This window comes from Ciconia boyciana, chromosome 3 (genome assembly GCF_034638445.1).
Source record: "Ciconia boyciana chromosome 3, ASM3463844v1, whole genome shotgun sequence".
Taxonomy (NCBI): domain Eukaryota; kingdom Metazoa; phylum Chordata; class Aves; order Ciconiiformes; family Ciconiidae; genus Ciconia; species Ciconia boyciana.
Window position 1 is genome coordinate 27,176,711 of NC_132936.1, and position 267,605 is coordinate 27,444,315.

The 267,605-nt window shown below is 39.7% G+C and overlaps 3 protein-coding genes across 3 annotated transcripts; all 3 read left to right on the forward strand.

Moving 5' to 3' along the window:
- Positions 1–5,403: 5,403 nt before the first annotated feature.
- Positions 5,404–27,476, forward strand: LOC140648835 (uncharacterized). The gene is made up of 7 exons (XM_072855183.1): positions 5,404–6,255; positions 7,214–7,417; positions 9,586–9,822; positions 11,724–11,813; positions 12,491–12,568; positions 14,340–14,435; positions 27,302–27,476. The coding sequence occupies exons 1-7, from the start codon at positions 6,103–6,105 to the stop codon at positions 27,452–27,454; spliced, it is 1,011 nt and encodes a 336-aa protein (XP_072711284.1). The 5' UTR covers positions 5,404–6,102; the 3' UTR covers positions 27,455–27,476.
- A 43,856-nt stretch (positions 27,477–71,332) lies between these two features.
- On the forward strand, positions 71,333–143,811 carry MLIP (muscular LMNA interacting protein). Its single transcript, XM_072855780.1, is given in 14 exon segments — positions 71,333–71,374; positions 71,377–71,490; positions 81,204–81,362; positions 83,366–83,734; positions 89,664–91,292; positions 96,821–96,892; positions 105,563–105,628; positions 105,711–105,794; positions 105,890–105,949; positions 107,673–107,717; positions 112,595–112,639; positions 121,851–121,976; positions 126,926–127,114; positions 143,746–143,811. Coding segments are annotated over 14 exon segments (3,066 nt in total).
- Positions 143,812–164,892: 21,081 nt separating this feature from the next.
- On the forward strand, positions 164,893–222,015 carry TINAG (tubulointerstitial nephritis antigen). Its single transcript, XM_072857810.1, has 11 exons — positions 164,893–165,262; positions 169,632–169,695; positions 170,732–170,821; positions 172,444–172,558; positions 188,938–189,061; positions 191,274–191,424; positions 199,917–200,097; positions 200,581–200,626; positions 205,768–205,873; positions 220,789–220,834; positions 221,905–222,015. Exons 1-11 carry the CDS (start codon positions 164,893–164,895, stop codon positions 222,013–222,015), a joined length of 1,404 nt encoding a protein of 467 aa, XP_072713911.1.
- Positions 222,016–267,605: the final 45,590 nt, after the last annotated feature.

Sequence of the window (267,605 nt, forward strand, 5' to 3'; positions counted from 1 at the left end):
CTGTACCCAGAGTCGAAGTAAATCTCAGCAAACCCATTTGAGATGAAAATGAGTTCCTAAAAAAGACAGACCAAAGGCAGGAAGACTCCGTGCTCCGTGATGACAGTTTTTCATTTGGAGGCTGTGGTTTGTTTTGTTTTTAGTGTCTGATCTCTCAAATGGTCTGTATGTGTGCCATTTCATAAAGTGGTTTAGGTACACTTGTCCTCCCAACAGTATCGATAAGGTTCCAGACAGTGTTAACTGTATTTTATAGCCAGAAAAAGTGGATGATGTTTGTTATACTGAAGCAGCGTGTGTCCTTGAAAGCATGAGCCCTCCCTTCGCAGTCTCTCTTTGGCTCTTTTCTCTTGCTGGTGCTTTGAGGAGCCTGAGCAGTGAATATAATTTTGTAAACATAACTTTTTATTTTTAATTTTATTTTTTTTACTCTTTAAAAAAGTTTTACTCTTTAAACTTTTTCAATTGCTTTGTAAGTCTTTTTAGGAGTGGTCTAATGCAATGAAAGAAACACTACAAAATTTGCATGCTGCTTTATTAGCTAAACAGGTAACCAGGGAAAAGCAATTGACCATAGTGGTGGAGTGGATTTAATATTAACCTGTCAGTTACTGCATGTGAGTTCTCTGTATTGAAAGTCACAATTCCATAGTCTTACAAGAGTAGAAAAAAAGAGCCACTCTCTTGCTACCATTGTTAGTGTAGCAACAGATTTTTCCATCCCCTGTGTGTTGCTCCAGGCTTTTTCCACAGCTTCCATATAATTTATGTGTCAAGATTATTTTTCTGGCTTACACGCCATATTTTTGATAATCAGCGTATTGTGGGAAAGTGAGTGCTGGAAACTTGCATACCACTGTCCTTTCCAGCAAATGACTTGTTTGTGTCCAGGCCAAGCTGATCAGCCTGCTTCTTGTCTAATATTAGTGCTTTGCTAGTGCTGGGTGAACCATTTTTAGCTGATTAGCTATTTAACAGGTTTCACTACTTGCTGCTCATGAATTCAGCTTTTGAGAGGACAGTAGCGACACCAGGAATTTTATTTTTTTAAAGTATATTCTTTAGTATATCAGTTGGTCCTAGCCTGGCTGACTGTAAATGTATAACTCCCACTGAGACTGGAGCATACTAATATAAGAAAAGTCTAGACCTTTTGTTAATGGAGAATTCACTGCCGTTCTTTGCCTTGACTCTGGAAAATAAAATTACTTTAGTTTTTCAATTGACTTGATAAGAGTGTTTTCGATCTTCAGTTTCCGTCAAACACACAAATCTGTTTCTATGCTTAGGTTGCTGTCAAAGAAGATGAGAAAAGCAGACTGGTCTTGGCTATCAATAAATGTTTTGGGTGTTCCCTTCCTCCTGAACCAATTGTGAAATTTTCACAGGGACAGTGCCTTCCTCTTTCATTCTGAAGTCAGGTATATAATCAGTATTCAACCAGCTTAATGCAAAATGTGATTTTTTTTCAAAGTGGAAAAGCAGATACCTGGTTTGAGGACGGCTTTGTGAGCTGCCTTGCGGGAGCCATCTTATCTCCTCTTCCGGTGGATGTTGGAGAGACTATGCGTTTTATCACCTCTTGTACAGTTCTTGTGGCAACAGGACGGCCAGTTGGGTTCTGCCAGAGCAGATGGCTTTGAAGGGCTTGGTGCATGTGGCTGGACTGTACCTTGCCTAACTTTAGGAGCAAGGGTTCATGGCAATCTGGTTTTGAATTTCTAAGTTGTTCAGGATGTGCTTCTTAACACTGACGTTGTTAGCCTATTAGCACTGAGATCTTGAGAAGTAGCTTATCTTTTTACAGGAGAGGTCCTCTCCTGACAAGGACAGCATCAGCATTGTCCATGGGAAGGACTCTGTGGCTCCTCAGAGATGTTTCAGAAAAAGGATTTAGCAAATCTTCATTTGCGTTAATACCAGGAAGTTGACACTTGATGTCCAATAACCTTTGACACTTTTTCTCTTTGTGCTCATCTGTTGCTGGAGAATGTTGTCTTGACCAAAGTCTCTGGATGTGCAGCTGGAGGCATGGTAACAGCCATACCCAAAACGTTAGCAACGCTCACTGCAGTCGGCAAATACTGACTGTGGTAACTTTCCTCAAAATCCACGGATGTATGCACAGCTTGCAAATACCACCAAAGCATCAGCAGCTTGAATTTCAGTTTGTAAGCATCCCCAGAATAATGCAGAGACAGGAGTTAACTCTTCAAAGCTAGTTTTGTGTTGGACTGAAACTATCTTCTTTTGGTCCTGAGGCACACTTGAGCAATTTATTGGACTATGCTAGTGATGAAAACACTTTGATTCTCTCTGATCTCTCCCAATAACTTGCCAGTTTTACCCAAACCCAAAACAAGTGGGCTGCATTAAACCATTCTGAAGTAGCTCATAGCAGATACGATTATCCTGTATTTCTGGAAGATTAAACAGGCACTACATGATTATAAACGCGAGTGAATATCTCTATAGTTCGCTGATGACATCATGAACTTCCACTGAGCAACTTAAAACCAAAACAAAATCTAAACTCACTAACAAAAAGAGTGATTATTTGAATATTGCTGATGATTTTTTTTTTTCCATTCAAAAGGGGAGAAAACTGCAAGTCTGAAGAACATTAGCATAGTGGATGTTTTTAGGATAACCTACAGTGATTTTTTTTTTTTTTTTTTTAAATGATGTCTTCAGGAAATTCCAAAATCTTATCTGGCTAGTTAGTACTTGAACACCTAAGTATAGCTTAGCAAAGTTTCCCCATGGAAGGCTTGCTTCAATAATCTGTTCAGGCAGCTATTGTGTTGCCTCTTCTACAGTGAAAGCATATTCAAGGATGCCTTTGTTTCGGAAGCATTTTGTTTGGCTTTCATTCTTATTTCATGTGAATCACACAAAGCTCTTTTAGAGACAGCCTTTTGTACTTTAAAAAGGGAATGAGTCTGAAACAGTTTTCAATTATTAGAATATGTTATGTATAGTTGTACTTAAAAGGAAGATAATGTTTATATTCTAGGAAATACATCTTTAAAGACATTTTCTTTCCCATATTTACTAATTAGTTAAGCTATTTAACAAATCTTTTTTTTCTTAATAGAAAAATAGGCAAGAATGTGTGTTTGGGGTTTTGAGTTGAATAATAGTAGCAGGTGTGTTACCATTGAAATATTCTAGGTAACTGAAAGCACTGGCTTCTACTTGCCTCTGGTGACCAAGCTGTTGCTGTAAGCAGGGTCTTTCACTGTCACCGTATGGTTTCAGTATGGTACTTCAGAAATGTGGTTGGTTTTCACGTCTTGGCTTTTAATGTTAGGGTGTTTTGGATTCTTTTTCATTTGCCAGAATGATTTAGGGTGATACATAGCATTTGCACACCTTTGTTGCCTGGAGAAAATTCATTCTCTAGAGGATTTATTAGTGAGATCTTACTGGAATAGACACCTTGTACTTTATGAATACAATTTGTCCTCTTAACATACATGGGTATGATACAGAGGAATATTTATGTTCTGAAGAGACCGCCTTTGAAAACATGAAAAACATGTTGAAAGGAGGTAAAAAGGGAGCCCACCTGACTTGCTGGTGAAATATTGAAGGAAAATGATCTATTACTAATCAGTTAGGATCATTACTAATGAAGGGAGATGAAAAATGTCTTTCCATGGAACATAACAACTGCTGAGGCCGAGAAATAGTTTTTCCCTCCAAACACTTGTTCTGCATTTACAAAACGTCGGTGTTACACAGTCCAAATACCTGTGAAGCTTAAAGTCCTAAATACTGAATTTGCATTCTTCATTTGTTTTATTCCAAATATTTTAAAGAGAATGTAAATCTATGTGCCTCACTCTGTGTTGCTACTAACGACTTAAAACATTGGCCTTTTAAATCTTTTTGGGTCTCCACTTTCCTGTGTATAAAACACAAGAAGAAGCTTCCTACCTTACCTGGGTAGTAAGAAGACCAATTATCATCTGTAAAATTCTGTAAGGAGAACTGATTTTTCTCTCTTAATATTAGGATATTTGCCTCAAATATTAGCCTCTTTTGCCTCAAAGCATGGCCCTTTAGTATTTAACATAATGAGAATGAGCTAATAAATTACTGGAGGCTTTTTAAGATAGCTTTATTTTTGGCGCACAAATCTATCTGTTACCTGAACTGTATTGATTTCCACCTTGAGGGGTGATGGAAGCTTATTGCCCATCTAATGCAATTTTCATTAATACATCAGAGTAAGGAGTTGATTTTATTTTTGGGAGGGAAAACAAAATCCAGTAAAAAAATCAGATTGAGTGGTCACTTTGCATTAAAACCCAGCAAACGGAGCTGTACCTTCCATCTCTTCCTTGTAGCAAACTCTGCATGTGACTGGCCTCTCTAAGAACTCTCAGCATTGGGTAGCACCTTGGCTGCTCTTGGCTTTTTCCAAAAGGATGCGAAGAGCCGGGCACGGTAACACCCTAGCAGTCAGTGGGTCCAGCAACAGCATCCCTGGCATCTCTGTTTCTAGCCTTACATTGCTACTGAACTCTGGACTAAAAGTCCAGTATCTTATTATTTCGACCCTTATTTCCCCCTTTCTTTCATCAAAAAGGACTGAGTTGTAAAAAATGATGGAGGATTAAGATTTGTTTTCAAAGTAATGTTAGCCTACACTCACAGCAGCAGCATTCATTGGTTTAGTTTCTCCATTTTATTTCATGAAAGCATAATCCATGCATGTTTTGCTTACAACAGGTATGTGCAAATGTAGGCTAAAAGGCACTTGTGGTTGTTCCATGCAATTTTTTGCTGTTGATAAAACCAAACTGTGAAACTGCTTTCATAAAGATAATGCCATCCATGGTATTGTGTAGACCTAGTGAAAATGTGAACAGCTCTTACCCAGATTTGTCATTTTGTTCCTATTTTACTTCAAAGTACTGTAGATCAAAGAATGTTGAAGACTAGAATCTCTTCGGTTACAGAAGGTGTGAGGTGTGAAGCAGATACTGAATTTCCCTTATAGCTCTATGTCAGCATGAGGAAAAGCATCCTGCCGTAGGAGAAGACAGGCAGGGAGCAGGAATGCCCTGCAGCTCTGCCTTCCCAGCTCGGCTGTGAGGGGCATAGGGACGTAAAATCTACTGGTGGACATCAGCTTGCTCCTCGGGCATACGGGAGGCTACCACAGCAGTTGAATGTATGCCTAAGATGGTGAAGTGATTATCAGCATAAGCTTAATTCAAAATCTATATCTGTTACCTTGAGAGAATAGCCTTTTACTGGTCTTACAGAATTTGGCAGGCTGGGTTTGAGAAGCTATTGTTTAGGATTAGGGATTGGGATCAAACAAGGATGAGACATTCCCTCTGAAGAAGTTAAATGCTTCACTGTAACTGCGTTTATTTTTAGAGTGAAATTGCTTTATGACTTCCTAATGAGCTTAAAAGTTGACAAGGATTTAAACTGTCTCTGGAAATACCCTGAACGTCGGGAGGTGTCACATTAGCTATTCTGAAATAAAACAGACCAAAACAATAGCAGACAATTTCAGCTAGTGTGCTATTTACCTATCTGATTAGAATTGCTATCCACCTGGTTAATATTCATAGGAAACAAAGCTTCTATTTAAGGGTACCCTATGTTTCTTTATTCAAGGCAAGTGTAAAGAAATACCAGGAGATATCCTTCCTTGTGTTTTGAATTGTCAGGAGGAACGGGAGCCACTACCGTGTTGTGATTGTTTGTGCTGCTTTCGCATTCAGTTCACTGCTGAACTACATCAACAATCAGCTCCAGCGTCCTGAGCAATGTGGTTTAGAATAACCAGAAATACGGGCTATTTATCAGCAAACAGTGGTATCGCTGGGTGTCAGTGCAGTTCAAAATGTGGTTCAACAGCACATTTTCTATAAAGGCCAATCATGATTGCCTTCTATGTACAATGCAAATAATCCTTTGTTGGGGCTATGATCTTTTGAAGACTCGCAGAAAGGTCTATAATATTTTCCACCGAGATGCTGAGATACTGTCCTTGTCCATTTCCTAGTCTTTTCAGCCATCCTAAAACCAAGAGCAAATGAAGAATCCCAAGGGGAACTCCTTCAGCAGCTGAAGATGAATCAGTATGTCCAGCATGGACAGCCGTGTCCTATCTCCTTTTCTTTTTCAACCTTAGATCTAATAGAGATGGTGACATCTGAGGTGCTGGTAACAGCAAGAAATTTGTGTGTGCGTGAACATAACCATTCTGCATTAAAAAGGAAAAATGTGAGCTTAAGGAATTGTTAAATCTGAATTGAATATCTGTTTAAACAATGTGAAAGTCACTGTGTGCTGCTGATAGCTCCACCATAAGCTTGTTGATAATTTTTTTTGTTAGTTTGTGTTCTCCATCTCTTTGCCTTGTTGGAGCATGTGCATTAATGTATCTATTTATATGGCACCAGGCTGCTTTCTGCCATTGGATTTGTATGACCATAAGAAAATTAAAAGGTGAGATTAAAATAAAGCTTAAAGATAAAGGTTACTTTGAAAAACGACTTCTGAAGTTCAGTGAAATTAAGGTATATAAGCAACCTTGATACAACTTGTCATGTATGAACTTCTGTGTATGAAGAAGAGAGGTGGTGTTTTTTGGATGTAAATGAGTAATGGATGTTTTGGGAAAACCGGCCTATAATCACTTTGAAAATCAGCAAACCTTAAAAGATCAATTTAGTATTGTATTTTCTTTTCAGACCATTCAACAAATGGAACATTTTATTTAATGAATAATGAAAAGAGAAGGGTGACTTGATAGTTGGTTTTTGGTTTTTTTTTTTAAAACTCAGGTCGTGATATGAGATGGTCATTAAAGGTCTAAGTACTCTTGTTTTCTTAATAGTACAGAGTATAACATTATTGAAGACTGTTGTTGATCATTAATTCTTCTTTACAATGCTGAAGGTGGGCTTGGTTCCACGCTCATGTAAGTCCCTGAAGGCTTCCACTAGTGTCAGCAGCCTTCACTTGCTCTTTGTATCACCAGTATTGCCCATTAACTGGCAAAGTGTCTCTCTGGGACTGAAGGTACATCTCAAGGTAAAAAGGGGAAACCCAGTATTTACAAGATACTAAAATACCTTGCAGAACTTGCCAGACAATTTCTGCACATACATACTTCAATCACTTTCTTAAAATCTATTTATTGCCTTTTTTTTTTTTTTTTTTGTCATCTTCCTCTCAGGACTCTATTAAGTGGCTTCCCAAGTCTCCTAAACTGTACAGTGGGCATAACTGGAGCTCCCAGGGCTTGCGCTGGGCCTCGTTGAAAGGAAAGGAAGGTTTTCATGGTGGTAACCTATACAAATTCAGCTCCGCTAATGGAAAATGGAGGGAAGGAAGGATCAGTCCTGAGCAAGAAGCAGAGGAGCTGGAGGATCCTGATGATGTAGGTAGTCTCCTTGAAGTCAGGAGGGACAATGTTGTGTGTCCATCAAGAAACTACAATCTACTTGCAGTGCTATGTTGCTGAGCAGTTTGGGTTAGCAGGGGGCTGCACTGCGTGTACTTTCGTGTCCTTGCTTGTGCAGAGGGTATAGAATCATGTTCAATGCTTTATTCCTTTACTTTGCTTGCAATTAAACAACCTATCCAACCCCCAAGAGTGCAGTGCAACTTGCAGGTTAAGATGAGTAACCTGAGCAGTGATGAGATACATATGTTTTTTATTTTACTCCTACTTATATCCCCAGTTACCAACATCCCTCCATCTCTTTCGGGTAAGCAGGTTGTTAGCAGCACTTGAAGCTCAATGTCTCCCAAGGACTGGATGGTAGAAAAGCGAGGTTGCAGTGCTGCTCCACTGCATGTTTAGTTTTGGGTAGTGCTTTTCCAGGCTGCTGATGTCTGGGAAACCGTGGATGCTGTGGTTTCTCTAGCCTGTGCCACCAGGTGTCTGTCACCTGGGCAGCTGCTTGGCTGTCTTCTCAGTCATAGCCTGGGGAAAGGAGGTTGTGATTGCACTCTTGCAGCCTTTCCCTTTCAGGGCATTGCTCACCAGTCTTTCCTCCAGATGTTTGCTGGGAATTGGGGAGGAACTGGGGCTCCTGCTCCTCTGCCAGGACCTCCGCTCCCTTCCTAGCCCCCGACTGCTGCCAGTGTGCCCCATCCTCCAGTCCCCACTCCGAGCTCTTGCTCCTGCCCTTTCTCCCCGGCACCCACGGCACTGCAGCACTGCTGATGGGTCCGCGTTAGTCAGCCCGGCACCGTTAAAGGGGAATCTCTCTCAAGAGAAGAAAGATAATGAATGTTTTTTATGAGTTAAAGCTAAACAAATTCCTTTTTAATTTTAAGTGAAAATAGGAAGCAATCATGCCTTGCTTGCTCTCCCCGGGGTTGGTGATGCTTCTTTCCATCCCAACCAAAAAGAGATTGTGGGAAAGCTCTGATATAGATTGATAAAATAAAGTGTCCAGTGGGGTTTCTGCACAGCTGTTCATGGTAATGCCACTGCTTTTTATTTCTGGTATTAAAATTCCAAGCTTAGGAAGACATTTATAGAGTTTATTTTCAAAGGTGTTGGCCTTTGTTTGCTGCATCATTTTACTGCCAACAGAAGATATAAGGATTATGGTAATACGAAGATTTGGTTCAACCTTACCCATAAAATTAAGGAGCAAAAATCAGATAAATATAAATAAAGCATCCATAAAATGTGAACAGAATTTGGACATCATGGCTGAATTTCATTTAACCACTCTGCCAAGCATAACTGATAACTGGAAAATGTCATTGTGTTTTGCAGTCAAACTTATCTGAAGCTTTAATTGTTTGGTGGATGCGATTTAATTGTGTATTTCTCTTTTCAAACCCTTGTGGTTTAGCTAAGCATAGGGTGACATTGTCAGTTCCTCACTGCATCTCAGAGTAGGTATAGCCTAGAGCCAGGCTTCAAAGCAGGCTTCGGGACGCCTCACCTTTGAGGCTCCACTTCCAGTGAACCCCTAAATCAGCAAGTTTGCAGGTCTTCACTCACTGCCATTTGCCATCTTCTCTTAGAGGCATAGATGCAAGGTAGGGGCTTGCCTTCCCTCTCACACCTGTGCTCTCAAAAATAGAACCTGGGCCTTGAGGAACTATGAGAAATGGTTTATTTTTCTGTATGGAAAGCCCTTTCCTTTGCCTCATGTGTGTAGTTCCTTGCCCTGGGACAGCGGATTCAGTTCTACTGAGCTGCCACAGGCTGCCCAAAATAATCTTGTTCTCATGCTCCATCCTTTTTGTAGGGCTTTGCAAAATTTAGTTTAGTATATGTGTGTTATATGTGCTTGTGTGTGCCAGGGGATCTAGAGAAAGGCTGTATGAATCCCAGTCCTCTCCCTGTTCCCACAATTTCCACCCCCATGTTGACGGAAAACCACGCCCAGACAAATAATGGCAAAAGAAAGATACTTGTACATTTGCTTTAAAGTTGCAGTTTTGTCTTCAGTGAAACAAATCCTAATGTACAGCAATGTGATAGAGAGGAACAAATCCAGTTTACCACGGGTAGGGCCTGGGTATCAGATAGGTATTCTTGCTGTCGCCGTGTTTACCTTTTTTATCTTTAACCCCCAGGAACCTATTTCCAAGTTTTCCGGCAGCCTTTTTGATACCGACGATAGCATGAGAGATCAAAGAAATACCAGAACAGCTCTTCAAGAAAAGCACAAGTCAGCAATGAAGGGGAAGACTCTTCCGGGGACTAACACTAAGGTGCAGCCACCTGCCTTGGCAGCGGGCAGCTTCCCCGGTGAGAGCGGCTGGATCCCGGAGGAATTGAGGGTGGTGGATGTGCCGCAGCCCCCACTGAAGGTATTGACCTGCTGCGTGGGCTGGGATCGCCGATGGGGGGGTTCCACCTGTCTGTGGGGAAAAGTCCATGTGCCCATGGGGAAGTCCGCTTCTTGTGCGAGGCAGTTTATAAAAGATGCAAAGAAGGGGGGATGTTGCATGGCAGATGTCGTGAGACTTATCTTTCACAGAGTGTAAGCTGAGGCTTGTCCTTGCTCCCACTGGCTTATATGGAAAAAGAGTTTTCCATTGAAAAAAATAAATACTTTCTTTGTAGCCATTCGATACTGTCTCATTTTATATATCCAGCTTTGGTATTGTAAGGTCAAGCCAAGGGTGTGTGCAGGGGGGCACTCAGCTAGGTCTTCACTTAGTCCATGGTTTAGGAGCAGTGGCATGGCCTTACCCTCACGGCATGAGAAAGCCTCTGTCCTGTGAAAAGGGATGGGAATGTTCAAGTGAAAATTTATCAGTGAGAACTGCAAGATTTGGGCTGAAGTTTATGGAGAAAGCTATACTCTGAACTCAATGGATATATCCATCTTGGCGTGCTTTGGAGCACATGAGGAGGAAATGTGCTTTATGGGTTGGCTCCCAGGGGTGGCCCAGTGCAGATCACACCTCTGCTGACCGCCCGTGGGGCGGGAGATGCAGAATTGCGCTGCGTCCCCAGGGTCGCGGGATGCAGCGCCAGGAAAGGCAGCTCGCCCGGTGTGGCACCCGTGCTGGGACCTGTCACCAAAGCACTGCTGGTAATCACGGGCTTGTGATGTCTCGAACGTGCGGGTAATGCTAAGTCTAAGCAACATTTGGCAGGGTGGTTTTCATTTGACTGATAGGGTATTTTCCTACCTTTTTAGGAATTAGGAATTTCAGATGAGTATGTTATACGTGCAAGAGTAACTGCATACATTTGTTAAATTTTGAAACACAGCTGTGTGGAAGTATTCTTAATTATAAAATATAACAAGTTATTCAAGCCTGAATTGTCTTAGAGATATGAAGCAAATCAATGAAAATAAGAGCATTTTGCTAATGTGATAAGGTGAAATGCAATTTGCATTCAGACTCTACTAGGTGTTCTTTAAATTTAATGTGGTGGTGGTTTTAGCAATTAGTAAATTATTATTTACTACCAAGCATATTATATACTAAAGAAAAAAAAAACCCAGCAACTGGGGGGAATAATTCTTAAATGTAAGCTGTCTTTGGAACTCAAAACTAATTTTATTTGGCCTTTGTTGTGAATTCTGTAAATTCAAAAAATTATCTAAGATTTTGTACTAAATTTTTGCTGATACCAGCGGGAGGAGAATAGACTAGATAGATTACAATTTCTGCTGCTTTTTAAAAAAACTTTTAAAAGCTTCCTGATATTTTTACTTTTTAAGTCAATGGTTAGAGTACTGTCAAATCTTTTGACAGAATTAACACATACATACAGAAAGCCTGTTTAAAGAAAAGAAAATTACTGTAAGAGTGCTCAAATTCAGTTATCTGAGTTGAGAGTAAGCAAATCAGACTGTAGATGAGGTTCCAAAGCAAAGGTTTTTCATAAACTTATAAAAAATATTTACTTTTCTCTCCTCCTGTGTACTGGCATTGTTGCCATCGTGAATGCTCAGTAAATCGGTGGGTTTTATGAAACAACTGGTTTGGTCAGCAACCTTATAAACAGCCTTATATGGTTTTGGCATGACTCTAAAACCTGGAGAAATAATGCATTCTTGGTGTTACTGAAGAGTAAAGACTAGTCTTGCATGTGCCAGTGTCAAAGCATAGCACCATTTTTCTCTGGGCTGAGCTCTATAGGGGCAAATCTGCTGGTGTTCAGACTGGGAGGTAGGTTTTTATTGCTCATATAATTAATAGGCAATGTTTTTGATTAATCAGGCCACTTATCAATTATAATTCTTTTCCAGATAACCATTACTGTGTGCAGTCAAATGGGGAGTCTTGGTATTAGCATTGCTGGTGGAAAGGGGTCATCTCCATGTAAAGACAATGATGAGGTGCATTTCATTACTCAAAATTTATCTAGTAATCATTAGAAAGAAACTGATGATCAGTTCTTTGAAGCTATTGTGTTTTGTTGTTTTCTTTCTGAGGTTGTCCTCAATGTAACATCACTGTCTTCATAATAAAGCTAACAAGGGTAAACGTGGGTAACTTATTTCCCAAAGTAGAAGCCGGCAGTAGATTTTGATGGGGAAGCTCCTGGAGGGATGATTTTGGAGAGAAAACCCAATATAAACCAATGATTTTCCAAAGACAACCTGATGGCTGAAACACCGTTGGCTAGTTTCCACGTTCTGCCTCAATTTGGGGTCACTCCCTTGGCAATCCACATGCCTCTCCCATCCCATTTTCTCATTCCCAGGAGCTAACTTGATTTGAGAGAAGTATTTCTCACATCTCCTCACTTAATTATCATTTAAATAAATCTTTGTTTCCCAGTCTGTCCCCCATGGCACAGTGTAAACAATTAATGACTTTCATTCATTGTTGTATGTGTCAGCCATGGAGGCTTTTTTTTTCCTTGCTAATGTGCTAAGACATTTAGTTTTTATTTTAATAGAGGCAGCAGAACAACAAGTCTTGAAAATTAATTACTTCCCGTTTGCTTTTTACATCTAAAAACAATAGAAGAAACCCTGTCAGGTCTGAAACCTGTCTTTTGTGTTACCAGGGGATCGTGATTGCACGGCTGCCGAAAGATGGTCCAGCAGACTTGGCTGGGGTACAAGCGGGAGACAGAGTGGCAGAGGTAGATGGTTTATTTGTCAATGTGGAGTGTGTTCTCTTGTTCTTATCTTTAAATCAAATCACTCAGAGTTGGGGAATTTGAGATCTAGATCTAGGCTTGCTTTAGCTTTTTAGATACTTCCCAAACTACATTATAAAGAAATTATAATTACATTAAATTGTTGTATTCCTTCTTATTATATTCTGGTTTTCAGATCTTTAAGTTCAAAGTGCTTAACAAAATATTATTCACTTAAATGGCTGATTCGTAAAGAAAAATAATGGTCTTAGTAAGCAGTTCTGTAAGCACAAATGCAGTTGTACTTGGTCCAAGAAGCTTTCTTATGACATTGTATTAGATATTCTGGATGAGTTCATTGCAGTTGTTACAAAGAAATATAAACTAGATGAGCTTGTTTCTCTGAGGTAATTTTTGGTTGGGAGAGAACAGCTCAAAGTAACTCCCCTGATGGAGGCTTACAGTGCCAAGTGATAAATGTGTGTCTCAGGCTGCTCCACCTCAAGCCTCGTCTTTCCTAGCAGAAGCCACTCTCTTGAGCCTCAGAGGTTCCCAAGAGCAGTGGTGATCAGGTACAGTTTTGTGATCTATATTTTTGACCTACTGTTTGGTTTCCACCTCCTGAGAGAGGCAGAGTGGGAGGAGGGCCTCTACAAAATTACTTTGAGGTGAAACTGGTCCATAACTTTTTCAGCTCTTGTTCTCTTAAACCGTCCTTTAAACTTGCTTAAATTAATAGTTTTTACTCCAGCATACACCTTGTTGAATTAAGGTAGGATAGAGCAAGTAATATTGTATGTCTATTAAATTGCCAGGAATAAGGGCACAACCTATATTGGCCCAAGACAAATTAATGATAAATTAATCTACTAACTTTGTAAAACTATGCTATAGACTGTATTAATAGAGGATTGTGTTCCACAATCCACATACGGAATTTAGTTTAACATTTTTTAAAAGGTTAATTACAGATAAAATTCTGTATCATTTTGCCTTTTTTCTTTTATGAAAGGATTATCCTTATCTAATTTCTGTATTTTAACAGATGTGAGAGAATTTAAATAATTCTTTACATATTTTACATTATCAGGTCATCAGGGAAAAAAAAAAATCAGGATTTTTAGTTGCTGTACCTTTAACTTTGAGCAGAGTTTGTGGTAAAGTCAATATCTTAAAAATCACCCACTTTGCTCAGGTTCCTCCATGAGGCTATAATTCATTCTTATTTTGGGGGCTATTTGAAAAATACTAGCTACTAATGTCTGTTCATTTAATGAACAGTGAAACAAGTAAAAAAGAGAAGAAATTTCTGTTCCATACTGTTCTTTCCTGCTGTTGTTGTCCTACGAATAGTTATGATTTCTCTATCTCCCACAAGATGGCAGAATCATTCATCTGTTTAAATAATGTAGAAAAAAATCTCTGCTTTTTGTATGTGTGGGAGATGAGAAGGAATTAATGCATTCAGGTGTGCTATAGGAGTCCTAATCTTTTGACCACAGGACTAATCTGTGTAGAGATAACAAACATTTTTCTCTTGGTACTATGTGTTACAACTTCTTATTATTGAACTGACTATTTCAACAGTTCAAATAGACAGTGTGTTCATCAAAAATGGGGAACAACAAGAACTACAATTTTATTTGCTTTTGTTGTGCAACCGTATATAACGATAGGGCCAGGCATTTGTATACAAACCTGAGAGGGCGGGAATTGCTTTTCTTAAACAACATTCAGAATAAAAATATGCATTTCTGCTGCTTTGTTTTTAAAGGCATCCCTCGTTTCAGAACCTGACACCCTTGATGCTGGTCCTACTGAAGCTTCACTCAAGGGCAGCCCCTTCCCAACAGTAAACCACGTCATAACAGTAAGTAACATGGCCCCAGTGAGTAACAAATCAATCTTAGCTAAGTGCTTTGTGTCGTCTGTCATCAATGCTAGTAAAGAAGGTAAAGACTGGCACAAAACTTGTGAGTGGCTGCATAAGAGGAGAACACGTACCAAAGATCGGTGACCCCACCATTTACTTGGCTGTCATTGCAGCCGGGACGTGGCTTCTGGAGGAGCTCAGCTCCTGGATAAGCACCAATGTAGCAGACCAGAGCTTTTGAAGCACTCCGGTTTGGGGGCCTTAAGGTGGTGTCCATTCCCTCCAGCTTAAGTGTTTATTCTGTTGTCTGGACTCCCTCTCTAGCTAATGGAAGGAGCAGCATCTCCAGGGTGCCTCTTTTAGGAAGGAGAAGTTGAGCTGCTACCTGGAGGTGACCATTTTTATCTTTTGACTCGAGGGGGAACTTGTGTGACAGGCTAAGACTGCGTGCCCATATTTTAGTTGACTGATGTCAGACAAGATTAAGCCTACCACACTTGTCACAGAAGGAAATAGCTGAGCCTGCAGGGTGGCTTTTAGAAATCTGATCCACTTTTGTGAACTTCTCTGAAAAATTCAACTCTCTGAAGACCTACCCCAGTCATGGTCATCTGCCTGCACACCGGAAATTATGGCTTTACTAGGAAAATATAATAAGATCGAGGTACCTGAATTATTAAGGTCGAAAAGCATCCTACTTGTATTAAGCCTGAAGTACCAGGAAGCAACAACTGTTTCTCCTACAGCAAATGCCAGAGGAATGCTTTGTTTGATTCCTCTTTTTCCAGCCTTTTTTCATCCTTTTCCAGGAATACCATTCACAGCCCAGCTAATGGCAAAAAATGAAAGTTCATCTATTATATAAAAGACTATAATCAAGGACCATGTTCAGTTTTTATTAACCATTCACATTTTTTAAAAGAATGTGATTTGTTAGTTGACTGAAAAATAAGCAAATAGAATCTGGTTTCCTATGTGGATTACTATTTAAGAAGGGTTGAGCTGCAGCTTTTGTCTATGAGATTGACTAACAAAGGTTTTCTCTTCTATTCAGTTGCTTAAAGAAACTTATTGTGAGGCCTCTGGTCCCCAACATCATCTTGTGAAACATTTAGACCAGTTTTATTTTCCAGTTGAAAATGCTTCCATCAATGTTTTTTTTGTCCAGCTCTACTTGGTAGCTGTTTCTTATGGTCTTAACCTGCATTGCAGGAAGCATGAGGCTTCCTGTTAGAGGAACCACTGTTGAAAGGGTTGATTCACACATTGCTAGGGGCCTGGATCTGTTGCAGTAGTATCTGACTTTCAGTGTTTTCAGCCAAAAAGAGGAAATGACCATTTTTTATGTTGTATGCCTCTTGGAAAATAATGCCTCCCTTTAAAGTTCTTCAGCTGCAAGGGGAGGAGGAGGCAGATTAGACCAAGCTACTTACCTTAGAGCACTGTGCGCAGAGGGAGTCAACTGGCTGTATAGGTTCCAAGTGTCAAAAGTAGCCAATGTACAAGTTCTTTCACGGTGTCCTGGTTTCAGCTGAGATTGAGTTAATTTTCTTTAGAGTGGCTGGTATGGGGCTATGTTTTGGATTTGTGCTGAAAACAGTGTTGATAATACAGAGATGTTTTAGTTGTTGCTGCACTAGCCAAGGACTTTTCAGCTTCCCATGCTCTGCCAGGTGCAGAAGCAGCTGGGAGGGGACACAGCCAGGATAGTTGATCCAAACTGGCCAAAGGGCTATTCCATACCACATGACGTCATGCTCAGTATATAAAGCTGGGGAAGAAGGAAGGGGGGACATTTGGAGTGATGGCGTTTGTCTTCCCAAGTAACTGTTATGCGTGATGGAGCCCTGCTTTCCTGGAGATGGCTGAACACCTGCCTGCCCATGGGAAGTAGTGAATGAATTCCTTGCTTTGCTTTGCTTGCGTGCACGGCTTTTGCTTTCCCTATTAAACTGTCTTTATCTCAACCCTCGAGTTTTCTTACTTTTGCTCTTCTGATTCTCTCCCACATCCCACCAGGGGGGAGTGAGCGAGCGGCTGCGTGGTGCTTAGTTGCTGGCTGGGGCTAAACCACGACAACGGAGAGACATTTGAATTTCTGGTTTTGTTTCTTTTTTAAAATCAAAATCTTTGTGCTGTAGCAAATTGTGTATGTTATTGCCTTTAACCTAGAGCAGCATTCATCAGTCTTAGGGATTATGGGCTTTTGAGGAGTATCCTGCTGACTCAGGAACTGATCGGTATCTAATCTGCTCTCGCTCTGGGTTTACTCTGGTGAAGTTCGTCTTATTCCTCAGTAACTGTCTTATCTGAAAAATGTTTACAGCCTGGCTTCTTATGGAGGACATGCTTTGCATGTTCAGATAAGCAGATGGCAGTAGGACCTTAATGCAGAATCTTCTTTTTTTGCTAGGAATCTAGGAAAGTTTGTTTCCTTTGTATTTCTGGCTAGGTTTCAAGAGAAGATGGGTGCATCTACATCAAGGGAGGGAAGGAGAGAAGCATGGTGGCAAGGAACCCAGAGGCTCCTATTATTCTTCCTGCAAAAGCTGAATTATGTGCTGGATGGTGCCCATCTTCCTTCTCCCTCTCTTCCATGTCACCGCTGCTTCCTGTCCTCCAGCAGAGACTCTGTCTTCATCTATTTATTTTTACTGAATTTTAATGAACATCCTCCTTGCATATGCTATCTGTGATAATATTTGTTTCTTACTTGCTAGCCATAGCCCTCTAGCCATCTCTTGCCATCACCCATCCCGTCTCCGAGCCTGGTGCTCTGACATTACAAAGGGCGATTCTGCTGCCACATTCAGGTTTCCTCTCTGTTCTCCATGGGCCTGGTTGCTCTAACTTCTTCTAAAAGGCTCATTTGAATTGTTAACTCATCCAGACAAACTCAAGTTCAAACCCTTTGTGCCAGCTTTAAGATTTCATGACAGTGTGAATGACCAGTAATTAATTGGACAAAAAATGAAAAGTTCTTTCACTCTGAGTCATTGTTTTGCAAAGGAAAAATGAGAATTGCCCTTGGTTTTAATTATGATTGAGTATTTTATTGAAACATAGAAGCCCCAGAACTTTAAATACAATTAGATACTTTTTTACATACATACCATATTTTATAGACTTGTCTCAGTTATGCTAATCACACCTCAAAAATATGGAATCTGTTTATTTTACTTTAATATATATATGTCATAACAAAAATATTTCAATTGAACTTAAACCGAGTCTTTGGATTTTAAAATGGTAATCTTAAAATAACAGTATCTATGTAAAGATGTACATCAAAATATAACAGATTAGAACCACAACTGATATAGCTATCTACCTGCAGACTGTGTGTAAAATATTGCATGTCTAACTACAGGGGAAAAAAAAAAAATCAGGGATACAAACATTGCCAGTAGTGCCCCATGCTGACTTTAACAGAAGGAATTTCAACCTGGATTCTGGAGTCTTTATTTCCAGTTTTGTATTTTTCTGTCTTCTGCCCTCTGCTCCTTATTTCCTACTCATCCTCTCAAACGTAGAACCATCTCTGCACAATTTTTCTCCTTTAAAAATATTTTCACTCAAGGTCTGACTGAAATTCCCAATGGATTTTGTCTGACTGAATGGAGAGTGTTGACAGGTTTCAGCATCTCCTATCACTTCATGACATGCATCATCATGTTGTCTTCTTTGATCCATTTTTGGGGCTATAAACATCATAAGGATATTAGATACTTTGTAATTAATATAAGATCTCTTAAATATTTTAATCTAGTATTTCACTTCAATTCTTACCATATTATTTTCTTTAATTGTATGCCTTTGCCCTGGGAATTTCCTCAATTAGATTTTTTCATATAATTCACCAGGTGTACAAGTGTCACTTGTATCGAGGATTTTCAAGGAAGTTTGAAGTAAAAGAAACTTACAGTATTGGAAAAATCTGAGGAACTTCTTCAAGCTAAAAAAGCCAAATGTTTTGGTTACTCTGTTAAAAACGCAGAGATACTAAATGTTCCTAAATATAGTGAGAAAACAGACAGCTTCTGTGTACTGGAAACTGTAATGTATATCAAAGTGAAATGGTCCTGTGCCTGTAGAAAGTGAATAAGCATATACTGTGCTCCCACAATATGTAGGTTGCTGGTTTTCTGTGTTTCTCTCACATTGTTTAGATGCCAAGTCATGAGAAAACTTACATGGATGAGAATCACAGCAGATCTATCTTCTTCATTTCCATCTGATACAGACTTTTCAGGAAAAACTCTTGATGCACTTATACCAGTTTAAAATCTTCAGAAATCAAAGTATCAAACCCTTTCTTTATTCATCTGAGCAGGTTAGTTCTAGCCATATCAGAAAATTGTAATCCTACAACTTAAACATAATAAAACTTTTCTTGTTTCTTTAGTCATTGCCTTACTTTTTTCAATTTTCAAAGCAAAACCAGTCGATACTCAGGTCAGAGAAGCACTATAAAAGCAGACAACTAAGGTAGGATTCAGAATGTCCCTATCGTCATCAAAGACAGATTTCTTCTGAAATTCATTTCAAACAATAAAGACCTTGCTCACAGACAGTGTTTGATTGACCTTTTCCCATAACACCATATGACCTAATATTTCAGTCTTCAAGTTTTTTATGAAGAACTGCTTTATCTCCTCTCCAAAACATTTTCAGGACTCTCAATCTCGTCAGGTAAGGGTGTTGTTATTTTTATATTACTGGTTTTTATTCTGACAAGGTAAGTTACTTTTAGAAGTCAGGAGTCTGACTCCTCACTGCCTTGCATCTTGTGCAGGTTTATACATGCTTGCAAAGGAGCCCATGCGCAGCCTTGTTGCCTTAGCTAACCCCGTACTGATCGTGTGAGCTTCAACGGAGTGTAAGCACCCATCTGCCATGTGATCTCCTTCTCCATTTTATCTGCTGGTTTGATTCCACTTTTATCTAAGTAACTGAGTATTTCTGAGTCAGGATGAAAGATAAAAGGTGTGTGGTATAGGCACTGTATTTACCTCCATAGTGTAGTGCTTAGGGAACTTATTTTGTGAATTTGGGATTAAGTTCCTGCTCCAAACAAATGCTTCTGTTTGCACAGTGTATCTTTTTTCCTTTCTTCCTTTGAAGTAGCTTTCTCACAGAACTTGGTCAGAATTGACTCACTTCAAACTTTAAATTCTTGGATTTTGCAGAGCTTGTAATTAACAATGCTAAGTAGGAAAAACCTTTAAAAAAAAAAGTAAGTAATTGATCTTTTCAAGATACCATATTCAAATACCTCAAAGTTAAAGAAAAAAACCCTACAAAGTAAACCCATCATATGGTAGACAATATAAGCACTGCAGACAATATAAGCAAAAATACGTACAAGAGACAAGTAGACTCAAGCAAGGCACCTGGAACCATGCTGTAGGACATAGCATACTATTTGAGAATAAAAGAGGATAAATATTTGAACGATGACACAAATGATCAGCAACATCTCCCCTTGTAAAAGGCCTCCTCATGGACTCTGTGGGAGTTCAGCAGGGGAGGAGTACTGTACTGAATTTCTGCAGGCGTTCAGGTACGACCACTGCCTTTCACAGAGGTGATGAGCTTTCTTCAAAATCAAAGCTTTGGTAACTGGGGCTGTGGGTAGCACTGCTTATGGGGGAAGTACCTTTTAAATCTCCTGATGTGATCAAAGCAATGCATTTTCTTCAATGTTTTTATAGCATCAGGCCATAAATGATTACACAGAAAGCACTTAAATGAAAATCTGTGTATCAGGTTCCAGCGTCAGGGAAGTCACTATCCAGTGGTACATTAGAAGATGAAAGGACAATTTTCATAAGCAGTTTGAATCATATGTGTCTGACGGCATTGCAGATATAACACGATGGACATTGACCTTTCATTTTGTCTGCTACGAAATGCGATGGTGAGTTTGACTGAACTCCACCTTCCTTGCTTTGTGCATTGCCCTTGGGAGGCACTAAACTGCCAGATAGGAAGAACAGAAAGGAGCTTCGCTCTAAGTGTGACATGCCCAAACGTTATATATACTACACACTGAGAGACAGATAAAACGTTCAAGGTGCTCTCTTATCCCAATAAGAAGTGGAGAAAATATCCAGTTTCAAACCTGGCCTCTAAAAGATATCCATCTCTAGAAAATTCCCACAGAGGAAATTTTAGGGGAAAGCACCCGGAGCGGCACTTGTCTGGTGCATCGAACCTCCAGGAAATCACGCTGAGCTGAATTAGATTTCGGAGCAAATCACCAGGCACAGCATGGGAAGAGCAACAAGCTCGGGGAAGAGGGATGGGCTGGTGGGGTAGCCCCCGCTCGGGGGGGGTAAAAAACACGGTGCCAAAGCCCTGGCACAAGTCTTTGGTAGTGCTCGAGGGCAGCGTGGCCGCTCCAAGCGTAAGGATGAACTGAATTATGTGCTGGCCTCTCCCGGCCCCAGCAGCAAGAGGTGCTGTCACGAGCCAGCCGCTCCCTGAGCGCAGCAGCAGGGGCCACCCCTCTTCCCTTGCGCAGAGGTCTTCTGCTGCCGGCGTAACAAGGCGCTTCAGCCGTGCCCGACCACAGATTTATCTTCCCCAGGGTGCGGGAGAGGTTTAGACCTCTCCATCTGACTTCACAGTTTCTGGAGTTTGGCTACAAGCCTTGAAAGCAGTGAAATAGCACTGTAACGCACCAGGGAAAGGGATCCAGCCAGGGATTTCCGAGAGCAGGAGTGTTGAGGGTGCACCATAAAACACGTGCTGGTTAAAATGTTCCTGATAACATGCTATGAAAGGGAAGCTGCGTGGAATGCCTAGATGGGGTTTGCAAATTCATACGGTTTCATACACGCAGCTGTGCGTTAGGTGGTTTTTGTCGTGCCCCCCTCGCCTCCTGCCCCGCCGCCTTCCCCGCCGTGCCCTGGCTGCCTTGCCCGCTTCTGCCTGGCACTGAGATTGCTTGTGCGTAATACATTCACATGGAATTAATTAGATCTCTTTCTCCCTCTTTAACTTGTATTTCCTGTACATTTTCTTTTGGGGAGAAGGTTGCTTTTATCATTGTTTCTGTCTTTGGTTGCGAAACATCACTTTAATTAAAAAAGCCACCAGATGCCAGTTTGGTCTGAACCATGCAGCATTTGATCAGCCTGTTCTCTGCTGTTCTTGTTGGATGCATTTTTGGCATCTTCTTTTTAAAACTTATTTAAAAATCCAGCTGTGTAGCATTTTTTAAGCATGACTAAATGCCATCCTTAACTTTAAATTTGATTTCAACAGTTTCTTCTATGAATACAGTCATTATCAAATGCAACCTTTTGCATCTAGCAAAGGCATGTTTTCATTGTTTAGCGAGAAGTCTGAATTTCCCGTTGTTCAAGCCTAAAATAGTACTGCCATCACCAGTGATGACAAAAAAGGTAAAATTAAGTAAGAAATCTTAACATTATTCATGAGGTTTACACAAACCCCTGCAAATGCTCTCAACTGGGTAGATTATTTTATTTTCCCCTGTTTCCACTGGCTGAAGGGTACCAGCCTTAGCACTGGTGTCAGTGAAGATCAACTGTTAAGTCAAATTTCAAAAATATGTACTATTTAGATATATGGAGTTGAACTAGGCAGGCTTCCCTATTAGAGTTATTTTCTAGCTGGGGAATATTTTCTTTAGAAAGTGATCTGTTTGAACTAGGGTTAAAAGTATGTCTGGTTTTCCTCCAAAAGGCCAATCCAAATCCTTTTCCTCTGCCTCTGTTCTTTCAAACGTGGGCTTTTCATGTGTCGTATCACCTTCTGATTCGTAGCCTCTCTCCCCGGCGGCTGGCCTTGCCCTCAGCCGTCCTTTGCCCTGTCGCTGCTGGTTATACCTTTCATGTGGAGCTTGGGCTTTAGCCGTGGCTCTTGCCTTGAGAGCTTCCTTCTTCTGCTAAGATTGGGGTACGGACCTGTGAGGGGGGAGGTCAGGGGAAGGGAAAGGCTTATAAAAGAGAAAAAAGATGATGGGGTTTGTTCTGGTTGGTTTTTTTTTTTTTAAAGGTTATAAAAAGACATAATGAACTGTCCTTTATGTACTGTTCTGCAACCTTTTGGACAAACATTTTTATTAGAAGTGGAAAAGGAAAGCATATGTGCACAACTGGAAGTTAAAAATTATTGGATGTTAACCTGTTGGCAGGACATCTCATTTATCGTGCTTTAAGAAGATGCTTTCAACTGAAGCGTCATAGCTAGTTGTGGGTTTGTTCCTATCCTGTTTCAATATGAAAGAAATTTTGCAGCCAACACCGCAGCTGAATTGCCCCAGGTTATTTAGATGGGTTTGTTTTACTGCTTCTTGCAGTGGACTAGGAGGGCACAGACAGCCCGTGTCTGGGCTTCAGGTGAAGGACTCCACCTTTCAATGGAGGGTGGTAATTCCATTGAATGAGAGTGTCTGAAATAATTTTATTTTTAGCTATGTCTGATTTAAACAAAAATGAAATTTTTTTAGTGAATCTGTTTAGTGTCCGAAGTCTTAGTGTTTATGTTGAAAAAGTGTAAGGAAGTCACAAACAGGGTAGTGAAAGAAATTCCCATAGTGAACACACTGGTTTTGGCAGAGGACATGTCCTTTGTGAAGTTTACTTTTTAGGCACTGAAAATATAATTTCAGGGGAAAAAAAGGAAAATAGTAACCTGTTTCAAATGATTAATCATACATTTTTCCAAAAAAGTATTCTACATATTTTGATGGTTTGGGATTAACTGGTACTTCAGGTATTATTTTAATAATGAGTGCATGATGATGGAAGGTGAGTAGGAGGACTTTGTGATTTCAACAGAATTATTTTAAACAAGTTCAGACACTATTCAGTAAAAACTAGTGCAGTAAAACAATGGAGCAACACAGGATCCTGGATAATCTGTCTTCCTACACCAGGATCAACTTCTGAAGAGTTACTGGTAGAAGATGGAAATTCCACACCTTCCCACATGCCGTAGGCAAGCAACTCAAGCTCAGCTGCCTGTGCTGGAAAGGTTTTCCTTGTTTCCATCCTAAATGTCTCGGTCTTGCCCTGCCTGTAATGGGCAGTGGAAATAGTTTGGTTCCTCTTTGCTGTGACTTTTTTTGCACATGAAATCTGTTCTCCTGTCTTCCCTCCGTCATGATGCACCAGGAAATGTGCATTCAAATATGAATATTAAAGAAAAGCTCCAAGAGCAAAGTTTGCCTGTTTAATAGGGTGAAGCTGCGGTCAATGAAGAGAAGCACGGAAATCTGAAAGCAAGGGTAAAATCCCCCTGGGATTCTGGGAAGAGAAGCACTGGGTTCGAGAAAAGGATGGAACAAAAGATAATGCAAGTTTAGAATTGCTGAGTTTTGTTACTTTGTTTTGTTTTTTAAAAAACAAAACTGGAAGAGGAAAGGAAGCTGATAAAGCTTAGATTGTGATTTTCCTGGAGCTAGGGTGATGGAGAGTGCTGGGTTCCTAGGGGATAGTTAGGTGAAGATGGAAAGGCCACTGTGGTTAGAACTGTGATGTGTTTCTTACATCCATGTTGTATTGGTTTTTTTTACAGGAGATTAATTGATAACTTTTGATGCTAGGAGAGAGAAAGTAGAGGCCTGAGCCTCTTTTCACTGAATTAGACCTTGTACAAATGCATACTCTATTACTTAATAGGGTTTGCTCTCAATTTGCAACTGCATAGGTGGCACAATCTGCAACGAAGAGTTGTTTTGTCATCGGTACCTATGATTCAGCTGTGAGGAAATCAGGGCTCCTCCACATCCCGTCAGGGAGGTGGGTGCGGAGCAGGACAATTGGCCTCTGTGGCAATGTGGAAGGAGCAGCCGTGGGTTTGGGACAGCAGCGGTGTGGGTTCACATGGGGTTTCAGAGGGAGAGTGGGCAGGGAGCTGTGCAGAAAGCAGAGGGACAGAGGATACGGCTGCGCTTGGACCAGAATATTTGATTTGTTAGAGAAACTCAGCGGTATGTCTCCAAATCAGCGTGAGTGGGTCTATGTGCAAGCTGTCATCTCCCTGGAGAGGATACAGAGGGACTGCTGTGGGTCAGAGCTGTGCCCGCTCTCCTCCCGGGAGCGCAGGTTTCCAGCCTTTGCAGCACTTCTGGGCTGAGATGCTGTTCAGCCTCCGCTGTAGAAAGTTGGTTGGTCATTTGGTGCCAGTTCCTTTTTATCTGCAGCAGCATGAAAGATTAGATTAAAGACTTCCCCCAACACCACTTATTTAATGGAAGCGGTTGATACAATTACCGTAGAAATGTTGGACAAGCACGAACCGGTGGGCAGGTGGTTGTCTAACGGGGAGCCGAACGGGGGGCGTTGGTAGCAGAGTCGTGCTGCCGGCGGGGAGGGGGTGTCCTCCAGAGGCTCCGCCGCAGCTCAGGCAATAGAGGTGTGCGAGCTTTCCGTCTGTGGGCGTAGGAGAGAGTGTGTCATCAAGGACATGAGATGAGTTTTTGGGAAAGTTGTGAAAGCCTAACTACAGCTTGCAGTGTATTGAAGATAGGGAGTAATGTGAAAGAGTATTCGTGCCAGAAGTGAGCATCCTGTGGGATTCGTTCCTCTAGCAATATTGTTACAATCTCAGATTTATGTTTCTTTCAGATGTAGATACTTAATTAAAAAAGAAAAAAAAAAAAGAGGACTAATTTTTTTGTGATAATTAAAATGAATAATGGTCTCTAAAATAAAGAGTGTTTCGGAGTGCCTAGGAAAAAAAGTTTCCAAAGGACCTTTGTGCCAAATCAAAACTCTGAGTGTGTATGTTTGGGGGTGGTGGTAGAGTGGAATAACCCACAGGAATTTAATGTTATTAGTTTAAATTTTTAGGGTTATGACTCACCAACAGCTAGAATTTTTTTTTTCTATTTTCCGTTTCATCAATTAAATTCACTTTGTGATTGTAAGACCTAGTCCCATCATCATATTTGAAAGATAGTATGCAAGAATCAGGCTCCAGAAGTCATGAAATATTTGAAGAAAAGCTTTTTTTGAGAATTGGATCTGATTCCTTGCAAGTGGGATCTCTGGGGAGTAGAAACCATGCTGATAAAGAGTATTTCGATAACTGACATTCAAAATGGCTAAGGGTTATTCTTCAAAAGGAAAAAGAAGTACCGGCGACTCTTCCTTCTTACTTGCTAATGCAATGCATGCCTGGTCTTGGGAAAATGTGCACGTGTCTATTTTTGAGTGGCACAGTACGCAAAGAAAGGTCTTGCCTGAGCTTTGAACAGACAGCTCAATGAACTGCAAAGCCTGGCCCTGGATATTTCTGCAGGTAACTCCCAATAGGGCATAGACCTCCGCACTAGTTTTTGAGGTGGCAGAATTTCAATATATGACCCAGTATACCACCTGTACGTATAGAATGTGCATTTGCTGTAGCACAAAGCAGCTGGCTGCTGGCTATTGTTAAGAAAGAAACATCTTTCAGCAATGAACAGAGCCAAGAGAAACATCCAGTGTATGGAAAGTTTATAAATGCTGGCAGGTTTGCATGACAGAAGCAAATCTTCCCAGGACTTGTTAGCTTGGCCAGTACTTAGGATCTATATAGGTTATTTAAAGCTTCCAGAAATGTGTCCTACTTAATCTAAGCAGAAGAAAAAAAAAAAAGGAGATATTCCATACACCAGGGAATATAACTAAATTTATACATGGTCTTAAAATTAGTTTATGGCTATCATGGGTGAGATTCAACTCCGGACCGACACCTGCGTTTCGGTATCTACATGTAGCGTGCCTGCTCATGAGTCAGGGCCGTGCCAGGCCCCCTGTAGTCAGTGGAGTCGGAGCTAATGCAGTCGGTGGAGTCTGGGGAATAATTCATTTTACTTCAATGCAGAAACCTACCAGCTGGCTAGCTGGACAGCCACGAAGCATCTATGTGCTTGTGTCATTTCCTAAATCAAATAATGTACAGCAAGGAAATAACATAGATATGATTGAATTGTCTGGTGTCAACATTAAACATTCTTATAAAGTGTGAAGAAATGCAACAAAGTAGCTGATAAATACTACCTTTCTTGAAAATGTTCTGACTACTGGTAAGATGGACATTTTATTTATTACACATTATTATATTACCTGCTCGTTAGATATATTGACTTACTGTTATATCTGTTTTCATTACATGTCAAACTGTTTTTGAAAATTAGTAAAAGGTAGCATGACTTTGTGCATCAGAGTTAAATTTGTAATAATCCATTCATTGATACAAACACTTACTGATACATTATTTGGCTATACCTAAAGCACCTGGCATTCTTCTGTTTTCTCAGTTACAGCATTTAAATTAATTTTAAAATATTACAATATAGTTCTCAAAGAACACAAAGTTCCTGGCCAAAAATTTGATGTGAATCAAATCCATGTATGCATATTTATTAACTAACAAATTTACACATTGATATTTTGTCTTAATGTTTCCCTTAAAAATATTTTGTCAGTAAAAAGCCAAAATATGCAATTTTTCAAAGATCAATAATTTATATGCTTTATGGTCCTTGATTAATCCTTTATTGCTTTCAGGTGCATGAATTTAATGAATAACGAAGTTAAATAAAAGTAGATGTATATTTTTCATATTTACTTGTCTTTATTTTTTTTTTCTTTTTTCCTATGGAAATTTTTTTAAAAAAATAGCTAATGAGAGGAAAAGGCAATTTATCTCAATTTTACTTTAATTCTCAATGCAATTTTTGGCCTAGAACAGTTCACCTGCCAGGAAGCGCTGTGGTGTTCTCTCTTGCATGTTTTTCTCATCACCTGCTTCCCCTGTACCTTTAAAATACCCCCTTTAAACACTTCCCTGCTCTTGATCTGACTCTTTTCTCTACAATCTTTCGCATCTTGCTGAAGATACCTCGGATAATCCTCACGCGTCCTTCCACTTCTGATGAAGATACCGACCAGTTGCCCGCAGACCCGGAGGACTTTGAGCCCGAGGAGCCCGACAGTGCAGAAGGCCATGCCTATTCGGACTGTCTGAACAGTGCTTTTTATCCTCCCTAATAAAGTACTTTTCGTGGAAAGAGTTCACGGGTGGTTTTCTTTCCCATTGTTCGATTACATTTAATGTAGTACTTGAACCGCTATGCCTTATTTGTAGGGAAAACCATTACACGGAGGATGGATTTGAGCTGGGGGAGCAGAACCTGTGTTTCTATTTCTTTGCCTTGAACTTTCCTTCAGCCAGAACTTGTGCACTTGAAACTAAATGTGTTGGGTGAGGTTATGTGAATGTCACCACGTGTCTCTAGTCACTTGTAAGGGCGTCCTACAGCACCTAAATGCAATGGTGAAAAGAGCAGGTGATTTTTATTCAGAAGGTACTTTACCCATTTGGAAACACACTGAAAACAATTGTATAGTCTGGTTTTTTTTTTTTAAATCTTGTGTCCATATTTTGTCTATATAGCTCACCCTTTTGTCTACCCCCAGGTTCCTTTGAATTGTCCCTTTTAATGTTGTTTTCTATGAGAATAAAAAATCCTTTTCTGTCTTTTAAATAGTGCTGGGGTTTTTTTCCCTGCAGAGAAATGTTATTTCCATTGGAATTCTGTATCTCATTCTAGCGTAATAAAGAATAGTTTCTCCAGGTGTATCAGTAATGCAAACATATATCAGATTTGAACAGGACCTGCAAGTTACATTTTATTAGATCTAAATGCAGGAGGCATCTTATGCAACTGTGCACCTGAGAGTGAACTGAGAAGCAATTTCTTATGCTTGCGGAACTGTCTGAGACTCTTTTATTTCTTCTCCTGACTTGTGTATAAGCAGAACACCTTAAATTTGCCTTACTGCAATATGCCAGTATTTCATGTATACCTATATATATATATATGTATATATGAGGTAAGCATTTAAGAGCAAATGTTCTTGTACAACAGTATTCAACCCTTTAATTCTCTTCACTGCTATTCAGGTTTCTAATGCATTTTGAAGTGCTTAAGAAGAACCTTTTGGGACTGATCTTTATTTGTGTTCCAGAGTGCTGCCTTAACTCCGAGGTGGGGTCTGGCCCTGCTAGACTCGGATGTCACAACTGTTTTTTCATGTGCATAAAATGTGCATTGATGGTTTTTATGATGTGTATACAGTTTATTTTCCTGTAAATATAATATAGCACAACTCAGTGACCTGGTAAATCTTCATCTTTTATTCACATTCTGTAAGATTTCTCAGGTGATCATTCATATATGACCTGAACGCATGCTGGTAGCTGGCTTTTCAGGAATTAGGAAGTTCCCAGGAGAGTATGGCTGTCACAGAGTTAGAACAGTATCTCCTACTGATAAAAGAGATATTTTATTTTTAAAAAATAGGTTTGCAGTAACACTATGATATCGAGATTTCTCTTGACTCTCAACTGCATCCACTGTGGCTTTTTCATTATCTTGTAGATCAACATTTCAATTGAAGATAATTTATCAGCAATAGTAATATTAAACTAATTTTCATTCATTTGCAAAATGAACATTACAATCTGCTATGGCTTTAATAATAAAGACTGTATTATGTGCATAAACATTACAATTTGAATTAGCTTAAATGATGTCGATAAATGAAATTATATTTTAAAAATATTTGCTTCGCATCCCTTTTCTTCCTCAAAAATAAACAGGGTTCTTGCACCGAGACTTAATGTTTGATCAATGCATACTGCAAAAATATCATCAAGCTCAGGACCCATAAATGCTTTGGCAATCCAGCTAGTAAAGTATGGCTTATTATTGCTTTATTATGTCTTACTAGACTGCAGAAAAAGTAAACTCATTCTGCTGTTATAAACCAGCCCTGGGCTGCAGAATAAGTTGTAGTTGAGAGTTAGTGAAATAAAGTAGGAGTTCTGTTGGGAACTCTGTATTTTCATTCTTTTTCCTCCTCATGCACTGGTGTGTGTTTTAGATTCTTCATTAGGTCTTGGAAGTCAACACGTTTGCTATCAAAATTACGTGCTCGTAACCAAATGTGTCAGCATTCAAATGACTTTTAAACACTTGGATCTTTATCTGTCCTTTTCAACTGAATTTGTTTTCAAGGCAAATTTCACATTGCAGTGTATTTTGCTGTGGATATAAACTTACGGTGGTAACACTCTATGGAAAAAAATGAACATGTTGACAAATGAACCCAAATAGTTTCATAAGTGGACATGCAACTCTTATATTTTGTAAGAAAATGAAATCAATGAAAGCCTCTCCTACACATTTATTCAGGCTTCGCTTGCGCAAAAAAATGCTGGGGCAGGTGATTATGTTTCACTTTTGTTCTGCAAAAGAGGGGCAGAGGCGGAGGTCAGATGCTGGTGTACTTATCACCGAGTCATGTCTCTTTTGAGGTTTGGTGTTTGATAAGAGTGGGCAGCGACAGAAGGTGGAAGAGGCGCGATGGGAGTTGGTGCGTTGTGCCAGCTCAGATCCTGTGCGCTCGCTCCCTGATCACCTGGGAGGTGCCTGGAAGCAGCCCGCTGCCTGACGATGGAGCAGCCGCTCGTTTTCCGTGGGGAAGTGGCTTCTCCTTGTTCCCAGCTGCCACATCAGTTAAAAGATAGCTAAGAAGGTATTTAATGCTTTCCTAATGTATTTCGTTAGCCACGTCTCATCATTGCCACATCCATCCTTGTGGAGGAAGGCAAGGCAAATGGTACCACTGCATATGGGAGGGAAGTTTATTTTGTGAGGCATCTGCTGAAATATACTTTACAGCCTGGAATAGTTTGGTTTACTGGGATATAGTAGTAATATTCAGGGACATCATGTGTATATAGCTGAAACAATGGATATCCAACAGAAAAGAGGTCAGTTGTTCCACTGCTGTCTGTACTCCTGGAGGACAGGACATGTAGGACCTTGCCAGCACAAGGATAGTCCGCTTTAACACAATTGACTTGAAAGACCCCTGAAGAGAAGAAAGCGCTTACAGCTTCCGTGGACTGCCATATCGGAGAAGGCTCCAAGCTCTCAGAATCAATTTATTGTAATGTTGAAATAACCTTCCTTGTTTTTCCCCTCAAACGTATTCAAACTTGCCCCTTTGGAGAAAATTTGTCAAGGAGTCTCCTGCTTCCCGTCCATGACACGTAGGGCAGAGAGTTGCGGTGCCTGTGATGTTTCCCTCTTCTTCCACGCCTGCTACCTCCTGCTCCCTGAGCGTTTGCAGAGCCGGCGGGGCGGACCCGGGAGCGACAGCAGCAGCTGCCGGCTGCCGCGGCAGGCATGTGGACCCACCTCTCCTAAGGATCAGCTTCCCGCCCTCGGCTCCCTCGGCTTGGAAGGTAAGCCTGCTCCGCATACGGCCCCGGTGGCTCCAGTGTGCTTTTCGTTTCTGCGAGGTGTCTCATGCCATGAGATACCAGCTAGAAACGCTGCTGAGGTCCTGGCGTTTCCAGGCGTGCGCGTGTGACCTTGGGTGGACGTGCTGGAGTAACGTAGGGATACTTGCTGGCGTGGCGTGCTGGGGCTGAGAGAAGGGTGGGCACTAGAAATAACCTGGAGAGCTTAACTTGTGGCTACAAGTATTGAGGGAGCCTACTGAGTTTTGTGTGTGTGGTTTTTTTTTTTTCTTTCAACTTTTTGACTTGTTGTTTTAAGTGTGTGACAGAAACTGTCTCTCCAAATCAGACCTCTAAAAATCACTGTGGATGCGATTTCTGTATTAGTCTTAGTTTTTTTTAACTGGTATATGTGACTTAGGTAGGTGGCTTTCAGCTGAGTATAATATGATTGGGCACATCAGGGTCAGAAGTAATACTTCTGACTGTTGAATGCTTATGGTGGGTTTGATGCTGAGCAAATAAAAGCTCCCAGCTTAAGAAAGAAGCTGTGCAGATCTATTGTGTGTGATACAGTCACTGGCTGGCAGCCCTGGGCTACAGCCGTGTCAGGCTGAAAATGAAAATGTGCAAAGTAAAAAAATTGCAGTAGCCACAGGAGCGAAAGCACAGCTGAGAGTGACACACAAACTTTGTGATAGTCACTTGCTTCCTTCTCCAAGAACAGCAGATCAAGTGAGCACAGAAAATACATCTGCTTAAATGATTTATTTACACAATACTACTATTTTGGATATTCAGTGCTTGCTTCTTACAAAAAAAAAAAAAAAATACAACCCTCCCCCCCCCCCCATCAGCTTCATCTCTTGGCCTCTTGTTAGGTTCTGCTCTGAGAAGAAAAACAGGTGTCAAGAGACCAGTGACTGCAATACAAAGAAGTAATTGAAAATAGCACAGTAATTTAGGCAATGTCTACAACACGCTTTTTACTTAGCAGCTGTTTACTATGTTTTCCCTTGCAAAGTGAAACAGGAAATACACAGTTACTAACAGTGTTTTAGAAAGTCCTCGGGGTAAAATAACCATTATTTCTATGTAGGAGTAAGAAATGTACTCCCATAATTATATAAAACCAAATTCTCATATGGTTAGGATCATGGTTGTTCATCAGGTTTAGTGTTGAAGTGTCATGCTGAGCAAGGTGTGGTAGATAACGAGGCGATGTCAGCCTTTCTACATTGTCTTCAGGGTCCTTACATATTAGCATCTGGGCTACGGAAGAGCCCTGCATCCGATGTTTCTTGTGCTCCCTGGTTTCAATGCAATGGCATGACGTTTGGTGTCATATTCTATTGCATTCTTAGCTTTTTGCTCCCTTTGCCATCTCCAATGCAGTCTGCTCCAACTCCCTAGCACTTGGACAGTCAGCAGCATGATGCATCTGGAATACAAATTTCCATTCAGAGCAATTAGGTTTTTCCCTACCCTAGTATTTTAATTTTCACTTTTTTTTTTTTTCCTTTCTTTTTATGGAATCCAGTGTTCAGGCTATAGCAGCCACACAGTGAAAGGGGAAGGTGTTAATTTTTTTCTTGTGAGTGCTATTAGACATCTTTACAAAAATGTTGATGGAAAACCAACTTGTAAAACTGCATACTCTCATCAGCATCTTATGTTGGAATTATTATGACTAAAGTCAATTCATAGTCACTTCCTTGGGTCTTTCTGTAGCGATTACTGTTGACATTCACATGGGTGAGCTGACACATGAAAACAGTTTAAGACTGGAAACAGTATGAAAGTGACTGAAGATTAAGTTTTAGGGTAGTTAGTATGAGTCCTAAGTTACACGCAGCAAAAACTCCAGATAAAATCTGCCAATGCTGGTGTAAATCCGTATGGGCTTATATATGTCTTGAGTCCTCCATTGCTGGTTCGTTGCACCGACAGCCTGCTGTTTTACCGACGCGCGTAGCAATTCCCCAGCACGAGGAAGGTGCAACTCCCCTGGGAGCTGCCGTTCGGGAGCCTGCTGCCAGCCGGGGTGTCCCGGCCACTGGCGGGACAGGGCTGGGGAGCGCACCGAGCACACACAGCTGAACGTGCCCACCTGGGATGCTCTGGTCCTCGCCTGTGATTTAAAACTGTTGCAAGCGGACAGGTTAACGGGAGCGGAGGCACTTCAAGTTTTTAATCTGTGCCGCAGGAACGGTTGGTAATGTAAGCAGCAGTGTAATGTAAGCTGCTGTTTGAATCCCACAGAAGACCTCCTTTGAGGACGTTAAGTGGTACAAAGGCATTATGCAAGTCCCTTGCCACAAGGATGAGTTTCAGCCTCACTGAAAAGATTCTGGAGATACGAACTTCTTTCTTAATACTGTTTGCCTTGCTGCCGAAAAGCAGGGAAGAGCTACAGCTTTCCTTGGGGTATTATGTCGCTTACTCTTGTTCCTTTTTTCCCCAGCATTTCCAGGAGATGCAGCAAGGTGTATTTTTACTCTTGTGACATCAAGCTTATATTTATTCCCTCTACTACGGCAGCCCCTGTAGATGTGACTGGTTCTTTCTGTTTGCCTTGCTGCACTCACTCGTCTGCTGGCTGCCTTACACTTCTGAAAAAGAAGGTAAAAGAGAGACTACAGAAATATAATTGTCACTGGAGTAGCTTTTTCTTTGTTCTGAAGAATGTTTGAGAACAGGAACACTCTAACTTTTTTTTTATGTCAAGTTTTCATATGTAAACTGTATAGACTGTTGTGCGATGACTTCTTTGACTATCTTTTCTTCCTATCCGAGGCTCTAAAGATCACGTGAGTATAGCATCTATCAAGAAACAAGCAGAGTAGAAAGGAGAGTGCCTAGTTGTGGCTGTCATTTCCACAAAGGCAATTGAAAAATGATAGATTAAAAAGGTTTTTATAGTTATCTATCTATCTGTCTATCTATCTATCTATTTTAGAAGAGTCTTCTTTTACCAATGTGTTGAGAGGAAGAGAGGGAAGGGATGTGTGTTTTCTTTACTGGGGATTTAGTGAGATGCTTAAACTGCCAGCTTTACAAAGGGCTATGCTTTTCTTAATGAACCCAATTGGGGTTCCAATCGGATTGACCAGAGAGCATATTCTCGTAGCAACCTTTTTCGTCGTGATTCTCTGTCGTTGCGCTTCCTCTTCCCTTGTTGGAACATGCAGAACCGGCCTTGCACGTAAATCGCCTCCGAGACAGCATGAGCCCAGTTGATGTGGCAACCGGAGGGTGTGTTATAAACCTTGGCATCTGCAACAGAGCTGCCGAGAGGTTCCCCCCGCGCTGCAGTTTCTAATATTGGCCTCCTGACTTTATCATTGTGAAGCAGAGCCAGGTTATTCTTCTACAGTCAACTAACAGACTCCTCAACCACCGTCTGTATGGGTATTAGCTCCATTTTAGATGTTTGCTGGTCATTTCTTGTATTTAGGGTTGCTCATAGGGCCTGCTGAAAGTTTTGGATTTCAAAAATCCAAGAAGATGTCATGTCCTGATATTAGAAAAGGAGAGTACACCCTGCGTGAACATGTGTTAGGATAGCTCAGTCCCAAACACTCAACAGGGAAAGATCAATAGTCATGCTAAGGCACTATTTTAAAATATTGTTCTGTGCGCTTTCTGTCTCTACATAACAATATCTGGTGCCAGCTAATCATGTTTGTTGTTTTACTTGCTTAATGTTGTTTTACTTGCTCCATGAACACGAGTGGTGCTACTGGGACATAGCTATTCATTTTCATGGACTTTTTCAGTATGAGGGGGGAGTGAATGGGGCTGGTAACCAAAATCCCTCCTGAACAATTTGCTGTGATGCCAAACCAACGTTTATTGTTATCAGAGGCAGCTGCCTGCCCTCTCTCCACGCTTCTATTTGTGGATTTTCGACAGCTATAAATGGAAACATGCGCTGACCAGAAATTACCACAGTGCTGCCTGATACTTCTCCCTCCCAACTCCAAAAGTACAGGGATATCTAACATGTAGTCAGGTTAAATCACTTCTGCTCAGGATATTAGGGTGGTTTTTTTCCCCTGGGAAATGGATTTAGGAAAGCATGAAAGAAAAGTCTCGGAAAGAGAAGCTTTAGAGGAAAAGCAAATGGTAAGATATGTTGGGAAATGTTGATTTATTTTTTTTTTTTTAATTTAATGATAAGAAGGAAAGGCAAATCTATAGAGTATTTCCTGGCTTCCTTTAACCACTGACCTTGAAGATTAAAACTTCATTAATGTGTGTTAAATTAATTATGATGGTACATTTCTGTGGAAATCACAGAAATCTGTGAATGCATTTTGTGTGCATGTGAAGTGCAAAAGCTGAAATCTAGTTCAACGTTGATTTGTTATCGTAACCCAGACTGATAGCTAATAGTCTGTGGTTTTCTTGGGTTTTTCTTGAGGGACTATTTCATGTCTTTGCACATTATTGTACATAACTTTAGATCAGTAAATGGCAGAACAAATTGTTTGCCTGTGACTGGGGTGTGTCTGGAGCTTACTGAAAAGAGGTGTGACCAAAACAAATTATTGAGAGAAAGTGAAAAAAGTCAAAACACAGCTTATTCCTAATTAGCGTAGGCTTGAATTGCAATTTATAATTTGCCTTGCATTAACAAGGTTATTTTCTTGATATCACAAAAAGGGCAGTTTATTCTTGGCTTTGCAAAGCTGTGAAGAAAGGTGGCTGTCAATTTTGTTAAGAAACAAATTAGCGCTGAATTTTTTAGCACTTATCTTAACTAGCGGTGGTGTTGCGTTGGTTTGGTTTCATGGTGGGCCAGCGTTTACTCTTGTTTAATCACAACGTTTGCCTCAACTAGCCTCAGTTAAGTGAGGCTTGGCAAGCTTGTGTGTTAGTTAATAGTTTTAAATACAACTTCGCCGAGGCAAGGTGCATTGGGTAGGAAACACGGGAAGTGCTGAAACAGAGTCATGACCTGGCCTTAAAGTACCTTTTCATTTTTTATGAAAATAAGTATTTATCTAAAGAGTAATATCTGAAAGAGCATTGCTAAAGCTTCAGCATGAAGTTATAATATGAATATTATCTAATGTTTTACTTGTTCATTTTCTCATTAATGAATTAATACTTTAGACAGTGACCTCATTTTGAATTTGTGGTTGATATATAAAATGTAAGGAAAACTCTTCAAAATTAAAAACAATTGTAAAATCTACAAAAGCTTCAGGAAAGCTTTCAAAGGAAACCTTTGAAATTTTGTTCTAGCTCATGTGTGGAGAAAATATATAGCAATGTAATCTGACAGTATGATTATGTAATTGCGATTGAGAGAACTGAGCAGGCAACTTTTCCAAAATGCAGAGCGCTTCATTTGGAACCCTTTTGATCTTCGGATGACTTTCTCTGTGTGCATCATTTACTAATTTTAAGAGTGACAAACTGGAGCAACCAGGGACCCCACTGATGGGAGCCACGCTAACACCCATGACAGGTCCCCGCTGTTCAGTAGTTTAAAAGCTGAATCCTCCTAACACATCGAGCTGCGAGAGTCCCTGTTAGCAGTGGCAGGTCACATCCCTGCGGGTGCTCAGCAAGGGGGACGGAGGAGGCCCTGGCTCGGCGGGTTTCACGTCGCTCTGCTGACAGCGGAGGAATGCTCTGGCCCCATGCCAGTCCTCCCACCCCTTTCCCTGTCCCCTTCCATCCAAGCCCTAACCTCCTCTCCGTCCCACTCCTCTCTCTCTTTGCCTGTTTAGCCTTAATGCCTTTCTTTCTGATTGCTAGATGGATTTCACTTTGCCCCCACATTTTTTCCCTGGTTTTGTACCTCCTGGGATTTTATTGATTCTGCCCTTTTCTCTTTGTTACATGCAGGTCAGGTCAATATTCAAACACTGCATGGGAGCAGTGTCTGTGTATCTGTGGTACAGATACTATTTGTACATGCTATTGTTGATGTCTGTTCACATATTTAACTTCAGTCTAACAAATACATAAACTATTTCATATTATAGGCGCCATAAGGTGTCCATTTTCAATATTATATCCTATAAACTGCATGATACTTTATACATGTATAACTGGATGATACTTTTTTTTTAAAATGTGTATTTCATAGGAGCATAGGATAACTCAGGTGCAGAGGGAGCTCAGGAGGTCTCTAGACCAACCTCCTGCTTAAAGTGACTATGGCGTCAGACCAGGCTTCTCAGGGCTTTATCCAGCCAGCTCTTGAAAACCTCCAAAGATGGAGACTGCACAACCTCTGGGCAACCTCCTCCACTGCTGGGCTGTCCTCACAGGGAAAAAGGTTTCTCCTCTTATCAAGTCAAAATCTCTCTTGTTTCAATTTTTGTCCGTTTCTCTTTCCTCCTGCCATGCATTGCTGTAAAAAGCCCTGGCTCCAGCTCCTTGATAACCTCCCACAGGGACTGGGGCTGCTGTTAGGTCCCCCTGGAGCCATCTCATCTCCAGGCTGAACAAGCCCAGCTCCCTCAGCCTCTCCTCACAGAGCAAGTGCTCCAGCCCTGACCATCTTGGTGGTCTCCACTGAACTTGCTTCAATCTTTCAAAGTTGTCTATTGGAGGGCCCAAAACTGGATGCCCTATTCTAAATGTAATCTAGTGAGTGCTGAGTAGAGGAGGACAATTCCTTCCCTTGCTCTACCGGTTGTGCTTCTGGTAGCACAGCCCAGATGCTGATGGCCATCCCGGCTGCCCCGGCCCACTGCTGGCTCAGGCTCAACTCGCTGCACATCAGGACCCCCAAGGTCTCCTCAGCAGAGCTGTTCCCCAGGCAGCCAGGCCCCAGCCTGGATTGCTGACAGGGGACCTCCCTTCCCAGGTCCATAATGCTCCTGTTGGGACATGCCTTCAGCCTGCCATGGCCCCTCTGAATGGCAGCCCTGCCCTCAGGCAGGACTCTTCCCCCCAGTTTGTTACCTGCAAACCTGGTGAGTGCCCTGCATCACCTCCTCGGGGTCATTGATGAAGATGTTAAACAGGACGAGTCTCAGGACAAAGCCCTGCAGCACTTCATTTGTTACTGTCCTCTGAGAAGAGTACAAAGCATTAACCGTGAATGTCTGAGCCTGATCGTCCAAGCAGCTTTTTAGCCATCTACTTGTCCACCACCCAGGCTGTCACGTCCTAGCATGGATATGAGAATATTGTGGGAGACAGTGTTGGAGGCAAGTCAGGGTAAATGACATCCACTGCTCTCCCCTCATTCACAAATCCAGTCACTTTATCATAGAAGACAATCACATTGGTCAGGTATGATTTCCCCTTGGTAAATCCAAGTGCTGTTCCCAACCAACTCCTTCCCGCAAGCAGGTATGGGTTGAGTTAACTCAAGCTGTCCCTGCCTTGATCCTCATCCAGTGCTGGTTGCTTTCCTCCTCCCTGACCCCTGCTGATAAGCACAGAGGCCTGGGAGGCCTTGTTGGTGAAGGCTGAGGCAAAGACATCACTGAGTCGCCCCAGCCTTATCTGTACCTGCTTCCACCTCCTGTGCTGCCTTTTTGCACTGCAGCTCAGTTACAAACTCCCTGTTTAGCCACGCTGGTGTCTTGATAAGTCTGCTTGTCTTGCTGAGTATCAGCATGGACAGTCTTGCATGTGTAAGAGGTTGTTTTCACAGACATGATGGCTTTCCCGAGCTCCTTGTGTTTCCAAGCTGCCTCCCATGGGATCCCATTACCGGCTGCTGGATAAGCTGCAGTCAGCTCTCCTAAAGCCCAGGGTCTGTGCTCTGGTACTTGCCTTCCTCAGTCTCCCACAAGATCTTCAGCTTCACTATTTCACAGTCACTACAGCCCAGCCTGCCACTGAGTATCACATCCCCAGTCGCTTCCTCCTCGTTTCTGAATAACAGATCCAGCTGTGCATGACACTGGTTGGCCCATCCAGTACCTGTACCAAGAAGCTATCCTTGACACCCTTGACACCCCCCGGAAATCCTCTGGATTGCTTGCATCCTGTCATTTTGTTCTCCAGCAGCTGTCAGGGAAGCTAAAGTCTCCCATAAAAAACAGGGTCTGTGATCCAGAGACTTCTCTGAGTTGTGTAAAGAAGTTGTTGTGAGGAGGGTTGCCCGCTCCGTCACCCCAATGGTGCTGTCTGTAGCCCAGTCCCACCGTGATGTCACCCTCACTGACCCCTCCTCTGATCCTGACCCACAAGCCCTCACCCAGCCCTGTTGTCCAACCTGTACAAGAGCTCCCCACATTCGAGCTGCTGCTTCACAAAGAGAGATCCTCTCCTCCTTATCTTCCCTGTCTGTCTTTCTGAAGAGCCTGTGTCCATCCATTGCAGCACTATAGCCATGTGAGCTATCCCACTACATCTCAATTGTTTCTACGTCATAGTTCTACGACCTATATATATTTATGTGTGTAAGACAAATCTTGGTTTTGTATACTTTATTATAAATATGTCTACCTATTTTCAAAAGAACAAAGTCTATATCATCCTGAAAATATTCTGATTGCAGTGTGTCAATTAAATAGAGACCAGTTCATGCTCAAAGTATAGCCTCCATAGGGGACAACCTCACAGACAGTCTTATTAAGTGGTATTGTACCTTTACATTCACTGCTTACTGTGGATGAGATAAATAATATAAAATTCTCTACCACTTCAGGCTATTTCACTTAATATTTGTGAAATTTATTGTTAAAGAATTCTTGTCCTTGCTTCCTGGAGGAAGACTCCTCGGCAGCCAGAATCCTGAAAAGATTCTTTGTGTGGAGCTAGCTGTGGAAATGGAAGATAATGGAGGGCCCATTTTGTCATGGGAAAATAGAATGACTCACTAAAAAATAGATTAGACTAAGCAGATGGACTCAATTTTCCTTTTCATAGTTTTGATTTTAGCATAGCTCAGAAGGACAGAGTAATTCTAGAGTTTCCCTGTTGAAACAACGGCTCAGCTCAGAATAGTCTGTTTACATTCTGAAGTCCTCCTCCGTTAATGCATATTGCTTCTGTTATTTGAAATTATTTTAATTATATCTCACACTTGTCTGTTTCTTATTTGATCTGTTCTCTCCCCATGAAAATACAGTACATGAAGTATTGCATTTAAAATAATTTTTACATTGGTATGTTTCACAGGGAACATTTGATCTTTGTACATTAGTTTGCATAATAAGGATTTTTTCTACTTGTTACATTAAGTAGCGATGAAGAAAAGAACAGTCATATAGAGAAAATAAATTAAACCAAATGAATATATGGATCAGAAAGAATGCCATGCACTGCTTGAAACAGCATTAAGGTTAGTGTTTGGATGAGAGGATGTACTCCATAAGAAAGGGCTGCAGGACTTCATTCAGAGAATTAGCATTTGCTTTTCAAAAACAATATGTAGATACAGCTCATACAGAGTGAGGCAGTTCGGGTCAAGGCCACCCAAGTGAAACAACGAGTAATCTCTGTATGCTGGTAGCAACAGAAGGAGTCCTGTCTAGATCAGGTCCTCTCTGTGGGAAGTGTGGGAAGTAAAGACTCCTCGGAGAAGACAGCCCGTTTCCTGAAATTTGCCACCTATGGGAGCCCAAACAGAATGGAGGATGGTGACTAATATCGTGATGACTGGCCCTGCTTGCAGGTTTAGTCGTTGGTCTAACTATGTGTGTACCAGGCAAGAAGTGAGTATGGGACAGGAGGGGTTGTTTGAAGAGCAGAAGAAAAGAGGAGGAGAGCTGGGTGGAGGCTAGTGGGAGTGGGCATGGCAGCAGGCGCCGGGTACAATCACCCCTGCCATGGGGACCTCTTCTACCAGGTCACCCTCGCTCTTGTGCTGGTGAGGGCTGCTGTCAGAGAGGCAGAGGTGGCAGCAGGGCCTCTGGGCTCAGGCTGTCCCTTCCTTGCCAGGAGCAGGACCCCACGGCCAGTGCTCTGTCACGCTACCTCCAGGTATGCACTGGGCTCTCAGAGCAGGTACGGCCGGCTGCCTGATAGCGGCTGCAGTGCTCGGAGTGGGCAGCTAAGTGAGCAGGGGTGGCTGCAGTACCGGTCAAAGAGGCTCAGTAAAAGCTCTTAGTGCAAAGCAGCAGGGAAGGAAGAGGAGCTGAGGGAAGAGCAAGTGCTTCTTTATGCAGATACAGGGATTCAAACACCTGGACAACAGGATCTCTGGTGACAGCAGAAATCTCTATGGTTGAGTAACAACAGAATAGCTGCTTCTGCCCATGGCATTGGAGAGGAGCCATGCTTATGCCTGTGTGACACACCAGCCCGTGAGCCTTTCCTCCTGGTGTCCACAAGCAAATTCCCTTCCAGATTCACTGCAGTGCGTGGGGGAAGTGAGCCTGGCAAGGTCGAGATGGGAGGGACATGCTTGCTGCTCAAGGGAAGCAACTTGCCTTGGAGTCTGTGAGAGGGGCAGGTCCGTAGGCTCCTCGTGCATCAGGTATCTCGCGTCCATGCACAGCTCAGGGTCTGCATGCTTGTCCACGTCTAGCCGGGACAGCAGTGTAAGATCACAGAACCGCACCGCTGAGCTCAGCTGGGCATCTTCCTTTTTCTTTGGAGAGAGGAGGTGATAATCACTGTGGGCGAGGATGGCAGAGATTCAGAGGAGGTGAAATACAGTGATACAGCCCGGAGTGCAGAACGTCTAGGCGCTTCAGCAGGTTACGCTCTGTGAGATAAGCCAGTGGCACGTATACGGAGGACTGCCGGATACAAACGCCTCATCCTCTTTGCCTGTTCTCTCCCCTATGAGAACAGCCACCCCTATGGTGGCTGCCAGGCTGCTGATTTACGTGGTTCAGATGATAAGGTAAAGGTGAGAGGTAAAATGAGATTTTTTTTGTTTAAATCCTCTTTCTTAACTGGTTTACTTTATACCTTGACTTTTCTGTCTCCTGTAAGAACACACCTACCCAGAAAAGAAACTCCTAAAAATACATTGCCTGCCTGAATCCATTCCTCAGTTTGATAATTTAGTATGCTCATCTCCAGCATAGCATATGAAACTAAATAAGCACACATACTTACTATAGAGTCAGAGAAGGTTTTATGTGTGTATACATTTAAATGACTCCTGTTTAAAGGAAAACTTTATTTCTTGTTCTGGAGGTTGTTTGTGACCTCCTCTGGGAGCTTCTGTCATGCAGCTGAGTTCAGCTGGGTGAGTTGTCACACTTAAGGCATTTTGTGCTATCTTGTCCCAGATTACAGCAGCCTCAGCTAAAAGGGTTGGTCATGGGAAACACTTTCAACTGTCCCTGAGCTTTGAAGATCAGGAGTGAGGCTTTGTAGCGGCTACAGCAAGAAACTGATAAGATCGTAGCATGGGGGCAATCACATCTCACTGTGCGGGTATAAGAAGATGGCTGAGACAGCACCCCAGCTAAAGGATCAGTATTTCCTCTTGCATACCTGGAGTCGAGGCATTCCTGCCTAGCTGTGTGGGGCATGGATTACTCCAGCAAGTGATCACCAAGGAGGAAGGAATAAACTTGGAGGCTGCAAGTAGCAGCATATTTTTAGCACTGCTGATGTGACATGAAACAGGACCAAAGCAAGCGGGAAGCACTGAATCCTGGTCTGCCCTCCTTTCTAATCCTGTCACTTAGCTCTCGCCTTACTTGTGCTCATGCTACCTTTTCTTTAACCTAATGCCAGTCATACATGGGTGCTGCTGAAACGCTTGAGGTAGGCTTTGGTTGCATCAGTGGGAAAAGAGCTATCTTGGAGAGATGTCATCAGCACATTTTTGGCTGGTGGTTATGTGAGACATTACCATGCAATCACACGCAGGGATTCAGAAGAGGAGGGCAGCAGACTCCTGCAGGGACTTGAATGGGATGGTAAAAGAGGCTTTTTAGGAACAAGTAGCAATTGCATATTTTAACTTTTTGGGGTGAGGAAAGATAAGAGCCCCTGTAACAGCTGGATCAACTGCTGCAACAAAGTCATGCAGGGCAATTCAAATGATTGCATTTTGGGGGAGGCAGCAAAGAAAGGAGTATTAGCATGGAGAGACAGACCCTGCTGATGAATTAAAACAGTTCTTGGAAATGTTTCTAGGCACTGGAACTCTCTTGAATTCAGTTAAATCGAAAGATTGGTCTGTGGTATGGTACTGGTTTGGTACTTGCCTGAAGGATACCCACGTGTAGCTTGAGAATTAGAATGGGCAAGAGACCGTTTCCAGAAATAAGTTTGGCTATAGAGACCATTATTGAGAAAAATCATGTGTTTTCAAAAGGTATTCCTCAGGAATGTGGGAGTGAATTATGGGTGATACTTGGGAAGATGTTCACTGTCCGTTGCTGCTGCCAACACTGAAATTTGGGATGGACACTAGGAAAAGCTCCTTTGTTAGAAGTGTAGGGCAGCACTGGAACAACCAGGGAATTTGTGGACTATCCACCCTGGGAAAATTTCAGGGCTTGACTATATGAAGCCATGGCTGACTTCACCTTGCTTTGGCAGTAGTCTTACTTTGAGCCAGATGCTGGAGTGGATGACCTCTGGAGTTCCCTTCCAAACAACATTTCTTTCATTCTTTGATTTTGAAGCTGCATTACTGCATTTGTCACAAAACATGCTAACAGCTTTTTCTGTCTGCGAGACACCTTTGACACATTTAACGTGGATACACAATGAGACTGTGCTTATCATTAAGACCTCCTCATTCTTGCGTTATAAACCTACTGCTTTCAATTCACTGTCCTTTGAATTCTGAAAGCACTCAATAATACAGCAGTGGCATTAAATCTGTTACTTTGATATGAATTCTTGGAAATAGAGCTACTTGACAATGAACAGAATAAAAGGAAAGAAGTGATTTAAAGGCTTTTAAGTTATTTAAAGGCTGGTAATTAATGATTGCTTCTCAAAATAAGTTTCCTAAATGCATTTTAGACATTGAGTCTACACACCTTAAACACTAACTTGTCCCGAAAAAACAAAGTCTTTCAAAGGAAAATGATTGAAATATCAGGGCATCTGTTTTTCTGCTTGTCTTTGAAATAAGGCTGGTGTTGTGGCAGCAATGATGCAATAACTTCATTGATATTTCTCCAAAAAGTGAATGTATTAACTTTATCATGGCATTTTATCAAAAATCTCTCCCAAGGAAGGCAGTGGTTACTTTTTCTCTCTCTTTTTATAAAAAATATGGTCATTTAATGGACTGTTGACTATTAAAGGAACTCTAAATAATGCATCAAGTCTCTGTCAAGTGATGTTTCATTTTTTTCATCTCTCCTTGAGGAGAAGATTCCATTGGATGAGGAGAATTGGGAGCAGGGTGGCTTATATTTCACTTTTTAAATATATAGTCTGCTGCACTGATGTTAGCAAGGGCAGGTTGAAGAAACACAACCTATGTGTGGAATGAGTTTGTGCTGCAGGCAAATGACGAGGCACTGGTGAGTACCTACTGCTTCCTAACAGGATGGAAAATGGAGCAGTGCCTGGTGGTCCTTAGTTTCCAGGACCATCCAAAACCTTTGATTCCCATTGTTTCTCCTTTAGAGGTGAGCACTACCCTAATTGCCTAAGTTCTGTTGTATCAAGGGAGCAGAGCTGCAACTCTTTTTTCGTGCCATATAGAAGGCTGTCTATGGCAGGAAAAAAGAAGTGTGTTAGCTTATCAACCCACCACATTGCATGCTAAGTGCTGTAGTAGGCACTCTGCAGCCTTCCCTCCCTTTCTAAGAGTCAAATGCTGTGCCAGTCCAAGTGGAGAGAGACCAGGGAGCATATTCTGGTGGGCCAAGGCAGGGGAGTTACTGTAATGCAGCCCTGCAAATGCCATGGCAGCATATGCAATACTGCACAGCCAAATCTGCAGGCCACGTCTGTTCAGAAGTAGACGACTTTCCACAACAGTTCTGTGTTCTCACATGAAATTTTGTTCACATCTAATTTTTTAATGTTTATCTTGCAATAGATAGCTGAACTATCAGATGTCTTGTCCAGTAGCAAAAACTGCATCTTACGTTTTGGCAGTGGTCATCCTGTCATCAGATCTATTTGATGATGTTGTTTTAAGACAAGATTGATCTTGATTGAATGTGATGGTCATACCGGAAATCTTTCTGCATTAAATACTTCACTGCTGAAAGTTAACTGGTAGTTTTTTCCAAAGGACTGATGGTGACATAGTATGTACTGCAAAATACTTGCTGATGGCATTTTTACTATATTCATCCCTACCTGGTAAGCTTAAAAGGATTAATTAAATATAGATTGAACTAATGAAGATCCGTTCTTGAGGCAAAGGGACAAAAACAGATTTGCTGAATTTAGGTGAAAAATTAATTTTGCTCAACAACTTTTAGTTTGTTCAGAATTCTGAAAAGTGGAAAGCAGCACACTGCAGCTTTTCATATCTTGAATTGTACACAAATGAATGTATTCATACTCCAGAACTGACGTATTTACAGAAATCCAAAAAACAATTTCACATTTGTCTCTATGAGACAGAAATTGAATCATTGACGTTCTTTGCTGTTTCATGTTTCTTATTTTGATCATGAAGAAAATTTGGAAATCAAACATGGGAAAATTATAGGGATTTTAAAATCCTTTGTTTTTAAATAATGTGAAATAAATCAGTTTGATTCACTTGAACCACTTAAAATTGAAGATTCTGGAAAGATCCATCAAAATTTTTTTCCCTGTTGAATAGATTTAAAATTGTTTTCATAGTGGTTCCATACATCTCATAAAAAGTTACTGACAGCACATTTATCACTGTTTTACTGCTTCTTAAAAATATAACTGTTGGTGATGATTTTATATAACAAACATGCTAGAAAAGATAATTAGATTTTTCAGCCTCAAGCAAGAACTAAGTAAATCATTTAATATCCTTCTCTCGTAAATGCACCTTGAAATACCTGCAGATCAAAAGCCAGACATCAACTGAACTAAGTGATCATCAAACAAAGAGATGGTAATTCTTAGCAAAGATCCTGAGCCAAAGCTGTGCTCTCTTTCAGTCTGAGACAACAATAGCAAAATTTGTATTTGAATTTGTACTTGTATTTGAAATCCCAGCAGAGAAAAGGATATGATTTGTCTCTATCTCTGTTTTTCTTTAGCAGATAATGTTTTCACTAATGTCATGAAACTGATCTCAGTTGAAAATACAGCAGCCTTCATTATAGTTATGTTATTTACAATCTATTAGGTGAACTGACACTGATATTTGCATATAAAAAAAATTCTCAAGAAACTGCCAGTGGTTTATTTGTCAAGAGAGGAGTAGCTAAATCCAACAAGAAAGATTTATTTATTTATTTTTTAAATAACAAGGTATCCTTATTTATAGTGTCTTTTTCTGTGAAAGAAAGCGTATGTGCTGAAGGATTACGATGATAAATTATTCCTGTAATGAAGTCAACCGTCAGTTCCTCCCCAGTTTCTGAGGAGCAGAAGTCAGGGCTGAGGGGCTCCAAGGTTGCCAACTTTGCCAATGACTTGTGGTGACGCAGTGCTGCATCATGTGTTGGACTGACTGGGGCTTTCCGGGGCTCCAGTGTTTATGGCTTCTAAGAGTCTACATCTGAAAAAATGCACTTTAAAGTTTGGAAATTAGGATTATCTGAGCAAATTTAATTTTCCCTTTGCTTTATTTGTAAGTGTTAAGACATAAATGTCAATAAAAGGATTATGGGCTATTTCTTTCTTCTCAAATGGTGATTGTGCTTAGGAATCACCACCGCCAGCTACATCAGGATATGATGTGGTCAGAACAAAAGAGCAGTTACCCTCAGTGATCTTCTAAGTAAAATACAGTAAAATAAAACCTAATATTTAATCCTTCTGTTTCTAAAGGAATATTTTTGCACTTTTCAGAACATATGCTCCCTGACATATGCAGAAAATGTAAGTCAAATGGTTGAGATGGCCAAAGAAAAGGAAACTTGGCATTTTCACCCTCCCACACAGTGGCAGTCAAAGGGATGAGTTCAGAAGACGGTTCTGCACACTGCAAAGTGCTCTCAGAAATTACCCGCTGGCAGGAAGGGACATGGGTGGCACTCTCAAAATTGCTAGGGACAAGTTAAAGCTGTTTCTTAAAAACAGCAAAATTTGTGGATATTAGTAATTTCTTAGAAGTAGAAATGATCAGACCACTTGACTTCCTAGGAACACTGTATCACTGTCTTTGTGAAGTGCTCAAGTACTGCAGATGTGAGTGTCATGAAAAAGTCTGGAAATAAATATCATGATGCTCTCTGCAGTGTAAGGTTTGGGAGGGGTGTGAGACCAGGCATTGCAGTATCAGGATGTGCTTTGACATGTGCTGATGTTGATTTTCAGAATATACTATGTTGTAACAATTAATATTACATACTCCTTAAAATTCAGAACTTAATTTCATTTGAAATGTTGACCCAAGTATTCTGAAAGCATATCTTTTCTGGTTTTATGCATCACTTTCTTGATAGGAAATGCTCTTAAGAACAGAATTACTTATATAGTCTTATTTTTGTTGTGTATTGTAGATATCTTGTAAAACATTATTTGTCTGTGAAATTGTATATTATAATGTTGCAATTAATGTTCCTGAGTTCTGTTTTCATTCTGTTTCTCGTACAAAATCTTACAGGTTTAGATGTTCCTGCATTAATGATGCAGGAGAGGGTTTAAATATTTCAGTTGTCGTCTTTCAGACTTTTTAAAAAAGAACAATTTGTTCCAATAGTGGAATTGTCTTTGAAATAATGGCTTTTGCATGAAATGTAAATAGTTACCAATAGTCATCTCACTGACCTATCTCAGGGTAGCAGTAATTGAGTTCGATAGTTGTTTGTCTTCCTTTGTAAGTGCGGAGATACATCATAGTCTTACATTGTAGCTACCTTATTTTTAATGTCTGTGAGAGGGTAAAATCTCTAAACACATATCCAGCAGCTCACCATGTGTAGTCCAAGAATTTATTAAATATTCATTGCATGTAAATGATTTAGAAGGTTAGTCAATGACCCCCAAAATATTTAAGTCCCTTCAAAAGCAGATAACCCATTTCAATCAATGAGTGAGCAGATGATAATTTTCCAGTAAATCATGTAAGTTGTTGTCTGCCATAACAACAAGTAAGCTGTTACTTACATGTGCATGTCTTCTCACATGTAGACTATATTAGGTAAAGTGATGATCTGTGTGGTATGGCTGAAGTACTGTCCTGCAGCAGAACAGATGCCAAACCATGAAGAAGAGTATTTTTGAATTTGACTATGCAGGTATGGGACACCATTTGCAGCAGAAAGTGTGAAGGGAGCTGATAAGCTGTTTTGTAAACTAGCTTTCACTTTTGAAGCAGAACCCAAAGGTATTTTGAAGCATTATTAGGTGTTTCTGAGTTCAGTGCAGCAGCTTTTGCTCTAAAAAGAAGAGACCAAGATTTGTTTGGAGTGTGGCTGTGCCTTCTTCTGAAAGAATCTGGCCATTCTGGGATGTGTCCTAGCCACATTTTCATTTTATCTGAGGGGTGGTGGAAATTGGGAGAGAGATTTTAGTGCTCTAGCTTATTGAACGTGGAGTAAAATGAGTCAGATAATATTCAGGATTCAAAACAGTTGTTTTGGTAACCAATGGAGACTCTAAATCATTGCATAAGTATTAATAATCTTTGCATCATCATTAGAATTACTAATATTGTCATTTTATATGATGTATGTTGCAATTTCACCCATGAATCATCTATATCAGGGCCTCTTAGCTCAAGGTTAGGAGCAAACATGTAACCAATGACTACTCTTGGTCTCCAGAACACACTGCACATGCTATTGTACACTAAATTCTTCATATAAATTATTTGTAAATGTCTTTCAAGTCAAGTTCAGATGTTTATTTTAGGCTGCTATTGAATATATGGAAAAAGGACTATTTCATGTGATCTTGAAACAAACTTCAGAAGACGGTAAACAGCTCATTTTTTCTCCCCTCTGATTCATGACTAAACATCCCAACATTTGTTATATTCTTGAATTCAATAAATAGTTCTCTAATTAAATGTGTGCAATTTTAAATATGTAGATTTCATAAACAGAAAGTTATTGCCATAAATTACAATCTATGTGTGTTTTTGTGCTGGAAAATGAGGTACGTTTTAAAGCAGTTTTAATGAAGTTTTGAAACTGTAATTATATCATAAGTTTAAAATGTTTTCTTTGCTGTTGCTTTCATTTCAAAGGAATGTACGTATCTGACAGAAAAATAATCAGAAAGTACATTTATGTCTGTTAGCTGTGTGTTGAAATCAGTTATATAGAAAATGACTGAAATGACTATCTAGGTTTTATGTGGCATAGCTAGTACTTAGGGTATTTGGAACTATTAACCCACAAAGAAATGGAAAGCTACTTTTTAACATTTAAAAATAGACACAGAACAACCATTTACTTCTCAGCGAAGGTTATTTGCAACAGCCTGTTACTTTTCAAATTTGTTTCATTATATTCTCACCTGTTAAGTTTACATTTTTGGTCCATTAGTGTGATGTTTCATCCTGCTCTGCCCTCCTCCAGCTGAACAGCAATGCTTCACTGTCGGAAACGCCTCTGGCGCCTGGGCGTGCTCCGCAGTGCCTGGTTTCGTAATATGGCATCTCTGCTTTTCCTGAGCATTGCATGTTGCCTATCAGGAGACGTGGGCCTGTGATACCTGATTAATAAATCACGGGCTGGCTTTGGGCATGAGATGAGCACCTCGATGTTGAGCCGAGCCAAGGCAGTAGCACCTTTGGACAAGTGATAATGGTAGCATAGGTACCTAAGGACATTTTTAGTCTCCAAATTTAGGCACACGTGGGTTTGCAGATGCTGAAAAGGGCTGGATATTGAAAGGAGGAGGAGTAGGGGTTGAAAAGTTGAACCTAGGAGCACCTTTGAGGCATAAGTGCTGTTTTGAATTGCTAAGTTGGTTTTGGTGGGAGCTTCAGCACATAGTTGTTTCCTGAAGCAATGGGACTTAGCTGAATTGTTTTACTCCTTCCCTGCATAGGTCAGTGAAATCAGTACTGTAGGGAAAAGTACTGGTGAAGTAAAAAGTAGTGTGAGTCTGGAGGGGTCTTTGAGCTCAGCAGTGCTGTGGCAAAATGTGAAAGTTGCAGTGTTAGCAGCTGAATTAATCTGGTTGAAGTCCCAAGCAATGTGGTGTACACCACAAACTTTTTTAGTACTGCACTGCAGGTTACAGACGTAGTTGTAATGCACACATTAGACAAGGCTTGGGAAGAAAGCTGATAGTAAGACAAGAGAGGTAGAGAGTCCTAAAAATCATTATGAGAAGGTGGAGAAAAAGTAATAGGAATCAGAAATGGGAGAAATGAAAGGAAAGGAAAAAAAGAGAATTACTATTGAAAAATGAAGTAAAAACACTAAAAGATGGTGGCAGTGAATGGATGATGGTGGCATTAAATAGATAAGTGTGAGTAAGAAAAGTTCAAGAAACATGGGAATAGAGAAAGAGAACAAAAACCAGGGGACATGATGAGCTGAATATTCTGCAGCCTTATCCTTTTAATAATTGATGTGTGAAGTGAATAGCTGCATTTTATTGATCAATCTAATCCTTTGCACCTAATATTAAGTTTCCTCACACTTTTGGTAAATAATTGTGTAGAATTCACAGATTACTTGCCGCAACACCTGTAAGTAGCTTGTAAGCATGGCTTAACAGGAGAAACGCCTTCTGCTAATGTATTTATAACAACCTTTCACATTGATAAAGTGATTCTCCCAACATCTGTTAATTTCCCACTAGACAGTTATAAGCCTCTTCCAAGAAAAAGTTTAGTTGTGCTTTTTCACATATTGCAGGATAAGGGATTTTGGTAACGAGACCAAAACCTTCCTGCTGTTGCATTTGCTTGCTGGCTTCATTAGCACAGGTTTCCACGTGGGTTGATACTGATACTAGGGACAACTCTTCTCTTTCCGTACAAACCAGTTTTGCCATTGACTCCCGTACCTGAGCCTAGCTGAACTGTAAACAAGATTTCCCTCCTTTCCCTCTGGCACTTTTATATAAAGCAGTTGACTGCACTTGTTACTCAGTCTTACCCAAAAGATTTTATGTTGATCTGTATAAATAGATATAGATGGGTATAAAGAAGACTTTTATATCCCAGAATGGCTGTATAACTAGAAGATATATTTCCACTCAGGAAGCCAGGAGTGACACTTTCCATCATATCTTCAAGTGAGAATGCTTCAGCTCTTTGCTTGATTTATTTTGCTATTATTATTTCCATGGTTAATATCTCTCCAGCATCCGCAGATGATCCTCCTTTGCTGCTATTCTTTCAGTGCCGAGGTTGCCTTCTCGCTCATCAGTGCTAGGCAATATGTCACATTTTTGGTTGTCCTCTTGTTCTCCCGTGTCTTCTGAAGTGTTTACAGGATTTGTGTCACTCCGGCTCGCTGCACGCCAGGCACGTGAGGCAGCTGCTGTGCTCCAGCCTGATGGGAGCTTTGGGCATAATAACAAGAATTGTCCTTTCACAGCTTTGCAGCGCTCTTCAGTCCCGTGGTTGGTTTTTTATTTGAGTCTAGAGATAACCTCGCCTTTTTTTCAGTGTATCAGTAGTATCAGATAACATAAATTAGATTGTGCGGTTGCCCTGGTTGTTTGTGGGTTCTCACAAGGTTATGTTTTGGTTCCTTTATTTTCCTTTCAGTTGTCTTCTGTCACCTACAGCAACAACAGACTGACTGGTATTAATCTTTCATTTCTGACATATTATTTATTTTTTTGGCATCTGGTTACCAGCCTGACTCCTGTCTGATAAATACTTGGGGCTACAACTTTGTGCAGATCTATGCACACACTTCATTAGAAGCACTCCACTGATTTTGTTTGGATTGCTTCTGTGATTTAATCTCCGTAGGGATCAGAGTTTGCGGTTGAAAAATTTGATAACTCCATGGCAATGACTGTTGTAAGCATTGTGTGACTGGCTGTTAATACGGAGATGAATGTAAGCACTGACTGTATTTGCCATTAGAAAAAGCACTCAGATTGTTATTTGCTAGTGCTCAGCTTCATGTGGCTCCCTTTCTACAAATGCAGCCAGTTTTGATTATATACCGTCCTGTTTTGATTAAAAAAAACAACAACAAAACCCTGAACACTGAAACTTCAAATATTTTTCTAAAGCTTACCACTGCTGAACACAGGTTTACCCTAGCCAGCGGACTTGCATATTGAAATAGTCCCTGCTCCTGGTGCTGTCTGTTCTTATGGCTCTCTATACAGGCTTGGCTGCAGTAAACACAGGCAAAATTTAGGGGGGGGGAAAAACTCCAAACAGGAAACTTTGGGTTTTTATTGAAGGATTTTCTTGTAAACTGCTGTAACTATTTCCTGGTTTTAGCAGCACTTGAACATTCCTCTTTGGGGAGGTCTATTTCTACCCAGTTTTGAAATAACTGATTTACACTGATTGTACTGGAAGATAACAGTAACTCATTGGTCTCTGGATTAATATGGGATGAATGGAATGGTAGTTACTTAGTGCAAAATGTTTTTAGGATTCTTATGCTTATTTGGATTTTTCACTTTTTTTTTGTAAAGCTGATTTAAAAGGGCTCCGAAGAGATTGTCTTAGCTTAATATGACAAATTTTCTTCCCTAACATACTTCTCTCAGTCATCTAGGAGAAGTATTTAATGTGAACAATATGTGTCCATTTCAGTTTGTTGTAAGAGTTCGGATTTGGTTATGCATAGCAACAGTCACTGCTGAAGTACAGTAGTTAACCTGATGGCTAATTTAAAAGAAAAGGAGGAGATGGGGTTGGGAAGGGGAGGAAAAAAGAAAATGCCATATGTGAAATATTTTTTATCTCAAACAGGTCAGAGCTTATGTGCTATTTTGTGTTGCAATGATAGCTCACCACTGAGCTGTAGATTATTATTGGGAAATCCCCATGTGTCTGATTCTTTGGAAAAATAGTTGCAGGGGTTTTAGGAGAGGGTTTTGTGTAATTATTTGGTATTTCACTGCCTTGAAATGAAGAGACAGGGACAATGCAGTAGAAAGAAACATTATAAAAAGCAGCCTTATCTCTTAATGTTTGTGTTCTCCCCTAACAAGATGGAGGTAAAAATTCAATTAGCAGCATTAGTTACAGTCTAAGATTTGAGTTCCCCAGAAAAACACTCTGCAATAGAGTTCTGCTGCTATTCTTAGCAATTTTTCAACCTTGCCCAAAAGGATGGAAGATGAGACTACTGCTGATGAGTCATACTGATGACAAACAGAATGGATAATGTCAAGTAGGTGTTTGGCTCCTACACGAACTGTCCTCACCAGTAAATATCTGTACTGAAATAATGCACTAGGAATAGAGAATTGGACCAAGCACAAATGTTTCGAAGTAGGATTGTAAAAGCAGGTGGGGTGATGGCTTGCATTTTGTGTTTGTGCTTTGGGTGTGTTTCCTGGTGTAAAACTGAGGCTTAACCTGCATTTGGTAATCCTCGGAAAAATGGTATGTGTGAGGCAGGGTTATAATATTCCTTGCTTGGCTCACTGCCATAAGAAAAGTGTCGGCAATATTAGGTCAGAAAATAAGAATGGACATACTGACTTAATTGCAGCTCCATCTAGCCCAGTGTCCTGTCCCTGACTTTTGCCTGCAGTTCATGCTTAAGGAAAAAAGGCATGGGGAAAAGGATAGATATTCCTGTGCCTTCCTATTCCTCCTGGCCTTAGTGCAAATGAGGGGATCTATTCACGGTGGATGTATTTTCTTGGTTTTGAGCTGTTTATCTTTTTGGCATCTGGAACTTCCTGAGGAACTTCCTGTGAGTTTCATAATGTAATTATGTGTTATATGAAACCCTACCAGTTTTGATTGTATGATAAATTCATGTGGTGCCTCATGGCAATTTTGGTCTTATAGCAAGAATCCATGACATTGTAGTGAAAAACTGACCTTTATACTTACCGGCTTTTCTACACAATATTGCAGTAGGCATAGTCTTGCCCTAGGTACCACTGGCTTATGTTTGCAGGGAATCTTGTGCATGAATGGTCCAATTAATGTTGCTTAGACAGGATTCATGTCCCCTCTTTTAGATGTCTATAGTGTTCAGCTGAGTGAGAAACTCATCTGAGTTTCTTTTACAGTCAATTAAAAAAAACAAACACAGGAATTGTAGAGCATGATTAATCTGATCCATATTAGACTTCTATGTTTGAGTAGGATGAACTGTATCTCAGAAGTGCCGACTTCTCTCTATTGCATATAAAGAGAGCATGACTTAGATTGTAGATTTCTGTTCTGGACACCTTTGCATTTGGTCAGATGAATATCACTCCTAGTGAGGTCATTCACTAGGGAAGAAGGAATATACATAATCCTGGGAAACAACTGTGCTTTAGGAAATCATTCACCAGGCAATAGGCTGGTAAAGTGTATTTTACTTGCTGTCCTTCCTTGGACACCCTTTGGGCAGGTGGTAGTTATACCCTTTGGGCACTAGCTAAGGTGCTTCTGCAGTAGAGAAAGAAATGGCAAGGAAATTTAATCCAATTAAATACTCTTAAAACTATTTTTTTTTTCTTAATGCCTAACATCATGGTGTGCCCACAAGTTTTTTGGTGAAATTGTCTATAATCTTAAGAGAGCCCATTCCTGGGATGATGTAAGTGTTTCATTTGGACCGTGAAGAGGGTTCCCAGCACAGTGTCTCTTAAAAGGTCTCCCGGAACATTTTAATTAGTGCTATGTTGTTTATGTTTGGCAGCTAGCAAAAGGGAGGAAAAGAGACCATGAAAAAAGCAAGGCAAGGTGAAAAAAACACTTTGTTCCTTTAACTAAAGCAAGGTGGCAGGTAAATGTTATCCTCACAAGCACATGGTGCGCAGTGGGTTTGAGAATAAGAGATGATACCAGGGCCAGGGGAAGAGGAGAATTGGTCCCTGCACCCAGGAGATAGTGAGCCTCAGCTTGCAAATGCCTTGCTGGTGTGCCTGTAGCTGAGAGCTTGCCATCTCAAATCCATTCCAAGAATTTGATCTCCCTGGCTGCTGAGGAATCTGTCGCTGCCGTACAGCATGTTGGCACAAACATATTGCCTTGCGATTGATGTTGCCCTTTTGATGTCAAGTCTTTCCTGATCCTGATGCCAAATCCATAGTCTTTGATTCCACTAGGTAATTGGAAATGATATTTTGATTTTAACTATTTTCCAGTGAAAAGATAGGAGAGGAAAATTGATCCAAGAACATAAACCATCCTAGACTGAGCCAATAAGTAAGCATTCAAGAACCTCTAGCATTTGACTTACCCTGGTTTTGCAGTTTCTGTAACTAATAGCAAATGACATTTAGTTTCTAGTAGTGCTTTCTGGCATTCTTGTGCTATGCTTTCTTCAAAACAAACAAAAAAGACATTCATGCCCATTTCTTGGTTGTTCTGGCATTTCAGCATTCCTTCCCACAGAAATTTCAGGTGCCAGCATGAGATTTCAATACAGAAATTGTAAAGAAACTATCAGAGTACTATTTTAAGTTTATTTAAGACCTATGCTATGAACTTTGGATGTGGAAGTAGAGCTCTAGGTGTTTGAGACCTACAGGAAATTTCAATATTCTACTTGCTAGCCTTCAGGAATAATCAAAGAGATGAGAGTGGGTAGGCCCCGAGTTACAATCCTTTCTCTCCTTCTAATTTAGAGTCTGATCTTGCTTTAATTACCTGAACTTCATTCCCTAAAATTGGAAATTTAGAATTCTTGTTTTAGTTAACATGTCTAGTCGATAGATTGTGATTCATCTCTCCTGAGTTTAGACAGCTGCATTTACATCTGAACAGGTTGTCTAGACTCCTGTTGTAGTCGGTGGATGGAAATACGGACTTCTTGGGCGTTATTGTCTGATGTAGTTTAGATGCCTATCTTATGGTGAAATGAATCGTTTACTAAGAAGTGCCTATTCTCTCTTCTTTGAGCATAATAGATTCTTGAACAAGCTCAAATGTAGATGTGGTAAGTACTTACATTTCTTTAACTATCTGTACAGGAAACTGTAATTTAAATCTGCAGAAACTTTGCTTTTCAGATTATTGCAACGCTATTTTATTACCTTTCAAATTATTTCATTTATCGCTCAGAGTTATCTTTGGTGTGGAACAGAGGTATCAGCTGACACACCAAAATTTTAGATGGGAAGGTCAAGATATACACAAGTGAAAATGCAGAGAAAACGTAGACTGAAATCTGGGCAAAGTCCCAAGATATAGCCAGTGACATTCCTACTCCTGTGAAAAGTGTTAGACTATTTTAAGAGCCACTCTTTTTGATTGATAGCATAGAGGGTTTCAGTCTGAAAGAGGACTTTCAGCATGTTAAGTATGTCAGTGGCATTTATTATCTTACACACTTTTGTCTTTCTTTTGTGTTTTCTGAAGTCATTCTTTCACACAACCTGGTTAAATATTCTACTATGTCCTGGATATTCTTTCTGGTACATTTGGCAAGCTAACAAGGCTCTGCTCATGTTTCTCACTTGAACAATAAAGGATAAAATGATTAAGAAAGCATTCCATTTGTACTGTTAATTATGTGAATTTAAGTACTGCAGTTTTGAAGTTGTAATAACCATAACCCTGTCGTGGTAGGGAACATTGCCATTTAGGCATCACTACTGCAGTGGGATTGACCCACACAGTTTGTATATTCCTTTATTGTCTTATCAAAGAGAATAATCCTGGAAGGTTACTCTCTTTGCTGTATTTGAGAATTCAGGATGGTTTCTATGATTTCCTAGGCAGGAAAGAAAAAAATGTGAAGGGACATGACGTGTCCAGAGAGAGAGCAATCACACGTTCAGAAAAAAATTGGCTGTGTGATAAAAGGAACTATCTGTTTTCTCCTTGGAAACTCTATTCTGTTTTGGGAAAATAGAATTAAGAAATACGGAGAAAAGGTCTTTATACTAATGGGATGAATTACATATACTTAATAAATGCTTTTCTCCCAGTAGTAATTTGTCAGAAGGAGATTCAAAGTACTTAACTAGTACATATTCACAGATCGGACCAGTCAGTCCATCTTTCTTCAGAGAATCAATGAAAGTTTCACTTGGGCTGCAGAGAACTTTTCTACTCCTTTTTCATCGAAGTGAGGGACAGAAATATGTGGAAATGTCCCACTCTCATTGCTTAATTTTTGCTTAACTCCGTAGTGTATATACTCTGTTGAGTATGAATTGAAGCAGTAAAATTATGCAGGAACTCTGCATAATTTCTTGCAACAATTTACTGGAATTGCAGCAACAGAGGAGCCAGTTGATTGTCCTCATTTAATTTTCCATTTCTGTTAGAAAATCATAATGCAGAACAATTCAGTTCTAGAAAAAAGTGCCTTGCTACATAAAATCTTTACAGAAAGAGTAGCTTTTCTCATTTGAACAAGAATAACTTCACAAAGGACACTCTGTCTACACATAAAGAAGTAAGAACATTCCTTTGTAGGAAGGGAGAGGGACTGGGTTACATCTCACCTGATAGACCTTATTCATGCACGTAACCATGCTGTGCTGCATCACCAAGAGTGATGTACTCTACAAACCTGAAGCTTCCCCAACAAGAAAAAATCAAACATGTTATATGCAAAGGTAAGCTGAAGTGTGACTTGCCCAAGGCCAGATAGTGACAGAGACAGGAATGAAATCCATGAGATTTGTCAAAGATATCGACCATGGTACCCATAGCAGGTGAACACATTTAGTAGCTGTATAACTTAACCAGATACTCTGCCTCATTGCACCTAGCCTAGGATTCATCTGATTTCCTTCGTGATTTATACTTATTGGGATGAAATCAGGAATCATTGGCAGTACTTTTTTTTGGTAGACTGTTTTGCACAGAGGAAACAATTCTTCAGGGCAAAAATCTACATTACTTAAGGAAAGGCAAAAAGCTGGACAGTTGCACTAAGGAGACAAAGCACATCACCTGCAGACCAGGAGCCAGGCCGGAGGAGAGCTGTGCCTGCAGACGCAGTGAGAAGGGCAAGGGGGGGTTTGGGAAAGGAGCTGCTGCTTCTCTCAGTCATGTTGCTTGCTGGATTACAGGCTCTGCAAATCAAGCTGGCTCAACTGAGCAATTGCCTGAAGTTAAGTAGTATGAAGGGGAAATGTGTATATATAAAACTGTTAGCCTCAGTTTGCTTTGGTCAGAACTTATTAAAAAAAAATCCATCAGTTTTACCAAAAGTTGATGTGGAGTTATTCCAGGCTCTCTAGAAAATTCTGCACCTCCACTTGACCCCAAACGTGCATGAGACCATGAAGCTGGCTGCCTTCTCCTCCCCACGCACCCCCACCCTGCCTTTGTAAAAAGATATTAACATTTATTTAATTCACAGACGCAAAGAGAAGTCTTCAAAGGACATCTTCATTTTTGTCTGCCTTCCCAACCTGATCCTTACAAACACAATGGCTTAGCATGATGCACACTACTGGCTAACAGCAGGGACAGCTGGGACAAAAATCCCAAACCTTTGCTAATGTCAGTGGAAGGCAGCCATGTGCCACGCAGGGCTGGTGGAGGTGTTGATGGGGTACCTGACTTCCCAGAGTGCTGAAGGGCTTCTCAGCATGGTCTTTCCCAAGCAGAGCCTGCACATTCAAATCCTTGCCTTTGGTGATCAAATTCAATTCAACATTACAGGAGTGGAGACAATAGCCGTGTAAGGAGAAAAAATTATTTAAGAAAGGAGAGGGCACAAACCACAGCAGTAAATCCACAGCCATATCAGTTTTGACAGTTAAAGCCAAGCTGTGAGTGAATAAACATTCAGATGGCAGCTGCCCATATGGTCCTTGGTGGCTGTGTTTGATAATTACTTCTTTAGACAGACACATAGGCTAATGAACTTGGCCATCGTCTTTTGAGAGGAGATTCGTAGGCATGCAAAATCTCCTGGCAATGCTTTCAGAGACGGGTCAGATGAAAATGGCACCAAGTGCTATGGAATAGCCTAGGCTGGCTGAACAGCCTTTCTGCTACTTGGTGCCACAGCCCTTCCTCTGCATAGGGCATAGAGAATAGCTGGGTTAGGGTAGGGATGTACAAGCATGTATCTCAAGTTTTCTAACTGACAAGAGGTACTGAGCATCTCCAGGGCCCACTGTACATCAGCGGGCAGAAGCGCTTGGTACTGTCATATCAGAACATCTGATGTTCATTGACTGGCTTGCTGTCAGGGTTGGGTTGCTCTCCTCCCCCACCCCGAAAACCCTGTTCTGAAGATCCTATAAACTTTAGGATAACTATCAGCAATGTATCAAAGCAGTCCTTGTAATATTATGGCATGTAGATTATTGTTAGTCTGTTTAGTCTAAAACAAATCTGGTCTCTTCCTATTTATTTTCCAGATAATTCCAAATAATTACCATAATTATTTAACTAGAGATGGCAACAGACCAAAAAAGCAAACAGCTCTTACTGACCATAGTTGCAAGCTAGCTTACTGCAGTGGAAAGCAAGGAACAGTCTCCTACTCTGGGACCTGAGCTGAAAAGCCTTTCACATCCCGAGTAAGATTCAGGCAGAATTTAAATCTCAGTCAAAATTCTGGAAAAGCTCATTTTTATTTCTCTTCAAGTCATGGACAACTATCAACATAAGGGCATTCAAGGCTTTTTCATATTACAATTTCCCAAGCACATCAGTTTCAGCTTAAATGACTTTGTTTTACAGTATACTCTGAGTATTTTGGTGCCTGTCTGAAACCATAGCCCCATCATGAATGCAGAAAACAGGAGTTATTTTGACAAGTCCTCTGATCCCATGGGTTTGATCTAAGCTGGCCTCACAGAATGGAGATGCACGGAGTGGCCATTTATGTTTAATACCAAGGGGAAGGAAAAGTCATTGGCCCCTTTTAGAAGACATCCTACTGGGGTGGGGCTGCTGAGTGGGGTGCGTCCAGCATCCTGGAGACCCGGTCATTGAATAATTTGTTTAAACCAGCATTAAGATGCATCCCAAAACTGAAATCTCACCCTGTATTAAGAATGTGTCCTAACTGTCAGCGGACAAAAAGCAATCCTAAATGCTGAATATTTTCTGAATATAAAGCAGCTGCATTAGAAGAGGGAATGAGCATTACCTCTTGCAAGAATGGCCTCTTGCCTGGTGGTTGGAGAATACATGGGTCTAAGTTTCTTCAGGAAGACATTATTCAGAAAGCTTGTTTTAAAAGGAAAAACAACTGCCTTTATTACACACCTGCCTTATTGTTTAGTACTGTAACCATCTCTATATTGCCAGCTTCATCCCCTGGTGTAATAGAAAGGATATTTGAGCATTGCAAATACGTGTTGAATCAAACAAGTTACAAATATCTTATGGAAGATATTAATTGGATGCTAAATAAGATTTAGGAAGGTACTTAGAAATGGGGTATATGCTAAAGGAAAACATTGTAAGAAATAAATAATAGTCCTTACTATAGATTCATGAATATTCAAAATAGGAAATACCTTTTGAGCTTACCTACTTTCCTGTGTTACTAAAAACCTGATCTCTGAAGTTTGGCACAGAATTTGCATTACTGTCCTGGAGGATTATTTCACAGTGTGATAGATGGCACTGGGAAATGTTTCCTGATACCCAGCTGAGATATTTTCCTGCTCTATTTTTTTTCCACTGGTTCTGTGGTGTGGACCAGTGAAGCCACAGGGAGATACAAGGGGTGGTGCCAGTTCACACCAGCTGAAGAAGCAGCCCACAGTCCCTTAATCCTCCCTCAGATGAGTTTTACCTCTTTCATGAATTCCTCCTCAGATACTTCAGATTTTTATGCCTTCGTGAAGCCATAGGAATAATTCTGTCCAACTGCACAATTTTAGCTCTTTATAAACTTTGCCCCATCATTATTTTAATGCTTTTTCCTGGGAAAAGTGGTGTCAGATTTATTTTTTTTTTTGCTTACTACTGCCAATATATCTAGACAGCTTTAAAGAAAAAAGAAGGGGGTTGCAATGTTTTATAGGATCCTAAATTGCTGCTCTGCAACAGAGTATTTTACAGGAATGGTGCAATATAGTATATAGTGTTTTACATGGGACTATATATCAACACATAGCATAGACAATAAAAAGGCTGAAGTTGTCCACTAGGTGATCACTAGCTTAACCCATACCTCATCAGATATTCTCAGTGATTTGTGCTAATGAACAAAGTTTTGTTTTTCTTTTGCGATTATCCATCCCAAAGGATTTCAATTATGGTTATTTTGTGGTTAGAAAGTAATTTGCTACTTTCTTTCTGTATCGTGTTTGATGTATAGTTTAGGATTTGCCTACAAATCATGGGGACTGAATCAAAGAGTACAATATCATTGGCATTTCCTTTTCTTAGTGTCATGTCATTTGTCAGTTTTGAGGCTATTTGGTTTAATTTAAAGTTTTGTTTCATTATGGTACTTATTGCCTGGATCAAATATATTTTCTGGAAATGCTTTTAGAGAATTAAGGTTCAACAAGGTGTGGTAATATTTAACATATTTACATATATATAAACATGAAATTGATTCTGTTTGGAGATAATGGATAGACAAATCCCTGAGGCTATTGCCTTTATACCATTAGTATTCTGTATCACTAGGAATGAACTTGGCTGGCTGTCATCAAAAAACTTCGCTTCCATAACAGGCAGAGAAACGTAATTGCTTTTGCAGTATTGCATACAGTAAGCTCAAGGGCTCTCGGTGTATTTTATTACGGTTGCAGCTGACTGATGGAGATTAACCTTATGCTACTCACTATAAATGTAAAACCTGGTCTTAGATGGTACCTAGTACAAAGACGACTGATGTAATTTATTCATACAAACTTAGTAAGTTATTTTTTTAGTGGTTAAGCAGCCATTTTAGAATCTGACAAATTAATACATTACTTCTGGCCATCTATAATATTTATGGTGCACTTCCAGTCACCACAAGACATGTTGCTCCTGATTTTGGACAGCGTAGAGAAAGTATCTTGCAAGTTGACTGCATTTAAACTCTTTAAAGCATCAGCTTCTTGAAGTAATAATATTATTAACACCTTTATCAGTGATTCTTCAAATCTTTTAGTACCTATCATGTGTCTTACTTAAGGAGATGGATATTCATGCCAAAAATAATAATTAAAAAAAGGTTGTTGTTCTGGAGGCTCATGTAAAGAGTAAGCTATAACGTATATTTTACATTTAGTTCCAAATGTTGCCCAGTTATAATGTCTAGCCTTGTTTACAGTGTAGTCTTCCGTCTCATGATTTGTGAGGATCTTGCCCAGGATTTGACTAGGTTTCCATTAGAAGATCCCACTACAATAGTTTCATAGTTAAAGGAAAATTAGTATGTAAGTAGAGAGAAATCATACGACAGAACACAACCCAAGCTCACCCTGTGCTTTCTTTTGTCAGTAGAGAAAGCAAGAAGAACAGATCTTCATTTGACCTTACATAAACATTTTCATTAAAGTACTTTCGACAAAATTTGAGGACATGTTCTTTCTTCACTGAAATCAATAGCGAAAACCTCAGAGGCACCTCTGGTCCCAGCATTTCCATCCCATCTCTCCCCTCCTCAGAACTCATTCACTGATTTGGGCAGACAACATCGCTACGTTGGCACCCTTCCGTCTGAGTGACACACAAACATGCTGGTTAGTGACTGTGACGTGAGCGTCTGCTACCACCACTGTAGGCTACGTTCACTGGAGCTCATTTGAGTAGAGAGGAGATACCAAGGACTATTTCCAAGTTGTTAGAGATTTAGGGACTAGTCTTTCCTGAAGGTGATACTTGGGCACAGAAAAGCTACTGTCATTCATATTAGTTTTTTTAAGGGGTATTTTTATTTTTATTTTATGAAGGCTGTCACAGCTGGAAAACAGTAGTTAGGCTAGAATGATGGTACAAAAGGGTTTTTTTATCTCCTTTATTGACGATGAAAAATGCCACGTCTCTTGCATACTTCTGCTGGGGTTCTTTAACTCTTATAAAAATCTTCACTGGGAGTAAATCTGTAAAATTATTTCAAGATCTTGCATAGATAATAAAATATTTCTATTATATTGCCATTATCATATTAATAGGTGCTATATGTGGTACTACGAAGCTGAGGTATTTTCCTAATATAAAACCGATTTGAATGTCCAACTGCAATCATTGTCAGTCTTTTATAATATCTACATTTGGAGGAATCTTAATTTGCTTGTAATGCTTGAAGGTTTATTATTTATTCATCAGCTTCTTAAGTTAGATAGCCTGGGTATCTCAGCTTTCTGTAGCAGAGCATGTCGATTAGCACTTTCTAGAAAGATTTGACATAGTTAGATTGATGTTGGCAGAGAGAGGTGGGTAGCATATTTACTGCATTATCACTATACATTTTAGCTCTTGACAGTGACAGAAGCAAGCTGACGTTAACGCATCTTGATAAGTGATACTGCTATTATCAGTGTCACTTTTATAATCAACTACGCAAAACATTGACCTAGGACTCCGATTTGATGTTATAATAAATTTGGCACGTATTAACATACATATCACATCGACTTCTTCATGACATATTCTGTGACAGGAGTACAATTATTGTATATTGCTTCAGTTCACTTGTTAACATTGCCCTTAACATCTCCTTCAGAAGGTAATAATCTGATATTTATTTTTATGCCTTTTTTTTAAATGATAGAGATAGCATTTATTGGTTTGGATATGAAATGCTTATAGGTAACATTTTCTTATGAGAGACTGTCATACAATTAATGTCATTGCCAGAAATTCAAGATGTCATGAACAGATTCAACATTATTCAAGGCTTTTTCCTCTTTCAAAGAGTACAAACCCATTTTGTATGTTTCCATCAAAATTAAAAGTCTGGAGAAACACACATTTTCTGTTGAAAATGGAATTGTGGTATTACTTATGTAACGACTGATGTATCTTTAAAATGCTAATCATTCGATTGCAATTTAAAATTAATTAGAGGATGCTAACTTCTGAACGTGAATGTCTGGTATCAAAATAGTAGGCTGATTTAACAGGGATGTTCTGGAAAAAATGCACTGCAAACTGCATGAGCCTCCAAAGTACAGGAATTTGAAGGGAATATAACTGGCACGGACTCTGAACGGATGGTAGGAATCTGAGCTGTGAGGGTTTAACTTGCAAAAGTCCATGATGAATTACCACTCTAGATCTCACTGGAATTCATTTGGCCATAGATTTTTATCTTATTTTCACCATGTGGGTACTGTGGAAGGATAAAGTAAGCATGGGGTTTTCTTTAGAGCATAAACAGTCCAGAAGCACAAGAAATTTGAACAGAAAAGATCTTTTGTGAGAACTGAGAGGTGCTTGCTGGCTCCTGTGAGTCATTCGGGGTGGAACCGCAATGGCTCTTAGTCCAGCATTGCCTTTGCAGCATTAATCTTCAGCTGCTTTGGGGTTTCTTGCAGTCCCTGGGCAGTGCTGCATGCATGCTCCCTCTACAGCTTGTGGGGCCATGTTTAAAGGAAAGGATGCAAGTGCTTCCCACCATGCTCTGCACCATATGGATGGTAGCCACTTCGGTGTGGAGGATGGGTCACTTGGTTAGCACATAACGGTGCTGTACTTATTAAAGTAGAGTGTTACACAATTAACTTGAGCTTTGTACGGCTGCTGACCCAGACTGGCTTAGGTCTCCCAAGCTCAGGAACTTAAGCAGGGGTCACTTGGATCTATCTGCAGTAATCACCCAAGAAAGTTATCATGCCAAAGTCATGATAGGGAGCTGCCCCTGGGAGCCATCAGGAAAAGCCAGCTGTGGAAAAGAGCCTAAACCCTGGCCCTTAAAAGCGGTAAGTGTCTGACATTGGGCCACAGGGAAGCAGCTTGCCTTCTTCAGCATTCTCAGCTGTGACTCTTTCCAAATTTAGCCCTCTAAACTAGATATCAGTTTCTTATGAGAAGGAGACTAGAAAAACTGCCATGCTGGATCCACCAGAGTCCCGTCTTGTCCAGTGTCCTGCCTCAGGCTGTGGCTGATAGCTGATACCTAGAGAAAAGAGTGAGAAAAGGGCAAGCATTATGAATTGAACTCAGATCTCTTCATTTGCAGGAGAATTACAATACCTTCTCATTAGGCACAGAGTATGTGAGTGAGTTTCTCTTAATGAAAGACTTTCACGTTGTTTAACTAATTGAATATTCACTGGGCCAGAGTGGGGGACCTAAACTGTCCTTTTCATTCCCATGTCCTGATGATCAGCTAGTCCTTAGCTGCTTCTGCCTTGCCCTAAATATTAATTATTTACATGAGGATTTTTTGTAGAATTTCTATGTATTTTGAAATGAATCCATCTGTGCTACTTCATACTAAATTAGTTTTTGTTGGTATTTTAACATTTTTTGTTTCTAAATGTTCTTATTATGGGCTTTATTTTTCTTGAATGATTCAATTTTCCTCAGAAAATTTTAAGAACCTTTTAATGGTTCTTAAAATACTTTTCATTCTGAACCAAATTTAGTTGAGTGTTTGAAAATCTTTTACATTTGATGGCAAGAACAGGAAACTAACACTTGGTGGCTTTTTTGTGCACCCTTTTTTGCTGCTACATGAGTAAACTGCATTCTTTGCATATTCCTCAAAAATGCCTTTATTTTATTTTATTTTATTTTATATTTCCTTTTTAATAATCATATTGTTATTTTATAATGAAAAAAGGAAAAAGTCTGTGCATTGAACCAGCACTCACTAGGCTCCCAGAAGGTGTGTATTTGATAACTTGGTTAGTAGACATTGTGTGGGTGCTGCAAAAGTGTGAACTCAATCTGAATAGAGGAGAAAGATGAAGCCTTACCAGAGGGTTTATCTTGCCAGTCAGTTGCTATAAGGGTTACAGTGTATAAAAATTCTTACCCAGAATATACTTTCTAAATGTGTATTTGTATACTAGTTGTTTTAAAGTGGTGACAAACAGCAAAAAAAAAAGCTGAATATGTTAGAAGTGATGCAGAATTGAATGTTGCTGACTAAGAAATCCTGCAAAAGAGTTTTTCATGATGTTTCAGGCTTGTTTACCAGATATGAGAGGTCACATGATTGCAAGTGCTCGATTAAAACATTCAAACGAGTTATCCCCTGTTAGCAGAGACACATTCTCATGCTGCCCAGGGAAGAAGTAATGGTAGGCTATTTAAATAAAGCCATTTTCTTCACGGTCATGTTTTTATTTTGCAGTTGCAGATGTCCAGCAGCCCATAGGTGGTTGGTTCACTATCTGTACCTCCACTGACAGATAATAACCTTTTAAAATAGACTCACAGTCATGTGCACATGCTCCAAGAGAGATAAGCTGAGTTTGGATGAGACAAGCAACTTCTGAAGTGTGCCACTTACTTAGGTGATTATGAGGGCTGAATTAGAATCTGATCTTTTGATGTGATATGGCATAATTTTGTGGGACCGTGCCTTTAATTAGACTTCATGGAATGAAGTACATTTTTAAGTAGGCAGGTGCAAATGTATCACAGCATATTTTATTTTTGTTTTTACGTGATCTCAAAAACTTAGTAAAAACTGGCTCAAAATCTAAATTTTTCCCAGGTAACCATTAAAAACTCTAGAGTTTCATCTGACCAAGGCCTACTTTATTTTAGTAGGACAAGTATATAGTCTGCTGACATAGCTATTTGTAAAAGCAAATCCCAAATTCTTGACACTTCACCTCCACCCACGTAGCATACTCCTGTCTTTCATTTTACACACACACACACACACACACACAGACACGCACTTTCTACAGAAAGCATGCCAAAAGCCTCTTAATCCTGAATGCTCTAATGAATGTTTGAGGTTCTAGTAAACCAGAGAGAAAATGTAATGAATAAGGAATAGTTTGTGCCCCATGTAGCAGACAAGGAGCTCTGAAGCAGACCTGATTTTGTTTTTGTAGCAGAAATCCTCTGTATAAGCCTTTTTGCTGTCAAATTCTGCCAAGAACACCTATGGGCCAGTACAGCCTTAAACCTTGTGTTTATTTATTTTCAGTAAGAAGTCAAACAAAAATTCCTGCCCATTACTTCAAATCTATCTGTGACCATGCGCGTTCCTCAAATACATTGTGCTGCAGCGGGTCTCAACTGCTCACTGGTGATGGGCAGGTGCCAGCAAGTGCTGCAGAACAAAAGGTGTCCTCTCAAAGTTGCCTAAAGCTCCTTGCTCGCTCCTCAAATCCTTCACCCAAGGCCTTAGCTTCAGGATTTTTGCGCTGATTGCTTCTCCGACCCTGGGAGGTCTTATCACCATTATAATGTTCAATGACTGGGTTTGACGTTTCTGGCTAGGAAAAAACTTTATCTGGAGGAAAGTTTCAACCTTTGGCAATATGTTTTCTGATGCTAATGGAGGAAGACATCTTTCAAAGCTTATGCTGAAGGACACATCTGAGAAAGAGACATCTGAAAATAGCCTGGTAGCTGGGGCATTCATCAGTGCTGTAGGAAACTTGGGGTAAGTTTCCACCTTGTCCTTCAAAGAGAGGCATATTCAAAAGCAGTTCTGTCTCTCCATCCTGGTGTTTCCACTAGTCAGTGCATCCTGGATTCAAGGTACCTTCCAGATGAAAAGTGAGTAAAAGCAAATATGTTCTGTTAAAAGATTTTGTTCAAGCAAACTGACTTTTTTATGTGGAAGAAAAAACTTAAATGAAAAATTCCTGGTCCACTTCAGAACTGCAAAGGAGATGAGATTTCCTATGTATAATGGCAATATAGAGTCAGCCGAGGCAATACTACATGCAAGAAACACAGCGTTTGACTTCTACTGAAATTAAAGGCAACCTTTTAAAAGAATGAAATTTTACCAGCTACTAGTATATTCGGTAATTTCCTACAAGGATCTTTTCTGGGAAGCAGAGGAAAAATAAGTACTTGGTACAAGAGGGCTTTTGAGTCACTTCCAAAAACAACTTGTTTCATTTCCTTAACTTTCAAACTCTTTTCTCCATGCCAATTTCTGGCTAGTTAACAAACAAGACCTAATAGGCAGGGCAGATACAAAATCAGAGACTGGAGCTGTAAGACATGTACTGCATGAGGTAACTACTTTTTTGGTAAAATGCGTGTCATTTATTACACTTCCTTTAGAAGCCAGAGAACGAGCATTTTCGAGAAGAGGACTGATCCTGTGAGCACATCTGCCTTGTGCTTTTCTTGAGCACCTGAGCTCTCCTGTCAACCTGTAGCCTCTGCTGTAATCAAAACCTCAGCTGGATAATGTTGGCAAGACTGAGCTCCTAATCACTTTTTTTCCTGAAGAAACAGCTGTAGTGAGTAGGAACATAAAATCTAACATCATGAGAAAGACAGAATTTGACAGAAATAGTACAGCAATACCCTTTTCTTAAAAACTAAGTTAAGACAATTTTAAAATAACCCGAAGCTTTGGTACGAAGCGTACATAAATACAATTACATTGGATTGCCATACATTGCTGTTAAGATGTTCTTAATGCATGACTTACAGTTTTAGAGGTTTTACATTTTTTTTTTTTTTAGTTTGAGACTAGATATGCTTCTGTATTATGTAAACCTGTGAAGCTGTTCAGAAGACATTGATTATGAAGCTTTCAGATTGCATGACACCTTGTGCATACAGATGTGAGAACTTCATTAAAAATGCTTGTGATTTCTTAATATTGTTCACAGGACTTATATAATCTCTGGGATAAAGAATCCTAGTGAGAGTTATTTGCTGAAACATAAGAAGGAGTTTGATTAAGTCCAAATCTGTTTATTATCTGTAAATCTTCTAACTTGTCAAAATATTGGGTGAAAAATTAATACATGAGTTACAGGGTCTTTCCCGTTGAATTTAAATGAAGGATATATATTTGATGTCTGGTTTAATGATCCCTGCTCTTGGAAATTAAAACTTTGACTAGTATCTCAAAACAACAAACTGATAACTGAAACACTTTAAGTTTTTTAACTTTTATATTAACCTCCTAATTTATATAATTTGAATTGCAATCTTCATTTCCACCTGAAACACATTTTTTAGGAGATGGATGAAAAATAAATAGAAAGCAATCTCTGTTGGTAGCAAATTCTGCATATATAATATTATTTTCCAGAGTTTTGAAGTTGGCTCTAGCTCAGAGTAGAGTCTCTTTTTGAAATAATGTACATTGTTATAATTGGGAGCATGATGATAAATGGTACCGCGCTATTACTAGTAACGACAGAAATAATGTTTAATTGACATCCAAGATATATTTCTTACCTTTTCAAAGCTAAGACCAAGTTCAGAAATCGCATCCATTTTCACTCAGTTCTCAGGTAAAATTTGACTTCAAGTAACTCTCAACAAAGTGGTAAAGAATCAGCATTTCTTCTGAAGTCTTGCAGTACTCTCCTCAATCCAGACATTTTTGAACATTGCAGTAAGCAAGCAACATTCTCCCTGAATCTGGCAGCTCTGCTCTTAGGAGACTGCAGAGGCATCTGCCACTAAGGCAAAAGGAGCAAAGGTCTCTTTGAAAGGCTACGGAATTTTGGAATCTAAAACTTATAGTTTGAAGCAGAGGGTATGTGTCTTTAGTTAATAAAAAACATAGCACAAGATAACCTTGGCTTAAGAACACTCTTAGCATAACCAAAATGCTAAACTGCTGGACAGGAGGCTAGAAAGAATACATCCCATGTGGCATATGTTAGTTATGTCACTTAATGCACAACTTGAGGGTAACCAGTTCTCCCTGGTGGTGAAGGTCATTTAAGGATATATATGGAATGTGCTGGAATTACTGTCAGAGTCAGTCTTGATTGTACTGAGTTTATTTTGGGGTATTATAGGAAATATGGGCTTTTAAATATTTTAGGGTGATAAAAATGTTTATAAAATCTCTGAAATTGTAGTTCTGGCAGTAAACTAGCTCAATTGCTTCTTTAATCTAAAGCTATGATTATTACATCCATGCCTTCCTGCAACTGCTTAGAATGAAGATGAAACATGAAAGTACAAATACCTAGGAATCAAGTACTGAATCTATATTCTTTGTCACTACCTGCGAAAGTGTTTTCCATGGCTTTCACACCTGTATTCTTATACTGGGAACTTCTGAAGAAAATCTTGGCAGGAAGTAAATGACAATGTGCAGATTTTTGTTCGTTAATTTTTAGTCACCTGCCCTTTTTATAATACTGTGATCCTTTTGGTTAGTTCATAGTATCTATACAGATAGTGTTATTTACATGTTTTCAGCTGAAAGTCTAAACTATACTTTATAACACTGATGGGTTTTGTTTAAATTTGGAAGACTCTTCTTTAGAAGCCTGACATTAGTAGCACACTTGGTCATGAAGCCAAACCGAAATAGACCGTGTTTTCTCACTTTTCTGGAATTCTGCTTCAGATGTTGTAAGCTCTGCCATAACTTAAAGGTAGATTGCAAACTGGAAATGGAGAGGAGAGTGACTGAGAGAAGCCTAGGGGATAAGAGATTAGAAAGGACAACATAAAAAGAGGAAGGAAAGAATCACTGGTCAGTAGATGTGTTAAATGACACTGAAAAGTAGACCAAGAGCATAAGGCTAGAAAGAAGGAAACCCTGATTTTGAAAGTAAACAACATAATTTATATCTCTGTTCTGGCACGAATATGACTTGCAGGGCAAAACCAGATCTTCACTTAGGTAAAGATGGCCATCTAAATGGGGTAGTCCTAGTTATGAAGAGCTGCTTGGCTGGACTCAAATGGGAGCTTTGATAGATGCCATATGTCATCCCTAGGTACAGAAACCAGAGAGGTGAGAGTTGTCCTAATTTAAGGCTGGCATGTGCTAACTACACATGTTACCTTCACCAAAACTAGTCAAATAATGTCATGAGGATGTAGGATATCTGGGAATATATGGAGAAGAAGTTGCAGTTAGCTATGGACTGTCAGAATATTTTAGTAGAGGCAAGGTTATAGGCGCTTACTCCAGGCTCCACAGGAAGCCTGAGGCGAAGTATAGATTTCAGTGTGCAGGCTGCCCAGATTTGTTGGCTAAAGAAATTATGCTTGTTCTTGGTACAAAATGTACAGTCTGCTGTGGAAAATCTATTCCTATTCTTTCTCCTACACTCTAAAATATCTGAGGAATGGTACATGACTGTATTTAGCTGAATGATTATGCCAGAGTGCAAAACTCAAAATGTTTTTTTTTTGATGAGACAAAGTCAAGTTTGTAAAATGCCAATTCTTCACACAAATGCTTTTGTTGGAAAAAATAAAAATAAAATTACTTAAATGGAACAAGTATAGCTATTCTTCCAAACAGATAAAGTCATATGAAAATGACCCTGGCACTGTTAAACATGCAGTATTCTTGACATCTGGGAAAGCTCAAGTTAAATGTTTAAAGACAGCTGCTTTTTAACAATTAACATAGAGAAGAAAACAAGATCCTAAGTTTATCATCCTGCCCTCCTGTGAACGTGCAGAAGAAGCCAACAGCCATTCAGCTTTACCTTTTTGTTTGTTAGTAGCTGAGTGCCAGAATAATTACTCTTTGTAGCCAGCATTCTTCTGGTCCCACACAGAGCTACTCAGAAAATAGCTCATTAAAAGGACCTCTGAAAATCTTTGCTGAGAAGGGGAAAATATGACCTCTTCTTCAGTTTCATCACACACATTTCTTCACTGCTTATTTATGTTCATTTTTTATTTATCTCCCAACTGCGCTCTACATACTACAGACAGCAGCCTGGGGAAAGAGGCATCTGAATTATCAGCCCACTGAGTTTTATTAGCAGAGGACAGGTAAGAATGCTTGTAGATGGGCTCGTATTAATTATTTGTTGAAGCTCTTGCACAGATGACTGTAAAGGGTGGTGCGGCTTCTAGTGGGAAGCCTATTGCTGATTATACAGGATGAAATAGTCCATTTCTTAATGATTAAAATACCAACTGCCTCCTCCTATGGTTGGTTAAAAAGCTGAAAATTTAGCGTCTGATATTTCCAAAATACTCTGTGTATCCCTAATGTATCATCAGTGAGAAGTCTGTTCTCTTCCTATGGAGAAGAGCTGAGGGATCTGGGCTAGCTGGTATTATAAGACTTCCACTGCTGTCCACTGGCAGCAGAAAAAAATGACAGCAGATAAACTAGAAGTTCTCAGTCTGGTCATACAAGAGTGGATAAAGACTAAGGTTTTAATCTGCACTTGATGAAATCTATGAAAACATCTCTTTTTTTTTTTTTTTAAAGTACCTTTTTCTGATTTATCAAAAACCTGATAAATCCAGATGCCAGATGGCTTTCTGGGTCTTGAAAATCATATTTGAGAGTATGTCATGATCAATTAGTGAGATAACTCTAAAATGTGAAAGATGTGCTATTATTTGTCATTGATATGTGAGTGCCAGGTGTATAGCCTTTGAAAATTTAAGCTGTACAGCTCTATGTGTTTCTTTACATCCTTTGGATCCCTGCTCCAAAAATATAGCTCCTTAGCAAGACAAATGCCCAGACACAACATGTAGCAGTTTGGGAAAAGAGGTATCTATTGAAAATGTCATGTTTCAGAGATTTAAAAGAAATAAACCTGAAAGTCTTATAATAATAATGGAAGAGTCTGAACACAGGAGACAACTTGATAGAACCTGTGCTTCCAAGAGCAAATTACATCAACCTTTTCTTTCCCCCTGTCAGATCAATTATTTTTCAATGAAAATTTACTTTCCAATTAAACTAAACTCAGCCAAAATATTTTAACACTCAAAACACCTTATTTTTTTCAGTTTTCAAAAATGAATTTTTTTTTTAACCTGAAAGAGCTATCAAAAAATTAAACGTACTTTTAACATTGTTTAACTAAGAACAGACAGAAGTAATAAAAGAGGAAAAGGAAACTTTTAGGGAACCAGAAACAGTCAAAATGAATGAGGAGACAGCTGTCAGTGGAGAGCATATGCATATGGTACCTACAGGATGTGCACGAGTAACAGCATCTCTCTGCTTTTTGGTGTTTCTGATTGTATCTGGGGGCAGCAGGTAATGACAGGAGCTATTAACCTGGGGAAGAGAGAAAGGGCACATTCAAGTCACCCAGAGGTAGCCGAAATCTCTGGGTGGGGAGAGATCTCCCAGTGTTTGAAACTGTCTTGCATCCTCTCCTGGAAAGCAGTGGTTTTCTTTGCTGAAAGTGTTGGAAGTGAGAATGAATTTGAGCCTGAACCTGTGGTCCTTCAGCTTTGAGGAGAATTTTTTTAGCGTAAGTGCTACAATACCAGGTGACCATGGTATAAAGGGCCATAGTCGTTCATTTCTTGCTGTCAGACTTGGATGATAGGGGTGTTCACACTCTGTGTTGAAGTGTTTTGGATAGAGTTATACCTGGGGAAACACAGAGAGACTGCCAGTGCTGTTGCATACGCTGACATACTGCTAAAGCGCTCTTGGTAACAGCAGGTTTGCAGTGAAGCACTGAGACCCCTGACACCCAGCACACCCTCATCAGAGTCCATGAGGGATTTCACACACAACTGTTAACCTGGAGCTGTTTAAAGCATAACTAAGCTGCTAAAGTGAGGCTGTACCAGTCCTCCTTCAGTTGTGTGTAAACAAAGCAGGAAGGCAGTTCTTCGAAAATGAACAGAAAAGTGAGCATTTCCCACTTGTGCAAATCTCATCTGCTGCATCCAAATCACTACCAAGCCTCAAGGGTGTAGTGAAAGACCAGATACCTTGTGCAACTTATGCGAGCTAGAGAAACACACATAGAGATGCAAAAATTTGTAGTTAATCTAATTGAAGTATTAGCAATCTAATCACAGAGTTATAATGTTGTTAATTCCCTTTTCCCTGACAGGAGGTCAAGCTGGAGGAGGCACTCATCACAACCAATATTTATCAGAACACTTTTTACTAGCCAGGCTATTATCATTAATAGAATGAGGCTGTTCTTATTAACAGTGCATAACTATTCACACGGTGCATTTAGCCACTCATGCAGGTCTCTCGTACACTCATGCGCTAACTCATAGCTACCCAGCTGGAGCCACAGCTGGGAGGGCAACCCTTTGTGCAGAAGCAGAAGGTTCTACTGCTATGCCTTTGGCTTCTAGGTGAGTGGTCAGAAAGTTATGTTAGGGACCTCTTCTTTCTTTCTTTGTATGTATAATCCCACAGTTTTTGTCCATATATAGCAGCTACAGCTTTCTTAGATGGGGTTCAACTTGTTCACTGCTAATGCCAGTGTGTCCTGGTGGTCTTGGGCAGATTGGGCTAACTCTTGGTATTCAGAATTTATCTTTTTTTGTGTATTCAACTGGACCACTAATCTCCTGAGTTTATCAGTTTAGGAAAGACTTTCATGCACTCCCTCTTATACTTACCCTCCCTTCAATCTACAGTTTTCTCTTAGCAACTCCTCATTGTACTGTTCACACAAATGCACACAAATTCACGTGTACATGGGGCTTATATGATGATTACTAGTCAGCTACAGTGATACTCACGCTTAAAGTCCTAATGATCCAATTATTAAAGCTCATTCTCAGTAATTATACAGTTAAAACTGACCTAGACAAACTTTCTCATTTCCATCACTTCTTCTTTTTCTATGCATTGTTATGGAAGCTGCCAGCATCTCCAGTTGTTTGCAGGGAGGTGTATGATGTTGATGGTAGGGCTTACTTACTTTTAGCGCACTTGAAGTTATTTTTCTATGCTTGTTAACAGTTCACTTGTTCTTTCTTCACTGTCCAGTAAATTCTACGTTATATAAAAATTCTATGGCGTTTGATATGTTTTACATATGCTGGATACTGGTTCTGTGCTTCCTCTGTTATCCTTAATAGCAGCACACAGGGTTGCATTCCTGTGGAGAGTAATAAGTGATTATTAATTATTTGTGCTGGTAGCCCTAGGGCCCCTTTTCTATACTTGCACTTTCAAGGCTTCTGCTGTTATCTTGTGCTTGTACTTTTGGAGGCATCTGTTAAAATCCCCTGGTTTTCTTCAACAACCTTCAAGCTATGGTTTCCTGATAACATGACATATGCTTTATTAGCACATATATATCCTTTTTCTGGAGTCACTCAATAGTTAGCTCACTGTACAAAAGTAATGGTCTATTAGAAGACACATGCAGGGATACGTATAGACACAGATGTGATGCTGGGCACCACCTGCTCCCAAAATGTATTGCTTGCAACAATATCACTGGTGTGTTACCAAACTTGCTTTGCAATGCATCTTTGAAAGGACAACTGCTGAGGTGCTCATCTGTGGTGGCAGCACCATGTGGGCTTGATCCTTCTGCGGCGGTGAGGGCAGGACTGGCAGTGCTCAGTGCTGTGGTGGCGAAACCTCACCAGATGTGGGGAGGGAGCTGGTCTGGCCGAAATTCCTCTGACCCTTAACCATTCAGACAACTTGAGAAACCAAAGGCAAACGGCTGATGTGTGCTACTGTAAAATTGAAGTTCCTTGCTAGCATCATCCCACGAAACTGATCTCTCAGCTCTGACAGTTGTAAGTAGGGATGGATTTCTATTCCCGGTGCTTGATTTGAAAATTACACCTGCTTACTGATAGGTGCAGCTTTTGGGAAAAGAAAATGAGGGGACTTGTGTCATACACATTAATGAGACTGTGCTCCGAGACTGCTGTGAGGATGACAGCAGCATTCTGTGACTCTCTTGCAGGACTGAAATAGCAAGAAACTTTTACAAGAAAAAGAATAAATTCAGGTTAACTTTCAATTTCTCACTGAATAATTGAGATGGAGTTGTTCAAAAAAGGACTGGAAAATTGGGGTCTGTTCTGCCTCGCTGCTGGCACTGTGCCTCGCACTAATAAACAGTCTTATACTATACTAATACTAAGCAGTCTGCAGCCTTTTTGTTGGGCAGAAGTATAATGACATTGTTTAAGCATCTATTATGTATATCAGTATGTGTGAATGTCTCTGTGTATGCACTAGTATGGATACTCTACATATGAACTCGTAAGTCCTATGACCTTGTAAGGACCTAAGTTTAGGTGCAGATATTTTTATGTATCTACAGGCACTGGAGTTGGTCTGAAGTCTCCCATTTCCCAGCGAGTCTGCTGACCACTAACGTATTTGATAAGGGGTCCGTGTGCATGTTAGACAGCACCAGGTTTTTTTATTTATTTTTGTTTGCAGTCAGCCTTCAAACTTTTTCAGTCTACTTTTGCCAGTCCTTGACTGCCTTCTATGCAAGACCAGATGGCAAGTCTGACCATAGTACAAAAAACCTGTGCAAAATCAGCAGCAATATTTCTGGGTCCTTTCTGATTCATCCACACAGAAAAATGAATTCAGGACAGACAGAAGGAGATGGTGATGACCTGCTGAGGGAGTAGATGGAGGCAGTCTGGATGTGGGACTTTCTAGCTGGAGGTTTGTGCATGGGTGATGGACTAGAGCAGCTTGGGATGTTACAACAGAGGTGCTTTTAGCTTGGAAGATGTTGCTTCCTAGAAGGTTTAGGAGGCTGGAGCAAATAAGGGCTTTAAGGGTGTCAGTGATCCTAAAATATGATTTAGAGACCCAGGTCATCTTAGGGTCTAATGTTTTATGACCATTTAGTCAAACTGCATTTAATTAAATCAATTAAACATAACAGGCAAGGTATTTTACTTCCCCTTTGCAAAGGAGGAAATTAAAAGTTATCTTTACTTACTTTTCACCGTGCTTAGCTGCTTACGTATAGACCAGTATGAAAGAGCAATTACAGTTGTATAAAGTCTGCTGGACTGAAGAGCTAATTAAAATTGTTGTTGAAAAGAAACACTTCAGCTGAATGAGCTCTTGCATTTTGAATAATAGATTACAATTTTATAGTATTATTCATTTGCTCTTTCTAGTGCTTTACACACATTAATTTTCAAAAGATACTTGTCTGCGTGTGCGTTTTAGTGTGTGCTGCTGTATTGAAAGAAGCAAAAGTGATTTGCTGAGGGTGATACAATGGGCACATCACAGGGCTTGGGGAAGTTCCTGGACCACAGCTGTCAGCGGGAATTTTGGCATAAACTTCAGCTGGGCTGTAACTTCCTCCTGGACTTTTGGCTTTTCCCCTGAAGTTTCACAGATACAAAGTTGGTGTTCAGATGATCATCTGCTGCTGTTTGTAAAAGGTTTTAGATAAGTCAGAACTCATATTACACAATAATCAGCTAATCCGTATTAGGTTACTGTGATAGCTATAATAAATCAGGGTATGAAGATATGCTGAAGATTCCTATATCTCATTAACTCATCATTTCATCCACAGTAGACTAGCCTTGTTCTCTGTCTCGAGGAGGAGACAATGTCTCTTCTGTGGTTTGACTTTAGTCTGAACACAGAAAAGGAGTTTAAGGAGAGGTTACACAACCTGGGCCATGTTTTTGGATGGCCCCTCTCCCTGGCTGGGCGAGCGGCGTTAGCTGTGCTCTCTATGTTAGAGCTATATTTATCACACAGGAATTGTGGGCATGTGAATTTGTGCTCTGACCAAAACAGCACATCAGTCAACGTGTTTCTGTGGTATGATGCACATGCTTGTTATTTTGCTATTATTTATGCATATATTTCCTTTTCTGTCCTCTAAACAAATAAATAAACAGACTCAAAGGAAGTACTTGATATTTCAAGGGTGAGGTTTTCTCAGGGTGTCGTTTTATTAGCGAAATGACTTACATTAGCAGTGGTAGAAGTGGTAATGTGAACCAGCATATTAAATTTCACTTTAGCAATCTGTATTCCAGAGGGAAATCCTGGGAAGCAATCACTGACAATGGGACCTCCATTTCAATTACAAAATAGGCAGTATGCTGAATGTATATAGAACATGAGAGAGATTAAATATAAGTGTTCATTTATCTTCATAAGGTAACCGAGACAATAAAAATGTGCTCTACAAGTAAGGACTGTAGAAGCTGTGGTAATGAAAACAATAATTAATATAATTTAAGTTACTATCCCTGGGGCAGTTGTAAATTGATGGTATTAAATATGCAATAAATCTGTTTGTAAATTGATGACATAGGAAGTCATGGAAGTAATCTAGAATAAGTTTCTCCTTTTGAAGCTATTTGGCAATGCATTATGCAGCAGCCTATAGCCCCCAATGGATATTCGAAGTTTATGTATATTAAACTCTATAATTGATATTCTTCAAAGAACTAAGTAACATGAAAGGATGCAATTAAAAGCAATCAATTATTTCATTGTGCATAATGTTGATTATGTGATATAAACCAGAATTCATTAGGATTAACTTGAATAGACATTGCGTAGGGTATTTTTCTGCCACCGTAACTCTATTGATTCAAATGAATTACAGCAGCAGGGAATGTATGGCATTGAATTCTTTCCACTGTTACTATTGGGTCTAGAGAAAAGATGATAATCTGCAAGAAAGTTTCACATATATATTTATATATATTTGAATTTTAAGGTTATTGCAGTATTATTTACCTCTACATGTCAGAGTGGCATTTAATAGCTGTAATTAAATGCTGAAAGTCCACCCTGTTCATTTCTTTCAGTTCTTCAAGGGTAGAAACATCAGCCAGAGAGACAGAGTAAATGAGATGAGTATATGAAAAAAAGGTGCAAAAATCCTTTCTCTACCTTTCTCTACACAGTATCTAACAACTTAAAACTTTCTGAAATGCAGTAATTCTATTTGCAGGTTTATACTTTCCAAACTCCAGGAAAAATAAAATACACTAGAGGAATATAAATAATACCATACTTTAATGGCATCTTCCCCCTGAAAAAATATTCTCTCTTTCACACCTCTATATGTGTTTTCCAATCTTAGTTTTAGCTTGCAAACAATTTTGGTGGTTATTTCCACAGTGTGTTTAGGTCAAATACAACAAGGTTTTCTTCATGTATTCTTTAATTTTTCCACCAAAGCAATAAAATTGGAAGTGCAGGGTAAGATGCAGTACAGAAGTAGGTGCTGGCAAGATCTCCCCATTACTATGCAATGGTCTGAAGCCTCATAACTTGGCTTTTTGTTTGTATTTCCTCATTACAAATATGCAGATAAAGTACTGGGAGTTTAGCAGTGCTAGCACATTTGATTGGAATTTTCTGTTAATCAGTTTGTGTGGGGGCTTGCTATTTGCACACTTTTTCTTTCTCTCTTCCTTTTTCTTTTATGAGGAATATTTTGTGCTCTGACACAAGAATACTCACTGATACAAAACAACTGATGTCAAGTGTCAAACAAGAGCATGACAAGAGGGTGAGGTAGAGGGGGAAAATGTTAGTAAAGAGAACCGAGGTAGCCAGAGTTACTAACTGTATTTCCTAGTTAGAGAGAGAAGATGAAAGCACAGCCGCAGACCTGGAGGAAAGCAAAGGCCATCTCTAGATGATTTCAGTGGACACCCAGGTGCTGTGTGAGACTGTGATGGACAGTGTCACCTGTACAGAAATCACTAATGCCAATATGATGGGTGCTTCTGCCTGTGTGCAGGTAATCCTGCTTCTTGAAGAGCACGTTTGGGTACAGCAGGTGCTCGGGTGGAGGCTGCATCCCTGGATGCATTGTAGGGACTGGCAGCTACTCGCTAATGAGTACGTCCTTGAGTACTGATGTTACTCTGCCGACTTGTATCAGGAGCAAGGACTAAGTGTTTAATGTGACAGCTATTCATATTTTAAAATTGTGTGCTGCTTTATGAAGAGCAATGATCAGACTTGGGTACCTTGGCTGCTGAGAGAAGGACAGAGCTATGTTGTTTCTTCCTCACACAAAATAACATCCAGAGCTCCTGGCATGGTGGAGCAGTTAGCAGCCACTCTTTTGCTACTGATTCAGGCCATGCATCGTGTGGTCCAGTGCTTGACCACTTGTGTGGAGGGAGGGAGAGTAGGAGACCACCTTGTCCCTGCACCCTTACAGTGCACACCTCTAACTGGGTAGCAAGCCTGCAGTGTAACGTAACCTACTCGTATGAGTTTGTGAATATAAAGGCTCAATTTCAGAACTGAGATGTCTGCCATTTATTCAGATTTTTCACTTTCAAACATCAAAACACCTTATTCTTTCAGAATTAGAGGTGGACACATGGAAATTTATTCTGGGTGTGTCTGAGAGAGCAGAGTTCTCCTAAATTGTAGAGCAAAGAGCAGTTGGCAGTGTTTGTATAAATAACCAGCCTGTTTTGCTCAAGCCCTCCAGGACACAGCTGTCCGTGGAAGTAACTAAAATTTGCTTAGATTTTTTAAAAACTGGAAATCTGTGTCTATCATTTTTAATATTCCAGCCATGAGAAGACCAAGTCATGTGAATGTATTCCATAATCCCACTCTGTTCTGTAATTGCTATTTACTTATGGATGCAAATTACAAAGAAGCATTATGAGAGCCATAGCTCTCCAATTTGTTTCACTTTAAACAAGTAAGCCAAAAAAAAGAGTCAAACCAATGGTCCTGTTTTTCTCTATGATTCAATACGGTTCAAGGTTCTGCATATTAGAGTCCATTGAAAACACAATTAACTGCCATAAGCTTTAAAATCAGATGATAAAACAAGGGAAAATGTATACATTCCATAGTTTTGAATCAGAAAGAAAGATTTTCTACACCAACAAGTAGTGGGAAAGTCAGCATATCAGGTTCAGTGGTTTGGGATGTGGTTCCCTCTGCTGACCTTACCAAGGCCTTTGGAGTTCCTCTCCCTGATATCTGGCAAAGCAACTGAGAGTTTTGCCATGGTGTGGACTTCTTTTTCCTGTCCAGTATCTCTTGTGAAGGAGATGGAAGTGATGGGAGAGCACTGTCATAAAATTGAAGGTTTAGGTGAAATTGCCTTATCTTAGTCTCTCTTCTCTTCAGTGCGTTCAGGCCTTACATACACGGTCCTAGTGAGAATGCAAGTTGGGGAGGGAGAAATGAGAAGACAGACACAGAATTAGTTAGTGTATGTGGCTGAATGGTCCAAAGAAAATGGGAGAAAATCCTTTCCTTGAATCAGAATGCATACCAGATGTTGTTCAGAATTAGCTGCATTTGCATTAGAAAATGTAAACATGTTTTGCTTTCTTTTTGCAGAGCAAAGGTTCTTCCAATTTGTTATAAGTTGTTAAGCAAATAGTCTAGGGGCTACATTATGTCCAGATACAGCGGTATAATTACATTGTTGTTCTATTAAAGTGGAGTTAAACAAAGATAAAAGCAGCCTTGAAATGAATTGAATATGGTTTTCTGTTTCTGGTATGGAAAACGGAAAGAATAACAAATTATTGAACAAATTTTCTCCTGTCTGCTGTGCCATGCCATTAGAATATATAGGATATTGATGGGTATAATTGAGGCAGTATTCTGTCTGTTAAAGAAGACCTTAATATACAATGACCTGTTAAAAACCCCAATGACCAGTATAGTTAATAATAGACTTGTAAGTTATGTAGATGAAGTAATTAATGTTATTTCAACTCTGACAAAAATAATTTTTATTTGGACAAAAAAGATGAACTAATTGTGTGTTTTGTAGGTTAATTCTCAAGAATCTGGAACCAAACCATTGACCTTCACATTCGTACCATCCATTGGAAGACTTCCAACTCATTTTGAGGTTGTAGATGTCTCTAAGTTCCTTGTGACAATTCCTGATGAGCCAAAGGATCTGAGCAATCAAGAAATTATAAATAAGGTAGATTTTTGTTTGCGCTAGTTTTCCCAGTCTTTCAAAAGATACTGAAAATTTTCTCCTGGGCATTGCTGAACTGAAGCTCTTTCCCTTGAACTGTTTCTTGGCTTGTGCTTCGTTTTAATTACCAAGCCTACCAGAGATGCAGAATCGTTGCACAAGAGAAGGCTGATATCTGCTCAACAGCCTCTTTTGCCTTTGGCAGAGTTTGTATTGGAAAGAAACCCTTGCCCATCTCAATACTATCCTCTGTCAGTCATGCAAAGGCTATGTTCTTGGCAGACGTGAGGGGATTCCTTCCTGATCTTTATGGGAACAAGGGTGGTGTGTGAGGAGTGTTATCACATGGGAATCGACCAAGAGTTGGTCACTGGATCCTGGTTTCAGCAAATGCCAGTGCTGTGGCTTCCAGCAAAGGTGCCGATCCCTTTCATAGCTGTGTAGTAACGCATCAAAGTGAAAGCTTGCTTTTTGTTTTTGAAAGCTTGTCCCCATGATTTCCCATGACGATGAAGCCAGCAGCACAACATTCCTGGTTCTCCTGCCTTTAGCCAGCCCATAGTGTTTGTTATTCCTTTCCTGCCTCACAACACTTAACAGCCTCTTATTTTATTCCATGCTGCTTGAGAGGAAACTGGAACCCTCAGATTAATATTAATGCTTATGGTGATTCTGCTTTTGTGTAACAGCTCCTTCCCTGGGACATTGCCGGGGCTGCAGTTCTTGGTGTTAATAAACTTTTCACAGGCGTTCGCCTGAACATGCTCCAGCATTTTCAGTGGCCTATCTGACTAAAAAAGGGGTTGGTCTGGGCAGAGAATGGACATATTTGAAGAGACATGCACTGGAATGTTATCCTCAGGATGTTTAACTCATGAGTTACATTTCCAGCCCCTCAGTATTGGTTTTGCTGTAAGTAGTGCCCTGGGTAAGGCAAAATTCCTGATTTCTGTCTCCCTGTGTTTCTCTATAGGCAGAGAAAACTTTCCTGGCAGGTGATGCAGTACTGAGGCCTCCATAGCACTGATTACTCCCTTTTCTAAAATGTCTAGAACCTGATCAATATTTAAAAAACCCAACCAACATCAGATAGTGAAAATAACACCTCCGAAGTCATACTGGTGGTTATCCCCCTTTGTGATACAGTATTTTTTTAAAGAACTGAGCTCCAGGGACTTGTGGAGCTGCCAGTGGAAATTTGTCATTACTGTATTCCTCAAGCAGGATTCAAATGTGAGCCCCATCTACAGGCTTTCTCTTGCAGTACACAATATTTCTATTCTTTTACCTGATTCCTCCTTCAAGAGAAATATGATTTACCATAGCAGTTTCCTCACTATTGAATGATTTGGTGATGTGCGTATCCTATGCCTAGCTTGCACTACTCCTGCTCTCATCCAAAGCGTGCTTGAGAAATTACATACTGGGAGGGGAAATTGCAGAAAATATGAAGAACAACTGTGGTCTGTGCTGAGAAGCTTGAACATACAGTAAAGCTCTCTGACCTTAGATTCTTTGTCTGCTCTCTTCAGAGAATCCCCTGGCTTAAAAGCCTTTGTTTCTTCATTAATATGTATAGGTTTTGTCCCAGATTTGTCTGTCAGACTCCTCTGAGGAGCATTGTCCGCTCCCGTGGATCCCACGGTTGGGATGCCTTCCCATCGTGTCTGGCGTAGTCTGGTCTGACAGCTCATTCGGCTTGACTGCACCCTTCTTTTTGGTTCCCGCGCCAGCCCCGGGCTCAGGACATCGTTGTACTCAGAGTCCCCTGTTGCTCGGAGAGTTGCTGGAAAAGCAGCCCCCGCAGCATCGGCTGGGGGGCTGGAAGTGGGGGGCTCCCTGGGGACCTGGTTTCTGCTGGGTGCTCATGCCCAAATTCTTCATTCACCCTCTGCACTTTTTGTAGTGCAGTGCCAGCCACTGCTGCAAGCCAAAATTACTTTGCATTTTGGGGAACACAAATAAAATGCAGCTAACTGGGATCTTTTTCCTTGTATCTTTTGCAGTCTAATGCAGACTCTGATGAGCTGGCCTTAAAAAGCGGGGCCAGACAAGACTGTGTGTCCACTGTCCATACAGACAGCATCCTAACGGCTTTCCAGTCCCCAGGGTGTAATTCGAGCAAAGGAGAAATGCAGGAGAATGACCTTTTTAAGGCTGAGTTTATCCTGATTACGGACTCCGGTGATGAAGATGAAGTAGCTGCTGCCTCGAACAACATTCGTCAGCCTTCCAATGGCTACGGTCCCATCAGTGCTCAGCTGCTGGCCACGTCCCACGTTTCCTCTGGCATGGGGACAGGGAAAACTCCTGGCGATGGGCATGTTCCAGGTGCTGTGCTTTCCCACAGCACTGCTGATCCGCACAAACGTCAGGTAACCCGCTCTTTAAGCTCCAGAGCTAACCTTTGCTTTCTAAAGCTTTCAGGACACGGACACTGAATCAGTTTGTAAAGCAGCTTGGCCAATTTGTTCTTTAATTAGCATTTTTTTGGGGCATTCCTATAACATTTGGACTCTTAGGAGCTGTCCCAACCCTTCTGACTTACTGCCTCTCCCTATGGCTCTGGTGTATAAATGAAGCAGGTAATGCAGATCTATTGTTCTTTCCTTTAAGAGCAGGTCACCATGACAGCAAGTTAATCAGAAGGTGTTAGATTCCTAGCTAGTCTAAATTGGCTAAGGTTGTTGAAATCAATGGAGCCTGTAGATCATTTGAATTATTAGCATCAGACTTCCCAGGACTATTTTTTTCTCAGCACCTGCTGCAGCCCTTTGTGCTAGAGAAAGAAGCTGTAAAAATCCTATTATTCTGATTGTTAGTTAGCACTGACTTTGCACAGGTGTAATGAACTAATGAAGTTGAAAGGTCCATTTTATGTTGATCTTTATAGGGCACATTTATTGATTTATTGAAATTTTAAATTGCCAATCGGAAAATTAAAAAAATGGTCTTTGAAATGTTTCATTTTTGAAATGCATCAATCCAATTTACTGCATGAAAAGTTAATATCTCTCATCTTGGAAAGAGCACTGATAGTTTTCAAGAATGTATATGCAGTGGAAAACTCTACCTTTAGTAAAATAGCAACATCCTTCTCATGTGGAATAAATTCAGACATTTCTTTGACCACAACAGGGTTTCCATTGGTTGAAAATGCCATTCTTCATCGATAATTTAAAAAAAAGTTGAGCATGGCTACTTTGTCTCTGCAAATGAATAGGACTTCCTATCTTGTGTTGAAATACTTGTGCTACTCAATTTTTCATCAAATTCAGTGTCAATTTTTGATTGAGGAAATTGTGAATAAGAAATCCAATCTCGTTTGGGATTTACAGCATTATGAAATATTCATTTCTTCTGAGAAACTCCCAGTGAAATCAGTGAGAATTTTACCTGAGGAAGGTGTAAAGGCATAGATAAATGTATGTAGGGGAAGCAGCTTGTAAAAGAATAATTGTCCTAGGGAAATATAAATTTACTTCAGCAATGTTCAGTACACAGATTCTGCCAGGCTTACTTGGGTGGTTTCTTTAAAAGCTATTACAAAAATTGGGTGGATTTTTTGTAAAACTATGCAGAAAAAATCATATGCTGTAGCTTTCCTAAGCTTTCAAGGACAAGTAAACAGAAATTTGCCTGGTGAAGTAACAGAAAATACAGATTGCACAGAACAAAGAATTAAAGCCTAACTTTACTAGCTATTCACCTGAACGTGAAGAGAGATAGTATGTAGTATGGCTAATGCATATCTCATCATTATTCTTAAGTCACAGTTTTTCAAGACAGTAAGTACTTCCTCAGTCTTCATTTTCTAAATATCTCTAGCCATCTCTATCTTTTTGTAAGAAGAAGATGTTTTTTACTAAGTTGCTTTTCACTGATGTTCCGATTCTTCTTCAGAGTTTCCTTGGGCATCACTCTTTCTGGCTTACTCTCTAATGAAGTATCATCAGTTCAGAAATTAATGAAAATTACAAAATGATTAAATAGATGCATTATTTATCTGTTGGTAGATTTCCTATGTACAAAGGATTCCATATAGGGGCTACCTTGTCACTTCTAGGATTATAATGGCAGTATCATGTCCCACTTACGAGTTATAACATATAACATTATGTTCACTTAAAAACATAATTAGACTATGGGTTTCCTGTCAGAGATGAGAAAAACAAGAACCAGCATTGGGGACTATTGTGTTGTACAGAGGATCACTCTTAACTGAACCAGAGGGCTCCTACAGCTTCATTTGTTTCTGACTTTGTTTAAATGAAAGAAAAAAAAAGAAAAACATTGAAAAAAAGGAAGCTTCTATTGTTCTTTGAGGCGTAAAGGTCCCGACTAATGTTGGAAAATGCTATGCCATAATCAAAGTCTGAAAAAAATAATCAGTTAAAAAAAAAATCTGTTATTCTGGTCTTCTGATCATATTTGGAACTTTTTGGTGACAGTTTACTGTTTATATATTGTGGTTGTTTTTTTTTTAAATGTGAAAGAGAGTCTAGTTATGTGAGAGAGAGGCAGACTGACTCCTGCCCTCGGGAGTGCACCCTTTGGGGTGAGGGGGGATGTGTCTGCTCCCCTGAATGCCAGGACATTAACTCAGCTTGGAGAAAATTCTTGACTCACTGTGGGGGATCAATAGCCAGAAGGTTTTTTTAGCTAGTTAAAGTTACTTGCCATTCCTCTGTCCAGTGCATGGCATCTGGTTTGGCTTTTCCAGACAAATCAGTCAAGAGTCCCTACAAACTCCTGCCATCGCCAGGAAGAATGCACTCTTCCTTTTCCGGGAGAAACTGGACTGTTCTGAATGGCATCTATATTAATTTGGTCTCAGCTCGCAGGCTGATTTACTGTCCTGTTTCCAGAGTTTTTGTCAAGTTTTCCATAGCCTTCAGTGCTTCTTTCTGTCTTTCTGGCTTTCAGGTTGCAGGCTGTGGTAGGGAATTTCCTTTATTTTTTCCTATTTATTAATCAAATTCTACTGAGATCAAAGTATGGTTAACTGGCTCCAAAACCAGGTCTACAGCAAGCGACATCCTCTCTCAGATACGATTTTTGCCTTTTGGGCTCTCCATTTGTTACATTCTTTCCCTTTTCCTGTTTGACCAGCCCATCTCTCAGGGCCTTGCTGATCTATGTAACCACATTTTTTGTGCCCTTCCAAAACAATGTGATGTCACCGGAAAGACCACTTGCCTTGTGTCCAGCTCAGCTCCACCATTTCAAATGTGCTGAAGGCCTCCTGGGTAAGGCTCAATACTAAGATTATGACCTCTTTGATATTCTGGGATCATCATCTATGAGGCAACAAAATCTTTTTCAAGTTCCTTGATCCCTTTGTGCCAAGGTAACCTTGCCACCTATTTCAACTTTCTTTATACACTTTTGGGAAATGTATATATAAGTTGCTCCTGAGAAGAGAAAAAGGCTTGCAGCTGAATCACAGACCAAAGGAACACCAATCTACTTCTGTCACTCATTTCCTCTGCACTAATCCAGTACAACTACAGAAGTGTTTTAAACCAGCAGAGAAATTGAACAGAAAAAAAAAGGCAAAACAAATCCCATTGATCGGTGGAAGTTGTTATATCTGGCACTGGTGAGGCTGCACCTGTAAAACCATGCTCAGTTTGGTGGCCCTCATCCCCAAATTCAAGAGAGATTTGAAGAAGGGAATTGGGGGTCCAGCACAAAGCTCTAAAGGTGGCTGGGGCACACGTGAGCTGAGGCTGAGGGAGCTAGCTTGGTTCACTCGCACCAAGAGGTATCTAGGAACAGCCCACAAATACTTGAAGGGCAGTTGCAGAGATGACAGAGCCAAACTCTTCTCTGCAGTGGCAGGTGAGACAGCAATGGCTGCAAATTGAAGCATGGGAGGTCCCAGATGGACATCTGGAGAAGCTTTCTCAACTGGGAGGTAGTGCAGCACTGACATAGGCTGCCCAGGGGGTGCTGGAGCCACCTCCGTTAGGGGCTTTAGACACTTGGTGAGACACAGCCACTCTGGTGTTGGTGAGAGCCCTGCTTTGAGTAGGAGGCTGGACTAGATGACCTCCAGAAGTCACTTCCAACCAACTTTGATATGATTCTCTGATCCTGTAAATAAGAGGGTGATAATCTATAGATGTGGTTAACACTGTAATACGATAGCAAAATCTTTTCAGAAGACTTGAATAATGGCTCAATTAGCTCAGCACGTAAATGTTCAGTGGAGTTCAAACTGGAAGACTACGGCAAAATGTCTTTATCATACTTGCAGGACCATATTTATACTCTATTACCATGAACATTTTCCTAGCTGCTTATAAATCTTTCTTATTCAGTTTTAACTAATTAGAAGTCATTGCACATCCTGCTCTTTCATTATGGAGTTTCATATTCGCTCCTCATTTTCTTTTAATCTGTTGTCTTTGTGAGGGAAATTTATCTATTTTGAAATATAGAATTTCATTCCCCAGTTTTGTTTTGGTAGTTGATCAACTTCCAGAACTCATTATTAAATTCATCAAGCTGCTCCAATTTATCAGATGTATTACCATGCTGCTTTTAACTTGTTAAATAATTTTCTGTTTCATGACATATTTAATAACAATTTTTCATAATGCTTAAATATTGGTGAATTATTCTCAATTTCCGGTATTTTTTCTTGTTCTTACTTAGCAGCTTTTTCAATGAGAGTCATAATTTCTTAATCCAATAGAATATATGGTATAATTGTATCATGGACATTCATTTTTATATTCTAATATTTGCACTGTATACGTCCATTGGCTTTCCACTTTGAAATGGGACACCTTAAGACACATATAAAATAAGAGAAAGTTAGTGTGGTTGTAAAGGCATTCTGATGGTTGGTGTTTATTTCTATATATCAAGGCATTGACTTGGCTTTTCTGAAGGTTATCTTATACAGAAAATATCTTCAGTTTACAAGGCTTGCTATTTTTTTGGTATCATTTAATAGGAAGAGCTTACTTGTTTTAAGTTATATGGGCTAATAGGGTTCTGCTGTGCTTATTTAGCCCATATTTAGTATTTTAGGTATAGTTTAGCCTTTTAGAGCCTGTAAGTCTTTCTCTCCTGTCACAGCTTCTTCCAGCACGTGCTCTCACTTGACAATGATGTTTTGTACTTATTTTTGTTTTGTGATGTATCAACAGTATAAGATAGAATAATAATAATTCCTCTCTCTATTGGAGAAGATAGTTGTATTAAAAAATAGAATTCATAAGCTGAGCCAAAGCCATGTGCAAGTCATGTATGTAGAAACTGGATGTTATAATTGTCATTTATAGAATTGCATAATCTTTTCAGGGTATCAAGCAATAGATAAATGGGTGTTCTTATATTTTTATGAAGTTTGTAGAGATTAGAGTCAATTTCCTTGCTTTCAAATTGCTCAGTCAAAAGTTAGGTGATAATTTGTAGCCTTTTGGTTTTACAGTTGACCTAGCTCACTATTTCATACTGATACGTTTTATTTGTATTGTGTATACCCCAGTTTTTAATTTCACTATTATAAAAACTTGGAAGATTTTGAGATAATTTCTTTCTTTAGAAGCATAAAACTATATAAAAGGTTGATAATAAGCTTGTGTGGTCTAATTAGTTTTGACAAATCCTAATTAGAACAGACCTAAGAAAAAAGGTACTCATGAAAGAGCTCATTACTGTTTTATTAGTGTATTGTAAGACTGTGGAGAAGGGGATAAGGACTCTTACATGCCTGCAAACTGTCAAAAGCACTGCTCTGTGAATGACAAGAAAAGTGAAAAACAAATTGGATGTCTGATTTAAGTAGTTCTGAGCAAATTTCTTGTTCTGATATCACAGTGCTGCAGAAGGTGTTGTTTACTGAATGTGAAAATGAGTACTTGACTTGAATCTCATTTACAGAAAGGCTACTTTCCACTGAATTGGTAAAGTGAGATGGGACAATATTGCAATTTTCTCACTTTCTGTTGTGTTTGCACAATTCAAATGACATCACATGATTTTGGACACTGATGGCACAACTGTCTTGGGTTTTAACTAAAATGAAAAATACAGTAGCCTTGAACCTTGTTTATGTCAACAAAACTGAGGTCTCATAAAAATAAAGTAACACCTAACTTGTCACCTCCCCTGAGAGCCATGTCCATCAGACTGTATACCCGAGTTTAAGACAGCCCTGTGCTTTTAACCTACAGAGAAGTAGTAATGGAAACACTATATGCATGACCACAGGGCTGAAATGTGGGGTACTTAACAGTTCCACAGGTTCCACCTATATTAACATTTCTGTTTTTCTTTTTTCTCCAGTTAATTTCTACTCTTTCCACCTCTGATCATCTTTCCTCTAAACCACCTGCTGTCCACTTAATTTCTCCAACTAATCAGAAAGTAGTGTGTGGTGCCATGGGTAACCTGAATCAAGCCTCTTCGCTGGAAGACTCTCGTAACAACTGGCAGTCAGCAGCTGGGTTTTCTAAGCAAGATCTATCTCTCTACTTTCAGTCTGCTTCCCATAGTTCACCCCCCTCCATGTCTAAAATATCTTCTTCTGCATCAAACAGTTGTTACTCCACTCCTCAATTGTATGATAACCTACAAACACACAGTCTCTATACCTCTGGCTGTGTTTGCAAAATGGGAGACTTTACCACATCCTCTGTTCCAGCAAAGAGCCCAAGTCTTTCCCCTGATCCTCGATGTTCAGCTGAAATTCAAGGATCTTCAGCTCAGCCTTTATCCCCCAGTTCTTCCAAAACATTGAATGCTTTATCTCCTGTCCCTGTACATATAATAACACATTCATTATCTCCTAGCCCTAAACCTTTGTCTCCACCCTCTCTTTACGGCTCCTCTTCAACCATATGTAGTATAAATGAGCCTTGCACACAAATGTCATCTAGAGGAAATTTAGCAAAGTCAGGAGTCAGATCCCCTCTGCCAACCAGACTGACCCTCTTAACTGCTATTTTGAGATCAGGCTCTTCTCAGCGGAGACCGCTTTCCCCTGCTTCTTGTCCCACGTTTTCTCCTAGCTCCCTTGGTTCCTCAACACTCACAATAGATCAAAAGTCCAAAACAACTTCCCCAACCCCCCAAAAATCTGTTTCAAGCCCTCCTATAAGTCCAGATTCTCCTAGCAGAGAGGAATATTGGCTTTCAGGATGGGCTCAGCATCTGCCTTTATCCTCCAAGCCTCATCCCACCCCTAGGGCGAGGTCCCTTTCTCCTAAAAAGCACCTTCCAGTCAGAACGCTTTCTCCAGACTCCCGAAGTCCTCTGTCATTCCCTGTCTCCTCCCATAGAAAACCAGTTGCCTCTCCAGGTTTGCAGTCTACGCTGCCTCGTCCTTGTGCCCCAGCACCCTCTTCCCTTACACGCCCTACCTCTCCTTCTCCAGAAGGGCTGCGGTATGCTGCCTCCAGGTCCCAGGCACCTCAGAAGTCTCAGAGAGTACACACTTACTCACCCATCTTTACCTGCCGGTCATATCCTTTGCTTTCTTCTACCAGTCTTAGTGGCATATTCTCCCCCACCCTAGAAAAACACTCATCTCCTTCCCCAAGTCTTTTGCATTCAGCTTCTAGATCTAAATCAGATTCATCCCAAACGTCTGTTCAGGAGATGAGCGCCTCCTCTCCTACCCCTTCAAGTGTCTCAAAGCAGTGGTGTCTCTCACAGCCTCCTCCTACTCCACCGGTTCCACAAACTGGTAATATTAATTCCCATCCTCTGCAACTTAATTCTTCATTGGTGCACACAAATTATAGGTCTAATTCCTCTTCTCCAAGACCTGAGCAATCTGCCACCTCACCGGTATTAAAGTGCAGATCTCCTGTCTCAGACCAGTCACCAGGCACACTGCCATCAAGACCCAGAGAGCTGACTTCACCACAATCTTTTTCCCTGCCTCCTGCCCATGAAAACATCAAACCCAAGGTACTCTTGGTGCATGCTTATTTTCTAATAGTTCTTTGTCCCTGTAGGAAAAATCACATCTGTGTTGCACAATGCTAGTACAATAAATGAGCTGTGGAAAAAATGTTTAAAAAGGAACTGTTATTATATTGATAGTGAAGATGATAAAGACTAAATCTTACCATATCAAAGTGCTAGCAATGTGTTCTGTATTATGGGGGAAGATGCTGCAGGAATCCTTTAGCTTAAAAATTAAATACTTTATTCATGAGTGGGAGGAGATACTACTGAAGATGGATTTGTGTCCACTGGCTCTGATATACATTTGGTGCACTTATTTTTGAAGCTCACTTAAAACACTGGTGTGTCAAAAATGAACCATAAAACATGTTCTATACACCCCATGCTAATGTAAATCCACATGTATTCCCACCAAAGGTAATAGAAGTGTGGTGATCTTAGGTGCAGGACTGAGCTAGAAGCAGCTTAATCTGATTGATGTGAATGGGCTGTTCCAGTGACAACCAATTCCCAAGCACCCCATCCCGCCTGTCCTCCCGGCTCCCCAGGAGCCTGTACTCACCCCAGCTGCTCTGCGCCCCTCTGGGACCAGCCCAGAGGCATGGCTGAGCTCAGCCTGAGCAAGGACTATGGAGCCAAGAGCCAGAGAGGGAAAACAAGGACAGTCTCCTGCGTCTTGCCTTTCTTTGGTACTTCTCTCACCTTGTTGTGCTAGACAGAGGGCGAGGGAAAAAAGCAGCCAAGCTTCCTACAACACGGGATACTGCAAATACGAGTCTCGCACTCAACAGGTCAGCCATGCTCCTGCTGTTTGTCATCCACCCAAAGGTGGGAGAGTCCCAGCAGAGTGAGAATAACCAATGAGAGCGATTGCTGCAGGAGGGCTTGGGAACCAGTCACACTTTAAACCTAAAGATAAATCTCAAGAATGGGAAGGGGAAGGAAAGGAAAGCTGATCAAAAAACATGCAGCAGGTAGGTGAAAACAAAAGGAACTGCTATGCAAAAAGGAAGAGCTGGTAGCAGGAGACATCAGAGCTGCAGAAGGCTTTCCAGCCTCTTTTATCTTATCTTTGCACTCCGTGCTTCCTTTGTGCCTCCTCTTGCTGATATCTGAGCTCTGCCCATCACAGAAAGGCTATCATAGTTTATTGATTTATTTGTTCACAGCACAAAATTACAGCCTGGTCTGCCAAATCAAGTTGTGTGAGATGTGTTCCTAACAGCTTGGCCATGGCAGGGGTGACTTGAACTGCTTGGAAAATGTTAATTGAAAATGAGAGGTTTAAATCAGCACAAAGTAGCAATTGTCATGAATGGTTCTTTTAAAAACCAAACAACCCAAGAGGAACCCCTGTGCCAAGCACAGCTGTACAGTGTCACTACACCCTGCCAATATTATTTAATGAAACAAAAAGAGAAATGAAATTGTAGAAATTCCAAGAAAAAAGCCCCTGAGACAAAACTGGAAGGCGTGACTGAGCCTGCAGATTGCAAAGCAGTTGCGGTTTCTGCTAGTCAGTGCAATGAGCACTGTGAGAGTCTCTGGCGGTAAGGAAATTCTCTGCTTGTGACACAGAGCTATTGCCTGGGTTTATATTTGCAGAGGTTATTACACCCTTTCTGTCCTCCCTACTGTCCCTTTTCCTGCCAATTCTGCCTTACCATGTGATACGGTGGCACTTTTGAAACTGCCCCACCGCCCCATTGAGACTGGGAGAGTGTCCACCAGTTTAACAGACTTGGACCTAGTCTGGTGCAATTTTTAATCATGCAGACAAAGCTGGCTCCACTGGGGATGTGGAAGATCTGAAATCTCTAAATCAAATGCAGCTGGGTGTTCAGTGCAGGAAAGGTCTCTTGCGGCTTTAAAATGTGAGGCTGAGACTTCATTTACAGTTAATAATAGTGTGCATTCAACACCCCCCTTTCCTCCTGCTCTCATTTATTTCCATACCTAGTTTACAGCATAGCTCAATGAACTTTGCTGATGTGTTAATGGTACCAGGCTCTCTGATAACACTCTGCCCTCAAATCTCAGTTTCCAGAGAAAAAAGGGAAAGACTGAGGAGAGACAACATTAACATCCTAAGCAGCATTTAGGTACCAATCAGCACAACTTTAGAACTAGACAAAAAGCAGGTTGCTCCATCTGATGACTGTTGATGCATGACAAAATTTTTGCATGTATGAATGTGCTAAGTGAATATCAAGGGAAAAGCACAGCATCTAGAAGGGCTTGACTTTGGCACGTGTAATTTTGCAACCTTAATGTTGCTTCAACAGTGGTTGAAGCAATGTTAAGACATGTATTAAACCAATACCTATTAAACCAGAATTTTGGCATTAGATGTACTTTTCAATATTCACATCAAACTGTTTCATTAGCATGATATCAAAGCAATTATGCAAAAAGGTTTCTTTAATGGAGAGCTTTTATATGTCTATGCCTATGCATGCACCAATTCATGCAAATCAAAGAATAACCTATGAACTTATTTAACTGTTTGCATTTGTGTATATAAACACATGTGCTTTCCCAACACTTTATAAATTTATCTTTATGTTTATCGAAGATTTAAAAATATGACTGTTTTGCAAAGTGACTATAAACATAAATCCACAGATCGGTGTGAAGCGTGAACTGTGGGTGACTACAGGAAATAAAACCCCTCTCCCTGGACTTTGCAGACACTTTAATAGTGTCCTCATGGACCTAATATAGCAAAATGAACAGTAGGATGGAGTGGAGACAGATAAAATTGCTGATTCTGCAGGAACAGTTTAGAATAAAAACTTCTGGCTGTTGTTTGAAAACTCTTTGCAGTGGTTTCATGGGGTATCATTCCTACATATGCTTTGATTTTTCCCATTTGAATGCTGCACAGGAATGCATGTAGATCTACCCAAAACAGCCAGGGAACAAACTAACTGTAGCAACACAGAGCTCAGCACAGCTGCAAAACCTACCACAAAGCAGGAAAGATTACTCACGAGGAGCTCTACACTCTCATGGTTAGTCTCTGATTTTAAGCCTTTAAGCCAACATGTCTAGCACACTTTGCAATGCCCTATGGGTGCCCTAGGTGATCATTTCAGCAAGAAAAGTAGGACATTTTCTGCAAAACTCCCCAGGCTGATATTTGCCTGAGCTCTGATATTGGAGTTGGTTTGCTTCTGACTGGACCGTGGTGCAGGCCAGCAGACCTAGCTGTCCATGGCTGTTTAAAAATACTGCTAGATTCCTATGAACCAGATTATTAAATGTATTTAGGCTTTGAAGAATAATTTTAAGTAATGCGAGCTAACGTGTCAAGAAACATATTCACATAGACAGGAAACTGAATTAAAGACTTCCCACTCATCTCAGACACTGTGACAATAGCACATTGCTCACACGTTCTACAGTATCTGGAAGTGATAAAGCACATTAAAGCAGTATAGAAACGTTTACATTTTAACAGTCTGATATGTCTTTGTTTAGTTCATATAACAGTACAACTAATTTCAAAGTGGTCACAGTATTCTCATCATGTAAGATGCACATCTCATCATATGTAAAAGCCCGTGGGCTAGTGAAGACATTGCATTTCATTTACATGTTCAATTATATAATTTTCTTGATTGAATATCAATTATAAGCAAACAAGAATACATTTTGTGGATATGCCAATTTTAATATTTGGAATTTTGGTCTTCCATCTTACTTTAGTGTGCAGTATTTTATGTCTTATCTGCATATAGATTTTGTATATACATAAATATATATATGAACCTACACACATTTATAGCAGAGTGTTGCTGTCTAAATATTCAAGGGGCAGGATTCAATTCACATGACTTTTGACATTTGAAAGTTAGATATCCAAGCACAACTTGGGCAATTCTATTACAGCTAATGAAGAGAATATGGTGTATTTACAGGATGATTTTATTTTACCTTTCTAGCTGCCTATTTTGGGATGAGATTAATTATCCTCTAGAAATGCCTATGACTATAAAAGGCATTGGTTTTAACTGAAGCACCTAAATGGTAGATGTCCAAGTTAGAATCACTAAATCTCATATAAATTACTCCCCCCTCAAAAAAAAAAAAAGAAAAAAAAAAAGAAAAAAGGACACTTCCAGCATTTGCATTCATCTGCTTTGTCAGACTGTTCATTCAATATGATTATTGTGATTAATGACTTCTTGAATGCCTGTCAGTCTCCAACTTCTGACTAAGAAATACGAGTCGAAAGCAAACATAACATTACGTATAGAAAGAATTAAAAGGTGCTGTCTTGCAATATTTCAAGGGAGGTGCAAGGGTGGTATAAGTTTCTCTTATCTGAATTAAAATTTTGGCCCCTCTGCTGTCATCAAGACTTCTATTAGATATAAAAAAAAGAAAAAAGTAACAAAAGAATGCCCCAAAGTACAGCATGCTGCTCAGCCTGTTATCTCATAATCACCAGTATTCACAGCAGTACATTAAAAAACCTGAACTGATTAACAAGTAACTTTATTTCTGGGTGACTATCACAGAAATAATCAGTCAATAACTTAAAACTCTATTACTGGGTGAATTTATGATTTTTTATTAGAATATTGCTGAAAAGGGAACTATGTAGCAAATCCCTATCTAATTGTTAAAAAAAATAATAAAAATCCAGCAGTCATGTGATTAAGAATCTTAGCTCTTGAACTTATGTAAGTATAGAAAAATCTCATCAATCATTTAAAAATTACTGAATTCAACCTCCATAATTGCAAAGGAAATGTAGAAAGTATGGTTTCTAAAGAGTTAAAAATAACTGGGCAAATGAATATAGTCTAAAATATAAATTGTTTAAAAAGGGTAGTTTTTAAGGCTGATCTTAGAATTTTTGTACCCAAACCCATCATTTTGTATGGTTTATTGTCAGTTCTGTATGTTTGGTTAGAGCGTGAAAGTTCCTATACTTGTTTTGAAATACTTGTTTGGGTGGTAGTGTTACTTAGGAGGTGCAAGACTGTGACACTGATCTATCCACTCACGCAAGTAATTCAGCATTTAAGGATCTTAATCAGTCTCATTAAAGCCAGTCACAGAAATCCCTCTGACTTAGTGGTGCAGGATCATACCACAGAGCAGCAGTTGTTGAGGTGTATGTACTGGCAGAAGTAGCTGTGCATTATCATATCAAATCACTTGGAAAAAACTCACAGCCTCTCCCGATATTAATTTAAGAATAGTAGTCAGCAGAAAGTGGTCAAAATCACTTTGGAAGTTATAAGCTGGTAGAGGGAATTCACTTCATCCTACTTCATTCCTAAAACCAAAAGATGTATGTTACAGTCCTTTAAAATCTTAACAGAAACACTACATTTTCTTTAAGAAATAGCTTTCCTAGGTAATACGTAAGCATTGTATTGTTGCAACTTGTCCACAAGACAATTGGAATCGTCTTTCATTCTGTCATACCTTTCCCCTCTCTTCCCTCTCTCTCCCTCTCCCTCCTCTACCCTGTTTTACTTCTCTTCCTGCTTTCTGGTTTACCCTTTTAGCAGTACAAGATCAAGACAAGCTACAAGGCATTTGCAGCAATCCCTACAAACACATTACTTATGGAACAGAAGGTTAGTGTTTGCTCAAAGACATGGGAATTGCATTGTATATTTGAGACCATTCAACTTTATGTACATATTCTGACATTTCTGTGGGGGATATTGCAGAATGTAAGCTCTGGGAACTAACTGCTGAGGATTATAATTCCAACCATTTTTCAGGGTCAACCACTTTCCACTGAAGATCAAAGCCTTCACTAATCTGAATTTCTGCAAATAAATTTACTGTAAAAAAAAAAAAAAAAGGTGTCCTAAAGGAATTGCCATTTACGGCAATGTCTCAAAGTCTCTTTTGTTATTGGAAAGTGCCTGGAGCACTGCTATTCTGGGACCTACCAGTCAGTAAGCCTTGGTCAGTTAATGATTATTCAATGACTATGCTTATACTAGTAAATTTAACATCACAAGATACGCAAATTTGACCAGCTGTGTTGTTAAACTGTGAGAATGGTCCTGGCCATTGTACTAGCATCTGTTAACTACCATTCTCACAAACAACTTCCCTGAGCTCTTCAACAGTTAGCATGGGCCAGGGTTCCATTCCCAGTATGTAGTTTGGGGTAACAATCCTTTTCTGTAGGGTAGGATGATAGATCCAAGGAACAGTCTTTAGTGCATTTATTTACTACCAAAGACACAGCCAACAAAGGCTGGGTTGTATAGTCCTTGTTTAGATAATGCAACTTTGGAAGTTAATTGAAAATTTAAATTTTGCATGAAGGGTTCAAAGTACCCACCAATGTCTATTTTTAAATTTTTTTTCCCAAGGTAGTTTTGCACAAAAGAATAGCCCACTAAGTTTAACAAAAATTTTCTATGATGAGCAATGAGCTAAGTGTCTTATATGTTTGAAGACATGCTTAATCATTCTGACATCCAGTTTATAGCTTTATCAGAAAAATCTTTCTGTTCAGGACCTAGTTCAGGAACTTAGCCTCTGATTAATTTCTGTAAGATTAAGTGTTCCTAACTACACATATAAATATGTATTCACATACACAGGTCAGTTGGTTTCACTAGAAGTTTGCAGAGCCTAAAGACTTTGGAGAGGGTGAACTTAACTGTGTAAAAATTTTGAAGATGATAATTTTGTCCTTGAAATATTACTGATTGTGATCTAGTAGTTATCAGTTAACTGCTATAAATAAGATTTTTTTTTCCAAAAAAGGGACATTCCTTTCTTTTCCAATCTTCTTTTAATCTTGAATGATTTTTAAAAATAATTTGCATAAAACCTGATCCTTCCCTTACTTAAATCTTGAATGCACAAATGAAGGTTATGTCTGCTTTAGCATGCAATGTGGTCCAATAGAAATGGCTCTGTGGAGGAAAATAGCTGATGCAGGGGATCCTACACCCCTACAGAATGTATTTTGGGAGGGTTTTGTTTGGGCAGAGTGCCTGTTAGTGGCTGGAAGCATTTGGTGGACTCCTGAAGTGCCACTTCGTGGTTGACTTCACCTGAAAGGCATCCGATTTGTGCACTCTAAGACTGTACCACTCTGCAGACCAAGCCAGGTAGGTGACTTTGAGCAGGGTATTCATTCTAAGAGCACACTCCTGATGTGAACTAGTAGGTTAATGTCAGCCATCTGATTGCACTTTTTCAGAAGAAAGGGGGTTCCTTTTGATGGTCTCGGTGGTGCTCTCCGGGGCATTGACTCACAACCTGCATGTTACTTAACCACAATACATAAAACTGAATTGTACAATCTAATGCCAGTATCTGTAGAAAAAGGAATGACTCAAAAGTTATCTGTGTTTAGACAGACTTTTGGTTATCCACCACTTTATTGAAAATGCTAGCCTTGGTGTATCCTTCAGTAGTGAAAGCACAGTCATATAAAACTAGTAAGAAATCAGTTTTCTGCTACAGGATTTGCCTTCAGGAGAGGCTCTTGACTAATTTACTTTGTAAACTGTATGTTTCAGCGTGGCCTGACTATATGCTTTCTGTCATCTTGGGAATTATGAATAATAATCTCCTATTCATCTGTACCAGCAGCTAATTATAGTGCTCCTAAGCTAGTCCTGTTGTGTTAGCTGACATGCATTTAGAGTATGGCTCTTAAAGGAAGCATGAAGGAGTCACATGCACACACAGGCCCCATTGTACCAAGCCCTAATATCCAAGTATTCTCCTCAAAAATATTGGGGAGGGAACCGGGAAGGAACTCATGCTGCAAACATGCTCAAAACAGTAGCTCAAAACAGTAATTATGTTGCTCCCACTTTATGCAATACATTTTATGCACTGGATTAAAAAGAGATCCAAGACAATAAGATTTTAACTACATAAGTGATGTTTTATTAACATTAAAATAATGGTTATGTGGAGAATAAGTTTTCAAGTGGCTTTTTTTTTTAGCAAGGAAGACACGTAAAATCTGCAAGGCACAGATATTACTGAGCTGAATGCATGATTAGGAATACATCATCTGCCTAAGGTGCTAAAAAAGCATTTTGCTATGTGATTGAACTGGAAATGCACATTCTCAGAAGTCAACTTTTTCCACTGTGTGAGTAATTATGTTACTTAATTTGAGTGGTCATGAGAAATAAGATTAGTCACAACTGTGATGTGGGTGATCCTAGTGACAATTCATATGCAATATTAGATGCCATGACAGAAAACTGCCATTGATATGTCATGTGAGGTGCAATGCTTTGTCTGCCTCTAAATTGACTCCTTCTGTCTAACTTTCTCAAGTAAATTTTTTCTTTTATGTGTGTGTCAATGCTTAAATTTCAACCAGCATTTTTCAACTTCTTCTCATGAAACCATTAGGCTATCATCATCTTACTGGTTTTTCTAGAACATGTTCTTCTTATCCTCCAGTACTCTTACTCAAAGTGAGTTTTTCAAATCTGTACTCATTAGCAGAGAAGAAAAGGCTTATTGACTATATATGTGCATACTTTGGCAACCCCAGAAGTGGCTTAATCTCATCAAATCTCGTAACTGGCATACTTTCCAGCTGTTTGAGTTTGTATGAACCTGATGTTCCTCACATCACCTGTGCTCTGCTCAGAAAAAGCCCCATACAGGATATCTTTTGGAAGATTGGTCTGTAACTTCCTTCACAGCCAGAAGAGCAAAAACTTGTTTTTAAGGGACTTATCCTCAGTATGGTCAGGCTCTGTCAGGGAGCAGCAAGAGCGCGCTGCTCCACAGGGAAGGTGAACCGGGAGCCAGGGTGACAGCAAGGCTGGCAGGACAGTGTCCTCACCAGCAAGGGCACAGCTCCACAGTGCCTGAGCAAGGAAAGCAGAGAAGGTGATAATGAGGTGGTGGTAACCATGGTCAGGCAGCAGTGCCATCATAGCGACACAGACTCATAGTGATGAGGCAGGTCCACACACTGTGATAATGAACTCTTCAGCCCAGCAGATGATAGGATCCACTGGCTAGAAGAGGAAGCTGGACAAGTTTAATGTAGGCATAAGGCAAAAGTTTAACAGAAAGAATTAATTAACCATTAGAAAAAATTTCCGGAGTCTGAAATGGGCTCTTTATCACAGAAATTGAAAAATCAAGAAAGGACACTTTTCTGGCACTTCATACAGTAATTCCAGGCAGTTCTGTGGCTTAAAGTAAAGGTCAGACTAGGTCATCACTGTCATTCCTTCTGGCCTTATTAACGTTGAGTCAGTGAGTCACCCCTCTACTGACACTCACTCTTGTGTAGCTTCTACAGTTGTACAGATGTGATCACAGTCTAATTCAAAATTCCATTCCTAATCAGATAATATTTAAAAAGTAATGCATCTATTATTTAGAGATTGTATTTATCAAATATGTATAAAAATATCCTTCAGTCAAAATAGAGTCATGAAGAGTTTATTTCAGGGAGCTACAGAAAAATTCTTAACTTTAAGTAGACAGTCTCTTAAACCAGATCCTACTTCATCTTCAGAATTATGTCAAATTTGAGATGTAACTCAAAAACTGTTGGACACCTTGGAACTGCAAACCAAAAAAATCTCTTGACTATTCAGTGGTCTTTGCTCAACAGCAAGGTCTATGCAGGGGAGTTTGAGTTTTCTGTGTTTGTCCAGATACACACCCCCTCTGCATGCTGGTTGGGGTGAACTTCCCTTATCTGGGCATCATTTTGATGGGAAGGAAACCTGGACTTACACACTTGGTGGGGGAGAGGTGCTGCAAATGTTCTGCTCAGACTTCCCCCAGTATGAACTGTGGTGAAACCAGGATGATGGGATGTGCCATGAAGCACACCCACTTCACAGGTGAGGCTTATCCCACACTTACCAAGTCTTCTGAAAAGCTCTAGGTATAACTGGCTATGGATGGAAGTGGTGCAAATGAAAGCACTGTTGACTTATCTGGCTTGTATTTATCAACTAATTATAAGTAGAGAACTATAATTTCAATTTTAAAAAAATGTAGGAAAAAATCTTCTGTCTTAAAGAGGTAATATTTTAGCTTATTGATTTTGTCTGTTTATGGCTGTTCTTCACGTTTTCTCTTGTCACAATGCAATTTGGCTAACTTCAAGAGAGTCTAAAACAGTCTTTCCATATGATGTTACACTTCTAGGAAAACTCCAAAGACTTAGTAATTGCATCCCATCACCTACACAGCAGACTGCCAGCAGTGCAGTATATTCTCCTTGTGGAGGAAAAAAAGAAAAAAATAAAAAGAAAGGCATTTTCCCCCTCATGCAGAAGGAAAAAGAGGATTTTTTTTTTTTTTTCATGAAAAGAAAGAAATGCAACTGAGGAAATATGGCAGTGATCTGGTACATTGGAGACCCAGCTTTAAGTTCTTGCCTTGAGGGAACTCTTAGCTATTGTATTATCAAACATCCATTAGTATAGAGACTGATCATGGCAAATACAGATTTAAGTCACTCTTTGAAATCATACAGCAAGAACTTGGAAACCAATTTTTCCCACTCTCAGATGGTAGACCTAACTGCTGAACAACTGGCTATTATCAAGCGTGTCAGGACCTTTCTGGACCTGGAAAGGATTTCTGACAACACTTTGTTGAGAATATTTTGATAAAAAAAGATTTTAGTTTTCCCCAAGTACTTCTGGTGTGTACTTACTAGGTGAATTTCTTGCATCCAGATTACATGTTCATGTCAAAATGCTTCTTAAGGCTAGAGATAAATACCTACTAGTAAGAAAGAAAGGAAATAATTTGTGCAGTTGTAGAATGATAAAGGACCTAGTTCATCTGTAATAATAACCAAGCATGCCAATGTAGGAGCAGGCTATGAGCCCCCTCTTTTTTTCAGAGACCTTGCAGCTTTTAGTATTAATTATTTTATAAGAGGAAAAGTAGTCAGGTCTTTTCAGTATCATCTCCCAGGATCTTCAAGGAATAAGTTAAAGGAACTCATGGTATGTGAAGTTCCGTTATACAGAGGGATTTTTTTGCGTGTGCTGAGGGCTTAGGAAAAGATTTCAATGGGAAAAATATGCAAGAGAAATAAAAGAAGAGGACATGTCTTGGCTTTTGCTCAGCCCAGGGTTTTCACAATACAGTAAGAAGGAAGCTGTGTCAGATCTAGGTTACAATATTCGTTTTTTCTTCTACTATTGCTGTGGTTCATTGGTGGATGAAACAATGTTCTATATTTCCTATATGTTGCCAAAAGCTTTCATTCTTCTAACAAAATATTGGAGATCCTGTCCGGATCATTTACCAGTATTCTTTCAGCTCTGATACAGCTTTAACAATCAAATAGCTTGGGGGAAAAAGGAGGGAAGGGTTGTAGTCATCACTGACGTCAATGGCATATATGCATCACACCCCCAAAGCTGCCCTTTGCAAGGAAAAAATTAGTGGTTCAATAACTGGTTATTTCATCTGAACATTTAAATTCTGTCACAAATACATTTTCTTTCTCTAAATTGCACTCTTCTTTTAAATTGTGGTCCCACTATTGTTTTTCATATATAATAAAAAAATTTGAATGCCTAAATAGGAATGTTCCACTTTTAATATTGTTAGACCATCAGCATAGGAAGTGAAGCATGAATACTGTTGATAGTGCTAATCAACAGTACTGTAGATAGCACTAATGCTTTAAATTAATCATAACGTTATTGCATGATAACTCCAGTAATTAGTTCAGAAATGCTAGTCGTACTTTTTTAATCTCACATTTTTCTCTATGTGGAAATGTAAAAAAAAAAGGCACTGCTGGAAAAAAAAAAAGTTGTATTTTGAAAAGCTAACAACAGATTAAACAGCACCTTTTTTTTTTGTAGAGGTGGTAGGGATGCCTAAAATCTAGTTCTCTTTGTTTCTTCTCTTTCTTTGGAGGACTTGGGCTGTTCAAATAAAAAAAAAAAAGAAAAGAAAAAAGAAGAGATACAACAGTGAAAGAAATTAGATGAATCACTTTGAAGATTAAAATCTTCCTTCCCCAAGGGTTCAAAAAGGGAGAACTCTGCAGCTTTCTTTGGCACGGCTCCTGCATGACAGCTGTATCTCAGGGGGACTGTGGAGCGCATAGACTTTGGTGCTCCGCTCACCTGAGTTCTTTAGTCAATGAAGGCTCTAAAATGCAAAGATATTTGGGTACTCAATTTCTACTGAAACTGATGGATGTTTGGTACTTAAATTATCCACTCTTGGTTCTGAACAGACTTGTCGATGTGGCTGTAGTTCCTATAGAAAGATTCTTCAGTATCTTCTGCGTAGTTGTTTTTTACCCTTGATTGTGTTAACTCTCTCCCACTGGTCTGGTGAAGAGAATATGAAACAGAAACATGTATTTTTTCTTAGCAATTACTTTATTATAGTCATTACCCTACTGGTTTCTTGGAGGTTTTGAGAAGCTCAGCAATTTCTCCATTCCGAACCCGTGACTGATAAAAATTTGTTGTTTTTCCTAACTCACATTCAGACTCATCATCTGTCTACAACAGGCTGCTTTGGCAATCCTGGCCCTAATAGGTACTGGAATGACTCCTCTACTTCATTTTATCACTTCATTCTATGTTTACCAGGAGGATGTAATCTCGACTGAAGCTGAACCGTGGATACAGTACTCGAGTGTAGTGCTGAGCCCCTCCTCTTCTACAGGACTGTCAGCTGATCTGAGAATTTAGCTGGGTAGCAGTGATGAGACAGCAGAGATGAGGAATACTACTTATCTTGTCATCTTCTGTCTTGGGATAAGATTACATTAATTTCTGTATGTCAAAAATAATAATTCTTTTACTTTTTTCCTTTTGAACTACGACTACTCTAAGGCCAACAGGTTTGTCTAGAGCTGGAGGGGAGAGAATTCTGTTTGGAAAGAAACTACTCTTCATTTTTTCTTACTATACTCTCTGATAAAAGACATGGTGTTCCATAAATGTGCTTTTATGCAGGATCATTTGTGGATGGTATTAAAATAATATTAAAAGTAAATTGTCATTAACTTTTCAGTTATGCATACATAGTTGTATGCTGCCAGTAGCTGGACAAGGAAAGAAAAAAAATTGTACTCAGCAACATTAAACTCAGAAATAATTACTTAAGTGTATGCTTGTTTTCTTTTTTTTGAAGATTCTGCCATTTTCCTCCCAGCTCCACATATGTCTGTGACTGGCAGCCCTCATACCCACCTCACTGGGGTCAGTTTGTTCCCACATGCATGAAGAAGTGCTTTACTGGAATGCTCTTTTTTTCTCTTATAATAATCTATTTTTTTCAAATAAGTAGCAAAATGAAACTTCAGAAAAACATAATGTGTTAAACAAAAAATCCACAAACCCTGCAGGTCCTCCCCTGTAGTCCAGCTTCACACATCAGCAGGCTTCCAGAGTAATTTTTGGTCTCAGCAAGGAGTCTATTTGAAAATCACTTCAAAGCAAAAATGGGTGATGGCAGTGAGAGTGTGCCTCACAGACTCTGGACAAAGATGAAAAGGGAACTGAGTGCTGGAGTTCAGCTTTTGAGGGTGTTTCATGAGTTTCCTGATAAAGTGGAGGGATCAGAAAACTGATTCCCATTGTTCTCAAACCTGCTCCAAGTATGGGTGTAGGAAAGTGGGAGGTATATCCAAGCACAAGAAGCTTGTGTTTTGTTTTGGAGAGATTGCATACCTGCTTAGTGTGTTATCACATACGTATAGCACATATTTTGCTTTATACATTTCTGATGGCAGGCTAAAATCCAAAAACATTGAGCATTGTTTTTGTTGCAATGTGGAATCACCATCCTTTTTAAACAGGAGGCACTTTTTAAAGAAAATGTCTACTGCAGGAAAAGAAAGGGCTTCCTGTGTGCTTGGACCCGTGCCTTGTCCACCTGCTCACAGCTGGCGGTTTTCCTCCGATGGTGCGCGGCAGGCAGCCCCCTGGCCCCTCTGTGGCACACGGCGCACGTTCACCGCGTTATGTTCACTGTGAAGGAGGGCAGCATTGTCGAAGGAGAAGACAAGTTAAACTGCTAGTTTCTGGTCTCTAAAAGTAGAGACAATTCACCTGGCTTGAATACTCTCTCTCTCTCTCTGCAAACCCTCCTCTAATTCAGAATCAGAAGTTGGTAACTTGAAGAACCTTACTAGGCCTGTAATTTCCACTTTTTCCATCTTTCCATGGTGAAACAGAAGGTGCCACCTTCGGAAACACAGTAGTGCAAAAAATGTATGTTTGCTTGGTTTTTGATATTTTTAACCCAGTATCACACCAAAATCTTTTGAATTGCAGGCATTAGAAGAGCCAGCCAAGACTGCTAGTGTGACTGAAGGCACTGCTTTGGACACCCATTCAGAGGTAGTGCTGTTATATGTCTTTCAAATCCCTATTTGAAAACAAAAAGCAAAGGTTAACTGAGTGATCCATCCTCCTTTTTCAGATGTGCTCCCCTGCCCAGCTCAGACAACAAACAGAAGAGCTGTGTGCTGTCATTGATCAAGTCCTGCAGGACCCGTTGACTATGGTAACCCATCAGTATGTGGGATTGACTTTTTCTCTTCCTTTCCTTTTATCTCTTGTCATTAATAAGTCTGTTCTCTGTTGAAAATAATTTTCCAGCGCCGATGTGAGTCTTCTCCAAGTTTTCTGCAGATGAGCACAGAGTCAGATGTTGGCAAGGTAGGTGAATCAGCCCACCCACACACCAAGGGCTCTTTCCAGGTAGATACCAAGACAAGCAAAATCACAATAGAGCCTATGGCAACAGTAAGGCCTATGGCAACAGAAAGCTGCAGCTGAGAGATCAGTAGAAATGTCTGGTGGTTTAAAAGACATGGAAGGACAGAACTGTAGTCCTGGGGTCAGTGCAGTCTTTGCTGCAGGATGCTTTCCTGAAGTCAGAAAGAGTTACATTATGAAAGAGAAACTGTTTATTAAGCCTTCAGAGGCTAGGATCCACAAGGAAGGAATCCTTCATACCTTGCCTTCCATATTGCAGGGTCTCTGGCCATCTCCCAGATTTCATCCCATCTTACTACAGAGGAGCCAATGTTTCCAGCTTCAATGAATGGAAACATCTTTCAGAACATTTTTTTTTTTTCATTATTGGTTTTCAAATAATAGGATGATTAAATTAATAAGTAGACTTGCTCTTAAGTGCTGATTTCCTTTTAACTCTGGCCCCTCACAGGAGGGGGATGTCTGCTACATCCATTTACCCTGGATAACTCAGAAACAGGTAGTGAGAAGCAGGGATAACTTTCTATACTGGTATTAAACTTCTGGTTTCACTAAGTTATATTGATGTGCCTTCTGGGTTCAGAAGGATGACTAAGCAAGGGAAGAGGGTCCTGTACTCAGTTTGTCCCACATAAATTTAAGTTGGTTGTGGTAGCTATAGGAAAGTGAAAATGGCAGAAATCCAACTGGAAATGGGAGGAAAGGGTTTTTTGGTAGAGGAACACATCAAAAAGTTAATGCATTCAAAATATCCTGCACAATGTCCAGTCCACCATGCAAAAATAGGGCACAGAACCAGTATTCCTGAGTGGCTATATTCAATATATACTTCAAATTTAATTTTCATTTTTGAAATTACTTCTGTCAACCAGCACACAGTGGTGAATCGGGCTTCAAGCAGCTGAAAGACAGAAACATGACAGTAGCTGAGGAAGCAGGTAGAGACTGTTTGTGAGGGAATGTTTTCCAATGCCTGCATTGAATCTGAAGTGGTTAAAATGCTGCTACTAAGTTGAGCTATAGCATCCAAAACTTACTTCCTTGGGCAATTGAGAATTGAACCTTGACCAAATGGAAGGCATCTGTTAGCAGTCATAAAGGGGACAAAAGGTGTGTTTAACAGGACACAGCATAGGGACCAAGCTAAAGGTTGTGAGGACCTCAGAATGAGAGAGCAAAGTGCTTAAACTGAGAGTAAAAGACAGTCATAGACAGGAAGGAAAGAAAAGTGTATGTTATAAGTAAATGCCTTAAGAAATAGTATGGATTAGTCAGATGAAAGCAAGTTCTTGCAAACGAGAACATGGAAAGGTGTCATTTCAGGTTATTTTGTGAGCAAATGTAACTTAGATTTCATGAGGCAACCACACCTATGGCTATCTACTAATAAACATTTTGTTATGAGAGTTCTCAGAGATAATTTAAATCCCATCCTCAATAGAGTGGGATCAGTGTTTTTGGGCAGTAAAAATGAAATAGTATTTTCTACAACAAACATATCAAGCAAAGCTTTAATATACCTTATTCTCATTTATCACATGAATATTTAATGAATTTTTTTTTAATTTGAGCAATTAATAACTAGTCACAATGATGAAAATCTCTTTGACTTACTCCTCAGAGTAACTCTTTGCTCTTAATGTATCTATTTATTTTGTACAAGGTGTCAACAGCACTGCAGAGAGCAGCTGGGCGTGAAACCAGATATGTAAGTACTTTTATAATTACTCTACATTTTGCTTGCAGAAATGTCTAATTTGTCTACTCTTGCTACAATACCAGGTGAGTCTGCACAGGCATCTACTAATGACTTGAGGTGTTGACTAGTACAGAGAAGCGAGTATGTTAGAGCACTGGCAATTGAGACTTGAGATGTCTTCCCACTGTTGTAAATCCATCATGGCCAGAATCTCTTCACAGCAGTGTCTATTGATATTTTTACCTGTGTGAATATGATGTTAAAATTAATTTCTTCACCCACTTCTTTGTTGTTGTTTGCTTCAAGCATGGGGCAAGAGCTCAGCTATTTGGCAAACAGACTGTTACAGGTGCTGAAGGGTGCATTTGTTTGGACTCAGCCTGCACTTTAGGGGACTTGCTTTGGTAGAAGTCCTTTAGTTTTTGCCTATCCACCAGAATTTGGGGTTGACCGACACTTTTCTTTCCAAGGTATAGAGCTGGCTGAAAACCCACAGTTTATCCTTAGACAAATAGAAGCTGTTTTGTCAAACATACATGCATCACAACATACAAAGAAAATCTCTATATTGAGTCATCTGTTCAATTATTGAAACATTAAGCCCAATTAACATTTTAATTCTCACTAGCACACACAGTTACTGCAGGTTCCATATTTTACTTACAACTCATCTAGTCTTGTGGTGAGAAATCTCTGCTTACTATTCATCATTCAGCATTTCTATTGAACCTCAAATCAAAGCAGTGCTGGCAAAGCAATAGAAGCCTTCCAGTTTTTTTGCCAGTACAATGCTTGACTGATCAATTTAATTTTGCTTCTTGAATGTGGTAGTATGCATATTTTATTGCACACTGTGATTTTTACTTGACAGATTGTGCTGGCTCATAATAATTAGAAAGGATATTGTAAGAGAGCTTTTTAGTGGAATAAAAGAGTGTGTTTCAGAGGTAGTCTGTGAGAACAGAGTATATTTAATACTACTCCAGTGCAGATCTCCAGCTCCCAAAACTGTGGCTGACACATACCATAAATTCAGGCATCCAACATATGCCTAGGGATACAGTTAGGTTTTCTTTGCTGGCGTAGAAAATCACCCTTACAAACTCTTCCTTTCCTTTCCTTTCCTTTCCTTTCCTTTCCTTTCCTTTCCTTTCCTTTCCTTTCCTTTCCTTTCCTTTCCTTTCCTTTCCTTTCCTTTCCTTTCCTTTCCTTTCCTTTCCTTTCCTTTCCTTTCCTTTCCTTTCCTTTCCTTTCCTTTCCTTTCCTTTCCTTTCCTTTCCTTTCCTTTCCTTTCCTTTCCTTTCCTTTCCTTTCCTTTCCTTTCCTTTCTTTCCTTTCCTTTCCTTTCCTTTCCTTTCCTTTCCTTTCCTTTCCTTTCCTTTCCTTTCCTTTCCTTTCCTTTCCTTTCCTTTCCTTTCCTTTCCTTTCCTTTCCTTTCCTTTCCTTTCCTTTCCTTTCCTTTCCTTTCCTTTCCTTTCCTTTCCTTTCCTTTCCTTTCCTTTCCTTTCCTTTCCTTTCCTTTCCTTTCCTTTCCTTTCCTTTCCTTTCCTTTCCTTTCTCCCCTGGAACTTTCTAGATAAATGAAACAAATCAATATTTAAAAATAAGTTTGGGAATAACGCAGAGGATTATTGGTAGGCTAACCTTTCCCATAAATTGTACAAGCATGTTGAATTTTTAGTGTGTCAGAAAACAGACCGTGGTCTCCAGGCTCTGCTGTGGTGGCTGAACTTGGTGGGTCCAGGCTCTCTTGAACTCTGCCATTGTTGCATTCTGCAGCAGAGTCTCCTGAGGGACGAGCCAGGTGTCCCTAACAGCCCCCATACATCACAGCTCTTTCCCCCTCTCTTGCTCTGCTTCCTTGGTAGGACATACAAAGACTATTTCTGTCCCAGCTAATAAACCAGATGGTAGCTTGTCCTCTGGCCCTTACGGCGAGGGCACACTGAGGTGGTTTTCCATAGAGTTGTCTTCTCCTCTTCCCCTTCTACTTCCCTCCTCTCAAAGTGAACCCTCCTGCTCAGCACAAGACCCAGGGTGGCCTCATCCCTTCAGCTCACCGAGAGCAGCATGCTCCATGCAACCACGCAGACCATGATGAACTGTCTGGAAGAGTGGCAGTTGGTGTGGACCAAAGCATGCAAGGGAGTGTGCTAACCATTAACTGGAAAGGACCTTTTCCTGAGCCTCTGTGTGTGCTGACTTTGGTCACTAGAGGAGATATAGTCCAGGGGCCAACATTTCTTCATAGTAAGTACAAGATGTCTGTTTTGAAACAAGGTGCTTACTTTGAGCCCATCTAACAGTGTCTCAGGTAGAAATCAGGAACTGAGTATTGTACGGACACTTGTTATCATAATATCAAATTGTGAGTTCCCCCAGGAGGTCTGTGGTGTCTCACATGAGCTGTCTTGGAGTAATGATTTTCAGCCATCCTTTTTTTGCAAATCTTTTTTTCATTTAGAATTAAGCTTTTAGTTTATGCAACTGTATTAGTTTTACTAGAAAGACTTAAAATGGTAATTTAGCAATATAATTTTCTTAATCTTTTTTTATTCATGATGTCTGATATTGAGACACTTGTCAAAATGTTGCTTGGAGGGTGTTTTTGGTTAAAAGAAAAGCTTTAATTTGTTTATGAGTCAGGGATAGGAAAATCTGTCATCATGCTAAAGTATTATTTATAAACACACACAGATATAAATGTGTATGTATGCACACATTATAATATTACTAATTACTTCAATAGGTTATATGGAGTAGTAGACTATACAAATATGTTGAAATAGCCTGCCATTTAACAATTAAAATGGCATAGATTTGCCTTGACCTCAGTTACTTTTTGTCTTCTCATGCACTTCAAAACCTTTTAGGGATGTAAATGATTGTACAAATAACAAGGGAGCGTATAAAAAATATGGAAAATGTACAACTTCAGTGAAATTACAGCAGTTTGTACCAGCTGACAACTAAGTACTACAGTTGTCATTTAACAACTTTTTAAACTGTATGGTCTTTGATATGATCCCATTCACCATTTTATAATAGTGCATCTCTGTTGGCTTTAGGGATGATACTGATGATTTGTAACAATGATAATAACATAATCATTCTCTAAATAAATTACTTCTATGGCTATTGAGTGCCTTTATATATATACTTAGTCATTGTGTTTCCATATAAATACTGGCACCAATGAAAGCTTTCTTAAGTTTAATTTCAAGTTCTAGCAAATTTATAATTTTGTCATTTAGCCCACTTACAACTATTTTAAAAATAATTTATCATGATTAATTGGAATAATTACTTTGCATATTATTGACATTTTTCCTCTTCTTGACAGTTGTATTCTAAAAAAAAATCTTTTTTAAGTGTTATAGACCTAACACACAAGTGAAAAAATGAGAGAACACGAAGCAGCTGAAAACGCACACAGACATGCAGAAATAAGTAACACTTTTCTTTATCTGTGGTCTGCTGTGCTTATATACATTTCAGGTAACCCCTCTGAAATGAGATTTAATTTGCACCACTGACGTGAGAGCATTTAATTCCAGCCCGCTTGTATCTGTAGATAACTCTGAAGTGCTTTGATGTCTTTAAGCTCACAATGAGATTAGTCGTCACACTTGGTTAATGGTATAAAAGAGAGTCGCTAGTATGTAAGTAACCACTAGTAAAAACTCTAGTTTACTCTGTCAAGGGCAGAAGATGTACTTCTTGTAGATTTAGTGCTAAATCACAGCTGTCCCTGTGGGGGTGGGAAGGTTTCCTCCACCTGTGTTTAGAGATGTGAGGAGCACAGTCCTCCACCATGACTTGTGGTGATGCTATTCTCACCACCAATGCAGGAGTAAAGCCAACAGGTCCAGGGAGTGATTAAACATCTCTATTTAGCACTTGGGAGACCACATCCAGGCTTCTGTGGCCAAATCTCTTCAAGGTCTTTGTCACAGGGGAACAAAGGAAGAGCATGTTCTTCCCTCTCCAAACGTGCTGGAATTGCTTTTCTGCTTGAAACGGTGAGAGGAATATATAGTTGAGTTGATAAAAATCCAACTATAGTGGTCCTTCTGCAGAGGCTGCAGGCTGTTATGGCACTGACTTGTCTTCTACTACAGCTATAACATCTAACCATTGTATCTAGTACTTTTTTAATCACCATACTGAAGAATATTCACATTTTAGAGTCTAAAGGTCTCCAAATCACACCTACATCAAGGAAGGGCGTGTTATCTGTACAGAAACACTGTGTTATCCAATGGAACTCCTACAGAGCTTGAAGGAGTTGACTGGAGGGATCAATGCACCAGAAATTCTGAATCTTACCACTGTGTGGGCAAATAAGCATGTGGCACATGGCTATTTCACATACACATACAAATACTTTGCATTCATCATGTTTACCCTTGATCTGGAAAAGAGGGCTTCTGCTGTTCAACATATACTCAAAAAAAAAAGTAATGCTTGAGTAGGATTGTTCTGGTTTTCATAATGTGAAGTCAGAAGGATGAGAAGTTTGGACCGAGCTCCCAATACAATTGGTAGTGTTAAAAACATTGCTGCTGCAAGTTAACAGAGAATGGAAAGCTCAGAAGTGTCAGGATATATGTTTCAAGATTAAATCAAGATGAAAAAGTTGAAATTTTGTTGCACTTGGAAAAAAGTATCCCTAAAATTTTAACAACAGGCAATTGTATTTGATTATACCTAGAAATAAACTGGAAATGACAATATTTTAACTTCTCTTACCAATCGCATGTCAGTGCATCAGTGGTAAAAGCTTCCGTACCTAAGCATACTACTGTCCATGGATTTTTCTTCTGTTATTGCTATAATCACTATGATATTGTATGTAATACTGTCTATATTTACCTTTTTTGCAGGCCAACCTTTACAAGTCGGCACCTATGGTAACAGAGAGTCAGCTGGTATGTATTGCACAGCTGTGGTACTCTGTTTTTCAAAATTTGCACAAGCACAAAATCTAAAGTAATTATTATTTAGTTTCTTAGTCCTTTGAAAGAAGCTGCAGTCAATATCCTCCTACAAAGCTGCATTGCTTCTACAGAGCTGCATTGCTTTCTTCCATACTGAATACACACCTGTTCTAAGTAACTGTAAATCCTGACACTACTTGTAAATCCATGGACCAAATGACCAACTAGAGAATCTTGCTGTATCTTGAGGTGTATGACAACTGTAGGGTCTACTGCTGGTTCTTGGGCTCTTTTAATATTCCACTTCTACAATTTTGTTTATATGCAGCAATATTCTGGCATCGATTTTCTTCTTACACACTGGTTTAAATCAAAGGTGGCTAAACTAGTGAAAAGGAAGGGTAAAATCAAATAAAGAAAGGGAGATTATGCATCAGATGTTCATTTTAGCTCTGATCACAATTTAGTCCTGCCGGAGACAAACTTTCTGAAGAAGAGTCAGAAGAGAGGTCATGGAGCTTGTCCAAGTGACAGTGAATGCTGTTAATGCTGCTAATGAATGCTTAGGGAAAAAATGAGATGTGGATGAGAAATTTTCCCCCTTGTATTTCAGCTAATGGAATTTTAGGGAATTCCTGAATCAATTTCTTCTGTTTAGTAATCTTTGACCACTTCTTTCACGATTTTTTCCAGTTACTTTTTGAATCTTGTTATACTTTGGTCTCTATAACATTCTGTAGCAAGAGGGTTTACTTTTAAATTATGCATTGTGTGAAATAGTACTTTATTTCTTGTTTTAAACCTACTACTTGACCTCAGTTCTTGTACTGAAACAGCAGATAATTGTTCTTTCTTCACTTTCTAAATAATATTAATTTTTTTCTAGGTATTAACCATTATACCCTATCAGTCACCTCTTTTTCATACAGAAAATTCAAAATTGCTTAGTCACCCCTTAAGAAGTATGGATACTGTCCCATATCTTTTTCAGGTTTTTGTTTTTGAGAATGGGAGACTAAAACCATAAATTGCATTTGTCTAGTTCTGAACACAGTGCTTCCTATTTACGTGACCCAATAAGGTTCTTTACTATTATTTCTCTTCCTTTCTTAACAATTCCTAGTAAATTATTTAGTTAGTAAATTATTTGTATTGAGCAGTAAGCCAATGTTTGCATAGAACTGTATACAATAAACCCAAGATATATTTTCTGAGTAGTAAGAGCTAGTTTCTGAGCTAACTCATTCATCAGTGCATGTGTAAATTCAGTATGTAGTTCAGTTTTCCCCTGTGAAATGTATCAATGTTGAATTCAGTTAAGTTTCACCTGCCTTTTTGTCATTCATTCACTCAGTATCATAAGATCTCTGTGCAACTCTGCATTGATATTTTGTTTCTACTCCCCTGAATGTTTCAGTGTTACCAGCTGTCCTGGTTTTGGCTGGGATAGAGTTAATTTTCTTCCCAGTAGCTGGTCTGGTGCTGTGGTTTGGATTTAGGATGAGAATAATGTTGATAGCACACTGATGTTTTAGTTGTCGCTAAGCAATGTTTACACTCGTCAAGGACTTTTCAGCTTCCCATGCTCTGCCAGGCGCACAAGAAGCTGGGAGGGGGCACAGCCAGCACAGCTGACCCAAACTGGCCAAAGGGCTATTCCATACCATATGGTGTCATGCTCAGTATATAAACTGGGGGAGTTGGCCGGGGGGCAGCGATCGCTGCTCGGGGACAGCCTGGGCATCAGTCAGCGGGTGGTGACCAAATTGCATTGTGCATCACTTGTTTAGTGTGTTCTTTTATCATTATTATTATTATTGTTATTTTCTCTTCCTTTGCTGTCCTATTAAACTGCCTTTATCTCAGCCCACGGGGTTTTACTTTTTTTTTGCCAATTCTCTTCTCTGTCCCACCGGGGGGTGGAGAGGGGAGGGTGAGCAAGTGGCTGTGCAGTACTTAGCTGCCGACTGGGGTTAAACCACGACACCAGCAAACTTTGTCACCTTACTAGCCACTCTTTCCTAGCTGATGTACATCCATAATTCAAAGCCCAGATTCCTGAGCACATCTCTGAGGAACTCTATTTGTGACTTTTCTCCACTGTGAAATTTAAACATTTACTCCAGCCTTTTGCTTCCTATCTTTTATCTGGTTCATAGGAAATATTCTCTTTTACTCCGTAGCAGTTTCATTTCCTTGGTAGACCCTGCAGAAAGACCTTCATTAAAGCCTTTGGAAATCCACGTGCAGCATGGTTGCACATCCACTGGACTTTATGCCCTGTGATGCAGCCTCATTTTGTTATCCCTGGTCTCATGCATTTAGGGACCCAGTGGGAAAAAAACCCAAACACTGAGCCTCATGTAAGATGGTCTGTTGATTCTCACTTGGTTTCATCTAATGTGTGTTCCTAGATGTCAAAGATTCTCATATTTCTAGTTTAAACATAACCTACATCTGCCATATCAGCCAGCTTTCTTGCCTCACCGACTTTTTAAAATAACTGTAAAAGATTTATCAGGCATGAGTGCCCTTTCAAAAACCATTCTCTATTATTTGTCCATATGTATACTAATTCTGTTCTTTAGTATAGTTTGCTCCTACTACTTTGCACAGCTTGAAATGTCACACATAGTGATTTGCGATTCCTGGTCCTCTTCAGGATCCTGTAATAAAACCTGCCCCATAGTTGCCGCTTCTCATTCTTCTGGTGCTGATTATGTCTGAAATTAAATACCACAATTCATAGTGTGGCAATTTCACACTGGAATTGCTTTAAGACTTTATTTATTCCTTGCACTTTATTTGCTCATTTTATTGATTTGTTCTCAAATCTCTCTTATTGACACTGTATTCGAGACAGTTCCTCCAAATTGTTTCTTTGCCAGTGTGAAAACCTCCCTAAATCTTCCTGTGAGGAAAGCTGAAATGAGGAATTAATTTTCAGCCTTTGTCTCCTCTTCTTCATGCATCTTTTTTATGTCTTGATGGTATCTGCTGGCTCCAAAGACTTTCGGTTGTAAGGAAATCTAGCAAGTTTTTTTTTCTCAGTCTTTCTTGGCCTAATATATGACATTTTTATATTATGGGCTAAATTTTCTTTTTTTTTTCTTTTTTCTTCTCTAGACTGTATTTGAACATAACTTTCTGTCTTTGAAACCTTTTCCTCCTTATTCCTTTCATTTCACTTTTTCACTGCTCTTTTTCACTGCTCTTTGAACATCCCAGTATTTACTGATCTATTAAACTCTTATAAGCTGATATGCACCTTCTCTGAAACATTACTGTCTTAAGCAGTATTCTGGTCACTTATAACCATTTCATCCTTCTGGCAGCTCCTTTGATATTTTTTTCTTTTTTTAAATAGCTATTTGAATTATTTAACTATATATTTTATTTCACCCTTTTTAAATTTCAATCACTACAGTGGAATTCTTGTGTGTGTTTTTTGTTCAGACAGCAATGCTGTCTCTGAGCACATTGTGATCTCTATTCATGAAAGATGATTCTTCAGTAGTAACATTTTTACTTAGAAATTTTGCAGCATTTATGATTCAGCCAACTACTTCTCCTCTTGTGGAGTCTCTGACTAGCTCTACCAGGGATCGATTATTTATGGAGACCAGGGATGTTGTATCTATACCTCTCAACTATGTGACAGTTATCCAGTGGACAGGCAAAGCACTGGGCATGCCACTGTGACTCTCATCAACAGGTTTTCTACTCTTTCAAAAGATGGCTATGAATGACTCATGATAACAAAGTGCAAAGCCATACCCAGCACACCAACATGACACACAATATTGCCATTATCATAAACAATGTTTTTCTTTATAATGAAAATGAGGCAAAATTCACATGGGGCCAGTCTTGCATACCTTGGTACCATTGTTCTAGGTCTTTTTGGTTCAGATATTTTAATGCTGCATCAGTCATTCATGGTTTTTGCGTGTGCAATGGAAGGATTTATAAAAATATATTTATATACAAAAATAGTAGAAAAGGAGTCATCTATATTTAGACCAAATACAGAATGGCATTTCTGTATTTTGTGAGCAGGTTTAAATTATAGTAACAGAAAGAACACAGTGCAGTTCCTTGCAAGAAAAGGATTGTGGATAGGAGTTGTATGGACTCGAGGCTGGACAGAGGGTGAGTTCAAGCATTTGAAAGAAAGAAAAACATTAGAGAAAAATAGATAACAACCTTCATCATCTGGTCCAGATGTTAAAGCTGGAGTGTTTCAGTTAATATCTATACATACTTCTATGGCTTATTTTGTTCTGGAGTATTTTTGGTGTGACTTGGCAGCTTGAAGTATTTTTTCTTGAATTAATTAATTTTGAAGCGCATGTATTACTGAGGTTCCAGTATTTCCTACATTTAATGCTATTGAGCCCAAAGCTCCATGAAATGAATTAAACCATGGTTGAGAATATGACACCTAAAGAATTATGGTGTGATTTTAAGTAAAAAAGTACTAAATCCAGCAACTGTTAAGATCCACTTCAGGTCAGAATGACATCAAATATAGCATAGTTGTCAGCATAAAATCAGTGGTCATGGATGCATCTATCCACCTAAAATTATTTCATGTCCTTTGAGCACTGATGAATGACTTCCGCAAGGCAGTGTTTGCCATGGGTCTACATCTATACTTTGTCAAGCATAAAAATGCAGGCACTGCTGAAGTGAAATGTGTCAGTTGTCCTGAGGAGTGGTCCATACAGAGCCATCACACAGCAAAGTAGGAAATGAAAGAGATTCCTGATATACGAAAGGAAAATGTGGATGAAGGGAACTTAAATGTGCTAATATAGTTTTCTAAAGAAAGGGAAGGAAGCAGAGAGCGAAGCAGAGAGCAGAGTCAGTGCTAAGGGCTTGCCCTTAGCCCCCTCCTTGCCACCAGCCTGGGCAGCGAGCAGCGCCTGGGCAAACCTGCCCTGTCCCCTTTCCCCAGAACAGCAGCAGAGGTGAGTGCCTCCTTCACACTACTCTTACTGTGGGTCTGTCACTTTTCTCCAGCTGTTGAGAAAAAGACTCATCCCTGTACTGATTTTAGCTTTGGTTCAGTTAAGCACAGAGTCAGTGGCAAGCATGATACAGTATAGTATCAGACATCTTGTTGAAAATTCAGCTGTTTCTTGAAATGCAAATATTTCAGTATGAACAAAAATAAAGACAACCTGAATTTCAAACAGGTGACTGTCCTTGTTCTCTCTGCTCTGGTGCAAGACCTGCTGCTGCTTCAGCATGGAGGTCGAGAAAATAATTGTCCTTCCTTCCTAGGCTTTTCAAAGTGTTGTGAATAATTTACTACTTAGCCAGAGGAAGAGGAAATCCTTTTAACCACAGTTATATGCCTTCCCATCTTCAAATGTACTAAGGGAGAACTTCATTGTAGACTGATACACTGCCTGGAATGTTTTATTGCATTTTTGCAAGTGTAAGGCCTCTATAAGGGAAAATAAAAGTAAACTAATACGTTCAATAACATATTTCCCTTTGTGAAGACTAACTTGTGGCAGAAAAGAAATAGAAGGGGAATATTTTAAGGTGATTCACAGTTCGACTAGACAAAGTGTCTACGTTTGTATTGTTAGGGCAAAAAGCATTGTTTGCGGACAGTGGAAACTGCAATGCTCCTTCATGACAAGGGAGTCAGTTCCTCACTGTCTGAAAGCAGGTGCTCTCAACAGTTTAGAGGCTTCTCAGGTGACTCTGGCTTCTCAGTGCTGGCAGAAGACGACTGCGTTTTTTGGGGCATGCTGTGTTGCATACTTGCCCCATCTGCCTCAGGTTCCCTTTCCCCAAAACTAATGAGTTTGTTGGAAAGGACTGGGAATGGTTGTCTCCATGAGGGAATTCTTTGGTTATTCCATTTGAAGCAGAAGGCTTCAAGGACTGCAAGAGACTATTTGTACAGAAAAGTTGGATATAAAGGCTATGTAGGCAAACAGATGGACTCGGTGCTTGCTATTTGTCAAGCGAGGTCTGATGGACTCAGAGCAGAAAGGAAAGAAAGAGGGCAGCTAACTCTTATCCCAAGCCCAGCTCTTCTGTTTTGTTATATATTTTTATCTGATAATGTCATATTTTTGTTAATCATTTGTCTGGTTGTCACAGAGGCAGGCTGCTTCAAAACAGCACTGCATTGGAAAATATATTAAAAAGCCAATTCCTTGTTAAACATTAAGAGGCAACTTTCTTGTTCACAGGAAAGCTGTTCAGGTATCCAGAACAACTTAATGTTTATGTAGCGACACAAAGCACTGCAAGGAGGGAGTGCAGTCATTGCTAGCTATCAAAGAAGGGTCTGGCCCCACATACTCTGGGGATCTCTGAATACTCTGGATAAGGGGAAGTGACAGTGACTTGGACAGGAGAAACATGGGACTCAGAGGATTTTAGGCCTCTGCTGAGAGGAACGGCATTGCAACTGGTGCCTTACCAGTTTCAGCAAGATCTCAGGGAGAACCAGTGTCATAATAAGAGAGCAAAAAATTAGAGGTGAACATGCCCCTACACCTGCTGATGAGAAGTTCAGTCTTCTGACTTTTGGGGTGAATATCACGCAAGACTCATTTTCATACAGCCAAAATACCTTCTGTCCCTGAAGAAGGGTGGCCATGTCCATATTGCCTATCAAGAGACACCCTGGCCCGCTGTATCCTCCTATTTCTGACTGTGCGCTTGCTGACCTGGGCCAAAAGCATGCCAGGGTGCACCCTGGCACTGAATCAGTACAACTGATTATGGGTCAGCTCTGGAGCTTGTGTCTTGGCCCTGTGCAATTTGCTAATAGGGCTGTAGCCACATGATGGCAGCCCATTGCAACCATAACAGCCTTTGCCATTTTTCAGTGCTGTTGTAGGAAGACCAACACTTTCCTTGGCTAAACTGAGTCTTAGCTTGTTTCTCAGCAGTGTCAGTTGTGCTACCCACTATCAAAGAAAGAGTTCAAGTTTTCAGTTTTGGATCAAAGATTTTATATAGCTTGTCAGGGAGCTAATAAAGTATTTCAAATTCTGGTTGCTGGCTGATATCTGCCATTCTGTTAGCAGAGTCAGACATAAACACTGACTGATTCAGTCAGTACTTGAGTGTATGATGTTGCTTAGAAAATGCTTCCTTAAAAGCATTTCTACAGTGTGCTTTTGGAAGATGTTTCCTACATAAGGAGAGTAGCTTATCCTTGATGATTTCACGTACGTCAATGGGCTTTTAATTGCATGGTTACATGGTGTGGAGGAGTGCTAGAAGGCCACAGGTCCTTTGTCTGCATAATGATTTGATAACAACTGTAGCTTTATTTTTATATTTACCTTCGTGTTGAAAGCCAGAAGTCTTTCACTTTTGCAAACTCTTCTCAGAAATCTTGAAGAGGAAAATAATTATTTTATGGTGAATCCTACAAAGAAATAGTCATGAACTATGGACTGTAAGTTCATTAAATGAGCACTGTGTCTTTCACTAAGGTGAACTTCTTAATGAAAAAGTTTAAATTTTTAATGCAACTTGGCACTCATTACTCTTTTTAAAAAGTTAATATCACCTCATGGCTTATTTTTTGCTTTCAGTTGAATATGTTTCTTCTTATTTGATAAGGCAGATGAAAGAGCCCCAACCTGTGGAAAGGAGGGAGGGAATAAAAAAACAAAGCTAGGGAAAGATATTTTGCTGCCTGGGCCTTGCTCTTCCCAGGCATGTTGTGCTCCTCCCACCTCTGCCACCTTCTACTTAGCCCCTGGGCACTGCTCTGTCCTTTCTCAGAGCAGAGGCAGAAGCACAAGACGTGGGGACATCTCTTGCCTCCTGCACTCTCCCCCTCCCATGGGCATCCCTCTTGCCCTGTCCTTGCTGGATGCCTGCAGATTTAATTTTAAGGTTATCCATAACTCAATTTACATAATACACCCAGCAATCTCAGCTGCATCATTTTAAGCTTACTTTCAGAGTAAGCTGCTCTTTTTTTCCAGATGGACTGCTTAGGTGTATTGCTCTTGTAAACAGGCAGATGGTGTTATTAAATGTACATAGTCTAAATCTTAAAAATAAATCTAGTGGTGAATCAAGTTTCTTCTGTGCGTCTTTATACCCTACTGGGTACTGAGGATGGGGAGCTGTGACAGTACCTATTTCTCAGTCCCAGCTGGGCAAGCTGCCCCTCTGGGCTGCAACCACAGAAGGAGCTCAGCAGCGGTCCTGTTGTTATCTATATCAGTTGTGACAAAGACTGCCCATCTTCTATGGGGTAGCCATAACAGAGAAGAATATAATTGAGTTATTGAAAAGTTTAAACTCAATCACAGACCCCACCAGGACTTCAGTACTTACCAAATTCCAGTGAGAATGTACACTTTTTTCTTCCCTTTCTTCGCTTACTGAATGAGTTGTCTATTTTAAAATTATCCCCTAGCCTCTCTTTAGTGTTTATGCCAGAATCCATCATGTCAGACTTTACTGTAAGAATTCTGAAAATCACAGATGTACTAAATTGACAAGTTAATAGTCAATTTTTTGGTTGGCTGGTAGCTAACCAAGAATTTTTTTTCTTGATTAAATAATCCGATTTGTCTGAAATGAGGGGTATCGCACATCCGTGCTGACTAAATTCTCTAAAATTGTACTTTTCCAAGAGAACTCTTAAAGATACTGTCAAAATCCAGCATGCAATCACTGGTATTATTCCCCAGAAAGACTTCCTCTAATATGTTGCTACCGGGGTGTGAGTTAACAGCATCACATATTGTCCTTCCTTTTTTCACAGTTACTGTTTTGAGGAGCCCAGAACAGAATTTGCAGCATGAAAGCAGACATATGGCTGTGCATAAAGTGTGACTTGATGAACTTATCAAGATGCAGCTGAACAGCTAACAAAAACATCCAGCAAAACACACAAACAGTAGTTTGACAGCCCAGCATCTATTTTTGTGTCAGTAACAAACAGATGTCAGTGATGAGGTTCAATGCATAAAAGCAGCTCTTGCCATTTTTGTCTGCAATCTGTATTAAAAGCAGGCCAGGCAGCATGACACCTGAATAATTTTTGTGGTGAAATATGTTACTAATAAAATTTAAAAAAATCTAGTCCCTACAGCCTCATTGGAATTGACTTGTCTAACAAATATTCTGTAAATTGTAAAGTAATTTATTTTATTTTTCTTCCATCTCTTTTCTCCTGGGTGTGCTATGGGTCAAGACAAAACCTGGTGTCATTCGTCCTGTGCTGGTGAAAGGAAAGAGTGCACAGCAAAAGGAGGAGCCCTATCAACCCAATCCTTTTAAAAAGTACCTTGAAGAAATCAGTGATCAAGATATTGAGCAGGTGAGTGACTCTTCGAAGGATTTTGTAGCCTCAGCTAGTTTCCTTACGGATGATGGAATAATCTTAGATCCTTGTTTTGTCCTGGTGTCTTGTTTTTTGCAAAGTTATGTGACTCCCCGATGAGCACCTGGCTCCTGGAGGAGAGTCTCCAGGCTGGAGATGGGCAGCTGGGCTTTCTACAGGGACATTTTTTGGTGACAATTTAAAAACCCGTATGTTGAGGAGGGGGTCTTCTAATGATGTCCACAGGAAACACTATAGAAAATAAAGTGGAAATCCTGTGCTCACCTGCCAAGCACGTGTCTGGATCAGATCTACTAGAAAGTGCTTCTTCCAAATGGGGTCCAGACCCAAATCCTCTCTAAAGAGAAATGAGGACAGCAAGGACTGGGCAAGGTTCACTCTTCCCTCTCCAAGGGAGACTGCGGAAGAGCCCCAGTGAGTTTCTGTGTCACTCCCCAGCGCATAGCTCCCCCAGGCCTGTATTTGGGTCCCTCTACAGCTTGAGGGAACTGCTCTTCTACTGCACACGAGGGGCATTAACAGGCAGCCCATGGAGCAGCAAAAGTGCTGTCTTCTCCCACAGACCTCTGCATAAAGCCATAGGATCACTTTGCAAAAACACATCTTGAACTTTGCTGACCTCTATGAGGCATTATCTCAGAGAAACCCCAGATAAATGATTCCGTCAGCCTTATCTTGTGCATTTGTGTTTTTGTGCATTATTGTGGATTAAACCTTAACTGCAATACATAATCTGAATGTCCCTGTAGGAGCTTATTATTAACCCATCCAGTATGTTCTGAATCTTTCATCTGGAGGGTAATAAAATGAGGCCAGTAGTCCTCTTGCCAGACATGATGTGAATAAAATACCTTACTAATTGAATTTCTCTTACTTCTGTGCCTCTCTAGTCACATTAGAGAGAGACTTTAGCAATGGCGGTCCTCTCTTCTTCCTTTTATAACTGATTTTTTTTAAGATTTTCACTTTAGTTCTTTCCATTCCTCCCCATAGCTCTGACTTTCTGTAGGACATTCCCAGCATTGGTCAAGAGTACTGCAGCATTACAAACAGAGCATCAGTGGGTTCCAGCAACACGTATGGCTGGCATCAGAAGGTTTCTCATTCTATAGGTTTCTAACGAATGTAGAGTTTCTGTAAAATATAAGAAAAAATGAATACAAATGAATATTTGCAATTTGTCTCTGAACTTTTGAGGTTGACAGTGAATATTTGATTTCAGAGACTATTTGCGAGTTCATAGTGAGTTTTTCATGCTTTAACTTACTGAAAACCTTCTGATGCCCAGGCACTGTGCTGCCATTTGGCTGGGAAGAAAGAGGAGGAGAGCTGACCGGGAGCTGCTGCTAGAGAACTTCTGGTCTAGGCCACCTCAGCAGGACCTCGCTGCAAAGGCAGGGGCAGCTCACACCTTCCTTTCATCAGGGCTGGGCACTGATTCCGCTGGCTATAGTTTTTCTGATGAAGGAGTGATGCAATCACCAAACTTTGTATCTTCAGGCAAGGACAAACCTGGGCTTAGTGCCATACTCAGAAGCTTTCTGACATTTGACGCTAATTGTGAAAATAAATCAACGTACATCTTATAAATTACTTATGATACATATTACTGAAATACTGAGGATGTCATAAGTCCATGAATAAATGTGATTGTTATAACAAAAGCCAAAATTATTTTATATAAAAGCTATGAGTTAAAATTAACTAAACAAATAGTGCGCTGATTTTGATAGATGGAAAAGTTAATTTCACAATGAATATGTTCAGTTTTGCTTCCTTTATTTAAAAGAACAATTACATATGCTCTTAAGTACTGATAAATTAGCATTTTTATCCTAACCTAAGAAATACCACAGGTTGCTGTAAAATACTTATTATTTTGCGGAGTCCTCTATTAAGACATCTTTGTTCTGAAAAAGGAACTACTTAGGCCTGTATCCAGATGGATTCATTGACTCAACAGGAACTGATTTTGTTTGTGTGAGAAATGGTTATATGATTCTAGTGGTGGTCTGATATAATATTTAATAATACCATAATAGCCAGATCGAGGGAAAACACTCAAGCACATGCTTGCATTACAGCACATGCTTTCAGCTTTTGCTTCTCAGAGTAGGTTTATGGTGCTGATATAAGTCCCTTGTGTGTGGAGGAGACTTGGGTGCCCACGTGAGGGTGTTCACAATCTTACAGCATCTCTGAAACTCTCCCAAGGGGGTTGAGTGCCTGTAAGAGGGCTGCAGCACTGCCTGTGAAACTGGGCCCCATGCCCAGACAACAGTTTGAAACTTGCAGTGGTGGTCTCTAGCCATGGGGTTGTTAGCCTGTAAGGACACTCATTCTCTCTCTTCACCTGCTCTCAGTAGTTTGCATTTTTGGCTGCACAGCAGCTGGCTTCTAAAGAGTGGGAGGTGTTCCCACCAATATTACCCCAAAGTCAGGTAAAGTGACTGCTTTCATGGGATATGACCTCTGTGGATTAAAACTAGGAGACTAGCAGCTAGGCTTTCTGCTTTCTGTGGAAGAGCTGGTGGTAGTCCCCTTGTGCTTGAATAAGAATTTAGCAGGCATCTACTGCGGCTGAGGGCAAAACTGCTCACACTGTTACTGATTTTCCCTGGTTTTCTTTGGAGATTTTCCCAGTCCTGCTGGGAGGTTCAGCTCTTACATTTCTGTTCTCTCCCTCTCTCTGTGTTTTCTTTTCCTTTCTTTCTAACACGATTGCCAACAACACCCTCCCCAGGTGACGTTGCTGCCCCTCCTTCACCCAGCCCATCTCGAAAGGACAGACCCTTTCAGACTACACCTTCGAGGATGGTACAGACTAGATGAGATTCCAGATGGCATCAGATTTATTAACTTCTCTCTTTTGATTTTTCTTAGACCTCCGCAGTACCTCCCCTTCCTGCCAAACCTTCCAGTGTGACACTGAGCACTGGTGACTATGTGGGTGACATTCAGTTTGAGAGATAATGATTCAGCCACCTGTAACTGCTGACCTTTAGCTTCACACCCCTGTGTTGAACACACCTTTTTTTGCACAACAGAGAGTAGCTTGTTTGCTTTTCACTTCATTAAGAAACGTCCCGATGTAGAAAAGGCCATTTCCCTTGTAAAAAAATAGTAATTTTTGCTTTAACAGGCAGCTGTTCTCACGCAGATAATCCAAAGTAATGGATGGAGACAAAAAGAGATTTCTAAATTAGTAAACATCATCTGGAAAGGATGTAGCTCAACTCACAGATAGGTCTTTTTATCTGAGTCCTGGGTACGCTCTATATAAATTGACACTGGTGTGCCAATAAAATTTATAAACCAGGGAAAATTAGCTTGTGCTGCCTTTTTTTTTTTTTTTTTTTTCTGAGGACATATACAACTTGTAGCACTGGCTATTCAGTGGATATCCCCCCATCAACACTTGTTACAGACAGTGTAGTATTTCTGAGGTTCCAGTCTGACACTATTAAGCTTCCCACATTTTTAGATGCCCTTACTGGAGATGGTAATTTCTCCATCATGAGAAAGAATTTTCTTCCTCTTGCTTAGTACATTTCAGTAATGTTTCAGGAATTTTGCAAGTATGCTCCAATTTGTTCAAAAAAGCACCATAAAATATACTGGTAGTATATGAAACTCGTGAGCAGCACTGATGTGACAGCATCATGAAAATTTTCATTTCAAACTGGGGAAACAGAATATTTTTTTGGGAAAAAATAGGGCATTTTGTTACATAGTAATATGAAAACAACTCATAATGAATGTTAGAGAATTCATGTGCTTGCAAATATTTCTTAACAAGAACGTACATAGGCTCCTTTGTCATTAAAAAAAAAATCACTTTGGGCAATGGACAAGCAAGATAAGGATGAACTAAAGAGTTATACTTGGCATGAAGCTGTGAGGCCAGTTTGCCAAGGTTTATCATTAATAGAAGTAGGGCTGGTGCCTCTGAGGAGGAGCAGCAGGAGGCAAGGTCGCTGTGAAGCGACTGCTGCCTGGTCTCCTTCCAGCCTCTCTCGCCGCTGCCAGGCTGTGATCTGCTCGTTTGCTCATGCTCACTCTTTTGGCGGGCGATACATTAGCTTCTGCTGGAACTAATCACAGCTCTTGTCAGAAATTTTCTGGGTCTTGAGCTCAAAGTCACAGTGTGCAGGGGAGTTTCTGGTCTAGGCTCTGCCAGCCAAGAGGGTGAGAATTTGGGATGTATTGTGTCAACGGCCTTCACAAAACCTAAGCACAAGATTTGTGCCAAAAGCCGGGTGTGCTTCCTTGACTCTATCCAAAATCTTTTAAAATTCAATTTTTTTAAAGGATTTTATCCTTTAGGTGCAAAAAGCACATACACATTGGGTTTTTTTAACCAGAAACACTATTAACTGTTGACAACTTGCAATAATGAAATACATTGTGAATGCACCTTCACTGTTTTAATTCTTAAATGGCTGAAAAGGCTTGTTAGAGTATTGTTAAAAAGCCTGAAGTGCTCCTGCTAGTACATAGATAAGGCAGACTTTCTTGTGTACCTCTCAGACACTGTTTTCAGATTGGTTTTGCTTTCAATCCACTCTCTCAGAAAATGTTCCAAAACGTGGCCATTTTATCTTAGCACAAGATTCTTCTGGGCTTTCCTTTTCTGTCACTTGAGCATCAGTTGAGCTGCAGGAGGCAGATGTACTGGACCCCAGTCGAAGCGTAACTGGTTTAACGGGACACCTACAGCAGGTTTTTGTGGGTGTACTTTCATGCCAATGAAAAGTGCTTAGTGTAGAGCAATTGTATTGGCACGAAGGTAGAGTATCTTTCCTAGTTAATCATCAAGCCCTATGAAATGTAAAAAAGGTGCAAGACAAGCACTTTCCTTTCTGTCCAAAGCTTCTTTTTTGCATCCATTAATCTGTTTCTGTTTACTTTTCTTTTTTTCATAGGAGACTGCTCTCCTACACCCTCTGTATCCAACTAAACTGATCCCTCCAACTAAGTCCCCTTTGCGTCCTCCGTCCGTCTCCCTCGCTGACTGTCTAAACCCTGGACCTTTCAGCCACTTGTCTTCCATCACGTATGACGTTCACGAGAATCCTTATAGCCCTTACAGTCACAACTCTTTGTACAATAAGGTGAGCGTCAAGTGTGGTGTGATTCAAGAGTGTTGTCAGGCTTTTATCCTTTTTATTCTATGCAGAATTCAGTTGAGTCATTAGGATTCAGTGCCAGCAGGTGCTCTGGGAGACACATCTCAGACGAGCCTGTGTCTCCAGCGTCCCTGGAGATACTACTGCTTTTCCTTCCCTCGGCACAGCTCATGTTGGGGCTTGCTTCCTCCAGCCCAGCTAGGACAGGGCTCCCACCACTCTTCATTCAAGCTATTTGTTCTCTAAAGGAGGAATAATCTACTTCATCCCTCATGCTCAGATTACCTTTAACATTTACCCATACTAAAGTAATGGGCTATTTCTTTCTTCTTGGGGATTGAGGGAAAGGAAGCTAACCTGATAGAAATATAGGCTTTTCCAGTGGCTTTATCTGTCATCCTGACAAGCAGTTGTCTCTTGCCAGTGCAAAGGGAATCGCACCCTTGCTGACATTTGTGTCTTCTTTGAAACAGCAGTGAAGAAGTTAGACAAAATCTCTGTAGTCCAAGCTGTGTGGGTGACAGGGCTGGCTAATGAGCTTTGTAAGGTGAAAACTGGACCCTGAAGTCTTTTCGAAGAGCAGCTGGCACAAAGTATTTACAATACCTCAAGAGAGCCCCTGTCTGGTGTTAGAAAAACATCAGTTGTGGAAGTCCATAGAAGATGTTGTTTGGACCCCTCAGATGCCTCCCTCTTATGTCCTCTTTTTTCTAACACAGAATCTAGCTGCAAATGCTCAAACCTTGATGCCAGGAGAGAGAATCCACTCCGAGATGTACAGTGTGCTTTATTTGGAATGCAAGAGATTAAACCACAGGCATTAGGCGGTGTTTCTTTAGGCTATGTCATGGTTTCCTCATGAGGGGAAGCACCAGGGTGAAATATGCATTACTAGTTTTAGGCACACTGGGAGCTGAGACTGCTTTGGAGAGAAGTATCACCTCTGCAGAAAACGTATTTTGGTCAGCCATCAGACTCTGAAGAAATGCCTGGAAACGCCTTTCTCTCCCCATTGACTAGAAACATAATTTAGGTTAATTGGCAATGTCAATAGTGTCTGAAGTTGGCCTCTCCATCCTGTGGGATTTATAGAATTTACCATTTTACCCACTTACTAGGATGGACTAAAACTAAAACTAAAACCAACCTTCTATTCTGTCTTTGAGGCATCCTGAACAAAAGCATCTTTTCACATCTGTTAGACTGGGTTTTGTTCTGTTTCGAGTTTTACTAAACTGGGCTGACATGTTTATTTAGGCAGCAATGATTTTATGATCAAGTATTTTTTGACAAGTTTCCTGGTTCATTGCAGGGCATTCACATGAACAAACAAACAGTTCATATGACTGCTGAAGACAGTTTTTATAATGACAATATGTATTTGCTGTTGCTAATGAAAGCACTGCTAAAAACTCAGAAATTTGTATAGGAAGGCAAATAAGTCGGGGAAAAGTTGTCTGAAGATAATTAAGATAGTGTAATTTTTTGGTATATCATGTTAGCTGTTTTCTGAAACAGGGATATTCTTGCTGACTAATTGCTGAAATAAGGAAATTTTGCTGCTGCTCTGATTTCCCATAGCACTGTGCACCCAAAACTCTTTTCTTGAATGCAGAGGTCATAGGACAGCCCAGCCTGTGTATTTGCATTCCACACATATGGTGATGATTATGAGGCCTCTTCATCCAGCTCTTTATCTCAAGGAAATTTTGTCATTCCAAGCAACCTTTGTGAGCTTTGCAAACTGATAAATGCAGCCACACCTCTCTGATGTTAATAGGTTCTTCCTGTACAACGTAAATACGAGAGCTACATCATCTCTTTGATTTCTGCTATTTCCCTGTATAACATAAATTTGCTCTCTTACTTGGGTCATTTTTTACTGTCCGCTGTTAGCAAAGGTATTTCACATGGTTTTTCTGTAAGCTTCACACATCTGTAAACATTTTTTATTTTATTTTATATGTTATGTATTTTATATGTTATGTATTTTTTTATACATTAGGTATATTTTATATAGTCTTATTTCCATATTGAACTCTGACTCTCTACTTAAGCCTGCAGCTTTCCAGGGCTGAGCAGCATCATCCATAGCCCAGAAGTCACTGAAGAGTGCTGTATTCTATCAAAGAAAAGCTCAGAAGATCATTTAATTTTACTTCAAATACTTTTGCAGCAGCATTTTGAATGGTTATGTTATCAGGGAGCTAACTGGGAGGGCTGTGTTTTAGATGAGGCCCTAGTACTGACCTGCTTAAGCAAACTTTGCTTAACTTAAGCAAAAAAGTTCACACATTTGGGCTTCTGGTTGTCTTCCCACTGCCATCCATCTCGTTGTGTAAGTGAAATAGGCTCCTGACTTTGGTCAAGCAAGACCACATGCAATGATAATGCTTGTGTTTCTCCAAATGCATCCCTTTTAATTTAGTTAATGTAGCAAGTTCTCTCTTCCACCCCATAAGATTTAGTGAAAATCCACAGGAATCTATGATGTTAACCATGATAGGTACAAAAAATTCAATAATTAGATCTTCTGAAACAGGATTGGAGAGAATGACAAAGATTTTTGAGATGAATATATTTTTTGAGACTTCTTTGGAGAATTTTCAGTATAACTCAATTTACCATCGATTGTTTCCTAGTGTTTAAAATAATTTTAATTATTTCATTATTTACAATAATTTTAAAGTCTCAGCCAATGGAATTAAGGTTAACTGATATAAAATGAGACAACTCAGTTGTCAGAGGTAGGTAAGATTTTTAAGTATTATTAGTAGTGCTAGTAAATACTTTTAGTAAAATGTATTGTATTTCTGAACTGATGTCACTGTCTAGGTAGGTGTGGCCCAATACTTTGGGAAACAGAATAATCAGATGTCAATACTGGGGTAGTTTAATACAAACAGAGGTTTATTTACACAAGAAGTAAATATTCACCACTTAAAATAATTTTTTAAATGTTTCTGTTTTGGTCTATAGTATTAACATTCTTTGATAACCAAAGGAAGATTAATTTCAATCTTATTCACATGATAAATATTTAACATTTGAGTCAATATACGTTGATAACCCCCCTGACAATATTTGCCTATTATTTCTTGCAATAACCCTGTCTTCTGCACCACCCAGCTACAGTCTGAGCTATTCATGTTTTTTAAAAAGAAATAATTTAATTGTCATAAATAATCAAATTAACAGAAAACACAGTACAGTAGACGCAGTATCAGGTGTTGAAATTTCAAACTGTTAGACCTGTTCCATAAACAACGTCCTGACATCACGGGAATTTATTTCCATTCTCTACTAAACCTGGACTGTCATCTCTGTCAATTCCCTGGAGTTCACCCTAGCCACTCCTCATCCCTTGGGATAAGGGACAATATGCACCGAGACTCGCCTGCTGTCTCTCCAGCCATCCAGTAAACACATGGTCAGTGTCCATATGGTCAATCTCTCTCTATATGTTACATTTCTAACTCTATGTTGTATTTTGCTCCGTCTTCCACTAGAGGGCAAAACCCGCTGCCATAAACTCTTACAATCATTTAAAATACGTTGTAAAACCACTGTTGAGAATGGACACGATGTGCCAGCGAATGGAGTTGCTACTCTTCATCTGCACTTTCATTAAAAAATTACCTTCAACAAGTATTTTCTCAGAAATGGGAAATGGGATATGGGAAAGAACAGAATGATCACCTGTGTCTTATATTAGGGAGGCTAGATATGGTGAGCTCCTAAAACCAGCATAATTTCATTTGTTGGCTCAGGGCATAAGAAAATAACAGCTGTCTCTATCTGAAATGCTTTATTGAAAGGACACTGTGGTGTTGTTTAGGCAGACTGGACACAGTGCCAGGTTGTTTTTGTTTGAAGCTCCACTAAGTACGTGAATCTTCGTAGCTGATGGAATTACACAGATGAAACTGAAAGGTAGACCTGGCAGGTTTTGTAGATTATAACTGTTCAGAGTGATGAAATCCAAAAGCTGTGCCCCAAATCTTTTCACAATGTGGTTTTAGCTTTGATGGGAGGAGGCAGCAGGAACCAAGGTATTGTGTCTGTCCTGCTTGGAGAAGAGCAGAGAAGGCTCTCTCCTCTCATCTGTGCAGAGGCTGCTTCTGAAATAAAAATGTTGCCTGTTCAAGTGAACTGATTCTGTTCTCATTGCCCTTGTCATCTCCCTTGTCCTTTCCTTCCCCATTCTGTCCTCTGGGCACCAGGTGCTGCTGCTCTTATTTACACTCCTTGGTCTTGAATAATTATATGAGTTGAACTTTTTATTATGAAAAAAAGTTCCTTTTCCTTTTGATTGGAATAAAACAGCTCAAGAAGTTGGACTTGAGCACAACTACTGCAGTGATGGAGAGCCTCAGGTAACATTTAGCTCTGTGGTTAACTCCAAAGTGTGCTTCTCCTAGGAATCCCTCCAGCCTTTAATGGAGGACTGTGTAGGGTGGAAGAGCACAACTCTGCAGCTGGAGTACTGTGTTCAGTTCTGGTCCCTGTCATTAAAAAATATGTGGACGAACTGGAGAGAGTCCAAAGGAGGGCCATGAAGATGATCAAAGGACTGGAGTAACTACCCTATGAGGAAAGACTGAAGGAGTTAGGTCTTTTCTCCCTGGAGAAGAGAAGGCTCAGGGGGGACCTCATCACAGTATTCCAGTACTTAAAGGGTGGCTACGAAGGGGACGGAGGCTCTCTCTTCACAGGGAGCCACATGGAGAAGACAAAGGACAATGGGTACAACTTGCACTGGGAGAGGTTTCATCTTGTTATATGAAAAAAATTTTCTACAGTGAGATCAATCACTAGAACAACCTCCCCAGGGATGTGGTGGAGTCCCCATCACTGGAGGTTTTCAAGATGTGTTTGGACAGGGTGCTAGATAATCTCATCTGGGCTTCCTTTCCCACAAAAGGTTGGACCCTTCCAACCGGGGCTGTTCTATGATTCTGTGATTCATATGGAGGCACGATCGATGTAAATATTTGTCAGGGCAGAGAGCATTAGATTTTGGGAAACTGGCTGTCATTTTGAAGGAGAAAGTAATGTCCTGCCCAAGTGAAGAGGCAGGGGATGAGCGGGTGTAGCTCCCTCAGCTAGGGACTGCCTCTCAGTCCCTATTGACTTTCAAACTACCTTTTCTTTCTGTCAATAAGGGCTGAGGACACGATTCATGTACATCCCTGTGAAAATCTCCCTGTTGGTTAAATATTTAGCAGCACAGCCTTGAAAATGGGTTGGAGGGAACTGGCTTTTTGCAAGAGGTACGAGAAATGCTAAAAAAGTACCATTTCTGGACCTGATCAGACATTACTTAAAAGAGTAAAGGTCCAAGCTTGCAGAATACAAGTTCTCTGTAATGTCCAACTTTGAGCTCAAGCCAATTTAATTTTTTTCCTGGACCTAAATGGAGTTTTGCTGAAATCACTAAATGTTTTTGTGTTGGAAGTGTCAGCCTTCTGTAGTCACTTGCAGGTCTGCAGGCTCATAGGTAAGCAGAATATTTAAAAGGAATATTTATTAATTTTTAAATGAAATCAGTGGTGTTTACCTCACCATCCAATCTCCTACTCGTTGGAGTTTGTATTTGATTAATAGTAGCATAGTGGGAATTGACATTCTGTGAATGCGGCAGCCTTTCAAGGTTACCATGGAAAAGCACTTCTCTCCCAGACATCATCCCAGCTGCTTTTATTTCTAGAAGAGAGTATCTTTCTCTCTTTTGAACTTTGATATTTAAATGCTATACTTGTGTATATGTGTATATACACAAGTGTAGGTGTGTATATATAATATGTGTAGGTGTATTGTGGTTGATCAACCTTCTACTATCTGTGATCCAGAACAATTGCTTTAGTGTAAAAAAAGAAAACAGAGGCAGACAAGCCAGTTCATTAGTGCTCTGCTACAAATTGGACCTCCTTGTTGGGAAAAATATTAATGCTTAATATTGTTGTGTCTCCTTTGTATATTCCTTTATGGCATTGCTTGGGCTTAGTGAGCTATTTTAATTATATCACACTTAGATGATATTTCTATCACTTTGGACTTGGTTTGATAATGCGTGCAGAAAATGCCTCTAGAGTTCTTGCTCAGCTCATCTTTAAAGACATTTCTCTTAAAGCACTTTAGAAGGATCATAACTTGATAATCAATTGCTTTCTTCAAAGCCATCAAATTAGCAACAGAACATGGGGTAGTTTAGTCTCAACGGGAGACACAGCAGCATGCACTTAACACGGACATGTCTTAAGTCTGGCACTGCCTGGAAAGAACTTTGCTACCCACTCCTGCAGAGACAGCTCTTCCAAAGGAAAAAAAAGGAATTGATTACTGTGTCATTCCTTTTGGCCTGGGTAGTTAGGCAATTTTGAGAGCCTTACTGTCTTATTTTCACTAGCAGAAGCTGTTGATGGTAGGACCCTGGTATTTCTTTGGTGTATTTCAGTTCATTTAGAAAACATGCACACAAAAAGTTGTTTTCTTGAATGCAGTAGGATCAAACCCCAGCAGGCACTTTCCATACTTAGAAATCTAAATGTGCTTCTCAGTGAATGCTGTGCCCAGAAGTGTCCAGGTTTCCCCTGGAAACATACTTACAGCCACTTCTGTTGCTTTCTTGCCTTCTCATTTATACAGATTGTCTCTGATGGGATAGCTTAAACCAGCCTCAAGCAACAAAAAGTGCTTTAAAATGCTTTGTCTTCATTCTTAGAAGTCTCTACATAATATAAAACTTGAGTTCAGTCTTATGCCTGGCTTTCTAGGATGATTGCATCTAGTCTTCTGAATAGTGGATTTCAGGCAGACATATTTAATACATAAACCAAGATCAAATATAATAGAAATTCTGGCCCTAGCTAAGAACTCATGTCTGAGATGTCTTTATCTGAGCCTTCTGTAATTTCAGATTAATATGTGAACACACATCTTAGGAAAACAACCAAAGGAAAGACAACAGCCCAAATACTGCAACACTCCTAGTATCTGCTTCTAATGTCTCTGTTGGTTTGTGAAGGGGATTCTATGACATGCCCCATGGTGATGGGGGCAAGCTTGCCATAGCTCGGAGGCTGCTTCTGATGCTAGGATCCTGATCCATGACTGGATTTGGACTGGATACAACTCACTTCTAGGGGAATTTGAAACCATAGAAAACGGGAATGTTAAAAAATAATCTCTATTAATGACTTGGCAAGTGGGAACTGCAACCTGGGGACATGTCTTTGCTTGTAATATAGTAATAAAAACAAAAGACAAAATTACAAAGAATAGAAGCCAAGGTAAAGGTTGGGTTGTTATTAACAGCAAAAGCAGAAATACACTATTGAGTGAAAAATATCAAACAAGATTTGGTGGGCATGTAATCTGTATGAGAAACAAAAATGATACTTGTACGCTTTTTATTGAAGACAGTGAGAAAACAAAGTCTGAAGGAAAAAAAATAATAATTAATGGAAACTATCCCAAAACACCCAGAGCTATAGAGAAATTTGTATCTTAGACCTCACTGAACACAGATGTTTCTAGACAATTTCCTGCTGCTTTTTCAGATTGTAAAAAACTCTTCTGAGGTATCAAGGAAAAGTAAACAGTGAGCTGATGAACCTTTGGAAACTCTATATTTTAAAGGACAAATTGGCACAATTAGAATTCACTTAACTTTTATTGCAGGTATTGATATAATGTGTACTCTGAAATATGACCTTAATTAACTCCACTTCCAGTTATGTTAGAAAAATGTATAAAATATAATTAGTTCTGGTGAAATTCCAAGTATGTACTTAGAGCTTGAATTAAAGAAGCTAGTATTTACCTATGTTACAGAGATATTATGAACTTCAAGGCATTAGTGTTTTTTTTTCTTTTTGTCAGTGTTCTGAACTTTGATGAAAAGGTCATATATGATAAACTGTAAATTATAGTACTAGCTTTCTCTTTTTCCTAATTAAACAGTGGCTATCATTTTAGTAGTTATACAACAGGCAGAATATGATCTTAATACAAATTTTAATATAGTAGGTGACAGTTACACATGTGTACTCTTGAAAATTCAGTCAAAGTTTGTGGTTTGGATTTAAAGTAGCTAAGGTCAAAGATCTCTGTTGCATGAGAAGCTTACTCAGAAAACAGGGCTTATTCAGTTTTGCAGCTAATCTGGGAAGAAAATATGTGGGGGCAAGGTCAGTTCTGAAAATTAAATCCTTTCCATTTCACACTCTTACCTGGAAAGCAGTTAAAGTTCTTCGGCTGTTATCAGTCAATGAACAAAGAGCCCCTTCCTGGAGCAGGGAAGTATTGTCTCTTCTAAGCAATGACTCGATTTCTGTGAGTCCATAAATAGTTCACAGTCAATATGCTGAGGGAAATATCAAACACTTGCATTGTTGGAAATTCTGAAATTTTCTTTCCAATACAGATGAAAATTTGAAAACATTTAAATACTCCGGAAATCAACACGTATCATTTGGATTATATGAATTAGCTCAAAGCAGATAGAATTATAGAATCATTTAGGTTGGAAAAGACCTTTAAGATCATCAAGTCCAACCGTTAACCTAGCACTGCCAAGTCCACCACTAAACCATGTCCCTAAGCACCACAGGTCTTTTAAATACCTCCAGGGATGGTGACTCAACCGCTTCCCTGGGCAGCCTGTTCCAATGCTTGAGAACCCTTTTGGTGAAGAAATTTTTCCTAATATCCAATCTAAACCTCCCCCGGCACGACTTGAGGCCATTTCCTCTTGTCCCATCGCTCGTTACTTGGGAGAAGAGACCGACCCCCACCTCGCTACAACCTCCTTTCAGGTAGTTGTAGAGAGCAATAAGGTCTCCCCTCAGCCTCCTTTTCTCCAGGCTAAACAACACCACTTCCCTCAGCCGCTCCTCATAAGACTTCTGCTCTAGACCCTTCACCAGCTTCGTTGCCCTTCTCTGGACACACTCCAGCACCTCAATGTCTCTCTTGTAGTGAGGGGCCCAAAACGGAACACAGCATTCCACGTGCGGCCTCACCAGTGCTGAGTACAGGGGCACGATCACTTTCCTACTCCTGCAGGCCACACTATTTCTGATACAAGCCAGGATGCCATTGGCCTTCTTGGCCACCTGGGCACACTGCTGGCTCATGTTCAGCCAGCTGTCAAGCAATACCCCCACGTCCTTTTCCACCGTGCAGTTTTCCAGCCACTCTTCCCCCATTCTGTAGCGTTGCGTGGGGTTGTTGTGACCCAAGTGCAGAACCCAGCACTTAGCCTTGTTGAACCTCATACAATTGGCTTCGGCCCATCGATCCAGCCTGTCCAGATCCCTCTGTAGAGCCTTCCTACCCTCAAGCAGATCAACACTCTCACCCAACTTGGTGTCATCTGCAAACTTACTGAGGGTGCACTCAATCTGCTCGTCCAGATCATTGATAAAGGTATCAAACAGAACTGGCCCCAATACTGAGCCCTGGGGAACAGCACTTGTGACTGGCTGCCAACTGGATTTAACTCCATTCACCACAACTCTTTGGGCCTGGCCATCCAGCCATTTTTTTACCCAGCAAAGAGTATACCCGTCCAAGCCATGAGCAGCCAGTTTCTCCAGGTGAATGCTGTGAGAAATAGTGTCAAAGGCTTTACTAAAGTTTAGGTAGACAACATCCATAGCCTTCCCCTCATCCACTAAGTGGGTCACCTTGTCATAGAAGGAGATCAGGTTAGTCAAGCAGGACCTGCCTTTCATAAACCCATGCTGACTGGGCCTGACCACCTGGTTGTCATGTACGTGCTGCATGATGGCACTCAAGATGATCTGCTCAGGTCAGACTAACAGGCCTGTAGTTCCCTGGATCCTCCTTCCAGCCCTTCTTGTAGATGGGTGTCACATTTGCTAACCTCCAGTCAACTGGGACCTCCCTGGTTAGCCAGGACTGCTGATAAAGGATTGAAAGTGGCTTGGTGAGCACTTCCACCAGCTCTCTCAGTACCCTTGGGTGGATCCGATCTGGCCCTGTAGACTTGTGTTTGTCTAAGTGGTGTAGCAGGTCCCTAACCATTTCCCCTTGGATTACGGGGGCTTCGTTCTGCTCCCTGTCCCTGTCTTCCAGCTCAGGGGGTCACGTACCTGGAGAACAACTGGTCTTACTATTAAAGACTGAGGCAAAGAAGGCATTAAGTACCTCAGCCTTTTCCTCATCCTTTGTCACTATGTTCCCCCCACATCCAATGAAGGATGGAGATTCTCCTTAGCCCTCCTTCTGTTGCTAATGTATTTATAGAAACATTTTTTATTTAAACATATTTTACAGCAGATTAAGTTCTAGTTGGGCTTTGGCCCTTCTAATTTTCTCCCTGCATAACCTCCTTGTAGTCCTCCTGAGTTGCCTGCCCCTTCTTCCAAAGGTCATAAACTCTCCTTTTTTTCCTGAGTTCCAGCCAAAGCTCTCTGTTCAGCCAGGCTGGTTTTCTTCCCCGCTGGCTTGTCTTTTGGCAGAAGGGGACGGCCTGCTCCTGCGCCTTTAAGATTTCCTTCTTGGAGAATGTCCAGCCTTCCTGGACTCCTTTGCCCTTCAGGACTGCTTCCCAAGGGACTCTGTCAACCAGGCTCCTAAACAAGCCAAAGTCTGCCCTCTGGAAGTCCAAGGTAGCAGTTCTGCTGACCCCCCTCCTTACTTCTACAAGAATTGAAAACTCTATCATTTCATGGTCACTATGCCCAAGACAGCCTCCAGCCATCACATCTCCCACAAGTCCTTCTCTGTTCTCAAACAAGAGGTCCAGAGGGGCACCTTCCCTAGTTTGCTCACTCACCAGCTGTGTCAGGAAGTTATCTGCCACACACCGCAGGAACCTCCTAGACTGTTTCCTCTCTGCTGTATTGTATTTCCAGCAGACATCTGGTAAGTTGAAGTCCCCCATGAGAATGGTAGTGACTGTGAGACTTCTCCCAGCTGTTTATAGCATATTTCATCTGCCTCTTCATCCTGGTTGCATGGTCTATAACAGAACCCCGCCATGATATCTGCCTTGTTGGCCTTTCCCCTGATTCTTACCCATAAACACTCAACCCTATCATCACCATCATTAAGCTCTAGACAATCAAAACATTCCCTAACATACAGGGCTACCCCACCACCTCTCTTTCCTTGCCTATCCCTTCTGAAGAGTTTATAGCCATCCATTGCAGCACTCCAGTTCTAATCCATGTGATTAGAAGATGTTTGTCTCCTCTGCTGCTGTACTCTGTGGGTGTGTAGGTTGTGGTTCTTGTGCCTCAAGTCTTCGTTATTGGCCTGGTACCCTTGCTGGCCACCAGCTCCCATAATCACCTATAGTGAAATTAGCATTGTAAGGAACTGCAGAGCTTGATTAGCCCACAGCAAAAAATAGAGGCTCTTATCATGATTGCCACAAAGTGAACTTATAGTGAAATACATTGTAATATTTTATGGAAGTGATCCAAAATTAAATGTCCAGGTCATAAAACACAATATTCCAGTTACGGATGGGATTTCTTAGGATTAAACACTTCATTTTAATTTTCTAAATGACTAGTGAGTTTGCAAGAAACATCAAAATGTTTTGCAGAAAGCTTCATTTTTCTGTTGCTAGTATTTTTCATTGAAAAATAATTTTAGCAGAAAATCCCCAGCCAATTCCATCATAGACTATCCCTGCATGAGAAGTTGAACTTGGCCTGGGAAAAGGCATCCCAAGGAAAATCAATGCATTGCTGGGCTTGCATGCATCTCCCTCCCTGCAGCTCCATTTAGAGATAAGAAATCCCTACTGCAAAGCCCTGTAACTCCTCCAGCCTCTGGTATTTAGATACAAATCCTTCAATCTCACCTGACCCCGGTGCCCTCCAGGTCTGTGTCCTGTGAGAACCTGTCAGGAAACTATGTCTCTATGCAAGCTGTCCCTCTTGTACTGGTACTTATCAGTATCTGGAGAGAGTTTTTAAATCTTCAAGTTAAAAATGCACAGGTACAGTAGTATATAATAATGATTTGCAAGTCAGTCAGGATGTTCTATTGCATACGTGGCTGAAAGCACATTATATATCTTTGTTGTGATCACCATTTCTAATTTACATTTCCTTTTATAGAGAGGCGAAAAGTGCAAAAGAATTGGGTGATTAACTGACTGAATCTTTGAAATGGATTTTATACTGTGTCATTTCAGAGAGACAATAATCATAATTATAAATTGTCCCTTTATATTATATATTTTCTCTCCCCTTAGTTGAAGGTAGTCCTTGCTCTGCTGCTGTGGGTGTTTTACTATTTAATGGTGCCCTAGATTTCATGGACTCAGAAAAAGTGGTTATCTATTAAATTGTTTTATAAAAAAAGTTCGCCTGTTATACATATATAAATAAACATTTTTAGGCTTTTAGAAATTAGTAATTTTTCCTATTGTGAAGGAATGACTCTATGTTTCATAAGAGTACTTAGACTCTAGACTAGGTACTATTTATTTTCAAAGTGGATTAAAGACTTAACGGAGTAGTTTGAAAGAATAGTGTACACGTGAATATTCATTGGTTACTATAGTTGAAACATCCTTATTTCTTATGTACATTATCTCTCACTGGTTCCAAAGAGTTTTAAACCTGTGTCTCAATTAGCAAAGGTTGCAGACCCTCTAGAGAGTGACTTAGATTTATGAAAAAGGTCTTACACCGAGAACACCTCAGAAAGCTTTATATTAATTCAAAGGCAGCTGTGATTCATAGCGCAATAAAGACAAACTGACCTTTCAAAGGCAAATATGTCTTGCTGATTACTCTACAGATCTAAGTGAACAAAGGTCTAACGAAGATGTTTTATAACCACCTCTTTTCTAAGCCTTGACTGAGTCTCTAAGAGGTTATTTTGGCCAGGTATATAATCTCCTTTTGAATTTACATGCTGCAAATACTTATATATTGTCAGGATATTCTGTTCTCCTCAGTACAATTTGTGCAGCCACAAATGCATATTTGTCTAGTTCGCTCTTTTACTGTTTTTAGAAACAATAAAGAAAATGTCATATTACCAGAAAACTGAGTGATGTCTGGAAAAGTTAAGAATTATTAATTAACCTTGTAGGAGTAATGCAGAATTTTGTAACTGGCAAAGGAAACAAGAATAGAAATTATAAAAGTAATATTGTCGTCTTCCACCATCAACAGATGCAATGCTTTTACATCTGTAGAAGAAAACAGGGCTTCTTGCCAGCTGCTTTGACCTGGAGATGAAAGACTGCCAGTGACAAAGCTTGATGAGTTCTCACTAAGACAACACACCCGTAAAAAGTACATAGTCCAAGTTGCATTCACACTTCAGATCTTGTGGACATTGGCACATTCCTATATGACTCTGAGGGATGAAAGTCACACAATGTCTAGTAAGGAAGGGTTAATCTCACCTCATTCTGCCTACCTTGCATTCCGGTACTTTTACTTTGACTGTTTGGTACTCTGATGTTGGTAGCTCATCTTTGCAGAGAGATGACCATACTGTGAGGATCTTTCCCCTGTGCTTAGGGCTGTAAGTAATACTATGATTCAAGTAAAAGGCTGAGTTTAATCAGGCAGGCTATCTGTTAAGTGTCCTCCGAACACCCTGGGCTGACCACCATGCAGAGAAGACAACATGGAGATGCCAATGCCCTCCTTTAGTACTTGCCCAGACAATGAGACACCTGGTTACAGTGCTCATCTCACCCTGCAGAGATTCAAACTCCTCTCTCTTCCAAAAGAGCCCAGCCCTTACCCACAGAGCTGAAGAAAGCAAGTGCACTGGGACAGCAAGTTACATCCTGCTTGCGGGACTGGCGTGGTGTGCATTCAAGAACACAAAAATCGTATTTATAAGGAAAAATCAGGGAGGAAAGAATAAGACTCTGTAGCCTCTTGGTTAAACTCAGGAAGGACAGGCACAGGATCTTTTCCACAGCAAGGCCGACACATTTCAGATTACATTGACACTTGATGGAAATAACACAATGTACAGGCCTCCAGCTCATTAGGACGAAGTCACCCAGGCCAAGGCACTCGGCTCCTTTGCAGCTGGCAGAGACAGAGGTGTACAATTCCAGGGAAAAACCCAATGCCCTCCTTTCAGGGACCTGCGAGACTAAATATTATTTCAGCAGAAAGGATGCAGCACTTGGCTTATGTGCTCCATATTCACTAGAGTACTACTTAAAGTTCTTTATGAATGTAGCCGTATGTGACTTCCTTAAGACTAAACCCCATGTCATGGCAAAATCAGGTCTCCAGACACTTGACTAGTAGAACGTATAGACTTTTCTACGATAACTTCATGGCTTTTATGTCAGAGAAGCCTTGTGAAAACAGAGAGAACTGTATATTGTTCAGTTTTTCTCCAAGTTTTAAGCCTGTATTAACTTTTTTCCCCCATTATTAATCAGTGAAGTCCTTGTTTCCCTCTCACTTGTCTTCTTTCAATTAAGCCTCTCCAAAATAATCAATGTTAAGAGTATCTGTCCAGAAAATACAGATAATTTTTCCTCTCAATGGAGTCTGTTATACAAGTTGGTTCTTTAGTTTGAAAAAAGGTTGCTATCAAAATAAAGGAAGCAAATATATTTCTTGGACAAAAAAAGATCATTACTTTTGTCAGGTCTAAGGAGGGACTTGAGACCTCATACTCAAGGAAAAAGGTAAGGCAGAATCATGACTCAGAGAGGCATTTCAGGTTAACACGGTAGGCAATGAATACCAGCAAGAAAGGCCAGGATGAGATAACGCAATAAAAGTGCATTTTTCATTGATTGGTGCTCTGTGCAATTTGAGAAAAAGAGCTGTTGCATTCTTGGATCACTACCTGACTAGGGAGCTTTTCTTTCTTGCAAGCAATGGACAATTCTTCTCAGAAAGCTTAGCTGCACATCAGAAAGTAAACAGAAAATGATCAATACTTTCCCTCTTCTCTTTGTGATTGACCCTTCTTACTTTGCCTGGAATACAGAGATGCCATATTCTGGTGAGGCAATAGGTAACTCAACTCTAGGGTTTATTTCAATTAAATAAGCTTGCCAAGATACCGCAGATGTTGCTAGAACTTTGTACTTCTGTATCACCAAGGATTGCCCACCCTCGGTAGCTGCAGGATGCTGGGTTTGGAAACGGGACTTCTGTCTCCCATGTAGGCTGTTAAACACCTCCTGTGTCTGTTGTGAAGAGTTGGGCTGGAGCAGTGGGGTGGTGTAAGGTCTGGGGTCTGCCTCGGCACCTGCACTGGCTCAAATAGGGACCCAAGTGTGCAGCAGAGGGAGGGACGTTGCCGCTGAGAGGATCTAGGCTCCTTACCCCTTCTTTACCCTTCCTTTGCCTAAAATTATTCCCTTGTCTAAATTTACTGAATAAATAAATTAAATAAACATATTGCCTCAAGTTACTCACTAGCCTTTTCATTTTTTTGGGGAAAAAAAAAAAAGTTAAATGGTTCAAAGCTTCTGTAACTGCTGTTGTTGTTGTTAGAGTTGATTCCTGCTTCCTTGAAAATAAATCAGGGCAAATTTGCAAAGGGAGAACACAATACATACCAGATCCATAATGTAATTACAGAAAATTAGAGTATATTCCAGTTCAGTATCTTTCTTTCTTTATAGGGCCAGTTTACCAGATCAGTTTTGCTTCTCAAAAAGCACAGTTTCAAAATTAATTTTGTTAGAGCAAGAGCAATATTTTTTTAAGCAACACATTACTTGTTAATTTACTATTTGATCTAAATACCAAAACAAAGTAATGCCTTTGATATATTGAAAATAGCAGGCTTCTTCCAACCTTGTTTTTGTACAATCCTAAAATACCCAAACCTCAATACTTTCAGCAGCTTTTGCTCTAAAGAGGATGCCTCTGTGTAACTGTACAGAAAACCTCACAAGCTTATGATCTTAACATTGCCTTTATAAGCTCCAGTTTATCTGTTTACCTGTGTTCTAATTAAAATCTTATTTAAATTGGTATGGTTCTTCACTTGAGTCACATCCATCAAACTTCATTACTCAGATGCAAATCATATAATACTCAAAACACTGGAAAATTACTGAGATCTAAAACTCCTTTCTGCACATACTAACTACTGTTATACAGCATTTTTCAGTTAAATGTTTGCATGATTTATGTCTATGAAATTTAAGATTAAGGAGAGCTCTTTTGGAGGAGATTTAAGAAGACAGATATTCAAAGTGTCAGAAATACAGCTGCAGTTTTAAATAACTTTATGTGCATTATCTCATACTAAATGTATTATAAGGCAGGTGCCCTTGCTGTGATTTTTACTTCAGATGCTTCTTCCAAAATGGAAAGTGATTTATTCTTTCCCCATGCTTTTAATTACGGGAATATGATATAACAGAAAACAGGCAATACCTTGAAATAGATTTTCATACAGTCAAGAGATAGTAAGAGAGAGCCTGTTCAACAGGAATCCTGTTGAACACAAATGGGATCTCATTGCCTTGCTATCCTTTGCATGACTGAGGGTATTGGCTTTCATTATTAAACTTTAGTGATATTTTATACAGAAATTGAACTGATAATGGATTTCTTTTTCCTGTTTTTAACCTCATGCTCCCTCCAACCTGTGACATCTTGGCTTGGCAGCCCAGTCATCCCATAGTGCCTATTCCAGAAAATGAAACACTCAGCTCTAAGGAGGTAATCAGTTGACATTTAATGGGTTTAAACATTTGCATGCTAGCTTTATCTTTTGTTTATGTAGCTTGTGTAGAGTTGATGAGCAAAAATGTGCTGAGCTCCCAAATCTGCTTTTGTCCAGTGCATGGACTAGATATGCATTAATTATTCTTAATGATTAATGATGAAAAAAACCAGAGTTGTTTTTCAGAGTGTGCTGCTTACGTGAATTTGGAGTAACACTAACATTTACACTTCAGGTTCTTGATATGTGCTGTTGGGATGTTAGCAAGTGGGATTTTTTAAATTATGCCGTTAGCCCCATTTAAATCACACATTCCACAATTTGCAGTCAATGGTGTAACTTCTGTTTTAAATACCAGATACAACAACTACCAGAAGCACTTAGGATAATTAGTTATTGAGAATTTCCTAAAGGGCTGTGAAGAAAACATAAGACAACACAGTGCGAATTTGCCCAGTATCAAAATCCAGTACCAGTTTTATTTGACTTTGAAGAAGGACACAAATCTTCTTGAAGTCTAAAGTCAGTGGCCAATTCCCTACTGCTTTTACATATCTAAACTCTAGGACTATAGTGGTTACCACCCTAGATAATTCACTCAGGGAGGGCTGAAGCGATCTGCTACACATCATTAATTTTCTCTTGAGACAGAGCATATAAAAATTAAAAAGGTTCTGCTGGCACAGGCAAGTCTTTTTTCCAACAAGGTCATGAACATGAAGCTGAAATATAGCCTCAATGTTGAAATAAACATATGTAATTTAATTAACTATCATATTCTTTAGTGCAGGCTTAATAGAACATCTTTAATTAAAGGACATATTGAACATTATTTTAGAAATTCACATAAGAAGGCTTAATTTACTACCAATAATAGCAGTATGAGTACATTTATGATACAAGAATGAATTTTTACTACCGAGACCTCCTTTGGTTACCAGGCGCATGCTCATAATTATTTCACAAGTTTTTTGATGAGTTTAACAGTATAGATGGGAATTATAATTACATTTTCGTAACACAGTTTATTTTTAATTTATTATTTTAAAATTAGATTCTACCCTTGCTAAAAGCAGCAAAATGAGCATTTAAATAAATGAAATGGAAGTTTGCCAATAATTGCTACCAAATGAGTAACTTTCTTGTTGTTTTGAAAAATATTGAGGGAGTTTTGAGGTCAAGCCCTTCACATGTTGGAAGCAGAGGGTTTGCCTGAATTCTGAGTTTGTTGACAGAGCCTGTCAATATATCCTTACAGTTTATCTTGGTTTCCACTGAAAAAAGGTTTAAAAAAAGTAAAAGAAAAAAAAAAAAGGTAGACATCTCACTTGTTGGGTGGATCAACGGACTGCTGTTCTACACCAGGAGTATATGAGACATGAACATAGCTTCTTATTCTCATGCACATCCCCGGCCTCTCTGTGCACAGGGTCAGGGATTTAGAGCTACTTCATATCTCTTATTGTTTGACTCTTCATTGTGGCCTTCCAGCCTCCTCACTTTTTCCTTGCCTTTAACCTTTCTGCTTGTTTCTACACCATCAATCCCCTTTCCTCTGCTTCCCAGGAGTCACTTTTTGATTCTCTTGAAAGCTGTTGTTATAGTTTCTGCTGTGGATCTATCCAAAGGAAGCCCCAAAATCCCTTCACAAAATTAAGTTAGACAACAAATACCTTGCTTCTCAGATGGGTTGTTTTTTTCCATCTAACTGTAAAGTTTATGAAATATTATTGAAGTAAAGGCATTGCATTAGAGGGTGGAGAGAGGGACTGAATAATTCTGAGGATAAATTTGTTGTTGAGATGAAACAGATTTGCACTACATCAGGCACTCTAAAATGTGTATATATATACACACATATGTACATATGTGTATATATATGTGTATATGTGTAAGTGTGTATATATACATATATGTATGCATGTGTGTATATATATATATACAGCCTCTGATGAGGCAGCTGATTTTCCTGTATTTGAAAATAATATAGGGGAAAGCTATCAGCTAGATTGCCATCTCTCATCCTTTTTCTTTGCAATTTACACACTGAGGGAGAGCTTTGCAGATCTAATGAAAAGAGAGATCTTTTCAAAGAGAACTCTTTTAAGAAACAAGACACATAATTTAACTGATAATTAAGATCAGTGCAGAAAGTGAAGCATCTCGTACTGACATAGTAAAGTCAGACTACCGTGACTGAGATATCCTTGAAAACATGAGGCTGTAACATGTTCCAAATTGATGACAATGACAACAAAAGTGCAAAATTCCTTTGGTTAGAGGCCAACTTGGTCTCTAACCAAGGCAAAGGCCTTGGTTCCAAGGTTCCAAGGCAAGGTTCCAAGGCAAATAAAATATATAGCACTGCCTTCTAAAAGTTCCTTTCTATTTTAAACAAGTGCTTTGAACATAATTTCTATCAACCAATTTATTAAAAAGCTTAAATATGCTCCAAAAGTTGGAACATTTGTACCATGACCTGTAGAATAAAGATCTCTGATGAAATTGTGGTTGCATTTATAAAGAGCAAAGAGAATAAATTGGGAAGAAGAGGATTTATCCAGGCTGATATCAGTACTCTTTGTATTTCCCTTGACTAACATCTTACTGGGTGATGGTCATTCACCACTTAAAATAATGTTAGCTGGAGGCAAATAGTTAGCTTTAAAATAAAAAAAAGTGTCAGATACCATTTGGTACAGCTGAGCAAGCTGAGTGTATGTGCTGGTTCCCTGGGACCTGTCACATAACTGACTATGACTGTACAGGTGGACTCCAGTCCACACATAGACACAGCAGGAAGAGCTGTGTCAGGCTCATCACAAGCTGGTCAGGAAATAATGTCAAGAGATGACACATTTTCTGTTCTCTCTATTACAAATCAAAAGAAATCTTCTCCAATGAACTTTTCAAAGTACTTGTACAGGGCATCTTATCTATTTTTTCCCCCCAATTTTTAATCTCATTTTTAGCAGGAGGAGGTGACCAGGGGACTCCATGCTAACCATGGTGAGACTGAGCAATGTCTTTCCATGTTTAGGGAGTGGCAGAGAAGACACAAATACATCTAGAAATGAACCCCTTTGCTCATTCTCAGTTAAGAAGGACTGAACAAAGGCATCTGTTTCCCTTGAGATCTATTGCTGGAGATGGAAGTATACAGCACTGATATCCTGAAGATCAACATTTATACTATCTTGGAGACAGACAGAAGAACAACATAGAACCAGGAGCAGAACAGAACATTTGAGGCACTCTTCTTAGCTGCCCTGAGGGTGGTGGCTTCTTTGTGATATGTTGTTGTTGAGCTGTCTCTGAAGAGCCACCAAATTTTCACCATTTTCTCTTTTTATGTGGTTGGTTCTTCAAAATTGTGTGTTATGCTGCTTTCCCTTTTCAGTGCAGTGAAGAAAACAAGGTAGGCCTTGGTTGATGATTTTCAAAATCACAACATCTTTCAGACACCTGTATTGTTCCTTCTTATTTAGGAACCTGTCTTGACTCTAGGAACTGTTTATGCTGAATTTACACTTTATGAGTTTAGATAACCCACAAGTCTCCATGTAATTTAAAATGTCCTTTATTATCAGTGAAGTCCTGTTTGGTTGCTGAACTGATTAGGAAAAATTCTGTCAAGTTATAAGTCCAACATTACTCTTACTGCTGTAATAAGAACCTTAGATCTCTGTCCTATAGTCTCTGCCCTCACCAAAATGCTCTTCTTTATCTAAAATTATGTATAGGCTCATACTTAACTTATTCTCCTGCAATGTTCCTCCCTCAGAGCTAAAAACACAGTGAGAGAAAGTCAGTGTGATTTATGCAATTCCAAAAAAGAATGGGTGGGCAGATGCTCTGTGAGAAATAAGCACCTACTTGACCTTTAGGAAGGAGTGAGAGGGGTAGAAGGAAAGGTGTTGTTAGTTTCTGCTTAGTATTTCTTATTGTTCTCCTCAAAGCAAAGTATTTACTGGGGAAAAAAAAAAAGTAGTTACCTTTGTATCCAGAAGAACAGCATTCTATTCTTCATGCAGCTTTAGCTTCATTCTGTAACAGCATGAAGCAAATCAGATCTGTCACTTCCCTGTGAAAGCAGGAAAACAAATAAGGGACATTCTCCTCTTGTGAAATCTCTCTCTAGAACCAGTGCTTTTTAGTTGGAGATCTGAAGTATACTCCTGTGTCGTGGTTTAGCCCCAGCTGGCAACTAAGCACCACGCAGCTGCTCGCTCACTCCCCCCTGTTGGGATGGGGGAGAGAATTGGAAGAGCAAAAGTAAGAAAACTCGAGGGTTGAGGTAAAGACAGTTTAATAGGTAAAGCGAAAGCCACACATGCAAGCAAAGCAAAGCAAGGAATTCATTCACTACTTCCCACGGGCAGGCAGGTGTTCAGCCATCTCCAGGAAAGCAGGGCTCCATCACGCATAATGGTTACTTGGGAAGACAAACGCCATCACTCCGAATGTCCCCCCCTTCCTTCTTCTTCCCCAGCTTTATATACTGAGCATGACGTCATGTGGTATGGAATAGCCCTTTGGTCAGTTTGGATCAGCTGTCCTGGCTGTGTCCCCTCCCAGCTTCTTGTGCACCTGGCAGAGCATGGGAAGATGAAAAGTCCTTGACTAGTGCAGCAACAACTAAAACATCTCTGTATTATCAACACTGTTTTCAGCACAAATCCAAAACATAGCCCCATACCAGCCACTATAAAGAAAATTAACTCTATCTCAGCTGAAACCAGGACAGTATCCACCCCTTATTCCATACCATTTACGTCATGCTCAGGTCTCACATTATCCAATACATTCTCATTACCCACTGTCACCCTTCCCATCCTTTGATATAATACACACGTATAATTCCCTTAGTCTATGGACCACCCCAACAAAATATTTGTAAAATGTCCATAAATGTCCACAAAATGTCCACTGAGTTCATTTAGTCCATGACTTTGGGCTTCATCTCTTGTGGTTGTTACTCAGGACAGGAGAGGTGGTGTGTTTCTTGGAGTTATTGGGCACCAAAGCCAGCTCAGGTCAGGTCACTGCTGCGCTTGCACTGCTTCTTGTAAGGCTTCTCCTCCATTTGTTCAGGTGGTTCCGGCTGTAGTAATTCCTATAACATGCAACTCAAATCATGGGTGACAACAATTTAAAGGTATATCCATTACAATGTCCACCCCTGGTCCCTTTGGCCCGGGATATAGGCTTTAACATTGCAACAAACTCCTCCCCTTGCTCCTAGCCTGGCCAGCAACAAGGGGTTCCTGCTATAGTAATTCCCACAACATGCAACTCAAATCCCGGAATACAACAATTTAAAGGTATTTCCATTACAATCTCCACCCCTGGTCCCTTTGGACAGACCATCAGGTTTAACATTGCAATGAAGTCCTCCCGTTGCCCCTGCTCCAGCTTGGACTTATCCACAGAATGTAGTACCTTCAGAAGTAAACTTGCTCCAACATGGCTTGAAGCCACTGATGCTTCAAGGTGTACCTGCTGCAGCACGGACTTTATCCACAGCCACAGATGCTTCGAGGTGCACCTTATCCAGCGTGACCTTATCCTTGGGCCACAATCCCTTCAGAGGTATACCTGCTGTGGCACAGACATACCCATGGCCACAGACGTTTCAAGATATACCTGCTCTGGCATGGGCTTATCCATGGGCACAGACGCTTTGGGGTGTCCTGCTCCCACGTGGATTCATCCACAGGTCACAGTCCCTTTGACTCGAGTTCACACCGGAGTCCCAGCCTGTTCAGTACAGCAGCACAGAAACAGCAGCGATGCCCTGGCCATCTGCCAGCCCAGGCGCATGGCCACTGCTGTTATCAAAAGGTTCCCAGGCACAGCAGAGTCAGATGATCAGCAGGACAGCAGCACGGCAAGCAGTGAAAGCAAAAAGCAGCCACTAATGAGCCCTAGACTCTAACATACAGTAAGGCAAGCAAGCCTACGGCAAGCACAGAAGCCTGCTGACTAATAGCTACACAGCAATAACAGCTATAAATTCTATCTATATCTGGCACATTCCAATCAAATCTGTCATTATCTCAAACCCTTCAAGCCCCACGCTGGGCGCCAAAAAGGACTGTCGTGGTTTAGCCCCAGCCGGCAACTAAGCACCACACAGCCGCTCGCTCACTCCCCCCTGGTGGGATGGGGGAGAGAATCGGAAGAGCAAAAGTAAGAAAACTCGAGGGTTGAGATAAAGACAGTTTAATAGGTAAAGCAAAAGCCACACACGCAAGCAAAGCAAAGCAAGGAATTCATTCACTCCTTCCCATGGGCAGGCAGGTGTTCAGCCATCTCCAGGAAAGCAGGGCTCCATCACGCGTAACGGTTACTTGGGAAGACAAACGCCATCACTCTGAATGTCCCCCCTTCCTTCTTCTTCCCCAGCTTTATATACTGAGCATGATGTCATGTGGTATGGAATAGCCCTTTGGGCAGTTTGGATCAACTATCCTGGCTGTGTCCCCTCCCAGCTTCTTGTGCACCTGGCAGAGAATGGGAAGATGAAAAGTCCTTGACTAGTGCAGCAACAACTAAAACATCTCTGTATTATCAATCAACACTGTTTTCAGCACAAATCCAAAACATAGCCCCATACCAGCCACTATAAAGAAAATTAACTCTATCTCAGCTGAAACTAGGACATCCTGTAAAACGTAACCAAGAGATATACCAGTAATTTCCAATACTTACTGTCTTCCTTTAAAGTAAACCTATTTTTTTCCCAGGTTATGGTGTGTGAATGATGTTATAATCATTCTCAGAATTGTACTGAGTCAGAATATTTAGGGAGAACATGGGGCATATGTCAGAAAAAGACATTGCATGCAGGTGCTAAAAGTATGTACTCACCCTTATTCATATATGACTTACAAAATCTGAAGTCTATTATATAATTACTTTAGGTTCATATAATCTTTTGTTGCAGCTGTTACTGTCTTATCTGTTTGTTATTCCTGAAAGATCTGCAATAATTATTTGAGATAATAACAGCATCTGTAAGGTCAATACTCATAAAAAGACCTCATGAGAAAAAGCTGATTCCATTAACTTCAGTGGTGACAGGATTTCACTGTCTTTTGTGCAAATTTTTGAGAATTTTAGTACAAGAAGCTCTTTTTTTTTTACTAGAAGAAACAATTAATCTGCCTTGCCCCACTTTAAACAACTTTAATAGAAAAACTTCTTGAAATTTTAAATTCTATGAAAATGTCAATAAGGTCCAAAGTTCTGTTATACATTGCTCTTAATCTTTATTTACTTAAACACTGTTCCTGGTCAGAGGTCAACATTAGTATTAATCATTGATAGATTCTACATATAAGAAGAAAATGCACTCATTTTATGAAAAAGTCCTTGTACTAAAGAATTTATGTAAGGGGTTTTATGTTAGACCAAAGCTCCAACCCAAATGGTAGTATCAGAACAGAGTGATGTTCTTCCAGATAAAAATACTGGCATTGCACCCTGGATTTACAAAGAAAATCCCAGAGCTTGCAAAATGCCCCCCCAAAGTTGCTTGACATCATGATCACTGAAGTGGGGATGGGTGAGTGTGGGCTGTGCCCATAGCGGAGGCCTGCCCTTCCTTGCCTCTGGTGGGAAGGTATGAGGGCAGGGTACAGGCTGCCCTCTCCTCCAGCTTACCCTGACAGCCTTGGGGGAGGCTGCTGGTGGTGGTTAGGTATTCTGTAATGATCCAGCTCTCACATACCATTCAATACCTTTCCAACTGGTAAAGAAGATCCCTGTCAAAGCAAGAACAGGGGTATGGTAGATACCAGATGAAACTAAAGGGAACTGTCTCAGCAGCCGCTCCTACTCAAATGTGAACTCCTTTGTTCAAGCACCTTTGTCTTCCATTTGGTGCTGGGACAGGTCCTTCCCTGCATGCAGACATATTGGGGCAACTTTTATGAATTATCTAATGAAATAGGGGGCATTAGGCAATTCGTAAAGAACACTGCACAGACTGAGACTAAGCACAGACCTTAAGGCAGCAAATAATAAGGCAAAGAGCAACAGCAATACATATAAGAAAAGCTCTCGGATAATGCAAATTAGAAAATCCTTTGTCCCGATGTCACTTACCTCCCGACGAGAACTGTTCTGACTTGACCTGTAATCTTCCAAAATATTTTGGAACAAAATGAGCAGTACTTCTCTGAAGTGGTAGTCTTACCACCCATAGTTTATTTTGAGCCAAGCCAAGGACTCCAGCAGTAGGGTCTCTCCATATCATCATAACAGTTCATTTAACTGAAAATTTAATGACCCTGCAAATGAGCATTAACAGTAGGAATAACTACTGTTTTTACTAAAGGAATAAGAATTTCAGGTGTTAGCTGTGACAAATTCTTTAACCTCCTAAATGAATGGGCCACTAAAAGGGAACAGTAAACTGCAGCCTTCTGATATCTGTAAATAGAAAAGTAGGTCCAAACAATACATATTTGTAAATTCTCAAATAAAACCTTTAAATATCAGCAGACATACTTTTTATTCACTTTATACTTTAACAATGCTTTAAACTTTGTAATTTTTAATACTTTATATGTACAACAGGAAATTTATACTTGCAACAGGTATTTGGGCAATACTTCTTGCCAGCTTCAGCAGTATTTCCTTGTTTTAAGTAAAAAGTTTCAGTTATAGCCTACTGACATGAAAGGTCATATTAGATCACCATACATTAACAAGGAAAAGGCATTTTATGCATTTATAGGATTTTATTTCTAATGTGATTGCTATAAAAAGCATTACTGTAAATGTATTACTTATATGGTAAATTTACATTAAAAAGACTAAAAGGGTAGTAATATAAATGTGATACAGAGAAAGTACAAAATGTCAGTATGTCATTTAAACTGCTATTTTAATCTAATTCTACTTGGCTTTAAGAAACAGCTGTTGTATTTGGTCCCCTTTAAATAATGGCAGGAGTTCTGTATAATAGTTTTAGAGGAAAAGAGCTTGCCCTGAATAGGTAGTCAGAACACAGTTGTAGTTTGAAGAAGGCTTTTTTATTATTCAATACTTAAATAATGCATAAGTAATTAGAATCACAGAATCAGAGAAAAAATAGTTATAATGTTTGACCACTCTTACGATAAAAATATTTTTCCTTATGGCCAGTTAAAATTTCCCTACTTGTTGCCTCCTTTTTTTTCACCATGCAAATCTGAGCTCTCTAAAAACCCCACTTAAATAGCTGGAGAGGGAAAATAGATACCCCTTAGCCTGCTCTTCAGCTTAAACATGCCCTGTATCCTCCCCTCATACGTCATATGCTTTTTCCAGAAATCAAGAAACCCCTGCAACCATCCTGATGGTCCTCCATTGGGTTTCTTCCTGTTGCTTGACAACTCTTTTCTATTGGGAGGGCTCAAAAATGAAACTCTGTTCCAGATGCAGCCTCACTAGTGCCCAGCAGAGGGGAATAATAACTTCCCTCAACCTGCTGGCTATGCTCTAATTAATGCAACTGTATATGAGGTTATCCTTCATCACAACAAGGGTGGACTGACCCACGTTCAGTTTGGTGTCAACCAGACCTCAGGTCCTTCTCTGCAGAGCTGCTACCCAGCCAGTCAGTCACTGGCCTGTACCACTGCATGGGGTTGTTCACTTCCTCTGCCCCTCTTGTCCCCTGCCAGATGCAAGATTTTGTATTTGTTCACAAAGCTCCTGCTAACCCATTCCTGCAGTCTGGCAAAGTCCTCCAGAATGGGAGCCATACCCTCAGCATATCAGTCTCTCCCTCCCCTCCGAGTTAGTAACATCCACAGACTTCCTGGACATGTAGGCTCTCCTACCACCCAGGTCCCTGATGGAGATGTCAAAGAGCATTCACCTTAGCATCTTCTGAAATGTCACCTGGAACAGAGACTTTGAACTGTTGACTACTATCTTTTCAGACCAGTGGTCCAGCCAGTTATTCTTCCATTCTGTAGTCCACCCCCTTCCTCAGTTTGAGTACCAGGTTACTGTAGGAAACTGCGTCAAAAGCCTTGCAAAGGTGGAGGAAAACAACATCCATGTCATGTGAATGCAAGGTTGGCCATATGCTCTGTCGTCCCAGGATGTGGTCCAAAAAAGAAGTGGAAACCCCACCTAAGTCTGAAGTGTCCTCTAATGTGCATTTAGCCAAGGTGATGCTTTGTCTGTTGAAATTTGCTATGTGCAATATACTTCCTCAAACATGTCAATGCATGAAAAATCATCCCAAGCTCAGTAAGCATAGTTATAAATTAACAGTACAGGAAACCAATGTTTTTAAAAGACAAGGTGCTGTATGAAGTTGTTCACTAGTTTGTAGAACTGTGCCTCCTTAACATACTGCAGTTTTTATTCTCCTCTCCACTTTTTTTTCACCTTTTATTTCCCTTTTTTCTACAGGTTGCCAATGAAAGAGGTTCTGTTTAGCTATGAAGGTGAGTATTACTATTTTTCTGACTTGATTACAGTCACACTTTGAATATGTAACTACTTCTTTAGCGTTACTTTAACAAATGTTTATGGTTTTGTTTAAAAAGACGATAGGTTGTTTTAGCTATACAATTTAGTGTTTGGATAATAAGCTGGTTATGTTTGGTGAATGATTTTCTATTAATAATTACCAATACAGAATAATTCCACTTCCTAGCATCACAGAATAAAGTCACAACTAAATTAATTTTAAGTGGGGTGCAATCAAACAGTTGGAAGAAATTGAGGTATGGTCTGGAATTAGATTGTGAAGTAATGGCATTGACATAAGAGGAATATTATTTTATATTTGAGTGCATAACCACATAGTGCCATTAAGATGAATGGTTTGCTAGAGTTAAACAATACTATATTGCAAATAATGCACTATGCTTAAAAGCAGATATAAGGTACTACTTAACAAGGGAGGTCTGCAAATAGGTGATATAGAAAAGGCTGAAATATTCAATGCCTTTTTTTTTTTGTTTCCATCTTCACAAAAAAAGGTTAATTATTACTAAAATCTTATTTCAGTTATTATTAAGAATTTGGGAGTAGGATCATGGAGAGAATAGGAAAAGAACACCTGAAGGAATATTGAGGTGAATTGGAGTATTCAGGATGGCACAGCCTAATGAAACTTACCCTTAAAATACTTAACCAAAGCATTTTCTCAAACACTAGTGATTAGCAGGATGAGTAAGTTCCCAGAAAACTGGATAAAGGCAAACACAATGTCATGTCTGACAAAGGAGGAAAGGAAAATCTAAAGAATTACAGAAAAGTCAGCCCTAATAGCATTTCCAAGACACTGGAACAAAGTATTAAACAACCCATTTGCAGGCATCTAGAGAATCGTAAGGAGATAAGAGGACTTGCACAGGGACACGTCAGAAACAAATCCTATCAAGTTGATCTCATTTCCTTCTTTGACAACAAACCAGATAAAGGGGATGTATTTGATACAGCATATCTTTGACACAGTCCCACACATTCATAAGCAAGCAAAGCAGATATGGACTGAATTAAATTCACATAAGGTAGATGTGCAACTGATCGGAAAGATGGACTCTGAGAACAATCATTTGCTGCCAAAGTGGGAGAACATCTCACACAGGCTTCCACAATGCTGTCTTACAGCTCTAGCACTATAAAACATTGCCATTAATTACTTGCTCAGTCACATGGACAGTAAGCTTACCAAATTTACAGATAATGCCCATTTGGGAGGACTTCAAGCAGCTTGGAAGGCAAGATTAGAATTCAAAAAATGTCACTTACATTAGAGGAATGGCTTGAAATCAATATGATAAAATTCATTGAAGACAAATACAAGGAAATACAAAAAGCACAGACAGAAAAGGAATGACAACAATACTGTAGTAGAGAATCTGAGGATTACAGGGGACCACAAACTGAAACTGAGTTGAAGAGGAGATGCTCTTAGGAAAAATGCCACTCAAGGGAGATGTTGAAGGGAGTGCTTATAATATGATGGAGGTAATTACTCATCTCTGTTCAGTGTTAGTGAAGAATTAGTTGTATGGGATGTGGAAAACAAATGGGAGCTTTAGAAAAGATGTAATGGTTTCAGTGTCTTCACACAGAAGAAAAGAAATAAGAAGAGAGCAGAGGCACAGCAGTTTATATCTCTTCATAATGAGCTGTTATAAAGGCATATTAGTGACTTCTCCATCCTTCCTGAGAGTAGGAGAAAAAGAAATGGGCTTAAATTTCAGGAAGAGAGATTTAGTTTAGAATTTGGATGGTTGCAGCTATGTGGAAATTTAAGTACTCAGTTTACCTCAGGCTGCTGCAAAGACAGGCAAGCATCTCACAAGTTAGGTTTGGTCTGCCAGCTGTCATCTTCTCCCACAGCTCTAGCACAAATGAGGTGGCTGAATATTTCTTCAAGCCTATTTTCTGTGAAACTATAAGTTACATTTGTTAGTCAGATCACCAGGTCATATTAATTAGGAAAACTAAGTGGCCTGAGTGCATGTTATACAGTTTACTAATCCGTATTTTTGATACTCGTGTTCATGTGAAAACTCTTCTTTTGCAGCCCCAAATCAGGATCAAGAGCTAAAACTGTAGAGTATTTTGAGGCCTGTTTCTATACTAAGAAGGAATCCGTGGCACAAATGTTATTTAAAGCACCATTTAAAAAAAAAAATGCTTCCAGTATGCTAATTTCAAAGCAGTAATAACAATCAAATATTCTTTCAAGAAATAATCTTATGTACTAGCATAATTAACTCCAGAGATACACACGTGAATGTGCCATACTGAAATATGATTTCTTGAAGTGCTTGTTGGTTTAAGAGATGCCCAAAATAACACAGCATATTTTCTTTAGAAATAATATAAATGTTGAAATTAAATAAAGCCATATTTTTGTTGCAAAGTGTTTGCTGTGATTCTTATTTTTACTCTTGTAAACCTAGCTCCATGTATTTCAAATAGCTGAGAACGAATGCCAGCACTGTTGGGAAAGGAATGCTCCCAGGCTCTTAAACTCAGTCACATTTTGCCACCACATAGACACTTCTGTTTTGTGAAATACTGCAGGAATTATTCACGTTTGTTTCAGCACCCACAGCAATCAGCATGCACAGTGACTCTTCCCTGCCATGCAATATTCACAGCCCTTTTGCCCAGGCAGTGTCCGTGCCAGCTGGTGAGTGCAGGCAGAACTACCAGCTGCACTCTGGCACATGTGGAAGAATCACCACTTTCCTCTCCAGTTTATGCTGCTGTTTTTTTGACCCTGTGCTGCTCGCACAGACTGAATGTTGCCTGAGCCTGGATCTTAAGCAATTTGCTTTCAAGATACATTATAAATGTCTACGGAAGCTGATTGTTTATGCTTGCATGAGTCAACAGCCTTCCCCTGACCGCTTGATCCTTTGAACCACAAATCACCCCACAGGTATGTATATGTCCAAGACCTTTGCATCACAGCCCTGTCCTGGTGTGCAGGAGCATTTTAGCTCCTGACACATTGCTATGTGTTGTGGTTAAGATTAATATTTTAATGAGACATGCTGCTACTTTCATTAAAATTAATGTGATTAACTAATTTATAAAATATTGTCATAAGTTAAAACATTAAAATTAAAATCAGTTTAAATGGAATAGTCCTTAGGCTACTCAGGCTCTTGCACTATTGGACCCGGTGTAATTTCAATCCAGCCTGCATTTAAACTGTTGAACTGTGGAACTGTGAAAACAGAGGAGAAGTTCAGCAATCAGTGAGTCTGTCTATATAGGGAAAATATACATTTTTCCTACAAGAGCACACATGTCCTTCAAAATGTCATGAACAGATTGATAGATATATAAGCTTTGTTTTTGTATTAGGTTCTTTTCTCAATGGAACAATAATAGGAGTTAAGTGTGTACATCTTGTGGACAGCATATCCATTAACCAGATGGCAAAAAAATTGAGAAAAGCATCTCTGTGCATTCAAGAGAGAGTTCCTGGGGACAGAAATCAACACATATGGGTAAATATAACAAAAATGTATTGAAAATTTAAAAAAAAAATAGACATAAATGCATACATATAAACACATCTACAGCTATAAATATGTTATAGATACTGTACAAGATGTAATAGGTCTACCCACCAAAGACCTAATAGTATTTCTTGTTTTCAGTCATGCACTGAAGCAGGCAAAATTCATATTTAGAACCAGTATGATCAGTGTGATTCTCAAAAGTCTGCCCATTTTTTCAAAGCACTTGCTTTGTTCTGAATTTGTTCCAAACCCAACTTTCTTTTCCTATTGACTTTCATTTTTGTAAAGCCCAAATCCCATCTAGCATGTCTAGCCAAGAGAATTATTCACATGGTATGTTTTAGCTTTAAATTAGCTGAGGTCATAGACTGAAGCCCATAGGTGGAAGGAACACAAGCAAGAGAAAGAACTACCGGGATTATAGGAAGGGCAAAAGAGGAATCTTTTTGTTGATTTCTGGGTTTGCCAGTTTGTTCATCTGCGCATCCTTCGAAAAAGTTTCCCTATCTGTTCAAACAGGTTCCGTCTATGAATGAAAAATGAGAGTAGATGATTGGCAATTACAGTCTAGGAAGTCTATCCTGAGACACCAATGGAAAAAGTATTAAGAGAAAAAAATCCTTTAAGGAGAGATTATAAAGAGCAAAATGCAACATGAAAAATTGATTGCTTTTTCAGTAATACTATAAAATTAATGGATGCTGCTTATTCAATAGTGTAATATATTTAGTCCAAGTTCTGATGCCTTTACCCTTTTATTCATTATTTTTCTGGTAAAATACACATTCCCGTCAGGATCACAATGACTGCCTATGTTTAGCGAGGGCTTATGGTCCCCTTTTTCCCTCATCCTCCAGGCTAACATGAAATCTTATACACAGTGTTCACCCCACCCTATGCGTGCTTCTGGTGTTTCTGTTGTTGCTATGTGCTACAGCTCAAGCTGGCAAAAGAAAGACTTATTAAAGTTGGCCCAGGTGGTCTGAAGGGAGATTTGCCTAGCACAAGGGATGTGCCTGGGCAGTGACATAGAATGGGCCATGGGAAGGAGGGTCAGAATTCATTACTTGAGGAAATTGCCTTGCTGCATCAGACTAAGGGCAGCCCTTGGCGCAAGGGTTCAGCTGTCTGGGATCCAAAGCCTGGTTTGGAGTGGCACAGCTCTGTGGTCTTGACTCAGTTTTAATGAGAAAATTCCTTAAATATCAGGAACTTCACAAGCTAAAGCTATGCAAAATGAGAAAAGTGAAAACACAGAAAGAAGCATTTTGTTAAAGGGTAACAGTAGCAGCTCAATGATACAAAAGGAAAAAATCTATACCTGAAGGTATAAAAAATCCTTAAAAGCAGAGAAACAGAAAGCAGCAACTCAGGAACACTGAGGATCAGCCTGTTATGAGGATCAAGAAGCCCACCCAATCCTTCCCCACCTGACCGACGCTTGCCTGCCCTGCCCAGGCTCCCTGGCTGTCTTACTGGGGTTGGTGAGCATGTTAATAGTGGCTATCTAGTGTGTGCATTAGCCAAGGCATAGTTGTTTCATATGAATGAATTCATATGAATTCATATGAATATATCATTCTTGCTGTGTCTCTTTGTACATTGTAAAACACGTCTGAACAAAAGTGAGCTGGAGATTTCTATGTAAGACTGCTCTCACTTATGCAGGGAGTCATATCTAGCCATACACAGGGCATTCCTAGGCTATGCACCAGTCAAGTCATACACCCCAAAGCAAATGGCACAGAGTAGCTTACAAGTTAAGGGAAGAGCCTGCTGCAAGCTGGCTTCTCTAGAACTGGACTGGTCACACTCACACTGCAATAACACCAAACTTAATATGCATCCAAAGTGCCTCTAAGACTGCTTGGTGGTAAGGCTAATGGTAGGCACGTGGACAACCTGTTCAGGTTTCTAGTATTGGTTTGGGAGGCTACTTCTGCCTCTGCCCCTGTCAGTCTACCCATGGTCAAGAAAAGAGTTTAGACTTGGGGTACCAACATTCACTGGTGGGATCAGGTAGGGTCACACATTTGAGATAAACACCAGTAGGTACACACCTGCCACCCAACACCAGCATAACACCTTCTGAGAGCTCATACTGACAGCAAAATACAGTATGTTCCCTTTCTTCTTCACCTCTAACTGGCTGATGAGGTTTGGGATTGGCAAGCTCACTGCAAGCATCACCTCTCTGAAGCTACGTGCAGCCATGCACAAGCTAATCTGTCCACAATAGTCTGCACTGTCAGCATAACAAAGGTGGCATGTGGCCCACGATATGATGGGGCCGCTGCCGACATTTCCATGCCTGGTTGTGTCTCCTGAGAGGTTCCTATCCAGATATAAGCCACAATGACTGCTGTTACCTATTCTGCAAGCCTCAGTGAAACACTGTTTAGGAGGGCGCTTGCAGCTGTGAGGCTGCATGCATACTGTGCTGGTTCATGCACAGGTTCCCCCATTCTTCATATGTATTTACTTGACTGACCCAAAGTGGGCTGACCTCAGGGCAATGCTGGGGTATGGCTGACAACAAGAAGAATGAGACGGCACCTGCTGCCTTGAGGTTGACCAAGGAATGCAGCTGGGGTGGGAAGCATGCATGGTGTATTACTGTGGTGGAAAGAGTGAAAAGGCTATGAGGCTATAGCAACCACTTAGTACCGTGTAATACCTATAAAGTCATCTTCTTTTACCTGTGGCTGTTGACTCTGAGTGCATGAGCAGTTGTGTGTGTGAATCTGTGTGTGTGAGGAATGGGATTTCTTTGGCATGGGCAACTGGGGTCAGTTTCTCTTCCTTTATCTCTGACTTTGACCCTAAATCTGTTGATTTAAACATCTGAGGAACTGGGTGCATTGGTGCCAGAAGCTGTGTATAGCAAGTCGCACTGTGGCAGGACTCTACTTAGACATCTGATGAAATTTGTCACTCAAGCCACCACTATTCTGAGTAACATGTAACTTGGATTAACATCATAAGAATTGAGACAGGCAGCCCTGAAATGTCTGAATTAAAAGTGGCACTGCTTGATATCGTGCCAACAACACACAGCAGTGAGCTGCCAGGCTGTTGCCAAACAGGGTGAAAGCACCCCTGTTCCTGCGCCTGTTCCAAACATACAGAGACCAAAGTGACAGTGAGAAAATCACTTTAACACACAGCTTTTCTCTGCATAAACACATCTAGGAACTAATCACTCACAGTTTGGGAGGGTGTATCCTGTTCTGTCTTTAGTACATGGGAGAGAGAAGACATTGTGGGATAATACTTTTGGTGAAGTGAGTTTAGTTAAAAAACTTTTACTGCACTGCAGTCATTAATAATAAAGAGTAGTAAGTATAAACTATTGCCATTGCAGCCATTACAGCATATCAGTGATGTATTTTGTGCAAGGAGTCATCAGTTAAGTTTCCATTTAAGTTCGAAGAAAGGGATGGCCCATATCATTGCAGAGTTTAAACTGGAGATAAGCAATTACACAGGCTCTCTGATGCACTGAGTTGCGTCTACTGGCAAATGACTGAATTGGGGTTTGGTGTCCTGGTGTCTTCCTAAACTGGCTGAGAGTCACTTCATTTTCCTGGCATAAGGTAGCAGTACCGCAATTCTCCCTCTGGGTCTGGGCACAAGGCTTGACCCCAGCCCGCTAGCAGCAGCCGGGAAAGGAAAGGTGCTGCTGTCTTCTGATGGGTGGGCTCTGCCATCCGTCCTGGGAGTGACCTTCAGCGCCCAGAGCCTCACTGGCCAGTGCTATTGCCTGTACTCTGAAGGTGATTAAAAATGAGATTTTTATGGTGTCTAATAGGCTCATTCAGACAAATCAGGGAGACTTTTGAAAGAAAGGCTGTGGAATAATACTGCTCCAGCTTTAAAGAGATTCTTGGACATTTTAAACTAGTTTTTATCTGTTACTCCACTAAGTGTTCAGTGATATTAATACTTGAATTCCTGCCAAATGTGTGGTATTTTCTGAAGCTCAAGGGTAGACATCAAGTAGAGCTGAAACAGTTACAAGTCAGATATTTTTGTACTTAATTGTGAAGACTAGAACTAGGACCCTAACTGAAAAGCTTAGCAGAGCTGTTATGCTTGGAATAGGTTAATCTTCAATAGAGAAAAAAGATCATGTTTAACTGTTACTAAATAGTTACATGTAAGTCCACATGTGCTTTCATACAGTGAACATACATAGAGCTACTTTTGCTTACAAAGAAAACTACTGAAATAAAAATATTTGCTGAACCACAACAGAATAGTTTTGTGGGGTTTTTTTTAAGGTTTGAACACATGCCAAAAAGTGGGAATTGGATTTTATCAAGTATTAGCACAGTTTCTTGTGTCACAAAACAAAGCTATTTAGAAGCCCAAGTTACATTTTCACATCCCTTTAACAGAAATCTCATTCCTGTGTAAACTAGCTCACGTCATTTCCAAGCAAATCCCTTGCCTCTGGTTTACCATCAGCAAGTCTTTAAAGTTGAAAATTAAAAAAACCCCCACCAAACAAAACCGAATGAAACCAGAGGTCTGCAACTTAAGACACAGATATGCCTGTTCACTTAATCTGACTGGCTGATAACATTTATCACATATGGTAGCTTTTTTTTTTCTTTCTTTTGCTTCCAGAGCAAGGAGATAATTTTGTAAAATTATTTCCAAGGATCTGTAATAACAAAGAAGATTTGCATTTTGCTAATGTCAGTGAAAATCGGGAGTCATTCTCTTGGAACTGATTGAACTGCATAGACATAAGGAAAAGAATTGGATTATCATTTCCAGTGAGCACTTCACTTGAGTTTCCATGAACATGTCTTTTCTCATTTTCCTCACGTTATATTTGATGCATTATAGCAGCCAGTGACAGTCTTAACATTGTTCAGATTTTTGTCTCATAAAGAAAACTTAATAAAAAAACCGCACAGCAAATTTGAAGGCTAAGATGTATGTCCTATTATGTAATGTACAGTGATTGCATGTTGCTGACCTTGGCCTTTCTATTAACTTCCATGCAGAAGATTGCTTGCAACAGGGCAAAGTAAAAATCATGTGATCTGATGCAATTTTCCCTCATCCACAGTTCTTTAGCTGTGGTGGGGACAGTGTGGGAGGCAGGTCCAATAAAAGCACTGCTGGCAAGAAATTGTACTAAAGACTTGAACGTTTGGATTACTAGCCCATATATGTATAAACACATACACATATTCCCTCTTAATGTCTCTGCTATTCATGTCAATGCATCCAAACCAGCTGTGCTTTCAAAAGTAGCACCCTTTGATGCTATGACTTCCTGCAGCACTGGACAGCCCAGCTGAAGTCACAAAGGGGAAGATTCTGTTCATTCCCTAGAAAACAGTCTGCCATTAACTCCTCCAAGTTCCTCTCATTTACTACAGAATGGAGACAGAAGGATGACTGATTTTTGCCCCTGCTTGTTCAGCTTTGGAGACAAATTGTCATAACTGTTCAGATTTCAAATTATGATATTTTTTGCAATTTAGCCTTACATGCTACCTCTGCTAGGAACTTCAAAGTTCTTTGCTCCTTTCCTCTGTTTTTTTAAAGTTTTGGCAACAGTACCACGCATATTTCTTTGCTGCTGTTGAAAAACCTGGAGATCATAGATCTCCAGTAGTAAAGTAGTAAAGGCTGTGTGTGGTTTAACCCCAGTCGGCAACTAAGCATCACACAGCTGCTCGCTCACCCTCCCATCTCCTCGTGGGATGGGGGAGAGAATCAGAAGGGTAAAAGTGAGAAAACTCGTGGGCTGAGATAAAGACAGTTTAATAGGGAAAGCAAAAGCCGCGCACACAAGCAAAGCAAAATAAGGAATTCATTCACTCCTTCCCGTGGGCAGGCAGGTGTTCAGCCATCTCCAGGAAAGCAGGGCTCCATCACGTGTAACGGTTACTTGGGAAGACAGACACCATCACTCCAAACGTCCCCCCCTTCCTTCTTCTTTCCCCAGCTTTATATGCTGAGCATGATGCCATATGGTATGGAATAGCCCTTTGGTCAGTTGGGGCCAGCTGTCCCAGCTGTGTCCCCTCCCAACTTCTTGTGCACCTGGCAGAGAATGGGAAGCTGAAAAGTCCTTGATTTAGTATAAGCACTACTTAGCAACAACTGAAACATCCCTGTATTATCAACACTGTTTTCAGGACAAATCCAAAACATAGCCCCATACCAGCTACTATAAAGAAAATTAACTCTATCCCAGCCAAAACCAGCACAGGCTGTTAGACATATCTTTTGGTATCTGCTCTGTTTTTCTTTTTGGTTTTATGAATACAGTTGTTTCCTTTTTAAATAGGAATGAGCACTCATCAGTGGGTATTTATTTCATTATTTACAGTGATTACCAAGTTCATTTTGACTAAAGAAATGCAAACCTTAAAATAATATATTTGGGTAATAGTTTATACTGAATATCACCTGAGTTTTTTTCAATTCTCCCACAGTAAAACAGTGCAAAATTAAGCATATAAAGCTAAGCTAGATAACTGTAAACAAGATTGAAATGGGGGATGCAGGATAAGTTTACTGCAGTGATATAGCCCTGCATATCAGAAAGGAAAATGTAGATGAAATATAATCTAAGTTTTATATAGTTTCCAATCATATGGAGAACATATTAGTTACAGGTAAATGAAGCTTGAAAGAAAGAGAGCTTCCTTTGACACCATGTACTCATTCCTCACATTGTTTTGATTTTAGAAGTTAAAAGTATAGAACTAAAATATTGGACCATGTGTATTCTGTATATTCTGAAACCTTTATTATAAACTTTCTCACTTGCAAAAGAATGCACCCAATGTTTCATAATGATGAATACATAGTTGTGGCTCTGTTTCAGTATCACTGTATCTTGGGCAAATAAATCTTGGGCAAGTTTACAACATGTCTGACTAATAATTAACACATACAGAGTCTTCCTAGAAAACTGCAGTCTGCAGCTTTCTGTTCAGATTTCTTTCTGAATACTAACTGAAGTTATTACATTTACAGTAAATGGACATTTACTGATAAAGTGAAGCTCAGAGAGCCTTAAAAAAGGCTGCTAGAGGCAGAAAAATGTGGCTCAAAAGTCAGATTTTGCTCTTATATTGCATTGCAAGTGAAGTTTGGATGGTAAAGCAGCTTGACTCTAGAAGAAATTTCCCCCGAGGACTTTACTCTGTTGAAGATGGAGGTTCTGCAAAGTGGAACAGGCTAAAAAGGAGTCTGTATCAGGGAAGGTCCTGCAGGATACGAGGCTGCTGCACAGGAAGAGATGATGACTGCAGCTTTAATATCATCTCCAAAGCAGCTATATGTTACTGTGACCAGTTCTGTGCCTCAGGTTCTCCTGGTCCTGTAGACTGTTGTGCTGACTACTGGGAAGTCTGTGACAACCCCGTTGAGCCCACCAGGTCAGATGAGCCTTGGCCACCTCCAACATCGGGTACGTATAGAGAAAATGTGCAGTTGTCATCACAATAAAAATATACTTGGAAGTAAAATTACTGATTAATCAGTGTATACATCCTAAAAATGTGATTAAGACATAGTGGGCAAAGACACTGAGTATGAAACTGGAGTAAGAATTATGCTTGCTGTTATTTTTTTGGCTGTAGGGACAGATTTTTAGCATTGGTTAGATTGTATTTCTGCTGGACAGAACCTCTGTTTTACCTGCAACTTCTCAGAGATAACCTCATTGCATCAAAATTAGTGTAATCATCTCATCAATTTCAATAGATTTTCACAGATTAATGTAACATAAGATAAGAACAGCAACCTCTAAATTTTTTTATCCGTCTGTACTAAAAAATCAGGAAGAAAATTGAGGATTATCCTGAATGATACTGCTGTGAGGTATTCTGCAATGGTTTTGATCCAGCATAGCTTTCCTGTGGGACACCATTTTTCCTGCAACAGCTCAGGTGCAGGAGTAGGTGAAGGGAAGTGGTTAGAACAAGGGTTTCTGGCATATTTTAGTTTCTTACTAGTTAGTTTGTACTGGAAGTTCCTCCAGGTCTACTCTAAACTCAGTCTATTTTTTTTAGAACTAGAGACTGCAAAAAAATGATCTACAAACACCTGGTCTTCCCTTGGTTCCTGCATGGACCAAATCTCTGCTGGTGAAAAAAGTTTAGAATAGTGGATTTTAAGACTATGTAGCTTCTTACTATTGGTAGACCAAATCTGGCTGAAAATGTGGACTGTACCAAACTTTCAAAAGCCTAAAAGCAACAAAAGTACCACCATAACTTTTTAAAATTAACCGTTTCTTTGCAATAACCCTGCTGCTTGCATTCCAGCACTCAGACCACAAGCTCTTCAGAAGGCTGTGCTCTTAAACGAGGCACGCAGCCAACTTCTGATAAGTGGGAGTGACAGAAATGCTGTAAAACAAATTTGATTTTCCAAAGTGTTTCTAACCACCTAAAAGAATGTTCTATGATTTCTGTAAATAAAGTAATTTGTTTTATATTTATTTGGTGCAGTGGTGTATATTATTTCTGACAGATCAGGGCGTTGTTGTCGTAAGCTCTACATAAACATTTAGCAGCGTTTCTGCTCCAGAGCTGACAGGCTGCGGGTCTAGTCTGGCAAACTGTTTCATGGAAACAAATCACTACAAAGCCTGCAGCAGCTTGCCATGTGGGCCCTGCCGCAGGTCTGCCTCTAAAAGGTGAAAGTGTAACAGAAGGTTTAGATAAGGGAATAGGTGAGGGGTAATATTTTTACTGCCTTTCTTAGCCCAATTTTTTGCATGTGTGTTCACTGCTTTGTAACTCCTGGACTGTACATGCCTGCCAGAGGTAGCAATTATATTTACTCTATTCAAGCACCTTTATTTGTCTTATAGGTGAGCTTATATCTTTTTTTTTATATCTCATCTCAAAGCAAGGTCCTGTTTTTCTGATCCTTAAAGTGCTTCATTGATGGAAAGTCTGCAGGATTTTTAATCTATCTATTGGAGATTTGTTATACAAGTAATTTAAAGGGTAAAAGGAGAATAACAAAGCAGCCAAAATACATCAGGAAAAAAAAGGAAAAAACCTCTAAAGGAACTTTCTAGAACTGAAACATCTGAGGAACAGGGAAGAGAGAATGCAATTGGAAGGAAAAAATGAGGAAAAGGAAAAGACTGAATGTCTGAAGATTAAGCAAACCGTGAAGCATTTTTAGAAATGACATAAGTATATTAGTTGACCATTAGTAACTGAGAGTACACTTCTACCTTTGGCCAAGAATTATTTAAGCACTAGAAGACCACATACACCAAACTACTTTTCACCTGGAAGATTTTGATCTTTTGGTTGCCTGTGGTTTTGCTCTCAGTGCTTCCTGAGTCATATTACTTTAAATAAACCAATAAACTGAAGTGCTTTACATGGGCTGGAATGAACAACAATAAAAATGGTCAGCACTTTATTTCTGGATCCTCGTCTGTTCACTGACTCAGTGCACGGCAGCAGTAAGCTACACCCTGACTTCTTCCATGGGTGTGCATCATGCTGAGGGCCAGTCTTGATTTAACTATGTGGAACTGCTTTGATTTTGCCTTTATGAACCCAGCATTCAGTATGTTTCAATGGCTTTCCTATGTAGTGTCAGAAGAAACTGTGCACATGCCTGCCTTAGAAACCGAATAGAATTTCTGGATTTTTAAAATTATTATTATTTTAATTTTTGTTATTAGAAGAACTATTAGAGTTTTATTTATTGACTATATTTATTATTTATTTTATCTTTTTGTTTCAATTACTCTGATGGTACAAAAAGCCCTGTCAGAGTCAACACACTGGATCTCACCCTGGAGATGGTATAAAAGTGACATCCAGAGAGTTTGCTAATTGCTTTTACACTACACAGTCAGGATCTGGCCTACAAGTGAGTAAACCTGGAGACATTTCGCTGACAGAAGTACTTACATCAATACTGGGGGCAAATGAAGTAAGATCTGTAAGGGTATAGGAACGCTGGACTGGGAGGGAAGTCCTCGTTTATCAAATACTTTTCCTTCCAGTCATGATTTTCACATCATATAATCCCATTCATAAAGTCATCAGGCTGCATCTTCAAATGAATTAATTTCCCACTTAATATATTAATATTCCAACCTAATATATTCACAGCCAGACAATCTCACTGTGTTCTCATGCAAACAGTGTCTTTTAGTTCAGATATCTCTGCTCGCTGCCACTGATGCCTCAGGCAGCACTCCTGGCCTTCTAAGTCTTAATTTAGCTAGACTAAAGAAACTGTACGGTTTTAATCTTCAATTCCCTAAGCATACAATATTAGAAAGCTGCTTCTGTACTTGTCCAGGTTTGCATTTTTTCTCCGGCATGGGCAGTGAGGCCTGCCAGCCGAGCTCCAGTGAGGCTGCGTCCTGTCGCTCAGGCGCTGCGTCAGTGCTTCCTTCCCTCAATGTATTTGAAATATCTTGCCTGATGCCTCCTTCCAGCTACGGTCTGATGCTGACTTTGTGGCAGACCGTGACAAACTGTGACACTTAAGTAATTTGCTTCGGGTTTTCTCTGAAAAATGTCTCGGATTTTAGCAGAAGCTGAATTGGAGCAGACACTTTGGGCCTCAGACTGCTTAGGTGGGATATATCTCACCTACGTCTGCGCTAGCTAACGTAGACTGCTGTATGACTGAGAGGGAAAGATAGGCACTTATAATTAATTCATCAGCTCTAGTCTGCTTCTGCACCTTGGTATGAAATTAGCTATGGCTTAGAAGTGCATATTTCTCTCCCGCCAATAAAGGAGGCCCAGGCAGCCGAGGCATACGCGTGTTTGTCTGGGCAGACAAACTCCAGCCCTTGCCATGAGAGGGGGATGGCCTTCCTCACACTTGTGGTGGGAAAAAAGTGTGATATAATGCAAATGCAAGTCAATACTACGTTAATATGAAATACGGTTTAGGCTCGTTGAAAATGGAGGAGAAAGGAGAACTTGGGGGTTCTGGCTCCAAACCCTTTGAGTGGGGGAAGGAACATGATCTCTGCCTGTAGGCTCACCAGTGGAGGAACCGTGAGAACAGGCTGGAAAACAAAGACCCATGTGATAAATGTACAATGTTTGTTACAGACTCCATCCAAAGCCCCGCGCAGGCATGCTGGATCCGTCTTTTACTGAAGCTTTGACAATCAAGTGCACTGAAGAAACAGTTTATGTGGAAGATCTTAAAACACACACAAAGTCATTTCTCAGTGAAGTGTTATCAAAGAAAAAAATTAGGAGGCATGTATTTGTTTGGAAAAATCGTCACTTAATTTAGGTTTTATACTGGATTTTGGAGAGTACATGAAACATACATTTGCCTTGAAACATAATTGATCTGTCTGTTTTTCAAAGAGGAATTAAACTGGCAAGGAAAAAGAATATATTACAATATTCTTGGAATAGTTATCAGTTTTTTAAATTCTGTAACTGGAAAAACTTATTTCTATTTTAATTGCCAATTAAAAATTACTTTTATTAGAAATGTATTATTTTTAAGTTTATTACAGGAAAATAAATTTATTTGAAGAATTATTTTTATTTACATGTAAGATAATAATTTTTCAGTGGGTGTTTTGAATCTGTTGCTGATTTTATTTACTATGAATGATAAAGTACCTGGTAAAAAATTAAAATACATCAAACTGCCTTCATTACTTGGAAGAAACTGAAAATAGATGTTGTCGACTTTCAACTAAATAATTTATGCATACTGCATCAACCAATTAATTCAATAGTAGCAAGGGTTTTGAGTTAATTCTCTTCAAAAATGTTTATTTTTTTTCACACTTGTGTATGTTATGTTGGCAGGTTGTTATAAAGACGGCCAATATTATGGAGAAGGAACAATAATTAAAGACAACTGCAATTCCTGGTAACGTTTCAGAGAACAGCAAATTGAATTTTATTTAGCATATGTCACGAAACAGGAATTAATGTAGTGAGCATCCTTAAATTCATATTAAACATGGAATCAAATCAAAATGGCTGGAAGAGTAGCGCTGTATTAAGCTATTGTAGAACTAGATTACAGCCAACTTAGAAGAATGGCAAGAGGTCAATGGGCTTTCTAACTGAGATATGAAAATAAGAGTATTAAAATCTCCTCCTCACTGGCCTAATTCTGCTCCTGCTCAGTCAGTCTGCTGGCTCTGACCTGTGCCGAAATGGTTTCAGCCTTGATGTGGGCATTGACCTGAATGCACACAAACCAAATATCATTAAAGTTTAGGGGATTATTTTAGAGTGTCTTCCTCTGTTTCTTTGGCATGAGTGATGAGACCTTACATTATTTCATAAGGGAAGAATATATATATGTATATTTATGTAGGAAAGGGATGAACTGTTTGAACAACCCTGTCTCTGCCTTGGGACAGGACCAGACAGCGCAGGCAGGGGAGCTCTGCTGCCAACCCTGGCAGTCGGCTGCCTGAGCTGCCTCCCTGCTTTGCCTCTCCAAAAACCAGCCCTGCACCTCCAGCCCCAGGGCAGCCCGGGGGGCTCCAGCAGCACCCAAACAGGGGTGGGACCCCCACTGCCCTGACTTTAGCCCAGGGTCCTTGGAGCAAGGTGTCTATGGCCACATGGCTCCTTTCTGGGTTTCCAGAGTGAAACTTCCTCAAAACATCTTATTTATAGGACATTGCCTTTTTTCCCTGGTTTGATCTCACAAAGATGGAAGCAACATTTTTCAAATATGACCTTTCCCACAAGCTGTAAACCTTCCCTCCTTGTTCCACTTAGGATTCACTAGGTAGCGAAGTAACAAGAAGTAGCATTGTGTTTGCATAAATACTATGTGACATGTCTATTGTTTATGCTTTTTTCCCTCCATCTGCCTTCTGCTGTTAAAATGCATATTTTCCCTTTCACAATTCATTTTCTGCTCAGTGATACTATTGCCCTTTCAGCAAATGCTTCCAAAGCCTCTGGAAGTGTTCAAAAGAAGTATGCCTTGTTCGCCAAGACTTAATTCAGCACATCAATTCTGGAGATTATGGGTGAGAATACTTTTATTTTAAGGTTTTGTTGTAAATCACTGTATTGCTCATTGTATGTATGTGCAAATTACAAGTTATGTAGTCCTCCCCACCCTTTCCTTCCCCAATTACATTACATCAATTTGTCAGTAAATGTACATCTGTGAAACTTTCCTAAATCTCTGGCAGATTATACAGTTTTAAATGGAAAGATACTGAAAGTCTCACGCTGGTAAGAGTTGACATTGTAAACATCTATCTAAAACATTCTCCGAATTTAGTACAATTTTTTTTCTCACATAACACTATTTAGATCATCTTCCCTTATTCTTCACTTTATTTATTACTTGCGATCGATAGATATTTAAAGTAATTTTTTCTCCTCCTTCAAAAGCATTGTTCCACATAACAGGACTTTAGGTAGCATTGAAAGAGGAGATGATGGGCCAGATGGGGACCAAGATATCAGAACTTTCTGGGGCTCGGTGTTTTTCTTGCTACCAGTTGTCATTCTCCCCAGATAGTGCAGAGGGATTAGGGACACCCGGAGTACCAGAGCTGTGCCTTGGCAGCCTGCTGGCCATTTACAGAGATACAGAGGTTGCCTCCCTAGGGGTTGAGGTGCTAAATTCACCAATGAAGTCTGCCTGGATTTCAAGCTGTGACTCAGTGCTGAAGCATTTTGTACTTCATAGGAGACATTCAAACCGACTGAGTTAGGACAGACAATTAAGTTAGGCACCTGGAGCCCTTCACCTCTCTCTTGTCAGTAGCAGGCAGTAAAGTTTGCCACAGGGTGGTTAAGCCCACCTGAGGTATGACTCAACTTCTGCAGGTGCTTGCACTCTTCACTGACTACAGGCAGACCAAGAGCAATGAGGCTTCTCATTTGGGCAGCATGAATCCCACCTCCTTGTTCCTCATACAGAAGCAAGAAAGAAACGGGTAAAGGGAATGCTCTTCCCTGTGGCTCAGGTCTTTTCCAGTAATAATAAATTTCAGTGTGTTCCAAATCTGTATGGCTGCAAGGTATTTTTTTTCTGTTGTGCATGCAGTTTACAGGGTTAATGCTACATCTGAGTCTAGTCTACCTGAGAGTAGGGAGGGAATAATTAAAGGGCCATGGGGAGCCCCTTCTCTCAACCTGGCTATTGGTGTAAAACTCAGGCAGAAAGTGTAAGCTGGGCTTTCTGCTGGGTTCAACAGTGTCTCACTGCTGGTGCACCAGAGCTTGAAGGCAATGTAACTCACCACATGAAGCTGTTAGTTCTCTGTGGGCATCTGGTCTGAAGCATAATTTGAGTATAACTTCAAGACAACAGTAATTGTTATGACTGAGCATCTTGTTTTCCAGTACTTCTCTGAAGCATTGCATGCTCATCTCCTGCAGGCTGACATGACGCTGACCTCAAATCACCACTTTTCATATACTGCTATGTTGCTCCATCCTACACTCATGTGCAGTGGAAGAGCCCGTACTAAATATTTTCTCATGCATACCGAATATAAGGTTTTGAAATATAATTTGAAAGATTTATTTCTGGATGTTATTGTTAGTGATGCTCTTACAAAGGCGCAAGGTATTAATGTCAGTGGTATGTCTAACCTGGGTTTTGTTTGGTTTTTTTCTCTCTGTGAGGAAGATGGAAAGCTGACAACTACAGTCAGTTCTGGGGAATGACAGTGGAAGAAGGTTTGAAAAAGCGCCTGGGCACCTTTCCTCCATCCCATTCCTTGCTGAATATGAAAGAAGCTCCAGTAAGTGTCATGTACAATTGTTAAATTTTTTAATAACTTTATCACATGGAAAAATAAATGTGGACAATTATAAGATTATGATTCAGGGATTTAACACTAAATGCTTCCATGTTGAATATGAAGCTCCCAGAATAGTTATCCAAGCCATAGAGGGTGTGGTCCTATTGACGGAAATCAAACAAGGAGGAGCAAAAGCAAATGCTAACCATTGGGAAGCTGTGCACCAATATTAACTTATCATTGTAGATCACCGGTGTTTGAAATCTTTGCTTCTTTAGGATGGTTCCATACTATCCTCTCCATTTACTAATCATTGCACACATACCTGTAACCATAAAAAAAAATCTGGGCATAGTTCATTGAGGCTAACAGCTGAGACTAAACAGCGATCTTTGAAAGAAGCTCTGAAAGCCCATAGGATAAAGCAATGTAAAGATGCAGTAGGAGGCTGGGCTTTTGGCCAAATGGAAGGAAAAATGATGGGAATCATGGGAAAATGAGGTGATTGTCTACTACCAGCTTTCTAAACCTCTTGGCTATGGCCATTTTCATGGCAGCTAAATTAAATTTCCTATCATATGTTTATGCTCAAACTAGTTCTGCAGCAAAGCAAGTATACTTCAAGTTATGTAGGTAAGTTAAGCAATTAAAGAAAAAATGCATAGTTATTGAATCCAGAGTAGATTTTCCAATGCTTTGGATCAGTTACTTAGCTTCTTTCTTAGAAGACCCACAGTTATGGAAATCATAGACTGAAAAAAAACCCAAACCTACCTCACCAGAGTGAAATCAGAAAAATTGCAGGAATAAGTAGATAGATCCAAGGTTTGAAAATGACATTAAATATTACAGATTTTTATCTTTGGCTTCTATATAGTTCAGGCAAGTGATGCCATTTGATTATCTATTTGAAGTCAGTTGTTGATGCTTGTTGCATATGTGCATGGAAGAAGGGTTTCCACATCACGGAAGGCCTTGTGGAGACAGCAGTGCAGAGCTACCACCTGACAGGGAATTTGGGAAAGAGGGGGAGGGCCATGTGACTGCAACAATTTTAACAATCCTAATCCTTTTGCTTTATGTAGACTGGTTCTTTGTCCCACACAAAGTCAACTCCCTGTACCAGCATGGCGAGGCATTGAGTGGTGGCCCAGATTGGCCAGCTTGCTCAATTACACTACGGAGGGTTGTCAGAGCAATAAGTTGACAGAAATTAAGCTTTGGAGTTTTGCCTTGTATGATTTGCTAGACTACTCTTTGCAGCCAAAGAAGGATCCATTTCAGTTGAAGATGGCAAGTCAAAATAAGACAATGACATAAAAGAGTTTAGTGCAATATTTAGTAGGTACCTGCCACAAATTACCAGTGAACTGCACTGAGGCTCAAGAGAGCTGGGGTTGATTTGTTGTTGTTGGCTTTTTCCTTGAGGACTACAGTATGATGCTTATATAGCAGAAGAAAAAGTGGATACCATGTACCTAGCTCAGAGACTGACATCTGCATTACTGGATATCTAGTTAGGTGAGACAAATCCCACCTGGGAAAACAAGAAAGGGGAGGTCATGGTTTAGCCCCAGTTGCCAATCAAGAACCACGCAGCTGCTCGCTCACCCTCCCCACCAGTGGGATGGGGGAGAGAATCAGAAGGACAAAAGTAAGAAAACTTATGTGTTGAGATAAGAACAGTTTAATAATTGTAAAATTTTATTAATAATAATAATAATGATGATGAAATGGAAAGGAAAAGAGCAAGAGAGAGAGAGAGGAACAAAACCCAGGCAAAAAACAAATTATGCAACCACTCACCACCCACCAACCAACATCTAGCCAGTCCCCGAGCAGCGATTGCTGCCACCCAGCCAACTTCCCCCAGTTTATACACTGAGCTTGACCTCATATGGTATGGAATAGTCCTTTGGCCAGTTTGGATCAGCTGTCTTGGCTGTGCCCCCTCCCAGCTTCTTGTGCACCTGGCAGAGCATGGGAAGCTGAAAAGTCCTTGACTTAGTGTAAACACTACTTAACAACAACTAAAAGATCAGTGTGTTGTCAACATTATTCTCATCCTAAATCCAAAGCACAGCACTATACCAGCTACTGGGAAGAAAATTAACTCTGTCCCGGCTGAAACCAGAACAGTATCCACCCCTCATTCTATAGCATCTCCGTCATGCCCAGGTCCTACCCTTTCCAATACATTCCAATTAATCACCGCCACTTTCTCTGTCTTTTGATATATACAGACAGATACCATTCCCTTAGTCTATGGGCCATCCCTCTAAAATATCCATTGAGTTCATTTAGTCCATGACTTTGGGCTCCATCTGTCATTACAGTCTTTCAGGGCAGGAGAGATGGTGTGTGGTTTTAGATTGTTTGCATGCTGAAGCCAGTTCTGGTTCTATCACTGCTGCACTTTGCTTGGTTTCATCAAAGTTCATTTGTCATTAGCCTGGGTAATTCTTACTGTAATATCGTTGATACAGCATATAGCAACCATGCAAGTGATGACATACAGTATTATAAAGAAATTAACATCATACCATTCAGTTCATTGGCTATTTTCACCCAAAATCAAATCCCTTTGAGGTACACATCAGACTTCCCCATCCTTTCGCATCACTCACCAATTGCACCCAGGTCCTTGAGCAAAAGCAATCTCACCAACGGGTTTGCCTTTGCCTGAGGCAGGAGTAACCCAGACTGTCTTCCCCAGCATATTTTTATGTGCACTACAGGGACTTTATCCCCCTCCACAGTAAGTAAAAGTTTTGATTGGACAGGGCCAGCTCGATTGGCAGATCCTCTAGTGTTGACTAACCAGGTGGCCTTTGCTAAATGTGTATCCCAATGTTTAAATGTCCCAGCACCCATTGCTTGCAGTGTAGTCTTTAACAGTCCACTGTATCATTCGATTTTCCCAGGGGCTGGTGCACGATAGGGGATATGATATACCCACTCAATGCCGTGCTCTTTGGCCCAGGTGTCTATCAGGTTGTTTTGGACATGAGTCCCCTTGTCTGACTCAATTCTTTCTGGGGTGTCATGTTGCCATAGGACTTGTTTTTCAAGGCCCAGGATAGTCTTCCGGGTGGTGGCATGGGGCACAGGATGTGTTTCCAGGCATCCGGTGGTTGCTTCCACATGGCGCTTGCCTTGGCAAGTTTGTGGGAATGTGATGCAATCAATCTGCCAGGCCTCCCCATATTTATATTTCAGCCATTGTCCTCCATACCAGAGGCTTTAACCACTTGTCTTGTTTGATTGCAGCGTGTGTGCCACATTCATCAATAACCTGTGCAATAGTGTCCATGGTCAAGTCCACCCCTCAACCATGAGCCCATCTATATGTTGCATCTCTTCCTTGATGGCCTGAGGTGTCATGGGCTCACCAAGCTATAAATAATTCACCCTTATGTTGCCAGTCCAGATCCACCTGAGCCACTTCAATCTTAGCGGCCTGATCCACCTGCTGGTTGTTTTGGTGTCCTTCAGTGGCCCAACTCTTGGGTATATGAGCATCTATGTGACATATTTTTACAACCAGGTTCTCTACCCAGGCAGCGATATGTTGCCACAATACGGCAGCCCAGATGGGTTTCCTTCTGTGCTGCCAGTTGTTCTGCTTCCATTGCTGTACCCACCCCCACAGGGCATTTGCCACCATCCATGAGCCAGTATAGAGATAAAGTACTGGCCACTTTTCTCGTTCAGCAATGTCTAAAGCCAACTGGATGGCCTTTACTTCTGCAAATTGGCTCAATTCACCTTCTCCTTCAGCAGTTTCTGCAACTTCTCATATAGGACTCCATACAGCAGCTTTCCATCTCTCCATCTTTCCTACAACATGACAAGACCCATCAGTGAACAGGGCATATTGCTTCTCATTTTCTGATAGTTTATTATACAGTGGGGCCTCCTCAGCACGAGTCACCTCCTTCTCTGGTGATATTCTGAAATCTTTGCCTTCTGGCCAGTCCATGACCACTTCCAAGATTCCTGGGTGACTGGGGTTTCCTATTCGAGCCCATTGTGTGATCAGTGCGACCCACTTACTCCACGTAGCATGAGTTCCATGATGTGTACAGGGGACCCTCCCTTTGAACATCCAGCCCAGCACCAGCAGTCGGGGTGCCAAGAGGAGCTGTGCTTCAGTACCAAACACTTCCGAAGCAGCTCAAACCCCTTCATATGCTGCCAATGTCTCTTTCTCAGTTGGACTATAGCAGGCCTCAGATCCTCTGTATCCCCAACTCCAAAACCCTAGGGGTCGACCTCGAGTCTCCTCTGGTGCTTTCTGCCAGAGGCTCCAGGCAGGGCCATTCTCCCCGGCCACCATGTAGAGCACATTTTTTACATTTTGCCCTGCCCAGACTGGCCCAAGGGCTACTGCATGAACCATCTCCCCTTTAGTTTGTTCAAAGGCTTGTCGTTGCTCAGGGCCCCATTTGAAATCATTCTTCTTCCGTGTCACTTGGTAGAGAGGGCTTACAATCAGACTGTAATTTGGAATATGCATTCTCCAAAATCCCACAACGCATAAAGCTTGTGTTTCCCTTTTGTTCATTGGTGAAGACATGGCTGTTCTTTTATTGATCACATCCATTGGGATCTGTTGACGTCCATCTCGCTATTTTTTTCCTAACAACTGGATCTCCTGTGCAGGTCCCTTGACCTTACTTTGTTTTATGGCAAAACCGGCTTTCAGAAGGATTTGGACTATTATCTTCCCTTTCTCAAAAACAACTTCTGCTGTGTTGCCCCACATGATGATATCATCAATGTATTGCAAGTGTTCCGGAGCCTCACCCTGTTCCAGTGCCATCTGGATCAGTCCATGGCAAATGGTAGGGCTGTGTTTCCACCCCTGGGGCAGTCGATTCCGAGTGTACTGAATGCCCCTCCAAGTGAAAGCAAACTGTGGTCTGAATTCTGCTGCCAAAGGGATTGAGAAAAATGCATTAGTGATATCAGTTGTAGCATACCACTTGGCTGCCTTTGACTCCAGTTCTTATTGAAGTTCTAGCATCATGTCCAGCACAGCAGCACTCAGTGGTGATGTGACTTTGTTCAGGCCACAATAGTCTACTGTCAGTCTCCACTCTCTGTTAGACTTTTGCACTGGCCATATGGGACTGTTAAAGGGTGAGTGAGTCTTGCTGATCACTCCTTGGCTCTCCAGTCAATGAGTCAGCTTATGGATGGGAGTCAGAGAGTCTCTGTTGGTGTGATATTGCTGCTGGTGCACCATTGTGGTAGCAATTGGCACCTGTTCTTTGACCCTCAGCAACCCCACAACAGAAGGGTCTTTTGAGAGACCAGACAAGGTAGACAGCTGTTTAATTTCCTCCGTCTCCAAGGCAGCTATACCAAAAGCCCACCGGTACCCTTTTGGGTCCTTGAAATACCCTCTCCTGAGGTAGTCTATGTCAAGGACACATGGAGCCTCTGGGCCAGTCACAATGCGGTGCTTTTGCCACTCCTTCCCTGTTAGGCTCACTTTGGCCTCCAATACAGTCAGCTGTTGGGATCCCCCTGTCACTCCAGAAATACAGATGGGTTCTGCCCCTGTATAGCTTGATGGCATTAGGGTACACTGTGCACCGGTGTCTACTGGAGCCTTATACTCCTGTGGGTCTGATGTACCAGGCCATCGAATCCACACAGTCCAGTAAACCTGGTTGTCCCTTTCCTCCAGCTGGCTGGAGGCAGGGCCCCTCTAGTTCTGGTCATAGTATTCACCACCCACTTCTTGAAAATATGAATCAGAAGTTCATTTATTAAGCTCAGGAGTAAGATCAGCCCTTTTACTCTATCTGGGGAACTTCCCACTGGAAACTGGAGCAGCAATTTTCCTGGAAGAACCTCCTTTTCTAATTGTTATTCCTTGCAACTCACATACCCATGCGTCTAGGGCCGAGGTGGGTTTTCCATCCCACTTCCTCATGTCCTCTCTGTGGTCATACAGGTAAAAACACAGGGTGCCCAGAAGAACGCTGACTCCTAATAGCTGAGATACTGGTCTATAAAAGTGGAGAGTAGGACCTGTCCTCTTTGAGTTGCTGGACCTCCTGCAACGGTTTCTCCACAGCTGAGACGAGGGAGGAAGAGATACTTTCTTTGTATTCCCGGAGCTGGCCAGCTGCTTCATCCACCATTGGTCGCTCTTCATTTTTCCAGGTCATTACTGCCAGTGAGTTGGCATATGATGCTGGTGTGCTCCATACCAACTTCTACCACATGGGTCGTGTGCACCAGACTTTATCTGGAACTTTGGATAACTGCTCATTGTCCAGGTCACCATAAATCACCTCCAGCATGGCTAATTCCCTCAGGTACTGGATACCTCTCTCCATGGTGGTCCATTTACCTGGGCGATATATAACATCTTCCTTGAAGGGATACCTTTCCTTCATAGCTGACAGGAGTCACCTCCAGAGGCTGAGGGCTGGTGCCCCTTTTCCAATTGCTTTGTCAATGCCCCCTTCCCTAAAAAGGGATCCCAGCTGTTTGGTTTCCTTACCCTCTAATTCCAGGCTACTGGCCCAGTTAACCCAGCATCAGAGCAGCCAGGTGACAATGTGCTTGCCTGGATTATGGCTGAAATCTTTGCAGATATCTCGCAGCTCACTCAGGGATAGGGATTGGGTGGTTTCTCTCTCGTTTATGAGTTCTTCCTCTTTCTCCTTCTCTCCTCATGATGGCCCTGCTTTTTCTTCTTTCATTTCTAAACAAGCTGACTTTCGCTTACAAGATTTCTTCTTGTGTACAGGTGTGACTGATACTAGCATGGATTGGTTCTCTGGTTCAGCTGAAGTGCCTGTCGCTGGGGTTGGAGTAGTCACAGCACCTGTCACCGGGGTTGGAGTAGCTGTTGGAGTAGCCATGGTGTCTGTCGTTTTGTCATCAGATCCAGAGACCTTCTCTTCCCCTTGTGGGGTACTGAATAGTGTTGAACAGGGCTCGGTAGGCATGGGCCAGGCCCCAGAACATTGCAGTGATTTGTGTCTCCCTAGAGTTGTCAGGGTGGCAGCATACTTTTTTCCCAAATATTCTACTAATTTTTTCAGGATTCTGCACTTGTTCAGGGGTGAAGTTCCAAAACGTTGGAGGTTCCCACTGTCCTAGGCATTTGCCCATGCTATCCCACACACCCTGCCACTCATAACTATCCAGCCTTGGGGCAGGTCTCTGGATGATATTCTTAAATTGCTTATTAACCTTAGACAAAACTGAACCAATATTCCCAAGAAATACCAATAGAAGTATCTTAACTACCCAAGGATGTTCAAAATACTGAAAAGTTACTGTAATGAAGGAGGAAACATCATAGAAGAAGGCAGCAAAGGTGCCGTTCTGTATTTCCTCCATAAAATACCTCTCAGAGGAAGTATAATTGCTAATTGTCTTCACGAGGTGGTATCTGATGTACAGTAATGGCTTCAGTACAAAGCCTAAATACCAGGTTAAGCTCAAGGACAGTGTTTTAATAACAAACCTCCCAGGCAAAACATCACTAATCACTGCAGAGCACAGCAAACTGCAAAAACCAAAACTGATCTTTAACATATACAGCAAAAAAATGAGCATGGTGCAGATCAAATAAACCAATATCACGAACAGATGAATCAATACTGTGACCTGCAACTGTTAACAGATATAAATTCCTTAACAAGCTCTGGTTAAGCTGTTACTATCTCAAACCCTTCATGCCCCACTTTGGGTGCCAGAAAGGACTGTCGTGGTTTAGCCCCAGTTGGCAACCAGGCACCATGCAGCCGCTCGCTCACCCTCCCCCCCCGCAGTGGGATGGGGGAGACAATTGGAAGAGAAAAAGTAAGAAAACTCATGGGTTGAGATAAGAACAGTTTAATAATTGGATAATAATAATAATAAATTATTGTAATGAAAAGGAAAACAGTGAGAGAGAGAGAGAGGAACAAAACCCAGGCAAAAAATAAATTATGCAACCGCTCACCACCCGCTGACCAAAGTCCAGCCAGTCCCCGAGCAGCGATCACTGCCCCCTGGCCAACTCCCTCCAGTTTATATACTGAGTATGACACCATATGGTATGGAATAGCCCTTTGGCCAGTTTGGGTCAGCTGTCTTGGCTGTGCCCCCTCCCAGCTTCTTGTGCACCTGGCAGAGCATGGGAAGCTGAAAAGTCCTTGACTAGTGTTAGCACTACTTTGCAACAACTAAAACATCAGTGTGTTATCACAGAATCACAGAATCATATAGGTTGGAAAAGACCTTTAAGATCATTGAGTCCAACCATAAACCTAACACTACCAAGTCCACCACTACACCATGTCCCTAAGCACCTCATCCAAACGTCTTTGAAATACCTCCAGGGATGGCGACTCAACCACTTCCCTGGGCAGCCTGTTCCAATGCTTGACAACCCTTTCAGTGAAGTAAAATTTCCTAATACCCAATCTAAACCTCCCCTGGTGCAACTTGAGGCCATTTCCTCTTGTCCTATCACTTGTTACCTGGGAGAAGAGACAGATCCCCACCTCTCTACAACTTCCTTTCAGGTAGTTGTAGAGAGCGATAAGGTCTCCCCTCAGCCTCCTTTTCTCCAGGCTAAACAACACCACTTCCCTCAGCTGCTCCTCATTAGAATTCTGCTCTAGACCCTTCACCAGCTTCGTTGCCCTTCTCTGGACATGCTCCAGCACCTCAATGTCTCTCTTGTAGTGGGGAGCCCAAAACGGAACACAGTATTCGAGGTGCGGCCTCACCAGTGCCAACTACAGGGGCACGATCACTTCCCTATTCCTGCTGGCCACACTATTTCTGATACAAGCCAGGATGCCATTGGCCTTCTTGGCCACCTGGGCACACTGCTGGCTCATATTCAGGCAGCTGTCAACCAACACCCCCAGGTCCTTTTCTGCCTGGCAGCTTTCCAGACACTCTTCCCCAAGCCTGTAGCGTTGCATGGGGTTGCTGTGGCCCAAGTGCAGGACCTTGCACTTGGCCTTGTTAAACCTCATACAATTGACCTCGGCCCATTGATCCAGCCTGTCCAGGTCCCTCTGTAGAGCCTTCCTACCCTCAAGCGGATCAACACTCCCACCCAGCTTGGTGTCATCTGCAAACTTACTGAAGGTGCACTCGATCCCTTCATCCAGATCATTGATAAAGATATTAAACAGAACTGGCCCCAACACAGAGCCCTGGGGAACACCGCTTGTGACCGGCTGCCAACTGGAGTAAACTCCATTCACCACCACTCTTTGGGCCCGGCCATCCAGCCAGTTCTTTACTCAGCAAAGTGTACACCCATCCAAGCCATGAGCAGCCAGTTTCTCCAGGAGAATGCTGTGGGAAACCGTGTCAAAGGCTTTACTGAAGTCTAGATAGGCAACATCCACAGCCTTCCCCTCATCTACTAGGCGGGTCACCTTGTCGTAGAAGGAGAACAGATTGGTCAAGCAGGACCTGCCTTTCCTGAACCCACGCTGGCTGGGCTTGATCCCTTGGTTATTCTCTACATGCCGTGTGATGGCACTCAGGATGATCTGCTCCATCAGCTTTCCCTTTACCAAGGTCAGGCTGACAGGCCTGTAGTTCCCCTGGTCCTCCTTCCGGCCCTTCTTGAAGATGGGCGTCACATTAGCTGATCTCCAGTCAGCAGGGACCTCCCCAGTTAGCCAGGACTGCTGGTAAATGATGGAAAGGGGCTTGGTGAGCACATCTGCCAGTTCCTTCAGTACTCTCGGGTGGATCTCATCAGGCCCCAGAGACTTGTGAATGTCTAAGTGGTGCAGCAGGTCACTAACCATTTCCCCCTGGATTATGGGGGCTCCATTCTGGTCCCCGTCCCTATCTTCCAATGCCGGGGGCTGGGTACCCAGAGAACAATTGGCCCTACTATTAAAGACTGAGGCAAAGAAGGCATTAAGTACCTCAGCCTTTTCCTCATCCTTGGTCACTGTGTTCCCTCCCCCATCTACTAGGGGCTGGAGATTCTCCTTAGCTCTCCTTTTGCTGCTAATGTATTTGAAGAAGTATTTTTTGTTGTCTTTTACAGCAGCAGCCAGATTGAGCTCTATCTCAGCTTTGGCCCGTCTAATTTTCTTCCTGCACAGCCTTGCTACACCTTTGTAGTCCTCCTGAGTTGCCTTCCCTTTCTTCCAGAGGTCATAGACTCTCCTTTTTTTCCTGAGTTTGAGCCAGAGCTCTCTAGTCAGCCAGGCCGGTCGTCTTCCCCGCCGGCTCGTCTTTTGGCAGCTGGGGACAGCCTGCTCTTGTGCCTTTAGGACTTCCTCCTTAAAGAATGTCCAGCCTTCCTGGACTCCTTTGCCCATTAGGGCTGCCTCCCAGGGGACTCTGTCAACCAGTCTCCTAAACAGGCCAAAGTCTGCCCTCCGGAAGTCTAAGGTGGCAGTTTTGCTGAACCCCCTCGCCGCTTCTCCACGTATCAAAAACCCTATCATTTCGTGATCACTCTGCCCAAGATGGCCTCCAACCATCACATGGCTCACAAGTCCTTCTCTGTTCGTGAACAAGAGGTCCAGCGGGGCACCTTCCCTAGTTGGCTCACTCACCAGCTGTGTCAGGAAGTTATCTGCCACACACTCCAGGAACCTCCTAGACTGTTGCCTCTCTGCTGTATTGTATTTCCAGCAGACATCCGGCAGGCTGAAGTCCCCCACAAGAACAAGGGCTAGCGATCGTGATGCTTCTCCCAGCTGCTTATAGAATAGTTCGTCAGTCTCCTCATCCTGGTTGGGTGGTCTGTAACAGACTCCCACCACAATATCTGCCTTGTTGGCCTTCCCCCTGATTCTTACCCATAGACACTCCACCCTATCATCATCATCATCGAGCTCTAAACTATCCAGACACTCCCTGATGTATAGGGCTACCCCACCACTTCTCCTGCCTCGCCTATCCCTCCTGAAGAGTTTATAGCCATCCATCGCCGCACTCCAGTTGTGCGAGTCATCCCACCACGTTTCCGTGATGGCAACCATATCATAGTTTTCCTGATGTACAATGGCTTCCAACTCCTCCTGCTTGTTGCCCATGCTGCATGCATTGGTGTAGAAGCACTTCAGCTGGGCTGTCGTCCGTGTTTCCTTCACAGAAGAACACCCCTTGTGTGCTTTGAGGCGTTTCACTGGCATTTCCCTCTTGGCTCCTATTGCCTCAGTATCCCCTAGCTCAACTCTGTAATCATGTTAATGTAATCATGTAACGTAATTGTAATAACGTAACATAACGTAATAACATAACGTAATCGACTCTGTAATCATGTCATAATGTTATCAACATTATTCTCATCCTAAATCCAAAACACAGCACTATATCAGCTACTAGAAAGAAAATTAACTCTGTCCCGGCTGAAACCAGGACAGAAGGTTAGAAGAAATTCTTTACGAAGTTTTCTCTTTTCCATTCAGTTTGGGGTAGCTGGTCACTCATTGGTCCTGCATTATGTCCAGCCTATTGGATCATGGGCATTAAACTTCCTGTGGCTGCTTTGACTGCTACGCTACTTATGGCCTTTGTTCCACTGATACATTTCTCAGGCATATTTTCTCTATCTGCTATCTTTTTACAAAATCTGTGAGCCACAACCCAACTACCTTTGGCCCTGCCAGACACCCGAGGAGCTTCAATGCATTCTTGTCCAGAAATCCAGCTTTGCACATTCATGCATTTAGCCCTCAGGAAGTCCTACATGTTGCTGGAAGCACAAGCTTTGCACAAGATGCCAAGAAATCTTTCTATCTACTTACAAAAGCTAAAAATATAAAATAAGAATATCTGTATGACTTTCTCAGCTTCTGGAGAATTTTCTGAGCTTGCAGAAAATTGCTCTGAATTGTACATGAGCCCGTCTCCTACCTACGGCTTCTCTTCAGAATTATTAGAACTTTCTTGCTCTTACCCCAGTGGTTTCTGTCTTAACTAGTCTTGATGCAAAAATATTTTTCTCTGAATCTTCCTGTGAAGCTCCAAATCTCCCTGATTCCATCCCCTTCTATAGTTTTCCAGAAGAACATAATCTCTTCAGTGTCGTTGTTCTGCCTCGGGAAATTTCCTGTCACATTTTAATACTTGCAAAAACATACCAAAAAAAAAAGTTTTGTTCACTCATAGCCAGCTCCATATCTATCATCACTGTACAATCCAGCAATTTCATAGCATGGATTGGGCTCACCAGGGGTACATCAACATATTCTTCTAATTGGAAAACCAACAGTAGCCATGGAGTTAACTTTCAGACACTTTTTAAGGTAAGTTTCTTACCAGATTTTCAGAGACACTTGCTCCTGCTTTGCCTTCCATGAATAATTTTCTGTCACTGATATTTTGTGAAGCATACTAACACATTTACAAAGTCCTAAGTAAGTGATAAAAAACAAGTGAGTTTTCATGACAGTGTTTCCATTAAGCTTCACCTGTAACTAGGTGACAGCTCAGAAGAGAGTAAAAAGATACGAATGACGAAATTCAGAAATAATGAGTTTTTAATATTTTTCAGAGACATTCTCCAAACTTTAATGGCTTGACTTTTAAGTGACTTTGTGGAGTACTAATTCACCTGCAGGCCAAGGTACTAGTTACTTACTGTGCATAAACGGGCACTAATTAAATATTCATGCATTCTCTGGGATTATTATTGCCTTTCCCATTTTGCAAGTGAGAAAACTGAAAGTCATTTGCCCAAAGTAATATATTTAGTTGATAAAAATGCTACAATTAGTGTGCAGGAGATTTTGGCTCTATCTTGTGCTGACCTTATTAAAACCTGGTAGCTTTGCTAATGTAGAAAGAAAACCATAGCTACCCATTCATTAAATACAACTTTTTTTTTACTTAAAATAAAACCCATTTCTTCAGCATGCTACTGGTCTACTATTTAGGGAATAAATGACAGTTTCTGGTACCTCAGGGCCAGCTGTTCTGATTATTTTCTACTGTCTTTTGGGGATGTTTGAGAAAAGCATTTTTGTGTAGAAGAGGCACCTTACTCAATTGCATGGAAAAAAAGATTCCAGAAAGTAAAACCCTTCTGTGTTAATGACTTTACATCTACGGCAGAGTCTTAGTTCTCAGCAATGTTGAAAAGTTTGGTTGTGGAGTAGAGGCTTTTTAGTTGTTTCTTTGACTGACATATCCAACTACAAATATAGCTTCATAACATTACTTCAAATTAAATGGTGTGACACAGCTATATTTTATCCTAGCGAAAACACAAACTTCTTGAAGTTGCTCATAGAGCTTGTAAAAGCTCTGGTATTAAAAGGCTGTACCTGCTCAATAAGGTGATGCTTATGTCTGCAAGGGTAGTTTAACATGATGGCACATTAGAATACCTAAAAGTCAATGATATGGACCAAGAACTAAATCTGAACTGAGGACCCTCTGCTGCAGAGTATGGCTAGACTTGAACATAGACCGACATCTAAATATACCACTAAAGCTGTTGTGACTCCTGAAAAGCTGAAGCTCCCAATAGTGTCATGTGTGTTATCTGAGAAGGCATTTTGAAAGTGTTTACTCACTGCAGGAGATAGTGAACTATCACTCAAGAACTTCAAGAACTTCAAGAACTTCCTCAAGAACTTAATTCTTGAAGTTCTATGTAGCACAAAAATCACCACCACACCTTTAAAACACATTGTGATACACGTTTGGTGTTATTCTGTCAGTACACGTTCCGGCAAGAGGTACATTGCAATGGTGGGGTCTGCACCTGCTGGCAACAAGGTGCTTGCCTAAGTGCCATCTTACAAGACAATGGAATACATAGTTTAGTAATAAGGCACCATATTGGATAAAGTATCAAAGAACTCATAAAGACAGTGTGAAGGTATACAAAGTACACCAGCTGTTCCTGTTGTAAAAAAGTTCAGCAGTTGTAGATCTCCCTCTTGCAAACTGAAGGTCATGCATGCCCATTTTGTCTTCACAAAACAAGTGATATCCAGAACTTTTTTCCTACATTAAAAAGAAATATTGCTTTCCCTCAGAAAAACTATTTCCACATTTGCAACTTCAGTAATCTTGTAATCTTCAGCCTTTTTTCTCTGATGGGCCATCTAACTTTTCTGAAGAAGTCATAGCTGAAGTACAAGTGTTCTTTTATACCCACTTTCCTGCTTTGGCCAGACTGCTAGCTTCACTGCAGAGAATACATATGAAGGTTTAAAAATAGTTTGCCAGTCATTTTGCTGATTGCACTGTGCTGTCTGATGCTGGTCCATAGAGCATACGTTGAGAAACAATTGTCTAGACTTACTATTTGTCACAGAACACCAGTGCTCCTCAATAGCAGGGTAGCAATTTCTCAGACAAGAAGATAATGTTTCTGGCTACAGGTCAATCCTGCATTTCTAAATGACAAGGCTGAGGGTTAATGAGGGATTTGCTCTGGGATTTACAATATGAGGCTATTAAATACATTGGCAGTAGTTTAGGAATACGTAAAGTAACCCATTGTCTCAGACCAAAGATCTATTTAGAATTTTGCTTTTCTCAACTGCCTCATATGTAGCATTGTAAGCAGTCATTGCCCACATAAGTGTGCTAAACAACCTTTGCCAAATTTTGCTTGTTTACTGGTTGATAGTGAGCAGTCTTACCATGTAAAAGAAATGATATTTGTCTGGGATTTCGCCTGTATGATTCATCTCCAAAGTAAATCTTGTGCTTGTGCTTGCTCATTAATAATGAACATAATGATAATTTAGCAAGATATTCTTTAAATTAGCTATTGCTTTCTGTATATCATTTGAGGTTGCAAGTCCCATGTATCTAACAAGCTTTTGAAAAAGCAGACTTTTGAAAGTGATTAATCAAAATATTGAGATTAATATTTTAGCAAGATTTAAAAGATTACTGGCTTGTTATGGGTGGAGGTAAAACTTTCAAAAGCACTTAAGTGACTTAACAGCTTGCAGGACACTTTAATGTTATTTAGGACTCGCAGCCTGCATCTAACATAGTGAACCTAGAAGCACTTGAGAGTTACTGGGTCTAGGCATATGCACAGACTGTATCAATCTGTCTGTTGGGGCTGTATCCCATTCTAATGTCAGATACAGACCTGAGGTACAAGCTTCTTTTTTCCTTACCCACTTTTTCTCAACCATGGGTTTTCTGTGGGAAATCCAGGTGTAAAGCTGGGTGGAGGCACCGCTGTTTCCCAATGTATGCAACAAAATGATCTGGATACTGCCAAAGTGGTAAAGTTCAGTTCCCCAAAGAGTCCTGAAATAGCTTGAAAGAACTGGCCTCAAATGTTTAAATTATCTTAGGAAAAGGTTTGTAGTCTTATAAGTCACGTAAGCAATTTAGGAAAATGGTGCAGCAGGGACACCCAGAATAGAAGACTAAGTAAACTGAAGTAAAATAAAGGAATTTGAACAGGATAGAAGCCATTGTGCTTCAGGGTATGAGCCTGCTTATAAGAAAGAAGCATCAGGGAATGTTTTGCTTAGGAACAGGTTATCATATTTTGTATATTTTATTTTCCCCTGGAACAGATGTTATCAACAACTGTTTGAGACAAACTGATAGACTGGGTAGACTAATATTGCAATTCTGTGTGGCCATTCCTATTTCCCTGCACAGCATAAGCAATCATTCCATAAAGTTCAACAGTAAAAAAAAAATGGGTCAATGGTTTTGATATGTTGAACACAGAGCAGATTTTTAGCAGCTGTACCAGATGGTTCTTGCATATGTGGATATTTGTGCAAATCTTGGAGGACATAAATTAAGGCTGAGGGATGAAGATGCCAAAAATGGCTGTCCAAATGGCTTTAGTGATCAGGTCATGAATTCTCATCAACTCAGCATCAGATTGCAAAGCAGAAGGAAAATCACTGATTTTCCTTTGAGAATAAGTGCTGGAGATATTGAAAAATCTCTGTGTAAAAGACAAATCAATGATACACTGTACTGATGCCTCCTCCACGGTAACTAAAATTTCCTAGCTACAGCCATGTGTCAAGGAGAATAGGGTAACAGGTAGCTAACTTCACTGCTATTTGTAGCAGAAGGCTTTTCTTTCCAAAAATGCTGACTGAGTCATAATTAACATGTTTCATAGGGAATTGTTGTTTGAGAGAGAAATCAGAGGGAAACTGGACAGGCTATTCAGGTTGGCAGTTGTGGAGCTCAGCTTTCCAGCTCAGCTAGTGAAGTGCCAGAACCCCCCTGCTCTCAGGGGGTCCACAGCACCCAGCCACAGGGTAACCACCACAGGGATGCTCGGGAAGCCACAGGTGCCAATGCTTTAGGTTTCCTCAATTTAAAGATTAAGAATTTTAAAAACAAAATTAGGGTAAAATTTAAAACAAAATTAGGAATTGAAGCATATACAGATCTCCTACATTTTGTTTTAGGGAAACTCACTTCCAGAAGAAAAATTTCCTGCATTTTTTGCAGCCACTTATGCATGGCCTGAGTGGATTCATGATCCTCTGGATCAACGAAACTGTGGAGCATCCTGGGCTTTTTCAACTGCAAGTAATATTAATTCTTTTCTCCTTTAAAAAATATCATTCATGTTTGTTGTGTGATGAAAATTTGTTGTGATTAGTAATGAAATATTTTCAGCTTGCTGTTCACTTTTTATCAGTAAATAGGAGTATTTAAAATTGCTACAGCTTTCCCTCTAAGTTATCCCAAAGGCTTAAAAAGTCAATCTAAGCTGTAGAGCTGTTTGTTTTTCATAAGTCTGTGTAACATAGGGAGATTTTTTGGTGACAGAAAATAGAAAATGAATTGACTAATGCACTTTATCGTAACTGGTAACTTTTAAAAAATCTGCATCCTTTTCTTGCACAACTACATGCTTGACTTGAAAGCTTAAGACAGGTAGGCTTTATTTTTTTATATGTATTTATGTATTTTTGCATTTGCCATTGTCCAATCCTTGCTATTCAAGTAAATAAAGTATAATCTTTTCAATAATTTTATGAGACGAAAACCCTGAAACTGCTCAGATATTTGTGGAAGAAACTATTTTCAAATCTGTAAGCAAAGAAATGTCAGTAATGCAATTCAACCTCATGTGCTACAACCTCTGGTTTTATGAAAAATGGACACAAGTGTTGGTGTCACTTTCTCCAAAGAAGCTACAGTGATCAGTTACATTCATTTTTCTCATGCTAATAAATCTCAGTACATACTGGGATGTATAAAGGTAGAGAAAAAAATTATGCACACAATCTTTATGACTTGATCCAGCCAGTGGGTCCTCACAGGTGCAGGTTTCTGCAACCGCTTTTTTAAATCACAGCAGTAAGAGAAGGAAAGGAGAATCTAGGTCAGTTAATCCCAGCTCCCTGCCAAACCCAGACTGAACACACTCTATTACCAATATGTCTTCTCCAGTGTAAAAGAGAAAACCAAGAGAGCTTCTAACAGCTCTCCTGACAGATTACTGCAGAGATGAATAGAGCTCACTGAGGGAAAGACTTTCCAGATATTCAGTCTAAATTTTACCTTTCATAAGTGAATCTTTTTATTTTAATTGACATAATTAATTTCAATGCTAAATATTATGAGATACCTTCCCATGTTGTTTAGGTGCATCTAATATTTTCAATCTGAATTTTGAACCCTTCTTTGTAAGATTAATTGTTGCTCAGTGAATAGCTGTAAAGCTGTAAAGCACTGCTGTATCATTTTTTCTTATCATGAGTAATTCCTATAAGTATTCCAAAACTCTTCAGTAAAGAGATTTTACACCTATGAAAATAAATTCATTATCATGTGACACCTCACAAAAGCACAAAACACAGTCCTTGTCAGCTGCCATCAGCAGATTCACTCTTCTGAAGTCTTGTCCAAAGTTCACTGAAGTTAGTGTTGATTTTGATGGGGCTTTAGATTTCAAGGGATTTCTTTTTTTTTATTCTCAGGTTCAAAAATGAAGGGCTAACAATAATAAAAATATAATTTAAGCACAGATAATGACTGGGATTGGGGCTTAATAGTTGTTTCATTATCACTTGTTAAAGAAAGGAGAAGTGGCTTAATTTCACCTACAACTTAGTTAACCTAGCCTGCCTTTAAATCAGTGCATAAATATATTAGTACTTAGAATTATGACTGTTTGATTGAGTTCAGGTATCTAAAGTGTCTATCTCAGAAGAAGAATTTTGTGTGATAAGGGAAGGAGGTCCAATGAATCCCACATTTACACATTAATATGAGCGTTTCCAAATATTCTTTCCAGTAAAACCAATACATACTTTCAGTCTTGAGTTTTCTTCTTCATAGGACTGTTCATTTTTGCTTTTCTTTTTTCTCACATAAGGGAAGGAAAGGTAGAAAAGAAAGAAAAGAGATTTGGAGATTCAGGTGCAGGGAGGTGGGAGAGTATTTGCATCTTCTGCTGAAGTCAACCAGAGATGAATACGCATTTACAAACATGGTAGGCACTGTCAGACTAAATTATGTAAATGCCTCATCTGATGTTTAGATATGTGGGACTTTATGATAACCAGTAAATCTATGGATTTATAATATTACAGTAAAGTTGCTCATTATGCTTTGGTTTCACAATCTTCTCTGGCGAAAGTCTGTACAGTTTATATCTGTATTGTTTTGTAAAGATATCTGCACAGATAGAAAATATTGAGGTTTTATTTCAGTCCCTCTTTCACAATAACCAGCGTGAAGGTGTGAGTAATTATTTGGTTTTGATAACGGAAAATTTATTTCAAAACAGGCGTTGCAGCAGATAGAATAGCAATTCATTCCAAGGGTCAGATCACAGACAACCTTTCCGCCCAGAATTTGATCTCTTGTGATACCAGGAATCAACATGGTTGTAATGGTGGAAGTATTGATGGTGCTTGGAGATATCTGAAAACACATGGGTAAATATTTTATCTATCTCTTTAGATTATTTTAACTTGAACCAGTTGCTTACTTTACAGTGTTGCTTGTGTTACAGTGATGATTTCTGACCTTTAAAAAAAGAGGCTCTGTCCTTGGTCAGATTAACTGTATTACTTCATCAAGACTATCATTCTCTCTCATTTCCACCTTCTTTAAGTCACCTTCATGAAGCACAGGGACTACAAAGCATTCCCAAAGAAATAAGTGAAACTATTTTGAATGAGGGCTCTCAGTGAGAAAATTCTGCAACCACGTAGCTCCCATTTAAGCCTCATTACATCTAGATGTTGTCATTAGCTGTACTACAACTGGGGAAAATGGTATCGTCTCTGAATAGAAAGACAAACAAGAAAGGATTTTTTTTATGTCAAAGACAATACCATAAGTGGACTCAAAACTTCTATGGTTCTTGGGATACAGGCTCTTCATGTTAAACAACCTTGAGTAAGCAGCCAGTTGCATGAGACAACATTTTGAATATTCAAAAGGATCAAACATTGTCTTTCTATACAACAAATTGTAATCATCCCATCCCAAGCTTGCGCCAGAATGCAACACTCTAGCAAGGACTATACCTAGATCCTTCTTCCTTCAGGTCAGACTAAGCAAAGTTAACAGCTCTCAAACTCCACATGAACGGTTAGAAGCTTTTTAAAATGACACATAATAATTTATAGAATTCCAGAATGACTTACGTTGGAATGAACTTTTAGAGGTCACCTAGTCCAACATTCTGCTCAAAGCATGACTAACTCTGAAATTAGATGAGGATGCTCAGGCCATGGCCCTGTTCATATTTTGAGTATCTTCAAGGATGGAGGGTCCACAAACTTTCTTGGAGCAGGTCACTTTGTTTGACCACTCTTGTGGTCAAAGATTTTTTTCTTACATCTAATCAGCATTTTCCTTGGTACAACTTGTGACTTGTACCTTTCAGCTTTTCACTGTGCATCCCCAAGAAAAGTCTTGTTCTGCCTCCTCTATGACCTCTCCTTATGTAGTTGAAGACAGTAATTAGATCTTCTTTTAGCTTTCTCTTCTCTGGGTTGAACAAATCCAGCTGCCTCAGCCCCTCCTTGCATAGCACAGGCTTCAGCGCCCTAAGTGCCTTCCACTGGACTCACTCAGTTTTTCAGTTTCTTTACTGGGGATCCCATAACTGAACACAGTACTCCAGATGTAACCTCTCCAGTGACAATTTGAGGGGAATAATCACTTTTCACAATGTCTTGGCTATGTTCTTGCTAACACAACCCAGTATTGATTGTCCACGTTTGCTGAGAGGGCCCACTGCTGACCCACGTTCAATTTTCTGCTCATCAGGACCCCAGGTCCTTCTCTGTGAAACTGCTTTCTACACAGGCAGTGCCCTGGCACTACTGCTGCATGGGCAGTTCTGGCTCAGAGGTAGGATTTGGCTTCTGCCTTTGTTGAACTTCATGAGGTTTCTGCCAGCTCATTTCTCTAGCCTACTGTTGCTCTGAATGGCAGCCCTGCATACTAATCACTGCCCACCAATTTGGCATCCTCCACAAATTTACTGAGGGTGCCTTATGTCCCACTGTCCAGATTGTTAACAGAGATACAAAACAGTGTTGCCACCGTGTTGACTCCTGAGGAATGCCACTAGTAAACAGACACCAGTCACTTCGAACTGTCGACCTTTCAGCATGCCAGTCCAGTTCAGTTACTGACCTTGTAAGCAGCTTATCTAGTCCAACAAACTAGAAGAACACCACAGGAGATGATGCTGAAGATGTTGATGAAGTTAAGGTAAATTATATCCACTGCTTGTCTTATTCTCCATGGAGCCAGTCATTTCATCATGATCGGATCATCTCATCATGGTGACGCATAATTTGCCATGGTAAATCTGTGCTGCTGGTTCCCAGTCAACTCCTTGAACTTCATGTGCCTGGAAATGGCTTGCAGGAGAATTTGCAATAACCAGATTTTATATACTGTATAATTACATTCCGCTTTTTCTCACATTATCAGAATTTTTTTTGTACTTCCTGTTCCATACCAAAATCTATTTCCTCTCACTTTCATACACTCTCATCCCTTACTCTGTCTTTGATATACCTGATACTGACAGACAGAGAGATCTCAGGTGTGCTGTCTGTCAACTTTTAATTTTAGTTAAAAAACAAACAAACAAACCATGTAAAGAGCAAAAGAATGTCAGACATGATGCATCAGACGTCATAGTTGTCATGGCAGCCTGGGGATCCAGGTGAAGACCAAAGCACTGTCATTCACACCAACACAGTATACAAAGCGATCATTCTGCTTTCTTCAAGTGTACTGAACTATTTATGATCTGACAAGGATTTTGTATTGTTATGGGGAGAGTTTACATCGAGCGTTCCTCTGTCTTTCTGTCTCAGGGTTTAAACACTAAACTAGGTTTTGAGTGGGAGACCTTTTAGGTGAGTGACTACAGTGGGCAGAAATGAATTCCACTCAGCAAAGGCCCCTCAGCACCTCATGGGGGTAAAGGCAAAGGCTTAATTCATGAAGAAATGAAAGTTATAGCTTAACATTTTAAGCAACACTTTTCTGTAACTAGAATAACAGGCTCCTTTTAATCAGTACCTCATGCTCTTAAGAGACTAAATACAACTCTTTCGCACTGGACTGTTTGCTTTCCTACCATATTAAGGACAGGAGCACAAGAATTGCCAGTGTAGATAAGATAAGAGATCCATTTTAATGAGTATTATCTCCACAACAGTTGGAGCAAGCTGTTTTTAGAGGAAAAGCCCTAAAGAACGCAGCAGTTGGACAACCTCCTAGTCTTCTGTTTCCTCTGACTGTTATCCCTGTATGGGCATAACCACCACGAGCCCATAATAATAAGATTCTTCCTATACCAGAAAGCTGTATTTTTTTTTACCTGAAGCAGTGTGGTTAGTGACGCAGCCTGTTCTGCAGGGGCAGTTTAAGTATACAAGAGTTAGCTTATTTCTATAAGGAAAGCAAGGCAGGCTGAAGCTGTATGAGGCACTTTGTTACCAACCTAGCTGTACCCACACAGGAGTTCGTGCTGGTGTAAATGCCTTAAGTGAGAAGATTGGTCCCTGAATGACCCCAGAGTACCAGTGTGAAAGCAGTGTGCAGAGCAAGCTTTCTGACTGATGCAAGCCTGGAAGCATACAGACAGGGTACCTCAGCTCACCAGAGCACACTTGTGAACTGTCTTTTTGCCTCCAAAGTCCCAAGTACTTGCATTATTGCTCAGTCACCTGAGATGCCTCATGGTATTCACCAGCCTTTTGCAGCTGACTGAAAAGGATCTGCAGGGCAGTTGTGAGAACCATCACAAAATTTTGGACTATCTAGATCTCTGATAAATCTCCGCAGTCCAAGACTATTTTCTGTCTTTCATCCAGCTTTCTTCTCCCCATGGTGCCAGCTCCAACGTGTACAACATCACTGCGGTCTTACAGACCTTTGCCTGCTACCCATTCTTACCCCCGATCATTAATTCGCCATCAAAGTACCATGCGTGAAAATATATCCACTTACCTATTTTTATAAACAACATTTCTAAATCCTGATTTTCTTTCCTCATGTTCAAATGATATTTCAAATCCTCTTCCAACAACAGTTCCAGACACAAATAAACACCTTAAGGAAAATATCCAAATATCTGTGAGGACAGATATTGGAAGAACACAAGAACTGGGTCTTGTGTTCTTCTATGCTGGGTCTGAGCAAGGGTCCATCTAGCCCAATACTTTGTCTCTGACAGTGGCCAAGAGCAAATAGTATAAAAACAAAAAGAATTAACATTTTTGATTCACTGGACTGATAATTGAATCATTTTTGCAGCTGAAACCCCACAATCCATAACCCTTTACCTTTGACAATGAAAAAAATGGAAATTTATGGCATAAAAGTCTGAAGTGTCTTTTGAATGAGCCCTGTTAAATAGTGCTTGCTTCCTCACACTTTCAGGTGACTTTTATTTTATGAGCCAGTATATTGCAATCATTTTTTTCATTATCTCCATACCCTGCAAATAGGGAGAAAGCACATTGATTTTCTGTGTGGGCTTGTAAATTTTCACAGCAGGTGTTCAATGCTGTTTTAAAGCTTCTGGTTTTCTGATTTCTGAAGTGTGCTTACCTCAAGTTTTTGATAGATTTTCAGGAAAATCAAGTGGTGGCCTAAACTACCCCAGTGAAGTCAATGTAAGACTTCCATAAAGCTCAATGAGTTTAGGCCAGTGCTGAGACCTGACTTTTCAGAATCGCTGAGCACCCAATTAACAGTGAAATCTGCTGTAAGTGGAGCTGAATCACTGTTTAACTCTCACTCACTCTCTCTGTCTTCCTCCATTAATTAAAGAATAAATCTGTATTTTATTTATAATTATTATTAATTTTAGGCATTTCACTTACAAGCCATAATTTTTGAGGGATCAATGTGGTTTGAAAACATCTATTTTATCTGCTAAGGGAAATGAAAAGCTTATAGTCTTTAAGAATGAGGAAGAAACTTTTTATTTTCAGATAGTAAAAAGGTTACACGTTTGAATGCAAATACTGCTTCTAATCAGGCTTGATCTGATTTGTACCTTGGGCTCTTAGCAGTTGCAGGGTATGATAAGGATATTATTGTTATTAGTTTTGGCCAACTTGCTAATAACATAATCGAATGTTTTAGATTATGTTCTTATCTCACAATTCAAACATATAAATACAATTAAAAACCCCCAAATTTTCATTAGATTGAACACATAAACATGACTTCAGATGAATTCTGCCAAGAATGTATGAACACACAGCAGACTTTTGCTGCTTCTTCCTGGGTGCTGCTTGCTCCTAGTAGTATTTTTGTATATGTGTTATGTATACGTGCACATAAACACATTCACATTTATTTCTGTTTTACTTCTATGACCCTTCTGGCAAGGTCTTCTCCTTGAAATGTTTTTCATGTTTACTGTTGTGCTGATGCTTCAGCATGTACAAACTCATGTTTCAGCAGAGAGCTGTTAAATTATGTTAATCGTGACTGCAGAAACTATGGTTAGTGAAAAGATTCAAAAGTGACTGTTAGTTCAGAATGAGTCATCATGTCTGGATTACCTCACAGCTCCAGTGTGCCAGTGCGGCATTTGGTGCTTCACTTCTATTGCTACAGAATTAAGACCCATCCATGAAGAATCTGTGACAACTCCAGTGGGACAATCCAACTGAAAGGAGGGGAAAAAAAATCCCTACCCCAGGAATGAATTTCTCCTCTCTTGTCTCCCTCTGAGGTGTTTCTAAGTACACTGAGGAACAGGTGTCATGCCATTCCTTACACTGGGTTGCAATCACCTACTCCTGCCCTGCTAATGCTAGATCATGCCCTGAGGACTGTATTTGCTCACTTTACCTGCCTTGCAGGCCTGATTGCACTCAGCAGTAATCCTTTTTTTTTTTTGGAAATCTGTGATCAGTGGTGACTAGAATGATTATGTATATAGAGATAGATACATTTTATAAACATTATATATGTATACACATATAAACCAAATGTTTCTTTCTACCCAGCAATAGAAACAAAGCATAATACATTTTAAAATGCGTAATAACAACCTGTGTATATTTGGCCTAAATACTTACCATTCCCCATTGGAAATCTGGGAATCCAGAATACCTTCAGACATTCAGAAGGGATTAAAAGGGGTTGCCAGTGAGTAGATTGAAGACCTAAGCAATAACAGCCTAACAACCTTAGATGGACAATCCCTTTTCATGTAGGCAGAATTATTGCTTTTTGCAGCTCCTGGGTATGTTGGTCTAGTTTGGGAAGAAAGAATTTGGTAAGCAAAAGGACATTCTCCTCAGGGTCAATTTTTCTACCACCAAATGCTAATGGAAAAATGCCATGTCTTATTCAACGTAGCTGAAGCATATATGTGCTTATCTTGTAAAAATCCTGCCAACTAAGTATACACAGGCAAACATAATTATCCTCCAAATTGTGTGGAAATGCAGTTTTCAGTTCTTCAGATTCAGAAAGTTCAGTGTAATTGGCGAGCTACTTAAATACATATCATTTTTATAGGATGACCTATTTTAAAAATATTCTGCTTCAGTGAACTATTTAATTATGCTTTTTAAAAGAAACCCTCTCATAGGCCTCCATGGCATTATCACAAAAATGTGTATATTGTTTTGGAAACATCTAGCAGCATAATGTAGAAAACTAGGAGGTCCCAATATCTCATTAAAAGGGTAAAATAATAAGTGGAAGATTTCTTGTGCCTTTATTTGAGTATTTCAGATTGTTAGTAAGTGCATTTTAATTATATGCTTTGTTTCCTTCACTTTATTGAACTAAAAAGGATGTTCAGTTAGTCAACAGTCAAAATGGCTGAACAATTCAGGATAAGCTACTTGAAAGGAACAAACTTACTCTATGAAGCAGCAGTTAATTTGATGTATTGTCAAGGTAAAGAATTAAAACCCCTCCTTACCTTTCCTTGAAACCACCTCTTATTTTCATTGCCCCTCTCCATTCTTGGATGCAATGAGGGCTCTTAACCTGTGCTTCAAAGCTCATTTGATTTAGCACTTTGGAGATTTTCAGATCCAAAATTAGCATGGGTTTAAGTCTCAGGTGAGTTATCACAGCTCCTCCGCAATCACTTCTCTGACAACATCAGTATTAAATACCTTTGAGTCTTTGAAGCCTGCAGCTAGAAACGTGGCAGACAGATGAAATTTTCTTTGTTATTCAAAGATTTGTCTTTGTTTCATTTAAAACAATAAATAGAATTCACATATTTGCTATTGCACATTTCCCCCATGATTCTTTTCATAAATGGATTTTTGTGGTTTTGAAATCTTTGTTAGAATAGAAACTGCCCAGTGATTACTGGACTTAATATTTTAAAATTAACATCTTTGTAGAATACAGAATTTAATTTAAAAGTGTTAAAAGTGAGTAATATTTCCTGTAGATAAACTCTAAAACCTTGAAATTGAAAGCTTTAATGCAAATTTATAATAAGCAGTAGGAAAAATTTAACTGCTGTATGTGTGAGCAAAAACTCTCTCATCATTTAGAAAACATTTTGAGATAGATGCTTTTCTAAGAAACAGCTAGGATGTTTTCAGGAGCTGTAGAGACCAGACACATACCCCTGTAATATCATGGCAAAATCTGTCATTTTAGTTTCCTTGAGAGGCTCATTGCTGTCAATAACCAGGAACTGACAGAAGGAGCCCTGTGGCCTGAGCCCCCTGGGATAGTCCCCAGCCTTTTGTGCACACTGGATGCCACGTGTTTATAAGTCACAAAGTTGGTGTCTGTTTGTCCTTTGGTCCACGTTCACTTCCAGGCACAGACCTATCTTTGCATTAAGGAAGGAATAGCCTGAACGATACTGCAATGTAGCAAAATTGTAAAATTACAATAAGTCCCACCTCTCTGATACCTACCCAGTCTCACCTGTTCTATGTCATATATTTTGTCAGTGTTTCAACCTGGGCAAAGTCCCTCCTGCCAGCATCACTCCAGATAATTTATTATTTTTACTTCCCCCTGTGAATCAAAATGGAGGAACCCAGTCACCAGCCCCTGTCCAAATGCCTCCCCTGTTACTGCTCTACGGTTGGATTGTTTGTTAACTTACCGAAAGCTCAGTGCTTAACTTCTTCCGAGGTTATGTTCTCACTTGTACTTACCTCCCCTGTATTTCTAGTAGTAGAGGTTCAGTTCTCTTTTAAGGAGGTACACTCCCTCCAGAAGTTTGTTGTTAGTATCAATTAAGCTATTGGTATTAATCACTAAGGGTTATACCTCTCTTGGGAAGAAGCACCACATTTACTCATATGCCAACAGGACACCAATTATTTGTACCCAAACCTTTAAAAAATGAATATAGGACTTCTTATCTCAGCAAATATTCATAAAAACGTGAGCAAATATTCCGTTTATATTGTCAGAAAAATGGAAAGTCAGAGTCTTTTTAGCTAAAAGAAATAAAAAGACCTGTAGCTTTTCACCAGCATTCCTGTAGAAAATGTAGATAAAACTAGAAAATGGTTCATTTTCCTTAAAAATTTTCTGCTGCAAACATGCCCATTTCACAAGCCATTTTTGCCTGTTGACAACATTGTTAGTTTATTGATCTTATTCAGTGTGAACTTTCATACATCGTTAATGAGTTGAATGTACTAGGTGACAAGTGCTCAAACACATTTTCTACCCTACCTCTCTTTGGAGAAGGGTGGTGAGAGGACTACTGCAACTGAAACTTAATTAGAAACACCAGGCACATGAATTGAAGCAAACGCCTTCCAGTTGAAGATATGAGACATTCACACTTTTGAAGAAGGAAGGACTCCGTAAATTTACTTGAAATATGACAGTTGTAAAATAGTTAAAAGCTTGAAATAAAATGGCAAAAATGTTTAAGCAAGCTTCTTATGAACTTTTTTTTTTTTTTTTAACATCTAAACAGGATTGTATCCTATGCTTGTTATCCATCATTTTGGAACAATCACCTGGAGCAATCAGGTGAAAATCACTGTTATGTGTCAAGTGAATATGGAAAAAACTATACAAATGGGCCATGTCCCAATGCTTTAGAAGAATCCAATCGGTTATACCGGTGTGCCTCTCACTACAGGGTCTCCTCAAAAGTAAGTTCATGCTGTTCACCCATTGTCTCACCCATTTTTGTCCTTTGGGGCTTGAAAATTATCTGGCATATGGAAATGTGTTCACTTTACTTGAAGACTAGAGCTGTGAATTTTCCTTTATATCGCCCTTGTATTTTCAGAAGAGTAAATTCCTTAAAGTTTCTCAGTTTTACATCAGCTCTTTAAAGCTGCTGCTTTGTGGTCCTATAGAAATTAGAGATAGAAAAGAAAGTATGCAGTCATCCCTGTGCATTAGTGCTTCTTAAACATGTTTCTGAAGGTTTTGTTCATTTGGTAAACCAAATATTCTCTATCAGAAATACAAGGACAATGGTACATTTATACTATATATACATATATATATATATATATATATGTATGTATATATGTATGCAACAATAAATTAGTATGAGTTTTAATTTTGTTTAATAGAATGTATTATATTCTCTTGCCCTCTCTGCTGCTGCTCTCTCCTCCCCTCAGGAAACTGATATAATGAAAGAAATCATGGACAAAGGACCAGTGCAAGGTATGGTAAGTTTGGAAGATGATAATACTATCTTTGAAATAATTAAAGTGTGCAATGCCCTCGTATCAAAATACTAGAAAACACAAATTGCATTCCACAGTGAATAAAACAGACACATGCACTGTAGTTCATCCAGGGACGTTTGATGGGAAGTAGTGCCCCTAAAGGCAGCTATACTGCATCAGAGTCCATAATGAGTAAAATGACCTTGAGCTGGATTTGTTGAAAATTTGCGCAAAATCTGTGTGCTGGAAATGTGCCTTTTTCTCATGATGGTTCTTTGCTCATTGATGAAATAGAAATTTGGGGCTGTGCAGAAGTTAAATGTTAGCAAAGCTCTGCTCTCTAGGGCTGGGATTGATTCCCCCACTGACTGAGGCCAAGCCACCAAGCCTGCTCTCCTCTGAAGGGAACGCTGCAGTATATGGGCCCTCCAGCAAATCATTCAGTGATGGAATACTCCCAGAACTTCCCCTTTCAGAGCCCAAATGCTCTTGTTGTTTGTAGAGGGCTATCAGTTTTGAATTTTTGTGCTGAACCCTGCAATGAAAATCCCTGACCTGTTAGAGAAATAAAGAGACTTCAGCAGGGAGTGAGGGACTACAAAAGAGTTGTTTAGCCTGAATACTGCCTTGTTTGCAGTCATGGATGGTGCTGGCAGCACCTGAAAATGCAGGTTCCTGCTCATACCCCAGGCCAGTGCAACTGGAGAGGTTGAGGGAAGTGGGCTTTGGGGTGACGGGGAAAGGTCATAGTGCAGGATGTCCATCCCTCTTGGATGGATGGCTGATGCAAACCCACAGCATTTTACTTCAGGGAACTTCTGCATTTCTACTGCCCTCAATTATATAATTAATTATCATAACCTCCAATTTATTATTGAAATGGTCTTGATTATTAGATTTAATTAATTTCAGTGCATCATGGAGTTGAAATTACTTCTTAAAGCTCTTTATGTGGGCAGTCACAATTAATCTGAAGCTCAGACTTAACAAGATCAATATTATCAGTCTTTTTTTGTTCTGCCCAAATTCATTTGCTCAAGGAAAATATTCTTTCCCATGCAGCATTTGATCTAGAAGTGAACACAATAATTTCTTCTGGTTTTAAGAAAATGAAAAAATTAGGATCCTCAAGATAAAATTTCAAACCTCTCTCTAATATTGCATTTGTAGTCCATGTGTACACAGTTTGCTGGATTAATCAGTCAATACTACATCTTCCACATAAAATAATCTATATTCAGCCATTTGTTAGGTTTTAGCCACTCAATAATTCATACAATTTTTTGAAATGTCAATGCTTTTTCAGAGAAAATGTCTATATCAGGTTAAGGTAACGCTGTATGCAGAAAAATCAAGATCTGAAGAAGAGTATATAACCAAGAGTGTATATCACTGAGTGAAATAACTTTCCCCTTTTTCTTTGTGCTATAATGAGATTTGTAAATGAGTCATAGTTATGACCCAATAATTTGTCACTGATTCTCTCTTCTATCTTCCTGTACTACAAATGCAATCAGGGCATAATTCTAATTTTAAAACCATATCATACTTTTCTTTTGCAAAACATCCTGCAAATGATCTTCAGCTACTAAAAGAGATTTTTTCATTATTCATTCACTTGTCATTCCTCAAGAACTTAAAGTGCTTGTGGCCAGTCTTATCTAATGTACTAAGTAATGTTTAATAGCTAGAAAACATTCAAGATCCTTTCAAGATCATGATGTAGAAAGTCATCCTGTTTGATGATGAATGTACTTGGATTTTTGGGGGTATTCAAAGTTAAGAAAAAAATATATTTTTTAACAATTGTGAAACCGTAGGTGTAGGAATATAATTGAAAACTTTCTGTTATACAGCTTTCAAATTTGAATGACAATTTCTCTCTGACATACGTCATTGTTTTAGGTACAGGAACATTGTATATAGGTACAGGAACCAAGCAATTAGCACTTTCAGATGCAAATGTTGAAACACTAGGTTTTTTAAAAAATCCATTTTCAAATAAACATAGTTAAGTTATTAATGCTTTGAAAGTGAAGTCCATCAATGAAGTCCATAGTGAAGTCCATTAATGCTTTGAAAACATTCAAATGGACAATCTAATATTGCCCATTCATCTTTTTTTTTTAATGGACTTTAGGAGATATTCTAATAGTTATAGTGCTAATGTAGGAAAATAATCCTTTCTATCACATTAGTCAGTCTCAATCAAAAGAAAAGCTAACGTTGTTGGCAATACATCAAAGTTTTGACCCTACAAAACTCATAATTTCAGCTATCATGATCTTGGAAAAAAAGTATTTAATCTGCTGACACAAGAAAAAGATCTGGAGAAAGCACTAGGCTACATTAATGTACAGTGCTACACTTCAGTTCCTTTTGTAGCAACTACTTTTACTTTTTTGTATCTTCATATGTCTTAGAGACACAAATTCTTATTTAAGAATTTTATGCAGAGGAATCCATAGTGGAATGAATCTTATAATCTGCTGCATTTATATGCATAGATGTGACAGCTCAACATGACTGAGGTAGCTCATGCATGAGCTACAGTCAACCTTATGAAAATTGCTATCTCTTCTTATTCATTAATAATTAACATGTTCATTTTGGAAAATGCAAAGTCTCTTCTATGTGGGAGGTAACAAAGTTGGCTGGTGGACTGTGATAATCTCATCCTGTCCAAATCACAGTCCGTATCAGGCCAAAGTCACTGAATAAATAAAAATATCTCAATGCTTTATTTTCATTTATCATCTCTCTGTCCACCCTACACTTCATGTACCCAGCCCACTTAACTTCAAAGGCTGTACCATTATTTAGATCCTGATTGCAGGGTATATATATATTAATATACATACACATAAGTGTATATATTTACATATATATGCAAATATATACATACATATATACACACACACACTAAATGTAGATATAATATGTAATCATGGATAAAATTCTCTCATGTAGACTGAAGTTATTCTGGAAAAAAACTTAAAAATTTTCTATTTCATTTCAGTGGAAATAATTTAGCTATGATGTTTCTTCACAGAGCCAAGAACATATGTTTGATTTAGAGTTGTTGATAAAGAATAAATTGTTTTCTGAAACTGAACACACAGACTTTGATTTCAAAGAACAATGTGATTTAGAAATGAAACTACCTTCTCCTGTCTCAGCCTGATGGTAGATGTGATCTTCTAATCTCAGACCTCCTGTGGGAGAAGTAAATTTTGCAGTCCTTGCACTCACCCCTGTTTCTTTGCCTCCCTTTGGCCAAGGTGTCAAAACAAGATCCAGGGAAGCCTCTACAGTAATTTTTTGAATGACTCATCTCCTTCACTTCTCTGACACCCTCACCTGGACTAAGGCCAGTGGGAGTCTTCTTCCCCCTTTCTGTTCCTTTGTACTGCTTTAAAGCTCTTACTCCACAGACTCCTCTGCAGCTCAGAAATCTCAACAGCTGGTATTTTACATAGCGGTACAGGGACAACTGCAGGAGCTAAACTCCTAGCTCTATACACTGGTGAGCCTGGGGGCAGAAGGAGGGGGAAAACCTTTGTAGAGAGCTCTAACAGAGTCCTGAGCTTGCAGCTAGAAACCAAGAATAAAGTTTGTGCTATTTTCCACTTGGTCTGTTGCTGTCAATATGTGTGAGCTCTGGTTCTGCAGACACCTTGGCAGAAGCTGTAACATTATTCACTAAAAGCATTTCAAGTTTTTTCTGATTTAACTGATATAGCTCTCCCCCAGATTTGCCACGTAGGTAACATCATGGCTGCTTATTCCCCGTGTGTTGCTATCAGCATAGGTTTTTTACATGAGCTACCTCACAAAGTATATTTTTAGCCAGGTTTCCTGGGAAAATGGACTCATTTAACCATGTTTTGAGCAGTTCTCTTTCATCCCCTAAAATTTGTGAATGTTTTCTGTTTTCAGCCAAGTATGATAGAGGCCAAGAGGTTGTAAAGACAGTTAATTTCCCTCAAGTTTAAGAAAACATTCAGGTAGGAAAAAGAAATGTGAAAGTGTGCCAGACAGAAAAAACTGCAGCATGAGCTCACCTTACTGGATACCACAGATCTATACCAGGCACATATGTTATAAATGCTCCAACCACAAAAAAATGGTCAGTGAAACTTCTACTTTATGGGACTTCCAAGGTGCAAGATTTTAGGAAATTGGATTTCAATGATTCTCATGCTCCAAGCTGTGTGGCAGTCTAAGACTGTTAAAATCATAAGCTAAAAGTAAGTTGGAGTTAAGCTTGTATTTAATGCTTCTGATTCACTGGAATCTAACAGTAATGGAGACCTGAAAAATATTTTCATTTCTCTGGATCTGGTAGCCCACCATATAGCAAAGCAAATGGTACTAAGGCAGCAGAACAAATGTGGAAAAGAAACCCAAACCAGTTTTTTAAAAAACAAGTGAATTGTATTCCTAGGCAATAATGAATAGACGTAAAATGCAAATTGTAGTTTTCATTCTCTTGCACAAAATTTCCAGTTCATCAGCTCTTTGGCCTTACATTTTTATGGACACAAAAGTTTTTCTTCCACACTTTTAGCTGAGTCAGGATGAACATATATACAGACAATCTAGTTTTCCATAAGAATATTGCTGCGTACTTAATGAACTCTATCTGAGTTTCAGAAAAAGGCATACATATCACTCCACCATATTTCACAGGATATATATTGTCTGTTAGATACTTTTCTTGAATATGCAGATGCTTGTCATGTGCAGATGCTTGTCATGAAGGGTTTCTACATGAACGTTGAGGAGAGATTTGTTTTATTGAGTTGGATTTCACTGGAATTGGGAAAACTTATGTAAGCCTACACAAGGCAATATTTCTTCTTACTGTATTGGAAGAAGTCCATGATAGGGAGTTTCCATGACAGGGAAACCCAATTAACTTGACAAAAGACCTTTGAGAGAACTCTGTTGGAATATTTATCTCAGTTCACTCACAGCAGGGAACTTCTGAGCAATTAGTGAATTTAGTGTAACTACAAAGTACACTTATGCAGTCCAACCCACAACAAAAAATCTCACTGGCAAAATGCAAGGAGCAAACAAGAATAGAAACAATATTTGCTGACTGGGCTGATTTTTCCTATTGTTTTTAAGCTATAATGAAAGTGTATGAAGATTTTTTCCTTTACAAAGAGGGAATCTATAGACGCTCACAGAAAGCAGGATCTAAATGGAAAACTCATTCAGTCAAACTCCTTGGGTAAGTAAAGTGTGTTCTTTTACCCTTTTCCTCTGCCAGTCATGAACGTAGTAAAATGTCAATGACCAGTTTGGAACCCAGAGGTTTCACTGTCAGAGGTGGAGCACTGATAGCTCCCAACATGATTGTTGTTGTTTCATTTTTGCATATCTGAGAATTTTAGAGAGCATTGGAAAGAGGTATAGACCCATTGTCTTTTAATCTACTCTAACATTTGCTCTAAAACTTTAAATGTACTGGTTCATAGAATAAAATGTTTTGCTGAGTATTCACAAATATTCCATGTACACATCAAGTTGTGAACAAAACTGACACAATTTCCTCCAAACATGCCACCAAGCAGAATGCAAATGGAAACATAAAAATTGCCAGTGGCCTCCTAATTAACAAGCACACCTTACTGGCACAGCAGCCCGGGCTCTCTACACCCCAAACAGAAATTAACTGCTGCTGGGATGCTGCTGATTTTATTTAGGATGCACACACTCAGGACTGAAACTGCTGCAGAAGAGTGTGTGTGTATAATACACAAGTGGATTTCCCCTCAAAAGTAGACCAGTGCCACTATATTAAGATGAGAAGTATCTAATAATGCATATACTTGAATTACAGAACACACCACAGGGCTTTATTCTTTGATATGGAGGGAATATGCAAGGATGAATTTATTAAATCACCAAGTGAGTATTTACACAGAGAAATGACTGGAGAGTCTCAAGCAAATATTTTATAGGTGATCTAGAATATCAAATAAATAATGACTCAGGCCTGTGCTAGGAAGATTACTGAGAGTATCTTCAACATGTAGTTCAAGAAAATAAAGTTGCAAAATAAAGTGCATTTTCTGTTTGTGATCTTAGTGAAGATATCCTTGTAAAGGACATGGAAATGCCTATGGTTGTGGAACCTGCTGGCTATGAATTACAAGAGTGTGCCTGATAGTGGCATAGAAGCGAAGAGAAGCAGCAGGCTTATGCAAGATCATCCTTGACCCTATACTGTTGCAAAAAGTATTGACTAGGACTAGTAGAGGAAAAGCTCCTGAAGTATGCTTATAGTGAATGTTGTGAAGCAATGAAAGAGAGAAACTGGAGTTTAGCGTAGAAAAACGGAGGACTGAATTAGGAAAATATGTTTATGAAGGACAGCCAGTATGTATCGGTTTATGTGTATGTATTTAAGGTATATTTGAAGGGCCATGAGAAATCAATAAAATTAGACAGTAAAATTTGCAATGCAATTTGAATACCTCAGTTCAGGGATGAGCTGCTGTGAGGCTGTGAGTGCAGGTGTTGGGAGGGTTATGAAGCATGCTTGGTGCAAGCGTAGGGTGATGACAGCTATTCCCTCAGACATGCTGCCCCAAATATATGCTGAATAACCTACTGAGGTGAGTGATTAAGCCAGAACGGCACAAGGGGACAAAGTGATGGCTGAGGAGCGAGAGAGAAGGAGGGCTATTAATGTGCTGAAGCAGATGCTGATTTAAATGGGAACTGGTAGGCTGTGCAAGGAAAAGATAGCAGCCCTTAGGCAAGGAGCCACTCATGAGCAAAAAAAATGAGGGCCTTGACTGAGACCGGCAGCTCCCTGCAGAGGATTGTGTTGAATGGTCAGTGCAAAACACCGAGTAGGAGGAAAGCCAAGTGGTCTGATATACTGAAGAAGGAGATGAGAAGTGAAGGAAAAAGAAGAGAACTGTATTTAAGAAACCTCAGCCTGGTTCGGAGTTTAATGTGTGGGAAATGCATTTACTTACTAACTTTCATTGAACATTGGTGAAGTATCCAATGGATCCAACAATATAAAGAATTACCCATCCTTTCATTGTCTAATGCATAAGTGTTCTGACCTCCGAGATTATGCTATATAAATATATTTGCAGAGGTGTTTAACTGCAAAAATTGAATTCAAGTCTGACAAGTTGGAGGCTGTTTGAGCCCAAGGCTAGGTGTACTTGAGTTTCTAGCAATGACAAATCCAGTCATAAAATGTGATTCTGCACCATGAAGTCTAAAACACTCTTTTGTATAGATTTTAATGTCTTCAGGATTAAGCTATCACTTTTTCATATCATTCATTAATTTGAATTAATTTGAATGTAAAATATGTGGCCCAGGTATAAGTTCTTTGCCACTCACGTATACCTCGGGTGGGGCTTTTCTGAGCAAAGGATAATGCAGACTCCTTGACCTAAATAAAAAACTCTTGAGAATCTCATTCAAGTTGGACTTCAAATAAAAATATTGATGATTATTTGCATTCTGCTTAGCTGAGATGGTTCCTGGAGAGAGAAAAAGGAGCAGAGACATGCTGACACATAGGGTAAAAACCGCAGTTTTGTGTGGGTTGATGTTTATTGTTGTCTGATTTTTTATTTATAATCTCTTCTGTAAAAGAGATTCAATATTTGTAAAAGGCAACCATAATAATGAATGACCATATTGAATTGATATTGGCAATCTCTCAGAAAATTTTTTTGAGAATGCCTAAAACTGCCCATGAATTGTACAACATATAAGGTGATGGAGTCATAAAATGGAAATAAAGTTTGGTGAAGCTTGCAAGAGCTATTTGTACAAAAACAGAAATGCACATATAAAGTGCCTAACTGATCATTGGATCATAAGGATTGTAAATGCATTGACTGGCTTCTGTGTTCTGCAACTTGAAATTGCTAGTTATTTTCTATCATTTGAAGGCTTCTTATTTATAAAATCAGATCTGATAGGACTATAAGTTTATCTCCAGTGAGGTACTGTGTGACTGCAGGCTCAGGGAGAGAACGGGAAAAGACAGAACAGCACAGAAGCAGGAGAGGAAAATGTGGAACATCCAGGTGGAGGGCATTGTGGGTAGCAGACCATTTTGGTTTGATCACGGTCTCTAAGGACAGGGCTTTCAGCAACCTGAAGGCAAGATGGACTGACACCACTGGCATTTAGAGAGAGAGTAGGATCTCTCCAGCAGTTTCTGTGCCTGTATTCCAGAGACAGGCAGGTAAGAAGAAAAAGTGAGTAATGGAGACTGGGATTCATAACAGCTAAATTTTGATGTGTAAAAGTTAGATTCCTATGTCTCTGCTAGGCAGCCATGGTTCCCTTTATCTTCCACGGCTATTCCTCTGGTCTATCCTAGGTATCTATCTTAAGGTGAGTTGAATTGCTTTGTTGGATCTTATTTCTTTTTGCTGACTATAAAACAACCTGTGGGGTAACGTCAGACTTACTTATATCAGCTAACATTAAAATGTCTAGGTTAGACTAGAGGAATCCCACTTGTAATGACATCATAAAGTAGCTTAAAAACAAAATGACCATCTGACTGGTACATAATATTTATAGTAAGATAGTATCTTCAGAATGTCTTGCATATGTTATGTTTGTGGATACGTACACACACACATACATGGATCTATGTGTATATACACATACAATCACAACTCTTAATGACACCAGAATGAAAACAAGCTAAAGAGGCACAATGAAACTGCAAATGGTAAGTGGGACTTAGGAAGATAAATTGGTCAAAGTTTAGTAATTTTCACTTTTTCAGTTGCACTCTGTTATTTTAAGAAGACTAATGACTGAAAAATGACATGTGAAACTGTCATCTTTATTTCAAGATCTCTTAATAGAAGTAGACTGAATTCACATTAAAGATGAACTTGGTAGCAGATTTATTTCTCAGATCTATACATTTAAGCTAGAGTTGCTGAACAAACCTGTCAAGTCTATTCTATAGCAGATTCTCTGTAAAATTGGTGCATCTTTGTGAGTCTTTTTTAAAATCTTCTTTTCCTTCTACTCCTCTGGTTTTCTTAGTTCCACCTAGGAAAAGACAACAGAAGCAACATGTAGTGTCCATAGGGAAAGAAAACATGAGACAGATTTGTTGGTGGTGTAAAGATGCCAAAGCTTATTCAGCATAGAGGAAGTACATTGGCCTAAATAGCAATGGTTCTAGTTCAAATAGATCACTTTTCAAAGTTAGGCATAGTGAAGTAAAGTATCCATCATTAACGTTTGCAGCCTGTTCAGACAAATCTTCTCTCAGACTCTTTCTTCTGCATCACTTCAGTATCAGGGCCAAGCTACAATATCTGATCCACACCTTCATTCAAAAAGCTGTATCTGCTGATCCTGACACCAAAAAACTCAGAAAGGCCCCAAAAGCCCAAGACTTTGGCTACAATCAGATCTATGGACTGTCACCTTAAGGCTTGGAGGGGACAAGAATAATTTTATTAAAAGCCTTAGATACTATTTCACAAACAAGATGATAGATTTTCAAATGTTTGGAAGGTGCTCAGAATGCCAAAGGACTTTCATAAGAGGACATTGAGAGATGTACATTAACTGGAAACACATTTCCCATCTGTTTTTATCAATGATTCACTGGAAGCTTTAAATTCAATAGTGCAGCAGATTAAATGGCATTGAAACTTCTATGCCCTGAAAAAAACATTGGCTGAATGTTTCTTAATACAAAAAGCCATACTAACGGAGATAAAATTGACATGTGAGGCAAAAACTTGTGTTTTAGTGTTGAGGGGATAGCCAGACAGAGTAACAGCACTCTAAGATATAATACACAATTAAATGACTCACCTGTGCAAAGTCCAAAGGCTTAAAAAAGATACAAGTGACTACTGTTAGTGACACCTCAGATTTTGGCTTTGAAGACACTGTTTTTCTCTTCATTTTCCTCTTCACTTGTCCTCACTCGACTTTGGCTCAGAATAACAACAAACAAGCAACATCTTAAGCCACTAAAAGTCATGACCCAAATAATTTTCTTCTTGACTAAAGAAACCTTGGGTTGAGTTCCCTTTTTCTTTCATGGGGGAAAAAATCTACTTTATTATTGTCAGAAAATCAACATCAGATATTATATTTTAAAAATTAAACAGCAACACCCAAAAATATTTTACAGCAAAGAGAAATACAGTAGAAGATCATGGGGAAAAGATACACAGTGTCTGATGATTCATGCAGTTAAATCCATGAGACTGTCTCCCATATAATTAATCATGGTAGATTTGTGGGAATGATTTAACTATTGACTCACTGATAATTTGACTCATCTCTCATGCTGAAAAGTCCAGGCAAAGCCATAGTTTCAAATTCTAGCAACCATTTTATAAGAAGTTTTGTCTCACGGAGAACACTAGTCAGCTACCCTAATCTTCTTATTATTAATAAAAGATTAAGAACTAAACTTTTGTCTAATTGAGTAGATGAAAATCCTAGTCTTTGAAAGGTACTAGGATTTTGTGTTGCAGCACTAAGAATAGGACATAACCTGCAATAGTTATACTTTTTTTGTCTGGTAGCATTATGACAGTTGTATGACCAAGTCCAGGGAAGAAAGTGAGATGAAAAGTTTTAGACCGCATATATTTCTGTCCCACTCTCTTTTTGTCTGGAGAAGGAGGTACTGCGAGGCTTTTATGAAAGCAGAACTTTGGTATTAAAATAAACCAGGTCAAGATGAGAGGGACTGAGTAATCTTTGTACCCTGTTGCTGTATATATATATAGTCTATGGGAAGACAGTATTTTTGCCCAAGAGATTTCATAGTTTGTTTGGTCAGTGTGGTGACAGAAAATTCACAATGCCTATGTAGAAAACATAGTATTAGAGAGACAAATGAGTCCAGTTTGTTAGCACTGATTGTGGTCAGCACTTAGGTGGGATGAATTATCTTCAGGAGGTATCACTCTCTTGATAAAGAGTAGTTATTTTCCTAATCCAAATGTCTCAGTTCCCTAAAGTTGAATTGGATGAATTTGGACTTCACCAAGTCTTGTTTGATCACCAGTATTTTTTTTCAGAGATGGAAAGGGTCAGAAATATCTCATTAAATATGTAACTGTGGAAATCCCATGGTTTATGTGCCCTGGCAGCCCAGAGGGCAAACCGCATCCTGGGCTGCATCAAACACAGCATAACCAGCTGGTCAAAAGAGGTGATTATTCTGCTGTATCCAACGTTGGTGCGGCCTCACCTTGAGTACTGTGTGCAGTTCTGGGCCCCACGATTTAAGAAGGATGTGAAGGTCCTTGAATGCATCCAGAGGAGAGCAACAAAGCTGGTGAAAGGGCTGGAAGGAATGTCCTGTAAGGAGTGGCTAAGGACTTTGGGTTTGTCTAGTTTGGAGAAAAGGAGGCTGAGGGACGATCTCATTGCTCTCTACAGCTTCCTGAGGAGGGGAAGTTGCTGATCTCTTCTCCCTGGTATCCAGTGATAGGACATGTGGGAATGGTTCAAAGCTGCACCAGGGAAGGTTTTGACTGGACATTAGGAAGCATTTCTTTACCGAGAAGGTGGTCAGACACTGGAACAGGCTTCCTAGAGAGGTGGCCAATGCCCCAAGCCTGTCAGTGTTTAAGAGGCATTTGGACAATGCCCTTAATAACATGCTTTAGTTTTTGGTCAGCCCTGAAGTGGTCAGGCAGTTGGACTAGATGATCATTGTAGGTCCCTTCCAACCGAAATAGTCTAATCTAAGTTTATGTTGTGGTTGTATTAGAGGTTATTTAAGGTTTTCTAATTGTCTTATTTGGACGGAAGATCCTTACAAATGCAGGAGCTAACAGAAATGAAAATATTTGAAAAACAAGAAAATTAGGAAAAAACTGACAAAGCAAAATATGAGTAAAGACCATAACCTTAAAAACAGAATACGTTTCCTTTATACATCCTCTATGTATGCTGTTTTTTAACAAATTCGTTGCTTCTGTCTGTGAAGATAGAATGTGACACAATCCTATCTTCAATGCACCCCCACTCTAGAAAGACAGGGAGAAGCCATTGCAAACAAACAAACCAACCAGAGACAAATCTTAGCTTTACTCCTGTAAATCTGTGATTTTTGCCAGTGACGTCAGTGAATCCAACATTCAACCTGCAAACTGTATAACTTGGAAACTGCAACTGTGAGTTGAAGTGGCCGAAAAAAAAATTGCAGGAATGATTTAAAATTGTATTTTGCTGTTTGTGTATTTTTGATTGGTAGATGGGGACTGTCAGTATGCGAGAAGAGTCTGTTCTAGATATAAATTGTTGAATGGCAGACGTTAGAAAGATGCTGCAGAATGCTGATTCCTAGAGCACTGGTGTTCAGTAAACAGTTTAACTCCTTGTTTAACACAAAGCACTGACTTCCGCTAACATTGACAGATCTGCAGGACTTAATAGCTTGACATCTGAGACCTGTCATTCTTCTTTACTTTTAAGGCCTTATTTCTTTTATTTGACATCTTCAGTCTGAAGGAGTCAGTTTGCATAATATTATTTAGTACACTCTTCAGATGTTTTTGCTGTGTTTGCTGGTAACAGCATTTTACCTACAAAGCTGAATGTAAGCACGCTAGAATCTAGTTTCTGTTCTCCTACAAAACACCTCAGTTTTTAAGTCACTGCTGATAACCTTTTTTGTTGTGTTAGGTCGTATTTCTAGCTTTTTTGCTCTTTTATTCAATTATATTTAATTATCAACTACTATGTGTTTTTCTGAAAATTTTCTTTATACTTCTCTTGTGAAGTTCACCTTCATTATAGTGATACAGTTTCTTGAAAAGGGAACTAGGAAATGTTAAAACAAAACCACTTTCCATTCTGTGGAAGAATACTGAAACAGTCTACACATTCTAGTTTTTTAACTGTCAGAGAGTGTTTTGCATTCAGGGTCTACTTCTACAGAGTTAATATCAAGGGAAAGTTGTTACTGAAAAGGAAGCTAAGGTGCCTCTACTATATAAAACTGGACACAAAATTATGAAAATCCTTTTACGGAAGCACACAAGTACTCATTCTTTTATCTGAAAGAGCACCAGAGTTCTCTTTACAAGTCAGTTGAAGCTGGTTTCCCTTGAGTAAATGGAAATACCTTGCTTACTTTTTCTCCTGAAGGGGACTCAACACAGTTTGGTGAAATTACTTCTTTTTATTCAAGATTATTTTTGATGGAAGATCATGATGGTTTCTTTTGGAAAAGCTAAGTGGTGTATTTCTTACAGCATATTTTTGCCAGACAGAAGAAAACTTCCTTTTTTAAGTAATTATCGGTAATTGTTAGGCAGACCTTCTCCTTAATGATTCCTTAAAATCTCTTCTTTTTCTTCTTAATAAAAATTGAAATTTTGCAGGGTGTAAGCTTGAAAGCTTTTCCTAAAAATACCAAAGGTGGCGACATTAGTGGTCTAAAGCTTTGTAAAAATAACCCTAATAGATTCCCTGTCTCTGTGAGTAATGAGGTTCAGCATCTGTTTGCTTTTGAAATGTCATTCATTTGGAGTAAATATCAAGCTGGAATAATCACAAAAGCAAGAGACAAAAACCTGCTATTCGATTATTTTGGTCATCTTCCAGAAAATGTAATATTGTTCTCTAATGGACATTGTCCAAGAATGTGTCAACTTACTTTTAAGTCTCTATCATTTCCACCTGGGAACTAATTCCACTGGGAGTTAAATTACTTCATTGTTGTGATATTTTTTCTTGATGTTTTCTTTGCTGGACTTCTTCCGCCTATTCTATCTATAGTCTAATATGTGGCACTTAATTTTCTCTTTCTGCTTGGTGTTTGAGTCCTACACACCTCTAGGTTGTTAGTGTCTATATATTTTGACTTACTATTTTCTCAATTTGTCACACAAATACATGTTCTGTTGCTCTTTTTATTCCTAGCAGTGACTTATCAGACTTAGTGTAGCACTCCAGTCATACACTGTATAGTTCTTTACTCAAAACATGCATGATCTTGCCTACTTTTAATCCCAGCTTCTTAGGTTTTCTTTCTAATGTTATTAACATACCTAAAGCAGACTCCATGTCTAATTTGCTGCTCACTATCAGATCTATTAGCTTCCAAGGCCTTGGCTTCCCTAGAGACACTGGAAGTCTCTGATTACCTTCAACAAGGCTGGGATGTCATTACTTAGCAGTGTGTAGTTTGGATAGGTCCACTTTAGGAAAAATCGGTAATGACTACATTGGCTACATGAACTACAGGTTCTCAGGAACAAGAACTGTCAGAGAAAGAAAAAGAACTGTAGGAGGAGACACAATATTGACCGTATTAAAGAAATTATATCAGCTAACAACTCTGAAAGTGTCATAGTTTTTTATGAAGTAATGACAATCATTTATTAATTCCCATTGATTTTAACTTATAGTCAAAATATTGATACCTCTCATTCATGAATAGATTCCCATTTCTTTTCTTTAAAGATCTGAACGCAGATAATGGCAACAGGATTTGCTCTTCTACTAAATCATTTCCACGTACAATGCCCAGCACAAAGGGGTTCTGTTCCATGATTAAGACTCCAAGGCACAGCTGTTTTACAGGAAAAATTAACTAAAGTGTCATTTTCCCTTCCAGTCTGTTGGTCCCTAAACCAGCTCTTCCTCGAAGCCATAAGGGAACATAAAATGCATCCCAGATTAATTTAACAACCTTTTTAGCACAATACATTCCTGGTTTAATTTTGTTCAACCAAACTGTAGAATCTATGATTTTGTGCTATATTGTGAAAAGCTGATATGTATCAGAACTGTAATTTCCATGTTGTTTATTATGATAATTTTACCCTCTTCTCTAAATTCTTTGATTTTATCCCTAATGGTCGAAGGTGGACAGTATCCAAGTCCTTCAGTCTGTAATGTCTTAATTCTCCTCATCATTTATTCTGAAATCATGTGTTACAATTGTGTAGTTCTGGAAGCTGATACATTCTATTGTCTGCTGATTCCCATTGTAACACATTATTCACTGTATATTTCCTAATAATTTCCAGTCTTCTCCTTTGCTCATCTCACACTTCAGTAGGCAATTAACTATGTCAGGATTCAATCTGAGATACAGGCAGGTGTGATGTGCTAGATATCCAAATTCTCATCACAGAGATGGTGATCTAGTCAACAAAGTCAGTGGAGACTGGAGGGCAACTCAGCTACAACTGCTCGTGGGTCCATTAGTTGCCCCCACACAAATACTTGGTGCTACCGAAGTGGGAAGAGCTTCCCATGTGGCTGTGTCTCCAAAAGGACATGGATGTCTCATAGGTCCTCTGTCACATCTGCCAGAAACATGTGGATGTCTCAGGCACCCTAGGGCATCTCAAATAGCCCTAGACACCTGCATTTAGGCAAGTGAATGGATCCCAATATACTCTGTTTGCTACTGTGGGACACATAATATATTTAGATATCTTAATCTTGAACTAAATCCCACAGTGTTTTACTGTCAGGAAAAAGACAAATTCTAATTCCAGTTCTGACATTAACATTTACATTAAGGATAATAATGCCAATGTACTGCTTAAATCTCAGAAGAGACCAGTAAAACAGTAGTACACTCTATTGTATTAAAACACAAACACTGTATCATCGTTTCTGAAAATATTGTAAAGGAACTATTATGTATTCTATTTTTCCACAGTATACTCAAAGCAAAAATTTGCATTGATTAATAATATCCTTGTACTACTGGTGCCTTTCATAATCTGGAAAGGTCTTTCACTTCTCTGGGACAGAAGTGGGTGGTATGGGTTTCACTTTTAAACCTCAATGGCTTATTTAGCTCCTTCAGGATTATACTTCTAGTTGCTCAATTTTTTTTTTAATTTTGGTTTTGAAGATTTTGAGGGACCAATCAACACTTTCCCTGAGCTGCTACTTTCCAGGGAAAATGGTCTGGAACACTATCACTTTCCACAGTTGCTATCAATAATATACCAAGTTACTTTTTAGTGTCTTCCATTAGGGCTCCTTTTCAATTTATTAATTAATAAACTTTTGCAACTAATATCTATTTTAAAATATGAAATAAATAAAGAAGTCAAATCTCAAAGGTTACCCAGATTCAGGAAAAGATTTTTGTACAGAGTCCTGTCTATGTAGGAAAACATACAGGACATGAACTCTTTCAAAACAAGACCATTTTCTGAATTGTTGAAATAAGATGCCATCCAGTTTCCATTCAGCCTAGTGGATGGCTAAGAGTTTTAGAAGGTTAACATTTCCTCTGAATTTATTTTCAGATTACTAAATATTATCTGATCATTTTAACAAATTCCTCTCAGTCAGTCTTTGTTCATATTTCAAGGAGTAGTACTTACAGCAGCAAGTAAAACAGCAGTTAAAATTCAAGCTGAATTTAATATTATTCATTTATATCATGTATTTATTTATAACTCAGAAAATTCACCCTCAGATGCCTGGCTTAGCAACAGAAAGGATATTTAGAGATTTGTTTTCTCTGAGGAATCTAAACTTAAATTAAGCTTAAAGTGGAAGCTGTGCTTGGATGCCATAACATGTTTGGTAGGTGCAACTAAGGGATACAATGCAGAATGAATTTACTCCATCAGCAAGGCTGAAATGATGAAAACTACTGAAGTATAATTTATAGGCAGGAAAAGGGAAAAAGAGAAATTGCAAAGATCAAATGCAATACTTATGCTGAGAAATCTATTTTAGAAAATTGAGAAATCTATTTTAGAAAATATGTCCTCCTTTCCTAACGATACTACTGCAGAAACACTTTCCACTTAGGAGTTCCTTAAAAGAATTACTACCTCTTTAGAAGGTATATTAGTATGAATGAGCCAAGAAATCCCCAGAAATGCTCTTGATGGAGCCGGCATTCATTCCCAAATCAAATCAAATCAAACTGGCATGTGGCTACAAACACTGCATCATTGAACAATACATAGAGAGCATGGTTCACAAAACAACAGCTGTTTCCATTACCGCTGAGTGCTTTTTCAGACTGAGAGAAGTGTGTTAGCCTGGGAGAAATGAGAACTGGTAAATCTCAGCCAGTCTTTGGAACAATCCTGAACAAACCATGCCAAGTTTTAAGAAAGGCTTGGTAAACAGGCCTAGGACCTCATGCCACTGCTGCTACCAGTAAAGGTCAGCATCTACAGAGATGACACTTCATTCCACCTTTCCTGCTAAGTCCTGCTCCTGAGTGATGCACTAACCCCAAGACTGGTTTTGGTCAGTAAACAGTCAATCAGCCTTATTATCTGCTCTTTAGACTGCAGCCATTAAAAAAATTGACAAAATCACCTGCCCCATCACAATCTATGAGTATACTTAGTTATTTAACTGTTACACAAAATCTATATATTGAATACAAAATTTCATAATTCATAGAACTGTAGACTAACTGCGGCTGGAAGTTATTTGGTCCAACTCTCTGCACCCTAAATTGGCAGGGCCATCTTAGATTAAGTAGCTTAGATCATGGAATACTTTAGGTTAGAAGGGATCTCTGAAGGTCATCTAGTTTAATCCCCCAGCTCGAAGCAGAGCCACCTTCTTAGTTAAGGTTAATGGGGCTTCTCAGGTTGAGTTTTGGGTATCTCCAGGGACAGATATTCCACAATTTCTCACTTCAGTAGTGCCTAACCACTCTTGTTGTAAAACACTTTTTTTCCCTTATGCCCAATTGCAATTTCCCTTGCTGAATACTGTGTGACTTTCATCTTCTGACCATTGGCTGTGCGTGTATCAGGAGAGTGTGCTCTATCTTCTCTATACCTGCCCTTTGTAAAGCAGAAGACAACAAATAGATCTCCCCTGAGCCACCTCTCCTGAGGGCTGAACAAAACAGCTCCCTCAGCCTCTCCTTGTACATCATGTGCTCCAGATCCCAGACATCTCAGAGGACTCCTGCTGGTTCTGTTCCAGCCTGTTAATGTCTTCCCTGTATGGGGAAGCCCAAAGCTGGGCACAGTGCTCTGGACACAAAATGGCGGGTCCTGAATAAAGGGGATTAGTCACTTTTCTTGACCCGCTGGCTGCACTCTTGTATACTTTAATTTAATGTATTTTAATTTAGAGTATTTGGATGGATGCCCATGGGCATGGATTACTGAGTAAGCAGCTCTTCTTTCTAAACTGTAAGATAAAATGCACATGTCAAGTACCTCTGTATCTGACTATGATGACTTAATTTCCTAAAACCTAGGAAATTAAATTCATGGATGTGTTATAGTCATGGATAAAAAAGGATCCTTTTCCATTTTGCTTTCTAAGTTTTATTCCATTTAGAAACATTTCTGAGAATCAATAAATTCCTATCAGTTTATGAAACTAGAGGTTTACTTTTTTTTTTTAGACAATAACAAATGTTAGAAAAATATTTAATCACAGAAATGTGAGTCTGTGAGTCTGCAGGAACTGGTCATCATCCTGCTCAAACAAGTGGGAGAGATAATGTGTAGTACTGAATGCAGGAATACAAGAATATAAATTCAAGGCAATTTTCTTCTGTCTTTGAGACTGATGTAAATATTGGATTTTCACACTGCAGTTGATGTAATTTTTTTTAGTAAAATGATCACAAGGAAAGAAGTAAATATGAATGATATGAAATTAGATAGCCTATTATATCTTTTTTTAAAAAAAAATATTATCATGACAGACTGTATCTGAAATATATTTGGCAAAGAAATGGCAAAGATTATTAGTAATCCCTGAACTTTCACATGGTAATTCAAAGAAAAAACATCATGAGGCCTTTTTAAAAAACAACTGCATTCAATGGTCATTATGACCAACATTGTTTTTATGATTCCTTGCATTTAATGAGCAGTAGCTACAATTTGTGCTTGATCTGTAATCCAGACTTCACCTCTCTGCTAGTTACCAATTTGTCTTGCTTTTTTTTTCCTTTGGCTGGAAGTGCAGGTGTTCCACATACATGAGGGTTCACTGTTAACCAAGGAGAGCTGATGCCACCATGGTTGTTCAAATTTTTTTACAAAGATGACACAAAAATCCTAATTTCTCCATTCACAGTGTGGGATTTGTCATATTTTTGCTGCTTGCCTTTCAAAGTTAATGGAGCACTGCAAATACAGCTCAAACATGGCGTTGGTGGGATATACACTGCTAAACAGCCTGTCAATGGCATTCTGTATATTCTAGGATTAACTTTATACTGTGGAAAAACCTGTAAAAGTTCACACCTTTGGTTTTCTGATAACTTGTGCCCTTTTATCGGCATAATGACCTGTGAATAGTAACTAGACAAGCATTCATTGTATAAATGCAAAACAAGACAGAGCTCTTTAAGTAATCAGTAGACATACCATATATACCTAGCTACCTAAGGTGTGCAGTGCAGCTTCTGCTCATTGAACTAGATGATGGCCTTGCAACTTCTTATGCCCTGTGTATATACAAAGTGAGGCTTAACAACTCAGAGCACTGTGCAGTTCAGCTACAACTACACAATTATGAAAGCCCTATCACCTGGCAGGGAGGGACAATCTCTTGTGCGGTTCCATGGATATTGCCACAACATTTAGCATGTCCTCAAAGATGTTGAAGAAACATCAAGTAAGTTTACAGGTCATCCCCCACACTGTGCAATGAAACAGATTATGTTGTCAGCAATGAATTTGAGCTGAGAAAAGCTGAGAACATTTTCAGTCCCAACTCACCAGCTATTTTTGTAAAGGTGTTGGATGAGATCTTTAACAAAAATGTTCCTAGGGATCTTCAGCTGAATTGAAGAAATATGTTCACATTAATTTCAATATTCCTACACAGTTCAGTTCAGTTCAGTTCAGCTGGCAAGCTCTCCAGAGGAGAGATTCTGTCAATGAAAACATGTTTTTGCAATGACAAAATAAAACTACACTTGCATTAAGTTTTTGTAGTCCCTAATGGCAATTTGGCTTGTGGCTAGCAGGATACTTATCTTCATTTTCATCAGCAGCAGAGTTTGTTATTTAAATATGGAGATGTCTATCAGTCATGCTCTGTTCTGATACTGGTATTAGGACAACTAACTAAGACAAGCTTTTCTTTTCTGGTTGCTTGTTTAAAGCTACAAAATGTGAACATATGCATCAAAGGTCTCACTAGTACCATCTCTTGTAATAGGTGGGGAGCATTAGCTGACAAAAATGGACAGAAACAGAAGTTCTGGGTAAGTGAATCCTTAGCACTGTGTTTTGAGGCAGAAGAAAAAATCTCTACAATACAGATTATCTAAAACCAACTTCTTTCCTTTCATTCACTCTCTCTGCGTCTATTTTTTTCCTTCACATTAAAGTCTCCTGCATAATTCTGTTCCCTTTCTGGCAACTTTATCATGCTGACCCTGGAACTATAGCATCATCTACCTCAATTTCAAAGCCTGTTTCATCTGATCTCCCACCTATATCTGTGTTTTTTCCTACACTGTCTTTTCTGTCTCAAATCTTATTCAAATTCTCAATTGTTATTCAAATCTCCCATGAAGACTCAGTTCTTTTTGATGCCTGCAAATGAGACTCAATAAAAGTAATCAATATTATTTGTTAAAACATTTGGAAAAGACAAGCTATCTATTTAAACAGCATTGGCAACTGCTATCCAGCTATCAGAAAAAAATTAAACATTGGCTTTCAGCCATTTAGAGAAAGTCAGATTGTATCACTTTGATTATGATTAACAGCTCATCTCATTATTGCTGTGTTCAGCAGAAGGTAATTTGGAGTTTACATAGCTGATGGCAGGGCATCTGGTAGGTAGTTTCACTGACATCTAGGGCAAAACTTCTACTGACTTCATTAGAAACTAAATTGCTCAATATGTCAACAGCTACCTGAATGAAACCTAATTTATTGAATGTCAGTTTTTTTCATATCTTGAGTCTCTAACAGATCAGTTATAATTGCAGTTTTGACAATTGTTGTTTCAATGACTACTTTCTCCAGCCAATAGTTGAATTATCTAATGATTTCTGCTTCAATTTATCAAACTGCCTTGTAGAAATAGTATTCCATTTTTGTTAACCCTGGTTTTCGAACTGAAATTTTGATCAAAACAAAAAGGAACAAATAATTGGAAATCAGAAAAAGATGCATTCTGATTCTCAGTGCAGCAAATCTGAGAAACTCTGTTTCTTGAAAGGGGAAACTAACAGAAAAGATTAATTTAGCATTTTACAGCTTGCATTTTTAAATAATACTTTTAAACTAAAATTGATTTTTTTTTCTCTTTGTTTTTCTTCAGATTGCTGCAAATTCCTGGGGAAAATCTTGGGGAGAAAATGGTTATTTTAGGATTCTACGTGGACAAAACGAGTGTGATATTGAGAAGCTGATTTTAGCTACTTTGGGATAGCTATAGTCTTCTACTCTAATTGTATTGTACCGTACTCTGCTTTATGTATCTATTCTTTCCTTTGTTGCATATTGAGTCTTTCTAGAGAAATAAAAATGGCTTCTCTGTAAGTTACCTTTCTTTCTATTATGGCTCATTGGGCTTCCTGACTTGAATGCACCACAGCCATCACAACACTCTCAGATCTCCCCTGGTAGAAACACACCTTTATCCTAATAGGAAGTTGTATCCAGGACTGCTGAAAACCTTGGTGTCTCACAGAGCAGGAAGTTCCCTCCTCTGTTATTTACATCTCACCATTATTTTGTAACATTACTAATGGTTGATTCAACAGTGCCTGAAATAAATGGAGTTACATTGTTAGTACTGATCTCTTTACAATACATACTCTGGTCACAAACCACTTTAGAAATATTATGTGCTCTTCCACACAGAATTGGCTCAGACAGCTCATGGTCATACTGGATAAAAACTTCCAAAGAAATGTAAGTAGAGTTCTGATCCTGTTGCAGAATAATTATTTCCTATCTTAGCTTAGATAAGTTGTATCTATGTATCATTATCTCTTCCAGGAAATTAATTTTTTACTAGTAGATCCCATAAAGTTGATGTATTTAGAGTAATACAAAAATTACTTGCAGTGAAACAGCGTATTCCTGTTCCCACAACTAAAAATGTACAATTTTAATAATTTGTTTAATTAAAGGAAAATAAAGAAGAAAATGTAATTTCTGCTCAGTTAAGTCCGGACTAGACTAACTCCTGAACTACTTGCCTTCCACTCACTGTTTAACCTGGAAACAGACATGTACCGCCATTCCCAAAAGTCTGTTTCCTATGGATGAAGATGGAAAAGACATTCTGTTGTTTGTCTCCACTGACATATCTGTAGTCCAGGCATGGTTCCTGGTGTTGGCCAGCAGGACCATTAGTGCAGACAAGACACCCAGAGCCTCCTAATGCTTTCACTCCTCATGCTCCCGTAGCTGCTTCTGTCTGAAGAAAAAGCCTACTGGCATGTCTCCCCTCCTGTCAGCATTGCTACAAATCTTGATAGGCTTGAGGACTGTTTTGCTTATTTGTTAATTAAAATACAGATATTGCGACTATTGATATAAGAAGAAATTAACTACTTTCTACCCCTTTTTAATTTCAATTAATCCAAAGGCCAGGTGCCAACAGGAATCATCAGTCATAAAATTATCTATGAAAGAAACAAGCCTGGCATGTTAAATAGATGGGGGGAAAAAGCTGCCATGAAATTCCAGTGAACGAAGAATTTCCAGTGAGACCTTCAGTGTCTTTAATAGACTATGCTTCATTCTTTCTAGAAAATTAAGAACTTGACTTCTAATGTCATCAGCAAAGGAGTTATAGCTTTTCCTTCAAGAACTTTTCATGGCGGTGGTATACAACAGATGCCCTTGCCACTGAAATAATGTCTCTTAAACTAGACTTGGGTCACAATTTATGTTGCATCACTACTGAAAGAGCTATTATTGAAATGGTAGTATCATATTGCTGCACAAGCTCTTCTGTGGCCTCTAGTGTCATACAATAAACTGAATTTAGACACAAAAACCTGTATCACTTGAAATTTATAGCAAATTGTAACACAAGCAATTTTACAGAATCACAGAATCACAGAATTGTATAGGTCGGAAAAGACCTTTAAGATCATCGAGTCCAACCATAAACCTAACACTACCAAGACCACCACTATACCATGTCCCTAAGCACCTCATCCAAACGTCTTTGAAATACCTCCAGGGATGGCGACTCAACCACTTTCCTGGGCAGCCTGTTCCAATGCTTGACAACCCTTTCAGTGAAGTAAAATTTCCTAATATCCAGTCTAAACCTCCCCTGGCGCAGCTTGAGGCCATTTCCTCTTGTCCTATCACTTGTTACCTGGGAGAAGAGACTGACCCCCACCTCTCTACAACCTCCTTTCAGAAGAGCTAAGTGCTCTGAGAGAAGAAGTAACTTTTCCAGGTTTAGTGAGCTAAACCAGTACTTGAGAGGAAAGTGTACCAAGCCATCTACACAGCTGCTTCCCAAGCTCTTGGTATGTATTGATTCTATAAACATCAAGATTTCAAAAGAGTAGAATTTAGCTCTGAAGTGAATGATACTGTAAAAACACATCCAGTCAATGCTGGGGTTTTTTTGTTTCATTCAACTTCAAGTTGGTTTGCACTGCTGAAGCTCTTACTTTTGTCAGTGGTGGTTGCTACTCCTGATTTGCTTGTGAGATCTTTCTAGGATCTGGGCTGTCACGTTAAGTTTCTTCAGTGATGAGAAAGCTCAAAACTACTCTCCTAGATCTTGACCTGATCAAATGATCATCTTGGCTTGAACGAAACACCATATGTGAAAAAATCCAACCATGTCAAAACAATTTAATGGTTTGCAAAGTGATACTGCTCCACCCACCTTCTGGGGTGAACGTTTGGTGCTCTGAGTGATGCACATGCTCAGCACCCTCTCCATACTCCCTCAATATCATAAAGCTGCTGTCTGTGGAAATGCCACAGTACCTGGAATTTAACAGGCAGGCAAATGTATCTGCACCTGGAAGCCAATTTGCTCTTTGAAAACAATCTTGATGCTGAGGCAGCTATTCTACTGCTATTCAGAGCACAAGTAAAGGGTCTCCTGGCAGTGCCGGTCTTCTCACTCACAGTGATCAAGAGACAGTGCAGCCTGGGAGCCATCACTGGCTCTGCCTCAAGCAGACTACCTGGAGACAGATTTTAAATGTCAGAAGGGCTTTGAGCTCTTCTAGTCTACTATTTGGTGGGACTATGAGGAAAGTTGCTCTTCATTAAGATGCCACCTCTCTCATTTCTCTCTTTTTTTTTTTGGCCTCTCCACCACTAATGCTCAGCCGTGCCTGCTAGCTTGGACTAAAAGTGTCATCTAGCTTGGAGCTTTTTCCTGTATGAATAGAAAGGAACAATATGTGGCTCAGGTTAATTCAACAGAGAGCTCATCACCTTTAAATCTCTAGTATTACTAATGGTCTGTGGGAACTGCAGAAAGGGGTGGTACCAGGAAGGGAAGGCAATGCAGGAGTAGCCTTTGTGTTCATGACATGGTGTAAATTTCCTTTTCCATAAAAAAAGGAAGGTAAAATTTTTATGGCAAGCAAAAAAATAAATCCCCACTCAGATTAAATATTACAATATTTCTTGTTAACAACATGCTATATGAAGTTTTGATCAGTTGTCAGTCTAACTGTGAAACTTTAAAACTGGGTATAGAAATAGCTAGAAGAATATATGTCTTGGGACCTGGTACCTGACAGTATTCATAACTAATGGAAAACTCTTTGTCTAAATTCCTATATATTTAGGAACAGTTTCAAACAGAACTCTGAACAGAAATACCTATGAACTTTGGGAGAGCTTGAATCTTCCCAGTATTAACTTAGCAGAACAGGCTCCTTTTGCAATTTATGTTGATCATCCTTCAGGGCTTTCCCACAATCAGATCCTAAATGTTACTGACAGTATCCAATAGATGAACACTGTTAATGCCCTTTGAGATGGCTTTAAGTGGAAATTTATTTTAAAATTAAAATGGCTAACAAGCCAATAAAGGGACCCAGCTATTTTCACACTATTGTTACTCTTTTTTTCCATCATATTGTTATAGAAACATCTCCCATCTGCTAAACGATAGCAAATCACACCCTGAAGATTAGCTTCCTATTCCGTGGAAAGTGCTATCAAGCCTGGTAATATACTATGAGTGAATAATTTCATTTGCATAGGGGTGCCCGGCAAGCATTGAATTTCTGAAGGCAATTGCTCTGCTGAGGGGTCTGAGTCACATGCAGACATGTGAGTCACAGGGAGCTGCCTCTACACCTGGCTCCAGTCAGAGATTTTGGTGGGGCTGAGAGGCACAGAAAGCCTCTTTCCTACCACACTAGCAATCACTTCACACAACTTGGCAAGACCAGGTTTCCCCAGCTCTGGAGTTTGCTCATCATCATTAGGAAGTCTGAAAAATTTATGACACTTGCCATAATAGGGATTTTCATTTCATGTTACTATTTCAGAATCATGCATGATGAAAATGCTTTTACACAGCCATACAATAGCATTAAAGCACAGTATGTGCATACTGCTGCTAAAATTAATTGAGAAAAGAGAAGCATTTGAACATCTCACCTAATGAGCACAATTGCCTGAGAACAAAAAGCTGAAGGCAGTCAGGCTGCAAAATGAGGTTGGAACAGAGGGAAAGGTTTTGCCAGTGTGGTATTTAAACACTTCAAATTATGGGAGAAGTAGGGCACATGGACATCCTCCTGAATGCCGTCTTCAGAGAAATAAGAAGCCCCTTTACCAGTACTGTGTTGTTGCTACCCTATCTTTAGCTGGGGGATGTAATATGTGGCTTGGGTTTTGCCTGTCTGCTGTTTACTGCCTGTACCTTTCCCTTAGGAGGCTGTGGTTAGGCAAAAAAGAAGGGTTTTTTTGGTGTGGTTGCTTTGTCCTGGATGCCCAGAGTGAGGTCCCTCTAGGAGGGCTTCCCCTGGGCATGCTAAGCTTAGGGAGGCTTCTGGACTTCAAGCTGGCAGCCAGCACTGGGACTCAAAGCTGCACAGCTTTATGTGTAGCTTAGTACAACAAATGATGTGTTTTGGGAGCAATGCAACCCAAAGCAAGTGGAAAGGGAAATCCAAGGGACATAAGGAACGTGCATCTGGAGCAGGGAGTAGACAAGCCCAGAGAAATGACAAGGGGACTATTTTCCTGTAGTTCCAGCAATCAAGGAAAGTTGCTAGACTGAGAGCAAGCCTGAAGAAAAGGAGCTACACTTCTAGGAACCACAGATAGAGGGAGATTTGCTTGTAAATCTTGTCAGCTTAATGTTTTACTAGAGACGTGACAGGAGCTTGCACCTGGGCACTTAATGCTGTACCTGCCATTTGGTAACGGTTTCCTATATGAACAACTGGCTTACATCTTTGCACCCATTCCTCACTGATTAAGCCTTTAGCAGGATGAAGACTGTGTCTTTGCCTGAGTTAACAGAAAATTGTGAGTAACATTGCTTTATTCTGAAGCACTCCTACATCCCTTCAGCCAAGATATACCCATATCCAGTTACCATGTTTATTTCCAGACAGATTCAATGTGGGGACTCCCAGCGGCTGAAATTTTCTTGGTCTTTAACTCCTGGTCCTATGCGTTGTTCAGCGGTCACTCAGAGCCAAGGAGGCTGGCAGAGGTCAGTGAGTGAGGGCTGTAGAGCGGGAACCTCTGCTTCGTATAGCAGCAACTTATTAGGGCATGTTAAAGGCAGAATGAATGCAATGAAAGGAATCAATTTTTGCTTTGCTTTATAACAGTGTAGCTGTCAAATATGCATACCATATTACTTATATCAGTGAATGCGATTACGTCATCTATAACACTTTATCGCTGTGTCTGGAAATCTTGATCATGGAGCAGCAGCACGCAAAGCTGTTCCCGGAGAAGGCAGCTGAGGAAGAAGCCTGAGGCAGGAGGTCAGACTCTGCTCACCACTGAAATCCTCAGTGCTTTAAAGTTTTGGGGGGCACTTGAAGCCACGGACTGCCTCAGGCTGTCTAAGAAATAATTTAGGGTTATCTGGAGGTTTCACTCAGCTGTGCCAACAGTGACAGCCACATAAACACATAGAGAGGAACTCATGAATTTAAACTACTGCCTTAATCTAAGCATAACTGCATTTTCATTGCAAAACTCTGAAGACTATTGTCTTTTCTTTTTCTCTGCAGCAAAACCAGCATAAAAGTACCGATTTAGTGCATTACATCTATCAAATCATGATACACAGCACAATGTTTTATCAAAGAAAAATTTCTATAAAACTTATGTGGAAAAGACAAATATTTAGCCTTAGTGTGCTGCAGTGTGAAGGACTCAGTGTGAATGGTCCAAATTAATTGGCAATATTGCTATTGAATGTAACGGTAATACTGTTCTCACTGAGATGGCATAAATTAGCCAAAAGGGCTTCTGTTCATCAAGAAACTTGCAAGCAGGGAAACTGGACAATCAAGGTTTTAGAACCTGCATATGTCTTCTTTTTTACTCTACACAAGCAGTTTTTAAAAAGTACTCTGTACTCCTAGCTGGCGTGATCCACAGCCTGTGGAAACCTGTATTAAAAGTGTGCGACCTCAATAGAAGCCAAATTGCTGAAGTTTGTGAAAGTCTTGACATTAAGAGAAAGGCAAATAGGGTAGAAGGAGAGGGAAAGGGAGAAGTGGTTTAAAAATTCTGTTTTCCACCAGGTCTGGAAGCAAAAACTAATTGTACTTTTGTCTTGGAAACAAAACTCAGCAAGTTTTGCTGCATTTCAGCTCACTCTAAAACAAAAATTAAGGCCACGGTTACAGATTTTTCAGCAAGTCTGGGCCAAGTTTTGAGAAAGCTGAAAGCAAGAGTATATTTCTACTGCAAGCTGTATTACACATCATTTTGTAATGGTTCTACTCCACCCAGCCCTGCTTGGAACTCACCCCTGTTTCACTCTGATTTCCTTGTTGGAAAACTGTCCAAAACCAAAATGAACTGTGACAGGAGATTAACACAGCTGCACTGAAGGAGGGCATCAGGATTAAAAAAAAAAAAAAAAAAAAAAAGCATGTTTGATGTCCAGTGAATAGATCCTGCCAAGTTTCATACAACACTGCTACAGACAAAAATACTAGAGCAGCATGGGGAGGCCGCCCTAGAGGCATTTTCAAGGTAAATAATTGCATAATGATTCCTCCAATAAAAAAGGCCAGATAGAGGGGAAAAAAATTACAACTAATCACTAATTTTTCCAAAGTCTGAAGAATTAATTATTCTATTAAACAGGAAAACTTCCTGCTTTTGAGTGAAGTTTGGATGAACAGATGGCATTTCACTGATTGGCTAGTTTTAATGTGGATTTTCATTCACTGTTCTGATGCTTCTCTGCCTCCTCATGGTGTGTTGTCTCCTAATGTGTTTGCATTTCTATATTAGCTTTGTCATTACTGACATGCTCATGTTTGGGACAGTGAAGCTGATATTTAAATAAGGTTGCAGGCAAGCCATCTGTGTATGCTTGAAATATTGTGCTTCCACAAGTTTCCACGGTGTTTCAGAAAGGCTGCTGGAATTTACTTCAGGAGAGCAGAAGAACAAGAAATTTAATATAATTTCTGGGTACTGAATTTTGCCAATGGACAGACCACCCAAGTGGCAATAGCAGAGAGGGAAAGAATATAAATGCGCATAACAGCAGTTTTGATATCACCTATCAGTCTGATTCTGTTCCACACTTCTTCCAGCCTGAGTCTCTGCCAGCTTCCCTTCTATGCATGGCAATGCATGCTCAGTCCTCGCTGGGGTACTCTGCTCACTCAATATATAGCTCCAACAGCAGAGGCTTTTTTCCAGGGACCCACCCTAAAAAAGAGGTAAACTATTAATCATTGGAAGATAAAACGAGAAACTGGGCACACTTAGGTAAAGATGTTAAGAAAAGCCTTTGGTTTAAGCCTGAAAGTCCATGCTGATGTTGGGAAAGCAAGATGCTGGAATAGTTCAGATTGATGCCCCAGGACAGTATCGTGCATGTGTGGCTTTTAAGGCTACTTACAATTTCCTCTGCATGTGACACCCTGAGTTTTCACATGCGCAAGCGCAGCTCAGGGAGAGCTAAAGGCTGTTTGGGATGTGTGTGCTGCAGAGAACAAACAGGGTTGACACTAATTGTAATGGCAATAGCTACAGTACATGTGTCCATCTGTGGATGCATGGATCTGTGTGTCTGGATAAACACAGTGATAATTTTTTTCTCCATAGCACTGTCTTGGGCCTAGAGCTGTTCCTAAGGAGAGCTAAATCCCAACAAGTAATTCAGGTAGTCAGGGTGTTCAGAACTGGATAAATCTCAGGGAAGAGAATAATATTTTCATTCTAAAGGCAGGTTGCTCAGTTAGTCTAAAGACCATGAAGATATCTGTAGGGAAGAGGTGAATTCGCTTTGCTGAGAACACTGACTAGACAAGATCGGACTGTATAATCACTTCTTTCTGTAATATCTTTTTTTTAAAAAAGACTCATTATACATTAATTAATCTGTAGCCAGAGGCCAAGAACTTTACCTTTTCTTACCATGGGGACAACTCTGCAGAAGTATCACACCCTTCAGTATCAGTGGTGATGCTCTCTTTCACACAGGAGGGAAAGGGGAAAGAAATCACGCCTATACTCTTTGTTCATGTGTATTCTTGAATACAAAGATCTGAACTCTTGTGGTGTCATAATGAGAGAGATTTGCACTGGTTTGGTTTATTCACCAGCTTCCTTCCCCCTCTGCAAATGCATGCAGAAACCCAGAGGAACAGTGTTGGCATACTGAGTGTGCACAAAGATTATTCTTTGCCTAGGTTTTAATGAGACTGATGGCCTGACTGCAGACTTGGCTGAACTGGGAAAAAGCATTGCTTTTTCTTTTTATTTATTTAGAAACTCTCCCTCTTTCGGCAAGCCCTTGAAACACTTTTGCTCAGTGCTGCTCAGTGCTCACGTTGTTCTGAAGGGATTCAGTTGTATTGCCCGTGGAAGCATTCAGGATGCTGTCAAGATATGGCCTTAGAGCAGTGCCAGTCCGGGCGATAGTAGTTGTCTTTATTCAGAGGGGTCAAACTCTGTATCAGAACCAGGTGTAACAATATCTATAGGCCTGCGTACATCTACACATGTGAAACCTATCTCCAGGAGAATGCTGTAAAGATGTGTGTAAGGGTTTATATGATCAAGGAAGTTAATGCCTTTGTTTATGCCTTTTGGGGGCGGGGGGGGAATAATTTCTTTGCCTTTATATTTTATTTCCAATAGAGTAGAACATAGCGAATTTCCATATGTTGTGACGGTGTGCTTCCCCTGCCCCCGACCTTTATCTCCTGTAACCCTGCTTAGGTGATAACCACCAGTGGTGGTTGTAATGGATGCATCTGGTCACGATGGCTGCATCAGCTCAAAGTGAATTCAGGAGACAGATAACAACACAATAGCCTAGGGCTATTGTGCAATGCGCCCACCGAAGAAACTAAAACCTGTGGTCGGCATGCAAATATGACTATGGGTCAATCATCTTATCCCCATAAATAGTGAGCAGCCCAAGAGCCCTTTGAGCTCTCCTACACAGCAGCGGGCTGCACGCCAGGATCTCCCCTTGAGCAGGGACGCCTCTCAAGGTTCCTCCTCGAGGTTGAGAGATTCCTTGCCGCAACAGATCCTCGGTAAGTGACTAACAGCATGCTAAACTTTAAAATCTTAGCTAAGTGATATAAAGGATTGATTGCGCACACATATAATCCTTTAGATATAAACCGTTGACCAAGTCTGGGACTAGGACTGGATCTAGCCGCACCTAGACTCCTCTCTGAGAAGGAGTTTAGAAAGAAAGGGGATCCTTCCGAACCTCATGACTCAACGGGAGGGTCTCCCTGACAGTTTAGTCTGACCCTGTCCTCTATGCAGTAAATAATCAAGTGTACCTCGCCATCGAATCTTGTTAAAACACTGTCGCATTGAACTTTGTTAACTCCCTATTCTGTATCAATAAACTATATTTTTACTTCTCTCTTACAAGTGAAGTGCATGCTCACTCCATCCACGACATATGTATGTAGTATTTTTCAATTATGATGCAACTCCTAAGAAAACGCAGTAACACTATAACAGTATGGCACAAGTAATGTCAAATTGTAATCACTGAAAAATAAAACTGTTCCTGACTCTTTACTGAACAAATGTCCTTTAGTGTCTGCTTAACCTTTCAGTTTTGCTGATCAGTGGTTATTTGTATGTAGGAAATGTATGATTTTTACATAACGTCATTATCGAATCTGTTTCTTACTGGTAGCAGGTAAAAAAATATTGTAAAGAGTACTACTTTTGCCCATGGAAAAAGCCTGAAGACCTGGATATATTGTCTGTTAAATTACTTTTAAAGAAATCCTCCCTTCCCAAATAAATTCTGTCCCACCGCAATCTATGTGGGTTTTTCCCCTTCTCTAAGTGAAGTAGGCATCTCCGGGTATCGCTCTGCCTCCCTCGGGCTGACCTGCCCACCTGTAATCCACTCCCCCCCTCCCAGGATTAGGTAACTGGACAGAATTGCCAGAGATGCAGTAAAACTTCGGACCATTCAAAGAGTGAGGTAAGCAAGGAATCAGCAGTTTCATTCTGTTAATTTGATTTCCAGGGTTGACATTCACCCAGAGTAGGATGTAGCATTGCCTTTGCTCAGGGCCTGAGCCGGGATGACCTGGCCCTGACTGGAGTGCCCCTTTGAGGTGTAAGTGCTGGCCCCCCATTTCATGTGATTTGCACCGATCTAGGCTCTAGGTCTGTTGTGTTAAAGCACCTTTTGGAGTTTGAGGGCTGGTGCATCTGGCCGTGTAGACAGAGCTAACACACCCAGAGGCATCCCAAACCACATATCGCATTGGTCAGAAGTTCTTTCTTTATTCAAAAATACTTTCAAACCATCTGCTTTCAACGCACAGAGAAATGCTCTGAGAGTTATCGATTGTCTTTTTTCCACAATGTTGTTTCTATTGCTGCTGTATGCAGAAACAAACGGGCTGTTGGTAGTATAACTTAGTCATCATTGATACATTCAATAGCAGACATGCAGGTAAGGTTTTTTGAAAGTGCTTAAGAAACCTGCGAGTCAAGTTCTATTGATCACAGGGAAGGGAAAGTTGGGTGAATTATTTCTGGGTGCTTATGAAAAGCCTACTCAGTATTAGAAAACTGATTTATGTTCATAAAACTCCACTCTTTGCAGACACAATATGAATTAAAAGAGCATCTTAATGGAGTCTAGCTAGAACCTAAAATCAATAATTCATTTCTCTTAAAGAGAGCCTTTGCTTTCTAAAAGGCACAAAAAATAGTGCCTACAATAAGGAAGGAAGAGATTCGGCCTGGTAAGGTCATGCAATCCTTCAGCCACCAGAATTACCACGTGATGCCACTCATTTTCTTTACTTTGCACTTTACACTGTGCTTTCTTTCGATATGAACAGATTGATACACGATTTCCAGCTCATAATTAAGCACTTGATTTAAACTTAGAGGTACACAGTTTTATGTATGAATTTACATACAGGTTCTTGTATTAATGGTGGAAATTTTCATAGGGTTGCTCCAAGGTCAGCTAGGTGAGTTCACCTCTCAGATCTCCTGTGATCCACCAGAACAAGGGTCGTCTTCTGCAGAAGATGGCAGGTATCTATGTGTTTTGTATTCACATGCAGAGGTGTATTTAGGAGGTGTATCCCTCCCTGGTTAAAATGAGGGATAGTAAAGGAAATGTGACTGATGCTTTGAACAGTATTGTGCACTGAAATACACGGAAGCATTTATACAACCTCTTGTGGATTATGTATTGTCCCTGTTTTCCAGCTGCACATAAAGCACACACTTTCTCTTTACTCCTACTTTGACTTTGCTAGGCATAGTAAATCAGTGTGTCTTAGATTCTTCCACCTCTTTACTAGTGCTCTTTGCTTGCCAGTTACATACTTCTTGAAATTATGATCGTGCCTGTTTTTACAAATTCTTGTCCTCAGAAGGACTCAGATGATTGATTTCAACACACATGTAGTGCACATTCCTCTAAGATGTGTGAGGCTGGGAGCGAAGATGGACATGTGTGCAGAATCCACAGCAATTCATAAGGTCCTGATTGAGATCTAAGAGGTTGGAATCATTCGTTATACGAGCCTGAAGCAAAAATAAATTGTTTAAAATTATAACCATTCAGAAAAAATCTTTTCATGCAAGATTTCCTTTTCCAGGTGAAATGAAACTTCCCACAAAATGAATGGTATGGAATAAGTTAAAAAAGAGAGTAATGTTTTCTGAGCCTAGTGTAGCACTTTGTTCCCTTTGCAGTTTCTTATGTTAAATCCCACACATGCAATTCCCACAATGGTAACAGGACACAGGGATTTAACTTCCTTTTTCTTTTTTCAACAGATAAAGCTCCTTATCAGAGAGAGGTATAGAGAGTCCTCCAAAAGTGCTAATATAGGCTTATTGAATATCAGCAAACATTGTAATGCGGTGAAGTCTTTCCAAAAATTGCTTATAGCTACATTTCCATTTTCTTTAGACTCCACAGAGGCACAGGCATTAGATTTCAAGCTGGGATTTCTATTTTTAGAACGGCAGTAAGTTTCATTAGCAGTTTCTCCAGGCTGGCTGTAATTCTGTCTGAGCTGAATGGAACTGAAAGAATGAAGTCATCTCATTCATTCGTTTCTTTAGATGTGTATCGCTTAACATGGCACTGGTTTGCTGGGCTTTATTTAGCTTGACTGTAGCTTGTTCTCAGTCTAGTTGTAATGGGAAGACAATAATCAATGTCATGTTTCAAAGTAAAAGCAGCATTCACCCATTGCATTCTTTAGCAGAAGTGTCCTGCAGTTAAATAATTGTAAGGATTATGGTCAACTGTAGGATTTAATTGTCCTACAGTTAAATCCTACAGTTAAATAATTGTAAGTCAGACCTCAAAGAATCAAGAGGTTGACGTAAATTATAAATAAATTTTAAAAGTGGGGGGTTTTTGTCAGTTTCAAGGACTTTTGGTTTACATACAGACCACATACTTCAAACCCTTTCTCTGTAGCTATGTGAGCTTTGCAATGCCTTTAAAAATGGTAAAATTAATCTGAAACTCTCCCACATTTACTTGATGTCAGGAACATAAAATACTTGTTAAGTCTCCAGGATGTGACATTTAAAATCTAAAAAAACCATATCACTCTGTATCTAATAATGACATGTGCATTTATTACATGCATATTTATTCCTTAGATTAAGTAAAGATAATAATCCGAATGTTAGTGAATTTGGCATGTTCATTAGGAAATATTGTAGTATGCTGTGGCAATTTTAAGTCGACTGCTGTCAATAGTTATTGGCATTTCCACTTGTTCTCATATTAAAAGATTGAATAAACAGGAATTTATTTTTTTATGCGCTTCCCTATTTTGAGAGGTGTCACAAAACCCTTTCTCCAAAATCAATTAAAGGTGACACAGTGCTATTAGAAGTTCTTATATGCTTGTACTTAGTGGAAGACTTCTTACTGGAATAGAAAAGGTCTTTTTTTAACCACCATGATCTTATCTGGTTCACACTTTCCTATGAAAATATAATAATCACTTACAGTTGGGAGTTTCATTCTCATCTCATTGTAATAAAATTATCCTGTGACAGCTGGCTTTAGATGGCAAGCTGAATTACATTTCAATTTAGAAGCTAAATATATAGTCCAGTTATCACGCTGAGAATCTTGGAGTTCATCTCTGTCAGTGCCGTTTGTGTCACCCTGAGGAAGTTTCTGCATTTTTTTGCACTTGGTTTCCCATGTAGAGAAATAAATTGTCATTCTTCTACGTCACAGTGCACAAATACATCCCAGGTTATATCCTTGCTCATAGTAACAGTCTGGGTTTATCTGATAGTGGTAATATAGGTCTGAATGATTCTGCTGCCATCCAACTGAGCATAATTTTTCTCACTATTCTCACTTTGAACAAAGTAGAAAAAATACGGTAACTTGTATAAATCCAACAGCTCTGACATCTAGTAAAGAGAGGTGTTTCTTGCTTAATATATATTTTAGTATTAAACATTAGAAACTTGATTTTTATCTTACATTAAGCTCTTACAATTCATACTTATGAAATATTCAACAGAATTAATGAAACAGGGGATTGCCAGAAGCCGCTAAAAGTGACTCATTGAGATGTATATCCTTTAACTTTCAAAATTGTTAGTTAGGAACATAAATTAAAAGTCCTGAAACATGAGAACATGTTTCATGGGAACACCTGTACTGGGTCAGATGGATTTTGTCTCTGATAATGGCGATATTATGTGCCTGGGAGAGATATATAGCGATATATATTTTTTAGGTATATGTATTTTATATATTTTTGAGAATTTATTGACTGATATTTTTGGATGTTGACTATCTTAGAGTTGACTATCTTAGAGTTGACTATCTAAGTATTCAATAATCCAAAGTGGATTTCTTCATTCTGACTAATTAAATGTACAAAATTACCAAATGCCAATTATGTAACCTTCAGAATATCTTGAAGATATTTAAAAGTACTGATGAATTAATCTTTGTAAGGTACAGAAACATGAATGTTATTTTAAAAATGGTGGGAAAAGTGAAGAAAAGTGACTCATGTCTTGTCACGCAGAAGTTCGGTAGAAAATAGATTATTCAGTTGTACTGATAAAGGAGAGTACGCTGTCAGTAGAATACCCCTGGAATTGATCTGGCAATTAGAAGAAAAATAGTCAGACCTTATCATGGATCTTTGAGCTTTACCACTGTTAGTGTTGTGTTTTCTTAAATAGTTCTTACTTCACTAAAACACCATTCTCCTGTTGCTGATTTTTACCCTGGTTTCCTAAGGAGTGAGTTCGACTCCTTCCTTAATAACTTAATGCCAGCTGCAGCCTAATTCAGTGGTAGAAGACTCACAGATATTTTCATGAAATACGTAGGAACTTAATCCAGAGATGCAGGCACAGGCAGAGGCATTTGTCTCCCTGCTAGGATTGAAGCACCCCTTATTGTACAATGGATAAACCACACTGGAGGGAAACTATTCAAAATGCCTCAAGATCTTTCACTGAGCATTTGCTGGACCTCACACATACTTTAAGAGCAAGGAATTTAAGCAAAAAAAAAAAAAAAAAAAATCCAAAGAAATTAGATGTCCTTAATTCTGTTGTTCACGCCCAGTCCACCTGCACAGATATTTTTGTGAGTTTCTGAAGAAAGAGCATGTGGCTAAGACACAGCTCACTGAGGTGCTACCTGGCATGCTAGCATTTGCATTTAAATAATAAATCACGGTGTAGTAATTCTGTGGACAGAAGCCTGTTGCTGGGTTAAGCCCAATCAGCTGCCTTGTTCCCTCTCATTATACTGTTTCAATCACTTCTCATCCTACCAGTCAGGCATTGGCAGAAAAATCCCAGAGCCATTTTAGTAACCTAGGCAAAGTTATATTCAGTAGACTTCTCTCAAATGTCATTTGCTTTTTCACGCCATGCACAGCTTCAGTCACTGTGTCCCTTTTGAAAGCTCTGTTAATCCATTTCCATATAGTTACTCTTCTTGCTGGGTTTTTTTCCCCAGACTTTCCTTAGTTCAGCATTCACCATGTAGTTGCCAATCGCTCTCTGCTAAGTCCAATTGTGCAGTAAAAAAGTGCACCACTGAATTGAACTGCTGGTTGCACTGGGAGCCACAGTATTTATTAAAGTTCATTCCTGTGTTACAATCATTAATCTAGTGAGGTAGTTTCTAGATAAGTAACATCAAGCGCTGCTCATGCTATGAGCTGTTTACCCACCTTTCTTCTAAGAGGAAGTGTTGATAAAGACTGTGTAAGTGTAAGACTGATAAAGACTGATAAAGGTGTGTAAGTGTGAGGTTTCCAAGTTGTGTAAGGCAGATGTGTGTTTCTATGTGGTGACCAGTCAATGCGGCTGGTGCACTTACTAGCGTGCGTCAACAGTGCTGCTGCTTCTTCCTAAAGAGTTGCCTCAGGTCTCTGAACAATATTTGCATTTAGTTCTTTGCAGTTTTTCTGGCATCTGAAGAGTAGTTCGAGCTGTACCACATAGGTGAGAAAGTACAGTCGTCTCTCTTCCAGTCTATATTTGGAAGAAGCGTCAAGACTGTTTCAGAAGTGTTTGTTTTTTCTCGCAGACATGACCAAGTGACATTTCTAGTCACTGCATTTCCTTCTTTCTTGTTCAGTGAAGTCTGACTTGTGCTCTTGCATCTGTTGCAAATTCCCTAGGGATCCCAAATATTCAAGTGTCCACCTCTCTCTTGCTGTGTGCCAAGGAACTCTCCAGGCTAGTGACAGTGACTCTTACACAGCACCCTGTTGCAAAGAGCTCCCAAGCTAACCTGAGCATCCTGGCACACCTTGGCTGCCCTGAAGAGTACTACTGAGTAATGTGAGAACCTTTCCCTTTTGATTATCTCAAAATCAGTGTCCTGCAAGCCAGTTCATGGCAAGTATAAAGGATGTGGTTGCAAACATTAAATACAGGCAGCTGCCAGGAGTGCGTGGGAGATGGCAGCATTTTTTTCCTCCTCTGTTCAGCTGGTGGCTCCCGTTCCTGGGGCAGGGAGAAGGTGGGCTGCTGCATGCTCTGAAGGCAAGCTCTGTACGCCCAGCCAGGCTGGGCAGCCCTGCTCTGCCCACCTCCAGAAAGAGCAAAAGGCTTTCTTCTGAGAGGTGCCCAGCCAGCCAGCAACATGACTAAATGCTGTCCTTGTCGGGATTTGACCAGAGGGCTAGGGGGTGAGCACCCCTAATTGTATTAAAAGCACAACAAAAAGAGACTTTTGCTCTCTCTGTTCTTACACTGGGGAATATGGCTTTGATGCATATGATATTCCTTCTCTTTCCAGTAATCAGTAATATTAAAGACAAATGTTTTCATGGGGACATCTCCCCCCCCCCCGCTGTATAGTAACAATTACTTTATTTCTTTAGAAAGGATGTATTTGACAACCAATTTTGAAAATAAGTATTTCTAAATATAACTATAACTTATAAAATTAATGAGATAAGAAAGTACACTAAGGAAGGATCATTCTGTATATACTCTGTTTCTTATGCTTCTTCCTAATGCACCTGTACTAATTCCTGCCAGAGACAAGATGCTGCACTAGGCAATCTGCTGGGTCCATTAAGAACATAAAAAAATAGCATATGGGATAGTTAAGTGATCTTCCATTATGCATTTCCCGTGGCTAAGAGAAACACATGCATTCACCCTAAGCACTGTTTTCGATTTATACCTATTAAATCTGCATTATTCTTTTGAATAAAATGTGAGTGGGAAAACTTCATTGGCTTGGATTATGCCATTTTCTGCAGAATGAAACACGAGTCAAATTATGTCAGTGAATAATAGTCCAAAGGTTTTGAACAAATGTGGAACATTTTTCTTCCTAATTTAAAAAAGCGCATGAAGCTCTTTGTTTCTCTAATTAAATTGCCATCAGGACAAACACATTAGAGGTACAGAAACAGAAGTCACATTCAAAAAGCAGTAGCTGCCTGCATGCTATTAAGATAAGGAAACAATGTGTTTCCAGCTGAGTGACCGTACTTCCCTGTGGTCCGTTAGGCCAGCAGAACTTACAGTTCGTTCCAGCCTACGTATAATTCCAGTAAAAAAACCAAAACATGATGTCAAAACTGGGGAGTCACAGATGGCCTTAGCCCAGCACAGGAACAAACCCAAATGGACTTAAGAGTAATAGAGAATCCTGCTTTAGATCTGAAGATGTTTAATTCAAGTAAAAGTCTTTTTGAGAACATTTGGGATGCCAGTATGATTCATTAGTTACACTGTACAAGCACTATGCTGTACTGCACGAGAAATGTTATCAAGCTTTCAGAACCACAAACTGGTCTGAGCTAAAAAGACAGAACTGAGCATCTGGGAATATGTGCTGGAGACCCAGGAATAAATGATGGATTTGAAACTACATAAGATACCTGTAAAGTGCACAAATCTTAGTGGAAAAGCAATGCAGGAACTGAGTATCACCTGAGTGATAGCTTTGGTGCAGCAATAATGTTGATTACATATACACGTTTGTTTCTTCTTGTTTGTTTGCCACAGTTGCTTTTTCAGTGTAGCTGTATGTAAAATGTTCAGTAGATTGATTGACCTGTTTGCTCCCCTTACTGTACTTCATCAGTTTTTCATGGTTTTATCTATGCTACCTACCTCTGAATTCAACATGAGCTGCCATCAGTCCTCATTCTAGCCCTCCTCATCTGGTGAGAAAATCCAGGCCTGAGACAATCTCTTCTCCCTTCTGTGTGAGAAAGACTTAATTCCTACTGAACAGTTTCCTTCTTGGGACACTGGCATATGATGAAGGGAAAAAAAACCCCAACCTTCCCAAGCAGCCACTACCTCTGCAGCTATGTTTTTATGGCTCTGTCCCTATACGGCTGTTGTGCTGGGCTAGAGGGATGGAAGATCGTTGTCACACCCAGATCCTTGATTTTCTTTCCCTCAGGCTCAGAGCCTGTTGTCACCTCTGCTCAGGTGTCATCCATGCCACAACATGGCAGTCAGAGTGAGCCTTGGTAATTCTTCATGCTGTCACGGATATGAGCTCCTGGCAGGGAGCACCTTGATGCACCTGTCCATTTAAAGGGAGACTAGCCAACCATTACCATTATTTTATTTCCCCTTTGCACAGTAGTCATAAATCTTTTCAGGGGCAAATGACTTTTCTTCCTTGTCCATCATTGTGAGTAAGCCTTCTTTGGTGGTGCAGTGTGGATGCCGGATGGGAAGCAAGTGACCTGTTGAATAGCAGGTTCATTTTCCTGATACTGCTGCATCTTTTCCTACCTAACCAGTTCCCCCTCCACTAGAGATTTGTGTGTGCACTATGTTGATAAGCTCCTGGTCTTCCTTGAAACTCATTGACCTAATTCAATCATCCAAGCTCTCCCACTTGATTAGTCTGACAGGAGACACCTCTCACACCAGGTGATCTTCCTGACATTTTTTCTTAGCAGGAAAGTGGAAGACACATTGTGTGGAAACCTGGACCAGGATACAGTCTGAGGATTTTTGCTCTGTCAGACAGAAGGCATTTTGACAATACAGCAGTACTTAGCCAATTTAATTCTTCCTCCTGGAGTCTTTGCAAACTTGAATGATTGTCAAACGTTATTGTTGCAGGATCGGTACATGGAGGAATTTAAATGCATGTTCTTGCAACTACTGAAAAGGAATTGAGGACAACCTAGATTAGCATTCAGACGGAAATGTGTAACATGATGAGCCACATTGTAACGTGTTATGGTCAAAGACTGTATAGCACATGGGGCTGGGGGGGGGAGGATAATCTTTTTTTTCTCAGGAAACTATGAATTGAGATCCACTGATGTGGTTAAATTATTTTTTTAGACCAAATAGTGTGGGAAACACTGATCTAGAAAACAGTTCAAATCCCAAAGCATAAGAAATAATTTCTGAAAATATGTAATATTAAAATGATGAGAATAGCCAACAAACATTTAATAACTGCAAGAGATAGCTGTTAACCATGATTGACTATCAGCTAGAAAACTGATCTTCCTTATCAGTTATAACTTTATGGCATAAGAGAGAACATCTCTTTACAAAGCATATCATTACTCTGTTCTGTTTTCAGATCGTAAAAAGCCTTACTGAGTTAATTTGTATTAAAACTCCCCCAAAGAGAATACCTATAAACAAATACAATTTATTTTAATTTTGTTTTCTGAAGGGTGTTTTAGTCTCTAAACTTATGGGAAATACCTTTAGGACTTCTCCATAATTTTAAATAATACAAACAATAAAATTTCATATTGGAGGGCTGATAAATGTTTCTTTATTACAACAGTACAGATTACTGCATAAAGTAAATGAAGTAAATTTTGGTTTTGAGAACAAAACAATGAAAACAAAATGTAACAGAACCTGTGGTCTGGGCATATGCAACTCTTCACTGTAAAATAAGAGCATAATATACACAGCAGGTCTGGTTATCATTTTTTATGTAGTAACTGATTTAACACGAATATAGCCAAGGGAAATGCATAGTAGAATTAACAAGAGCTAGTTGTAACTGATGAGGAATACAATGTAAAAAATTCACTGATATTATAGCATGCAGAAAATATGCTTCATTATTGGAAATAGAGGTCACTGCACTAATAATTTCAAACAAGCTAACATATGCCTGAAAACCTCTGGGATCTGCAATGCTTTCATTGATGCCAAGGTCAAAGATAAGGGCTATGCTCAGCAGGCATACATCAAAAGTACAAATTACTTCAGCCTCTTATTGTAGTGGTTTCTGAATAACTACTACCATCACTGGGATATAGGTCAAAACAATTATAATTTTGAGCCCCTCAGATAGCTGTTATGTTACTAAGTATGTCTTAGATATCTAATAGCCAGACTCAAAAGCATACTTAGGACTTAGAGGAAAAATAAGCAAGGAATATGAATCAGTGAATTAGTGGTTAGAGCTCTTAGATGGTAAGGTTGAGTCTTGCACAAAGATCAAGCTCCAATAGCTATTACTATTCCTTGTTTCTCATCCACTGCTAATGTGAAATGTATCCCAGGGAGAGGATCAGGGCTCCTTTCTTCCTGCTCTCCCTGATATCATTGCCACCCACTTTTAACTGAAAGCTCACCAGAACAGGATCTGCAGTTGGGATCAGAGATGTCTGACTGCAGTAACTTCTTGAGGCTCGCAGTAGGCCACTGAGTGTTCTCACCCCTCTTCATGCAGGGACCCCAACAAGAGGGATGAAATATGCACATCTTCTTCCTATAAAAAGCCTACGTGCTTCCACTCCAGAAGAGCCAGGTAGCTAGAAGTTAGGTATTGCAAAGTGTTTGTCCTTGAATCCTGAGTTTAATAGGGAGGGAAATATATCAGCACAGAAGCTGTCCAAGCACTGCAGGTAGTTGAAAAGCATTGGGTTTTTATAAGCTCTAAAGGTAATGTCTTAATTTTACAAGTAATGTTAATCAGGAAACCATTAGGGGAAAGGTTTGAATTGTTATTAAAAATCACTGAAGGATAAGCAATTGAATTTGGTTTACTGAAGTCAATAAAAAGACCTCTAACTAACCATAGGGCTTTGACACAAGCCCTTACAATGGTTACAAGCTGTGGCAAATACTTTGTGTCTTCCCAAAATGCAGAGGCACCACAAGGACTTTCCTCAGATATCACGGAGAAGAATAGAGGAAACAAGCAGTAACATATACAAGCGACCAAGACCAATACAGGATTTCAGTTGAATTTGGAGTTAGACTTCAAAACTGATCCTGAAAATGTCTTTTTCAGCTGTTACTGGACACTGAAGGTACCTAGATAAGACAGACACTTTGACTTCAACGGTCAAACCAAACTGCCGAACCCTTTAACCGACCACCGGAAGGTCTGTTTCTGGTCACTTGTGGTATTGCTGTTGCTGACAGGGCTGAGGGGTCAGGTTCCCAGATCCCACACCTCATCCTGCTCTGGAGCTGTAGAGAAGGGGCTCTCTGCCATGGCCCACCAGGTCACCAGTCTCTGAGCTGCTGCCAGAGCCTACCCTGTTGCACACACGCATAGGACTGGCATTCACATGCAATTGAGTGGTATCTCCACCTGGGGAGGGAAAGTTGGCCTGGCTTTAAGGGAAAGGTATGACTTTCTGTCCCAACAGTTTGGACAGTCATTCAAGAAACGAGCAGCCCCAAAACCCAGTCCCTATTCCCACAATTTTACATATCTTATCTGGTGGCTTTTTCAGTCACTGGCCAGTGGAATAGTTTCAAGAGGAGCAAAGGAGCATCCATCTTCTGCTAAAGCCTGATGATAAAAGAGATGGGAAATAGTGGCTAGTTTCCTTTTTAGTATGTAGATTATAAGTTTCCTGCACCCTTCATACGTTCTAAGTATATACAGTCTAAGTAAGTGTGTTAGAGCTGGTCCCTCCTTTTTTCCTTTTTTTTTTTTTTTTTTTGAGAGGCATTTATCTTAGCACAAGAATTCTGCATTTGAGTGCAGGAAAGCATCTTCCTTATTGGGCTTAACTAAGTTTTCAGTATTTCTTTTGGGCTTTTGCTTTCTCTTTTTCATTCAGCTTGTCTTCTGTCTGGAAGTATGTTTCTTTTTCCATTCACCAAATAGAGAGCTTATGTCCCAGTTCAGCATTCTATACCAAACACCTAAAGAGTAATTCAAAAACATTTGTCATTTTTAGGACCTGGCAGAAAATACTTCTAAATTGCTAAGAGGAGTTGATTATCTGGTTGATATTTTTGTTGTCCAAAAAACCCAAACTCTCAGCCCTTTCTGATAAATAGTTTGCTATTTTTTATTGCATCCTTAATGACATTTTATTGTCTAAAAAGTCTGAGGAGATTATACTGCACTGAAAAATAATTGCTTGATTTTTCTGTCATAAGATGTGTCTCTCATGTTGGCATCTACACAGGAAATAATATCACAAAACCAAAAATTATCTGATGACCTATTGCCAGAAGAACATGAGTTTAGAAACCTGGATAGTATTCACTAACTAGGCTGCTGTGTAACCTTCAAAGGATGTTGGAAATCTTGCATGTATAACTTTTCCTCTGTAAAGCAGGAACAATTCTGTTTTGACATGACTGCAGAAAGCTGGAGGACAGGCATTTTCAAGGGTTGCTCTTTCTATGTTCTCCCCTGTTGAAGGCAAAGCAAGTAGTCCTGCTGAACCTTCGCTGGCACCAGGTCTGAGAGAGGAGGAGCAACCTTGCTGCCTCTTCAGGGTTTCCTGGGTTCTGCAAGGCACAATGAGAGGATGCTTTGTGAAGCATATTATTGTCCTGGCTCTCAAGGGAGGCTAGCAAAATCTGTTTGATATCTGTGAACTTCCATTACTTTCTATAATCTAAGGAAAACCTTCCTATTTCAGAGGCATAGCATGTAGCTAAGTTTAATAAAGCTGGTGAGGTGTTTATATACATATGTCTGTGGTTCGAGAGACTATAACTGTCAGAAGTAATGTGAGTGGATGCAATAGAGTGGGGTGAGAGCATGGGATGAGTGACAGAGCCACAGAGAAATGTAATTTAACAAAATAGACAAAATAGAGGAATATAGACCAACCTGTTCAGCTCAGGGAGCTGCTGGCAGCTTGCTTACCTCATGCTGAATGCTGCTCATTGCTTAAATCAGTCAAGATATAACTCCCCAGACTGTGTCTGGGGAATTGAGGAAAGAAATATTTCTCTGGATTCATTCCAAGGCTCAATTTTGACACCTTTTTACTACTGTCATATGCAACTTTTATGTGTCAGCTCAACAATAGAGCACTGTTATTCAGGCTCAGTGTATTCCTCAACAGGCTTACAAACTGAAAAGGGAAATTGCAAAAGAGAGTGGAAATAGGGAATCAGTCATAGGACTGGCCAAGCAGCAATTTTCCATCAGCAAACAGGCAATGCAGCAGTAATGGTCCCCCTGTTAGCATGTTCCAGCAGGGCGTTTTAGAGTGTGATCCCGGCGACGACATCAATTTTAGGAATATGGTTGCACTGGCCAAGTCTTGTGCTGAGCGTGCAGCCAGCACTGCTGGTTCCCGTTAGGCTTGCACTTCCTACAATTGAAGCAGAAAGCTGTACATTTTTTTCCATCTCTGAAACCCTATATACATTTCACTGCCTCTGCAGTGGAGTCTAGTGCACAAAGGTTACTGGAAGGGATATTAGAAAGCTTTCTAACAGCAACCCAGCGTGAAAGGGGCTCCCACTCCTTGTGTTTGCACTCACTGGGAGGGAACAAAGTGATCCATCAATCATGGGACATAAAGGAATGAATGGGGGATGGAAATTACATTCATTTCAAGCTAAAATTAAACCACTGGATAATTTTGTTTCACCTCTGATTCATTTAAAACTTTGATTAACCAGCCCTGGCTTTACTTTAATAGAGACTAGAATTATGTTTTCTTTGTAACTTATTTACGCTTATTGCCGGCAAGCCAAATGAGTCGATGTGGTCTCTTAAGTCCAGGTCTTTACACATACGGACAAAAGAAATGCTTATGCAGATTTCAGCCAACGTATTCCCACGCTGGCAAATTCTGATTACTTCACCTTTATATCCTCTCTGATCCTATTGACTGTTATATCTCACAAATGGAAGAGATACATCTAATGAAAACATAAATACCATCACCCTGTGTCTCAGTGCTCTTCCTCCCCCTCCAAAAAGAAAACACCAAAGGCTCTTTCATTCAAAGGTTACAAAGCTTTTACGTGAAATCCCAGTGTTATTGAAGGCAATGTCAGAACTCCCACCAAGTTCAATCAGGTCAGGATTTCACTGCATGGTTTTGTAAAGTTGATGAATAAGAGGACATGGGATATGGATATATAAAACAATCACAAATCACAGAATGTGAATCATGCACTGTATGAGCTGGGCTTTCATAACAAAAGAAATAGGGTCATCCTGGGAAACTGAGAGCTGCAAATCTAAAGCTGATAAAAGGGAACTGTTTTTATCCCTTGCATAGTTACTTCTGGAGCACAATCTTCACATCTCTGAGTGAAGGCCTTAGACAGAGTCAGCATTAGCTGCTGAATAAAATTGGGCTTGAATTACAAGGGGTGAACATGGAGATATGTAGTAGGAAATAAGTGTTATAAATGTCTGTGTATCAGTAAAAGAAGATTAAAACAAAAATAGATGAGCTTTGGCAAAACATTTAGTTGCAATCACACACTTCTGAAAGCCAAGGAAGTGACAATTATTGCAATACTTTCTCATAAAGTATTCCTATTTGCCATCTTATCTGAAGGAAGAGAGTTACACTGTACAAAAGCAATTCCATAGGTTCTGTTGAAAATAACTGTGAACAAAGAGATGACGCTGTGAAATTAGTGTGCGCATTATATCCCCCAGCAATAGACACAAGGGTATAACACTGAGTAACCTGATGTTTCCTGATGCGGACAGGAACTGCACTCTGTGCCCTGCCACTTACTGTCCCATCTTTGCAGTGTGGCAGGAGCTTAAAGAGAAAACAGATTTACTTGAGGCAAGCAAAAAGTCAAGCCCTTAATTAAAAACTTAGAAAGAAAGTTAGAAAGAAAGAACAAGACAGGAGCAAGGGGTTGGAGTAGGTGACCAGAAGTCCCTTCTGACCTGAATTATCCTTTGATCCTATGAAAACACAAGAAGCTGCAAAATCAAAAAAAGCACCAGATCTCAGTCTCCTGTTCTCACTGTGGTGAGGAATTTCTCTGATGCCTTTCCTTGCTGTGAGAGCCCAGCTTGATCATACTGCTCCTTACATCACATCTGCAGAATCACATCCTTATCAATGTGCTAGTTAGGGGATATATGTACAGTTGCCTTCGTTTAGGTATCTGGCACTTGTGAAAATTTTAATGGATTGCTCTTCAGTTTATCTGAAAATTAGTGAGATTCTCCTTTCCTTAATGCTGATTCCTCTACCCATATAAACCTTTTTCTAGGAAATCAGCTGAGTTGAAGTTACAAATCCACAGTTGCAATATTTTGCAAATTATTTATCTGAGATGTATGTTTTTTTTCACAGTGGTCTTTATGGCTTTTACAGAGACAATTAATGGCACATGAATTCATATCTTTTACTTTAAAGGGCACCCTGTCACAATATGTTATTGGTCTCCAGATCAGTAATATGTTAATAAATTCACCCTGTTAAAAGCCAGAGCAAACTGGACAAAAAAAGGGGGAAAAAAATAAAAGAAAAAATCCCAATACTTTTTCATTAAAATTTCACATTTTTTAAAAACTTGAAAATGCCATCATTTTTCAAGCTCTCTAATTCAGAAAAGATTGCTTAGGCCACACGATAATGTGTCAGTCACCTTAATCAGTGATCGCAGCTACTGAATAGCAACTCACAAACAATTTTCTCTTTCCATTCTTGCTGGATTTGTTTCATTCTGTCAGAGGAAGATAAAAAGATGATGACTTTATCTTTGTTTTACTTGCACTTAGCAACTGAGATGTTTGTCCAGGTTGGACGCTCTAATGTTTGTTCCTGCCATGTATCATTCTACAAAGAAAGCGCCAGCATTGGGATTTTACCTAAAGACCTTGGACCAGATCCTGGAGCCCACTGAGTCTGTAATAGCAGATTTATTATATAACTGATTCAGCTTTGATTTAGTTCAGAGTGTCTGGCTTTTAATTGTACATAAATCCATAAGCCAGGAGGGCAGGGAAAAGAATTGTGACTCATCTGAAGACTTAGTTAGCAGAGTCCTTTTTTGGGATCTTTTCCACATGAAATTAACCTTGCAAACATGAATTGATATAATCCACGTGCTAAAGGAGGTCCTCCTCTTTTCATCCTGGGAGCACCTTATCAAATTATAGAGAACACCTCCAGTGCAGATAAATTCAGTAATCAAAGCTACCAACCAAGGTTACTTTACTGTTTAAGAAAGAAAATGCTAATAAAGAGCCAAAGCAAAAGAGCAGATAATAAAAATGGCTCATTTGGCTACAGTCTCATTTTGGTACTTCTGCTTTGAGAATTTTGATGGAGAATATTCCTTTAGGATGGCTCCCTTCTGAAATAGGATTAAAATTACTTATTTCATAAATTAACAGTGAGTGTTATCTTACTGTATTACAGATAGGGAAATTTGGGCTGTATAATTACATGTAAGGACTGGGAAATTCTGCTTAGAATATTTATGGATGATTTAAGAGAATTTGTAAAGGGGAGAAGTATACTGATCTTACCTGAAACTATGACATCAAATTAAGTATTAAAAAGCCATTATTTACAAAAAATGCATAACTGAGATTGTTCAGGAATAGTCAAGCCATTCATATCAAGAAATTAAAATCTGATCAAATTCCTCTTTTTCAGAGTACTGGAAATCAGTTCTTTTCAAAAAGAAATCCTTTTCTAAAATAAGTTATTGAAAGGAAACATGATTTAGCATCTTAAGCCATAACTGATAAGGCTATTTTTATTCCAGAATATTCTGGAGCTATAAAATAATGTCAAATGAGCCATGTTTTTTATAAATCTCACTTGTTATCACTTGGGACGTGACCAAAATTTATCATTTTGGCATCTCCTACCCTCATAAAAAAAAAAAAACCCAAAACCAAAACAACCCCAAACCCCCAAATAAGTCATGAACATCGCTATAAGAAAAAAAAAGTAAATTTTGTCATTTGGCAGAACTTTATAACTTTATCTCATCACCATCTTTTGAGATAGATATCTCACATACGTCCAGTGTGGCATTGCCTTGGTGTCTTGGGAGATGTTGTTGCTGTTTGATTGACCACTGACAAAATAGTCCCTAACTGTACAAGTAATCATTTGCAACGCACTGCAATTTGCAGTGACGTATATTACATATTCATTTGAATAACCAGCTAAATACTCTAAATACGAAATACTGTAGAGAAATACTAAATACTATAAATTATCTAAATACTCTAAATTCTCTAAATACTGTAGAGAAAAATTAAGGCAAAATGAGAACTACAAAACCTGCTTTCCTGAGTCTTTATAAATGCATTTGCAAGTATTTATGGCCAAGTATGTTAACTCCTTTGAAACTTAAAATTAGAGTAAGAAATATCATAAGCCAGACAATATAATTGTCCCAAGTAATTTCATAAAATAAATAAATTAAATCCCAGTAATATCACCATCAGCTATTCTCTCCCAGAATATTCCTTAGCACCATCGGTACAAACAGCAATAGATGCCATCTGAAGTTCAGTAAAGGAGCAGGCTAATTATAATAACCTAATGTTATAAGAATAAATATTAGCATTTTATCAAATAGCCATTTATAATTACCTTGCTGGTAGCAACTATCCAATTCAGGTGCTAATTTAATGTGGGATCTCTCCTCTGATAAACATGAGGACATGGTCTTTTGGGAATTAAGGGTCTGGCACTCATAACCCCAACGCTTGATGTAGCAAGGACGGGGGTATGAGTGCCACAATTGCTTTCCTCACCTCATGCACTCTCAGACCAGGCCTGAACTGGCTGAAACAAAACTCTCTGTGGTATCTCCCACTTTTTTTATTATTATTCTACTGTGCTTGATATGTGTCATTCTCAGTGTATGCAAGTTTTAAGCAAATACTTAAAAAGCAAAAAGAGAATCAAGATCATAGAATCATAGCATCATAGAATCATAGAATAGTTGGGGTTGGAAGGGACCTTTAAAGGTCATCTAGTCCAACCCCCCTGCAATGAACAGGGACATCTTCAACTAGAGCAGGTTGCTCAGAGACCCATCCAACCTGACCTTGAATGTTTCCAGGGATGGGGCCTCTACCACCTCTCTGGGCAACCTGTTCCAGTGTTTCACCACCCTCATCGTAAAAAATTTCTTCCTTCTATCTAGTCTGAATCTACCCTCTTTTAGTTTAAACCATTACCCTTTGTCCTATCGCTACAGGCCCTGCTAAAAAGTCTGTCCTCATCTTTCTTATAAGACCTCTTTAAGTACTGAAAGGCCATAATAAGGTCTCCCCAAGCCTTCTCTTCTCCAGGCTGAACAACCCCAACTCTCTCAGCCTTTCTTTATAGGAGAGGTGTTCCATCCCTCTGATCATTTTTGTGGCCCTCCTCTGGACCCACTCCATCAGGTTGATAAAAGAAGTATTCTAGAGGAAACAGTGTTCCATTAGTGACTATTCTTCACTTTTTCTCTTTCCAGTGCTTACACGGCTTTTCTGTTTTCAGGACTGTTGTATGGCTCTTAGTAACTGCTTCAGTTCATTAGTCTACGACTGTATCATTGCACACAACAATAGCTTTCTGCAATATCAATTGCAAACTGAAATCAGTTACAAGATTTCATTTTAAAATTATTTTAACAGATATTGAAGTTGTAAATTCACTGAAAGAGAGAAAAAACAAACTGCAAGCAGTTAAGACAAATAGAACAAAACTAAACGTTCTCTTCACCGTTTTACCTAGGCCTTCATCTGGAATCACATGCAAAATTCCTTTTGCATTCACAAATTACACATGTGTTCAATAGGCACACAAATGCCAATAGCCTCTTTTATTTCTGTCTGAGGTACAGAAGGCATGTTTCTTTTTGGAGAGAAAGGACACCTTGAAATTATTTCCTTAATCTGATGTCTTCTAGATCATTTATCATGGTGTTACCTAAAGATATTAATATCATTACCAACAAGACAGTCAGCAGTTTTAAACTGAGGTATTAAAATGTCTTTGACATTCACGCAGCAGTAGGTTTGCAAAAACAAGAAACTGATCTGTTTGAAGCCACATAACAAGTTTGTAAGGAACGTGTGCAGTGCCTGCCCTTGCTCCAAGCCTCCTCAGCATTCGCCCCTGTTGCAGCTAGACATTATTTGACATGGAAAGAAGCTAAGCGTACATAATGACCTCTTAATTTCTCTCTATTTGAATGCTTTGTCACATGATATTAAATGAGAAAACCTTCAGTCAGTGTCTCTATTAACCTTTCTTTCCTTCCACTCTAACCACCTTTTTTCTACCCATGCTTTCTAATAGGAAACAGAAGGGCCCCTGATATAGCAATAAATAAGAATCTAAGTGGGATGGTGGCTGTACTCTGTTTTATTCAGTATCCAGTTTTTAAAGTTTAATAAATTTTCAGCTACATACACCAGAATTATCTTATAGGATTTTACTCACATAGAGGTATATTTTTAAATTGTCTTTCTCTACTGGTGCTTTCAAACTTTTGATAACAATTATTGCATTACTTCATAAGGCAGAGTCAGGTCGTGTGTGTTCCTCTCAAATTTAATATGGTCTGCTTAATTTTTTATTATTTTAATTATTTGCTTTTAATCCTTTTTCTATGTATGAGTTCCACTGAAACCTGGTTGCTTCTATCTTGCTTTGATGACTTTTTATAGCTCTTCATTAATTTCCTTTTAATTTTGGAGCACTAAACAAGGTGAGATACTGTCATCAGCTAGAACTACTGCCATTGAACACATTTCTGATATAACTGCATTCATTCAGTATATACTTTTAAACAAAGTTATTATGTTATTTATTGAATAAGTATAAAGATCAAATTTCCATAAGATTAGGTTGTATCATCACAGGGCCTGAAATGAACGGAAAATTGCGTAGACTTCATGGAGCTCTGAATGAAACCGTTAATCCGAATTTTATCTAATCACTAAATGATCTCTTTTGTGTTGTTTTTTTTTTTTTTTTTAAATGACCTATTCTTTTATCCTCTTCTGCAAAGAATGAAACTTTGCCCTCTAAGTGACTGTACCCTCTGAAGTGATACATGACTGACTGTACCCTCTGAAGTGATACAAGACCTTTTTGATGTCATTCCAGCATTTCTGTTTGTTTGTTTGCTATTTTAGCCATTTTCACAGGAAAAAGTGACCCACAATTTGGGCAAATATTAGGGGCTCGTTTTGTTTTCACATAAACGTAATAGCTAAATGTGGAGACAATTGTCAATCAATGAGGGTTCTCAAATATCCCTGAAGCTTGGGCAGAGCATTTGTTACCTTTTTTTTTTTTCTAGGTTAAAATGCTAGCACAGTCCTTTTTTAATGTTTATAACATGCTGGTAATCATACTGTAACTGATGCCATTAAATATATAACACTGTCAGCTTCATTTTTTTCTCTAATATAATCGTTGGATGAATTTTTCATGGAAGTCACTGTTTTTACATTTGAGGTGAAAAGTTATTAATATCAAAGACTTCGTAGGCTGGTTGAATGTGTCTAACATTATAAATACCCTCTTCAACTTTTATCCATGTTGAACAGTAGAACTGAATCAAATATTGCTTCAGGCTCTGGAAATAGCTGGAAGCTTCATTTTCAGGCTCCAATTTTCCTGTATCTTTCTGCCAGTTAGGATCTCGAGGTAGAATATATTGCCTCTTAGAGATTTGATCTTATAACCCTTAGGAACCTGTTCATGCAAGAATTGAAGCTTGCTCTCTAAATAACCTATGATGTCAGATATTTGTAAACTATATTGCACACGACATCTGAGCATGATGTTCTGCAGACTTCAAAGGTTCATACAAAGTGTCCATGGTTTGAATAAGTATCCAAAATGTAAATATTTGCCTCATCAGAAACCTGAATTTTTGGGGTTGGCTACTACTAATCCAACTTCTCTGTTTTCTTTTTCTCTTTTACATTCTTCCTTTTCAAGGCTCTGTCTTATTGCATCTCTTCTATTTAGTTATATTAGGAAAGCAAAGTCCAGTTCTGTAAAAATCCCTTTCTTAACTGGACTTCCAAGGCTCCCCATCCTTGCCAGTGAGTACATTCAAGTATAATCTGGTCGAGATTTAAGCAACGTAATGAGCATAGGTAAATCACTGATTTCTAAGGATCTGCTAGCCATTGCTGCCTTAACAAAATGAATCTGCTCTCTCTTTCCCTTACAGTTGCCCTTTTCCTCATGTACATTGCATTTCAGATGTTTATACATTTAAAGGCCAAATAGTGCCTTGACACACAGCTCATACAGCCCTGGGCTGCGAGATCATACAGTATGACACATTTACCACTGTTTGCCTGACTCACTAAAGAATGATGACAAAAAGAGTCACTATTTTAAAGTGAAATCTTGCATTTAAAAAAAAAATATTACAATGTGCAGACAATTTGCCACTGGTATTTGGCTCGCCCACCAGGAAGTGTTTAGCTGAAAGGCAGCAGTGCTGACTGACACTGTGTCTCTGCTAGAGAGCACAGAACTGCAGGAAGCAGAGGCAACCTATCCTGAAAGAAGATTATACCGCAGCGTAAAAATCCACTTTTCCAGCTGCAGAAGCAGAAGGGAGGTCAAAGTAAACTATGTTTTTAATTTCTGTTTGTTTTCAGTGGTGTGAAGGCTGCAAGATGAGACATTTTCTGAAATTCCCATGGCAGACTGGTAAGCATCATGAAAAATCAAAACACCAAACAGGGGATTGAGCAGAAAAAAAGGGCTGTGAGAGCTGGCTTTCCCTTTGGAACAAAGCTGGGCGTGGTTGGACAGCTGGTGGGAATTATTCACACCTGCCAGACCCATCCAATAGGTGTGCACAGTACATGAAGGAGAAATGGGAGGGTGCACGCAGGAGCATGAAAAGACTCCTGAATAGCACACCCAGCAGTGATTGCAGGTTGCAGTGCCTATACTTTGCAAACAGGATGCATTTTCAACTCAGTGAGAATTTAAGGATTGAAATGTCTTTGTGTTCTCATGCCTAACAGCAAGGGCTATTAAAATAATATACAAGTGGGAAATTTGTATGGTTTTCTCTGAAATAACTTGCTCATTTTTAAAAGCCTTTCTTACAATTTCTAGACAAAATGAAGGAGCCACCATGTGCTGAAAGTCATTCTCACATGCGTTTTGCTCCTTAGCCAAACATGGTGTCTCATTAAGAGTTAGTATTTTAACATGTTAGTGTTAATGTGCAACCAAGGGTGCAATGACCACTTTTTAAACTTTCTTCACTGTTATCAACAGTATCCTCTTTCTGTATTTTTACTTGAAGTATTTTTTACAAATCCAAGATTTTCCATTTGACTAAAATTGATTAAAATTAAAGCTAATTAGTCTACGTTTTTGTACTGTATGTCTACAGGACACACTTTAAGCACTGCATTATAATGAAAAAGTTCTAGTCCCTCTGATTTCCACCAAACATGTATCTGCCATCAAGCATCTTGATATTAGAACCACTAGCTTTGTACCCTCTTTGGTAACCCTAGAGAAGAGAAAAGGTATGTCTCAAAAGAGTCAGATAACAATGAATATATGAGAAACACAGATATTTCAATGTTTCAGGGAAACAGATGCTACCTTGTAAGTCTTATTTCATAACTATATGCTTTTCTTAAGAAGAATAATATTCTGTGGCTTTATAAGACGTCCTTGGTAAGTACTTGTGCAGGATCAATGAACAGGATTTATGGCCTAAATGTGCTATGATTTACTAATCATTGGAGTGCAAATGCTTGGAATTTCTATTTTCCTTTACATATCAGCAAAAGACAGGAAGGGAAGAGGACAAAAATAGAAGCAGAGAAGAAAAGAAAACCCAAGAAAAAAAAAAGATGCAGTAGTTTCTGGAGCAATCCAAAAATAGTAAATGTTATAAGGAAAGTGAGAGTATTATTATTCTTATGATCTGTTTCATATATCATACTTTTTAAAAATTAAGAAACAACCTGGACGTGAAAAAAGAAAAAGATTAGATAAAGATGCAACAAAACCCAGGAAGTGTTACAGAATGGTCTTATACAATAAGCACATTCTGTTGGAGATAGATAACAATAAATGCATGAGATTACAAGCAGAAAAAACAGTTATATCAGATCCTTAAATAGCCCCGGACCTATCGAATATTCTTTGATGACTGGTGACCCGGAAATCCTACAGCCTATTTTGTCTGCATTGGTTCAGTCGCACAGTACTGGAAAGCCAATATCTGTGTCCTAATGCAGCTTCTGTATATTGCTCCCTTTTGTGCTCCTGGGTCTGCAATAAGCCACTGCATTTTAGAGCAATATATAAAAGAAAACCCAGATCCTTAAGTGTATCTGGTTGCTCTATAGAAAGACACCTGTCAGACCAAAGCAGGCGTGTGAGTTGAATTTTTCTTCAAGTTAGTTTATTTATAAAACCTGACAAGCATGGAAAAAAACATTAATTTTTTTAGAGGGTGAAACAATATGCAAAAACAAATTTGCACAGAATTAACAATCTGACAATCAAGATTTGAAAAAAAAAAATTGAATGCAAGCATAAAAAGCATATCATACTTTTAATGTCATGATACTAGATAAAAACTGTAGGTCATTCCAAAGACTGGGATCTCACATTCTTAAAAATAACTGGATTATTTATTTGAGATGTCAACCTGACTGATGATCTGTAGAAAACCTTGTAGTAAAATTTTCATTAAACCTTTTATCATTTGTTCAATCAGTCTTCAGAAAGTTATATGGATTTCATTCTTCTTTTGTAAATTAAATTGTTCTTAGAGGAATGCTTTGAGATAAAAATGTTTATTGTTTTATTTTAAAGAATGCCATTTTTAAGTGGGATTATCCTCTCAAAATCACTTTGGTTTTTTCTGTTCTGTTATTTTATTTTTCTGTTTTCTCATGACAGTGTGGCATAATGCATCAATCAGCAGTAATTCACAATAATATAAAAATATTGCTGGACTTTATTGTATGCCTCAAACTTTAAAGGGCAGCTGTTACTTATTACTGATTGAAACTACTGATTTTATGGAAGTGTATGTCTCCTGTGTTTACTGTAATAAAACACTTTGGCTATTCAAACACAAAAGATGATAAACTCAAAATATACTAATTATGTGAACAGCAAGTTTCAGTACCTTTTGTTGGGAGGATTTTTTTATTATTATTTTTGTAGTGAAAACAGCATCTATCTCACCTCCTTTAGGATAAATGGAATAGTCATCCCATGTAGCAATAAAACCTGGAGTTATGAGTCTAGCCTCTCTTTCTGTCAATATAGTTTATGGACAGAGATGCATAACTTCAGAGAGTCAGCAAGTGCAGAACCTTGAAATTCTCTAAAATGCTCCTAGCTCACTACTCACTGAAAAGAGGTCTTAGGACAAACAGGTTGCCAGTTTAGGGACCTAAACCAACATGCTTAATGTAAGCAGTGTAAATACACATTATCTTCAGGCAGTATTTACAAATAGCTAGCCAAAATAATTTTAAAAATTAGAAAAAAATTGTGAATTATGCCATAGTATAGTATTGCACATATAATGATATATTGAGTTATATTGCTGCTGGTACAATGTGTCACAATGTGATGAAATTTAATGTTACAGAAGATGTCACATTGTACAGCAATAATGCTTACATGTCATGAAATATTGCAATAATAGAATCACAGAATCACAGAATTGTATAGGTTGGAAAAGACCTTTAAGATCATCGAGTCCAACCATAAACCTAACACTACCAAGACCACCACTACACCCTGAGGTCCCTAAGCACCTCATCCAAATGTCTTTTAAATACTTGCAGGGATGGCGACTCAACCACTTCCCTGGGCAGCCTGTTCCAATGCTTGACAACCCTTTCAGTGAATTAAAATTTCCTAATATCCAGTCTAAACCTCCCCTGGCGCAACTTGAGGCCATTTCCTCTTGTCCTATCACTTGTTACCTGGGAGAAGAGGCTGACCCCCACCTCGCTACAACCTCCTTTCAGGTAGTTGTAGAGAGCAATAAGGTCTCCCCTCAGCCTCCTTTTCTCCAGGCTAAACAACCCCACTTCCCTCAGCCGCTCCTCATAAGACTTCTGCTCTAGACCCTTCACCAGCTTCGTTGCCCTTCTCTAAACATGCTCCAGCACCTCAATGTTTCTCCTGGAGTGAGGGGCCCAAAACGGAACACAGTATTCAAGGTGCGGCCTCACCAGTGCCGACTACAGGGGCGCAATCACTTCCCTAGTCCTGCTGGCCACGCTATTTTTGATACAAGCCAGGATGCCATTGGCTTTCTTGGCCACCTGGGCACACTGCTGGCTCATATTCAGGTGGCTGTCAACCAACACCCCCAGGTCCTTTTCTGCCAGGCAGCTTTCCAGCCACTCTTCCCCAAGCCTGTAGCGTTGCATGGTGTTGTTGTGACCCAAGTGCAGGACCTTGCACTTGGCCTTGTTAAACCTCATACAATTGACCTTGGCCCATCGATCCAGCCTGTCCAGGTCCCTCTGCAGAGCCTTCCTACCCTCAAGCAGATCAACACTCCCACACAACTTGGTGTCATCTGCAAACTTACTGAGGGTGCACTCGATCCCTTCATCCAGATCATTGATAAAGATATTAAACAGAACTGGCCCCAGCACAGAGCCCTGGGGAACACCGCTTGTGACCGGCCACCAACTGTGACTGGCCGCCAATAATTAATATAAAGATGAGAAATACATTTCAAAAATTGTATATTCTTCTGATGCAGAATTTCTGTTTTTCCCCTGAAATTAAGTGTCTTCTGAAACTTCTTTGTGAAAAACCTTTTTTGTGGGTTAGTCTTGGCTAACAGCCAAACGCCCACCCAGCTGCTCGCTCACTCCCCCTCCTCAACAGGACAGGGGATGAAATAAGATGAGAAAGCTCATGCGTCAAGATAAAGACAGGGAGATTGCTCACCAGTTATTGTCACATGTAAAACAGACTCCACTTAGTGAAAATTAATTTAATTTCTTGCCAATTTAAATAGATTGAGGTAGTGAGAAACAAGAAGACAAACATTAAAACACCTTTCCCCTCAGCTGTGCCCTGCGGTGGGTCTCTTGGAGCCGGCTTCAACCGGCTGTGTCCAGCACGGGGCAGCCCCAGCCTCTCCTCACAGAGGCCGCCCTGCAGCCCCCGCTGCCAGCACCTGGACATCTGCACCCAGTACAGCTTTATAGGAATAAAAACAGATTTTGTGCACTTAATAGTGTCAGAAGAGTGAAAAATTTGAGCAAGATTTTAGAAGTTTCCATATATAGCAATGATATTAAAAAGGACATGATGCCCAGTCATGTCAACCATAGATAGCCCAAGGAGGACTCAGACTAAGATATTCCTCTTTGGCATAACATCAGCTAAATTCTAGGAGACGTTTTATAAGGACAGTGCAGTGGAGTCCTGGAGTAGACTAATTTTTTGTTGCTGTTTAAGAGCAGCACAGTTAAACACCTGGTAGTGCCGGTCAGAAAATATATTCTCCAGCCTCAGATTGGGTGGCACAGTTATTTGAAATCCCTTCAGCACCAAAATCTCTGATTTTAAGCTGTTTTATGGTTTTTGATGCTTCACAGGCACAATACAGAGTCAGATGCTGTGCTAGACATAGCAGATCATTGACAATGCTTTGCCAGGCAAAGGCCACCCATCCTCTTTAAGAGTAGAAATAGTCACTAATTCATCAGTTTCAATAAGCATTAATTTCATGTTTAATTTTTTTATATATTTTTGAGTGGGTGGTTCTGCTCCTCCGGATCTCGTTTTAGGCTACTGATTTGATATGCCAGTATAAACATTAGCGTGAGTTGTCAGAGAGAGGATGTCAAAGCAGCTCACACCTTGGTTCTTTTGCTCTGGTGCCATGAACACAGTCTTTACGTTGCATTTTCATTTTTGCCTGTATCCAGTGGATTTCTCTGTTCGCTGTTACTCAGTAGACATGCTCTTGAATCATGGTGGTTTATGTGAAAAGTTGGGAATATTTTAAAAAAGTGGTGGAAGCATTTATTTGTTCTTAATGTAGCACAATGTTGGGAGGCTTTTTGAGAGGTACCTGTACTGTTTTGTCAGGAAAAAATAAAACCTTTCCAGTTATTTAGCATAGCTATCAATGGCTCAACAGGTGTGTGCTTTTCACATTTTCTGAATAACAAAATTAGTTTATTACCTTCGGTACATACTGTTCTTTATACCACAAAACTGATCTGTATTGAGTTGTAATTTCAGAAAAGAAAATTCATTCTTTGTCAAGCATCTCAAATACATGCGTTGTAATGTGTAATATGAAAAGGTATTTCTTTTAACCTGTTTGAAAAACAGAAACCTTACACTACAGTATTATTACATTAAATGGTTGCTATTGTGTGGGAAAGCAATGTTGGCCAATACCTAGCGGGATTAGATGTTTTCAAACATGTCTCATGCCATCATAGCCTCACAGGGTGAACTTGGCCATATCTTTTAATTCTTCTGTGTCCTCAACTTGTTCATTTGTAAAGCATTGCTTTTTGTAAGCCTTGATAACTCTGAAAATGATCCCCAGATAAATTCTGAGTGCTTCTAAGGGTACAATGGCAAGTCCATTGGCATAAATGTTTCTCAGAAGTCATATTTGCTAATATTTTCTTCCACATTTAATATCCTATTGAGGATACAATGATTGCTGGTTAATGTACATTTTCTGCAATGATTGCTGGTTATGTATATTTTCAATCATACTTGTATCTTTTCTGAGCAGCAAAAGTGATGGCTTAAGTCAGGCTGTGAATAATATCTCTCAATCCCAACTTGAGCAGGTGCTCGTGGTTTATAGGAGAGGTGTGAGATCCATTCAGGAAACACAAAGCAAGTAATCACTATACACAGTCAAGACACTGGAAAAAGGTTGTAGACATAGCTGTCAGATTGCAGAAGGAAGGAAACTGAGGATAAGGTGGTTTATCCCAGTTCAGAAATAAACACAATACTGGGACCAATACTTTTTTAATGTCTTCATTAATGGCCTAGATGAATGGAAGGGTTGCCCTCTCTGCAAGTTTGTGGACAACCCCAAGTTAGAGGGAATGGTCAATACGTGGAGGCTGGAGTAATGGGCCGACAGGAACCTCATGAACGTCCTGCAGCTGGGTAGGAATAACCCTCCACACCACGGCAGGCTGGGAAGCAGCTCTGTGGGGAAGGCTCGGGGGTCCTGGTGGGCAGCAAGGTGAGCCTGAGCCAGCAGTGAGCCCTGGCAGCAGAAACGGCCAACAGCATCGGGGGCTGCATCAGCAAGTGCAGCCAGCAGGTCCAGAGGATGATCCTTCCCCTCTGCTCAGCACTCTGTGCAGGACTAACACCCTATTATGATTCCCATCACAATTTCTCAGTAATCTTTAGCGCTCCGGATTTGTGGTACAAAAAGAAAGTCACTTTCTTTAGTAGACTTTTCTCCATTTATTTAAATGTTAAAATTTTCCTTTCTTCTTATATCTTTGTCCAGAATCCTGATACATTAGCTGAGTTTTGATTTAGGGTTTTTTGGCCCCTGTATCATTGCAAAGCAATCTTGTCACTCTATGTTTAGTTCTGAATAGGCTTATCCTACCTTATATTCAACCTCCTTTCTTCTGCAGTCTGACAGCTATGTCAAGAGCTCTTTTTTCAGTGCCTTGACTATTTGTAGTAATTACTTGCTTTGTGTTTCCTGAATTTACCTCATACCACTTCTCCTATAAAACACCATCACCTTGCTCCGATTGGAAGCGAGCTCTCATGAACCACCAAGTTTGGGCTCAGTCTGACTGTAGCTCAAGCAACAGGTTGAGAATCATGTTTGGCATGTAAAGATGTAGATGAACTTCTCTAGCCTATATTCATTGAAAAAGTAACAGATGTTACTGCTGGTTAAAACGAAAACAAAAAGACAGGAATTCGGATAAGGTTTAAATATCCTCAGCTCTCTTTCCTTTCAGTTATTAACAATGTCTGAGAAGGCTTAGATGCAGCTCTCTTGCACTGCAGTTCACTCCTTTAAAGCACAAAGCAAATAATGCCCCATCCCTGGTGGGAAAAGTGAAGAAGAAGCTGGCAACAGTCCAGGAGTTTCCAGTCATTGGTGACTTTTTAGAAATCTAGCTGTTCCAACAGTAGTTCGTTTCAATATCATTCAGGCTAGGTTTCTATAATTTTGACTGGAAATTGCTCCCATCAAAAATTCTCAGGGTTAAAGGATGCAATATAAATATACTAGTATCTAACTGTATAGCATTGCTATACCTAAAGGCACACTCTAGTCCTAAATACTTTTGTAAGATTTGATTGTTTTCTTGTTCTGAAAGGCATGTGCCTTTGCAGCATGGTGGAACAAATGATTGTACAGCAACAGTTACTACAATTATGGGAACACTTAAAAAAAAAACTTTGAGATTTCCATCTTCCAGGATACACAACACTTTTCTTCAGAAAGTCACCCAGAGTAGTAACATTTCTCACATTCAAATCGTGCTTGATACTGGCTCTCTAGTTCAGTGGAAGCTGCACTTCATTTCCATTTTTGTGGTTTATCTTCCAGGGCAGTGATTTGCTCTGCTGTAGCTGATCATGTGGAAAGCTTACTAGCTGAAGCCTCATTTTTAATATTCAATAATTGATATGCATTTCAAAAGTACTAGAGATAGTTTTCAAATATAGGAATCAATTATGTACTTAGAACACAGTAATATTTGTTGTACCTTTGAAAGGCTGCCTCAAGACAGAGCACTTTGGATACACCAGGCTGTTTCTGGGCAGTCCCAGGACAGGAGATGGGTAAATTCTCCAAAGTGGATGAATGAGAAGAATATGGATACTAATAGTACAGATGCAAAAACAATTTGAATAAATCCCGATAGAAAAGTCCAGCAGTGGAAAACGTTACTTACCACAGACTGGCTCAAAACATACCTTCATACTAATCCCTACAGATGACAAGTAGTATTACTTGTTGAGTTTATTTTGCTGATATTACTCAGCTGTTCATCAACTTTAGAAGTTTGAAAGAAACCTTGAAAGAAACAGCTGCAGTTATTCCTGCAATAGTGGAGGAAGAGAGACTGCAGGGCCAGGAGGGACTGCTGAGATCAGCTAGGCTGAGCCCTGAGGCTCTCATGGCAGGTTCCAGCCCATGAGGCAGCCCCAGAACTCAGTGTACCTGCAAGGTAGCCCAAAAAGCAATAGACCTCTCCTGGTTCATCAACAAGAGCATGGGGTTTGGGGTTAGATAAGGCCCTGCTGCCGAGTTTAATTTGAGGTTATTTTCCTGGAGTAGGAATGAAAATGAATTTCCTGATCCGGAAACTATATTAGAATTGTATCTTCAAGCTATAAGCTATGTAGAGAAACAGTCCAAAACTAAACCCAGAACAACCACATGTTATTTTGAATACCAAAGGCTACTGCAAAAAGCCAGTCTTCAAAAGAAAATGAGTGGCATGGATGCAAGCTTAATAATTCGGTATCTGTCATCATGTTTTCCAAGATACTTGTTATTACTGTTTGCACCATATCTTCTTCCCCACAGCACCTTCCCACTACCTTTCCTTGTCTTAGCTGCCTGCCAGATCACCTCTTAGATACTTTGCACATTCTTTGGGGGAGGGAAAGGAAATATTTCTTACTGCCAGACCACATGACACATAGCTCAAAAGAACTTAAGTGTGATGGGAGTCTCTAAGTGCTAGTGAAATGTTAGCAATTAGGTATACTGTCTATTTTTTAGTGCCTCTGGTTCAAAAATCATTGATTCCATTTTTATCTTCCAAGTCCCTCTTCCTTTTCCTGTGTTCAGGATTACATTTTTCCACAGAACTTACTAAAGCTCAAGCAGTTGTCTTCTTATCTATCAAGTATCCTCCTCTTCTTTATGTCTGCAGACGCTCCATTTGTAAAAGCTGCACAAAGCAGAGGTGCATAGTGACTCATCTCAGTTTGTCTTGTATTTTTTCCCCTTCGTGCTGGCTGGTTTTGCCCGCCTGCGCGTATCTCATATTTTAGATGACCCCTCAACACCTGAGAGGGAGCAGCTGCGCTTGCCAGGACTCCACGCAAGCCCTCTTGCAGGACTGAAGCCTACAATGCAAACCCCTCAGGAAAATAGCTCCTCTCAGACTGTGAGACAGACAGGGTGCAGCAAAGACTTTGAAGATTATAAGAGGCACCAGTGGTAATATGAGTTTTTGGCAGGACTGACAAGTGTGTGCATTAAAGAGGGATTTTGAGGAGTTCATAGAGGAAGCTAAGAAGACAACAATTAGTCTTTTCCTTCTACACAGAAGTGTGTGACTAGCAGCTATCATACGCAGCAGAGTGAAATATAATGTAATTATAATAGCTCCATTTTTCTTCCATGGTCAGTATTGCAAGCAGTGTGGAAAAAATTGTACTGAACGCTAGTATTGCTTTTGAGGTATGTCATATTGCAAAAAAGAAATCCACAGAATATTATATTACCATATAAACCGTGTTTAAAATTTAAGATCTTAAAGATAAAACTTAAGGTAATTGTAGAAATATTGCTTTTCAAAAGATGCCTGATTTAAACAGAGGTTTTACAATTTTAGCTTTAACCAGACACCATTCTCCAAAGCTCAGACTAGACTCCTGTATGTCTATGGATAAGCTGTAATGCCCAGATATTTTGTGTTTAATTTCCATTAGCACAGTTTAAAGCTTCTTTCATTTATAACATTACGAAGCATTAATGAATGGAACAATCACAACTAATCTCACATTACACAACAATTTAATTTCAATAGTGGAGTCAAGCAATCTCTTCTTGAGACAAAGGAATCAGCAAGTGATCAGAGGAACATATACCCCTTTATGATCCTTCTAAATCACTGCCTTCTGCAAATTCCATGCTTTCAGAGATCACAAAGGTTCCAAAAATGAGGAAACCAGGAAATTATTTTTTTTTTTAAACCCCATGGGTCTTAACTGGTTTTTGGCATTGCAACATCTTCTGGAGGAATGACTATGTTTACATGGACTGCATTTTATCTGCAGAACCTTACACACTGAAGAATTCTAAGTGCATCAAGAGTTAAATGTGCTATACAAGTGTATAAATGTCAATGATATCCCCAAACTGAGATTAAATAACTAAGAGCACAGGCACTCAAATCGCCGTTTCTGCTCTAGACATGACGTGAACTCCAATGACCAGTATTGGTGTTTGCTACAGGTATCCTAAACTGTTTCCTGCTTCTGTTCCATGAGACCTTATTTCCATTTGCCTTCTATGTGCATCTTTCTACTCACCTCCCTGTCATACATATTAAAATAACATTAAGGGAAAGGGAAAATTACAGAAGCAGCAGGAACAATTTCAGGAATGCAGATAAAGATGGACTTTGTTCAATAAAGTATGACAGAGTGTTTCTGAGTGTGAATAGTTAGGTTTTCCCATTTGCAAGTATTAAATAATCACATTGTTATAACAGAGAATTGTCAGGAGGAGGAAGGAAGAAGGCAGAGCTCTGCTGGAAAGCTGTAGAAGTTGGGATGTACTGAGCATAATTAAGAGCGATAGGACAGAGGCAATAGAGAGAAGTAAAAGATGGGGGCTATGGCACGTATCGGCCTTCCTTTTTGAAGTGTCTGTGGTCAGCAGTGTCTGGAGCCTGCAGTGAGAGGGACTGGAGAAGCCGTAGCAGAGACATAAAACAGTCCTCAGCCAGGCTGACGCCGAGTCTGCTCAGCACTCTCTGCAGACCTGATTGTCCAGCCAAAAAGAGCGAGGTTTATAAAGAAATGGATTATGGTTTTACACCTCGTGGAAAAGGACAGCACATCATATTTCACACTGCCTGCTGTGTTACCTAGCTGGAAAATGACAGCTGCTTACATTGTAAAATGCCCATTTGAAAAGAGACCAGACTGGTATCAATCACAGTAGGCAATTTCCTTCATTCTTCAAGTAGACAATGTACATACAAACACTATAGAGACAGTTCAAATCTAACTGAAGGCTTATCCAATTTAGTTTCGTATGCTACCCATGCAATAATTTTTAAACATCCTTCCAAAGCTACAAATCTCTCTACAGGATAAAAGACCAGTTGAATACTGCTTTATATTTCTGCAAGATGGAGTTTGCTGTCCTACTTTTAACACAAACACAAAGCAACAGCTAGTTTGTCTTTACCCTGTACTTCATTTTTGTACAATCACTTGACAGCTATGTATCAAGATGCATGCATAATCTCTTGTCTCGTCTACAACATCCCAGTCATCTAGAAAATTGAAAAGCTAGACTTAAAAATAAATGGTAGATTTTGTTTTGGGGCAGCATGAGGCATTTAAATGATAGTGTCCCACTCAAGCGAATTCCTGAGGTATGCCAATTTCTTCTGTAGTTCTAATGTTTCTTTATATTCACTTAAATGCCTTAGCAAAATAGAGCTACGTTTATAATTTCTTTTTTAACAATAAACTTAATATCTAAAAAGTCAGCAATTAAAAAATCTTAGAATATAAAAGGTCATAAATGTCCAAATTTCACCTGGTTTGGGGGAATACAACTGAGATAATTTTGATCTGAAGATATGAAACAATACATATGTGAAACTGCTTTCAAAATCTCAAATTAATCAGAACATTGTCTGCCTCTTGTCTTCAAAAGAATCAATTAACCACCAGACTTCACTATGAATAATTGATACATATTAAACGTGGTGGTCAGAATACGCATCAGAATCTTTTAGCAAAACTTTTTTGTAGTGTTGCATTGAAAGCAGACTCTTTCTTGTGATAAAATGTTTCAGTCGATATTTGAATATATGATAAGCATAGGAGTCTTGCATACTGATGATCAGAGTATTGATTAAATTTTTTTTGCAAGGTTTATTTCCTACTGAGACAATGTTACCTTAATATGTTATAAGTCCTTGCTGGAGATTTCACAGACTTTGATGATTTTATTGGAAACAACTTTTAGGCAAATATGCCTAGCCATTTAGACATTTCTATGGCCTCATCACAGTTGATCATCTCATCATGGTTATATGTTTATCCCTACCACATTCCTTTGAGATAGAGAAACCACATGCTCTTTTACCAACAAAGCTGAGTACTTTAAAGAAACAAAGGGCCAAATCAGAAGAAAGACTTTTAGTGATTAAAGTAGAACTTAAAAATATTATTGGAATCCATGTCTAAAATTGTGCTTCAGAATAATAACTCATGAGCTGCTTAACTTAGAACATAAGTTTTTTACACCAAAGTGAATGAAATTCTCAAGTGTTCATAGTTGTATACATGCCCAGACCAAGTCTGGCTTAAGAAATCAGTCTCATTAGACTCTATAAACTTAATGGCACTGTGCCTAAATTCCCAAGGGACCAAATTCGTCTAGCACACTCACAGAATCACCACTCTTCCCTCGCAGCACAACCAGTCTTGCTCTCCGCACAGCATAACGGTGCACCTTTGGCAAGAGAGAGGCGAGGTGCCCAGCCAGGGAGTGACTGCCTCTTGCACCTGTGGGGCATTTGCTGAAGAAGAAGGTGGGATCTGATAAAGCAGGACAAGCTGAGGACCTGTTCTTCCCCTTCCCTCCAGCTAATTACACAGACTAATCTGAAAATGGAGCACCTCTGACTAGTTCTTTCAATGAATCGTTGCTGATATTTATACTTTTGACTGGCTTAGGGATTCTAGAGCTCAAATTCATGTGAATTTTATGCAGAGAACACTTCAGTCTTTGACTGAGTTCTAGAACTGGGCAACAGCTCAGGTACACCACTGATGAACATTTCCTAGGGCTAGCTACAGTAACATCAGTATGATCAAGGAAGGGACTTGGACACGGTCTCCCATACTACCAACAAATGCTCTCACACCTGGGTATGTTTGAACAAGGGTGAAGCTTTTCCAGTTAAAATGCCAGTGCAGTACTTTTAAAAAAACAAATTATTTCCCAGAACTTAACTAGAAGTGGAAAAAATGAATGCAAACCAGTGGGCTTCCAAAGAGAATATTTCAAACCACAGCAATGGTAACAGCATCTTCTTTCCCTCTTTTGTCTCAGAGAAATGAGGTCTTATGGCCACACAGACAACTTGGGGTATATTTCATGTTTATTATCTTTTGCATGCACTTATGGCCATATCATTTAAAGAGCTTTGACTGATCAGTTGGCATTGACTTTAAATTTGGATAAGTAGGCTATATACTACACTGTGATATATATACTGCAGACAATATATACTGGACAGTCCTGCTGAAGCTAATGCTAAAGCTCCGCATCCATCTCACTGATGAAAAAAATTGCAATGCATCACATTTTTTTATCCCTGTAGCTGATGTAACCTTTAGTTTTGCATGATTTATCTTTAACTTAACATAACAGAGTAGTTTTAAACTCAGCTGGCAGGGACAGACCCACTTAGTAAGAATAGCACAACCTCATGAGTTACAAATCCTCTCTCTCAGGTTGAGAAGCAGCTGGTTCACTGCCAAGTCCCCACCATTAAATCATGACTGCAGTGGGTCAGATTAAACAAACAAGCAAACAAAGAGCAAAACCAAGTAAAAACCCATTTTGTACCAGAATTTATTGTGCTAATAGGTCATTGAAAGCCCACAGTGAACATTTAGTTATTTAGATAGAAAATAAGGAGCTTAAGCTGTG

Excerpts from the sequence above, each read along its gene's own strand:
- LOC140648835 (XM_072855183.1), top strand. The coding sequence starts at position 6,103 with ATGAATCAGTATGTCCAGCATGGACAGCCGTGTCCTATCTCCTTTTCT. Across the intron at positions 6,256-7,213 it reads CTGCATTAAAAAGGAAAAAT|GACTCTATTAAGTGGCTTCC; the intron begins GTGAGCTTAAGG and ends TCTTCCTCTCAG. Across the intron at positions 12,569-14,339 it reads CGGGAGACAGAGTGGCAGAG|GCATCCCTCGTTTCAGAACC; the intron begins GTAGATGGTTTA and ends TTGTTTTTAAAG.
- TINAG (XM_072857810.1), top strand. The coding sequence starts at position 164,893 with ATGTGGCTCAAAAGTCAGATTTTGCTCTTATATTGCATTGCAAGTGAA. Across the intron at positions 200,098-200,580 it reads ACTACAGGGTCTCCTCAAAA|GAAACTGATATAATGAAAGA; the intron begins GTAAGTTCATGC and ends TCCTCCCCTCAG. Across the intron at positions 205,874-220,788 it reads CATTCAGTCAAACTCCTTGG|GTGGGGAGCATTAGCTGACA; the intron begins GTAAGTAAAGTG and ends CTCTTGTAATAG.